Here is a 244,180-nt window from a genome sequence, read left to right as displayed (position 1 = left end):
AGCAACTTCATATTGTCTAATCCACGTAACGACTGATGAGACATTATGAGACTATCCAAGCGTTGTATGTAAGTTTTCTCTGTGCTCCCAACTTAAAACATTTACAGTATTAGCATTAATTGTCATTTTGCTTAAAGCAACACCAAAGAGTTTTGTTTACCTTAAAATAACGCTTCCAAAACAGTTTCAGTCGTTCATCCACTCTAAACAGGGTGAACAGCACTTTCACATTCGCTTTGCAGCCCTCTATCGGCCAAAACCGCACTAAAGAAGTTTCCAAACGTCGGGTAGTGGTCCTGTAGTCCGAGTGAATACTACAAAAACTTGCTTTACGGCAGACCTACAATCCAATCAGAGCCAGCTATGCCTCAGTATTTATGACAGTGGGTAATGGACAATTACGCTTCTAACCTGTAGGGGGAGCAAAGAGCCAAAACTCTTTGGTGTTGCTTTAAGTTATAGTGAACTACAAACAATCTTCTCACCACCAGCTACCGGATGCGCTGTGCCATGTTAGCAGCGGAAGTCGGTTGACAAAATGCGGAAGTGCGAAGAATTAAAAATGAGGTGAATAGAGGGTATGCACATGAAGTCACCATCTGCGAGCGGGACTGTGGTTATGCCCACTGAGTGGCAAAAGACAGAGTGGCAGCATTTGAGTACAGCGTTACATCGGCGAAAACGCGCCGAAGTGGGAAAAGCTGTTGTGCGATAGTGTGTACTAACAGATTAACAAGAATTCGGAGCTATTTACAGACTGCCAAAAAACACAGAAAGGAGAAGTAAATTGATCGTTCATGCCAACGTCCACAGACCACAGGTGGGTTGATAAGTTACTAGCGTCATCAAGCAGAGGTTTTTCTTTCTACTTAAAAGTATTTTTCAAGTATTCTATCCGTGTTTTTTCTTTGGAAAACATACATTCCAAAGCATATTATAGTAATTTTTACTCTATAACATTTCATAAATAATAATAATAATATGTTTTTGTTTTACATTTAATATTTATGTACATTAATGTACTTTTACTCAAGTAAAAGTACACGATTTAAATGTAATTAGGTATTAAATAAATTTTATTAAAGAATACACAGTATGATTCTATGCTTCAGAATGTAGTGAAGTAACATTTTTCCCAATACAAACACCCTAATAAAGCACAGATGCTTGAAAAATAACAAATGTAACTAAATATTGTCCACCTCTGCTATCAAGTCCAACTAAATTCTATTTAAACTGATAATAGTCTTTTTTTTTTTGTGCTTTATTTTGTATCAAAATAACAAAATAATTGTACAATCAAAACATCATGTAGCACTTAAACTGATAATAGTCTGTTTTACCCTCTGGGTATGCATTGACGTCACTTTTCCACGTGACCACGCCAGGGCTGCGTTCAGCCCATAGACAGTAAAAGAAATGGACACAGCGACCCCATTGGATTCAACGGAGACAAGTGAAGTCAATTAGAAGCACGCACTTCCTGGGTGTCGAGCGTACTGCGCAGACTCAAACTGAGCTCAATGACGTGGATGTCACGTGAGCAACCTGTCTGGCAATTGTAAGTCTTCTAATAGCCGTGCCACGGGAGATCTGAATCACCTACTGAATCTTGCAGAGACGGCGAGCGTGAACAGGAGCACATTTTGGTTAGTATTCTGATTAGTAATCTCCCTTGACTTTATGCCTTCACGTCCACCCGATTGCCTCATAGTCAGTAAAAGATTGCCTGTGAGCTGGATACAGAATCTATCCCAAGCAAAAGGGGATGTGCAAGCAGGCCAGGTTTTTTCATAGTGGACTGTGCTTTCATTGAAAATGTTGAAGGACTACCTGTTTGCCAGAGAAACCAGAAAGCAGTTACTGCAGTCTCAGACTGGATAAACACTATGATGACCTGATCATTCTACACTTAAAAATGAACTATTTGCACTTGTAAGTGTATAAAGTAAAATGTGTATGAAAGAAAAATATGCTTTGTGTAAATCAACTTAAACTAGTTTAGTTAAAACAGCTTAATTATAGCATCTTTCAATTCAACTCAAAATAAGTAGTACTGAAAACAAATCATGTTTAATCAACTACCTTAGTCTAGCTGAGTTAGAGCTAAGTGAATGATTTGTGTTGAGTTAACATTGCTGATCATTTCCGGTTCCAAACATGCTTTGCATTGGACTGGGTAATGCAAATAAATGTCTAAAGTGTTATTTTATCCATTTAAATCAGAATGCTTACTGGGAGACTGCTGACATTAGCTTAACTTGTGGCTTTTTCTACATTACCTTAAGACTGTTTTCATTAGCATAGTCCAATTACAATCTTAAAGATTACTTCACTTAAGTAATACTTATAAAACTATTCTATTGGGAAATACATTTGAATCCCCCCATGTACTCTATTCTAAACCATATAAAAAATGCCATGCTTGTTTCTTGATGTTTTCTTTATTTCTTGTTTGTAATTTATGTAAAGCTGTTTTATTACAATGAACAATTATGAAAAGCGCTAATAAATATGAATTGAATTAAAGAGACTTATTGACGTTCATTTATTTTATTGGTATTTTAAATAGTTTTGTTAGAAAGTTGTATTTTAAGAAGAACCAATCATGTGTTTAGCTTTGATGAGAATGCATTGCACTGATAATGTGATTGGCTTTTGATCCTTCATGACAACTCTGAGCATTGTTTTAAAAGTAAGATAAGAAATATATTTGTAGTTTGGGCTTTGTTATCGCCATCTCTGTTTGAACTATACATTTGCAGTAATTTTCTGTATCTACTAATGAATGTTTCAATATAAATGTTTCAACATGCCTTTACCTGTCCAGAGGATAAAGCATCTCTGCTCCATAAAAAAACAATTCACACTTAATGTGCCCTCCTGGCTTTAGACTTTAAGTAGTAAAAGAACAAGGTCAGAATCAGAGGAGTCGAGTCAGAAAATAAAATAAAATAATAATAATAATAATAGAGTACCGGCACCTCTTTTGGGCCACTTAAGGCATTGGGTGTACACATCCTTGCCTACTGCATGTGTCTGGCAACCCGAGATGGGTTAAGTTTAGACTGCAGTACCAAACACACAACTCTCCAGACCACGTTGACACTGACAGCAGCAAAAGCAACCCATGCACTTTCAACTAGTAAAACTCAAGGGTGTATGGGTAATGTAGTCTCTGCTCTCGGTGGGACGAAGCGTCCATTGTGAAGGGAGCTATGAAAAGCGGAAGCGCAGCCAAAGGATTAAATTAACACTTCTAATTTACACCGAATGTGCAAATGAGCGTTCCGGTATGCTAAAAGCACGTTCTGGGCACACAGAGAGGTGGTGGTACGCTCAAGAGCTATATTTGGAAGTGGCGGTACTGAGTACCGACGCGTACCGGCCCACTTAAAGCACTGTGTACACCGGAGGTCTCATTGCATGTCATTGTCACATAAATAGAAAGCAAAGCAATGTTTTCAAACGGTGGTCTGGGGACCCCCAAGGGGCCCAAAAAGGTTGCGAGGCATCCCCAGAAAAATTTCAGAGAAAGAAAAGACAAAGCAAAAATAGTTTGTCTCTCCTTTGTTGCTATATAAATACTTTTCAGAATTAATTTATGTGTTTGTATTTTAATAAAAATAACATAATCAATGTAAGGCAATAATCCAAAGGAATGGTTTCACGGCCAGGCTTAACCTACTCCCAGAAGAAAATGCATGTTTAAGCTGCCTTAATTTGAAAATGTACAACGAGTGCAGACAGTTAGCGGACGTGTGAGAATATTATACATGGGTTTAACTTCTTACACCCTGAAGCTATTTTGGGGATTTTCGCCTGGATTTGGCCTACCTATATTCAAAAGCTTCCCATACCCACATGAAGAGGTTTACATACAAAAGTTTGGTATCATTTTACAGGAAACCCTTTGAAATTACATAAAACACTGTTGAAAGTGGTAAACATGGTTGTATGTGATGTCAGGCCTCTAATAAACACAAAAATAAATAGGCGCTTTTTGATGTTTTTTTCTAAAGTTTTTATTTGAAAGTATATAACTCTGGCCCTGGGTATCTCAGCTCCCTGCAAATAGTTTTGTTTGATTCCAGTGATTGTCAGCTTACAGAGGAAAAAGGAATTTTTTCTCTATCCTAATCTATGCAAAAGTTATTTTACTCCAACTGAAGGGAGGAATAATACCCTTTTTGTATACAATTTCTGCCTAAAAACATTTGAAGTGCTCCCATAACCACATACAGTGGAATAAATGCAATTTCTTTATATCATTTTAAAGAAATCCCTTTGAAGTTACATAAAAAGCTGCTGTTTGTGACAAATATTGTTATTTATGTTGTTTTTCATATGATGAAACACAAAATTTTCTTTTTTATGTTGTAAACACTGTCTTTGATAGTGTATAACTCTGGTTCTGTGTGCTCTAGCAGACTGCAGACAGTTCTGGTTGTTACCAGCAGCAGACAGTAAACACCCAAAAAAAGAATGAACTCTTTATCATGTCGCATTCAAAAGATATTCTTATTTAACTGGAGGGTGTGAAAATACATTTTTCATATAAATATTAATTTTTTGTTTTGCACATATAATAAATAGCTAGGGATTAATTATGCACACAACCAAATAAAATGTTGTGAATGGACTCATTGTTTAGAGTAGGACCTAAAATAAAAGATGGTGTATCATTTGTGGCTATATGTGCTATCTGAGGCAGTTCACACTCAAGTTTCCCATATGTTTACAAAAGACCATTTTTTACCTTATTATTCATTTGATGATTGTTGGATATGTGTTGATAATAGATCAAAAATAACGCTGCAGCCTTATTCCTGAGAATCAGAGCTTTCATTTGATATAAGATTTGCCCATGTTTGTCATACTTGAAAAATATGAAATATGTGAATATTAAATCATATAATAAAATATCGGGGGGGTGATAGTGTAAATTAAGTGTAAATAACTTTCTTACAGTAAAAGATATGTCAAAGTGATGCATATCTGCAGAAAGTAGAGACTCTAAGCTTTCAAACAGTATCTCATATGTGTTACTGGGGTCCATGACGGAGCATTAAAGCTTAAAATAATCTTTTATATTAAGTCAAAATACGAAATTTTGGACCCGGGACAGGGTCCTCAGGGTTGAAGAGGTTAGTAATAAAAAGGTTAAACAAATTCCCTCCTTCGGGTAGGGTTGCGGTGCCGCGTTTGACCCTGAGATGATGGCCATGCTCTCGCAGGCGGCAGTGGCGGTCGGCTTGGAGGGACCAGCCGACCTCTCCATCGCGGGCCTGTAACCAGTCCTCCGTCTTCACAGAGTCACCTTACCGGGCCTGTGGGGAGGCGGCCTCTGTGGTGCTCGCTATGGCGTTGCTCCAAGTTCATCAGGCTAAGGCTCTGAGGGACCTGGACGAGGAGGGGCATGGCCAGGCTGCCTTCTCGGATCTCCATGCGGCCACTGGTGCCATTACACAGGCAGTCGGGCGTTGCAATGTCCACCTTGGTGTTCCAGGAATGCCATCTCTGGCTGTGCCTGGCAGACATGAGGGAGGTCAGCAAAATTAGATTCCTAAATGTTTCGATTTCCGAGGCCGGCCTGTTTGGCAAGATGGTTGAGGACTTCCAACAGTTCATGTAGCGTCGAAAGAAGCCTGCACCTGGTCTGTCGTATCAGCACCTCAGTCTGCCCCTTTACCAAGGGCACCCTGCCGCAGCCGCCTCCGTTCCTCCATCATGGATCTCTTCTTGGAAGAGATAAATATTTTTTGCACATTTTTTGCAAATCTGTTAACCTGATCAAAACTAACAAATGTTTACAAAAAAATCCTGGGGCCTCATTTATCAACAGTGCGTAGAAAATGTTCTATATTTGTACCTACGAATGAAATTTAGAATGTGTCTAAGTACAAAAAAATCGGGATTTATCAAACGTGCGCACCGGGTTCGTACGCACATCAGTAAGTAATCCTCGATGATAAATCCCACTTGTTCTTAAGCACCATGCTCGTGCACGTTCATGGCCATTTGCATTCCGAAACGCCTCCAATGAACCATATATGGTGACAACACCTCCCGTTATAAGTCACGTGGTTGTGCTTTTTCCCTCATCGCAATAATGACAAAGAGAGCGAAAAAGAGGAACTTTACAGACACAGAAATTGAGTTACTGGTGGATGAGGTTAAAAACACATCTGTTTGGTTCACTTAGTACGGGAGGAATGACTAACAAAAGAATACAAATCTGCATGGGAACATACCAGTGAGTTTAATTCCGTTGGGTATGAGAACACTTCTAGAAATAAAAAAGTGGTTTTGACATTAAATTATCAGCCAAAAAAAAAAAAAAAAACGCGTCACAGCACACCGACGTGAAATCTGTAGGAGGACAGACAATGACAGAACTTTCCTTGGACAGCCGCATAACCAGCATCATCGGCGCGATCTCTGAAAACGCGCTCCCGGCAGAATGGATGATTTGCCAAGTCTTCCAATAATGCAAGATAAGCCACTGTGTCAAGCATTTGACGGAGCTTTCTTATATAGGGTTAGACACTTTCATTAATTAACTTCAATACTGATTTGCAGTTACTTTATTAACAGTAATCATTTTTAACACATGGGGGTGGAGGATAATAAATAGACAAAGTGTTCTTTTAACGCTGGGGATGGACGATCCTGTGTAGTATCGCTATTATACCACTAGATGCTCTGCGTACGCATACTCCGAGGTGTGCGTATATTTACACACATTTCTACGTATAAGTACAATTCGATAAATTCCACACTTTGCGTAAAACTGTTCCTACGCACACTTTACGCACACTTCTGTTCGTACGCACGCTTGATAAATGAGGCCCCAGGATTTTAACTCTTTAATTTCCAGGTTCTGTCAGTGGTTTGGGGAAAAACACACAAAATGACTTATTTTCAATTTACACACACACACACACACACACACACACACACACACACACACACACACACACACACACACACACACACACACACACACACACACACACACACACAAATACGCTGTTATACTCCATATAACTCAGTGTACAAGCCAAAAAATAAAGATTTGTTGTTGCACAGGCCTACTAAAGTGTTAATGGTGCCACCTGGTGATCAACAGTAAAAATTACAAATTTGACATTTGGTAGTTTTGATCAAGACTGAGGTTGATTAACAGATTTATGCAAAAAATTGAAAAAAACATTAATCTCATATATTTTACAGCTCAATTTAATGGATATTTTCATCCTGAACGACACGAAAGGGTAGTAAATTTGCCCACGGTGTATTGTTGAGTTTTCACAAAATGTAAAAGCAATTTCCCAAAATATGTGTCAATATAAGATTTGTCACAAAAAGTCATTTGCTGGAACACAGAGAAAGTTTTGTCCAAATTAAGACTCAAAAAACCCAACAGTGGAAGAAATCATCCCCAACAATACAAAAGGGTTAAACTTTTTATTGATAGTGTGGACCCCCTGCGAATACGCCACGGACCATTAGGGGGCAGCGTAGCCCTGATCGATGTATGATTGTGAATGTAGTGAAAGTGAAAGTGAAAGGTGATTTGTTGAATTGGTGTGATAGTAGGGTAAGCAAGGACACATTTTCAGATTTACATAAAGAGTTGCATGTACAATATCTTACTGTTTTATTATGCAAGTTTTGTGACAACTGTAAGTCTTTTCTTCATTCTTCAGCCCAGACAGGAGATTTTGTGAAGGACTGAAAAGGTAAGTGGAGTGGAGAGTAAACAATGTTACCTACATTAACAAATGTTTTATTTAGTTAATACCTGCATTTATGTTTTATTTATGTTTTTACAGCACAATTTTATTAAGTCATCATTTACATGTTATTACGTGTGATTTCAACCCAAATAATAAGACTGAAAAGGTAAACTGATTTTGTTACTAAATGTGTTCAAGATAGGCCTACATAGAGATAAATCAGTTAATAATCATAAAGTCGATGTGTTTGTCTTTTTAAAGGAAAAACTATGGGAGCTACATGCAATAGTAAGTATTACTATACACAAGTTTGCATTTAGGTGGCGTAAATTACTTTCAGTTGCTTTTTTTAAAATACTTAGAATGTGGATAATAATTAACTGATAACATGAGCTTGAAAATAATCATGTGTGTACAGTGAACTGCCTGTTTCTCTCTTGCTTCACAGAGTGTTTGTGTTGCTGTAAAGACACAGCAAAGACAAGAGTAAAAGAAGGTCAGATTTTACTGAGTGTTAACATAAATATATTAATTGACTTAATTTTAAGTTATAAATACAAACGTTTACATAACATTAATTAAAACACCTGTACAAGCATGCACCTCATTTTTTTACAAATGTTCAATGATTTTTTTATACATTATAAATCATGATTGTGCAAGTTTAGTCAATGGTTAAGTGAGTCTTCTTTAAGTATTAAACCATGCCGGCTCCAGCCTGATAAAAAGAAGAATGCATGAGAAAAGCATGAGTAGAGCCATGGGTCAGCACGACCTGGTCATTCGATTTCTCAGAGGTGCACAAAGGCTAAATCCTTCACGCCCTCCCTGGGATCTGTCCTTGGTGCTGAAAGCACCCCTTTGAGCCTCTGTATACTGTGAGTATTAAATATCTCACAATGAAAACTCTAACACTCCTCGCATTGGCTTCTGTTAAGAGGATAGGGGACCTGCATTCATTTTTGGTCGACGATTTGTGCCTTCAGTTCAAGCCTGCTGCATCCAGCGTAACACTGAGACCTTGGCCTGGCTACGTGCCTAAAGTTCCCACACTTTCAGAGATCAGGTGGTGAACTTGCAAGCGCTGCCTTTGGAAGAAGCAGACCCAGCCATGGCTTTGTTATGTCCTGTACATGCACTACGTGTGTATATAGACAGAATGCAAAGCTTTAGGACCTCAGACCAGCTCTTTGTCTGTTACTGTGGTCAGCAGAAATGGAAAGCTGTCACCAAGCAGAGGATGTCCCATTGGATTGTGGATATTATAGCCCTTGCATACAAACAGCAAGACGTGCCTTGCCCATTTAATTGACGTGCTCACTCTACACGTAGTGTGGCATCATCTTGGGCATTTGTAGAGCTGCAAGCTGGGCGACACCCAATACCTTCACTAGATTCTATAGTGTTCGTATCAAGCCGGTTTCCTCTCGGGTTCTCTCTCTCTTTAGTGAGAACACCATAGGTCGGCTTGTATGTTGGCTTGCATCCTTTATTTTAGTGCTGCACATTTGCACCATTATGGAAGGTCATTAGTGCAAAAACGTCTCAAAACTGTTTTGTACTCCTGCACCGCCTAGATAATAATTTTGCAGGCACTTGAAGTGTCCAGCTTCAGTGGCGCTTTGGTAGGGATTCCCAATTCGTCGGTCACAACGTGAAAAGGAACATCTCGGTTACGTATGTAACCCTCATTCCCTGAAGGAAGGGAATGGAGACGTCAAGTCCCGTCGCAACAGTTTGCGGTTCCATTGCTGTTACCAGGCCGGGCACTATGCTCGGCTTTCTCAGCAAATAATATAACTGATTTGGTAAACGCACCTGCCTCTCGCTAAATACTTGTGCAGCAGGGCGGCACTGGCAGATGCAAATACCTGCATGCCAAGTTCATTGGCGTTTTGTTAGTTTCTCGAAATAGATTTGTCTCCGCGAAACAGTTCCCAATTCGTCGGTCATGACGTTGCATCTCCGTTCCCTTCCTTCAGGGAACGAGGGTTACATACGTAACCGAAACGTTTTCATTTTACATTCAAAGTTTGACAAGAAATCAAACAACTCAAAGAACTGCAGATCAAACTTTAAAATGTAAAAAACCTGACAGAAAAATCTAAATCTGTTCTTCTAGAAGAAGAATTACAAATTCAACTGCTGCAAAAAAACAAAGACATTGAAAACATACAGATTCAGCTAAAGGAGAAAAACACAGAGTTGGAGAATCTGAAGAAACTGATGAGCGAGAAAGAGATCACAGTCCAGAACACAGTCCAAGAGCTGGAAACCAGTAAACATCAACTGGAGACACTGACCGAACAGATGAGGAATAGAGGTAAGAAATTTCAAATGACAAAGTGAGAGAGGGTCTGGTTGATATTTATTTGTAGCTTATTATATATAAGTTAGAAATTTAGATTTCTGGAAAACACTTTTAAATATTGTGTCAACAACAGGAAGTAAAAAAACAGTAGCTGGGGTGTCAGTAAGTTACAGGTTTAAAAGAGAAATGTTGGTCTTTATTGCACAGTTATAGATTGACAAGAAATCAGACTAAAAGAATTGCAGATCAAACTTACAAATGAAAAAAAAAACTGACAGAAAAATCTAAATCTGTTTGTCTAGAAAAAGAATCACAAAATCAACTGCTGCTAAAAAACAAAGACATTGACAACATACAGAATCAGCTACAGGAGAAAAACACAGAGTTGGAGAATCTGAAGAAACTGATGACCGAAAAAGAGATCACAGCCCAGAACACAGTCCAAGAGCTGGAACATCAACTGGAGACACTGACCGAACAGATGAGGAATAGAGGTAAAAAAAAATAATGACAAAGTGAGAGAGGGTTTCGTTGACATTTTGTTTGTAGCTTATTACGTGTAGTTAGAAAATGAGATTTCTGGAAAACACTTATAAATATTGTGTCAACAACAGGAAGTGAAAACCAGTAGCTGGGGTGTTCAAAACAGCAAATTACTGGTTTAAATGTGAAATGTTGGTCTTTACTGCACAGTTATAGATTGACAAGAAATCAAACAACTAAAAGAACTACAGATCAAACTTACAAATGTAAAAAGACTGACAAAAAAATCTAATCTGTTCGTCTAGAAAAAGAATCACAAAATCAACTTCTGCTAAAAAACAAAGACATTGACAACATACAGAATCAGCTACAGGAGAAAAACACAGAGTTGGAGAATCTGAAGCAACTTATGAGAGAAAAAGAGATCACAGCCCAAGAGCTGGAAACCAGTAAACATCAACTGGAGACCCTGACCGTACAGATGAGGAATAGAGGTAAGAAATTTTAAAGAACAAAGGGAGAGAGGGTCTAGTTGACATTTATTTGTAGCTTAATACATGAAAGTTAAATATAGAGATTAGTGGAAAACACAGTCAAATATCAGTAACAGGAAACAAAAACCGGTAACGCTTTAGATTACAGCCCGGAAAGTAATACGTAAGTACAGCGAATTTACAGCATATGTTTCTGTAATTATAGTTTACTTATGAAGTACGTACGTGTAATTATAAGGGAACAATTTATAATATTTGGGGAATAAAGGGGTAACAACCAGGAAAAATACAAATAATATATGCAGTAAAGTACTGCGTAAGTACAGCGAATTTACAGCGTAAGTTTCTGTAATTATAGTATACTTATGAAGTACGTACGTGTAATTATAAGGGAACAATTTATAATATTTGGGGAACAAAGGGGTAACAACCAGGAAAAATACAAATAATATGTGTGGTAAGTATTTTAGATTACTAAACAAAACTTAAAATTCAGTTAATGTGTTTATGCAATTTATTAGTACAATACAATTTATTTAGAATTTTCAATAAAGGTTACTGACCTTAATAAAAGAAAAAGAGTACAGAAATGTATTGGGTCATCAAGCTAAATTAAAAATAGGCAAGGCAACTTTGGTGAAAAAAGCAAGCAAAACTAGAACTACACTCTTAGAACAAATGTGTTAAAAACAACACATTAGTGTTGATTCTGGGACGACAAACTAAATGCGTTGTCCCAAAATCAACCCATCTCTGTGTTATTATGGAAACAACACATTTTGTGTTACTTTTAACACAACTTGTGTTATATTTTAACACAAAATCAACACAAAATGATATATAATGTGTTAAAATTACACATAATGTGTTAAAAACTTAACACACAAAGATGTGTAAAAAATTAACATCATTTCTAAGAGTGTATTTTCTGTAGTTACTGTTTTGTGTTGTTACAATCTAAGTCAAAAAATTTTACCCCCTTGTTTCACGCAGTTACAGAGTAAGTACAGAATCTGCGGGCTGTAAATTAAAGTGGCACTTGTTACCCCCTTGTTTCACGTAGTTACAGAGTAAATACAACATCTGCGGGCTGTAAATTAAAGTGGCACTTGTTACCCCCTTGTTTCATGTAGTTAAAGAGTAAATACAACATCTGCGGGCTGTAAATTAAAGTGGGACTTGTTACCTCTTTGTTCCGAAAATATTATAAATTGTTCCCTTAAAATTACATGTATGTACTTTATAAGTACACTATAATTACAGAAATGTATGCTATAAATTCGCTGTACTTACGCAGTACTTTACTGCATATATTATTTGTATTTTTCCTGGTTGTTACCCCTTTATTCCCCAAATATTATAAATTGTTCCCTTATAATTACACGTACGTACTTCATAAGTAAACTATAATTACAGAAACATACGCTGTAAATTCGCTGTACTTACCCAGTACTTTCCGGGCTGTAATCTAAAGCGTTACCATGTTTTCTTGTAAATAATTAAGCATTTTTTTAATCAGACTCTTAATGGATTCTGCAACAAATCAGTATTTCTGAATGGTCTGAGTCCAGGATTAGGCGTTTTTTAATCGAAAGAATTTGATGAACATAGCCTAATACATACTGAGAATATTCGGTAAATATCATAATCTTTTGCATCTCTAATCCTCAATTACCGGTTTAAAAGACAAATGTTGGTCTTTATTTTACATTCAAAGTTTGACAAGAAATCAAACAACTAAAAGAATTGCAGATCAAACTTACAAAAAAAAAACTGACAGAAAATCTAAATCTGTTTGTCCAGAAATGGAATCACAAAATCAACTGTTGCAAAAAAACAAAGACATTGACAACATACAGAATCAGCTAAAGGAGAAAAACACAGAGATGGAGAATCTAAAGAAACTGATGAGTGAGAAAGAGATCACAGCCCAGAACACAGTCCAAGAGCTGGAACATCGACTGGAGACACTGACCGAACAGATGAGGAATAGAGGTAAGAAATTTAAATGACAACGTGAGAGAGGGTCTGGTTGATATTTTTTGTAGCTTATTACATGTAAGTTAGAAGTTTAGATTTCTGGAAAACACTTTTAAATATTGTGTCAACAACAGGAAGAAAAAAAACAGTAGCTGGGGTGTCAGTAAATTACAGGTTTAAAAGAGAAATGTTGGTCTTTATTGCATAGTTATAGATTGACAAGAAATCAGACTAAAAGAATTGCAGATCAAACTTACAAATGAAAAAAAAAACTGACAGAAAAATCTAAATCTGTTTGTCCAGAAATGGATTCACAAAATCAACTGCTGCTAAAAAACAAAGACATTGACAACATACAGAATCAGCTACAGGAGAAAAACACAGAGTTGGAGAATCTGAAGAAACTGATGAGAGAAAAAGAGATCACAGCCCAGAACACAGTCCAAGAGCTGGAACATCAACTGGAGACACTGACCGAACAGATGAGGAATAGAGGTAAAAAAAAATGAATGACAAAGTGAGAGAGGGTTTCGTTGACATTTTGTTTGTAGCTTATTACGTGTAAGTTAGAAAATGAGATTTCTGGAAAACACTTTTAAATATTGTGTCAACAACAGCAAGTGAAAACCAGTAGCTGGGGTGTTCAAAACAGTAAATGTCTGGTTTAAAAGTGAAATGTTGGTCTTTACTGCACAGTTATAGATAGACAAGAAATCACACAACTCAAAGAACTGCAGATCAAACTTACAAATGTAAAAAAAGGAGAGAAAAATCTAAATCTGTTCTTCTAGAAAAAGAATCACAAATTCAGCTGCTGCAAAAAAACAAAGACATTGACAACATAAAGAATCAGCTAAAGGAGAAAAACACAGAGATGGAGAATCTGAAGAAATTAATGAGTGAGAAAGAGATCACAGCCCAGAACACAGTCCAAGAGCTGGAACATCGACTGGAGACACTGACCGAACAGATGAGGAATAGAGGTAAGAAATTTCAAATGACAAAGTGAGAGAGAGTTTCATTGATATTTATTTGTAGCTTATTATATATAAGTTAGAAGTTTAGATTCCCGGAAAACACTTATAAATATTGTGTCAACAACTGGAAGTGAAACCCAGTAGTTGGGGTGTTCAGAACAGTAAATTACAGGTTTAAAGGAGAAATCTTGGTCTTTATTTTACATTCAAAGTTTGACAAGAAAAACTAATCAAAGAACTGCAGATCAAACTTTAAAATGTAAAAAACCTGACAGAAAAATCTAAATCTGTTCATCTATAGAAAAAGAATCACAAATTCAGCTGCTGCAAAAAAGCAAAGACAATGAAAACCTACAGAATCAGCTAAAGGAGAAAAACACGGAGTTGGAGAATTTGAAGAAACTGATGAGTGAGAATGAGATCACAGCCCAGAACACAGTCCAAGAGCTGGAACATCGACTGGTCGAACAGATGAGGAATATAGGTAAGAATAGAGGTTTGTTAAAAAAATTCCAGAGGCAAATAATTTATTAAACAGCTGTCCCTTGTGGTTAAATTGTGCTTGTTTAACGTGTATATCCATCTACAAAAAAGGATAATTGCTATGAGCAAGGCTTTTTGTTCAAAGCTTTAATTCACTATGATTAAATATACTAAATATACCAACAACATTGTGCAGCTGCATCAGAGCAGGCAGACAAACTTAGATCAGAGCGCTAACGTTAGCCAATAATATATCAGTTGACGCTATTATCACACCTTTAATATACACTTTCACAGTAATAACGAAGGCACTTTAAAAATGAACAATTTGAAAAATGCATTTACTGTGGGGAGATTCAGCAAATTAATTTACACACCTTCGTTTCAACTTCAGTCTCTCATTCGTTTATACTGGAGTGCGGAACTGCAGCGTTTAAAGCTAAATGCTGCCACCTAGCGTACTGGATGAATTTATTTTAAAAATCTGAAAAGATTTGGGGGGGTTGACAAAACATTCAGCTCCAGAAATTGAATGATCCTGGTTTCATAACATATCTGCAACGATTCGACTGTGATATTGGTAGTTGAATCATGCTTCTCCTATCAATTCATTGAATCTTTGACTATTCGGGGTCACCCCTAATACATGTACATTGACAATAGAAAGTGGCTTTTGAACTAAGCAAGAAGCTGTTGCAGTGTTTATTCATATTTATTACACGGCTCTCTGGAATGCTTGATTCTGATTGGTCAGTTGAGACATTTGCAGGTTCGTTCTTTTCAAATAATAACCGCTCCAAAGTAATAACGCAGCCGGTACTACTTTTACGATTAAAATCGCTCCGTGCCAATAAAGATTACTAGCTGTTTGGCGCCATCTTGTGACAAACACTGGACAACCATAATTTTAACATGTAGGAAAAAACAAAACATTTAAACAGTGGATAGAAGAACGAACAACGACAAGACACAGAGAGCTTACTGAGACTGAACTTGACAAAATAGAGCATGACAGCTACGAAGCCAACACACAAAAAAATACAGAATGGGCATTAAAACTTCTCAAAGACTGGCTAAAACAGAAAAAATGAAGACAGACAAGTATGAAGCAGAGGATCTTAATAAGGTATTACGACCATTTTATGCATCTGTGCAAAGTTTCTCGGAAGGTTAAAATTTTTAATTTAAAACAAATATGCCAATAAAATGTTTCAAATTCATATTCATGTCCAGTTTTTTTTCTTATGTGGCAAGTAGCCGTGTAATAAGCGGGATAATGTAGAGGCAGCCGGTAGTTATCGGGAAATAAGCCCCTTCAGTGTGATACAAGACCCTCCGCTTCGCGTCGGGTCCTGATCACACTGTCGGGGCTTATTTCCCGATAACTACCGGCTGCCTCTACATTATCCCTTACTTATATTACTTTATAAATATATTACATTACATACACAGCTTCAAAACATGGACCAACGTCTGCCAACCACTGCACGTCACTATAAGTTTGCGCCTACTATTTACTCCAATAACTACATGTCACGGTAGAGTGGTTCCTCCAACAAAATTAAATATAAATAAATCAAAGCACTGTAAAATATCAATGTTAGTTTAAGAAAACTGCTACAGTAGAAGTAGGCTAGTAAAGAATTAATATCTGACGAGTCTGATGGAGTCTGGGGTGGGCACTTGTGGTGGCCAATTACGCAGGATTTTGCCTCATTAGGTAAGGCAATGGCTATTTATTTTTTTTACAAAAAAGTATGTTCTGTGTTATTGAAAGTTACATATTAATACCACGTATTAACAGTTAGAACAGGCTGTTATTTCAAATTCAGTTGGAAAAGAAAACAAACAATTCAAAGAACTGTAAATCAAACTTACAAATGCTAAAGAAAACAACTAACAGAAAAATCTAAAACAATTAGATAAACAAAAGAGGACCAAAGACATTGAAGAGAAACAGCTAAAGGAGAAATATACAGAGTGGGAAATGGTGAGCAAGACAGAGATCCCAGTCCAGAACACAGTCCAAGAGCTGGAAACCAGTAAACATCAACTGGATACATTGATGAAGACCAAACAGATGAGAGATATAGGTAAGAAATGTTAAAGGACAAAGAAACTGTCTAGTTGACACATTATTTAAATATATATATATATATATATATATATATATATATATATATATATATATATATATATATATATATATATATATATACATAAAATAGTGGAAGTAATAACATCATCATTTGGGTACTGTATTTTTATTTATTTAATTCATTTAATTCATTTTCTAGGGGAAGTCAAACTGTACTCATTTTTGGCTGGAAAAACAAATAACTCTCACCAGAAATTTATTGACACTCTGAAAAAACAAATTCAGGATCTGAAGGAAGTTCCTGCCATGGATGAAAGAGACATTTTTATGGTTTTCTGTCCTATTGTTTCTCGAGCTGGAACTGATATTGAAGCAGCACTGAAAAGATTCACAGACTCTACAGGTTGTTTGATTATCAGCACATTATTTTCAATAGCATAATAGGTTCTAACTTTCTAACTTCTGATCTAGATGGTACATTCAAGGCATCCAGCAAAATTGTCTTTAATTTTTCTTTTTCTTTGAACAGCATCTAAGCTAAATGTTCTGGTGGTGCTACATCACACATTTGACCCAGAGAAAACTGTACCAGATAGCAGCAGATGTGTTAACAGAATGGATATACTGACAGTGGACTGTCTGTTCTATGAGGATACAGGATTACTGGAGTGTCAAAAGAATCAGGATGCTATCGACAAAGTTGTGAAAGGGGTAAGAGAGAAGGTAATTAACAAGCAGCATTATGGAAACTTACAATAAGCCAAGTTTCAACATACAGACCAAGGTTAAGCCCAGGCTCATTAATAAATAGTTATGCAGTGTGTGTTTTCCAACTAACCACTAATGTTCTACAAGTCGTGGCGGATTGTGTAGTGGGTAACGTTCCAAAATGTGGTGCTTTTTCACACTTTCGACGACCCGAGTTCGATTCCCGGCTCGTGGTCATTTGCCGATCCCATACCCCTCTCTACTCTCTGTACTTTCCTGTCCTCTCCTCATTCACTGTTAATAAAGGCAAAAGCAGGCAAAAAAACATGTTCTACAAAACAGATTTAATCACATGTGTACACAAAAATCGCTGGCAAGAGATGCTTTCCAACAGGTTTTATCATAGTTTTTGTCCAACTCCATTGACTTGTATTAGATGTGCTGTGTGAGGTACGTTTGGAAAAATAGGTCCACAAGTTTACAACGAATAGTAAAACACCTGTTGGAAAGCATCGTTTGCAGCGATTTTTGTGTGAGCATATCAGTGAACACCCCTGAGCACTCGGTGAGTTTCACGTCTTTGTAAACGAAAGTTTAATGAATTTTCGGAAGGATTGTTCCATTGCACCTATGCAACCATTGTAGAGGTGGGAGGTGATACAACAAACACCCGCAAACAGGGCTTTAAGTGTAAAATACCGAACTTGTCCTTTAAGCCATTAGTGTCCTCTAGCGGCAGTAGCTTATAAATACAACCTGTTGTTACATTTTAAGTTTTTTGCCTTATACATCAGATGAGACACATTCATTTTATGAATTTGTAAATGTAGAAAAGGTTTAATAAACATTTATGGTTTTGAAGATATTTTGGAGCATCTAACCCCACCCTCAACCTTACCCTAAACACAACCACTTCTCAATCATATAAAACACAATACGCAAGTAGTGCGATCAGTGCGGTTTTTGAATGGTCATGCATCATTTTCTCAGTTGCCGCTCAGACAGGAGAAATACAGATTTCAGTGTTGCACTTCCTTCTTTCAATGATGTAAAAATCATCATTTTGCATCATTGAAAGAAGGAAGTCCAATATCTTTGTTGAGGAAGTGAGACTACAAACACCCATTTCTCGGTCAAATAGGCACTAATTTTGTACTTACCTTAATTTTACCCTGATTGGACAATGGAAAACGGCAAATGATGTCAGCGCTTGTCCACTCAGAGCGCTCCTGCAAAAACGTGTGGCATGGGAGGCAACCAAAACATGGAGATTTTGGTTCGGATAAACAGCGCACATAATGCTCACTGCACACTGCCCATAAAAAAACATTCAAAAAAGGCGCCTGCAACTGCCATAAACGCGTTCTGTGTTATCCGTTCCTAATGCTGCTTAAACACCAAGCGCGAAGCATCACGTTTCTCATTTAACTTTGTGTAATGCTAATTTTTCGCTTCAAGTTGAATATTTTCAAATTGCGTGAAGATGCGTTTAAAGCGAATCGCAATTGCGCCGCCCAGCTTGTGTCATTTGTATCGCCCCGTGTAAGTTGGCATCTATTTGCATCTTTGCATTGACTTTGTTTGTAATCTACTCGCGCAAATTGTTGAATTCACGTTTGGTCTGTTCCCCCATAAAAAGCAAGGACAATATCAGTCAAAACCTGCTCTTAACCTACTTAACTTAAACATCCTTTACTTTAACAGATCAACAATGCATGGGGGAAAAAGGAGAAATTTGCTTCAAGGACCGGTAAGTGTTGTTGAAATGATTAAACAAAATACAATTATTAAGTACAGACATAAAAGACAGATTCGGTGTTATTTAGTGAGGTCTGCTGGTGAACACAGTCCAAGAGCTAAAAACCAGTAGACATCAACTGCTGAAAAAAATGAGAATGACAGAACAGATGAGAATGAGGATATAGGTAAGAAAATTTGAGGGACAAAAGGAGATATGATCTAGTTGACATTTATTTGTAGCTTGATGTAATAATACATGAAAATAATAAAAGGAGAATACTGGAAAACACTGTCAAAAAACAGAAAAACCAAACCATCAGCTGAGTTGTTCAATAATTACTAGTTTAAAAAACTAGAATCTGAAGAAACTGATGAGAGACAAAAAGAGACTACTGGAGAATACCGTCCAAGAGCTGGAAACCATTAAAAATCAACTGGAGACAATGAGGAATTTAGGTGAGAATTTTTAAAAGGACAAACAAGGAAGTGTTTTGTTGACACTCATTTATAGCTTAATGTAATGCATGAAAGTTGGAAAAAGAGATAACAATTACTGGTTTAAAAGAGAAATGTTTATTTTACATTCATAGTTTAACAAGGAACTTAAATTTATCAATTATGTATCATTTATAACTGGACACATAATTTATAAAAATACACACGTGAACATGGATAGCGGAAGTAACAAAACAGCCTCATTTGGGTAATTGAAGTCATCTTCACAGGTACAGTTTAACAAATCCAATTGAAATATAACAAAATATTTTTTATTTTTACTAATGAATAAACCAAATGCATGTTCATAATATTTGAACTTTGAATATGAAACAGGTTTTTCCTCACTGAATGTTTGCATTAAATAAGCTGATACAATATATCAAATACATTTTTGTGTCCATATATTTTATCACATATTTACATTAACCATTTACATTTAACATGGTCGTGCTATTTTTTATAAAAAAAATTCAAAGTACAAAAAATGAAGTTAATAATGTTAATCTTTTCTGGATGTTGTCTGCAAAAGATAATAAAACTCGCAGTGATCTTTCATTGGTTTAAATCAGTGTTAGCTCCATGGTCGGATGGGCCATCTGGCAAATCTGGCATGCCAGAGGGACCGGACAATTTTTTTATGTGGGCCTGTGAGATTTTAAAAAAATATAACCGATGCAGATACCACTGTTTTTCTTTAAAAAATAAATTTTGTTAGTACGTTTCAATTGTTCCCTTTTGTATGGACAAAATATTCATGATTTTTCGACAGTTTATCTAATAACAGTTTATCCAAAAACAGACCAGTGTTTCCTTCTCATGTTAGGAAGTCCATTGACACCATCATTTGTTCTCGATAATGATTTATAAAACCTAATGTGAGAGATCTTCACTCTCAGATCAGACAAAAAAACATAACAAAGAGTTGAAGCCTCAGGTTTAACCATGTTTTATGTTATGGTTGTTAAGATGTCATTGGCAGATAGTTAAAATGCATTATTTTATATTAAAATTGATTTCCTAAAAAGTAAGTAGCATTTATGTTGTGCCAATGTGCAGTCGTGTGTTGCAAGAAGGCTGTGGTGGGCCACTTTGGGTGAAAAAATCCAGGGCCACTTTTTGGCCCCAGTCCACCCCTGGTAGGCTCTGTGTGATAATTACTTATTTCAGTTACTACTACTTTCTTTTATTGATCCAACTTCTCATTCTCATTTAACAAGCACCGCAAGTCATGAACACACAGCAGTGGGCAGCTATCCCTTCAGCACCTGGGGAGCAATTAGGGTTAAGTGTGTCTTTCTAAAGGGCACAACAGTCACAACCTGCTGGTTGTGAGACTTAAACCGGCAGCTTTCGGGTTACAAGCCTGACTCTACGACTGCCCCTACCAGGGGCATCAGTTTGTGTTGAAAAGTGGTGGGGACAAAAAATCAGATGAAAAAACATTACAGCAGGACGGGAAAAATATTGAATAACGGCGCATCAAAAATGGGCATAGTGTAGGCCGGTCAACAACACAAAAATACTCAGCATAAAACCCTCAACAATGTCGACTGCACATGTAACAGTCCCTACAACACCAGCTCAAATGAACAGTGCCAAAGCACCATACTGTAGATAACAGCAGCACGTTTAGTCAATGATTACAATTAAATTCATTACATATGTAAAAGAAAACACACCATAAGCACACAATGCAACATATGTGACCTTGGACCACAAAAACGTCGTACACTGCAAAAATTATTTTCAAGAAAAAAATTTATTTGTATTTTTGCCTTGTTTTCAGTAAAAATTAAATTAAGATGCTTTTTCTTGATGAGCAAATTACCTAAGAAAATAAGTCAAGTTTTTAGACGAAAAATACCAAATTTAAGTGATTTTGTGCATAAAACAAGCAAAAAAATCTGCCAATGGGGTGAGAAAAAAAATCTTGAGAATTTTTCTTAAACACTAAATTCAAGAAAAATTCAAGAAAAAAATGCTTTCCCCATTGGCAGATTGTTTTGCTTGTTATGCACATCAAGAAAAAGCATCTTAATTTAAGAATTTTTTGATATTTTACTAAGAATTTTTTTCTTGAAAAACTGACTTTCTTACTTAGTATTTTTGTCTTGTTTTCAGTAGAAATATCTAAAAATTCTTCAATCTAGATAAAGAGACAAAAACTATACAATTTAAGTGAATTTGTGCTTAAAACAAGCAAAAATATCTGCCAATGGGGTGAGAAAATTTTGCTTAAATTAAGTGTTTAAGAAAAAAGAAATCTTATTTTTAGATTTTTTTCTCACCCCATTGGTAGATATTTTTGCTTGTTTTAAGCACAAATTCACTTAAATTGTATATTTTTTGTCTAAAAACTAGACTTATTTTCTTAGGTCATTTTGTTCATCAAGAAAAAGCATCTTGATTTAAGAATTTTTCGATATTTTTACTGAAAACGAGACAAATATACTAAGTAAGAAAGTCATTTTTGCAGTGTAAGTCGCACAGGTATTGTTTGATTTTTCAGAACATTTTAACCAAATGCTTTCAAAAAGTGGTGAGGACAAAATCAGCCATTTCAAAAAGTGGTGGGGACATGTCCCCAGCGTCCCCAGTGTAAATGACACCTATGGCCCCTACAATGGTTTAGTTGCGTTCAATGCTTAAGGGCGATTTATAGTCGTGCGTAGGTCCTACGGCGTAGCTACGGCGTAGGCTATCCGTAGCCTGTGCGTAGCTCTGCGTAGCCTGACGCGCACCTCACAAAATTTCTAACAGCGCGTCGGCTCTACGCGGACCGTAAGCGCTGTGATTGGTCCACCAGAACCCCTCCCGTCAGGTAAAAAAACTGCGTCATAGGTATTTCCGTTTGAGACGGTGAAAACAAACGTGAGCCAAGTTGAGGAGTGATTTCACTCAAACTGAAACATAAGTCGCTGTTTATTTACTTCCATCATTGCTGGTCTTCTCAAATTATACACAACAAGTTGCTATTTCTTCTTCGTTTGTGGGTTTACTTGCTTAGCTTCTTCTTCTGTGACGACTTCTGCTGTTACTGTGGTTACACGCGTGATTACTGCCAACCAGCGGTTTCACGTGTGTTTGCACGTCGACGCGGACGGCGACGCACAAGTATAAATGAAAACCGACGCGGAACCTACGCCGTCGCTGCTACGCCGTAGGACCTACGCACGACTATAAATCGCCCTTTAGTTTAACCTTGTCGGTGGTCGGATGTCTGACTTTGCCTAACCTTGTTCATGGACAGACTAACTTTGTCTGACTTGAATCACATTTAGCAGGTGGTATTATACCAAACACAGACAGTGGAGACTTACTGTTTCACAACATTCTTGTGACGTTATTTAAAACCTTGAGATGGAGATCATTTGAGACTTATATCAGCATTAAAAGACAATACAACACCGACTCAAGATTAAACAACATTAAGAAATGTAGTCCAGAATAACTAGATAGAATAAAAATTATTATAATATAAAAGAATAATACAAATAAGAATAAAAGTGTATGATAAAAGAAATGAAAGCTATTATTGAATCAATGAAATAATGTACTGTAATAGATGAAATTGAACATAAGTTTATGTTTCTACTAGATCCATCACTACAAGAAAAAGATTCACAGAAGAAAGAAAATGAGAAACGTCACCAAGAACCTAGCGTGGGATTAGAAATTAAGAGACAGAGAAAAAACACAGAACAGAGCAAAGATAAAAGTAAGCTAAAAATACCATCAGAGAAATCAATCAAACAACTGGAAAGCAGTAAATATCAAATTTTAAACATAACACAATGTATGAAAAATAAAAAACTCTATTTTCATAGGATCTTATTTTATTTATTTCATTCATTTTCCAGGAGTCAAACTATGCTCAGTTTTGGCTGGAAAAACAAATAACTCTCACAGGAGATTTATTGACACTCTGATAAAACAAATTAAGGATCTGAAGGAAACTCCACAAGTGGATGAGAGTGATATTGTTGTGGTTTTCTGTCCTATTGTTTCTCGAGCTGGAACTGATATTGAAGCAGCACTGAAAATATTCACAGACTCTACAGGTTGTTTTATTATCGAAACATTATTTTCAACATAACATAAAAGTTTCTAACTCTCCAAATACATCTAGGTGATATATTCATATGGCATCCAGGCAAATTTGTCTTAGATTTTTTTTGTTTCTTTGAACAGCATCTAAGCTGAAGGTTCTGGTTGTGCTGCATCACACATTTGACAAAGAGAAAACTGTACCAGACAGCAGCAGATGTGTTAAGAGGATGGATATACTGACAGTGGACTGTCTGTACTATGAGGACACAGGATTACTGTTGTGTCAGAAGAATCAGGATGCTATCGACAAAGTTGTGAAAGGGTTCACTAATTTGCATTAATCTTTGTATAGTTAGAACCCCAGTCATGTTTTTGAATGGTCGTGCATCATTTCCTCAGTTGCCGCCGAGACAGGAGAACGTCTCGGTTACGGATGTAACCCTCGTTCCCTGAAGGAGGGAACGGAGACGTCACGTCGTGACCGACGAATTGGGAACTCGCTTAGAGAGACCAATCTGCTTCGAATACTACTAAAACGCCAATGAACTTGGCATTGAGATATTTGCATAATACTGGCGCCGCCCCGCCAGGTGCGTATATAAGCAGCAGGTGCAAATAGGGAAATTAGCTTCTTATTCGCTGAGAAAGCCGGAAAGTGTGACCGGCCGTAACAGCAGGTGGCAGCACCTGTGGCGACGGGACGTGACGTCTCCGTTCCCTCCTTCAGGGAACGAGGGTTACATCCGTAACCGAGACGTTCCCTTTCAGTCGGTCACTACGACGTCACGTCGTGACCGACGAATTGGGAATCCCTATCAAAACGCCACTAGGGGCTGACCTCTTCCAGTGTCTGCGTAAAGCCCTCCGGTTCCACTTAAGGATAAGGAGAATTAGGTTTTAAGGCAGAAGGCCGGGCACTAGATGTTCCTTTAACCCCACAGAAGTGCCAGCGACTGGGAAGCGCCCTACCTGAGCGGGATAGGAACGCTGCGGAAGCCACCACCCGTCTTAAGGGTTAATGGTGGGCGAAAGTCAACCGTAGTTGAGGTAAAATGACAGCCGTGGCTGTGTAAGCAAAGCAGTGCTCTGCTAAGGGAAACGTGGGCTAGTAGGATTAACCCCACGGAAAAATACTCACAAAGGAACCCGGTGGGACACAATGTGGAGCCCGAGCCAACACGTAGGTTCGCGAGGATGCAGCTAGTGAAGGCTGACAGCCAATGCTCCGCAACAAAGGCTGCCAAGGCAGCGGAGGAAGAACAATTCAAACCATTACGCATTTTTGTTCTGAAGGCCTTCCATACTGACACAGTTATGAAGCATCAGATGGAGGCTGCAAGCCGACCTGTGAGACTGTTCTCCGTGCTCCCCCTGGTGAGGAAAGAACACGAGAGGATACAGGCTCAATACGAACACTGTAAAATCTAATGAACGTATTAGGTGTCGCCCAACCAGCAGCTCTACAGATGTCTGTTAGCGAGGAACCACGAGCTAAAGCCCAAGATGAGGCAACGCTCCGTGTGGAGTGCGCTCTCAAATTAAAGGGGCAAGGAATACCCTGAAGATTATAAGCCAGGGCGATAGTATCAACTATCCAATGAGACATCCTCTGCTTAGTGACAGCTTTCCCTTTCTGCTGGCCACCATAACAAACAAAGAGCTGGTCTGAGGTCCTGAGGCTTTGCGTGCTATCCACGTAGAGTCGCAGTGCGCGTACGGGGCACAACAAAGCCATGGTTGGGTCTGCGTCCTCCGGGGGCAGCGCTTGCAAGCTCACCACCTTATCTCTGAAAGGAGTGGTGGGAACTTTGGGCACGTAGCCTGGTCTGGGCCTCAATGTTACGCTTGAGGCAGCAGGACCAAACTGAAGGCACGAGTCGTCAACAGAGAATGCATGTAAATCCCCTACTCTCTTCACTGAGGCCAAAGCTAGCAGGGTCAGAGCTTTCATTGATAAAAGCTTCAGACTCGCAGACTGCAAAGGCTCGAACGGGGGGGCCTGAAGGGCTTTCAGCACCATGGACAGGTCCCAAGGAGGAATAGAAGGAGGGCGCGAGGGGTTTAGCCTGCGAGCGCCTCTTATAGTGTAATAACCAAATCATGCTGGCCAACTGATCTGCCGTTGATAAGTGAGTGAGTGACGAGCAGAAATAGCGGCGATATCAACTTTAATGGCGAAGGGACAGCCTACCATCTAACCTATGTTGAAGATATAAAGCACAATGTTAATGGGGCATTCTCTGGGGTCCTCGCATTGCAAAGAGCACCAGGTGACGAAAAAGGTTTCATTAAGCGCGTAAGCCCGTCTTGTGGACGGTGCTCGAACCGCGTCGATGGTGTTAGATACCGTTTGCGATAAATCACCTAAACCTTGCGCGCGCTCAACGACCATACATGGAGATCCCACGGGTCGGGGCGCGAGTGCCAATGTGCCCCTTCCTAAGAAAGAAAGTCCTTCCTCAGGGAAATCCGCCAGGGAGGGCTGTCGCGAGGAGCATTAACTATGAAAACCCAATTCCCAGTCGTCCAGTACGGACGATTAATAAAAGGCTCTCCTCGTCCTGCCTGACTTTGCACAGTGTCTGTGCGATTAAGCTCACTGGAAGGAATGCGTATTTGCGCATCCCCCGAGGCCAGCTGTGTGCCAACGCATCCACGCCGAGGCTGCCCTCGGTTAGTGAATAAAATAGGCGACAGTGGGTATCGTCCGGCGACGCAAACAGATCTATCTACGCACAACCGAACTTCTTCCAAATTAGCTGGACCGTCTGGAGGTGGAGTCGCCATTCGCCGGGGCGCGCAGCTCGAGAAGCGCGTCCGCTGCTGTATTGAGCGAGCCCGGAATGTGAATGGCACGAAGGGACCTCAGATGCTTCTGACTCCAAAGGAGGAGATGACGAGCGAGATGCGACAGGTGACGAGAGCGCAAAACCGCCTTAACGGTAAATAACGCAACAGTCGCAATGTTATTGGTGTCGGCTAATACATCCTTCCCTCGCATCTCCATAGCGGAGCGTACAAGTCCCAGATATACAGCGCACCGCTCGCGGCAGTTGGGGTGCTATGCACACCCCTGAGACTGCAAGCCCGTCATACGTGGCTGATCATCCCGTGCTGAGGGCATTGCAATATACAGAATGCCAGGAGACCCCTCAGGGGCATATCTTCTATCGGAAATGCCGGGTCTACCACGGGGAAAAATTTAAATGACACGCAGGTGCAATGTTTACACGGTGTATGCCGGTGCGCCACGCTCTCCTCAAGACTCGATCGTAAGCCAACGCTGAAGCGGTCTCATATGAAGCAGCTCGGGCGGTGTCACAGCCGCAGCATGCTGTCATATGTCCAGGAGCTTCTGAAATTGTTTCAGAGGGACCGCGTACTTCCCTCGAATTAAACCGAGGCAAGTCAGAACTGACTGGTTGCGCGCTCTTGTAAAACACGCCATTTAGTCGATCGAGTCTAGTTTCCATACTGAGAAAAAGGATCCTCTGCACGGGGCAAAGGACTCCTTCCCAGTCGACCTGAAGACATAAACGAGCGAGATGCCGAAGCATTAACTCTGTGTTCGCGCACGTCTGCCAAGAACGGGCTATTATAAGTCGACGTACATAAAAGCAGAATGCGAACAACCCTCTCTCTGATATTTTAAAGCCGTGACTAGCACATGGAGACACGGAGAGAGAGAGACAGCTCGAATGATGTACTTAGTATTAATATGCCCACCCCACGACGCAGAGCGAAAAAACGGTCTAAAGCGAGGGGAGATGGACACATAAAGTACACGTCTTACAGGTCTAAGGCTGCAAACGATCTGAATATTGAAATACGAGCCTCGGCGTTATCGTCCAAAAGAACCCCTTTGTAGAGCCGGTGCGTAAATCAAATCGATCGTAACCCGCCGCGTATTTTGGATACTATGAGATAAAGGCTGGAAAAACCCTATCATCATCATCATCTCGGTAGAGGGACCGGCTCGAACATCCTTCGCCAACAGGATATCGATCTTTGCACGCAGTACATGTGCATCGGACGCTTTCACTACAGTGAAACGAAAGCCCGAATTTTGGGTGTGCCGGATTCGTAACCGAGGCGGATTGTGCGTAAAACCCAACGAAACGGGCTGGGAACTGAAGCCAAGCACCCAGGCACCGTACGAGGAGAAATAACGACACTACCGAAGTACCCGCGGTGGGGCAGCGAAGCGAGACAGGTGGGACTGCCGGTGCGTCTGCTGTGACAGCATAAGCATCTACAGTATGTGTGTGTGACACTGACCTGAGCCCGCTGAGGGTGACGGTCGTCTGGTCTCCTCAGCGGAGAGCACAGACTCCGAGGAGGGTGCTGGTGGTCCCGTCTCCTCAGCGGAGAGCTGGAACTCCTCAGGACACCCGCTGGCGATAGAGGAGAGGGAGGAAGAGCACGTGAATGCCCGCTCACATCTCTCTCGATCCTCTGGAGACCTGGAGAAGGAATAGGAATGCACTCTTTTTGTGGTTTTGTGGGTGCCGGCTGAGAAGCCGGCGGAACAGAACAAAACGAAACCAAAGATTCTCCACCCGGCCCTCTACCGGTGGAGGGAGCGATGCCATCACCGTCTCCCGTAGAGTGATCCCATCCGAATCCAGGTCGCCCGTCTCAGGGCCGCTTCGATTTCCGTTTACCACGGGGAGCGGGTGGGGCGGGTGGGGCGGGCGGGGCGGGCTGCCGACGGCTGTTCCCCCTCCGTGGCCTGGAAGATGTTCTAGTGGGGGGGGTGGAGGCAGCCGCCGCAGGGCGCCCTCGGCGAGGAGCAGACGGGGCCGCCGGCGCTGGAGGGCGAGATGCAGGTCGCTTGCGCCGGGGCATGATCTGAGCGATCGCCTCCGTCTGCTTCTGGGCGGCGGAGAACTGCTGGGCAAAAGACTCCACCGACTCACCGAAGAGACCAGCCTGGGACACGGGAGCGTCTAAGAACTTGTTCTTCTCCGCATCCGACATGTCCGCCAGACATAGCCATAAGTGGCGTTCCTGGACCACCATCGTGGACATGGCACGACCAATCGCCTGCGCTGTCACCTTCGTAGCGCGAAGAGCCAGATCAGTGGCAGCCCGGAGCTCCGAAAGGACAGGCGAGTCGTGTCCTCCCTCGTGCAGATCCCTCAAGGCCTTCGCTTGATGAACCTGCAGCAACGCCATTGCGTGCAGGGCTGAAGCCGCCTCTCCACATGCCTGGTGGGCAGCGCCCGTTAAACCGGAGGACTGTCTGCAGGCACGAGAGGGGAGGGTTGGGCGGTCCTTCCAAGAGGGAGCGTGTGCCGGACACAGTTGCATCGCGACAGCACGCTCCACGGGAGGGATCCCCGTATAACCCTTAGCGGCTCCGCTGGTGAGGGAGGTGAGGGGGGAGGGCTGAAACGGCCGTAATCTCGTGGAAAACGGCGACTTCCAGGTTCTAGTCAGCTCCTCGTGCACCTCGGGGAAGAAAGGCACCGGTGGAGAGGGTTGTGAAACCCGGGCAGCTCCAAAGAACCAATCATCCAGGCGGGACGGTTCGGGCTGAGGGGGGGGAACCCACTCTAACCCTACGGTCTCCGCCGCTCGAGCGAGCACGGCCACCATCTCTGGATCGAACTCCGGCGTCCCAACCCGACCAGAGGGAGGAAGGGCGTCGGGGTCCACGTCAGGGGGAGGAGGCCCACCCTCGGATGCTGCGGCGTCGGTGGACCCGGAGGGCGGCACGATGGATTCTAGAGACATCGTAGAACACGACGCTGAAGTCTCCATCGGCACATCAACCGGCTGTGGATGAGGAGGCTGAGAGCCTGAGGACGAATCCCCCGCTCGGCTCAGCACAGTGATGCGCAGGTCGTCCTTTGAGAGCTTCACAGCCGCACCGTGGCGGCGTTCAGCACTCGCATGACGAGGGTTGCGCTTTTCCCGGAGGAAAGACAACCGTCTGCGCAAATCCACAAGGGACATGCTCTCGCAGTGAGAACACTTACCCCCAGCGAACGCTGCCTCTGCGTGCTCGATGCCCAAACACGAAAGACAACGCTCGTGACCGTCCTTCGGACCCATGTATTTGCCGCACCCAAGATCGCACGGACGAAAAGCCATCCTGAAAAGGACGCTGATGTCCGGATATACGAGAGAGTGGCTGCCTTTAACAAGGCACAAAGCTCTCTCGTATCACTCTTTTAGGGAAATTCACTCAGATGCTTAGTTGATGAGCGCACAGGGAAAGGCAACGCACACACTAAACTCAAAAACAACAAACAGATGTAGAGCCGTGGAATAAGCGAAGCGTCCGCTGTGGTACTGCTAGTACAACCAACTTCAGCAATCAGATCCCAACAGAGTAGAGTAGCTTCTCAGTAGCAGATACTGCAGGCTTTCGAAGCGAATAAAAGCTAATTTCCCTATTTGCACCTGCTGCTTATATACGCACCTGGCGGGGCGGCGCCAGTATTATGCAAATATCTCAATGCCAAGTTCATTGGCGTTTTAGTAGTATTCGAAGCAGATTGGTCTCTCTAAGCGAGTTCCCAATTCGTCGGTCAGGACGTGACGTCGTAGTGACCGACTGAAAGGGAAATACAAATTTCAGTGTTGCACTTCCTTCTTTCAATGATGTAAAAATCATCATTTTGCATCATTGAAAGCAGGAAGTCCAGTATCTTTGTTAAGGGGGTGAGACTACAAACACCCATTTTCTCGGTCAAATAGGCACCAAATTCAAATGGATGTTACATTTCGACTACAAATATGACGCACTTTCAATAAAGATTAATGTTTCTATGGGTGAAATGCTCCTTTAAGAGAGCAGGTAATTAACAAGCAGCATTATGGGAACTTACATGTTGCCAAGTTACAACATACAGACCAAATCCCAGGCTATAAATAGTTATGCAGAGTGTGTCTTCAAACATGTTACAGAAACAGAATCAAGCAACTTTTTTTTAGTGAATGGTTTGAAAAATTAGACAAACTAAATCAGTTACAGTGTGTTTAAAAAAAAAACATAAAACTGTAGTTGGCTTAATTGTTGTTGAATTGTATTGAGCACTGACAATGCATGTCTCAATAACAATTCTGTGTTTTGTATTGATTAGAGATCACACTGAGGGTGAATAAAGACCTGTAGCTCCACTCGCGATTTAATCTACTAAAAACTGTGATGGACACAGACAGTTGTATGGAAGTGAAAATTAAAATTATAAGATGACCTGCAGCAGCTTGTGACTCTCAATCCTATCTGCTTAGGAAATCTTCTGTTTGTAAATCAAAACAATGTACAATGCTGTATGATCTATAAATTGTCTTTTTTTCTTATTTTGAAATGAACTGAAATGTGTGTTTTTATACATTCTAAAAAAGCTAGGTTTTTTTTATTTTTATTGACAACCCAGCATTGGTTCAAATGGGGACGAACCCAACCCATTGGGTTGTATTTTAACCTATGCTGGGTTGCTTAAACCCATTGTTGGTTAAAATATAAACATTTTCTGGGTTAATTAATCTCAACAACTGGGTTCTTCCGGATTGTAAGAAATGCTGGGTTATTTTCAACCCTGCATTGGGTCACAAAGGGACAAACCCAACCCTTACTTTAATATGCAGGGTTGTTTCAACCCAAATGCTGCATCGTTGAAACCTACTGTTGGGTTGAATATAAAAAAAATCTTGGGTAATTTAAAGGTGACATAGAATGATTGAACGGGGTATTTATCCTTGTTCTGTGATGTGACATGTAGACAAATTTTTTTTGTTTGGGCCTGTAATGCCTTAAGCTTCCTAAAAACCTCTCTCGGATAGCTCTACTAGGGTGGGGGATTTTAAACAAGTGGTTTTGCACCTATTTGGCTCATCATCAAAATGCCTCATTACTGATTGGCGGACTTTGCTGCCACTCTAAAAATGTAGCCAATTATTTTAAAGTGGAGGGGCAGGGAGATGCCTGTGATGTCATAAGCATCAGTTTTCATATTGGGCCGTTTTCTGGCTGACATTTCTAAAAGAGGAATTTCTATGAGACCGAGATGTTTAGCATGTCTAGCAGTTTTTGTATGTTTGTAAATGCGGGTAGACTACCATTATTCAACAAAGACAAGGTAAAAATGGTTTTTCATTCTCTGTCCCCTTTAACCCAACTGCTGGGTTTGTCCTTTTGCTGGGTTTAAAAATAACCCAGCAACTAAACAATATCTTTTATTCCATTACAACACAATTTTTTTTCATTGCACACATTATATTCATTACCTATGTTAAGCATTAAAAGCATTTGTACCGTAGTTGAACATATAGTGAGTTCAAGTTCATAGATTTGCCTCTTAAAAAAGATAAATAAATAAAAATAATATTTTAGCCGTACTTATACTGTCATCACCTCATCTTTTCTGAATTATGAACTATATCACTGCACTTCATCTGATTTTGCCTGATAACTTCATAAATTGAAACATTGCTGATCATTACAAATAAATGCAATGTATATCTGCAAAATGTCTCCTGTTGCTTAAATAAACCATGACAAACTATTTGAATTAGTAATTGAAATTTTAGAAAAATTAAAATACAATGGATAGATTTAATTATGATGCAAAATAAGTTTATTTAACAGAAGCTTTGTCTGCAAGTAATACATGGGATTTACACCAGATGCGAGTTCAACGATTTGCGCAAGTAGATTACATACAAAGTCAATGCAAAGACGCGATCAGACGCGTCCTCGCGTGGGGCGATGCGAATGACGCGATATGGGCTGCGCGTTTGCCATGAAAACACGCGCTATTCAACTATATTCAAAATATTCAACTCGAGCGAAAAAATTCGCATGACACAAAGTTAAATCCCGCGAGTAATCTCGGTTTTTTTAACAGTGGGACTTTTAATTGAATTTACATTTGTTTCATGCATTTACCAGGTGACTACGAGGAAATCATTATACGTGTCATGTGTATTTGGGGTTGTATTTAAATATTTCATTAATACATTTTGATTTCAAATGAATTTAAAAAGCAAACAGGCTAGATTCTCTAGATTCTCTATTTTTAAACTATAAGGTATGAGATGCTGTGTTATGTGTGAATGTACTGTAGTGCCTGCCTGCAAACCTTTCACATGTTTATTCTGCTGCAAGTGAAAGTGAAAGTGTGACAGCAGGAAAAGCAAACACCGCTCGGCAAAGGTTATTATGAAAGGATTGCAAATAAATTTTCGTATCTTATTTTTCATAAGACATTTTTTGCCAGCTTCAAGTCATTCTTACATTCATTCATTCATTCATTCATTCTTTAGCTCAGACAGAAGACGTGGTGAAGGAGAAGAGAGGTAAGTGCAGTTAGCAACAAGCTAAAGCATTCATATACAAACATTTTGCTAAGAGTTTTTAACAGAATAGTGCTGGACATTAGTGTTTAATTTATATTTTATAGCACAAATGCATTCATTTATCATTCACACTTCATTTAATCAGTTTTATGGTGCTTTCAACAATGGCTTTCACAATGCACATCTTTAAAAATGTTGTAAAAACGTTTTCTCTCTTTTAAGGGAAAAGTAATGGCAGCTGCAGGCAGCAGTAAGTTTCAATAAAACATTTTTATCATTTGCTTTTGCTTGAGTCTGCGTTTGAGGAGAATTAATTTGTTTAAGTTATTGCTTAGAATTAAAAAAAAACATTCTGCTTCACAGATGAGTTTGAGCTCATTGTCCCAAAAACAGTTGAGAGTGTTGAGGTTCACCAGCTCAACCGAACTGTGCCAAAGCACCATACTGTAGAAAACAGCAGCACGTTAAGTCAATCATTACAATGAAATTTATTACATATGTAAAAGAAAACACACCCAGGGACGTGCACAGGGGGGTTGCTCAGGTTGCCCGGGCAACTGCCCATATGCTCTTCTCGACTCAAGTTGCCCTTCCGAGGTGGAAAAAAATAAATTGTACTTTTACTTCGTTTACACTATGCAGCTTTCCTTCGTTACTGTATTTTAATTAATTACAAAATTTGTATTTTATTTTTAAATTGCTATCTTGTGTTTCTGGCGCATTCGCGAATTAATGACTCGTTTGAGTCGATTCCTTACAAAGTGTTGAAAATAAATGAGTCTTTTGAGTCGATTCTTTACAAAGCGAATGGGCCAAACATTTTAAATTGGTTCGCGAATCAGTTTGAATGAATTGTTCAGATCGCTGCAAAAACGGATTCGTCCGAAGCTGTTTTACTCGTAACCTATGTAGAAACACGCAGAATATAACCAGTGTTGGGTGACGTGGAAATGAATTTACCAATCTTTTAACTAAAAGCAAAACTTCACACATGTACCCGCCATTACATACACGCGACCTGTTCGTTCATCGTCAGACACAGTTAAACGCGTGCAACCTCCAGAAGCATTAGCACAGATTGAAGAAAATCCATCGATGATTGACATCTGATTCGCTGTGTACCGTACTGTATGATGTAAGTGATTCTCACAAAACACACGTGACATGACAACGTAAGAAAACATGAGTTTTGTCTAAAATAATTTTTATGTAAGTGTAAACTGTCAATGTCCTCAGACCATCTTAGGAGATTTCTAACTTTATACATATGCTGTGACTGTTGTCACTGCTACATCAACATTGAGACTAGAGTTAATTTGTTAATTTGAAATGCTTGTCTATTCTGTGTTTGTATTCTTTTTTCTTTACTGTTTGTGTATGTTGCAGTTTTACACATACTGTAGAAGTTCCCTTCATAAGTATTCTTCTGTTTGTTGTGGAGTCAAGCAATGTCTAAACATTAAAAGATGAACATGAAACAAAAGTACAGAATCTGTCACATTATTTTTTTTTAATGGTCACTTAGCTGGTTCCTGATTGTTTACACATGAAAAGCATAAAATGTGTAGGATCAGTTTGATTCACTTATGTGCATTTGTGTACAACACACATAAGTCAGCATTTAATGCTGTTGTTCTTTGTTGTTAAAGCATGTATGTGTTGAAACATAAACAAAGGTTAATAAAATGTGACATTCTAAACTTCTGACATACTGATATTTATCTTACCAATTTCTGGTCTCCAAAGCAAACAGAAAAATCTTGTCTTTACAGTTCTGATACTTATGGAGGGCACTGTATTGTGTGTGTGTGTGTGTGTGTGTGTGTGTGTGTGTGTGTGTGTGTGTGTGTGTGTGTGTGTGTGTGTGTGTGTGTGTGTGTGTGTGTGTGTGTGTGTGTGTGTGTGTGTGTGTGTGTGTGTGTGTGTGTGTGTGTGTGTGTGTGTGTGTGTGTGTGTGTGTGTGTGTTTGCGCGTGTATATCTAGATTTATTTTTTCATTAGTAACTAGTAACTCGCTACTTGAGTATTATTTTCATTGCATACTTTTTACTTCTACTTGAGTACTTATTTATTTAGTTACTTGTACTTTTACTTGAGTAAAGTTTATGGCTACTCTTTCCACCTCTGTTAAAATCTTCATGAATCTAGGCTGAGTTTGCCACGTTTAAGCCTAAATAATCAGACAGATAGCAGCTAGCTATCATAGCTTGCAGACAAGCAGCCTAGGCTACAATTTTTTTGTAGGGATTAGGTAAACATGTTTGCTGATTTTAATAAAGACCCTGTTATTCTCAGTCCTTCATATAGGCCGTGAGTTAAAAAAAAATTAAGGGGGAGGGGGGGGTGCCCTTTATATAGGTCAGAGCAACTGCCCCTAAAAAAATCCTGTGCACGTCCCTGAACACACCATAAGCAGACAACGCAACATATGTGACCCTGGACCAAAAAAACACTACAGTCGTACACTGCAAAAAAATATTTTCAAGAAAAAACATTTCTTTGTATTTTTGTCTTGTTTTCAGTAAAAACATTTAAAAATTCTTAAATTAAGATGCTTTTTCTTGATGAGCAAAATGACGTAAGAAAAGAACTCTAGTTTTTAGCCAAAAACTATACAATTTAAGTGAATTTGTGCTTAAAACAATTTTTCTTAAACATTAAATTCAAGAAAAATTCAAGAAAAAATTGCTTACCCCATTGACAGATTTTTTTGCTTGTTTTATGCACAAAATCACTTACATTTTTTATTTTTGGTCTAAAAACTTGATTTTTGCTCATCAAGAAAAAGCATCTTAATTTAAGAATTTTTAGATATTTTTGCTGAAAACAAGACAAAAATACTAAGAATTTTCTTCTTGAAAATCTGACTTTCTTACTTAGTATTTTTGTCTTGATTTCATTAGAAATATCTAAAAATTCTTAAATCAAGATGTATTTTCTTGATGAGAAAAATGACGTAAGACAAGAAGTCTAGTTTTTAGACAAAAACTATACAATTTAAGTGAATTTGTGCTTAAAACAAGCAAAAATATCTGCCAATGGAGTGAGAACATTTTTGCTTAAATGAAGCATTTAAGAAAAAAGAAATTTTATTTTTAGATTTTTTTTCTCACCCCATTGGCAGATATTTTTGCTTGTCTTAATCACAAATTCACTTAAATTGTATATTTTTTGTCTAAAAACTAGACTTATTTTCTTAGGTCATTTTGCTCATCAAGAAAAAGCATCTTGATTTAAGAATGTTTTTATATTTCTACTGAAAACAAGACTCAAATACTAAGTAAGAAAGTCATTTTTGCAGTGTAAGTCGCACAGGTATTCAAAAAGTGCTGGGGACAAAATCAGCCATTTCAAAAAGTGGTGGGGACATGTCCCCAGCGTCCCCAGTGTAAATGACACCTATGTGTCACAGTACCTTGTCACCTGTCACCTGAAATCAGCGCTGTTGACATGGAGATCAGTTGGTTTAAGGAGACAGAGTGTGTGTGTGTATCTATAAGAAAAAGCAGGTAACAGAGGGGAGAAACTTTAAGGGCAGAGTAAATCAGTTTTCACATGAACTACTAGAGAGAGGAGATGTTTCCTTGTCATTGAGGGACTTCAGAGAGTCAGATGTTGGAGATTACCTGTGTCCGGTCATCAGTGGAAACGCAACAAAGGAGATGACAGTACAATTAAATAAAGGTCAGTTTTTATAATGCATTGTCAACAAACATATTTAATGTTTTAAAAAATTCAAATGGTATAGCTATCAACATATATACTGTAAAAAGTGAAAAGTTGGTTCAACTTAAAAAGTTACTTTAACCCTCAATTGGTCCTTTGGGTCTATATGACCCCAAACGACATTTCATTAGTTAACAAAAGTTATCTTCATCTGAAAGATCAATGTTGTGACTTTTCCTAAATAATCTATCTATACATACACACAAAAACTGGGCTTGATTCGGTGGTTCAATATGACCCCAAATGAAAATAAATGGGACAGGCAAAAAATTTTTTATATGTTCCATTTGTCCAAAAAAAAAAAATCAATAAATCCAGCATAAATCTGAACATTTTGACACAGAAATGAAGGCCTGGTACTTGTGCAACAATTCTGATGCAAAAAACACATGCTCACACAAACACACACAGGTATGACTGCCACAGAGAGCATTTGTAAAAAAAATTGGCAAATAAAATCAGTCACAACTGCAGAAAAAATATATAAAGGGGTGTGACCTAATGCACGCACATGTACACTTACTCACAAACACACATGCTTTCTCTTTCCCTTACACACACACACACACACACACACACACACACACACACACACACACACACACACACACACAAACACACTTACATTCAGTCAAATCTTTGTGGTATTTTGTAAAAACAGAAATTTCAAAATGCATCAAAAACTACAAAAAATTCTACTATTTAATGTTTATATAAACATAAATTCAAAAAATATATCACTAAAGTAGTAATTTGAGCAGTTGCCCGTATCCCGTAAAATAAATGGGTCTCTATTGGCCTCTGCTGGTCAAAATGATTTAATTCCTAAACTGTAATTCTTTTGTTTTTTTTTCCTAAACAACAGATGGCCGAATTCAACACATAACATCTAGATCAATATCTAAAAACAATTTAAATCAAATTTACATCATAATTTATGTGAATTTTTCATAAAAATGTAATATTTTTCAGGCAAGCTAATGGTGTAGTTGAGGAATTCAGTGATAAATGGGTACAAAAGTACTTCAAATCTCTCAAAAACCAGCTTTATTGTAGATGAGAAGTAAACAAAATATATATATATATATATATATATATATATATATATATATATATATATATATATATTATTTGTATTATTGAAAATGTATATATTTCTTACAATTATCCATTCAATTTTGCGGTCATATAGACCCCAAGGACCAATAGTGTAAACAGAAAATGAAGACCATTTGAGGGTTAATTGGTAACACTAAAAAACGTAAGTTGAAAAAACTTAAATTGTTTAGGTGTTACAAATTACAATAATTTTAAAAAATTGATCCAACTTTTCACTTTTTACGGTGTAAGTGAAAAATGTTACATAATATTAATTAAATGCACATGAGAGAAGATTGTTTTTTGAAAGTTTCACATGTATTTTTTTAAAGCTATTTTTTTTTAATAAATCATTAATAATGATTACCTTCTTCTTCTTAGCACACTTAGAAAACAAAAACAAAAAAATATTTATGTATAATTTACAAGCATGCCTATGTCCACGTACAGACATTGGAGGGAAAGCCTCCTCACACAAAATAGCTTTGTGCATATTAAATTGTTTGTGGGTTGTGATGGTAATATTTCCCTGTTTTACTTATTTCATGCTAATTAATTTTCCAGGGGGAGTCAAACTCTGCTCCATTTTGGCTGGAAAAACAAATAACTCTCACAGGAGATTTATTGATACTCTGATAAACCAGATCCATGAACGGAAGGAAGTTCCTACAGTGGATGAGAGTGATGTTGTTTTAGTTTTCTGTCCTATTGTCTCTCGAGCTGGAACTGATATTGAAGCAGCACTGAAAAGATTCACAGACTCTACAGGTTAGTTATTCATTATCATGTTGTTGTTTTTTAAGAAAACACAAAAATTATGAATTTTTAAAATATCTTTAATACATTTCTCCTTTTCTTTGAATAGCATCTAAGTTGAAAGTTCTAGTGGTGCTACATCACACATTTGACCCAGAGAAAACTGTACCAGACAGCAGTAGATGTGTTAACAGGACGGATATAATGACAGTGGACTGTCTGTTCTATGAGGATACAGGATTACTGGAATGTCAGAAAAATCATGATGCTATGGACAAAGTTGAGAAATGGTTAAGAGAGAAGGTGAGCTGTATTTATCACTAATAAATAATAAAAACTGCCCTGAAAAATACAGAAGTAGAAAAAAACATATCACTGACTACAAAAATTTAAGATCGTGTTATATTTTTCTCTTCAGGAAAGAATATGTCCAACTAAGAACCCAGTTAAATCTCAACCACAAAAAAGAAAAAGATCTACGGAGGTAAGTTATTCCAGTTTTTTATAAATTTGCACATTTTGCTTTTGTAGTGCAAACACCTATTACTGTTTTATTAAAAAATTATATGTAAATGATGTTTACCTTGTCTTTAATGTAACTACAGAATGAAAGTAAATCTGATGAAGTGGAATCTAAAAAGAGGAAAACAGATCAAGAGGCACAATTAAGAAACACAGGTCAGTCTTTTTATCAATAAGAGGGCTCACAAAATAACTGCTTTCTTAGTCACACATATTACTGTACATTGTGTACTGCTCTGGTTTATATTCATTGTTCAGAGCTGATCCATCATAAATACATCCATTTTCAAAACTAAGCTGTTTAATACTATTACCTTTCATAGTGGAGGTCAAAGTTTGCAGCATTTTGAGTGGAAAAACAAACGAGTCTCATGTGGGATTTTTCAACAATCTGAGTTCCCGCATGAAGCTGAAGGATGTTTCTACAGTGGATGAGAGTGATGTTGTTTTGGTTTTCTGTCCTATTGTCTCTCGTGCTGGAACTGATATTGAAGCAGCACTGAAGAGATTCACAGACTCTACAGGTGATTTATTTTATCACCATTCAAACACCATGCAAGACAGAAACAATTCATTAGTTATTTCTAAAGTAATCAGTGTAAAGATTATATATTTTAAGGCAAAACTTAAAACATATTTACCTTTATATTGATCTGTTTCCTTGAATAGCATCTAAGCGGAATGTTCTAGTGGTGCTACATCACACGTTTGACCCAGAGAAAACTGTACCAGACAGCAGCAGATGTGTTAACAGGACGGATATACTGACAGTGGACTGTCTGTTCTATGAGGATACAGGATTACTGGAGTGTCAGAAGAATCATGAAGCAGTGGATAAAGTTGTGAAAAGGTTAAATGAGCAGGTAATTACCAAGATGAACCACACATTATGAGAACTGCCTAAAATTATTTAAAAACATCAGGTCACTCTTTACATAGTAAGTTCACCTTGTATATTATGCACAGGGGAAGAGAGTAGGAGTTTTTCCATGTCAAAGTAGGTTTGAAAATTTACTTTTCTGTAGTTTAACTTATTGGTTAAGTAACCTTTATCTGCTTTAAATAATACAAAGATCCCTGTGTTTTCTCTGCAATTTCACATACTAGTCAGTAACACTGTCAATTTTTTGAAACAGACAAGTCATCTGGCAACAAATCATTGTTTTGGCCTTCACATTGGCCAAATTTTACACAGGTAAAAAGATATTACTACTAAATAGCCTACTAAAATTTACTACAATCTAAAAAACTGCTGGGTTCTGCTTTACTTGTTGGGTCGAAAAGGAACAATCCCAACTGCAACCCAAAAGGGCAAAAGTAACTTAGGTATTACTTTCCATGAAAAGTAACTAAGTAACTTAATATTGTAATGCATTACTTTTAAAAGTAACTTTCCCCCACACAAAATCATTGTTTTCTAATGTTCTCTTTTCAAACAAATGTCATAGCTTTACATAAGGAAGTGATGTAAGGAAAATTATTTCCTTATAAATACATTAGGCTTTAAGGAACAGTATGTAAGAAATGTATATCAATTAATCATAAAATGACCCTGATATGTCACTAGACATTAAGAAATCATTTTCATTTCAAATACTTATATCACTGACAACAGTGGTCCGGCCAGGATATTGTCATTTAAAAAGTGGAGTTGCAGCCCTCAACTGATGTTTATGTTGTCATTTTGTGTATTGGCCACCAGTTGGGTGATTGCAGTACCAGTTTTAGCCACAAGTTTTGTTATTTCAATACCAGTTTTGGCCACAATCCTACATACTGTTCCTTTAATTATATTGGCTATAAACTGGTATGGTCCACAACGGCGGATAAAATTCACTTACAGAAGATGTAAGCATTAAGAACGTACAATTTGGCACGTGTGCTAAAAATAAAATGTCATCCAACACTTAGCTTTTTCCTGTCCAATCAAATGCTCTCTAGACGCTGAAGGGTCCTGCCCACTTTATTGCACGGAAGCTCTGCCTGAAATCACAAGCGCCTCAAATTTGACACTTGTTAATATATTTATTAGTTCTTATGTAGGGAATGTCACATAATGTCGTGCATTATATGAGGATAAGAAACAGACAGTGTAAAGACAAATATGCTTTCCATTGGGATGAATGAAGTCTGATATCACGTGAGCCCCGCTATAACGCACACATATAGTAGGTGTTTCATTCAGAAAATGGAAGTGGGAGCAGACTGACAGTTGGAGAAGGCTAGGTTAACGAATGCTCGCGCCCAAGCCGTCTAGCTGATGTCAGAGAACGATCAGAGGACAGGGAAAATCATTAAAAGGATAAACTGTTTTTAATAAACGCTGCAATATTACATAAAAAATAGGAATGGTCAGTTTTGACTTTAAAGGCTAATTCACACTGATCTGACATACATAAATTACGAATGAATGACAACAGTTAAAAACATATGGTCTGGGAGGGAAGGGATGAGCAGCAGGATACCCATGACCGTAATGCATCAGTTGCAAGGAATGTATGGATCTTCTGCATGCTTCCATATGCTTTACTGAATAAAATTTAAAGGAAAAGAAATCAACAGTCTTTTGTTTGAAAATTCTGTCATTATTTACTTGCATTCATGTTGTTTAAAACCTATATGAGTTTCTTAATTCTGTTAAAACACAAAAGAAGATATTTTGATAAATGATTGAAAGCACAGAGTTGATGGTACTCACTGACTTCCATAGTATTTGTTTTTCCTAGAATGCAGGGGGTACCGTCAACTGTTTAGTTACCAACATTTATTAAAATATCTTCTTATGTATTCAACAGGTTTTTAACAGGAAACTCATACAGGTTTAAAACAACATGAGGGTGAATGATGACTTTTTAAATTTCTTTATAAATTATTTAAAATGTTTAATACAAATTTGTGTCTTTATAACAAATAAAAAATTAACCTCTGTAATTGCAGAGTAAACAAAACAAGTATTAAGTATCTCATTTATTCACCATGTAATTTTTCTCCACAGTGGATGAAAGCAGGATCTTTAAGTGATAGTAAGTTCAGTTCGGTTTAGTTACTGTTTTAAATATATGATTCATATGTAATGACACAATGTCAAAATAATAATTATTTGCTTTGTAGAGTGATTAATAAGGATGGTGGAGAAGAATAACACAGAGGATGAAAACGCATCTGTTGTTCTGCTCACTATTCAGAAAGATCCCTTGACTGACAGCCCTAACTGTACATCAACACTCTCTACAGCTGAGATTAACATTAGCTCACATACAGGTGCTGGTCATATAATCAGAATAATCATCATAAAGTTTATTTATTTCACTTATTCCATTTCAAAAGTGAAATTTGTATTTATTCATCACACAGACAGATATATTTCAAATATATAGCATGTAAAAAATTGCCACTTTGTTTTGGGTGTGTCCTTTAACATGCAAATGAGCTGATCTTAGCACTAAATGGCAGTGCTGTGGTTGGATAGTGCAGATTAAGGGGCGGTTTTAACCCCTTCTGACATCACCAGAGGACCAAAATTTCAATGAGCTATTTTTTCACATGCTTGTGGAGAATGGTTTATCAAAAGTTACTGGGTTGATCTTATTTACATTTTCTATTTTGATAAAAGCACTGGGGACCCAATTATAGCACTTAAACATGGAAGAAGTTAAATTTTCATCGTATATTTTACTTTAATAAAAAAAAATAAGACTTTAAATTATACTTAACTTTCTGATGTAAATTGTCTGTATCGAACACAGACAAATATATTAAAGTGACCAGCTTTTAAAATAAACGGCAGGGATATTTCGTTCAATGGTCAAAATATCATTGAAATCTTGTAATTATTCATGAAATAAAAAATAGGGACAAAACCTTTTTGAATGTGTTTATTTATTTTTATTTTTGTGGGTTTGTGGAGATTAGAACACCAGAAAACGTGACTATCCCGTTATAATATTATAATAATATAATATTAAAACATATATAATACTATCATACTTGTAAACATTTGTCTTTAAACTAACCAAAGCATAACTTATCATTACAGATCTGAATCTGTGTATTGTCTTGCTTACCTGAATTTTGTTAGCAGGTTTTGACAGTTTTGTGGTCCAAATTATGTTTATACTTAACATGTTAAGACACAAAAAAGCTGTCTTGAAAAAATATGTAGTGTGAAAAGTGTTGCAGAAATAAAAATTATGATTTAAAAAATGACTTCATGTGTTATTGGCATTACTAATTACTAACAAATGACCCTGATGACAAATAGTTTGATAATCTTACTGTATATCAACTTCATGTTAATTAAGTTAATTGTAGCTTTTAGTTTTCTACATTAAAATTGTACCTTATTCATCTATGACAGCAGCACTTAAATGAGGAAACAGGATTACTCAAGTCAAGTATTAGATTATCTGTAATGCAAAAGACAAAGTCTTGACATAAGCCGAAACATTTTAAAGTCTCATGTTGCTGCCTTCGAGATTCAATATAAGGCTTTACTAAAGATTATATTTATTATTTTAAATTATACTTAATTTGAATAACTGTGTGAGTGTTTTTGAATTAGTTTTTCCATTAACTGAGGATTATGAACCAACTTTTCTTGTGTTTAACTAATGTTCAGATCTATGATATAGAAATTCAACAGTCCAGACTGCATTATTTTATGTGTGTTTCTATCCTATACGCTAATAATGTAATGCTTTAGCACTGACCTGTATAAGAGAACCTCTTTCTTTCAATTAGAAAGGTGAGACCCAACCATAAACAAATCTCTATTAATCACTTATAGGGACGGTTTCCCGGACAGGGACTAGTCCTAGACTAAAATAAATGTAAGAGCTATTCAAACTGAAAACAACTTGCACTGACATATCTTTAAATACACCAGTGCCCTTTGTTTTGCCTCAAAATGCACACAAGTAATGTTTTTAGTAAGGCATGTTTGTTAAGCTAAGGCCTGGTTTAAACTAATCCCTGTCTGGGAAACCACCCCATAAAGATAAACATAATATGGGCAGTTTAACCACACCCGTGAATGCAAACACACAGTCACCAAAATCAAGACTCCACGGCACAGTGATATATACAACCTGTATTTATGAATTAGTGCAGATATCAGTTCATAAATGATTTAATGTCTCATTTCTATACAAGTCATCTGCTCATTCCACTCATTTCTTCATCATCATCATCATCATCAATCAAACCCAGTGCTTTGCTGAAGATTGAAACCCTTTTGATAAACATGCACAACTGTTGCATAGAAATCACCTCTATATTCTCTTTCATGCAACTTGATAAGTATTTTTCTTTAGTTTCATGTGTAAAACGACTGACTTTGGATAAAGGAGGGAAACCCACACGCCCCCTCCTTAATTTTAGGGCTTGTTTTTTTTTCATTCTTTCCAAAATTATAAAAACAAAAGACTTGCTGGTGAGGTCAAGCGGGCAGATGATGAACTAAAGAAATTTAGCAAAGCTAGCAAAAGTAAATTGCATCACAGACAAATATAGAGTTCAGATCGTATAGTAGTGACAATATCGGCCAAACGTTGCAGATAAAAAGAAGTTCAAAAAAAGTTATCTTGAGATGGTGCTTGCTGCTGCTGCTAAACTTGCTGTGCAACACTGAACTCATGTGGCGGCTTTTAGAAATGCATGACGTAGGAAAAAGCATCCAGTGTTTATTCCGATACTCCAGATTGGTTGTTTAGGTGAAATTGTGCTTTTTGCAGACAGACCCCAGACGAGGTCACTCTGAAAGAAATGATGGATAAACAGAAGCGTCCAAAAGCAAAATGAAGTCCAAGTATTTTTTTGGATATGCTTTGATGGTGGGAGGAGGGAGTTGGCTTGCCAGTTACTTCAGTGAAGATGAAACAGAGACAAACACAGCAACATTTCAGTAACAAACACATCACTTAATCACATTTATCAGAGGCAGATATACAGTACAAATTTAAATGGCTCTCAATAAATGTCTTCATTTATTATGCAGTGTATAATGTACATCTTTCAGTCCTGGGAAGATTTGACTCCATTACGACGGGTTTAAGCAACACTGGTAGCCAAACTGGGCCTGGACCTGGTACTCTAGGTGATGATGTGTTGTATCATGTGACCTCTTTAATTTCAGCATGCTCATTGTTGGGTGTAGCTCTTAACTATCACTCATCATTTTAGATGCTGGAAAACACATATCAGCTTATCTTTACATGCAGGTCAAAGTACTTCATGTTTTATTTAAGCTGATCAGAGGTCAGGTGTGTCTGTATGCAATACTTTCACAAGTGCTTAATCAGCACACACCGGTTTTAACTGCATAGCAGCCTACTTCATACTGAGTCTGTCTGACTGGGATTTCTCATTATGTATCTTGATTATTAGGGAATTCCTAATTTTTTGACATTTAATCAGTCTGTAAAGGAAAAGGATAGTCTTTAGTTCATAAGTCTCTTATGCATACGGCATCTCACAGTGGGGAAACCTTGGGAATTTGTTTGAAGGAATTTGCCTGATGTCACAGGTGGCATTGTAAGTGTGATTACTTATAATTGTACTTAAAGGGATAGTTTTTGTCATCATTTACTCACACTCATGTTGTCCTGTATGAATTTCTTTCTTCTCTTAAAGGCGGGGTGCATGATCTCTGAAAGCCATTTAAAATCACCTAAACAAACACGCCCCTACCCCAATAGAATCTGAACCTTCTTATGATAGACCCGCCCCACACATACTGTACGCAACCCTGGCAACTATGTTGGTTAGTAGACACACCCCTTACTGCTGATTGACTTCAAGTGTGTTTTGGTAGTTTGTCCCACTCCCTTTTCCAAAGTGTTTTTCAAAAATCATGCACCCCGCCTTTAAGATTTTTTTAACCACACAGTTGATGGTACCCAATGACTGCCACAGTAGACCCAAAGTCAACGTGTACCATCATTCATCAAAATGTCTTTTTTTGTGTTCAACAGAATAAAGAAACTCAAACAGGTTTAGAACAACATGAGGGTGAAACAACATTTCTGGATGAAATATCCCTTTCCACATTTTACATGATTTTACAACGTAGAGCAGTGGTTCCCAATCCTGGTCCTTGCGTACCCCCTCCCAGAAGGTTTTAGATGTTACCTTATTTCATCTCACTGATTCATCTCACCAGACTCCTTCCAGAATGGTTAAAGCCGCGGTCAGACAAGACTTCCTTCTTTTTGACTTCCTTTCATACGCAAGCGAATGCGTCAGAACGGAGACGCAAGCTTGTGCAACGATATTTCTCAGGACGTTGTGTAGCAAAGTACAAATCTGATGAACTTTGACTTGGGAATTCGTATCACGTGGAGCGTTGTGACCAGTACAAAACCGGCATGTCACTGCATGATCTTTCTAGGGGTATACGCGGTTCCGCCTCATTCGTGCGTCTAGAATGGCGCAAATTAAACGTTGCTGCAAAAAACGCGCGAGTTGAAAAATTTTACATTTCGGCAGAAAAACGCGCCACGTTATCCAATAAGGAGCTTGCTCTAGAAGTGACATGATTACAGGAAGCGAGCGGAGTTGCAGAAGCCCCTCCCATGATGTGAATTTCCGCGTGAATGTCTCGATGACTAGAATTTCACGCGCAGCTTTCTCACGCAAATGAAGCGAGTAAACTCAAAATGTTCAAGCGGCAAACTAGATGCGGTAGACGCAAATTTGACGCCTCAGACGTGGCTGGTGTGAACCCACAGTAACGACCTGATGAGTTGAATCAGGTGTTTTAAATGAGGCGACATCTGAGGCCCTGTCCCAAATGGCACACTCTGGACTTGTGGGCTTCCTTAGAGTCCACACTTTGATGACATCATGTAGTGCAGACCTTAGGGACCTTTGACGCAAGTCCACGAGGGCGCCCTGGAGTCGTATTTTCGGACAGACTCGAGCGTCACCCCGGAAATAGGAAGAGAAGTTTCCCATCACTGTGAACTCCTTCCATCCGTCGTCGGATTGCTCTTTCGCAAGGACTTCTGGGTTGGTAAAGTGCATGAAGCCTGCAGCATCAAGGGTGCAAAGGGGGCGCTGATGAGCACACTTCGGAGCGTAAAAATGACAGATGGCACACCCTACGGACTCGTAGACTAAGCGAACACACGCAATTTAAGGCAACAAGCTCGAAAGTCCACATGAGGTGCACCATTTGGGACAAGGCCTAAAACATTCTGGGAGGGCGTATGCAGGACCAGGATTGGGAAACACTGCCCTTGAGGATGATGCAGACAATTGATGTTGCATAGACAATGAGGCCAGTGAAGAGTCTGAACTTAGTGGTGGTAGTTACTGAAAAATTTGAGGAACTTTTTATGGTGAAAATAGCCAAAGAGAAAAAGCTTGACCTCAGCAAGGTGATTCATAACTTAAAACTTGAGCCACTGAACCGTCGGTACAATCTAGTGAAGAAAAAACATTAAAAAAACAGGACAAATTTGAGAGATATTTAACGGTTCCTGTTTATTCAGATTTTTCAGTTTGTAAGTTTAGGGGAAAATCATCGTCCTTGTTTTAGTAAATTCAACAGCAGTCAAGAGACGGTCTTAATATATAAATTAAACCCAATCACAGTCTCTGAGCATTTGAATGGAAATTTATTTTTACAAGGATCCTGATCTTTTGCCCTGGCCAAAAACAAACCGTAGTGGCAAGAGTCTCTGCGTTTCTCTCTGCGAGAGACTGCAAAACAGGCGACTTACACGACGCATGTTTACTGGCTTAATTCAGGAGCAATTTAAGGAGCAATTTAAACAACTAATTCTTTTTTAATATGTTACATTTTCGTATGTTGATAAAAATGATATTTTTACTGTAATTAGTTGTTGCAGCTCATAGAAGTAAAACTCGTTTACTAGTGTGTGTGTATATATACAAATATATATTTATATATATATATATATATATTTATATACAATCTTTTCGTTATAGCATGACAAAGTCACAGACACCCTATTTTTATGTGTACTAAACATTTTACAATCAAAGGATGATGTGAGGGGCAAAGATGATAAAAAGCAGCATTATTGTACACATACGGAGGGTGGCTGATCGTTCTTAGCTCCTCTTAGTTCAGGAAAGAATAGAGAGAACCTTGCACTTTAAATTTGTATAGCAATAACCTAATAAATACGATCCATGAGATTATACGTAATACATCTGAGCTCCTTTTGGACTGAGCTGTATGCACATTCACACAAACACGCACACACACACACACACATTGCCAGACAGTCATTACACATTAAATTCACGAATTGCAATTCCTCCCCTTTACCGAATCACGCAATGCAAAGTGTCTCGCATGATTTAAACCGTTATTACAGGAAGCGGGTGGAAGACGTGTACAGCCTCAGGTGAGAGAGAAAATGGCGTTCCATACCGAACACCTACCCATAATGCACTGAGTGAGTGTGTATGTCTGTGTGGGGGCGCGAACGGATGTCAAACAGGAGAATCACATCTACCACAGATTTCCCTCGAGTACTTTCTCTATCTTGCACAAGCTCGGAAGAGCAGAGCAGCTAAAACAAGCGGTATCAGTTACTACATACAGTATATTGCTTCAAGAAAACGCTTCTAAAATATCAAGGGCTATAGTCTTCCTCAATAATCTAAAGTGCCTTTTCTGTGAGATTCGAGCAGGGCGGCTGAACGGGCCCGTCTGATTGCTGGGATACTGTTTTTCATATACTTTCTCTTTAACTTATTGGCACGCACACAGACACGCATCGGAACAGACGTTTCAGGGGACACGATCAATGGCGTCCGTCCTGAAATCGGACTGTCGGGACAAACAGAGACACAGAGACAGAGCGACACGGGTCCTGTCTTCTCTCTGGAAAGATGGAAGGATGGATGAATAAATAAACGTGTGGAGAGATGAGTCATTTGCTTTTCCCAGAAGTGCTGGAACCCCTGGAGCCCCTTTCGCCCCTTTCCGCTCTCTCCCCTCGTTCTCTTCTCCCTCCTCGCTCTCCGCTTTCTTTCTCGGATGCGTCTCTCTTTTCTGAGCTTTTGTCCGATCCCTCTATTTTATCTGATCGGTCTGATCGTTCAGATTTCTCGGACCGCTCCGCCCCCTCCGATGGCTCCGCCCCTTCAGATCGCTCCTTACGCTCTGATTTGTCGGGGTCAGTGGAGGAGTTTGTGGCTTTTTCCCACTTGGCAATTTCTTCGATCTCTTTTAGGCTAGCATTGATACTGTTGACCCAACCCTTCAGATCCTCCTGAGAGACAGGGAAAACACACAGACACTTTTAATGTGGCTGTGACTGGTTTAGTTACTGGGCTTAAGACTGCTATACAATGAACTACCACATATTAATATCTGGCAGATGCTTTTATTCAAAGTGACTTCGGTACATGCATTCTCTGGGTATTAAATCCATGACAATGAAGTTGTTGGCATCATCCTCTAACAACTATGCTACAAGTGGTCTTGTTTAAAGGGACATTCCACTTTTTTTAAATATACTCATTTTTCAGCTCCCCTAGAGTTAAACATCAGATTTTTACCGTTTTGGAATCCATTCAGCTGATCTCTGGGTCTGGCGGTACCACTTTTAGCATAGCTTAGCATAATCCATTGAATCTAATTAGACCATTAGCATTGCGCTAAAAAATAACCAAAGAGTTTCAATATTTTTACTATTTAAAACTTGACTCTTCTGTAGTTACATCGTGTACTAAGACCGGCAGAAAATTAAAAGTTGCGATTTTCTAGGCAGATATGGCTAGGAACTACACTCTCATTCTGGCGTAATAATCAATGACTTTGCTGATGTAAAATGGCTGCTGTGCCTAGTGATATTACGCACTGCCGAAAATAGTCCCCTGCCATTGAAAGTTACTAAGAGGACTATTTTCGTCTGCTGCGTAATATCATTACACCTGCTGCAGCCGTGTTACAGCTGCAAAATCCTTGATTATTACGCCAGAATGATAATATAGTTCCTAGCCATATCTGCTTAGAAAACCGCAACTTTTAATTTTCTGCCGGTCCTAGTACACAATGTAACTACAGAAGAGTCAGAAGTTTTAAATAGGAAAAATATTGAAACTCTTTGGTTATTTTTAGCGATGCTAATGGTCTAATCAGATTCAATGGATTATGCTAAGCTATGCTAAAAGAGCTAGCGCCAGACCCAGAGATCGGCTGAATGGATTCCAAAACTGTAAAAATCAAATGTTTAACTCTAGGGGAGCTGGAAAATTAGTATATATATATATTTTTTTTAAAGTGTAATGTCCCTTTAATGCTTGATCATTTACCATGCAGAACATCGACCAAAGTGTATGTCAACACTTGGAGTACAATAGATTACATCTATTCGATTTTTATTTTGGGGGCATGTCTGACATACCTCATCCTTGGCCAGGAAGATGTATTCATCAGCAGTGGTCCTGAAAAAATCATAATCATATCAAGATAAAATGTGGTAAAAGCTATCCTTTTCCTAAGCTTTAAGATTCCAGTGAAATTTGTTTTGCGGTTTTGTGTGTCTTGACTATCCTTGAGGCCATCTATATGCTAGTTAATCAAATCCATTTTGGTAGATTACATTTTTTTATTCATTTTATTTACATTTTAGTTTAAATGCATACATCTGCGTATATGTGACCCTAGACCACAAAACCAGTCATAAGTCACACTGGGTATATTTGTTGAAAAGCCAAAAATACATCAAAATTATCAATATTTCTATTATGCCAAAAGTCATAAGTATATTACATAAAGATCATGTTCCATGAAGATATTTTGTAAATTTTCTATCGTAAATTCATCAAAACTTTACTTTGAGCGTGGATGCACCAAAATCGCGAATAAGAAACTCGCCTACAAACTTGCTACCCGCATTTTGGGGATTTCCCATTTAATTTTCGTTTTCATGTATTCCCATTCAATCCACAAGGTAATTACAGCAGTAAGCCAGTAGAGGGTGCTAAAGCAAACCTTTTCATTAGTAATATGTGTTGCTAAAGGACTTCATTTGGACTTTGAACTTTAAAGGCGATATTCTAAATATTTCGATTTTTATCACCCTCAGACTGCAGATTGCAAATCGTTGTATTTCGGCCAAATATTGGCCCACCACAACAAACCGTAAGCTTATTTATTTATTTTTATTTGTTTATTTTTATGATGTATACATGTGCAAAAGTCTTAGGCCACCTTAGATCTGTTGTTTTTGCAATGGTATAGTGATCATATATAATTATTTCTCAGTCCCTTTATAAGAATACAACTAGAAAGTACAGGAAATTTGTATGTAGTATTAAAACAATATAAAAGTATAAGCTGAAGTGTCAAGTATTTAAACACTCCTTCTACTAGAGCAACAGCAGGCAGCGGCAGGATCTCTTAAACCTAAATGAAATTAAATCCTAATTTCTTTGACGACTTCAAGACTTCAGTCTCCTCAAAAAAGCTCAAGATAACAAAGGTCAAGACGACATTTAGATCTGAAAATTTTGTTTTGATTTTAATTTTGTGTACATATTGTGTACAAAAGCTCAAGCCAACAAAGGTCAAGACGACGTTTTGATTTTAATTTTGTGTACATATTTCCTCTATTTTCTGTTTGTTTCTAAATAATGATGGACATTAAAACTTTACTAAAACAACAAAGCTGGTGGTTGTGGCCTAAGACTTTTGCACCGTACTGTAAATCTCAATGTCAAAAAAAATGACCCTTACGACTAGGTCAAGGGTCACATATTTTTGGAAAATAGACCACAGAAAATGACCACAACAAAATATGTTTCGCTAAAAAGATTTTTTGCCCAACCTAATGCTATCTCTAACAAACTAGCTAATAATAAAGCATCCTTATATAAAGTTCTTACCTCCAGATGTTTTAACACAAAATGTATCTAACTGATCTCATGTCTTAAACAAGATGTTTTGTGAAAATGCACCTGTCACAAAGATCATCCTGTTTAGTTATACCTGAGAATGAAGACATTCTTCTTCTTTTTGTATCCATTGGTAGTGTCAAAGGTGCAGATGGCCAGGTTGAGAAGTGGCTCGTCATTGTAGGGTGTGGTCTTGTGTCTTGCGTCCTTGTAGAAACCGATCTCTCCTTGTTTGAGCACGCAAAACAGGTTGACCCACGACTTGCTGTAAGAGGTGCAAAAAGGTTAGCCATAACTTAGTTATTTACATTCACATTAATATGCCAAGGAATAAGCATTGAGACAACTATCATCACAAAGCTATTGCAAAAAAATAGCTAGTAGGCATATAAGATGTACTGCACCTGTTAGGGCTCCTCTCTTTTCCCTCCTCTTCATGTTTCCTGTAAAGGAAACCTTCATGTTCGATGGTATGTGTAGGAGGTTGGGGTGTGGTTGGGACACTCTGGGCAGGAGCAGAACGCGACCTCCGTGGCTCCTCGGGCTCTTTTGGGCGAGGTCTCCGCCGTGGTTTGGGGCGATCACGCGCCCGGGGTCGATCGAAGCGGCTCACCGGTGCAGAAAGGCTGCTGGGGGGCCGGTATGGTTCTCCCCTTGCCTAAAATAAAAGAGATGTTTTGTCAATTCCTTTAGAAAATAATGTAAAAAGAAGAAAAATGTGTGTATGATAATGCTTTTAAAATAGAAGTCCAAGGGCAAATGGCATTTTGGAGGTATTAACAGCAAAAATGTAAAGCTTGTATTTTTGTTAAAGCACTTGCATAAATTATTCAGTGGGAAAATGTTTAATTTTATGTCAAGTCATCCATGAGTGGGATATTTTTACATGGATCAACTCTTGTTATGCGTTACAGAAATGTTTCATGTGGCTGAAGCTCTGTAAAAATGCTTAAGGATTTCATGCCCCTTTTTTGCCATGCAAAACTAAATGATTTCACTGGTTTTACATGGCCATGAGTTTAAAGTGTTGATTATAACGTCCACATGCAGTCTCATGAGTGTTACTTTTAGTTTATAGTGTTTGTGTTGACGGTACAGTGGACACAAGAAAACAGAAAGAGAAGGAAGAAAAATGGGATAAAGACATGAGATGGATTTTAATCTAAATCCCTGCAAGCACTTTTCTGTGTCGTGAGCACAAGCCATTGTGCCAAAATCTGCATAATTCAAGTAAAATACTGCATAAGTTCAGTCATACTGGACCAAGAAACTATAAAACAACAGGATGTAAGACTAAGACTATACATTTTAGTCAAACTATTGAGGATGACTCATGAAGTAGTTAATGAGATAACAGTTCTGCTCTCTCATCATTTTGCCCTCCAGCAAGACACAGAACCAAGATACTCCAGAGACACTCTACCTATAGTAAGTATGTTATAAATGCCTATATATAAAATTTACTATTCTACATAAAAATCATCCTAAAGACCATTCTGTGAAAATATAATCTTGATATCTTAATTATTGATGAGTAAGGTAATGTCAAAGATTGAAACCAGTAAGTGAAATCAAACTTTGATGCTCCTAATATTAGATAATTAAATTATAAGACTTTAGCCTGGATTTCAGTCACATAACTTTATTTAAGTATATATTTATATATAATGAATTAGGTAGGTGGTTTGTTCTCCACTTTGAAATAAAGCATCTGCCAAATGCATGAATGTAGATGTAAAGATGAATGTGATGAATGACGTGAAACAGAACTATGACAAAATCCGACACAAATACATGATACATACATTGCAAGCTTCTCTCTCTTGAACTTGTTCAACAATCTCAGCCATAGTGGAACGCTTCTCTCTAAAAAATATAAAAAAAAGATCAAAAGCCAGCTAAGTTAGCAATACAGACAAGCAAACACATATCTTACACATTCTTCTGTTATTCTTATAGTGAAGACTTTCACTAAATGAAAACATTTGGTATTTAAAGTCCCCCTGTGGTGAATTTTTTGTTGTTGTTGTTTATATGTCTACATGATGTATGTTATATGCAAGCCAAACTATGTGCAAATTCATCATTCAACACCATCGGTGAGTATTTTCTCCATAAAATTGGACTTTTCAGAAGACAGTCTTGAAATCGTTGTTTTGCCTCAGTTTCATATGTCACAAACATGTAACCAATCACATCAACAAAGCTGAACGAGTGGATCTGTAGTTTCAGTAATAGAAATTAGGTATGGATGCTGCATAGCCTCGGCGCTGAAACGCATACAGCACTCCTGCTTCAGCTCTACTTCTGTGACGTGCAGTGTTACCATCGGCGCCAAAAAAAAATCTGCTACAAGCGCACAGTTTACATATGCATTGTGAAACTGGACTTGGCAGTTTTGTGTCTGAAACTGCAGAATGTAGCATCTATTTAGAAATATATCTATGGTGCAAGGTGTGCAAAAGAGTGGAGATGAAGACTAATTTGTATATTTATATCTATGGTCCAAGCTGTGTGGCTGAGTAGATTTGGGGACTTATTTGCATATTTATAGATCCGCATATAGTACTAAATGAGGCAAGGGTGTAGAGTTCCATTCAGGCTGTTTTAAAGCATGAAGAATTACTGTGAGTTTTAAGTTAATTAATGAGTACATTTTTAATCTCATTATCATATGGTTGGAAATTGTGCCGCTTTTCTATTGCATAGTACCCCGTGGTTTAGTTCGGGTCAGCTTACCTCCCATTGGCTTGGTTAGCTTTTCCATTGAGTTAAGAAACACTTCGGAGTGGAAGGGATTATAGGCGTGTGGTTATATTTGCGCTGCCTACTGCTGTGACATCATACATGTGAGAGCGTTTGTTGGAATGCTATACATCCCCATACATTCATTTATTTCTCAGTCCGCCACAAACTTAAATTTGACCACCACAAATAAATGTTTTCTATATCGCGTTTATCACTACCTCTGTCTCACATGACAATTTCTGTACAAACACCCGTGGCGTCAGTCGATGCACTCTCCGCTTAGCCTCAATTAAGTTGCATTTAAGCATATATGTGGACGTGCGCATCGCGAATGTGCCGCCATAAACTGCAAGTCTTAAAAAAAAACTGGTATGGTGTTCCTGATTCTCATCCTGTGGATGTTTTTCATTGCTAAAATGGAGTTTGGGAATTTACAGCAAAGCACAGATGATAACAGGTTTACTCAAGCTAGCACAAAGGTAAAGCTAATTGTTTACATTATAGCAATGATGCAGGTAGTGACGAGTCTCTTTGACCAATCAGTGATCTACATTGTTTTTACATCACGTTTTGGTATCAGCTCAGCTTGCTTGGAACCCCAACCGAGGTGTGGAACTAAAAAAAGTATTGGGTACGTACTGCACCCAGTGGAAAAGCCCCCAAAAGTAAGCTTACCCGACCCAAACCGTGGCGTACTAGGCAAATGGAAAAGCGCCATTAGTTTCCAGAGGTGGACGGCCTTGTTAAAAACCCAGACATACATTTCTGTAAAGCTGCTTCCAAAGTAAAACTTGACTCACGCGGATAGTCTCTTGTCCGATGGCTCTTTCCCTGATTCTGCATCGCTGGAGTCAGGTTTCTGCACTCTCTGTTTTCCGCTTCCCTCCTGCTCGCTGGACGACTGTCTCTCCATTCTCCTCCGGTATCGCTCCTGTCTAACGATGAGCGGGAGTTCGTTGAGTCGCGCTTGAATCTCCTGCTCACTGGAGGTCTGACGGCCAAGACGGTACTCTCTCTCCCGCCTCAGGTGATCCATCTGCGGGTCAGACCGACTGCCACGAGGGTCCCTCTGTAAACGGCTGTGGATCATCTCCAGGGAGGGATCCAGGCCCATAGGGGGAGATGGCACATTTGCGTTCCCAGAGGCAAGCTGAGCTCTGTGCACCTCCAGTAAAGGTGGAACGGCTTTGTGAATGTGGTTGATTTTGGGCTGAAGGCAGTCAGCTTTCAGATGCTGCCAAGCGTATCCCATTTTATGTTCCATTGACCCCACAGCACCTAAATGGTTCAGGCTGTGGTAGCCGGAGCTGTCCTCTCCTAAAGCACCCTGTTGGTTTAATCCAGTGTAGCTTGAGCTGTTCACCCCCAAGACACCAACTTGCTGGTTTAATCCTGGATAACTGGAATTATCCAACCCTGAAACACCCTGTTGTTTAAGCCCAAGGTAAGAAAAACCCTCACCTACGACCCCTGACGGTTGGTTTAGCCCGTGATAGGAGGAGCCATTCATGACGGGTGAGTAGGGGTTCGAGGAGGATCCGAGCCGCTGGGTGAGTGCGTGTGCCATTGTGTGTTCTGCGGAGTGTGTGAGGTCCTGCCCGAGCTTGGACTCCAGATACGATTCCTGAAGAGGGTTACGGAAGAGAGAGGAGGAGGAAGAAGAGGAAGAGGAGCTGGGCACAAGACAAGAGAGAGGAAACATCTGTCTGCTGAGGAGAGAAGAGGTGGCAGGCTTGTTTTGTTCCTCCTTTAACTTCTCTGCCTGAAGTTAGAAAAGAGACATACGACAAAATAAGAAAAAGAAGCATTTATTTCTTCGTTTATCTTTATTATTTGTCGAACATTTTGTTTTTCAACGACCTGTCGCAATGAGCTGAAATGGTCCTTCCATGTTGCCGCGGCCTTGCGAAAGGCTTCATGTCTGCGAATCAGCTCCTCTACCTCGTCAGTCCCGCCCCCTGCCTCTCGACTCACTGAAGTGATTGGCTCCTTCAGTGTGAGCCAGGACTGATCCACAAATCCCATCTGTGTAGACTGCAGCCTCTGCTGGGCTGGAGGGCACAAAAACGTTTAATCAAATTTAGGGCCGGGACTTTAACGCGTTAATTAAGATTAATTAATTACACAAAAAATAACGCGTTAAACATTTTAACGCATTTTAATCGCACTTATTAACGGAGTCATTCGTAAATGCTGCAGACCCTGTTTTAGTTCGAGAACTCCGGAGTTGTGCTGCAGTTTAAATAAAAGTAGACGGAACCTAAACGAACAGCTGATTTTAACGGGACAACGCATCAGTTTCAAAGTAAAAATTATTTATTCTGGTAAATGGAGGTTTGCAACGGAGGTTTTGCCCAATAAACATCTACCAACAAACTACAGATTATTTTAACATGTATCCTAATGTCTGTTATATGTTAATGTTTGAGTATTGCTGGGTTTAAATATTGTTGTAATGTTGTTTTGTTTCAATTTAATTAGCTTATTGCGAGTTTAATTTAAGTTTTGTTTGCTACTTTAAAATGAATTTCGTTTCAAATAATTTGTCTACTAATTATAAACAATGTTTTGTTGTTAGGTTTTGTGAATATAAATTAAAAAGAACATTAAAAGCAACACCGTGCATCTCATTGATGCATATGCTACCGAATGCCAAAACATGCAATGAGTAGCCTATATCACTTAAAAATCAGCTTGGCAGTCCCCAGAAATTACATTTACACGCGCATTTAGAGCATATAGCAGCACGTTTGATTTGCGGTGTGCTTAAGACTTTCAAAAATCAACTTCATATTAATTTTAATAGGCTACTTTGACGGAGGACACGCACAGAGAATAGCGACGGCAGGTAAAGGAAAAAAGTTAAATGGTGTTTTTCTGACGAATAGAGTCAGTTTGTAAGAACATTTTTAAATGGACTATAAGATCATCAATATGAACTCTGAACAATGAACTATTATAAACATAACAGCAAGAAAACCTGAAGAGGATCTTGCAACATTAAAGAAACAAGCATTTATGTAGGCTAAAGCTATATATCACCTCTTATTTTTTAATTTTGTTAAGTTTCAATGGTAAGACTAAAAGCGCGTAGCCTACATTACGCAGCGCTTTTCACATCTGAATCCCACTTAAGAAAACTATAAACGATGTGCAACTTAAAAATGTGCATAATATATTTTTTATATTTTAATTTTAATATAGGCTATATAGTATATTATGTTTTGTTGTTTTTATACGTGAGGTGGGGGATCCGCGCAAATAGGTACCGGAACACAGACAGTCAAAACAACACATTAGTGTTGATTCTGGGACAACAAACTGCGTCATCCTGGAATCCACCCATCTCTGTGTTATTATTGAAACAACACATTTTGTGTTACTTTTAACACAACATGTTTTATACTTGAACACAAAATCAACACAAAATGACACATAATGTCTTAAAATTACACATAATGTGTTAAAAGCTTACCGCACAATGATGTGTATAAAATTAACACATCATTTCTAAGAGTGTATACTAAAAATCCATGTAAAAAAATTACTTCTTAATGTTCTCAGGTCAAATATTTATATGTGATTAAAATGCGATTAATTTAGATTAATTAATTACAAAGCCTCTAATTAATTAGATTAATTTTTTTAATCGAGTCCCGGCCCTAATCAAATTATAAAATCATAATGTAAACCTCAATGATTTATTTAACTAGTTTAATCACTAAATTTTTCCATTTAACCATGTGTCACCACCAAAATGTGGTGACACATGTAGGACATTAGGCATTCAAAATGGATATACTAGGAACAAAATCAAAATGTGTTTTGTAACACATTTGTGGTTTCACCGAGAAATATTTGTAAAACAAATATTGCAAATTAGGAACGAAACTGCTATGAATCTTGTTTGATGTTTATAAAATAAAATTTAAAAACGATTTTGCATTTTTGAGAATAGACACAGGATTAAACAAAACATCACGAAACTCAAATGTATTGGTATTTTATTACACCCCTAGTAAATGCTGTAGTATACTTTAATGATAAAAAACACATTAGTATCCACACATTTTACTACAGTTTGGTAAATTCTAAAGTATACTAAAATATTTTTCATGTGAGTAACACGCAAGTCTGAGAAAGAAATCATAATGGTAGACTGGCAACTGTAACATGACAGCAATGTTTTGATCACAGACCCTGCTGAAGCTTTTCCCAGTGCTGTTCCCATCGCTCATTCAGCTCTTTCTGCTTTGCCATCACATACTCCAACTTCTCCTTTACCTGAATAAGTTGGAAAGGACATTGGAGTCTTTTATACATGAAGCGATCTTTAGCTGGGCCATATTACTAAAAAAAAACTCTTAATACTTTTCAGCTTTGTTACTATAATCAATAAATGTTGCATTAATATGTTTGCACTGAAATTGCTTACATTGGTGATTTTATCAGGCATTTCAACTAAATAGTCACAAAATTGATAGCAAAAATTTAATGCAAGAAGTAAAATGGAGTTAAAAATAAATAAATTTCCACAATAGAACATTAAAACAATTCACAGTCATGTGGAAAAATTATTTAAAATCACCATGATTGCGCTGCATCTGAAACCTCCAACTACCATACTATATAGTAGGTAAATGCACTTGGTGAGGTGAGTAGTATGTCCAAATTCATAGTATTTGAAAAACAGTAGGTAAAAAGGTCATCCGGATGACCTACACTTTCGGCAAGATCGCAAAGTGTGCATTCGATGGACACTTTACTATCCCTTGAGCCCCCGGGAGAGGAGTTTTCGAATTAAGAAGAAGCAGAGACGTTGTTTTATTCAGAAATGCCCGAAAGCGGTAATGTGGGTAATTTAAATGCATAAATTAAACAGCTGTCCCTTGTGTTAAAATTGTTTAATAACTTCTTGTTATGATGACGTATGTCACATGATGTATTAACATGGCGGATGTAGTATGTCCGAATTCATTCAAATTATCCTTTTTGATACTATTTAAAGTACCTACTGTTTTAACGGTCGGTGAGTAGGTACGACTGTCACAGTATGTGACTTTGGATGCAGCGTTGATGTACTGAAAAGTTAAAATAAAACTTTACATTTAAACTCTGAAAAAGCTCAAATTATATGGGTCAGTGACAAAAACGGTTTAGCTAAATTCTAAAATCTTTTTTAAAAAACTTGTTTTAAAGGAATGCATTAGGTTTATTTCAATGCACATAGTGTATTTATGTTAATTTTATAAAAAAAAATGTATGAAAGACTGAATGGACCTAAAAATGTCAAATGGTGTAACCACCAACTGCGCCAAAGAATGAGAAATATTAAATATTTTATACACCTTTATGGCATGTTAGGGTAATCATAAAAAAACATTATAAAATATAATTTTATTATCTATTTCTAAATGTACATTTACTGCGTTTTTGTAAAATTTGTCCTGACATATGCTGAAAACAGCCTTGTTTCTGAATAATCTTTGACAAATAAGATAAAAATGTATGTAAAAAAATCATATTACACTAAACTAGATGATTATATTTTATTCCACATTTTTTATGAATATATAAAACTTACACCAATTGACACAGACCAGTTACACTACATTGACATTTTTGCAATTATCCCCCAAATATTCTTTCAAAATTAAATAAAAACAAAAATTTTAGACATGGTCCTCAAAAAAGAGAATGTATGCAAATAATCTGCAAATTTATTTTGACATTTTTACCCTGTTACATTTAATTGAACCCTACAGACAAAAAAAATGTACGTCACGTCATTGACACACACACATTTAAACGTTGAAACATCAAAAACGCTGAAAAGTTTCAAATGAACTAAACCTAACACCCACAGTGTGACAAAAAATTAAAACTACATTCAAACTATAATGGTAGTTTGAGTGTTTACGTACCTCTTCAGCTGCAGGGTTGCGTGCCGCGAGCAGCATCTTTCCCATCTCCACGCAATGCACAAAGTTCTTGCTCTTGTTATCCATCTTGGTTTTCAGACTCTGATGCTGCGCCATCATCCCCTCCAGCACAGAGATGTCCCTGACAGCCATGCAGCGGCCCACCCAACACCACAACCCACACCCAGATAGTACAAACCACAGACACACGTGCATCCATTAACCTCATGCACACCTGATTCTTGTTAAAAATCTATTTGTAGATTCTGAGTGATTGTTCTATAATTTATCAGGTACCTTGCACTGTCAGACGATCCGATCTGTCCCATGATTCCATCCATCCACATGCTTAGCTCCCGCACTACGGCGAAGAACTGGATCTTATCGGTAACAGTGGTAACCTGCACACGATTGCCCTCGCAAGCGACGAGGAGCTCTTTCCAGGCCAGCATCACTTCCTGTTCACGGCTCAGAATGGCATCGGCTTTCTCCCCCGCGTAAATAGCTCGCAGCTGAGCTGCATTTTCTTGCAGCTGCCGCACCTGGAGGCGGCATAGGTCAAATGATTATTTACATTACATTCACATTTATGCATTTGGCAGACACTTCTATCCAGAGCGACTTACAAGTGTAGTCAATCTTAAACTTAAAACTCTTCAGCTACAGTACATGTTCAACCCCGTGTTAAAGCTGTAACACCATTATGAGTGTTGTTATGCTTATGGGATGAAATGGGAACCACCCCTTGCTGGGTTAGTAGGATGAACCAGACTGAACATTTATCATGGCTAATGCACCTGGTCAGAACAGGTGAGGTGTGTGTGCGCGCGCTTGTACAGTATGAGTGTTACCTGGGACACCAGGAGCTGCAGGGAGTGCTCAAAGGAGTGCAAGAATCTCTGTAGTGTGCCAGGGTTGGCTGAGCTCACTTGACAGGACCTCACCTCTGGCAGCTGTCTCATCTTACCCTCTATTTGGACCAAAACCTACAAAACACGGAAACATGCAAATGTGCAAATACTGAGTACCTAAAATTAAAAAAGCATGGAAAAAGTGGGACTGTGTTTGTTTAAAGCAGTTTATTATTTGAAAAGCTGCATTGTAAGTCAGAATGTTTTGATGTTTAGTTTTTGTAGCCAAATAATTAAATTAATCTTAAAACGCTGACATGTTTTGCAACTCAAACTCCAATGCAGCTGCACACGTTTTAAGCTCAGAGTATAGTTAGTTTTTTATGTGTACACAAACGTAAGCCCACTGTCAAAAGCACTGCAAAGTATAGTTTATTTAACTCATACTTGTACACAGACGTTCGACACATGCGCATTGTGACGAAATGCAATGCATCTCCTGGGCTACATACTACATTCTCCTGTATACGCATGCACGATGTGTACAATGTAAGAAGGGTTCCAAAAATACGGTGTTGTGCGTACAGTACGCGCACACTGTTCTGATGAAGAAAATTGCACTCGTAACCTCGTGTATGCATAAAAAGTACTTTTTAGAGGACATTTAGAGGTGCAAGTCAGGGAAAACACTTTCCACCTGTTTCTTGACGTAAATGTGTGCGCCGCCATCTTTGAGCTTTCCGGTTTATGACTTCCGGTGAGCCACTAAAGCTAATGGTAGTCTGTCTCTGCGCTTTTATATTTGCGCACTGAAGACCCGTCACCTCCGATCAACAACACTAAATGATTGAATATATCTTCATATATCAAGCCGCTTCTTAATTTCATCCTCACACTGGTTGAACACATGGCAGGTGTAGTAAATATTAACTGTTTAAATCATGTTTTCTACCGGCTGGCTATTGAAATGGAAGTCTTGTACCGGGAAGGCAATACGTCACATCACTTACTTCCGCGTTCGAGAAACAGGTGGATAAAGACTGAATATAACTGCACACATAAAAGCTGATATTTTTCAATGTTTTGGCAATAACCCTTGCTTAAATGTTTCCTATTTCCAGTGAAATTAAACGATGGTCCTGCTTGGTCGGTTTTTTGGTTGTTGTTCACATACCTCTTGACAGTCAGTGAAAAACTTATGCAGCTGGTAGGAAGCAGCTAGCATCTGTGCTCTGGTCTCCATGAGCTCAAGAAGATCCGCCCAGGACTCGTTCAGTCCATCCTTCCACTCAGCAATGGTGGCAGCGTCAGAATGACTGCAGTCAATCATCTCATTCACCATCTTGTTGACCGAATCCATCTGTTTCTGGCCTACTGAACGTGTATCAGAAGCGAACCGAGTAAAACTCCCCTGTAGAGCCTGAAAGCACCAAAGAGCAGAAATGACTTTTACAGAATGCAGAGGCAACATACACTTAACTAACTAACATGAAATGGCATTCGCAACCAAGTTTACTTCCGTAATGTGACGCATTTCCTAGTGAATACATATTGCAGTGAAAATTTGGTTGTTATTTCTTATTATTATTGCAATAATCTTTATTACATTAATGTTAAAGGGATAGTTCAGCCAAAATTGAAAATTACCCCATGGTTTACTCACTCTCAAGCCATCCTCGTGTATATGATTATCTTTTTAACACAATCAGAGTTATATTGGAAAATGTCCTTGTTGTTATTATGGTGTAATAATGGTAGTTACTAGTGTTAATAGAATGAAGTAGCCTTTAAGGAATAGTCCATTTTCTTAAAAGAAAAATCCAGATAATTTACTCACCACCATGTCATCCAAAATGTTGTTGTCTTTCTTTGTTCAGTCGAGATAAAATTATGTTTTTTGAGGAAAACATACAGTATTTTTCTCATTTTAATGGGCTTTAATAGACACCAACAATTAATACTTAACTCAACACTTAACAGTTTTTTTCAACGGAGTTTCAAAGGACTATAAACAATCCCAAACGAGGCATAAGGGTCTTATCTAGCAAAACGATTGTCATTTTTGACAATAAAAATAACAAATATACACTTTTAAAGCACAACTTCTTGTCTAGACCCGGTCCTGAAAGCGTCAGCGTGACCTCACGCAATACGTCATGACGTCAAGAGGTCACAGAGGGCAAACGCGAAACTCCACCCCAGTGTTTACAAGTGTGTTGAAAGAGGACCGTTCCGACGTTGTTGTATGTGGAATGATACTAATTAATGTCTTTGTGTCAGTTTATTGTTTAAAATGGTCCGCAAATGTGCGTTTTATATATGTAACACGTGACCTCCCTACGTCACTACGCATTTACGTGAGGTCGCGCTGGACCAGATCTAGACGAGAAATTGTGGTTTAAAAGTGTATATTTGTTATTTTTATTGTCAAAAATGACAATAGTTTTGCTAGATAAGACCCTTATGCCTCGTTTGGGATCGTTTATAGTCCTTTAAAACTCCGTTGAAAAAAACTGTTAAGTGTTGAGTTAAGTATTAATTGTTGGTGTCTATTAACTCTTTCACCGCCATTGATGAGATATCTCGTCAATTAAGAGAAAACGCTTCCCCGCCAATGACTAGATTTTCCATCTTTCCGCAATACCGCTATTATCCACCTTCCGCAACTTTTTAAACCCGGAAGTATTGTCCTATGGCAAGCGGCTGCATGTCCGTGTCTGTTTTAAAGATCGCTCTGAATGGGATCTCTACGAAAAGTCCGTCACAAAAGTTGAATTATCTCTGCTTTTTGCTCAAAATGTGGTGTTTTTGCAGAAACCTACCCATATTCAAAAGCTGATTACAAAAGAACCACTGAAGGTAGGATTCTTTCATTTGGTATATTGTATGTTCATATATTTAAAGAAGAAAATTTTCTGGAAGGCATTAAACTTTGGTGAAAATCATGAAAAACGGTGGCGCTGGCTGGCAACTTTTTTTAAAAAACGCTGGTGGTGAAAGAGTTAAAGTCCTGAGAAAAATCCTGCAATGTTTTCCTCAAAAAACATAATTTCTTCTCGACTGAACAAAGAAAGACATCAACATTTTGGATGACATGGTGGCGAGTAAATTATCTGGATTTTTCTTTTAAGAAAATGGACTATTCCTTTAAATGTGATTGGCCACGCCTACGCCTGGCCATACCACGTTATACATGGAACAGAAAAATCTTTTACAGTTGACATTTATAAACCTTCATACAGTCCAGTCCTGCTTCCATCCAAAGATTATTCAAATAAACATTTCCTTCAAATCTTGACAGTGTCTGTGTGTTTGTGTATGCGTGTGTTCGTCATTGTTTGCATGTGATACCGTAACATGCTCGAGGTTCTCTCCAAGCTCAGTGGAGCTTGCTATAGCCTCTCTCTCAGTGATCCACTTCTCCAGCGCCTCCACCTCTCGCTTCAGCTGATACAGCCAATACTGCTGCTCCAGCTTTGTCTTCCTCTGTTCAACCAGGTCTTTTAGAGACACGTAGAGCCGGTCTATATGAGCCTGCTGTTTGGTGATCTGCTCACTGAGAGGAACAAAGAGAAACTATTTTGTAAGAGGGTGGACTGCATTCATAGCAGATGGATAAAGGATAATTTATAACATAATTTATAACATACCCCCCACCACTACAAATAGTGCACTGTTTAAAGGCACAGGGAGCCATTTTGTACACAGCCGTAGAAACCAAGTGACCAAGAAAATGGCATAAATGATTTAGACAACAATGATGTTGTCTATGACTACACATTTATGTCTTATGTGTACTTACCTGTCGGGATGTCCCAATTCAAGCATACGGCGGCACTGCTGGGACAGTGAGCCCACGGTGTCTGCATAATTCTCAACTGTCTGCTCTAAAGCCAACTGCTCCTTCAGTAGTCGGAGAGTACTCGCCTCATCCTACAGACAAAGGGGAGATGGAGAAAAAAATATTAACACATTGAGTAAATTATCTTAACATTCCTTAATAATGATGTATACAAAACTTTATTTGTTATATCAATGCTCCTGAAAGATTAAATTGTAAGTCCAGTACATACATTTCCATTTTCTTCATTGAGGACCTGAAGTTTCTGCCCACTGAGCCAAGACTCCGCCTTTGCTGCCTGCGTATAATACCGTTGGGCGTGGCTTACGGCATCCAGCATCACCGTGCGACGTTCCATCTCTACCTGAAGCACCTCCCACAGCTGCCTCATATGCATTGCCCCATCCCGCACAAGTTCCACCTCTGGCGTTCGCAGGGCAGCAACAGCCTCCGCCCTATCCAGCACTTCTATAATCCTTCCTCTCCGCGCCTGAATTTCCATCTGCACAGCCTGCGTATCCAATACACACAGGTGAGGTGTCAATAGTACATCCAGTCTGGCCAATCAATATGAATCACAGAATCAGAAGCCAATCAAAAAGAGTACACCGAAATGTCAATTAAGATGAAAGGAATTAAAAGTATAGTCTGTGATTTGGAAAATGCTAACTTTAGCCTGATAGCATTGAAGGCATACGATCCCAGTCCCCCTGCAAATCCAAAGTTATGCCTCCTCCAAAACAAATAAACACACAGCGGACTAAAAATAAGATGAAGAAGAGAAGGAACGTTTTTTATTTGCCTGCTATTCTCGCTCTGTCTGCACACAGCGTACATGAACGAGCAGATGATGTCTGTGGGAACAGGCTGCACAGTGGTATGCAAACACACGCTTACATTTAGAACACTTAACATAGTTATTTCTATCAGGATATGAGAAGACTTTTAATCCACACAACAAAACAGTTTTTGTAGAGAATCACCTGTTACACCTTTAATAATAAATTAATAGTCCTAATAATAAATTCACAACATATTCAATTCAACAGATTTGAATTAAGTGAGATTGACTGACAGACTTCAAGGGGTATTTATGTCATATTTGGCTGTTGGTCTAAATAACAGGATGGAAATAAATCTCTTCACAGACACTCATCTCCTCTGGTCTCATCTCATGACTTTTATAGCCTCACAGTAAAGAAATTAAACATCCTCTTGGATCATTACATGAGGTCAGTTACATCAGATCAAGATTCTCTCGAGGTCTGGCTACTACCAGATGATGACCTCATGGCACGTGTGTCTCAGAATTAATCACCATCCTGGAAAACCATCACTTTCCCGGCACGGCTAAGTGCCATTCAAAGTGTTTTGTTGTACACACCACTGACTTCAAAACCCCCCACCATTCACTTCTCTAGTATTAGTATTTTTATTAGGGCTGTCAATTGATAACATTTTTTGTAGAATGCATGACATGATATCCCAAATAAACCACATATGTAAATCTTAAATTGCTCAAATGCTATGGAAAATACTTTACAGCAGAATTTATGGGACAGGAGGCATGATTATGTTTTTAATATATTTCTTTTGTAATTAAGAGAATTTTCCAAACACCATCGGTACGGTTCTAAGAAAGTGATTCCCACCTCATGGCTTTTTATTAACTGTTGAACGCTCTGCAGATTGACGCCATATTCTGTAGATGAGGCCAAATGCAACCGCTCCTGAATCCATACCTATGGATGACAAAAATCAAGAAGGTACAGATAAAGTAAAGACAGAATCTAGATTTCTTGGGTGGCTGATAATGTGTTCGATGAGGTGTTCTAGATCTCAGATATTTAGATTTTTGCGTGAACATTCTCTTTCACCCGAAAATGAAAATTCTGTCATCGTTTACTCACACTCAACTAAATTTCTTTGTTCTGCTTAACACAAAATTTGTGTAACCAAACCATTTATGAGCACCAATAACTAATGTATTTTTTCCTACTATGGAAGTCAATGGTGCTTCTGTTTCCTGCTTCATAACAAATATCTTCCTTTGTGTGCAAAAGAACAAATAAATGTATACAGGTTTTAAGCGACATGAGGGTAAATAAAATTAAAAAAGATTTTTATATTTTTTTGGGTGAACTATCCCTTTAACAATGAAATGTTGGTGCACACTTTGTCCCGTGCTACAGACATGAACTGAAGTATGAAAAATAGTAATAGTTCGGGATGCACTAACACGAAATTTCTGTGCCGGTACTGATATTCAATTATAAGCGTGTCACAATTTCGAGTTTAAATCAAAATCGATCGAAATTAAGTCACAACCTCGAACTTTGAATTAAAAAATGGAATCATCTATGCTGTCACGCCCCCATGTCACATCCGGTCGGCTTGCCAAGTAGGAAAAAACATGTGTTGAGTGCTGCGAGTCAACCTCCTCTAACTTAGCTAGCTACAGCCAGTCAAAAGATAGCATGGCAGATACAGGAGACACCACGCAAGCTGCTCTTTACATGGGAAACAAAAAACGACACAGCAGAAAGGCGTCTGTGCCAAGGTCGTTTCTCTGAACTGAGATCTGTTTAAGTTTCACAAAAACTGATTTCAGTTGCTTAAGAGTTATGAAAACTGCATTTAAACATGACTTATTGGGGTATAGTCTCTGTCTGACGGTAATAAAAGCGTGTTTTTAAGGTACAAAGAACTGACAGGAATGTTCAACTGACAGGAAGTTTTCTTTTATAAGGTATGTGCATGCACCATATTTTTCCACTGGCAGCACGACTAACATTGCAGGACATTTCAAGGTCAGATATTATATTTCATAAAAGTCTAGTCTAAAAATGGCATAGCAACCTGTTCTTTCAAAAAAAAGAAGGAACATTTTGAGAATGAATGGAACCTTGACCTTAGAATCGAAAATGTAATCGAATCGAGGATTTGGAGAATCATGACACCCCTATTCAATTAAAATGACATCTACCGGTACAAATAGATACTGATAGTTTTGCTTTTTATATTGTCTCGTGAAATCCTAGAAGTGCAGAGAGTACAACCTGTAATTCTGTCATCATTGTTACTCAATTAAAATAATCACACAGCATGACTTCTAAGGCGTTTCTCCGCCATTTTTGATTGCTAAGACATAATCTGCCCTGATCATCTCCTATCTTTAATCAAGTTGCCAATGTTGGATGTTGGAAAATATGGTTTTATCAGCCTATAAAAATGGTTTTATAGGCTGATATATCAGTGCATCCTTAGTAATAGGCCTTTTTGCTATAGTGTGCAACTAAATGGAAAAGAAAAGAAAGACACTCACAATCTCATCTTCCAGGTCCTGGGTGACTTGGTGCATTTCTTTTGAAGCAAGAAGGATCCGCCTTCTTTCCTTCAAAGGCTCAATGAGACGCACAATTCGTGTCTCCGCTACGCCTCCTGGCATGTCCTCCTCCGGTCTTTGCAGATCAGCTCCGCCCCTAACTTCACCCACACCATGATAAAGTTGCATCTGGGCTTCCATCGACTGAGAAATTACAGAGAGACAGAGATTACAAGTTTTCAGTGTGCATTACTGATCAAGACTTTATGGATGTCGTTGGTCGAAAAAACACTCACTTGAATCCTCTGCAGTTGTTGGCTAAATGTTGGGCGGGGCTGTAGGAGGGTGGGTTGAGTGGTGTGGGCGGAGCTTAGAGTGGGTGGCTGTTCCTGTATGATGGTGAGTTGCTGGTCCAGGTCACTGAGGCTGTTGGCAGGCAGGTCGCCAGTACGGTGATTTTGGGTTTCAAAGAGCTGCCGGGCCTTGACTTTAGTGGTGTTCTCCAGGTGAGACCAGCACTCTCTGATTTCCTTTAACTTTATCTCCACAACTGATCGTAACTCGGGCTGTTCCTGAATCAGCTCCTCGCCCTCCTACATACACACACATATAAGGGTGAAAATTAGACTTATGAGGTGTCATGAAACATTTTGATAAAAAAGTAAATGCAAAGTAAGAGTATCAAAAAAAGACGCATACAGTTACAAATCTCTTCACGTACTATTTTGCACATGATTTCAAATGACATCATACAAACCAAGTTTGTAGTTTTTTCCACATTTAAGGGGAAAATTTTCATTACCGCAACGTGTCCATGACTGGATATGGGTTCTTTGACATGGAAATATTTATAATTAAAAAATCAAAAGCTTCAGTGCATGTTATACTATAAACATTTACAGTAAAGAAACATGTGGTATTTGGTGATTATTGGGACATGTAGAGACAATGATAAGGAATATAAATGTGTCAAAGACCAATTTTCTCATCCTCTGCAACAATTTTCAATAATTGTTTAAGTCCTCAAGGAACTAACATTTAAAAAAAAAAAATTTGTTGGAAGGGACATAATTGACTGTGACACTCAAGATGGCTATCAGGTAAGCAGTTCTTATTTTTTCTCTCCTGATAAAAGTTGAAATTTTGTTTGTCATAGTACCTAGACAACTTTTTAGTTCTCATTACCAAAACATGAGTTTGTAAATGCATATATTTAATGTAATATCATGTTGCGTTAATGATAATTTTTGATAATGATAATCTAAAATTTTTTTATAATTATATAGAAAATATTTTTTTAAATCCTCTAAAAATAAATGTTATAGTAAGTTCAGACCTTTCGTGAGAATCACCCATAAACATTTGGGATTTTATTTAATTTCTTTTCCAACCTGAACATTCCTTACAGAATCCCTAATACATATTTATATTTATATTTTCATTAATATGGGAATTATGCAATTCTCTTCATGGGGGGAATTTCCTACTTTAAGGGGCAGTTTCCCAGATAGGGCTTAAGTCTAGTCCTAGACTAACTTAAATGTTAGTGTTGTCTTTATAGAAAACAGCTTGCTCTGACCTATCCTAAAATATATCAGTGCGAGTGTTGTGTATCAAAATTCACACCAATAGTGTTTGTTTACAAATTATGCTTTAAAAAAAGACTTCAATATCCTAATTTAACTAAGGCCTAGTCTTGGCTTAAGCTAATCCCTATCCGGGAAACCACCCTTGATGTCTACAATGTAAGCAAATCCTAAATCACACGGGACACACACACACATACAAATGTAACATAACCCCCTGAATGTCTTACAGCTCTGACCCTTATCCCTTAACACTGTATGCTTTCATCGTTTGCGTGTAAGATGGAGAGAGATCAAAGTAAAGAGAGTATCCATCTCTTCAGAGCCATGGCTGAAGTCCAGTCTCCTAAAATAGGGCGCAAACACTCTCTCTCTTTATCTCTCTCTCTCTCTCTGCAGGGAAGAATGAACCTTTACACACTGATGCAGACATTAAAATAAACACACTTGTCTGTATCTCCTTTTAAACAATCTACATCCCTCTTTCCACCACAAAACTGTGAGCCGGTGAACGTGTACACGTGTGCATGTCCATATGTGTGCGCGTTTGTGTTTCATAATGCAGTGCAGCATTTCTCCTTTTGGCACAAGTCGCCTGCTCCCCCCTGTACTGCAGAGAGAGAAAGATTGTGTGTGTGTGTGTAAGACAGAGAAAGCGAAAGATAACACAAAGAAAGAAACAAAGAGAGACAGAGGGAAAGAAGCTAGCATGGGAGATGTAAAAAAAAAATTGGAAGAAACCGAAAGGTGGATTTAAAACATATATAGATGCAAACAGATAGACAGGAACTATTACTGTGTTTCATCATGTGTTCCTGTAATCGGTATGTTTGTAGACCTAGATGGCAAGGTCAGCTCTGAGGACACCACTGTGTCCTCTGATTGGTCCAGGCATCTGTCTGTCATTGAGGATGCTGAGCTGAGTGAGTCTGGAAGTGGGGGAGGGGGCGGGGCTTTACACGTTTTAAAAGGACGAAAAGGTCTCCAATCACAGTGGGACCGATATCATTGCTTCTGCCGTTTATCAGGTTACAGCTTCATTAACTCACATTTCCGCGGATACGCACGTGTTTGTGTGTCATGATATAATTGCTTTCAAGTCACTTATGGCTACAGAAATCATATTCTGGCAGCCATCTTAATTCAGCAAAAAATATCTTTCGACCTTCTAGGAATTACAAAATAAGAGCTAGGTGGATCTAAACATTTCAACATATTTTTTTCATCAAGGAAACATCTTATTAGTGTCTAAAGGACACTCTAAGAAAGGATGTGTTCATTTTTTACACATTTTTTGTGTTATGCTACACATTATGTGTCATTTGAATACATAATGTGTCGTTTTGTGTTGATTTTTGTGTTAAAATAAATAAAGTGTGCTAAAAATAACACAAAATGTGTTGTTCCAAAAATAACACAAAGATGTCTGTTTCTTTCTTAGAATGTGTAAAAACAAAAAATGTACACACCCCTAGATCTCAAAATAATTATGTTGTCACCTTATGCCCTGTTCACATTACAAGCGACATGCAGCAACAAAGCGACACAATCCCAGACATTTTGACTCTTTCCCCAGTCATCCAGCGCCAGCATTTTTATTTATGATTTTCACAGAATGTTCATCTTTAAATATATAAACATACAATATATCAAATTAAATAACAGACATTCTTGCTTTAAAAAAAGAAAGAAAAAACATTTCATCCTATCCTAATTTGTTCTCCTTTTATTACCTCTCAAATATGGGTACGTTTTTTCAAAAATTCAAATAATAATTGCATTTTTATTAGAGATCAAATTCAGAACGATGATCAGAATTCAGAACACAGAGTTTTTACTGTTTTTGGATCAGTGGATGCTTTAGTGCAGAGGGAAGCCAATGTCGGTCCTGGAGTGCCGATGTCCTGCAGATTTTAAAACCTCGCCTACCTGTAGTTTTCAGGTGACTCTTTAGACCTTGATTAGTTAGTGTGCTTGATTAGAGCTGGAGCTAAACTCTGCAGGACATAGGCACTCCAGAATCAAGGTTGCCTACCCCTGCTTTAGTGTTTTATATGTTGAATAAGAGCACCACCTAGTGGATAATAGCGGAAATATGGATTGCCATTAAAATTCGTAATTTTCTTTAAATTGAAAAGATAACTTGAAGCGACAATGGTTTGAAAATAGGAAAAAGCAGTTAAGTAACCAATCGGTGACAACGCCACAAAAATTAGCAAAATATTCTGTGACTATACGACGGAACTTTGTGAGATCATGTTACATTGTATGGAATTAATGATCAAGGGTGGTATGTAAACTTTTAGTTTTTGTACTAAGTGTAATATTGCAACATACACACTACATCTTTATACAGTTGTCACTTCTACTCCAGATGCTTAATATATTTTTCTACATCCAGTGTGTTTGTAAAAGACATTTAAAACTGAATTGCATAAAATCCACACGCACTCTTAAAACGGATGTGTTAAAAACAACACATTAGTGTTGATTCTGGGACAACACACTAAATGCGTTTAACACAACATGTGTTGTATCTTTACACAAAGTCAACACAAAATGACACATAATGTGTTAGAATTACACATAATGTGTTAAAAGCTTATCACACAAAGATGTGTAAATCCTTTCTAATAGTGCAGTACTGCATGTACAAAACCAACAAACTACTTGTCAATGGAATAAAAGTGCATCAAAGATGTGTGTGTCTCTCTCTCTTTCTTAAAGTGCCGTGCAAGCAAATAAAAGGGCAAGACATGCATGTCTTCTTGACATATGTCAGCTCTTACCAGCATTATAGAGAGTGCAGTGTTTAAAAGCATCAGCTCTAAAAACACATAAACATGCAAGAAGTCACGTTTGTCGTACACAGTAACTTGAAAGTGCCAGACAAATGTGAACTTTGGCTAAAATCTTAAGTGTTGAATGTTGTTAAAATGCAAGATATATTATTAAATATATGCAGTATATTATATATAAGCTTATACTTCTACTTTTATGCCTGTAATTTATGTTATAAATATTAACTGCATGTCTGATTAAATATCTTTATTCTACCAAATAATGTTTTAAAGTGGGTTGAAATTTTTTAACTAAAAAAGAATGGATCATAATCATTTATAATCATGTACTTCGGCAACGATTTGGAATAAAAACATAACTATTTCATCACAAAAGCTGAGACTTTCCTACAGTTGCATAATTTTTTTTTTAATATTATATTTTATTATTTTATAAATACATTTTATAAATATTATATTTCTCTGGGTTAACATCACTCAATATTATGGAGCAGGTCACAAAAACATCTTCTGTAACTTAAATTAATGTGATCAAAAGTGCTGTAAATCGTAAAAGAAGCAAATGATGGCGTTCATGCATTTCTGGTTTTCAGCCTTGAGACCATACCATAGCTATATATTATTATGAACTGTAAATAAGTGCAATTTTATAAGTAACTTCTGTATTACAAAGTGTGTACAAAAACTGATGAACAATTTAGTGGGTTCACTTCCACATTTTGTTGTGACCGGTATTGCCATACCAGATAGATTTATATAACTTTATTTTAGTTGAACACAAACAAATTACTTTAATATTAAAATGGCTTCTTGTTATATTGGGTTCTTGCATTTCTTGACAAAACACGCAAACAGTAACAACTATTTTCGACACACATAACATCCAGTGAGATTTAGAGTTATCAATGTGTTGCCATATTTCTGATGTTGATACAAACTATCAATTTCTAAATAAGGCTAGAAAAGGCATCATGACATATTTAAAGGTGCAATGTAGGACTTTTAGAAGGATCTCTTGATTGAAATGCAATATAATGTACAGTATAACTTAGAATGAGCCGTTTTTATCATGGAAGTCGCCGCCATGTTTCCACAGTAGCCCTAAACCAGGGGTGTCCAATCCTGCTCCTGGAGGGCCAGTATTTCCTCCAACCTTAATCAAACACACCTGATCCAGCTAATCAAGTGCTTATTAGGTATGTTGAGGGAAGTTTCAGCTAAACTCTGCAGGACACCGACCCTACAGGATCGAGTTTGGACACCGCTGCCCTAAACAGACAAACTGTCCTACAGTGCGTGTTTCGTTCATACATCATCTCAGATGACAACTTGTTTGTCCTGTGGAGGGTACCGTAGCATCACTATGTGTTTGAAATTAAGGTGTGAGCTGTGGACTGGTTTGCTGGTTGCAATTTGCATTCTCACTGCTAGCTACTGAAAGGAGCTGCTCTGTGAAACAGCCAATTAGAGCAGAGCTCAACATTATTATTCATTACCCTTTCGAATAAGGTAATATTAGACCATTTCATTCTAAAATCAAATCTTACGGTTGTAATGGAGATGTAAAACCATCTCTGGATCATTTTTGCAGTTAAAAAAAGCCACATACCTTCTATGTATATATCAAAGAACCATTCAATTAAAATTATTTTAATGCACTCTTTGGATGATGGATGGATGTGCTTTTTGGAGCTTCGCCAAATTGAGCCCCATACAAGAAGAAAACAAAAAAATATTTTTTTTTAGTTTGTGTTCAACTGAATAAAGGAAGTCAAATCTGGAATTGCATAAGAGTACATTTTTAAGGAGATTTTCATGTGTGTGTGAACCAGTGGCGGCTCGTGACTGCTCTTCCGAGGATGCGCTAATTCAAACTAAGTGTTCGGAGTGTCACGTGTGTGGTTCCCTTTTCCAAAATATGTGTCCTGCGTGTGGAGACATCCTGTGTGCATCACGTGTTTTGTCAAAATAAGTGCCTGCTGCAGACACGTCAAAACCGTTTATGATAAAAGACACGCTCACGCTCAAAATTTTGATGTCTTTCTTTGTTCAGTTGAGAAGAAATTATGTTTTTTGAGGAAAACATTGCAGGATTTTTCTCATTTTAATGGACTTTAATAGATCCCAACATTTAATACTTAACTCAACACTTAACAGTTTTTTCAACGGAGGCCAAACGAGGCATAAGGGTCTTATCTAGCGAAACGATTGTCATTTTTGACAAGAAAAATAAAAAATATGCTCTTTTAAACCACAACTTTTCATCCAAATCCGGTCGTGATGCGTCAGTGTCACCCCATGCAATATGTCATGACGTCAAGAGGTCTCAGAGGACTAACGCGAAACTCTGCCCCAGTGTTTACAATTGTGTTGAAAGAGGACCGTTCCTACGTTGTTGTATGTCAACTGATACTAATTAATGTCTTTGTGTCAGTTTATTGTTTAAAATGGTCCGCAAATGTGCGTTTTATATATGTAGCACGTGACCTCCCTACGTCACTACGCATTTACGTGAGGTCATGCTGGACCGGACCTAGATGAAAAGTTGTGGTTTAAAAGTGTATATTTGTTATTTTTATTGTCAAAAATGACAATCGTTTTGCTAGATAAGAACCTTATGCCTCGTTTGGGATCGTTTATAGTCCTTTGAAACTCCGTTGAAAAAAAACTGTTAAGTGTTTAGTTAAGTATTAAATGCTGGGCTCTATTAAAGTCCATTAAAATGAGAAAAATCCTGCAATGTTTTCCTCAAAAAACATAATTTCTTCTCGACTGAACAAAGAAAGACATCATCATTTTGGATGACATGGTGGTGAGTAAATTATCTGGATTTTTCTTTTAAGAAAATGGAATATTCCTTTAACATTCAACTCTGATTACGCATGAGATTATCCGAGTATCTGGCAAACGCGAGCGTCTCTTTTCAAGTTCAAGTTCGAGGCAGCAGGCACTTATTTTGGCATGACACGTGATGCACACACAATCTCTCAAAGTGCAGAACACATATTTTGAAATGACGAACCACACACATGACAAGCTACATACATGTTGTGACGAACTTCGCATCGTGCGCTTCAAAAAAAGAAGTCACCAGCCGTCACTGGTGTGAACTATTACTTTAGGATAAAATGCCACAATTCAAAACGACCTGCAAAACTGTAAAATAGATGCAGATGTTAGACTTCTGTCACAGAATCTGTGAATCTGAAACAAAATCCTGAAGATTTGAGAGAGAAAAGGAAGCAGGTTCCAGATTGTGCAGAAAGCAGAATTAAGATCTCTTTAAACCAAACTGAAACTATCGTCTGGCAATTCAAAGTCACACATGCAATGCACACATGTATTTAACTTCGAATTTACTTGCTTATACAGATAACAAATGTCTAGGCAGCACCACAGTATATTCTACATAAGGCCAACATACGTTTTACAGTGCACCTGCTGGTGAGTCTGAAGCCTACAGTGAGTAACTCGCTGCAGCATCCAAAGAATAAAGAGCTACATTTCACACATCAGATTGGTGTGCATGTTTGATATGGTCCACTGACATTGCTTATAGCATTGAAAATGCATTGTGGTAGAAACCAAGGTTCACAAAAGGCCTGGAGATACTGTACATGACAGTCACACACACATACCATACAGCAGTAAAGTGCACCGATTCTCAATGGCATTTACAAATTTTATTTGCATCACGTCACTTTATTAACTGCAAATATTATGTCGTACTATAGCCCTTTTCGGATTGTAATTGTTTTTCGTGGGTATTTTCATCATTTACAGGGGATAGTCAGTGATTTTATTGCTGTTTGAATCCAGAATGTCTGCTTTTCTCCGACCACCCACATAAAAATTCCCGGCCGAATTACCTACAGTTTTATAACTGAAATGATGAGAAGTATGGGCATAATCTTTTATCACTCTTCTACAGCCTGATGTAAATGAAGAGAAAAAAAAATCACAAAAAAGGTTTACATTTTTAAATTATTTCTATTATCAGTAGCATCAAATGGTAAATAAAATTTTTAAATGTATTCAGTTACAGTAGGCTATTTCGTATACATATTATCAAGTATCCAGGTCATGTGAATGATCATGTATTTAGCCATACATGCAGCACATTTCCATGTGTTATAAACTGTTATAAGACATCCAGCGCACATTTATCTTCATCCAAATGCATGACTTTAACTTGGAGAAGGCATGCAAATATATTTTTACAGACATCCTCATGAGAAACAATGACCGTCTAAATAGGGCTCATGACATCATTCCTCAACACATCTTTGTCCCATAAATTACAAATAACTTTTACATGAAGAAAGATCCTATGAAAAGATTTTTAAGATTATAACTAGGGGTGTAAAAAAAGCTACATGCGAGTATTGTGATTAATTGTTTCAATTTTTTTTGTACTTTTTTAAAATAAAAATCGATTCATGGCAGTTGTTTCATTTGAGTTTACATCCCCGACCACTAGATAGCATTTTTATTATCTCTGAACTAGGGATGCTTAACGATTAATCGCGATTAATCGTTAGCAGAATAAAAGTTTTTGTTTACATCATATATGTGTGTGAACTGTGTATAATAACTTTGTATAAATAAATGTAGACACATGCATATATATGTTTTAGAAATGTTTACATGTGTATATACATTTGTATATTTATGTATAATTTATATTATATATAAATATAAATACTTAATATATACATTTTTTTTCTTAAAATTATACATGAATGTGTTCATATTTATATATATACATATTTATTATACACAGTTTACACACATATGTGATGTAAACAAAAACTTTTATTCTGCTAACGATTAATCGTGATTAATTGTTTAGCATCCCTACTCTGAACTTAAACAGGAAGAACTTATAGGGGCATGACACAAATATTTTTGCTAAAGTTTGCATATGGTGGTGTTTTCTCATTGACCGCTTTTCTATTATATTCCTAAAATAAGAAATATCCCAGTATACCGCTTTGGCCATCCCCTGTATCATGATACATATCATATCACGAGATTCAGCCCTAAATATAACCCAGACAGATTACTGCCTCAAAACTTTAATAATTCCAAGAGCACCTCTAGGCAAGCGTTGACACACAAATATAAGAAAATAAACAAGTCTGACATTTAACATCAGCTAAAATACAGATTATCTTAATTGTTACCCTTCGAAAATTACAGTTAGCCCAAAGGCTGCCAAGTCTTAGCATTTTAAATGGTTTATTCATTGGTGACCTGTAAATACACTCACACGGCCATTGTTGTACCACACGAAAGGAAACATGAGAAGAAACAGCAGACCCACAATATCTAATAAACCATTCAGAGTACTGGAATTCAAACACGCTGAATGAATACAACGCACGTACACAGACCGAATTATCACAATTCAACAATGACAAAGCTTCAGTTATTATACAACAAATGATCAGCGCAGCAGAATGTATCTGAAACGTCACTGCAACCGAGCAGGATTGTTAAGCACATACTTTATTCGACCAGGACAGAAGCCTTTGTGGCACGATTTTTTACATCGTCTGGCCATCACAACCACAGACATCAGCACGTAACCAGACTAAACCAAACACACATTCGACCTGATCAACACTATTTCATACTAGAATCTCTATCCATAGCGTTTTAATCTCATGAATACTGCACATATGTACAGAAATACATACATGCATGTACACCACAGTAATTCATACGTGTGTGCAATGTGAAACATATAGCATATATCATTCATGCGATTTTACACCCATTGCCGGCGTATAAGGAAAATGATGGCGGTATCTGTGCAGTCACGCAGCAACACATAATGCATCATGTCACATGGCTCCTTGTCATCTCATGTGCTACACCAGCAGAAACCCGCTGAATAGCTATTACACCATCGGCAGTATTTACATGCTAATCATATTAATGTCACACAAGATTCTGTATGATCTCAGACACTTTGCAGTGCCATTCGAAACCCAGCCATCATACAATACATCAGGTGTACCAGAACGTCCTGTGGTGTCTCAGGCCACAATAAGCAGTTTATCAGGACAGCATGTGCTGAATCAAAGCAGGTCACCCAAGATCAAATATTGTATTGCAAGGCATCAAAATGGACCAGAATCCAACCAAGTTTGTGATTTAACACATCACAATATAAAGAAATAAGATGTGAATATGCAGGTAGATGTGAGCACGGGGTTTCAAATCAAATCAGTCGATCTTCTACATCATTTTTCAAAGACCTCTTACATACATTAATATTAGTATTACTAAAGTTCTTTCCACGCTTTATTAACATTACTAGGTGATTTTAACCCTCATATTGAATCAGAAAACCATTACCGATTCATAATCTGTCCCAAACCCTTCCTCCATCATGTCTGTAACTATATATATCTATAACCACTCTCAAACATCTCAACCTGTCAAATCTGTCCTTAACCAATGCTGAATCGGTTCTTGATCATCCACAACTTGTCCTCAACCAATCCTGAATCCACCTTCATTTCATATTCAAAAATTCCCAAATTGCTAAATCTACCCATCCAAAACCATAGTTGAATCCGTCTTTCAATCTATATCTCAACCGATAGTGAATTTGTCATTAATCCATCCCCAGCCAATCCTGAATCAATATCTCCCTTTAAAGAATCTTTTCCTTTCATCCTAACATGCTTGTTTCTTTTCACCCACAATCCCTCATGGCTCTGTATTCTTTTCACACTTCCCAGACTAAGTAAGATCCATGAACTCCATTTGCCTTTAGTAACCAAGTTAATGCCAGGAAATATAAGCATTATACTCTTTATTTTACATGGTGCATACATTTTTGGTCATATGTAAAAAATGATCCATTATGTCTACTCATAGTGTTACCTGAAAAGCAGCATTTGTATCGCACACCTACATTTAAATTTTTCCCCATTTCACCTCTTCTTCCCATTCTCCCCTTATTTGATTTCAGCTCGTGTGACTCACCTGTTCGATCTTGGCGAGCCATTCTTTGTTGCGGGCGAGTTCGGCCATGAAGGCCTGGTGCTTCATCCATTTCCTGTGCAGCTTCTGAGCTTCATCTCGAGCTCCATCGCGAGCTGTCAGCATCCTATTGGCCTCTGAGAGCTCTGCTCAGCTACACCGCACACACACATGCACAGAGCAATGAGCAGACAGCAACGACACTGACACACACAGTCACTATCTTTCATCAGCCATTATATACACACACACATGCACAAAAAGCAAGAAAAATCAGGATTAGGCACTTCCAATCCAATCACTGCTGCATCCTCAATACAACACTGCAACGGCACAAAAACCTATCCACCTCCATCTAAATATATTCACACACACCCCAAAAAACCTCCTGAGCAAAGGAGAGAGCAGCACCTCAGCAGAATGTGCAGCAGCAGTGGGGTCTGGAGCTCAGGGGCGGGGGTTCCGCTGGGTCCTCATGTCCTCCAGGTTAGCGTGCAGGCCCCTGCAGTTCTGCTGCAGTATCCGTGCGTCAGTCCAGCGCTCCGAACAAACAACCGGCACACGCACGCACAGGCGAACACCGATGCGTTCCGTCTCCTAGGCAAACCTTCTCAACCTCGATGATTTCAGCTGTTTCCCGTAAAAAATATCATCAGCATTATAATCCCACAAGAAAGCAGAGAAAAAACAAAATCGCCTGTGTGTCCGGGTGTCAGCTCCGGTTTCAGCGATGCGAGTCGCTGCACGGTCCTGCTGTCGACCTGGATGGATAAGGGGTTCGAGGGATATGTGGGAGGAGTCTTTGAGGATGTGCGTGTATGCTGGGGGGGGGGGGCGTGGGGGGGAGATTTAGACACCTAAAGACACAAGTTTCCCTCTTTGAATGAGCTCACACACTCACAAACATCTGGGCTGCGGACAATCTGACGGCTGCGGTGTTAGCAAACGGACACGCATGTGCTTTTGTGTGCAAATTCTCATGTGCTCTAGTGTGATTGCAGTGCAGCATGCTGCAGTCTCTCTCTCTCTCTCTATCAGTGCAGAGTGGAGAAAAACGCCTCAATCCTATCAACAGACTTTACTGCAGTGCCTTAGAGTGAGGGAGGGCGAGAGAGAGAAAGAGAGAGAGGCAAAGAGAAAGAGGTAAAATAAAGGAGGGGGTGGAAGATGAACATGAAGGGGGTGGAAGAGAGAAAAAGAGACAGACAGAGAGAGAGAGAACAAGGTAGAAATAGAGTGCCACCGTTCCAGCACAGGATGGTACATAGGTGGAAAAGACAGAGCCGAAATTCAAAAAGAGTAAAAGCAGGTGAAATACACTTCATTAATGGCAAAACAAAGGAGAAAGAGAGGTGAAAGAAGATGAAGTGGGCGACATTTTTCAGTGTCACAAGGGACATTTAGCTGCACCGTGGGGGCGAGTGTGTGTGTGTGTTGGTGGACAGTAAGAATAGGACAACAGATTGGTTTAGAAAACAACCACAGGGATGCTAAGGCACTGGAGGTCATAGCCTCAGCAGTAGTGTTGGGCAGATGCCACACAGAAAAGAGGGCACAGAGTTTGTGTGTGTGCGCATGTGCATGTATGCATGTAAGGGCACAGCATTGGAAAGAAAAATGAGTGTAAGTTACATTTGGGCAACGAGCGAGGGAGGCAGACGGCTGCACTGGACCGAAGACGTGGGGCATGTAATTACAAAGGTCAAAAGGGAAACACAATGGTTCAATGAGGGATATCTTGATTGTGTGTGTATACGGCAGCTGTCATGATTTGCAAACAGCTGAGTGAGAAAATAGGAAAAGACACATGCTGCCTGAGTACATCTTCCTCCAGTTTAAAGGGATAGTTCAACCAAAAATTCTCTCATCATTTACAAATCTGTATACATTTCTTTGTCCTGATGAACACAAAGGAAGATATTCTGAGGAATGTTTTAATCCAAACTGATTATGAGTCCCATTGACTTACTTAAGAATTACTATGGATTGGAAGTGAACGGGGCTCATAAACGGCTTGGTTACAAACATTCCTCAATTTTTTTTCTTTTGTGTATTGTAGAAATTAGTATTGTAGTTTTCAAATATGGGATTAGTTATCACAAAGGCGCTCTCTGTTTATTTTCCGAACAGAATTCCATCACACTGCCTATAAAGTCTGTCCAAATGCGTTTCCTGGAGCTGCCTTTATGCCACTGAAGTCAGCTGCCTTAAGGGCGCACTCACATAAAGTTAAACTTTACTTAAAGGAATAGTCTACCCTTTTGCCATATTAAACTATGTTATCACCTCAACCTAGATGAATTAATACATACATATCTTTTTTCAATGCGTGCACTGTACAGCGTGTTGTGAATGTGTTAGCATTTAGCCTAGCCCAGTGTTTCCCATATATTCATTTATCTGTGGCGGGCCGCCACAGAATCAACACTGGCCGCCACAAATAGATTTTTCATGATTCCCATTTACATTTTAATTTTACTATTTAAAACGGCTTAATTCATTTCAGCGAGCGCTCAGCGCGCCTCCATCCTCCCTCTCTCGTTGTGTGCAGCGCAACAGCGCGCGCCCCCGGCCTCCTCCCCTCTCTTTGCTGAGCCTGCACGCCTCTCTCACATAACAGTGAAAAGTATTTAACTCCGTGTTCCTCCGTGTACTTTCTCTTTTTCGCGTAAATGTCAACAGTCACGGATGTTACTGACAGAGAAGACGGTGGCTGATTAAGTTCATCATGAGAGTGACTTAACAAAAGGTTAGCACAAGCTGTGTCCCAATTCAGGGGCTGCGACCTTCTAAGGACGTATTTTAAGACCGATTGCGTCACAGCAGCGCGACTTCAGGCTGGTAAGGCCGTCCCAATTCGAAGGATGCTTAGAATGAAGCCTCAAAATGCGTCCTCATTTCTCCGCGCTGTTAAGGATAGAACGAATGGATCCTTAACAGCCGAGGATATCCCAAGATTCATTGCGCCCCTACAACGGCGGCTGGATATTCTAAAATAAACAATTAAAACCTTCATTAAATAAAAGTGTGTATTTATCAAAAAAAAGTTGGTCACTGTTTTAGTATTACAAGTTATGTTTTGTGTTAATATTATTATTTTTATGATGCATATATTTCTAAGGTTGATTAATTTAATTTAATATACTGTTGAATAGTTTAATCTACATCAACGTGTCACATTTTCTAAACTAAATTAATATTTTTCTGATTTCATATTTATTTTAAAGAGTAACTAAACCCTAAACCAACTTTTTTTAGTTAATGATCTGTAAGAATGATGCTTTATTAGTGCTGTTCATTGATTTTAGTAAGTTTTTTGACATTTGGATATATAGTGTTTCAATACTACAATATATGGTGTAAAAACGTCTGAGTGCTGCCCTCTTCAGGTTGAACGGTGGCTACTGCAGTTGAATTTTCCTATTGGATGTTGGGTCCAAGAAATAACTCGTGACGTAAGCAGGTTCAAGCTCACCCCGCCCTTGTTACGATCTCACCACACACTAATGCTGCGTTCCAGGCAACCCGTAACTCACGAGTTCAAAACCACGCCTCACGACTCTGAACTGGGAGTACATCGATCTAGTACGAGTTCACGGGTGGGAAGTCACGGGTTTGACTGCCGTTCCAGTGCACTTTCACCGGTAGAAGGTTGTAAAAACACGAGTTACGGGCTGCCTGGAACGCATAAGGTCGTGAGTCGTGGTTTTGAAGTCGTAACTCACGGGTTTAAAAACCTGCCTGGAACGCACCATTAGTTCGTCCCCTCTATCTCCGTTGGGATCTGCCCACTTTTCTTGCATTTTTCAAATATTGCAGTGGGTGGAGTCAGGCTCTGAACAGGGGTTTAGTTACTCTTTAATAAGTCAGAAACGTTTCCGCTATGTCCTGCTGACAGGCGCCTCAGGTGATGCCAATTATGGGTCGTCCGAAGGTTAGACCGTCTCATTTCAGTTCTCTTCGCGAACTTTTGAGGCTGCCACCTTGAAAGACCGAGTGCTCATATTTAAGGTCGCATGCTTAGAAGGTCGCAGCCCCTGAATTGGGACACAGCTACAGTGTTTCCCACAATTACCCGTTCTGATGTGAGTCTGTGTCCGAGCTCTCTCCCTACGCGGCATGCCCATGCACGTGTTCTTTAGTAACAGCAACTGTGTATTCTCTCATATTTCTATTTTCATATTCATATTTTGCGCTATACAATAAAATACCACTCGTATTTCTAATAAAAAAGCGCCCATAACACAACAACACTGATGAGAAGAGCAACACCAGTACAGCCTCAATGTAAACGTATGATGATTTTTTTCAGATAAGGTCGCGTTTTTAGCAGCAGTTTAAGAAAGAGCTGATTGGATTAAACAAAGAGTTACTGAGTCGTTGGTCGTTACTGGGTCCTGTTTAGTCACTATTTTATTGACAACAGAACAGAAACTATGTTAAAATAGCATCTTAGGTTGTTTTCACATATGTTGGTGCGCACCGTGGTGCGGCCTCGGAGCGCACCAAAATACATTGTATAATTTTTCAGTTAGTGCGGTCCCTGTTCACATATATATATTTTTTACTTTACTCGAAATGCCGCACCGTACACCATGTGACAACGGTCAGCGCTGTCATTGGTCTCTGACAGCTCTTACCGTCTCATGACCACCCCCACGTTTCCACGACAACCAGCTTGACAGGGAGAGCGCAGCTATCAAGATGTGGAGATAAACATTCATTAGAGCGGTCTCGGAGCGGCTGTTTAGTGCGCACCCGATTGCGGCTGTTGTGTTCACACTGACCCAAACGCACCGTACTCGGAGCGACACGTCATTTGGGCCGACCTAAACAGTGTATATGTGAAAACACCCTTAGTTGTGTTAAAATGCAATATAATGTGACGGATCAAAGAGTAAAACACGACGCAATGACGTCACATATATGCCAATCAGCGTGTGACGTCATCGCCGCCACAGTATCTCAAATCCTGTGGGAAACACTGTAGCCCCATTCATTCCTACCAAACATGGAAGCCACTAAACACTTCCGTGTTTTCCCTATTTAAAGACTGTTACATGAGGAGTTATACCAGTAAGTATGGTGCCACAAAATAAAACTTTTTTTGGTACCATAGGAATGAATGGGGCTAGACTAAATGCTAACACATTCGCAACACGCTGTACAGTGCATGCATTGAAAAAAGATAGGTATGTATTAATTCGTCTAGGTTGAGGTAATAACAGAGTTTAATATGGGAAAAGGGTAGACTATTCCTTTAACTTTCTTGCGTCGCTGGACACGCCCATATGGTCGCCAACAGACACTTTCACTCGTGTCGCCAAAAGTCGCCAGGCTTCCACTGAAATAAATGAGATTTCGTCGCTCTGCTACTGCTGGTGGTCTGGATGAGGTTTGAGGCTTTAGATTTTGGACGCACCCCACCAAGGCTATCCACTATCATAAGACCCTCCCCCTTAAAAAATAACCAATAGCGTTTGGTTAAAGCAGCAGTTGGCAGAATGATTATTTCTTCTAATTTTGTGAATGCTTTGGAGCACAGTGTTTTTAGATCCTTATGACTCAAATATTCATAATTAAGACAAAAAACTTCAATTCATGGGGACTTTAAGTCTAAAGAAATTAACGGGGAATGACCCAGCACAAACTTTTATAAAGCAATGTTTCCATTCTGTTCTGATGTTTTCTGCTTTCAATTCAATAGATGAGCATACACAGTTCTTATGACAACCCCAAGTAAACTTCTAAAATAAAACAGTAGCAATTAAGGCATAAATAAGGTAACTAGCAAAAAAAAAAAACTAATATTTACCTTTGGTTTGGATGCCAACAAGAATGTATTCATAGAGCAGGGGTCTCCAACGTGGTCCCCACGGGCACCAGGTTGCCCGCACAGAGTCTGTGAGGTGGCCGCCAAAGCACATTCTATTAATAGTCTCAATTGTAATATATATTTGTTACATATTTTTATATTAGCTTGGCTTGATTTACATATGTTAACATTTTAAACAATACTAAAACATATCAACAAGTAAAATAAAATAAAATCAACAAGTGACACAAAAAAGTTTTGAGTAGACTGTATCAAACAGTAGCCCTCCGGCTTGTTTTATCCATTGTGGTAACCCTTGCCCACAAAAAAGGTTGGAGATTACTGCTGTAAAGGATTCTCCAGTTTGGCGCCCTAATCAGCTAAGCTAATTAGCTAATCATCCATTTTATAACACAAACACTAAAATATATCGAGAATATGGTATTATGAATGTCATGTCAAAATGAATTTAAAAATATGTGACCCTGCCTGTGAAAACCCAGAAATTTTTAGTTACTGTTTTCTTTTCTACATAAAATTCTCCTAAAAAATATAAAGAACATTATCACTTTGTGAAAGTATAACCCTGGCATCTTTGATATTGTAAGACCACATCAAAGATCATGAATCATAGAATCAGTGACTAAAAATTATGAGACTTTAGACTAGATTTTGGGTCTCATATATGAAAAAATGCAAACGATAAAATCTGCAATTGCGATCGCTATTGTCACACTTTAGTTGAGTTGTCACACTTGCTAAAATGAATGAATGTTTAATTTTGTCCATTTTTGTACACACACATAGTATCACATACCTTAAAATATATGGCGTAGAAAAAGGAATTGTCCAGGAAACAAAAGATACAGCTGACCTTTTGACACCATACGGGTTAGGTTGTCCCTGACGTCTGTCCCACACACTGTTAGCTGAACGTTTATTGGCCGCAATTGATAGTTTGGCTTTTACTGACAATAAAACAAATAGAAATCATAAAGTTATTACAAATTTACATACCAAATCACTTCCATCAAACAAGTTTTACAACAAGCTATTACCATGTAAATAAGCAATGCTCATCCTAACTCCAAATAATAAGAACCACGAACAAAACATCAATGCACACTCTCAACCCTGTTTCTGTTTTAAAATATGCTAAAAAAAAAAAAAACCGTCCTAACTAATGTGATTTTTTTTTTTCAAAATAAACTTTAGCTTATACGAGAGCGTATACTGGGACCCTCTTTAAACATATGCATTAAAAAATCGTTTTGATTAATAATATCGAGATAAACTGAAGTAAATTTGTTAAAAAAATAGAGTGTAAAATAAAATGTTTGCTATTATCATAAATCTTCAGGATGTCTTCTGCTTTTCGACCGCTAGGTGGCAGCATCACGTAACGGTAACAGCGCGGCGCGTGACCCGGTAATAATGCAGTGAGTGACGTCGGTTCTTCCTCTTTGCTCCTGCGCCGCGAGGGCAACCATGGTACGTAGGATTGTTCCCGTGGAGTTTCTATTAAAATCTGTTTTAATCCTTAATTTCTAAACATCTTAGACACCAACAAACTGTAACATTAAACTCTATATTCCTTTGAGACTTTAATAAATGTTAAATTGGACAGTTTGTTGAAAGATTTATACGATTTTCTCATCTATTAGCTGACGACCCAATTCCTAATGTAGATCTTGCCGTTTAGCCACATATGACTAAGATGTGACAATGTTAACAAAATGGCACATTTACTGTGTTTTATATGCTTTGACGTATTAATCGTGGTTGCAATTATTTTTATATCTTTATAATTTACACAGAAACTGCAATCTAGTTAGCGCAATGGCTAGTCCTGTTAGCTTATATCTAGCGGTTGAGTCTGTTTACAACGTGCGTTTATCTGCAGGTGAACGTACCGAAGACCCGCAGGACTTACTGCAAAAAATGCAAGAAGCACCAGCCACATAAAGTGACCCAGTACAAGAAGGGCAAGGATTCTTTGTACGCCCAGGGTAAGTCCTGAGATCTGTCTGAAGTTAACCAGCAGTACAGACTTTAAGTTACTGACGAATTGACAATTTATTTGTGCGTTATTACAGGTAAGAGGCGTTACGACAGAAAGCAGAGCGGTTATGGAGGACAGACAAAGCCTATTTTCCGAAAGAAGGTAAATGAAGCTAATAATACACGAGCGTCTGTATGTTTGGTGTAAACGTGCCTGAAAATGTATCCGTAAGTGGTGCATTTAAAGTTTTTATATGTGATTTAAGTTATAGTTTGTGGGCCTTGACATGTTTACTTAATTTCCAGTTGGTCATATATTTGATACTACAGTGCATTCATTCCTGTAGCTCAATTGATACTGCATTGAGTTAGCAGTACAAAGATAATGGGTTTCATCCCTGTGATTTCACACATGGTGATAAATGTGACCCTGTTTGTGAAAACCAGGCTAAAGTCTCAAAATCATATTCTGAGATTAGGAGCATCAAAGTTTGATTTGAATATTTAACATGACCTTACTCAGTCAATATTTATAATGTCACGGTTATATTTTCACAGAATTTTGTTTAGGATGATTTTATGTAAAAAAAAATCGTTTTTAAATCTAAATGGCACTAGCTGTGTTTTCACAGGCAGTGTCACAAATGTATATCTTGAATGCATTAAGGAAACCATCTGCCAGATCCAAAAATGTAACTAGGCAGAGTGAACCTAATACTGGTGTGTAATACACAGGGTTCCCACATGTCATGAAATTTCTGGAATATCATGGAAATTAAAAAGTCTGTTCCAGTTTTAAGTGTTAGGTTTTTTGTCAAAGTCATAGAATTTCAGGGATATCCAGTTGTCGCTTTAAATTTATTATTTAAGTGTCCATTTATCAAATGTAATCCACTTTGTCAAATTGGGGTGTAAGGAATGCCGGTTCCAGGGCTTCACTAGATTTCAAGTGAGACTATAATCTAAACAGCTGTTAATTGGCTTTTTTTACACCTTTCAAGCATTTTAGCTAAATTTTATAAACTCGTGTACACTACATCATCCAGACTCATGGCATCACAGACATAGGTCATGGAAATTAAGCCTTTTAGTCAACGTCATGGAATTTGACGTTTTGCTTAAAACAACCTACATGTATAGGAATGTGGCATTTTCAGTGTTGTTTCCCCAAAATTGTTTTTACATGCACATTAGTTTGGACTTGACTGTGTGTACAGAACACATCTTAAATGTTTACAATATTACAATGCATAATTTATTCATTTCTTTGCAGGCTAAAACCACAAAGAAGATTGTGCTGAGGCTGGAATGTGTTGAGCCCAACTGCCGCTCAAAGAGGATGTTGGCCATCAAAAGATGCAAACATTTTGAGCTGGGCGGAGACAAAAAGAGAAAGGTGAGAACAACACACATTGTCTGGCCAGACTTCACTTCTTTGAATTTACTGGTTGATAATAACAGTTATGATCTAAGTTATGTTATAAAACATATGAAAGCTATCAGAGTATCTTCTGATAATCTACAGAGATCTTTTCTGATATATAAATGCACAGATACATTTGACTCTGCAGGTATACAATGAAAGTAAAAGGCAGATTCTGGCAGTACTGCTAAGAAATCTGATTTAATTGTTGTAGATGTTTGGTTTGTCCCAGCATTAAATCATTTATATGGCTGGAAGTTGCTGTCTGTAAGGGTAGTCTCTTAAAAATATAAACAGTTGTCTTATAATGACAAGGAAGAGAGAAAGATATCTGTGATTCTGAATTTTTTAGCTTAGGTGAAAAGCTTAGGAGGAATCTGTTTTTAGGCCTTTTATCTATGTGATATTTATATCTTCTGTATTTGTCTGAATGGGTTGGCTTTAAGGTACAGGCCCTCTTGTTAGATGTTAACCATGGTGTGTGCGATTCATTTTAAGTGGTACAGAGAGTTGAACCTGGACAGAGCTGTTAGAGTTTTAATGGCAGGACTTTTTTTAACCCGTCTCTTTCTCCATTCTTTTACAGGGCCAGGTCATCCAGTTTTGAGCTGGGCCAAATGCTTCTTTTGTGGTTTACCATCACTGTCAATAAAAGCTGTATACAGTTATGTTGTCTGTCTTTTTATTGTGCATCATTATTAAAACAGCTTTACAGTAAGTCGTGCACATTCTCTTATCCTAAGGTTTTCTGTAACTGCAAATTTCTTGTCTTATTTGACTGTTATGAATCAAGTATCCCTGTTGTGGAAAATGACAAAACCGAAAGAGACAATATTCCATTTGTTGATAAAAAATTGAGGAATAACCCGCAGTTGATGTACAACATTATGAAGTCCTTAAAAGTTTAAAGCAATAGAATAGGAATTAAGAGCTTAAAAGAGCCAGACGATTCACTAGACTAACTTGTTTCAGCCTGAATAGATTTTTAGTAGGCTTCATTTGTGAATTTAACTTTTTTTTAAATGTATCCCTGGCTTTGTCACTTCTCATTTAAATTTAAAGCTGTGACTCATATGAAAATAGCTGCTATGTTAACCATGCAGCTACAGGGTTGACTTTTTTTTACTCATGGTACATAAAAATAAAAAGTAAAAATGGGACAGTTTCCCAGACAGGGTTTAGTTTGGACTAGTGCTAGGTCTAAGTTATATTAGGACATTTAAGTAATTCTTACGAACATGCCTTACAGAAAACATTACTGGTGTGTATCTTGAGACAAATCAGTCAGTAAAATTTTTTACATAGGGCCAGCTTATATATTAATTTTAGTCAGGGATAAGGATAAGCCCTGTCTGAGTAATCGCCCCAATATATTGAACATCCTTACTAAAAATCTGCCAAAATAAACCAAATTATTTTATTATAGACCGCCTACCATGTGCAAACGGTGAAGCTCTGTCAAATTCAGCAAATACACTAAGGGGTGGTTTCTCATACTACTATGGATTTTTTTTTAACTTCCTTAATGTAAAAACACCTTGTCATAAATCAGTGATGTTATTTTTTCTCTAGATGCATACCAGTATTGTTTTTTGTAAGGTAAAATGACTTAAAGGGGACATCATATGAAAATCTGACGACTTCCAAGTTTAAATGCTAATTGGGTCCCTAGTGCTTCTATCAGCCTAGAAAATGTGAAAAAGATCAACCCAGTAACTTAGTTTTGGGAAACCATTCTCTGCAAGCATGTGATTAAATAGATCATTGAAATTTGGCTCCCCGTGATGTCAGAATGGGATAATACTGCCCCTTAATCGGCACCATCTAACCACAGCACTGCCATTTAGTGCAGCGATCAGCTCATTTGCATTTAAAAGGACACACCTACAAAGTGGCAATTTTAACATGTTATAATAAATTATCTATATGATATTTTGATATTTTAAAACTTCACATACGTAATCTGGGGACACCAAAGATTTATTTGACATTTTTAAAAAGTTTTGTGAAATGTCCCCTTTAAATGTCCTAATATAACTAAGGCCTAGTCCTAGATTAATCTAAACCCGCTCATGGAAACCACCACTAAAGGTTTATTTTGATCGTTGTATAAATGTGGTTTTGAACACATGCGTATATGCTCTCATGCATAGAGAGTGTGTCACTTTTTCTTAGACCAGTTTGATTTATTCCTACACATGGGGAGGTCAACTAATCTCATCCACATACTTTAGGCCAGGGGTAGGCAACGTCTGTCCTGGAGATTTCTGGTGACTCTTTAGACTTTGATTAGTTGTTCACATGTGTTTGATTAGCACCTGGAGCTAAACTCTGCAGGACTTTGGCACTCCAGGACAGTTGTTGCCTACGCCTGCTGTAATCTCACAAAATGGGATCCTGGGAAGGGAAAAGTTTGGGGTTCACACAATCTTAGGGTCGCAGGTTAGCATGAATGTCCTCGTGTCTAAGAACTTTGTATGTGAGCCAGTAGAAGACATTAAAAACAAGGAAGCTAAGAGGAAATACAGCTCGTGAGATAGTGTCGATCCGTTTAGCCCGTTCCACAAAACGGCGGCGGATATCGAACAGCACGTGGCCAGGCGGTAGTCCTGCAAACAAGGCAGCGGCCTCAGAGAGAGGCCCGTCCCCAGAAAGAGAGCTGTCAATCCCGTATCCCATAAAGTACAAGTCCTGACTATGCAAAGCTAACTGCTCTTCCTAAAAATAAAAGGAAATGACAATATATTAAAAATGGTAGCACATCACGAGAATGAGCATTTTATTATTGGTTAGGGGCAGAAGTGTATACATAGTAGAATTTCACTAAACTTCAAAATCACTAGGTGTAATAAACTAATATGTGTAAATATAACACTATATATATATATACGTTTAATATTTTCTTTTAGGCTATATTATACACGATATATCATAAAACACATGATTAATTAATGTTGACAATCATAATTGTAATATGGGCAGTTTCCTGGACAGGGTTTCGGTCTAGTCCCGAACTAAAATGAATGTTTCAGCTGTCTTAACTGAAATAAATCAGTGCCATTGTTTTGTCTCAAGATGCACACCGATATGTTTTGTTTAAGGTATGTTTTTGAAAACTAAAGCCAATCTTGGCTTAATCTAAACCCTGTCAGGGAAACCGCCCCATAGTGTATAAACTAATCTTTGAGTTGTAAATTATATAGTGCATACTTTATAGTACATCATTTGGGACACAACTACACATTAGTATACACTTAATGTGGTTGCATACCCGTGCACAGGCGCTGCAGTGGCGTTGTGCAGTTTTGCACGGTGTGCTCCCTGAAACATTGTTGCTTTTGTTTTTCATCTCTGCTCCTGCAGCTTGACAACAGGCCTAAACGCAACACAAAAGGTGTTTAAAAATGGATGAATTATTTATTCAAAATGATAAAATATTCCCTCTCTGTGCATTGTTCAACAGACTGACTGCTGTGAAATCATGCACACTAACAGGGTCATTATGTACCTTTAAAAATCTCAAATGGGAATGCCAATTTTTACAGTAATATCTCATTTGATAAGACATAAGTCTGCAATTCTGCACATCAGTACACACACACACACGTAAGCTTTGGTAAAAAAAAAATGCTTTTTTCACATTGTTTACAGGTCATGGCTTTGGGTGAGTTATTGCACATACGATTCAAAAATCTACTGCACAGAGCTGTATATGACCAAACAGCCCATGTGTAGCAGAGTGTGAACATTATGCACGTATGTGTGTATTTAATATGTACATTTTGAGCCTGCGTGCACTAGTTTTTATGCATGTTTGCATGCCTAACAGCAACGTGAGGAGGCACAGTGCCACCAACTCATCCACTGAGTCTCTCTCTCACACACACGCTGCCCTCCTTCACAAACACAGCCTGCCCTGCAGGGCGATGGAGGGAAGATGAAGGAGGAATAGAAGAAGACAAGATGGTGTAATATTTATTCTGTCTGTTCTTTATGGCAGTGCACTGCTCTGCTGTGCTATTTTATGCCACGATGTTCTTGCAAATAAACTAAAGAGATGAACAATGGAGAAAAGGAAATGGCTGTATAGACTGATACTCCCAAGAGATGTCTGAGAATAAGCTTATAAGTTATTATAATTATACGTTTTTAATTATAAGTTATATTATTTTCGACTTGATATTACAGCTGAATGAACACACGGACACAGGGAATCTCCATTATCACCCAAACGTAGGGACTCATTTTAATGTGTGCATGTGTGTGTGACAGAGGAAAACTCCTGACTGGCACTTACAGCTCTGCAGCGCTGCTCCTCCCGCAATTTTCTCCTGAGTCTGAAAAATTCTTTGTGTTGTCGAGAGACAAAGTTGACAGCCGCGTACTCCAGCAAAGCAGCAAAGACGAACAGCAGGCACACTGCCATCCAGATGTCAATGGCCTTTACGTAGGACACCTGTACACACACAGGGTCAGCAATACAATCAATACAATAAAGTATACGTATCATAAACATGATAAAACTTAATAGCTAATTTATGAATCATAGACTTCCAGAGATATAATTGCTGTTTGTGTGAACAAATGGACAAATCAGTCAATTCCTGATGTATGAATGGTTTTTCTGGATGACTTAGGTTATCACTCGTACCTTAGGTAGTGATGCTCTGGATCCAGAGCTCTGTGTTGTCATGGTAAGAACTGTAGTAATGCCCAGCCCAACACGGGCCGGAGCAGCATCCATGTTGATCCAGAAAGAGATCCACGACAGGATGACTGTTAATAGGCTGGGGATGTACATCTGGATAAGGTAATAACCCATCTGCCTCTCCAGATGAAACTTTACCTCTATGCAGGTGAATTTACCTGGATGGAACATAATCATGGTGTGCAGCAAAAGTAAATACAGCACATATCAGTAGTGGTACTTACACAATCAGAAAAAAATGGTCCCTAGCTGTAATTGGGGTGGTACCCTTTTAAAATACCCCGCTTGACCTAAAGAGTTCATATTAGTACCTCAGAGGTACATATTGGTACCAAATGTATACATATCTGTACCTAAATGGTACGTATTAGGACCTTTTTAAAGGGTACTGTCCCAGTGACAGCTTAAGCAGCTTATTTGTTTGTGCTAAGGACATGAATGATACAACAAATCAGGACGAAAAGAGATGTGTTATTATTTTAAAGGCCTTCAGATATTATACTGTTTTTCTTTTTTTTGGTGAATAATAAAACTAAAAAGACAAAACGAACCAACAGACATATGCTGAATGAGATACCTAAGCCATAGAAATATCATTGAAACTTGGGGACGGGTCTGAAGCTGACAACCACTTGAAAAACCTATAGGCTTATGAAATATTTAAGTTCTTTTTCTAAAGGCAGGGTACCGGTATTGTAGTGTTTTGTACAGTATCCCAGGTCTTTCTCCTCCTTTAGCACAAACTGAGGCAGGGCAAGATCTTCAGCCACTTGCACCGGGCCGTCATCCAACCACTGAAATATCAGATCATTCATAGTGTAGCCAACTGAACAAAAAGAAAGAGAGTGAGTCATGGGTATATAAAAAAGAAATATAAAGGAAAAGTAAAAAATGTGAATTGTAGAGAATGTCTTACAGCTCTCTAACTGCATAGTGCAGGTCTGTATGTCCATTGGGAAATTTTTCAGATTCATAGGACATGAAAGAATCAGAGTAAGCCTAAAGAAATATAAAAGAGAGAGTATTGTGCCGAGATGCATAAAGCAGTGGTTCGCAGGTTATTTTTGCCTTATAAAGAGCTCGTATATTACTGCTGTTTTAAAAGCTATGTGCATATTGAAAACACAATCTCACAGCAATTCATATTTATTTTATGAAGCGGCTTAATTGAAGAATTATTTTTATATTTTTGTACAATCTGCATTCGCTTCAGTGAAACTGAGTTTAAGGGTACACTGTAAAAAAAATTGTTGGAACAACTTCATTTAAAGTTGCCTTAAAATGTTAAATTAATTCAATGAAACAATATTAGTTCATTCAAGTTGCATTAACTCAAAATTAAGGCAACTAGGTAACTTACTTTTTGAAGTTAAACTAACTTTTTTACAGTGAAGGGTTATTATTGCTTTTCGAATAATTCAACACTTTTGTATAATTTACACTGTACGAATTAGCTGAAGAAACCGAAAGAAAAAAATAATGAAATTAAGTTGTCACTTCAATCTATTAATAGCTTTTATGTTTTCAAGTCATATCCTCTTTTTTGTGCTCCTCGTTGCAAATAACTACCTAAAGGATTAAATATTAGCATAGGTGTCATTTACACTGGGGATGCTGGGGACATGTCCCCACCACTTTTGAAATGGCTGATTTGTCCCCACCACTTTTTGAAAGCATTTGGTTAAAATGTTCTGAAAAATCAAACAATACCTGTGCGACTTACACTGCAAAAATGACTTTCTTACTTACTATTTTTGTCTTGTTTTCAGTAATATTATATAAAAATTCTTAAATCAAGATGCTTTTTCTTGATGAAAATAAATCTAGTTTTTAGACAAGTGAATTTTTGATTAAAACAAGCAAAAATATCTGCCAATTGGCTAAGAAAATCTAAAAAGAAGATTTCTTTTTCTTAAATACTTAATTTAAGCAAAAATTTCTCAGCCCATTGGCAGAAATTCTTAATATTTTTGTCTTGTTTTCATTAAAAATATCAAAAAATTCTTAAATTAAGATGCTTTTTCTTGATGAGCAAAAATATAGTTTTAAGACCAAAAATACCAAATTTAAGTGATTTTGTGCCTAAAACAAGCAAAAAATCTGCCATTGGGGTAAGCATTTTTTTCTTGAAATTTTCTTTAAGAATTTTTTTTAACATACCCCATTGGCAGATTTTTTTGCCTGTTTTAGGCACAAAATCACTTAGATTTGGTATTTTTGGTCTAAAAACCAGACTTATTTTCTTAGGTAATTTTGCTCATCAAGAAAAAGCATCTTAATTTAAGAATTTTTAGAGATTTTTACTGAAAACTAGACAAAAATACTAAGATTTTTTTTTTTTGAAAATCATTTTTTGTAGTGTACGACTGGTTTTGTGGTCCAGGGTCACTGTTGCATTGTGTGCTTATAGTGTGTTTTCTTTTACATATGTAATGAATTTCATTAAAATCACTGACTTAACATGCTGCTGTTTACAGTATGGTGCTTTGGCACTGTTCGGTTGAGCTGGTGTTGCAGGGACTGTTACATGTGCAGTCGTTGTTGAGGGTTTTATGCTGAGTATTTTTGTGTTGTTGACCAGCCTATGCCCATCTTTGATGCTCCATTATTCAATATTTTTCCGGTCCTGCTGTAATGTTTTTTCATCTGATCTTTTGTCCCCACCACTTTTCAACACAAACTGACACCCCTGAATATTAGCCTTTCGAAGTTGAGTATTATGGCTTTGGGTCCCATCTGGATTGTTTAAAAGCATACTGTAGGTGATGCACAAGTGCAAATATAACAGATATCATATTGGGTGAAAATGGCTTTAGGTCCCCTTAGGACTGCATTGCATGTAGGTGGAAGATGGAGAAGAAGAAGAAGAGAGAGAGAGTAATATGAATGTAAAGGCAAAAGCTTACAGTTACAGAAGATGTGTTACCAGTTCTTGTCGTCTATTTATAGTGAGAGAGGAAACATACTGAGCAATACTAACAGATGTTTACTGACCCATTTGAGAGGGACCAGTTTAAGTAACCTAAACCTTTTCATTTAAGCCTCTCATAAGCAGTTGGATCCTATGGCTCTGCACTAAGCTCTCACAATTCCAATCTCACAATTCCATCTTTCCTATAAGAGTTTGGGATTATTTCAGAAACCTCTGGAGGGCGGTATAGTGCACCTGATGCTGTAAAGCACATTTCCATTCTGAAAAATCCTCAGCAGTTTGTTGTCCGTGGTGACCTCGTGAAAGTTGGCGCCTTTCTCATTGGCAAAGAACAGATCTGGCTTCCAGATGGAGTCCAGCATTGATGGGTCTAGATCCAGAGAATCATCTGGATATTCTTTATATGCCAGCCGTGGGTCGTTCCACTGCTGCCGTAGAAAAACATTCAGCCGGTAGTCCTGAAAAATTCAGATTTAAATCATGAGATGACTTTTATGAAGTCGAATACATCAGTGAGAATTAATTATTGAGTGTGGGAATGAAAGTGAAAAGGTTTGTGTTAAATTAATTATTTAAGGTATTATTCTCATATGTTTGGATTTGGATGCATCCTTTTGTTTCATTTTTATACAGTGTTTTCTACAATATCACTAAATGTAAACAAATAAAATCTAAAGATTACACATTGATTAATTGGTCAATGACAAAACAAGCTTCAAAAAACATATTTAAAATATATATTTTTAAATAGATTTGATGCATATCAATAATGTGTTTGGAGAGTTGTATTAATTAAACAATATTTTCAACAACAGCACATTTTCACACATTTATTAAATGGCATTATGAATGCCGTTTTGTTTATTTGTTTTGCTGGCTACTAGGACAATTGTGGTACAAAAACTATAATCACAATATAAAAAATCATCACCAGAGCCTGTGTAAAACTCATAGTAGATAACAAATAATACAATTATTTTTTTTTAGAATAAAAAATGTTACAGTTTTTAATTTGACCTTCTGGCCTTCCTACAAAAACATCCAAAATTGTACAGCTGTGTTCTAGTCTAGTGATCATATTTAATTAATTTCAAAACACATCAGTAGTTCTATAAGACCAAGATTATAAGCAATTTTAAGACGAATTTCAGATTGACAGGTTCCTAAATCATTAAGTTCTCTTCTTTGACATTGTAATCAAACATATTTCCTATGAGCATATTTTTAATAATGACAAATATCCGCCTGTCATTCAAAGCAAGGCTTAAGAAAATAAGTTTGATGGCTGCTCTGTTGCCTCTGTGTTATATTAATGGACATTAATCTAATATATACTGACAAGTGCTACAATGGGGTGTGTATGTTTGTGGGTGTGTATGTTTGTGTGTGTGTGTGTGTGTGTGTGTGTGTGTGTGTGTGTGTGTGTGTGTGTGTGTGTGTGTGTGTGTGTGTGTGTGTGTGTGTGTGTGTGTGTGTGTGTGTGTGTGTGTGCGTGTGTGCGTGTGTGCGTGTGTGTGTGCGTGTGTGTGTGTGTGTGCGTGTGTGCGTGTACCATGGTGGTCTCTGTGACAGAGCCGAAGCTGTTGATGAATATGTTGCAGGTGACATTAACAGGAGGTCCTGAAAATAGATAAAGCTTTTAAGAAAACAAACTATATTTTCTCTATCTCAAACACACACACACACACACGCCGCATGCCCCTGTGACACAGACAAAAACATCAAAATCAAAAAGCTAATGTATAAAATCTCGTATATAGTTATAATCACAAAATGGAAAAAAACCTGAAAACCTCACAAGTAAGTTGACAAATTTCACATAATAAATTCGAAAAATGTATTTTGCAATTAACTCTTTCCCAGCCATTGACGAGATATCTCTTCAATTAAGAGAAAACGCTTCCCCGCCAATGACGAGATTTTCCGTCTTTCCGCAATACCGCTATTATCCACCAGGTGGCGCCCTTCCGCAACTTTTTAAAACCGGAAGTATTGCCCTATGGCAAGCTGCTGCATGTCCGTGTCTGTTTTAAAGATCGCTCTGAATGGGATCTCTATGAAAAGTCCGTCACAAATATGGAATTAGTTTTGCTTTTTGCTCAAAATATGGTGTTTTTGCAAAATCCTACCCATATTCAAAAGCTGATTGCAAAAGAACCACTAAAGGTAGGATGAAACGGTTTTTTTTGTTTGAAAGCAGAGGGTCTGTTCTTTCATTTGGTATATTGTATGTTTATTTATTTAAAGAAGAACATTTTCTGGAAGGCATTAAACTTTGGTGAAAATCATGAAAAACGCTGGCGCTGGCTGGCAACATTTTTTAAAAACGCTGGCGGTGAAAGAGTTAAAATGAACTGCTTTATTCGCATTGACAGACTTGTATATGTTGATTTATTTTTGATATGTTTAATTAGCACTCAGTTGCCGTGAAATGTCTGCGGTAAATATTTAATGGCAATGTTTTATTTATTGACAAAACATCCATAACATTAGTGATATTTATAGCTGATCAGAGGAGACGCTCCCTTGCGCGCCCTGACAGCCACATGTCTGATGTAGAACACACATGAAATATACAAGAGCTCTGAGACACCCACAGATAGAGAGAGAGAGAGAGCACTGGAGATATGAGAGAGAGAAAGAAAGAAAGAAAGAAAGAAAGACGGATTTAGGTCTTTGGGTTAACATATTCGGCCAGAGAGCAAGGCACATTTCATGGCCTTGATGCCAATGGAGGAAATGTCCATCAAAGATTTTCACAAAGGCTGTTGTGACACATTTTACAGAGCGAAATCTACCGTGAGCTGACAGCCGTATCCTGCACGTTTCTGAATTCATCCCCATCACCATCCAAGGTTGGGAATCTGTGCTATGTTCGGTCTGTTTCTGTTCAGCATGCCTGTCCTTTCCTCTTGTTGAATGTTGACTCTGTCTAAAGGTGGGTATGTTAAAAAATAGACTGGAGAACCCATGGGGTGGGGTTCATATAGTTTAATGAGCTCTTATGTTGCTCTGTGTTTCTATCTACAGCACTTTTTCCTCTTTTATCACATGTGAAGCTCAGAACGTAAATATACTTTCTGCTGAGGACATCCTAATTTCACACATTTGTCTAAAAGATTAAGCTGCACTAGCGGTTTTTGCTTCTGTTCTGTGTGGCATTATATGGCTTTTCAAAATCACCGAAATATAATTGAATAGAAAGAAAGTGAAGTGAGAGAACAATGAAAAATAACACTGAGAGACTCTGAGTCAGCGGTTAAAATCCTTTCTGACTGACTTCCAGAAGTCCCTAGGCAGTGAGATTTATTACATATATAGATAAAAGGTCCCATTCTCCAGTACCAATAACCTCTCTGAAAGAACACAAGGGCCCTTGTTTGTTTGTATATCTTCATACTGAAATACAATAATAATGGAGGGAGGTCTCTGAGTACCAAACAGAATCTATCACTGTACAAAAATGTCTGCCTTAAATAGTAACTTGACATGATTTGCAAAACGTAAAAAATTAAAGGGGCCATGGCATGAAATCTGACCTTTTCCATGTTTAAGTGCTATGATTGGGTTCCCAGTGCTTTAATCAATCTAGAAAATGTGAAAAAGATCCACCCAGTAACTTAGTTTTGGTAGGTTGTTGAATTTTGGCTCTCCTTATGATGTCATAAGGAGCTCTTATTATAATAATACCACCCCTTAATCTGCACTATCCAATCACAGCACTGCCATTTGGTGCAGAGAGACAGAGAGAGAGAAAAAAATATTCACAGCACAATTGAGTTTCAATTGCAACAAACCAGCATCATTGTGATCATTGTTTGCACTTTACTCATTTGCATTTTAAAGGACACACCCAAAACGGCACATTTTTGCACACACCTATAAAGTGGCAATTTTAACATGCTATAATAAATTATTTATATGGTATTTTGAGCTAAAACTTCACATATGTACTCTGGGGATACCAAACATTTATTTGACCTCTTAAAAAAGTCTTGTGACATGGCCCCTTTAAAGGATTGAAAGCTAATAGTCTACTTCACCAACATACACTGATAATGTTTCACAATTATAAACAGATTACTGGACTACTATTAAATCACCAACTCTCATTTGACACTTTCCGAAAAAATTGTCCAAAGCTGTCACTAGTAGCAGTACCCTTTAAAAAGGACAAAATATATAGAATTTATTACCAATATGTGCTTTTAAGGTACCAATATGTACCTTTGATGCACTAATGGCATAAGGGGTCTAGCTTATCAATGGCTTAAAAGTTATCTTAATAATAGGCAGCAGTTTGTTCAAATTAATGGTCTAAGATTGGAGTTAAAAGAGATAATATGTGGAGTTCCACAAGGGTCCGTTTTAGGCCCATTACTTTTTATTTTGTTTATTAATGACCTCTGTGAAGTGTCTAAGGTAGTACAGATTTTGATGTTTGCCGATGATACCAACATTTTTTGTTCTGGAAATAATCTGTTCTGTATTTTGGAATCAAAAGAAGATGGCCACAGAAGGCAATATCATTTTAAAATTATTTTCACACGTACCGCACAAAAGCAGAGGTGTATGTCCATTTATGGAGTTAAATTGTGGAATACCTTGGACTATGAACTGAAATGCTGCAAAAGTGTTTGTAAATTTAAGAACTTGCATAAGATAAATATACTGGAAGGTTATAAAAAAATTATGACTAATACCCTTAAGACGATGATAATTAAAAGTAAAGATAGATGGTATTGATAATTTTTGGTGGTTGTGGTAAGGAGTTGGGTTGACTCATTTATGTAGTAGTTGTTTGTTTGTTTTTTTGTTTATATATATATATATATATATATATATATATATATATATATATATATTTTTTTATGCGCATACATAAGTGACAGGTATTATAAGATTTATTTTCTTTCTTTGGTTCATGTATGTTATGAATGAATGAGATTAAATAAATAAATAAAAACGAATATGTACTTTTTGGTTCCGAGTGTACAGTACCTCTAATGTACTGATATGCACTTTTTGGTAAGGGCATATTAGTGAATAAAAAAAAATATTTTCAAAGTAAAATGCGTTAAAGCAGTTTGAAATAGATTGCATACCTTTAAAGTTAGGCCTGATCCGAGCATCATATCCTGATGTTTTTCCCATAAGTTTATCTAGGAAATCAGATGGAGACATGGGCTTTACCCGGCTGCTGGGAGATTTTAGCTCTTTACTGAACACACACCTGAAAGAGACAGAAAATGATTTCACTCAACAAATTCCCCTGTCATATTACAGATTTCATTTGAAATACAGAACTTGTAAACTGCATCTGTTTAGCATTTTTCTCATTTGTGACCCTGTCAAATCCAGGCTAAAGTCTTATAATCTAATATGAGATGAGCAGCAACAAAGTTTGAGTTCACTTAGTGATTTCACTTTCATTTCAATCTTTGGATCGGCCTTACTCAGTCAGCATTAAATATATCAAGGCTAACGTTCTTTCCTTTTATGCAGGAAGATTATAAAACAGTAAAACACAAAAAAGTTACTTTAGCTGGCTTTTCACAGACAGGGTCACATTTTATACTTTCTGTTCCATTGTTTTATATTTATAGTTCTTAATAAGTTTAGGAGAAATTAGTTTATGTTGTAACAATCCATTAACAGTTTTTCATGGCACTCTAGTGACAAGCTTAAGCTGTGCTTCTGTGCTTGAGCTCCACCCTAATGGATTGTTATTTAACTGAATTATATGAACCAACTAACCTGTCAAATACTTTAATCAATAAGTTATTGAAATGCTCACTTAAAATGGGTGGCATACATTCCCCAAAAGTTTCAATTTATTTATGCTATTCCAGCATCTGTGGCTATGCACTCTAAAAAATAGTGCTAAAAGTGATTCATAAGGGAGCCACTTAAGTGTTATATAGCAACTATGTAGGTCATGTTGTGCTATAGTACTGCTATTGCACCACTTATGATTATATATAGAAGGTTTCATTGAACACATGCACGTGGTCGCGGTTATGCGTTTGGACGGATCTTAACTTCCGGTTTCTATTTGTTTAAGTGCACCTATTTCATTGCTAAAAATAAAACGTTCATTTTTATAGCTCCAGATATACTGCTTTCGTCAAACACATTGATTTTGTACAAAACGTATTGATCTGAAAAGCGGTGTGTCCCTGATTGGCCCGCTAATCTGTACGTTGTGATTGATTGGCCTGAATACCTTTGGCGTCGGCCGGAAATGTGACGATCCTTACCATGTTTGAAAGATTCGCTCACAATGCAATGCTGACAGGAGTTAGTCAATTTTCTTAATTCATATGTAACACGTGACCTCTCTACGTTGCTATGCATTTACGTGAGGTCGCGCTGGCGCATCACAGGACCGGACCTAGACGAGAAGCTGTGGTTTAAAAGGTCATTTTTTTTTCTTGTAAAAAATGACAATCGTTTTGCTAGATAAGACCCTTATGTCTCGTTTGGAATCGTTTAGAGTCCTTTTAAACTGCGTTGAAAAAAACTGTTAAGTGTTGAGTTAAGTGTTGGGCTCTATTAAAGTCCATTAAAATGAGAAAAATCCTGTAATGTTTTCCTCAAAAAACATAATTTCTTCTCGAATGAACAAAGAAAGACATCAACTAAGGATGACATGGTGGTGAGTATATTATCTGGATTTTTTTTAAGAAAATGGACTAATCCTTTAACTTACAGTCCAAGCGGGAGGAATTATAATAATGTCGGTCTTGTCTACATCACCAATCCCAGGAAGTAAACTGTTGCCTACAATCCGTGTGTTTGTTGTAGTCCAAGAAAAGAGATTTACATTGGAAATGATAACTCACGCCATCGTTTACTTTGAGATTTGTACCTTTTGCATATCATTAACATGGAAATGTTAAATCATGAATCGGACCATTGTTGCTCTTTAATAGCTAGTGGCTAAACTGAACTTTGGAACAAATACCTTGTTGAAAATAACAAATGTTTTGGTTTCCTAAAGACGAGGGGAGATGCGATCATGGACCACCGCTATGTAAAGGGAGGTTTGGCCACCAATCTAGTTAAGATTGCATACAAATAGTACACATTTTACACAGTAACATTAGCTCAGTGTAGTTTTTGAAACGCTTTAGCTATTTTTATTTTCCTTGTTATCAGAAATAAATTCCTCTCAAAGGACTTTATGTTATTGATTCTTTGTGGAAGTTTACCGGAAGTTAAGTTTGTTTCACGAAAGCATTTGTTTATGTTGTTATTGCTGAAACTGTTTATAGGTGCTATAATAGCCCTTAGAGTGTTTCCCCTATATATGATTACAAGCCAGTGAGTCACTTTTAGTGCTATTAGCACCATTTTTTTTAAAGAAGTGTATTCACGGCAAGAACCTGTTAACCTATACACAAGATGATCTATAGATGGTTTCATTGGAAGCACTCACATTGCTGTACTTCCGAGCCTGGCCCAAATTTAACTTCTTGTCTGGTTTTGTTTATTTGTCTGGCTAGTGGCTAAATTCTCCTCAGGAACAGAAATAGACGAGAGGAGATGGTGAGTATCACCGTTGTGCTTTTTGGAAGCCAGACACAAATTTAAGGATCTGTAGTAAACATTGTATAAAACTTTATTCAACATTACCTCAGTGTAATGGTTCATACACTTCAGCTATGATTTAACCTAAGGGAATTTACTGGTTATTTATTTTGCTTGTAATGTACTCTAGAGCAACTCTGTTGTTATTGATTCTATGTGGAGGTCTACCGGAAATTAAGTTTGGGCCACAAAAGCCTTGTCGTTGCTCTTGCAACCATCTATACACAGGCGGGGGAAAAGAAAGGACAATTTGACATTTTAACCTAACATGCACATCTTTGGGCGGTAACCTGAGTTCCCAGAGTAAACCTACGCTTATACAGAAAAAAAACACAGAAAGACCTCCCATCCCACCCGAGTTTTGAACCAGGGACCACCTTGTAGCCAACATGCAAACCACTGAGCCACTGTCCACACACTCTTCCTCTTAATATTTCATTAAGTGAGAGATAAGTAAAAGTCTAAGCAGGAAAAACAACAGCTCTCTCTTTCTTTCTACTTCTCTTTCTCTCTCTCTGACGTCGTAACCCCCACACTTTAAATCTCCTTCCATATTTAGAGAAATTTTCTGGTCCAGTTCTTCTTCAATTTTCCTGTCTGTTCGTGAGCAGAACTGTGTCAAATTCAATTTGTGAAAGTATGAACTCGCTTTCACACAACAAATAGGGAATCAAAATGAGACACACAATAAATTCATCCTCAGGTGAATCTCAGAAGCCCTTTATTCTCATTCTAGAATATTGACTTGTTCCAGAGAGTGCAATAATAATGAAATCTCATTATGTGAATTTCAACTTGAATAAATCTGTACTTTTAGTGACCATAAAAAATGACTTCAGATTGAGCTGTCTCTACGTCTCAACCTCATACTATACTTTCGAGAGCCAGATACAAAATGCTAACAAACATAAACATAAGGATGCTCCCCCGTATTAAATAAACCCATCACCCATAAAGGCTGGCTGACCAAGCATACACAAACACATACAAGTAATTTAAACATTGCAGCAAGCAGAGGGCATTACAGCAAATGTACACACCAGTAACAAACAAACACTTGCATTTTTCTATATATTATGACCTATAAATCCTGTTTTTAATTAAAGCAATAAGGAATAAAGTCACACCTGTGAAAAACTCACCTGATGACCCCTTCAAACACCCACCAAACCAATAAAAGCTCCAACAGGACCCTCCACAACAGAGAAAACATCCTTTCGGTCCTCAGCTCCCTTATTTTCTCCTCTGGTGTCCTGTGGCAACGCTCAATAAGCAGATGATGTGCTTTGGAGGGGCAGGATGCCCATTCCGATGCTGTCTGATCTCTCCTCCACTACCATCTGACTGAGCACCGCATCCCCAGACGGGTACACTCAGAGATGTGAGCGTAAAGGGTCTTTCTGCTCATTCTTTCTCTCTCACTGGCCCCACGCAAGCCTGAGGTGCTGTTATACAGTAGGATGGAAAGAAGGCAACAGGGCGTAAGATGTGTTTAAATACTTATATCAGAATAAACAACTGTGACACGACTCTACCTGAGGGGCTCCAGATTGACATCGCAGGATGCACTGCAACACAAGGGAAATATCTATCCATCTTTTCTTAAAGCTGCTTGTGATCTGCATTCTTGAGTACATTTAAATTGATGCATTTAGCAGATGCCTTTATCCAAAGTGACATACATTTATATACAGTTGATTAGTATCAGTGTTTCATGAAAATCAACCCCTTGACCTTTATATTGAAATGCACTACAAATTAGGAACATTTAAGATACTTGATATACTCTCTGAATAAAAGGTACATGAAGATATAAAGGTGGTCACTAAAAGTACACTTTTGTATAAGGTATAAAAGGTACATTGTGGTACCTCTAAGGTATACACTGGTACCTTAGAGGCAGGGCCGGCTTAACATTTTGATAAAAAATACAAAGTAAGAGTATCACAATAAGAAGCATACAGTTACAAACATCTCTTCATGTATTATTTATGCACATGATTTCAAATGGCATCATACAAACTAATTTTGTTGTTTTTTCCACATTTAAGGGGAAATTTTTCAATAATTACTGCAATGTGTCCATGACTGGATTTGGGTTCTTTGACATGGAAATATTTAAAATTAAAAAATCTAAAAAATGAAAAGCTTCAGTGCATCTTATACTATAAACATTTACAGTAAAGAAACATGTGGTATTTGGTGATCATTGGGAAATGTAGACAATAATAAGGAATATAAATGTGTCCAAGACCAATTTTCTCATCCTCCGCAACAATTTTCAATCATTGTTTAAGCCCTCAAGGAACTAAATTTAAAAATTAAAAAAAATATATGTTAGAAGGGACATAATTGACTGTGACACTCAAAATGGCTACCAGGTAAGCAGTTCAAACATGAGTTTGTAAATGCATATATTTTATGTAATATCATGTTGCGGTAATGATCATTTTTGATAATGATAATCTAAAAAAATGTATAATTCTATAGGAAATTTTTTAATTCTCTAAAAATAATGGTTATAGTAAGTTCAGACCTTAATCTTATATGTGCAAGGGCTTTTAAATTTTTTTTGATGCTGAACACCTTCTAAGTATGGGCTTTGTGGGAATCACCCATTAGGACCTTTTAAAACTTTTGTACCATTTTTCTGAGAGTGTAGTATATTTATGAAAATGTATATAGCACTGGCTTTATTAAGGTTAAAATATGTGAAAACCCAGCAAAAGCCATTTATTGTCTTTTTTTTTTGCTTTCTACATAAAATCTTTTAAATGTTTAACAATAACATTTTAATAATATTAATAATACTGATTATTATAATTAATAAGGTAATGTCAAAGATCACATGCAGGTTCACAAATATGTAAACAGTGGTGTCCAAAAATCTCATACCACTTATAAAAATGCCTTAAATGTACCACTTTTTTGTAGGTAAATACATATTAATTGCAACTTATATTAGCTTAACATTTTAGTTTAAACACATTTTATAGATACATCTAAAGAATACAGAAATACAGTTATTTTATCCCTTTCAACTTTATTTGTTTACGATGGCAGTGGACACTAATACAATTTTAGAGTTAGCCAAAAAAGCTTTTTTCATCTGAAGACCTCTTGACAGAATGTTTAAAAGTCACCCTAAAAAACTTAATTATATTAATACACGCAAAATCAGCACAGCAATCATACAAAACTATAATAATGAGGAATTTTAAGATAAAAGAGCAAATTGTAAAAAAGAACAAAAAATCTGAGAAATCTAAATAATAAATAAGAACCTTCTTTTTTTTAACTGGTGAGTAGTAAGTTAGTTCACCCAAAAAATAAACTTTTGTTATCATTTACTCACTATCATGTCATTCTAAACCTGTATGAGTTTCTTTGTTCTGTTGAACACAAAAGATTTTTGGTAAGTGGTGGTAACACAGTTCACGGTTCCCCATTAGCTTCCATATAGGAGAAATAAATAAGATAGAAGTCAATGGGTACCACACTGAAAAAATGAACTTAATTTGTTTAAGGTAAGTGGTTGCAATCAATTTATTTATGCTACATTTAAGCAAAAGTTTTTTTTGTAAATGTAGCTTATTGATTGCGACCACTTACCTTAAAAATTGAGTAAATTGTATGATTCTTTTTTTGTTCAGTGCATTAACTGTGTGCTTACCATTTATCAAAATATCTTCTTTTGTGTTCAAGAGAATAAAGAAACTCACACAGGTTTAGAACAACATAAGGGTGAGTAAATGATGACAAAAGTTGTATTTTTGGGTGAACGCTTCCTTTAAGATGAAACTTAAGAGATGCATATATCCAATTTGCATATCTCATTTCTTCAGTGTGGTCTTAGACCTTTGGACTTCCACTCTAGAATAAGAGTCAATTTTAAATTATCAGCGTTTCTGTTTTTTAACCATTTATCATCGGTTTTGCAGTTTATTTAAATACTCCTGACATAATGTGAAATTTTAAGTAGAAAAATTACATTTAGCCTACATAAGACTACTCATGCAGCTTTTTAGGAATATAGCATTTTTACAGTGTACTTGCAAATTAGATAATTATACTACTTTTAAGTGATAAAAGCTTTACATTAAAAAACATGAGTTGATAACTTGCGTTGCTTGACATCTTTTTTAGCTTGCTGGAAACTAAGGGGCGACCCCGATTTACTTGCAAGATTTGATGTTTAAACGTTACAAATTACACGATAATCTGAACTGATATGATCTTGGAAAGGGTGTCCTCAGATGTGCAGGAAAACATTGCTTTCCTTATAATTACAAATGAACCCTGTGGGGTGGTTTTCCAGACAGGGATTAGCTTAAGCCAGGACTAGACCTTAGTTTAATTAGAAAATATAACTAGTTATAACTAGTGATAGACCGATATATCGGTCAGATGATATATCGGGCCGGTTTTTGCGAGTTTTAGGTGTATCGGCATCAGACGATACGTGGCTGCTGTGTTCGCCGATAGTTTTTTTCCGGCATTATTTACAGACAGAGTGCTGGAAGCTGCAAGCGATTGCAAGTCATGTGACAAAAACAACCAACATTTCCATGACAACATCGAAAGCTCGGCCTAACAGCTGATCATAGCTGGACAAAGTGGGTTTTTATTTCTCATCTCTATATGTATTTGTAGTAGTAAAGTGCTAGAAATCAATATCATTTTCTGATAGTTTCTCATCGTTGTGGAGAGTGCAGTTCATGGTTCCACCCTCATCTGTTTTTATTATTTGTTAAATATAGTTTTTTTTAAGTTCAATAATGTTACTTTTTAAAATTGAGACTTGTAACATTTGGCATCATCGTGTCATTTTAATAGGCATGGGCCGATTACCGGTTTCAAGGTATACCGAGGTTTAAAACAGTCAAGGTTTCAAAACCACTAAAATGTTCTGTGATACCGTCTCCAAGGTATGAGCTGTGTTTATACAAAATTCATTAAATCATGAAGTCATGTGATTGATTTGATGTTTACATTTAATATATATTACGAAAATATTATATATGTTTTGAAAGCATATTATAATTTAAAGGCTTTATTGTACCTGGCATTTGAAAATAACACATTTTAGTGTTGCAATGGCAATACCGCAACACCGTGAAACCGTGGTATTTTTGCTAAAGGTTATCATACCGCCAGAATCTTATACCGGCCCATGCCTACATTTTAATGATGTCAATTGAGTGAGCAAAAGCAGTATCGGCTCCAAATATCAGCTCAAGAAAATCGACAGCCTGTATCGGTCATCGGCTAAGGCTGATGAAACAAAAATCGGCATCGGCACAAAAAAAAAAACAATATCGGTCGATCGCTAGTTATAACAAACATGCCTTACTAAAAACATTACTGTGTCAATTTTAAGGCAAAACAAAGGGCACTGACGCATTTTAAGATATGTCAGTGCAAGTTGTTTTCAGTTTGGACAGCTCTTACATTTATTATTTATTTTAGTCTAGGAATTTATTTTAGTCTATAGGTTTATGCCTATATATACACGTTTGTGTGTGTGTGTTATATAACACAAAAGCCATAAAATATGAAAGAATCAGAGAAATAATGAGATGAGCAGTGAGGAATTTACTGAAACAAAAAAATCGTAGAAAGAAACAGAGCTCTGTGTGTCTATGTTGAGTCAGAGCAGATAACTAGGCCAATGGTAATTTTCATGTATCTTCACTCCACAGTAAACCAAACTAAAAAGCACAAGACCCAGATTCTCTGTGAAATCACACACACTCGGCCGTCATGTTGTGTTTAAACAGAGACATGACCTCGGGATGATGTAGACCTCATGCCTAAAACCCATAAAGAAATCTACTGTAGAGCACCATTCACTCACACATCACTGGTTTCTTGGCTCACATTATTAATCTACGTTAACAACTTAATAAATAAATCTAAAAGACCACACAGACATATTTCAGCACATTTATTCAGGCAGTCTCAAGTGAGAATAGGAGATCCCTGAGGGATGGGTCACTAACATCAACCCTATTCATTATGCTTTTAGGGAAGATTACAGTCCTGAGGATATTTATTATACCAGAAACAAAAACTGCTCATATTTTTGGAGCCCAAAACTGAATGAATCTACAGACGCCAGTCATTGTGATCTATCGAAATACATCAACATTACAAATTACCCTGGAAAAATAAGCAAAAAGTGATGAAAGGGCTAGCCTTGCTTTAAAATCTGATCCACGCACACATTTTGCTCTTGTGACGAGTGGTCAAGTTGTATTATGTACATGGTGAAAAACTTCAAGAAGAGCAAAAATGTGCAAAGACGTCACGGTGAGTAAGTTTCTATGACTCTGACCTGTGAATCAGAGCGCCGGTGCGTAAGGAAATAGGTCGCGTCTGTCATGACGAAAGATGTTTGCTGGCAGTCACAGGTGTAATGAGTCTTAACATATTGAGATGCCTTTTTACATATGTCAAAGCCTCAGGGTTACATCCACATCGGGCAAATAAGGAGGAGGAATATTCTGGAAATTTCCTCTGACAATCCTAGGTACGGTGGACATCGAAATCAAGCTAACTCTAGCTTTTTTGAATGGTTAAAAGGGTTGAAAATCAAATTCAGACATGGTTAAAATAAATCTTAATTTATGCTTTTCAATCTGAACCAGCTGCTTTGATCTTGCAGATAGCATAAAATACTACGTTACCAGCTGTCAGACAAATTTGTCAATAGTTTTATTTGTTTGTAACTTATTTATTAACTATTTTGAAAGTTGATCTCACAATCTGATTTTAAAGCTTATCTGACAGGCTGCACTCAGGAATTGAGATTTACTGACCACAACAACAAACATACAGAACGCAAACTTTAAATACAAAGAGTGTAGATTTTGTTCAGTAGAAGAAAGTCGATACAAATTTAATCAATCCACGAGCACAATGAAACCACAGCACCACCTTGCGGCTTGGAAGCTGCACTGTTTGTCACAGTCTCAGAGTTCAAGGCCATTATAGCCGCTGACAGGCCGGTGTTAAGCCTGCGTTTGTTTGTTCTCGATTTGTGTGCACGTGTCTTTTAACAAGTTCACTCCACATAGATGTAAGCCGAGTTCCCTTGACAGAGTGAACAGAGAAAATAAGAGAAACTGAGACGGCTCAGTCTTCATGGATGTTGAAAAGCTTGGCCACCTCATTCAGATCTGCATGCTCTTCTCCATCTTTGATTATCTACACAAACAGGAAATAAAGACAAATCAATACATCTGCACTTATTCATGTGGTAGATTAATTACTTAAAGGGATAAACTTGTATAAATTATTCTGTTCTGCTGAACACCAAGGAATATATTTTGAACTGATCATGGGCACCATTCACTTCCATAGTATCATTTTTACCCACTATGGAAGTCAGTAGTGTCCCAGATCTGCATTCTTCAAAATATTTTACATGTACAGGTTTGGAACAACTTTAGGGTGAGTAAATGATAACAGGATTTCCATTTTTCCAGGTGCAATGATGCTAAACATTTTTCCATCTCACCTTCCTTGCGATGGGCATTCTGTTGAAGACATTCCACAGGACGACACCAACCACCACTTTGTCCCTCAGGTAGAAAATCACCCCTTTTCCATAATCTTCTTTCTGCTGGTTAGGAGGGGCAGGAGCTCCGGCTTTCACTGTTGATGCGACTTCCTCAGTCTCGCTCTCTGAGCGGATTCCAGTACCTGTGACAATGGAGGTAAAAATAACATGAACTTCATTGATTTGCACTGACATACATAAATGTTGTATTTTTGAATAGAGGTTGACCGACAAGTTTTTTTTTCTGGCTGATATTTAGAAATCGGGGCAGCAGTTGGCCGATTTATGATGCAGATTTTCTTGGCCAATTCTTTTGTACATAATGATCAATTTTATTTTGATGGTCTATTTTTATTGTCTTTTTTTCATTTATACTGTTAGAGGGTTCCCACACCTTGGTTAACTTCAAATTCAAGGACCTTTCAAGGACTTTCCAGGTGCAATACCCTCAAATTCAAGGACTAAATGTGGGGACACTTTTCAAGAGAGAGCAAGGTTAAATTGTGCTACCTTTTAAGATACATTGTTACAGTTCCCTTTGGAGGGAACTCGTGCTGCGTCACTGCGGTGACACTTTGGGGATGCCTCCATGGGTAAGTGCGTCTAAATGTTTATATCAAATTCAACCAATGGTGTGGCTTAACGACAAAGACAGGGTGAAGCGCGAGCCATGAAGTATATCGCTATCTAAAATATTGCCAAAGACGGTGTTACAGGAATCATGGCAAGGGAGACGTAGCGTCTCGTTCCCTTCTCAGGGAACAACAGTTATATACATAACCCGAAACGTTTTCATGTGTCAAACACAACTATGCAAAAAAGCATTTTGGTATGAAACAACATTCGCATACAGAAGATATAAGCATTTAAAGCGAACAGTTTAGCAAGTGCTCTTAAAACGTTTCGAATTTTTATGATATTATCCTACACTACACAGGTGGGCAACTGTAACGCTTAGTTGCCTACAGACGTGCCTTTTAAAATATGCCAAAAATCGTCCAAGTTATGGGCCGACCGATCCATCAGTTGACCTCCATTCTGGATCAGATTTTGCAAGTAGTAAATTTATTGATGCTACACATGAAGTGGTAAATAGTGGTAATGATATACATGCTAGCAAATGTTTGTGTTTGAGTACCTGATTGTTCTGTGGCAGCTTTTGGTGTGTCCTTGGCTGTGGCTTTAGCAAACACTCCTACGGTTGGCAGACTGCTGTCCACTATACCGATGGCTTCATACCCCACATCTGGCCCCAAATCACTCCTGTAGTCAAGGACATATATTGTGAGTGTTGAATTATGGACAAAAGTTGAAAGCACAGCAATATTATAAACACAAAAAGACATCAGAGAGCATTTACATGTAAATGTCAAGTCTATTGGTTGATTAGAAAATTTGCTTCTCTGCTCAATTTACTTACTTTACAGTCAGTAATGTGTGTCAATGTGTTAAAGCTATAAAAGCGTGTGCATGCATGCATACCAGAACATGGACTGATGCCAGTATGGTTTGTTGGCTCCTGTCATGTTCTCTCCAGCCAATCGGCCACTGACCACAGCATGATCATGATGCTCCACACGCCGTCGGCCCAATTTGATGTCATAGAAACAAGCAGCATCTCCCGCCTAGAATGCACACGTGCTTCAATTACAATTAGAGTTTCATAACAAGAACCAATACTGTAATACTGAAGCCCATGTTAGTGTTTATAAGATAAACTCTACACCTACCACCCAGATATTGGAGCGGGCCTGGAGCTCAGCATTCACCCGGTACCCTCCGAAATCCGAGTCCACCTCCAGACCGGCTGATTTGGCGAGCTCCACGCTGGGCTCCAAACCAACTGCCGCCACAATGTGGTCTGTCTTCACCTAAAGGGACAATATGCATTTGAGTTGATAACATTAACCACCATTGATTCCAAGCTAATGTGACCATAATGCAATAGATTGATACTCACATGTCGTCCATCCTTCAGTTTAATATCAAGTTTGCCATCTTTGTAGGTCACATTTTTCACCACCGCTTCTGTCATTACATTCACTCCCTCTATGAAAGGTAGAAGGGTTAGCAGTGCTAAACTTTAAAACATTAAACGGTTCAAACTGGTTTCCTATACGTTCTGGCATTGGTCGGAGACAATGTTTCAATGTCAGGGCGATAAAACAAACAGAGCAATGTTTCAATGCCAGGCCGATAAACAAACAGAGCATTGTTTCAATAGCACCACAGTGCCTGCATTTACACTTTTAAGGAAAATCAATGTACAGTTGGTTTTATTATAGCTGTCTTTTCATATTTAATCTAAGATGAAAGACTTTTAACTCTAATAAAAAGGTTCATCCTCTCACCTCTTCTGACTTTCTCTGTGGTCCAGTTACTCAAGTATTCCGGAAGAACTTTTCCCATGTTCCCCTTCTCTGGATACATCTGAATCACCTCTAAACCAATATCAGTGGCTACACAAAGATACAACAAAATGCAATTATATGTACAGTATTTGTTACATCAACCCATTATAAAAAAATACAATTATTTATATATAAAAAAATTTTGGACTCACATCTGCGACCGATGGCACATGCCAGCTCGCTCCCCAGAAATCCTCCACCAATGATTGTAATGGATTTCACCTCTCGGGAGATCTTCTCTAGAGATCTAAAATCTTCAATCTTCCAAAAAAAGCATATGACTGTTCAACTTTGGAACATACAGAGATATGTACAGTGTAATATAAAACAACTCAAAACAGTAAAATACATAAACCCCATAGAAATTTACATAATGAGTTTTCAATGTCTTTTTACACTAAAAGTGGAATGCCCCCAATTCACACGGCAGGATAATTAGGCCGATTTTAGCCCCGATTCACCCCTTCCGACAATCTTAAGGATGCTCCGATAATCGTAAAATAAACTGATCAGATATTCTTGCCGTGTGTGGTGTGTTTAGACTGCTCTCGTCTACTCGGAAGCACCTCGGGACCGCTCCGATCTCAAATCGGGGATATCCAACATGTTGGATTTTTTTTGGCCTGATTTCTTCTCGTGTGTGGTGTCTCCCGGGGACAAACGAGCATGCAGCCTGTGGACTGTGACGTGTAGCCAATCAGAAAGCGAGGTGACGAGGAAGCGAGGATGTACCGGTGTCATGTAAACAAAATCACGGGTCACAACAACTCACCTCCATTTCATGATGTAGCAAGTATAGTCCATGCTCGTGTTGTCTTGTCTTCACTTCTTTGACCATCGCCTTTTCTTTTGAGAACGTTTTTTGTCGGTTAAAAACAAACTGCAAACTATCGCCACTGCATCCTCTTCGTCCGCCATGATTGTTTACTCTGAAATCACGTCTGATCTCGAGAGATTTTGCGAGATTTCCCGTCTGACCTGGGACTGCTCGGGAGTCAAATCGGTTCGTGTGTGATGTGTTGATTTTGCCATGTGGTGGCGCACCACTACCTGTACGACCAAAACTGTTAGACCCGCGATGTTTTATCGCCGTGTGTGGGGTCTCTCAGGGTTGGAAAATCGGCCGACGATTTTAAATTCGTACCGTCTGAACCAGCCTTAAAGGTCGTTCTCTATCCTCACACACTGCGAGGTCATTTTTAATGAAAAGAGATAATGTGTGCTGCTGATCTGAGGTTGTATGTATTAAAGGTACAAGAGCTTATCTATGGTTTTAACTCGCATTGTAGTATCTATAAAAACAGCCTCTGAAAACTAATAAAACTCAGTTTATTTTGAGGCCTTGTGTTGCCAACATACTTTCCTAAAGAGGGTTGTCCTCTTCTTCACCTCCTCTCCTGCCCTTTCAACCACTTGCAGGTTTCTAGGCACCCCACCTAAGACAGACACACAGTTTGATTATTTTATTTGGTATGACCAATACTTATTAAAACAACACAACATCCAAATATCCACAATACTAAAGCTACAATACAAATAATGCAAATAGTGCCCACCCTATAAATAATTAGGCTATGGATAGAGGTGACATCATCTTCTCCAAACATGCAGACTGCAGATACATCAATGAGTGTGTACCAACGTGTGTTTATGTGTGCTTTACCTGTGGCAATGAGGCACTTATCATAAGAAATCTCAGCACCATCACTTAGTTTGACTTTATTTTCCCTGACGTCCATGTGAACCACCTACACCACGGACACAAACGCACAATTAGAGTTATGATCAGAATGACTCATCCATATAGTTTTGCATTAGTGCAAAAAACACTTCCTACTCTTTACTGTGCTCAGCAATTTCTTATTCATTCATTGGAAAATTTTATCCGGGCATCCAGATTAGTAATACTGCCGGAATCAATGCAGAGGCGAGACTTATGTGTGTGGACAAGAGTGGAGTAGAGTAGTGGCAATGTAATTGTGAGACTATTTTAGCAAAGAAGCTATATCTTACTAGCTGAAGGAGAACATTGTGTATAAACTAAAAATGGCAAAAAATGTCTGTGAACAGGACTGGTTAGTGGTTAGCTCGGCGTTAGTGACAGCAGTGGCTTTTCACCCGTCACTCAAGTGGCCACACCCTTAATTATGCTTAATATAATTTAAACAGATGAGTTACAAAAAATGTACCCCCCTCACAGTTGTCACACTGACCAAAAACACTTTTTGTACCAGGCTGTAAACACACTTTTCTGCAGTAAAGTTGGACATTTTAATATGGGGGTCTATGAGGATTTACTCCCTTTTAGAGCCAGCCAATGAATTGCAATTTAAGTCATTTCCTGTTGGGTTCACGATAGAGATCGGAAGGTTGCAAATATAAGAACAGAATACAGAGTGAATTCTGAACACTTTTTCCACAAACTTTTTGGGCAACTGTGCGTGCAGGAGTTTCTCACCTTACGACCAGTGAGAACAGCCACACCCCCATTCTCCACCTTAGCAAGATCTATGGGATCGACGTAGAATGTGGGAGGCTGGAAGTAGATACTATAAAATACAAAAGTAAATAATAACAATTACTGCATGTGGTCTCATCAAATTTTCTATGGATTGCAGACCCTAATGAAGTAGAAACTATGACATCAGATGCAGGTGGGTACACACAGACCTCCTCTCTTTGCCGTTCCACTGTTTGAAGTGCAGCGTTTCTGTGACTTTGGGGTCATCGGAGAACCACAGTTCTTTAGAGAGAGGGGGTCTCATGTAGGGCAGGTCAGATTCTTCAGTAATGATCAACACCTGTATGTGTACCAAGCACAAAACTTAAAAACTTCTCAAACCTTGAAATTGATATTTTTCTTATAGTAATATCAGCTTTATATCAGCTTTGATAAAAATATCTTCATATCTATCATATATGGACTTAGCATTGTAAACTTTAGAAGTGTGTTGATACATAAATAAGAACTAAAATAGGCAAAAATAATGATTCTGCCTATTGCTATGCTCAACATCACGGTGTGACTCACCCTGGCACCAGGGTCACGTGCCCGAATGGATCTAGCTGCAGCGAATGAAGCCGTGCCTCCACCTATCAGCAGATAGGAGGCGTGTTCAGGGACATCTGGATGAGCAGCGGTGGGTTCAAGGGGCACAGCAGCAGAAGCGGGTTCAGGAGTCGCAGCTGGTTTAATAAACAGCAATTTAGTATACAAATAAACAAGCTTTTCTACATTACATTACATTACACAACACATTATCATATTAGCGTAGAAGTGCCCTCAGGAACACAGCTAGATGAGGGGAGAAATTAGCATTTTAGTAAACATTTTACCTCAGGTTATATGAAAATTAGGCAGCAATCTGGTTTTAAGTGTGTGACCTCATACCATTAGCGTTATTCATTAGTGTTACAACAGTCACACTTGACCAAAACAACTTTCAAAGAATGAAATGACTGTGGGAAAGCAGATAAGGCCTTCAACGAAGTGTGTAGACAATGATGTTTCGAAAGACAAGTAAAAATTATCTTAAAAAAAAAAACAAGGGAAAGTTTTCAAAATTCAAAAATATAATCTAGAAAATAACATATAAAAAACAGTGTAGTAATGGAAAGTTTGAAATAGGTGCCCATTCATGTGAATTATCACTATCCTTATCGCATTGTGTTTAAATAGCTCCCATCCAGTTAAAACTGGACTCTTACCACTCTCGGAAACGGGTGTTATCTCTGGGACATGTTCAGCGATGGTTACAGATGTGGGCTCTGCTTGGTAATCCCAATGTAAGAGGAGAACAAAGATGTTAACCTCAATTTTGAAATAATACAAAAAACGGTCCTCTTTACAAAATCCTGGATTTCCATGCAGATGTTTCAATCTTACCACTCTCAACTAAAGGAGCTATGGGTTCTTCACTCTTTATCACTTCTGGAGCTTCAGATACGGCTTGTTCCACGGCAGGTTCTGGCACTGTCTCAGTAACGGGTACGGTTATGGAGGACTCCACAATGGGTTCTGTTACAATAGGTTCTTCCGCAGGAGCGGGTTCTTCGGGTTCCACGGCGGACGCTTCGGCAATGGGGTCTGATTTCACAGAAGGGGCAAAATAAAAACGTTTGACAGAGCATCAAAACAATCTTCCACTCTATATCCTTTTGCGTTTGATTACACTGACTCTCTAGATGCTTCAAGCTTCCAGATTTGCTGGTGATAATGAAAAGAAACGATGACAATTGAAGAAGCTTGAAGAATAATGGGTTATACAAGTGGGTCATTTGGATGAATGAAATCTTCCAGGACCATGGTTAAATTTGTAGGGTTTGAAAAGAAAAAACACAAAGAGGATAACGGCAACGGGTGGATGTAAAAACATCAAGTGAAGGTAAATGTGTCAAAACTCTTGCATTTTCTGGGTTCAGGTTCTTCAGGGACAAGATCAGACTCTGCTTCATGTTACAATAACGCACATCAAACCTTCTTGAAGTGTCTGCACATCATATTCTCTGCTTAAGATGTTCTGTGATCATCTCTCAGACTTATTTCCTTTATATTCAACTTTTTCACCAAAACTCTTGCTAGTGCTGATGGTCCTGTATTTATCGATTCTGCAGTAAGGTCCATGTTGGTTGCCATCAAAAAGTCCAACTGAGAAACATTTAGCAGCAAACCGCTTTTCTCCAGCAGCTTCATTGTGTAAGCAGGGTACAGGTGGATTGTCTCACTGTTTAAAAATCTATATTTTATTTAAAGTGACAAAGACAAAGTAAGACAGTGACTACAAATCAACCGTCTTAAAAACATCTTATAGTTAGTGAGACGAATGGTTAAAGAAAAGAGAAAATCCCATCGGTGTTAGGTCGTTGGCAAAGACGATGTGTGACAGAAAGACAACAGACTCAAACACATGAGGCGTGACAAGGCAAGAACTTAGGAGAACATCCCCTAAATCCAACCATTAGTGAGCCCAATTGAAGAAAGAATACATAAAAAAACTTTACATCTGTACCAAATTATTTTCTTGAAACTTGAGAAAAGGTATTAGTGATAAAAACAATGAATTTCTCTTCAGTTGGTTGGGTGAGGAATGTCAATAGAGTTACACACGACAAACCACACAAACACAAATTAACACACACTTGACATGGAGGAAACCATTTTCCACGTAAAGGACAAGTTTGTAAAATGTTAGCTCTAACAGTTTCTGGCAGGTGCCTTCCACAAAAGCTATTTGGAAAGTGCATAACATGTAGTATTGTTAATAGAGTTTAAAGGTGCCAAAGAATGCATTGATAAAATATGTTAAAAAAATCTGATATTTACATAGAATGTATGTGACTTTATAAAGTGCGAAAATGATTCAAAGACATGTCTATTTACAAACCTAGGTTTTTTTCTCTTGAAAGAAATGGGCTGTTATTACCTTATTTAGAAGGGTCATGAATAATAATGTTGAGCCCTGCTCTGATTGGCTGTTTCACAGCAAGGCTCATGTCAGTAGCTCACATTTAGTAAACAGACCTTATGTGTGTTGTTTTTTTTGCTTGTTATATAAATAAACTACGTTTAAAGTACTTTGTTGTTTTTATTCTTAGCGGAGTTTTCCGGAAGTTACGCGTTGACCATGAAAGCCACTTGTTTATGTTGTTACCGCTGAAACTGTCTATACGCTAGCATATAGTACTAAATAGCATATAGCGCTAACTCAGCAGTCACAACTTTTTTAGCACTGTAACAACTTTATAAATAATTGAATGGGGCATACATCACGACTGTAACGTCACAATCGGTGTTCTATTGAGATTGGCCTGATTGACCTGTCTTTTGCATGCACAAGGTTTACATAAGGAGGAAATAATTGTGTTTGAGGCTCACAATATGTCATTACCATGTACAGAACTCTTAATATTCATCTTTGCCTAGGTAAATACAGTTTTACATTCTGTGGCACCTTTAAAAAAGGAGTAATACAGTAACATGCAGTGTCCTAATCTTCATGCAAGCTTAAATCTGAGATAAACAATGATGCACATGGTAGTGATGCCAAAAGACAAGATATTACAGGAGACAAAACAGTCTAAACCGCCTGCGTTGTACTGAGAAAATAAAGTTATGAACAAAAAGAATGTTAATAATTAATAGCACATTTCAAGTCAACCTTTGCTGTTTATCCGGCATGACCATAATAGCATTTATATAATAAATTAATCTAAAAACTAAAAAAAAATCTCTAATCTTGTTTATAATATTACATTACCTGAAACTACAAAATGCTTTACATCAAATGTATTCAGGATTAACTAAATTATGGCAAGTAAATACAAAATTTAAGGTACCGGACTACAAGCAAGAGTTGACTTTGGCTTGAACTTAATAAGTCTGGTATGAATACATTTGTGAATACATTTCTAATTTATCATGGGATTGTAAAAGCAGAATTTAATATACTCTTCTAAGGTTTTACTGAGAGACAGAAAGTTCATAACACGTATTAACAACTCAAACAGTGAGTGCAGTTACTTGTATTTATATCAATACAATATAACAAATATCCCAGTTTACATCTATATTAAATAATAACAAGGAGAAGCAACTAAAAAGAATAAGAATATCACATATATTCACAAGCCATATTGTTGTAAATCTGACCCAAAGCTCTACATAACATGTTACATAAGTCATTATTTGGAGTAGGTAGAGTTAAAGATTTTCCAGGATGCATCCTACAGGGACTTTTACTGCATGAACAGAACATTCTGTGCGTGTAAATGCACTCACCAAGCATGCCAACCAACCCGCATTTGCCTTTGTGCATCCCATTAATTTAGGCAAATTAAGACCACAGAGCACAAGCACATGACACCTCAGGAAATATTCAGCTTAGTTAAAAAAGGGATTTCTCAGAATGTTGAAGTGAGACATTTTACACATAACTGGCATATGTATTCTAAGCCTTTTTAATAAATCAGCCAATGAGCAGGTAGTGGAAGTGCTCTGTGTTCAAGATGCACAACACATGCATGTTATAAACGCATACAAACAGAATGATGCGGTTAAAATAATAACTTACCTTCTTTTGGTTTTCCCACAACTACAGCTGAAAAACAAATGACAACATAGCAGTGACTTAACTCATATGCTGCTTCTAATTACACATACATACAGTACACTGCATATAGCAGTAGGATTAAACCGAAAAGTTTATATTACAGTTTAATTAATTGTTTTTGGCTATATGCAAGAGACACACACAAAGATATTTATTAAGTTAACTAAAGCACAATTCAATAATTGCTAAATAAATGACTTTCAAGGGTTGGGGAATGTATTTGTTGGTCACAAGTCCAACATGTGTGACTAATGTGATCACTTACCCGCAGCCTTAGCTGCCTCTAGCCCTTGTTTTGTTCTGGCAATTTGCATCATTCGCTCATTATACCTTTCCTTGTCTCTCGAGACAGTGCGGTAGGTCTTCAAACACAAAAACAAAGAAATAATACGGACTTGAAATTCTGCAACTCTAGGAATCATCTGATAAACTTTTGGATGAGCAATGCTGCAATGATGCTAGTTTAATTCAAGAAACTGTGTGGGAAAGCATAAATTCAATCAATTCTCCAAAACTGAAGCTGATCATAAGGGCTACTCACATAAACACCTGCTCCCAGAAATGTTGCTCCAACCAGAACAAAATAAAGGGTGTTCTCTCCGCCCCCTCCTGTGGCCCCCGATGACATCTGGGCCTTCTGAATGATCTCCAGTCTTCTCCCATGTCTCAGAACTGAGATGTCAATCATTAAAACGGGTTATTTCAAAGTAATACATTTGTAATACAACTTTAAAGATGTCTTTTTTTAAGTTCACTCAGTTAAAAATGATGCTAGTTCTTAAATAAGGCGAATCTATCCAATTTCTTCAAGACCCGAACCTACAAAGAAAATGTTTACACCTGCAGGTCATGTCTTACTATTTCCATAGCCACGTGTTTTACTGAATGTGTCTATTACAAACCATATTTTGGGACAGTTTTACAAAGTATTTTAACTTTTTTTCTTATCTGCAGACGTGTACTGGACATTGTGGCCGTTCAACACCATACCAAGTCAGACCTTGGCCTAAATCTTATTAACTTACGACCCTTCATGTACTGGTCCTGAAAAAATACTGTAGCACACTTAAGTATTTATTACTATATTAAGTTTTAGTTAATTTTAGTATATTAACTACTACACATTGCTAATGTATACTATAGTATTATGTAGTATTAACTAATACACTGCAATAAATACTGTAGTGTAACGTTACCTCAATATTTACTATGGTAGGGTTAAAAAAACAATATAGTATTTGGAATGTAAGGTTTACTGTAGCAAATTGTTACAGTTTAAATATCTACGTAGTTCAAAAACGTGGTTACATATCTACGTCATGAAATAACTTGAACGATGGGCATTAACCCAATCGTGAATCAAAAAAGTTTTTATTAAAATAGTGCCATTGATTTAAGCAATCTAGCATTTGGACAGCACCTCTTAGCACGCATCAAACTGGACCGTTATCATACACAAACATGGTCATCAGTGTCTGTAATGGAGCAAATGTTAACGCATTTTTGACAGACTGAAGTGAACAGACAGCGTCAAGTTCACAGGTGAGCCGTAGAGCCGCCGACTTTGCCGCTATTTCCAACTTGCCTGATTTCCTTGTATTTTGCAGACACAACGTGGAGGAGGCCCGGGCCAGCGGAGCCAGTTTATTCCACACTGTCTTGCACTTAAACATCGCTGTGTTCCGCGATAACGACAGCTTCTGAAAGTTTACCGCCACGCTCACCGTACTGCACTCACACAAGGCCGGAGACCTTCTCAGGTCATTCAGCTCCTGCTAGCGATTCCGGTCTCAGCTGACGGACCGCCCTCTTCTCGCACTGATTGGCTGAGGCACTAACCGATTATTCTTTGATTGGTTAGTGTATCTGCCTGTTACAATAGATCGCTTCAGTCAGCGATGATTGGCTATTTGTAAGGTTCGTTTTAAAGACGCCACAGGTCGTGTGACAAGATACCGCCCATTTATGTTATGCTGTACGATAGAAGATTTTTTTTTCTTTTCTTTGGCATGCAACGGAAAATAATTTAAACAGAGAAAATGTTGAATTATATGTTTTATCTTTTTTTCTCTTTTTTTAAGTAATCATTCATTCATTTCTAGGTGTGGCCTAGTTTTTCCAATACAATTTTGGTTTGTTCATAGGTTGTATCTGACACATGTCATTTACTGTACTAAAAGAGGAGGGGCGGTGATTTTTTCAGGGGGACTTTCCTTCGAGGAAAACAAACTTATGTGCGGAAGAGCGCAAAACAGTACAGTACACAGACCTTTGACTCTGTGGATACCAGCCAGACGGGATAGGTTACTTTCGTTTTCTGTCATGCGAATATTCTGCAAAACACGGTCGAAATATGACATCAAACCTTCAGATCAATCCCAATTATAGCCAGCTGGACGAAACAACTTCAGAAAACAAACATGCACGAGGACAGTTATTCTTTTTGGTTCTGACTTTATTATTAGGCACGGAGACGATTATCACGGCTTTTCTGCTTTACAACTTTTCGGAGGATATTCAGAAAGTGAGTGAAATATGTTGACTATAGTGTCTTCAAACAAAGAAAATATTACAAATATTTAACTATTATGTTATTTTGTCTTTAAAAGACAGATCAAGCAGGTAGAGATGGAGGATATCCACTGCACTGTCTCTCCACAGATCTTACCCAACAGACAGATCAAGTGGGAATCGCAAGTTGTGACTTGTTTAACGAAGAGCTGAAGCGAAGTTCACAGCAGGTATTAAAAAAAAATGGCCTTAATAACCTGATAACATTTTTTAACATCAGAAGTGCATAATTTTTAAAGTAAAAATCTGTAAACATTTGTACAGAGGTTGTTGTTGGACATACAGAATTCACTGCTGGAGACTTTAGGAGGTAACTATATTTAATGCTTTTTCTTAAATGCACTACAATCCCTGCTAAAACAATGCTTTTTTAAATGGTTTCCATTAAAATATAACTAAACGATCACCCATTTACAATTCAAATAAACACTTGTCCCTTACGAAAATTAACCTATATAAAAAAATTGTTAACCTATATAAAACAATGGTTTTACTGCAGTTCCGATGGTTTAAAACTGTAAAAATAAAAGAAAAAAGGTTTAAACATTGTGGTAACTATTTTATGGAACCATGATTTTTAACTGTACACTGTAAAAAGTAAACGTTATATTAAAAAAGCTTACATTTTTAGGTGTTGCCAATTTTATTTTTACCAATTGTAATTTTTTAAATATTCACCTTAAATTTTTCACTTAAAGTGAGAAATGTAAAGTTGAAAATAAAAGTAGATCCAGCTTTCACTTTTTACTGTATAGCAAAACCATCGTTAATTTTATTAAGAGTTTTCATTAAAACTAAATACAGTTTCCAACCATATAAATTAGAATTTATGCGAAAAAATAGCTGCCTTAAAATTATATCAAATTGGCTTTAAAGTCATTTCAAACTTGCGGTTTTGACTACATTTTCACGTATCAAATTAAGCAATTTTAACTTGTTTTTAAAAGTTATAGCAACTAATAATATAATCGAAATTTTAATTACTTGCACGACCAATTTAACTAAACCCAAATACAAATTTAAGGCAGCTATAAAAAATGGATGTTTATTGAAGTGATCGTATTTTTTCTTCTTAAGAACACAACATCACTGATGTTTTCAAACCAGCCGTGCACGTGGGAGCAAAACAAGAACTTAACCAGTTCCAGGGGCTGCAAAATGGTAAAACCTTAAGACAATGTGGGTTGTATTAAATCTATTATTAATATATATATAAAGGCTATTGATCACAAAATTTCGCTTTGTCAGATGATTCTGCAGACGGAGTTCCTGCACTGCATCGTATTCAGTGGGATAATAACATGAGCGGTCACATCAGTCAGGAGGGCTTAATGGGCCTCAGCCCTGACGGAGAGATTGTGGTACCACAAGACGGAATTTATTTTGTTTTCTCCCAGGTTCATTTCGAAATACAGACAGGACAAGGTCTGTACTTTACGAGGTACTTGTACAAGAGGACAGCGTCATATCCAAGGCGAGTAATGCTCGCAAAAGCAGTGGTCAGTCCGTGCTCAGGCGGCAGCTCCGGTGTACAGCTTTATTCCAGTCACCAGGGAGCGCTGTTCCGCTTAGAAAAAGGCGACAGGCTTTCCCTGTATGTGCAGAACATAAGCGCTGTGCGCTTTCCTCAGGAGGCCACTTATTTTGGTGCATTCATGATTAACTGACATTGCTTTTGCTTTTTATACATGTTTGACAGGTATACGTGAAATTAATATTAAAGTTGCAGTGTTATACACATTAAAACTATATAAAGCTTTCAAGACGTTTATATTTGCACTTTTATTGCAAGTTCATACATCATGGATGTTCTCAGTGATTTATTCATGTGCCTTTAGAGTACACACAGAAACAGATCCTGACCTCATATGAGATATCCTTGCAATTCTGTAGCTTATTGTTTGATTCTCACACAATTCTAAAAAAAGTTTGGATCTGCTAAAACTCGTCCGATAAAAATGTCCAAACTTAATATTCAAAAATAATATTTTTTAAGACCCAATGCATGTTTTCATATTAATTGAGCAGCTGAATCAGTTGTGTGACTTAGTAGTATTGCAACATGCAACTATTGTTCTAAATGTTCTTTTATGTTGCATTACATTAACAATGTCTTTTTGCGGACTGTATTTGCGACTCCTGTGCATTATTTCTGCTTTTTGTACCATTTGTGGTGCATTTTCCATAAACTGTTCTTTGTAATGGCTCTCATGCACGAAATAAATAAAAATCCTAAACTGTTTGAAAATGTATCCAAGAATACTGTCAGCAACACTGGACTGTATGTTACGTGTAGTAATGAATTTATTTCAAGTTGTTGTCTAGAAGGAAGGCGTTATTTAGAGGACAAGACAAAATCTAATGTCTACAATAGAAAATAATACAGCTGGGTAAAAAAAAAAAGGAACATAAAAACGAAACAGTTGGGGCTATACAATTCTGAGGGTTCACCTTGGGCCCGTTTCCCTGCACAAATAATAATTTTCTTGAATGCTTTTGAGTAATAATTGGTCTACAAGGAATCGCTGCAAAGGTCTTTCACACCAAAACCAGGCTCGGTTAATATCTGGACAGAGCCCATGAGGCTCTTGGGAGTGAGAGAAATTTTAGCAGGTAACTTAAAACTATTTCATTATACGTTTAAAATCTTAGCTTTCACAAATCCAATTGGTGAAACGCACACACAGGCTCTACAAAAAACACTAAAATGTTTACAGTATGTAAAAAAAAAAAAAAAAACAAAGACTTTTGGGTGATCGTCTCAGAATCGGCGGCGTTTGTTGGCTCCAAAGTCGACAGGGGGTCCGGGACGAGGGAAGGGAAGAGGCAAATCTGGACTTCCGGCAGATCCCTGCTAAAAGAGAAATAAGCTTACACCGTGTATTTTCTGCATGCTGTATTGAATTTTGTGTTTGCAGTGATATGTACCTCATTGGAAGTCATATTGGTAGATCCTGCAGCTGTGGGATTCCCACTCATCTGGTTCCTGTTCATGCCCATTCCCTGACCTTTCCCGCAAGAAAAAAAGCAGTGCAATTCTTTAGGCCCTTGCTGTGACACTTTTTGAAGTGATTTTAAATAACTCTCTTAAAGGCGGGGTGCACGATTTTTAAGAAACGCTTTGGAAAAGGGAGTGTGGCAGAGTACCAAAACACACTTAAAGCCAATCAGCAGTAAGGGGCGTGTCTACTAATCGACATTGTTGCCTGGGTTGCGAATGTGTGTGGCGGGTCTATCAAAAAGGTCCAGATTCTATTGGGGTAGGGGTGTGTTTGTTTAGGGGATTTCAAATGTCAACATTGGCTTTCAGAGATCATGCACCCCGCCTTTAACTTCAAAAGTTCAGTGTGTCTGCATTGTTTAATTAATCAGATGTGTATAGGCTGTCTAAAATTCGTTCTCACCTCCCATATGCATCCTCATATCTGGATCTCTCTGAAACAGCAATGTACAAGTGTCATTTATGCAGCAAATATCATTTTAAACAGAGTAGCAGATTGTATATGTCATGATTGTGAATGTTTGAACTCACTTTCTCTGGAAAGTTGCCCCCCTGCCCCTGCTGCCTCCTCATCAGGTCCTCGGCATGGGCGCGGAGGTCCTCTTCTCTCCTCCGGCGCTCCTCCTCTTGACGCAGCTCCATCTGCTTCCTTTTCTGCACCTCCTGGTTGTGAGCTTCCTCCATCCTCCTCAACTCCTCCTGTCTGCGCAGGAGATCTGAAACAGGAAGAGACAATCTTGGTTTTAAGTTTTTTAGTTGGTATGTCACCCTTATTTGATGCACTGTTGTTGACTTATGTATTGCGTGAATACCCAGGACTGATGCTGAGAACAACTGATGTATAAAAAAAAAAACTCAGTAAACAAAGTTTGAAAAAGTATACTCTGTTGCACGTAGCATAGTAGGTTTGACGTATGTAAAATACTTATGTCAATTTGAACCATAATGTTTTATGACAATGTAGCAAGACATGCAAGTTTATATAGGCAACTTTTGCTATAAAGCTCGCTCACCTTGTCTCATCAGCATGACTTGATGCTCGTGTCGCGCTGCCTCCATTTCAGTCTCGAGTTTCTCTTGAGCCTCTTTGATGTTTCGCTCCACCTGTTCGTACTGTTGCTTCTCCATCTCCATAAGGGCCTTCCAGCGCATTGCATACTCGTATTCGAACGAGCCAGGCTGGGCAAACCGCGGTGGCTGCTCACGTTCTCTGTAAAAAGATACAAGTTAAAAATGAGATTTTCTATTGACAGCATAGTATCACTTGCATATCAAACATAAATGAGAATATAAAGACAAACGCACTTGTGGTACAGGGCATTTTTGCTAATAAGCCTTTCAGGAAGACCCTCATCTTCATCCACCTGATCCATCGGCTCAACCATAATAGGCCGGGGGAATCTGAACAAAGAGAGCAAAGTCAGACGCTCAACATCTATGAACATTAACCATAGTCTGTGTATCAGACAAGCAGACTCACGTGGTGAGGAGATAAGCGCCATCTGTGCAGCGATCCAGAGCTTTCCTCGCAGACGGTTTGTTGGCAAACTCCACAATGCCTTTCCCAGATGGCCTGCCGCGGTCATCTACGATGACGATTGCTCGTTCGATGGGGCCGAACATAGCAAAAGCCTCCTCCAGGAGCTCATTGGACACAAACTGCGGCAGGTTCTTGACCGAAAGAGCAGCACCATGTGTGGCGAAACGCACACGGATCTGTCGACCACGGAAAGGGGTGTCGTCCAGTTCTGCTTTTGCGATGTCAGCGAGCGTCTTTGTTTCCTAATAAAGAGGGTTAGTCAAAAACGTCCACATTGAGGTAATATTTTCAACAGGTTGCATTAGTCTTTTCTTTTTGGTGAACTTATAAACTTTTTTAATTTTAAAAGAAAAATGCAACCATATGATCTTTAATTGCAGTTCTAAAATGTAAAGAGGGTCTCGGATTAAAAATAAAAGTCAAACCAGGTACTCAAGTCAAACTGGACACCAACATGAAGTCTGATCTCTGGTCAAACTCACCAGTCTGATGAAGCCAAAGCCTCGTTCCTTGTTGATGAAGATCTCTGATGCTTTGCCATATTTGGAGAAAAGCTTCTCCACATCATCCTCCGTGGTTCCTGCAGGTAGGTTTCCCACAAACAACCTGCTCCTCTGCGTGTAGGTCTTCTCTCCAGGCTTCTTGAAGTTCTGCAGGTTTATAGTAACAGCAGCACCTGCAAAAAAACAGCTTTAGGGGCAGATCACACCAAACACAGTTATGGCAGTTGCAGGCACCTTTTTTGAGTGATCTTATATGGGCAGTAAGCATTATGAGCACTAAACGCCTTGTGTTTTTTTCCCATTGTCCAATCCAATGAGGGAAGAGGCGGGCCTTCCGTTGTGGTGACGGAAGTTTACAGTTGTTTGGAACAACCGGACTGCACTAGGGGTGATCCCGAATAGCCGTAGATTCGATGCATCGATAGGAGAAGCCTGATTCGACTACCAATCTCACAGTCGAATCGTCGCAGATGTGTTATGAAATGAGCATCATTCAATTTTGGCCATATATGGGTGCACACATTATCTGATTTCACATATAACAGCCTTCTCCAGATATAATAATACACAGCAGGGCTATTCAATCAGTTTGTCATGGGGGCCAGTTCATGAAAAGCATCTCAAATGAGGGGCCGGAGATATATCAGTGATGATGACTACATTTTCCCACATTTACACAGTAAATAAACAGTGTTTTATGCAGGAAATACATCAAATAAAGTTAAAATAGCCACAGAGTCCGTTCTCCTTAACTCACCACTGTCAGTCATCGTGTCTTGAGAAACAGATGCACGTGCATGAACTCGTAACTGTAGGGCCCATTGTCTAACTAACTAAATTTATTTTAGAGATGTCTTTTTTACAGACTACATAAAGGGCCGGATCAAATTACCTATGAAAATACGTCGCCATGCGTAAAATGCGTCGACGCTTCGCTGTTTCTGCTCCTGGCAGTGTTATCCATACATTGATTTGTTTGTGTGCGCCACAAAATCAACAATGGCCGCAACATTTAACGTTACATTTTTTATTTTCATTTAAAACGGCTTCATTTATTGTTGTGCGCGCTCGGTGGTGCCTCTCTTGTGCACGCGCGCTCTCTCTCTTTCTCTGCGTGAAGCCCCTAGACAGCGCCTCTACATGACACTGAATGAAAGAATTAAAAGTTGATGTTACTGGCGTAACATGTTGATGTTACTGGCAGAGAAGACGACTGATTCGAGTTTATCATGAAAGATTAGCAGTGTTTTCCCACACAAACAGGTTATGTGCTTGTGTGCGAGCTCTCTCTCCTATGCCCGCGCATGCCTTCTGTAGTAACTCTGTGTAATGGCAATTGTTTAATTTGCGCCGAATTGTGAGTTGTCATGCCACCGGGTTGAAGGTTGCTGCTGCCAGCACTTATTCAGCCCCACTCGCGTAATTTGCCGGCTTTAAAAATGTTAGCGCAGAACGCACGGGTTGCTTTTCAAAGCGCTCGCCTGTGAACACGAGTTTAGATTCAGATGCGTCTGTATTTGAGGGCGTTTGCCGCGCGTCTAGATGCGCGACCTGATACGAACGGCCACTTAAATGAAAATGAGACAAATAATGAATGATCTATGAATAGTTATATTATTTATCGTCTTTTGATAACAAAAACTTATTTGATGCAAAACTCATCAGTTTATTTAAAACGTTTCATATGAATATAATGTTTTCTTAAGTAAAACAAGTCCATTCAATATTTGTTCTTTTATGACACAAGGTATTTGGCAATGTACATGATCCAAGTACTAAAAATTAAGATAAGGATTTTTAATTTTTCCTCCTGTTCCTCTGCATACTTGATAAATCTTGCTTGTGTATTGTATATCAGGAGTTTCTAAACTTTTTCAACGCAACAGGTAATCTCAAGACCCACCATTTTTTAAAAATAGAAATATAGGGGAAAACACAAACACATTTGTTCCCTTTTAGTAGCTTTTGAATATGTTTAATTGAATAATATAAAAATACCTTATCTTAGGGCTGCAAGATTAGAGCAAAAATCATAATTGTTTACTGTATTTGCATTGATATGGAAATTATCTATTTAAAAAATACAATGAATTGCAAGGATGCAGAAAACAGTTCACTATTGCACACTTATGTATAGGCTACTGAGGATTTAACTGTATTCTTTTAATATAGTCAGTCATGAACTAAAGTGGGCCGGTCTAAGTCATGAAACTCCAGGGCTAAAAATGAGTCCCACTCCGGCCCTGGGTGGTTTCCATTAGCTTAAGCCAGGACTAGACCTTAGTTTAATTAGGAAATATAACTAGTTTAAACAAACATGCCTTACTAAAAACATTACTTGTGTGCATTTTGAGGCCAAACTAAGGGCACTGATGTATTTTAAGATATGTCAGTGCAAGATGTTTTCAGTTTGGACAGCTCTTATATTTATTTTAGTCTAGGACTAGTCTAATCCCTGTCCGGGAAACTGTCCCCCATATATATCTGACAACAGAACAGATAATGTGTGAAAATAGCATTCAGTTGTGTTAAAATACAATAAAACAAACAATAACTGTCAGATCAGACAGAGAGTAGAAAACAGATTATCCAACAGATTAAATAGCTAATCAAAAAAAGAACACTGTATTAATAATAAAAAATAGTCGTTAGACTAGTCGACTAATCGGAAAAATAATCGCTAGATTAGTCGACAGAAGAAATAGTCGTTAGTTGCAGCTCTACTGTACATTTTGGATTGCTTTCCTTTGTATCGATGTTGCGCTATTGCGTGCTGGCCATGCTTGCGCATGCAATTTAGCTGAACGGGCTAGGTGCTCTGAGTCTCATATTTAGGAGTTCATCAAACTAAACAGACCCCTCGAAAAACATCCATTTTTTAAATACGTTTTTAAAATGTATTTAAAACAGGTTATCTTCAAAAGTTAAACTACAAAACAGGCAAGCTGTTTCTTTAAATTTCGGCGATCAAACGGAAAATATCTGCACCGAACCTATATTTATGCCTGACACGACTGTCTTTCTTGAGATTTAATATTATGGTCGGTGTTCCCTTTCAAATGATAGCAAAGAGATTCCTGAAATAAATAATATAAGAATCATCTTTCTGTATTTTAAGTGAATACAGAGATGATCAAAGTCAAAGCAAGCAAGCAAGCAGGTATTTCTGTGCTAAATACTAACGCGTAGTGTCTATAAAATCATTAATTTCAGTGTTTTTCTTGTTATAAATTAATGTTTAATGAATCGTATAAAAAGCTTAGTTTTTATCATTTACAGTAACAATCACAAATTATGTGTCATTTCTCATTTGTCGTTTTTTTTGGTCATGACTGCTTTGACGCGCTAAATCTCCAAATTAAATAAAATCACTATGGAAAGATTGGACAATTCTGATTAGAATATGTAAATCCTTAGTCGAGGACACCCCTAGACTGCACTCATTCATCCTTTCCTGCATGTTTGTGCACCTCTCACCCTCGATCAAGGTTAGAGCAAGCATTCTCATATTTGCTAATATGACGGTTAACAGCAAAAGAGCGCTCACACTTTAATATTTGATTGATAGGACAGCTGCCCTATTGGTTGCCTAGCAATATAAAAAGCCACGGCGCACTGCTCTTTTTTAAATTGACCAAAAAAAGGCAGTGCCTTGCGTTTCCAAGCGTTTAAAATGCATTTGTTGTGATTGGCCCCTTAGTCGATAGGATCATTTTGGGCTGCTCTGGTTAACATGGGGTAAATGCACCTCACTCTATAATTTAGTTGATTGAAAGGTAACCATCATAATAATACATTCGAACACATGCGTCCAACTGCAACACCACTACTGCTGATTCCACCAAGCACCAATCTGATATCTGGATCTGACACCAAATTTGATACTTTGCATTATTCATGGCTTTTAGTGTTAAGATTGGAAAAGGGTAAAAAAACACCATAAAACCACTTCAATCAGTGCTATATTTCATATTTAATGGTCATATAATAGTTGTGTGCCGAGCAGAATAAACTTTAAATCCCTTTGCAGTCATTCTATATAATTCAAAAAAAATTCCAGATTGACTTAACATTGCATGCAGTGGACAATGTTGCTGTTATTATGTGCATCTATACAAAATCAAATTTCTGGCCATTGGGGAAACTCTGTCTGGATGAAACACGTCACACATACATAGTAATTGGAATTTAAAAGACTAACAAGAAAAAAACAGCTGGATGCACAACTACACCCAACGTTTATGAACCTGAGTGCTGATGTTGCTTACTTGAGCTGCTTGGATCTCCAGCATCAGTATGCTGTCCATTGCTATCGGTTCCTGACGGCTTCCTCTGTTGTTCCTGCTGGGGGTTGGGCTGTTGTCGAGGACCGTGGTTCTGATCTGAACGAGCTCCTCTGTTTTCCTGCATCTAAAAAAGAATAAGGTTGACAAAAACGCTTGTAAACGAGAAAACCTTCCAAGTTAAAAGCATAAACCTTATTATTTTGTCTGATTTAAAGAGGACTCGCGGAGGTTCGTGTTAATGGGTACCGATATCGATGCCTTAGCCGGGCGAACACACTCTCAACAGAGCAAACAACACAGCCTGATATCTAAATTATATACGATAACATGTTTAATCAGAATTTAAAGCACACATCGTATGCAGTAAATATGAACAAATACTGACATCCAATTACCTTAAGAAAAGCGTTAAATCCGATCCAAAAACACGCGCAGCGTCGACCACAAAGAGGAGAGAGGCGGAACGCCGTACACAGCAACCTGCTGCCTGTGCTGACCTCTCATTGGTCAGCGGTCCCTTTTCCGGCGTGAGCATTGCCGTTTGTTATTGGTCTATTTTGCGTCAATTAAATGACACATTCAAACTGCAAGCGTTTGATTGGTTGAAATCGTTTTTACGAAATTTGCTGAGATTTTATTGGTCGTTGGAGATAGGAAGTGACGTGCAAGAACGAGCGAGCGGCGTGGATTGAAAGTTAATGGCGCCGATCAGCGTTGAACCAAGAAAGCGCAGTTTACAAATTCACCATTGCTCAATAAAATCATATTTTGTATGCATAGAAAGAAAATAACTTACACAATACATAAAAATAATTACAGAAACACATTAAGCAAAATGTTTATTTTATTTACACAGTAAAATTGTCACAAAAATGCACCCAAGTAATCACACACGTCACATTTTTTCAAAAGCATGCACACCGTTGCAACAACAAAGTGTTTCCAGATCTGTTTCTGCTTTGGATCCACATTTTTTATCGTTTTTCCACTTACTTCAAGAGCTTATAAAAAACACAACAGTCATATTCTCCCAGCTATGGAATATAAGAAGTCCCTAATTCTCAAATTCTTCAAAAATAGATTCGTCAGTTCATTTCCATATAGGTTACTGCATTCAAATAACCCTTTCTGGTTTGTAGAGTGCTGATGCTATTTGGGTTTCACTCTCTTTGCTCCTTCTTTGTAGTCCTCTAGGGTGAGTCTGTAGCCCCAATGTTGCAAAGTCTGTCTGACAACTGGAGAAACGCCGAAGTTATCGTATGCACAACCAGAACGAACCACTTTTGTGATGAGGTTATTTCGCCAACGACCTTTGACTCCTGTACATTTGGCCCACCGACCGATCTGACGTTGATCATCCTCTGTTCGCCGGCCTTGGTAAAATCTGCTGGAAAGAGAGAGCACATTACCATGCACTATTTGGTTAGTCACATTTTTATGTGTTAAAGCCTAATTTTGAATAATTGAAGTTGAGTTTGAGTTGAAGAATTTGAAGAAGGCTTGCCTGCAGTACCACTGAAACCATCCGTATGGGTCCTGGGGCAAAATCCACCCACTGCTTTCCCACATCTCTAGACTGCCTCCACATTTAACCTTATAGGTGTTTACATTTTCCCTGTATGTTGATGACGCCACCTGAAATGTTGAAACGCATTAATGAAATGCACAATTACATAGACTGCCCATGGCTTGTCCATAACGGTCTTTAAAATATAAAAATGATACATAATAGCCATATTTACAAATAGTTGTGCTTTTTCATAGGTCTTATAAAACAGTCCTAAAACAGACTTTTTTGTCCTTAATTCAATGTCTTCACTCAGCGCATAAAGGACAGCCAGGGTAAAAACATTTTGACCAAAAGTACAAAACAATGAAAAGTATTTCAAGAAAAGAGAAAGGAAAAACAGTCTGTTCAAAGCTTAATGTGTTGTTTCTGGAAATTGTGAATGGTGTATTATTTGCTACACTTTGGCATTGTAGTTATTATCAACTCTTTCATTTATTTTTTTGAAAGTGCAAGCAAGGTCTTACGGCTAAATCATATTTAATGGTTTTTCCTATTTTATGCATGAGAGTCACTTATCACATGCTCTTACTTTACTTTAAAATATTGAAGAAAAAAAAAACACAAACAAGAGTAGGACAAAGGACTAAATAAATTAGTCCAATTCAATTATTTACTAGAATTATTGAAAAAAAGAAAATGATATTAATTGAGGTTTATCTGTGTGATTTTACAATTCAGTGGTAATGACTAATACCTGTGTAGAGATGTTAAGTCCTTCCAGCCAGTCTTTTGGAAGCTCTTGCCAAACATCTTTATAGTGTTGCTCTGTAAAAAAAATAACTTTTTTATTGTGAATGTTTAAAAAACAAAAAAAAAACAAATAACATACATTTTGAGGATTTGTACATGTCAAGATTTCAACAGGATATACATGAAGATCAGAGATGCCAAGTCTGCTTTGAATATGCAACTTTGGGCTTTTTGAACATTTGACTTTGAAAAAAAATCATGGATTGCGGGTTATGGGGCTTATTTTAAAAATATATGGTTGCTTAATAGGTAAATCTGACATATTTCACTTGTAAAGACTTGTAAATTTTTGTGACCCACAGAAGAAAGTGTCATACATGTTTTAAATGACATAAGGGTGAATAAATCATGACATATTTGGGTGAACCATCCCTTTAACTTGCACGCCTCAAGATTGAGTCAAACGAACTTAAGTAATGTTAGTATTTATCACAAAACACTATAGTGCCTGTTGATGATGAATAAGTTCACAGCATAAACACACATACTTGTGATACTGGAGTAGATTGGCCTGAAATAGGTGCCCCCAAAACTGCCTGCCTGTAAAACCTCTTTGGGAGTCATGTTAGGTGTGAACGCAGGTTGGTCTGCAAAAACAGTAAAAAAAAAAAAAAGGTATACAGTTTAGCTGCAAGTTTGTAAACCAATACATGACAAAACAATAACGAAACAAAGCACACAAGTATTGGCTTTGCCTTCAAACACAAGTTGTCCTTTCTCATTTCTCTCAACTTCAGATGTGTTAATGCCTCCATCGGAGAGTTTTGTCTTCTTATCCTCAGACCGGTCTGTTGAGTGGGCAGATTTATGTTTGCCTTTGCCAGAGTGCTTCTCTTTAGCTTTAGTAGTGTCAACTTTACCACCATAACCTGAAGAATAGGAGGGAAATACATTATAAAAACGGATAGATAGATAGATAGAAAGACAGGCAGGCAGACATACAGACAGACAGATGGTTGCACCTCTCTTGTAATTGTCGTGTTTTTCTTCTGTTTTCTTTCGCTTTCTGGTAGGCGCTGTCGAATCCGCACTTTTCCTTTTCATTGTGTTTCTTTTCTCCTTGTCTTGCATACTTGTATAATTTTAAACAGCTTTAAGGACAACTGATTAGAAAATGCACGAGGATGTAATAAACACTTCTTGACACTAACGATACAGCCGATTTCGCGGTTTCATAACAGAGAGTATTGCGCATGCGTAGCCTGTGGCCGGTTGCATAAAACTTTAAGACTAGTCTTAAAAGTTAGTCGTGAATTTTTTTCTTCAAGACTGATCATAATTGTTTTAAGTATGTTACATAGAAAGGTAGATTGGTCTAATTTAAATCCAAATAATAAGATCGATAAGACGCATGTTTATTCAACCGGCCACTGGGTCCTGTAGCAGTTTTAAGACCACCCCTCTGCAATGAAATACAGTACCACTTAAAACTATGTGTTTAATAATAACTGGTTAATAATATGGCCATAGCATGTTATTCATTCTTTATTTTACCTGATAATGAGCGTATTTATAATGAAAAAACATTTAAAACTGTGAGTCATTAGTACTTTGTTGGAATAATGAATTGGTTCTTTTTTTTCATTCATCCAATAGATGGCGCTGTCACCAGGATCAGACATAATGTCTATGCTTATATCTGCCATCATGAAACTGCATAGTAAACTGTATTTTAATTTTAGTTTAAATTTTTAGTGTATTGTATATATTATTACTTAAGAAATTACTACACTTTTTATATATTATTCTGTAGTAATTAAGTATATTAATTTGATAAACTTTTAAATACTTTCATATACTTTATTATTTAGACCTACTGGTTCAAAAACACTATGGGGCGATTTCCCGGACAGGGAACTAAAATAAATGTAAGAGCTGTAAAAACTGAAAACTTTGCACTGACATATCTTAAAATACTTTGCTTTAACCTCCTAAGACCCAAGCTTTGATTTGTGGAAGAACCAATAAATATAATAACCAAATATTTTTCTTTAAACCTGAAGCAGTGTAATTGTCAGTGTTTGTGTGCAACAGGTTCCTGTTACACAGAATTAAGTATAATGGTGCAAACACCAAAAAAATGTGATGTCGACGTATGTGCACATCCAGGTCTTAGGAGGTTATAATGCACACAGGTAATGTTTTTAGTAAAGCATGTTTGTTAAAAGTAGTTATATTTCCTAATTAAACAAACCAGTGGCTTAAGCTAATCCCCTCTGTGAAACCACCCCATTTTCAAGGATTTTACTACAGTTGACCATAGTAGTCTATAATTTGTGTGGGTAAAATCAGCAGTGAACTATACATGAGAATTGTGTGGCTGATTATTTTAGGTACAGATTGTTTTCTATTTTAGATGTCCCAGTTACCCTATGGTAGATGCCAATGTATCTATTTGTGACCTGACCTTCTAGATGGATTTAACTTAGCTCTTTTAATAATTCTGTTTCATTTTGTACTACAAATATTTCTGAAATGTCAGATTCAGGACTTTAGGTATATGGCAATTAAATTACCAATCTGATATTAAGTGTTATTTATTGCCAAATTACATATCAATCAAAGTAAAGAACAAGAGGCAAACATACATACTTACTGACATACATAAGCTAACAAAAATGATATCACACATGGCAACAATTTAATATAAAGCAGCTCGTACATGATAGTTCATGAATCATTATTTGAGAGGTTGACACGTTTTTTTTGTTACAAAGGTCTTTATTGCAGAATTAAAGTCCTAAATTCATAATTCTCCTCAAATAAATCTTTTTAAAGGGTTGTGATGCCATAGCAGAAGAAGCATTCTTGCTTCTCCAAAGAACCTTAAGTGGTATTTCTTTCTTGCCTCTTTATAGTCTCTCTAAAACCTTTAATCACTAACCTTTTATACAACAAGTTACTGTGGATCTTGAAGGTTCATCCTAGAAAAATGCAGTCCGACAAAGACCATTTTTGGAGCATTTACTTTTAAGATTGTAAATGCTTTCCATGAATTACCATGGTTACTTAAAAAAATAATATAACCCCAGATTTTATCCACCCCACTCTAAAAAATTAAAAGAAGCAAAATTTTTGGCTGTTTCCTGAAGAATCTTTAATAATGGAAAAACCTTTCTGTTTCACATAAGGTTCTTATGATAAAGTAAATAAAGGTCCTTTTTAGACTATAAAAGGTTAAGAAAGAAATTGTTTAATCAGTCTAAATGGTTCTTCGGGAAAGTGAAATGGCACTGTCTGTATATACCTTTTATGGCACCTTTATTTTTAAGACCGCAAACACCATGCAGGTAGATAAGCTCAACCAAATATAACTTTTACTTTAGGTAAAAGAACAGCTGTCATAAACCCTCTTAAACTGTCGTAACTGTTTGCAAAGGTGGTCTAAATTGAACGCACAACTCTTTACAATGATCACAGCGTGGGCTGGCTGAAGCTCGAGGCGCTGGACTGAACAGCTGACAGTGTGCTGGAGAAAAAAGCGGTAAGGATGTCGGAACCGATGCGACGCAGCCGGCCGATAATGCCGGTGCCGTGATTTGCGTGAATCACTGAGATCCTAGGTGACAACTGTGCGATGCAGAAATCAGGAGAAGCGCATCCACATTTCATTTGGATTTAATTGGAGCTGCTGGAAAACAGATGTGCAAAGAAAAATACATTTTATAAACTTAGCTTTGGAAATGCATACTGAAATACCGGCTGTGAACTTTGCTTGTTTCCCCGAAGAGACGATCAAAGGTGAAACTTACAGCGCTCCATAAGAATGGCTATGATGACGGCGAACCTGAGCTGTATGGAGAGTTCATCCAGAAGTAACCAGTGCCTCGCCACCAGCAGCGCGTCTCCCGGGGTCATAGCTACCCTCGCTGGCGTTCTGATCTTTACCACCGTGGCTGATATCATTGGAAATCTGTTGGTCATCCTGTCCGTGTATAGAAACAAGAAACTGAGGAATGCAGGTGTGTACACAAACTGTAATGTTAGACAAATAATTCGTCAGATATCAGCTGTTTAATTTTAAGACAATTACATGATTTAGAAGGTAACGAGTACGTACTTAAAGCAGGAATCTTTTAGGAAGCTCTTTGTTTGGTAGTATGGTTCCATATGGAACTTTTAACTTCCACAACCTTTGGTCCACAGAACATTTATTATATATATTCATTTATTATGTGTCATTTTAACACATTATGTGTCATTTTGTGGTAAAATAACACAATAAGTACCACAAAATGTATTGTTCCAATAATAACACAGAGATGTCTGTGAATTAGTGTGTTATCTCAAAACTAACAATGGTTGTGTTGTTTTTAACACATTCGTGTAGTGGAAAAATTTTTTTACAGACTAAGGGTGAGAAAAAAAGGAAAGGTTCAGTTTTGGAGACCCAAAGGGGGTTCTTTCATGGCATCGCTGTTATGGACCCTCCCTTCTTAGCAATTTCATTTTTGAGTGTATGTCAGTGGCTGTTGTCCGTTTGAAATGGTTTACTCTTTTAAGATTTGATAATAGTTCATTTAGAGGGAGTGGATTGGTCATAATATGCAAAATACTTATTATTTGTAATTTATGCATTTAGCAAAGGCTTTTAACTGAACCTACAGTATACATTACATCCCATGTTTGTATGTTATTGTTTGCGTATTCCCTGGGATTTAAACCAATGGCCTTGCCACTTCTAAGACCATGTTCTATACAGGCTAACATACAGATATCAAACTATATGAAAACATTGGTAACATGCTATTTGCAGTGTTCCTATTTTAGTGCGCTGATGTCCAGAATTACATAACAGAGACACCAGCAAAACATGGCTGTGCTGTTTTAATTGTTGAAACAAGATGGGTTAAAAGATCTTTTACATTTTTTTTGTTTTATAGATGGGATAAGAAAGCTAAGGTGTAAAGAGTGCATATATCCTTTCTTAAAACAAGGTCATACTTCAAATAGCTTTATTTCATTCTTTTCTCTTTCTTTCTTTCCTTCTTTCTTTCTTTAACTTTTCTGTTCTGTTCTGTTAATGACTATGACCTGAGCAGGGCAGGAGTTGACACTTCCATACTGATGATCCATTCCATAAGAACAGAAATGTTTCAACATTGCTCAGAGAGATATTTCATAACATACAACACACACAGAAATAGCCACTGCACAGATAGTCGTTGAATCCATCTAAATGACCTGGTTTTGGATGCATCATTAAAGCCGTTATCTGGGAGGAGTCTAGGTTGGGATGCTAGATTCAGATGAACAATGTATCAGGAATGTCAAATGTGATGGAATGTAAAGATGATAATTAGAATTCCGTGCATGAAATCCAAAATGCTATAAACGAGAGAGGCACGCAATGTACAATTTTTGTGCTTGCTTTTTTCTATATATGGGCTTTTAATGCCTTTAAGGACAGTACAAGCAGAGAGAGACAGGAAACCAAAGAGACCAATTTAATGAGATCAGGACATAACAGATTCTATGCATTATGTGTATCAACGCTGCCCACTGTGCCACAACGCAAACGTAATTTGTGCGCTTGTTGATAGGAGATGTGTTACAGTGTGCAGTTATTTTATAACTTATGTGTTTTATGTGCAAATACAGTTAATAAAACAGTGAGTTATGGTACTCTAATACCTTGTATAAAGAGGTAACTAAAATGCAAAAACAATCATTTCTGCTGGGTTGCTTTTAAGCCAATGCATGAGTAAATATTGGACAGAACACAGGTTGGGTTAATAAATAAACCTATGCTTGGTTGTTTCAGTGCAATGCTGGGTTGTTTTAACTCATTAACAACAACCCAGCATATGTTTATTTATAACCCAACATTTGTTCTGTCCAATATTTACGCAGAATTGGGTTAAAAATAACCCAGCGGAATTTAGAGTGTTGTACGTCTGCAATGATTCATATAATAAAACATTGTTAACAATATTTACATACGGAAACATTTTCATCTATTTTAAAGCATGATGCTTAAAAAGCCTTGTTAAACAATTTGGGTTATTTAGACAGATATCTTTTGCAGTGCAAACTGGTTTCCTCACATTCTTGCAAATTACTTTTTAAGTAATAAAAAATATCACTCTTTATAACTGAAGGAAAAAGTCAAGCATGCATAGATTGTCAAGGACTTGTTACACAAAATAGCAAAAATGTGATGTTAAATATAGAAGCGTTCATGATGAATTCTAGATAAAGGTGTGCCATTTATTATCATAACCCTGGTAGTTCGAATGGCATATGCCAACTTGTATGTCGTGATGACCGCCACTGAGTAGCTAATAAAAAATGTGAGCAAACTATATAAGCACTGTAAATAAAACACTGTATCAATGTATAGTTAAATATACATTTTAGACTATACTATAGTTTAGGGTAAGGACAGTCTGGGTTTGAGTGTTAACAGTCTAATTGGTTGGGTTTATGGAAAATGTTCTTGTCTCTGATCCATCTAATGAAAGCTTGGATAACCCTCTCCAGGTCTTGAAAGACCGAAATGGCTTCAATCTCGAAATAATCATTAACTGATAAAAACTGTTCTTGTACTGATTTGCTTCATTAAGCAAAGTTCAGAATCCAGACTAAAACCAAGATTCCTGACCTGGGAGGAAATTGAAGAAAAATGTGTACCAAGCTCATTTAAAAGATGAGTTCTCAACTTAGGAAGGCCGAAGGCAATTATTTCAGTTTTATTCTCATTAAAGCGAAGAAAACTACTAGGCATCCATATTCTCAAGGCAGCCCAACAAAGGTTCAATGTTATAACCGGCTTTCAGTGGTATGTATAGCTGGGTATCATCAGCATTTACAGTAAGTGAGATGAAACATTATGTTTCCTAATAATATCCCCCATAGTTTGCATACATAAATTAAAAAAGAAGTGGCCCTAAAAAGGATCCCTGCGGCACTCCACAGGTAAATGGAGCAACAGATGAAGAGAAAGAAGAGACTTATCTCTAAGATAAGAATTGAACCATTGCAAAGCAGTTCCCCGATACCAAAAAAATGCTCTAAACGTCAAAGAAGAGTATTATGAATGAAGGAGGCTGTAAGAACTATATTTTTACCTTTATCAACTGCAAGTAAAATGTAATGGAGCACATTAATCAAAGCATACTCGCTACTATGATGGGCAGAGAAACCTAATTGGAGGGGTTCTGGGAGCTTCCTTGTATTCAGATAAGGAATTGGTTGAGAGTATACAACTTTTTCTAGAAGTTTAGATATGCCTTAAGCATCAGCGCCCAAGCTGCTTTAACATCTGAACCTGTCCAAATTTTCTCTCTAGAAATTTCTATGAAAAATTGATATATGACCTTTAATTTTACATTTTGCTGAAGGGGGAATGGCCTCAGTCATTATTGTTTCAGTAGCAGTTCCACTAGTAGACTGCAGCTCATGCATTACACCAAACCTAAAATAACAGCAGTGTTGCATTGGCACATGCTTAGCACAGCCGACGGGCAAATGGCTTTCACAGGAAAGACAGTAAACGACATAGACAATGGGGAAAATATGGAAAAGTTGTGCACTCTTGAAATTTGAAATCTGTTTACTTCTATGCTTTGTTTATTACTTTTATATATACAGGCAGTAGTGAGATCAATATAAATTCTATAATCTTGATTATAGCATTCATATAACTTTATATATATATACTGAGATGGAATATTAATACTTAACATCTATGAAGTAATTGATAGTTTCTAGCTTGAGCTGTGTCCTCAGGCACAACTGCTATGCTGCACAGTCATACTCTTTCTGAATAAGTCTGTCCATCATGTTCAACACCAAGTAAAGTCTAACATTTACACATATAAGGTAATTTGCATATTACCGTAAAAACATGTTGTTTACCTTGAGTGGGTTTTTTCTTCAGTTGGCAGGTTGGTTGGCGGTGTTTTGGCTGTCATACAGAAATAAGTCAGTATTAAGTACATATTAAAATGAAGGTTAAAATTCTCTTGGATTATCATGCATATGCATGCATAACACATTAAAGTAGAAAATATAGTTAGTTACATGAATATTCAAGCCCGAAATATCTTTCCTACCAATGCTGGTGGAAACGACTTTGTCTTTCTCTTTTACAGCAATGTTAAATTTAATTATTTTTGTCTTTTCACTCTTTCACTCCTGTGTGCATGGTTAAATACCTTTTTCTAAATGATGTAGAGATCTACATAATTACAAAAATGTCTTTAACCATGCACACAGAGATTCATTTCATTAGACTTGCTGTACACTTGTAGTCAAATGAGAAATACAGACTTATACAGTGCTTTAGTGTTAGCCAAAAAATAAGGTAAGTTAATGAAGCCATAAATTAAAGGCAATAAAGCTGATGTGTAATCTATTTTGGGGTTCATGATGTGCAAAAAGACTTCACTGCATACATTTTTGAAGCCCAAGCCTGTTCAGGAATTTAGAAAAGGTTGACATCTCCAACCTCATCTACGCTCGCTATTGTTTACAACAACATGCAGTTTGAGAATGAATTACAATATTTTTGACAAGACGCTTCCCTCATGTGGATTCAATCACCTGTTTGTTTCTTCTGTGTTTCTCCCCTGTGTCTTTTTTCGGGTTTTTAGAGTAAACATTGCCGAATCCCCTGAGAGCTGTTGGTATTTTAGCTCAGCTTTGTGATGAATGTTGTAAAATCATCTCCCTGCCTACTGTTAGGTGACATAAAATCATAAAATCCCAAGCTAAAAAAAAAACGTGACAGGCTTATAGTTTGGGCGCATATTTAACTTTATTCAAAGTTGAGGTTTCATCATGGTAAGAAGGACAATATACTTACGTTACATGAAGTTTATTAAATTGGCTTGCATGATTTTTGGTTAGAGAGCTTCAGAAAATGTCATGTCATTTCAGGGAAAATAGTTAGTAGCCTTATTTTTCTGTGGTTTAATTCTTACACAGTAAATATGATAAAGGAATGCATTTTTTTTATAAAATACCATTAAACCCACAACCCAAATTGAGAACCACTGATTTTTAGATCATATATGCCACATTTTCAGGCAGAAATCCAAAACAACTGCAGAGTTGTGTTTGTCCATATTTAACGTTTTAAATTAATTTATACATTCTGTGTAAATGTGCTTTTTAGAAAGCTGTACAGGATAATCATGTGAATTAATAGGGATCCTCAGGCAGTCCTTCCTCAGGGACCGTCCTCATCTGAACCACAGACAAAATAAATCCTGTCTCTCTCTCTCTCTTTCTCAATCTCTCTGTCTCCAGAGAGGAAACATAGGACACACATGATAGATGAATCCCCTGTGAAGTGCCTGTCATTATTTCATTGGACTTATCTCCCTACCTTGACAATGAATGAATCACAAGAAACTGTGGGTCTGTGTTCAAGCTGGAGGAAAGTGATAAAAAAAGAGGTCTGATACTGCACCTTATCTCTCATAAAGTGTGGCATGTTGCATTAAATGTTGACTTGCAGCTCCCTATGAGTTTTTGATGGTAAGCTGTTGTGGGTCACATGACTGTGATCTGTATACGAAACAAAAGTATACCATCTGCAAAAATAGGAAATGAAATAAGTGCATCTGACATATTTTCTGTAAATTAGCATTTTTTATCAATAGATTCTGCCAACAAACCGGTATTTCTGATTGCCTGGATTAAACAGATTTGAAGAAAATGTATTTGATGAACGTATATGTGCCTAAAGCATTCGGTTAATATTATTATCTCATTTTTGACAGAGGTGGCATTTAGTGGCTTTGCATCTGAGCTCCTCATTTCTAAAGAAAATCCTAAATTACAGGACATGTTATATATTTCATCATTATAGCTCCACATAATGAAGATATGTTTGGTTAGAAATGCTTGAAAATATACTTCAGAAATATTACAGAAATTACATCTTTGTCTGGCGCCAACACAACTGACAGCATTTGAATGGGTAAAGGTCATTTTAAATGTGAATGCAGATGACAGTGACGTGTGGTCCTCTAAGCACTGTAACTAGATAGGATTTATTGGCAAATGACGGTTTTGCTTTGTTCACCTTGAGCTTAGTATGAAGAAAAAAATGAGTTGCTACTGCTTCTCAGCAATGATTTAAGCATTCAGCAGATGCCTTTATCCAAAGCGAATTACAATGTACAATGAAGCGATTCAATCTAAGGTGGCAAGAACAAGTGTAGATACAAAGATTCAAGGGTTTAGAGAAAAATAAAGAAGTGATGGAAGTCGTTTAGTAGAAAAGTCACACAGTTGAGATTCGATAAATGATTTTAAATTTGTTTTCCCACAAATAACTCTATGGTACATATAATGCATTAACACAGATAAGGCAGTCCTTTTTTTAAGCCAGCGTGTCATGCTTCGGGGTTATTGGACTGATGGCAGGGGATGGTGAACCTCTCAAACCACACATCCTGTTAACTGTGGCAAGCTGTGACAGACTTTTGGCAAACACTTGTCACAATGTCACGATAGATTTGAAAGAAATGTTTACGTAATCCTTTACAAAGGCAAGGGTGACAGGACGATGTAAGAGCAATTTGGGCTCGTTCAGGATGTAAGACATTGTGTATGTGTGTCTGTGCCCAGCAGTGAAACAAGCAGTGTGGTTAACAAAAATGATCCAGTTGCATCTGGCGTCTCCTTCGGTCAAAAGAGTTTTGAAAAGAGCTGTTTGTTGTAAACGTAAATGACTATGAAAATCATTCTTCAAACTCAACCAGAAAGAGATCATATGATAAGCAGAATGTGGTTCTGAAACACGTATGCCTACTATTTATGACCTTCACATATGTGGATCAACTGGGAACAGATCAGTGGAATACAGAATGATGGGGCGCAAAACAAGCTTTTTTGTTTGACTGGTGATCAAAGTTGTCTTTTTCGGCGTCCAATTGGTTTCTTTTGATATTTCTGTGGTCTATTCTGAACTGATAATATATGAGTATACCTGGATCAATACACTCTATAAATGCTAGGTTATTTTTAACCCAACATTGCGTCAAAAAATTATGGAAACAACCCACTGGGTTGTAATTTTATGCTGGGTTGTTTTAAAGGGGACTTGTTTCATGTTTAAGTGCTATAATTGGGTCCCCAGTGCCTCTGTCAACCTAGAAAATGTGAAAAAGATCAACCAAGTAACTAAGTTTTGGTAAACCATTCTCTGCAAGCATGTGAAAAAATAGGTCATTCAAATTTGGCTCCCCTTGTGATGTCAGAAGGGGATAATACGGCCCCTGCACTATCCAACCACGACACTGCCATTTAGTACAGAGATCAGCTCATTTGCCTTTTAAAGGACACACCCAAAGCGGCACATTTTTGCTCACACCTACAAAGTGGCAATTTTAACATGTTAGAATAAATTATATATGGTATTTTGAGCTAAAACTTCACATACATACCCTGGGGAAACGAAAGATTTATTTAACATTGTACTTATTACATTGTCTTGTAAAATGTCCCCTTTAGCCCATGTTTGGGTCAAATATAAAAATTGTATGGGTTAATAAATGGTTGGGTTCATTCCTGTTAAAAAATAACCCTAATATTTTTTAATGTGGCACAAATTCATACTATTTCAAACTGATCAGGTATCTGTCAGATTGAGTTTATTGGTAAAGATAAATTGGGATTGGTTTATCCCCGTAAAGTGACCAGCTGATATAAGGCGTATACAAAAAAGTCAGTCTGCTATAACTTGAAAGTCTCTTCAAATCTGGTTATTTCATCACGAATGCAACCTCCAGAGAGTTAAAATACAAATTTAATTTTCCTGGCACATAATCGTCTCAGCTCCTTTGGTGCAAGACGGAGACGGTAAGCTTTGATTGTGATGGAAGGGAACAACCAATGAGAGTTTGTGAAAAAACAAGTGTGACCTGATCATTGTTGCAGAGCGCCAAAGAATAATTGAAAATTCTGAAATGAGTCAATGGGTGCTTGTAAATGGGATTATGGGGCAGCTCAATCAAAAACACATTTTAGTGCAGACACAATTGGGCCATTTTTAGAGAAGATGAAAGTTTATGACCATCCTGAAGGTTTTTGAGACGGGCTAAATTACTAAGCTCTTAAAGGGATAGTTCACCCAAAAATGAAAACTCTTTCATTATTTACTCACTCTCATGTGGTTGAAAACCTGTATAAATTTCTTTGTTCTGTTGAACACAAATTAAAGGAAGATATTTTGAGAAATGTTTGTAACCAAACCGATCAGGCCCATTGAGCTCCATAGTAGGAATAAAGAATGTGAAGTTAATGGAGCTTCTGATACAATATTTATATATATATACATATACATATACAATATTTATCAGTATGTGCGTTACTTGAGTTCAAATACATGATCTTTTGTGCTGCTAACATCACAATGCTCTACAACTGAGCTATACAGGATCACACTCCTGTATACTCATTGTCCCTTATATGACAACAGGCAAATGCACACTGTCCCAATAGTACACAGCAGTACTTGTGGTCCCCTAAAGGGGTGTTTACATTGACAGCAATTCGCAGCGACAAAGCGACCAGAAGATTTAAGGTAACATGAACAACAGATACCGTTGGCAATGCAACAACGTTGAGCAGAGTTCAGTTATGCAAACGAACGTTGACACAATGCAGCATTGTTTACCAATGAGAGGGCAAAAAAATGAAGCTCATGTCATCCTACTCATGGTGGAGGGAAATAAGAATGTATAGTAACTAAAAGTGGTGTCATTTGTTGGTTTGAGTGTTTCTTAAATGCACAATATGTCAGATTTTTGGCTTTAAAATATATTTTTAAAAAATCTCTATCACTTCATGCTGTGACTGTTCTCCACAACAAAACATTTATGCTCCTTGTTGATAACTGCACATCTGATAAATTTATTTTTGCTTTTTAAGTTACATATTGTGATAAAAGATAACAGACTTTGTTATGATGAGATTATCTCCATCTTTAACCAGAAGCCCTGTCTCAGACTAATACAGTAGTTCAGATATTTTCTTAATGCTTATGGTGTCGTAGTTGTTTGTATTATTTACAGTTTATAGTCAGCAATATTTTACTTCAGTCGACTATAAATTTATGTGGGGCAGACTCTGTGTCATATTATAGGCAGTATAACTAACCTATGAATGATTAACTGCTAGTGGAATATATTTTATATTTAAATGCCTGAACAGATGCAGAACACTATGGCATGCAGAGGTCTAGTGTCCTTTGCGTAATTCAGCCTGAGGGTGGCGCTCTAATGTTGATTGATAGATTTGTTTATTATCCTTTCGATTGTATAAAATAGCCACTGCCCCACCTGTCCAATAGACGAACCGCAGCTGGTATTTATAAGTTGTTTTATCATTTTCCTTTTGAAATGTGGTGTTGCGCAGCATCAAGGTAACTTGCAGTACAATTTATATGAAAGGTTTGCTGGAGTCATATTAATATCTCACTGAGATGAAGTCCTTGTCAAAAGATCAATTGCGATTAATTGCATACAAAATAAAAGTTTTTTTGCATAATTTATGTGTGTGCACTGTGTGAAATTATTTTATATACATAAATACACACACATTAATGTTTGTATTTAAGAAACATTTACATGTGTGTAAATACGCACCGATTGCCAACAAAACACAGACATTTGATGCAGTTTTACTTACTGCCTGCAGCTCATGAGCTTGGGACCGCACCAATTTAACAAAATTCAGTGTTAAACAAACACAACTCTGTTTCTACCATAGATAAACAAACTACATCCATTGTTCCCATAATTAAGACATTCTTCTTTAACAAAGCATTCACATAAAATGTCCAGTGAATGAGCTTATCCCGCTATAGTTAGTTTGTCCAGAACAAAGCATTCAGATAACTCATCTGGGTAATATACTTATGCCGCAATAGTTAGCCTGTCTGGAACTGAGCTGATGTAAACCACAATACTGTTTGACACTTGCATTACATGTGAATGGCCCCTAAACTAATAGGATTCTGTTTCTCCCTCCCTGTCTCGTCCTCGACCCAGAGGACAATGATCTACTGACGTCCTTCAACGTGATGCCCAGCCGATGCCTTACCAACGACCACCGGCGGAACCAGTTTAATCCGCTAATTCCGCTTACCCGTTCACATACCCCAATAGTATTTATATATATAAATATATATGTATCTCTCTCAGGGGTTTTTCTCCTCTTAGGAGTTTTCCCCCTGGAGTAGCCAGGAGGGTTTTTCTCCTAGGGTTTTTTTTTCATCCCATGGAGTCCACCACCATTGGCTTAACTTAATAATTTACTGTATACGTTAAATTATTACTACACTCGCTTTTTTATGCTTTTCCTACATCTATTAATGTAAAGCTGCTTTGAAACAATTAACAATTGTGAAAAGCGCTGTATAAATAAAATTGAATTGAATAATGCTGGGTTCTTTGGGAAGCTGAACAAGCTTAAATTTCTCTCACAAACAACAGCACACTTCTTTGGTGACGTGTGCGTGTGCTATCCCGGTTATAGAGGTGATGGCGCAGTAGATAAGACTGGTTTGAATCCACTGTGACACACCATTGTGTCCCTGAGCAAGACACTTAACCCCTAGTTGCTCCAGAGGCGTGCGACCTCTGACATATATAGCAATTGTAAGTCGCTTTGGATAAAAGCGTCAGCTAAATGAAAAAATAAATATATGTGCCCATATAAGGACTTCCACTGCACTTCCTGCATTAAGTAAAATTAGGCAAGATTGTTAGGTATGAATCATTCATGTTTGAATAAAACTTTCCAAAACTTGTACCAACCCTGGTGAAGTCCATTTAGCACAGAAATACTGCTTTTTTGACATTTTGCCTATGTTTAGCAGGAATCCAACTATTAAAAAGTGTTTAATTAATCATATCAATGTTTTTCTTTCATTCCCCCACTCTCTCTTTCTCTGGCATAGGTAATCTCTTTGTGGTAAGCCTTTCTGTTGCTGACCTGGTGGTGGCGCTGTACCCCTATCCCCTAGCTCTGGTAGCTATCTTCCATAATGGCTGGACAATGGGCTCCTTGCACTGTCAGTTGAGTGGGTTTGTCATGGGACTGAGCGTGATCGGTTCAGTCTTCAACATCACGGCTATCGCCATCAACCGTTATTGCTACATATGTCACAGCCTTCGCTACGACCGCCTCTATTCGCGCCGAAACACCTGTCTGTACCTGTTTCTCACCTGGATGTTCACGGCTCTGGCCACGATTCCTAACTTTCTCGTGGGCTCCCTGAGTTACGACCCACGTGTCTTCTCATGCACCTTCACCCAGACGGCAAGTTCCTACTACACCATTTGCGTGGTGCTGATACATTTTCTCGTTCCACTGGGTGTGGTTTCTTTTTGCTACCTGCGCATATGGACACTGGTGCTCAGGGTCAAAGGTCGTGTCCGGCCCCATCCGAGGGTTAGAGCGCCTGACCTGAGGAATTTCTTGACGATGTTTGTGGTATTCGTGCTGTTTGCCGTGTGCTGGGCCCCTCTGAACTTTATTGGGCTTGCTGTGGCGGTTAACCCTACGAAGGTGGTGCCAAATATCCCGGAGTGGCTGTTTGTTATGAGCTACTTCATGGCGTACTTCAACAGCTGTCTGAATGCCGTGGTCTACGGCTTGCTCAACCAGAATTTCAGGCAAGAGTACAAACTGATTCTTCGTGCTCTCTGTACCCCAAGAGCGCTGTTCAGTGAAAGTTCCAGATGCAACACAGAGGCCATAAAGAGTAAACAGTCACCAGCAGCAACCAATAACAATGTGAAGGAAGTGAATCTGGGTAAGGGTGGAGTGACACAGACTCTGTTCTAGTGGTAGATCGCTGAGATTAAAGCCACAAGTGAAGCACCACAATATTACCTCTTCTGGTCTTTTTGGGGTCTCTTAACAAGGCCAAGTGTGTAAAATGAACACTTCATGAAACAGCTTTTTGAGTGTTTCAATGGCCTTGAGCTGGCAAACAGACTATTCAGACTAGTATTAAAGGTTGTGGAGAATATGCACATGAATATAGAGATTGCCTGATACCATAGCAACCAAAACTGAAAAAGTAATTTTTTCAATGCTGTGTCTTTTGTAAATTCTTTCTATATTATTTTTTTGTATATCTGGTAATGTATCTCTAAGTAAAGAGCAGGAATGAACTTATCACTGATAAAGAAAAACATGATTGATGCTCTTTGGAGTCAATTAAAATTACAGCACATAATGTGATATGTCTACTGAGAGCAGGCACGTGCACACATAGACATCAAAGGGGGCTTGAGCACCTGCCCTTTTTATTCCTGGAGAGAAAGTGCCCTTTTTTTCTGGGGTGCTTTAAAAAAAAAAAAAAGATCTTTATTCATATAACAACTGATGTCTGTCTGTTTCTTGTGTTTTTTACTTGTTGCTTATTTTAATTTAACATGAATTCATTCAGGAATAATTTAAATGAGATTTAAACTCTTATATAGAAAAATAGCGCTATTTGTGGCACACAAACGGTTAACAGATGAGTCCCGCCTCCAAAATTCACATCGCTAATATGATTGGCTTTACATTTCCTTAGTCCCGCCTCTCTAACTTACTGCGCTTTATGATTGGTTTGTCTACACTCGTGCTGCATCATTCGCGCTTCAAGCGCCAAAGCTCAGCCTGAACGAGAGGCGATCATGTGCATGATTATGCAGGCAGCTACCGGTAAGTGTGTGAGGAAGAAAGCATTCTTATATTAACAGTTTTATGCACAAAATATGGGACACGTTGTTACACATAACGATTCAGGGACATTGTTTTCCATGGCAATCCCATATTAACCTGAAGAGTTGCAAACTTGTAACAGTGTAGTGTATGTAGTTTAAACAGACTGCTCATAAAATAATAAAGCACAAACAATAAAATAATTGCTAACTGCAGTAGTAAGCTTTTTTGTTTGCGTTTTTTGTAATGGCTGTTAAATAAGTATAATGTGTTATACTGGAGTGCTGGAGTAGATTGGGAAGAAATCTGATGGTTCAGTATTTTACTTGCCCAGTCTGAATTTTCACTGACATCACAAAAAAGTAAAATATAAAATATAAATAAAATAGGCCTAATCTATATTTGTTGTTTCTGACATGTGTAACCCTAATAAATATGAAACCTAGATTAAAGGTGCCATAGGATGTGTTGTTATAATATGTTAAATTGTTCTTTGACAATTACATAGAAGGTATGTTGCTTTATTAAGTGCAAAAATTACCCAGAAACGTGTTTACATGTCTATTTACAACCCTAGAATTTGTCATTTGAATGAAATGGTCTATTTTTGCCCTATTTGAAAGGGTCGTAAATAATAATGTTGAGCTCTGCTCTGAGGCTCATGCCAGAAGCTCACATTAGTAAACAGACCTTATATTTTGAGCCCTTATCAGACAAAAATACATTTTGAGTAACAACTAACAACTAATCAGCTAAACGCTAGCATATGATATAGCATTTATTGGCATGTAGCACTAACTCAGCAGTCACAACTTTGTTTTTAGCATTTTAACAAATTTGTAATTAATTTGTAATTTAATGATTTCAAAACATGCACATTGTGTAATGGCTTCCTTTGCTGCTCTATAAACCTAGACTACTAAGGAGACCATGGTGTCTGTGTGAACTGATTATTTTGTAGACATCTTTTGAAAATTAAACAATTGTGTGAGTTTGAGGAAGATAAAATTAATTAACGTTTTTAATATTTAAAAAAAAAAAAGGAAGTCAGAATTGCGTTAATATATATACTTTTGTTTAAAAAAAAGAAAAAAATATACATAATTATGAGAAGTGCCCTTTATTTCACTTGAGCCCCTGCCCCTCAAAATGTCTGTGCACGTCCCTGACTGAGAGAGTTATGTTTTGATACATGTAACGTCCACATTCTTTGTGAGTTTACAATCTGAGTGATCTGCATGCAATGATGCTCAAAAAGTAAACTAAATCTTTGTCCTTCTTTAGTCATGTCATTCTTATATGCCTGTATTTGAGATCTTGCTTCACAAAAACACAAACAGATTTTTCTCTGTATCTCAACAACCTACTTTTTCTCCACCTGTTTACTTACCAGCACTGTATGCACAAACACAGCACACTTTCTCTTTCTCATGTCTGTATGTCCTCCTGCTTTCAGATTTATCACTTGACACTTAAAGGGCAGCTGGTGATGATCTGAGGGTTTTAAATGTAAAGTATAAAAACCAAAGACATGAAATATATGTGAATAATGAAATAATTTTTACAGCGTTCCCACACCTTAGTTAACTTCAAATTCAATGACCTTTCAAGGACTTTCCAGGTCCAAAACCCTCAAATTCAATGACTAAATGGGGTTACATTGTGTTACCTTTTAAGATACATTGTTACAGTTCCCTTTCGAGGGAACTCGCGCTGCGTCACTGCGGTGACACTTTGGGAATGCTTCCAAGTGTATCTGAATGTGTATATCAAATTCAACCAATGGTGAGCCTTAACGACAAAGATAGGGTGACGCGGGAGCCAGAAAGTATATCGCTATCTATAATATGGCCAAAGACGGCGTTACAGGGACACAGGAAGTATGGCAAGGGAGACGCAGCGCCTCGTTCCCTTCTCAGGGAAAAACAGTTACATACGTAACCCGAGAGGTTTTCATGTCTGAAACACAACTATGCAAAAAAGCATTTTGGTATGAATCAACATTCATACAGAAGATATGAGCATTTAAAGCGAACAGTTTAGCACGTGTGCTTAAAAAGTCTAGAATTTTTATGATATTATCCTACACTACACAGGGAATAATGTTGATTTTTTCCAGAAAACTTTTTGCATAAAATAGATTCAAGCACTTTGAATGACCTGTATCTATGTATGTATATTTCAAAAACTTTCAACCAGATTTAAACTTTCAAGGATTTCAAGGACCCATGGGAACCCTGTTATTAACCAAATGATTTATATGATAGAACACAACACAAGCAATTATTTAATAGCATCAAGAGGTTAATATAATTAATACAAACTTTTCATCAATATAATTGTTGTTCCCAAAAATAAATATTTATTATTAATTTAATAATACATTTTGGATACATTTTAATTTTAATCGTAGTCTTCTATCACATCTAGTGCATGACGGGAAAAGCTTTTATTTTATTTTTTTTAAAACAAACCTGCTTCAGACTTTAGTAAATGTAAGGCGAGAAATTGAATGGTGGGTTAGTATTTAAAAAAAGGTTTTAACATTTCTGTCGTTAGGACAGCTTTTGCTGTTTATGGGAGAACAGTTTTTCTGAGGGAGAAGCAGCTCCAGAGCAGCTAATTGAATTACTTAAATGTTTTAATGAAATTTGCTAAGTTAATTTGATTTTCAGAAGAAGGGTCTGTGCCAGAACATCAACAGCATCCATCGGTGTTGCTATCACAAAAACTAAGTTTTAACAGCATTACCTGACATGAGTAACATCGCAGTGTTGAGAATTAGACGGTGTGGCGGCGCCCCCTAGCGGACTCATAGATGTGAGGAATTGCGTCTATCACAATCATGTGACTAAGACCCGGAAGCGCAAATAATTCAAGATGTCGCATCGAAGAATTACGTACGGATGATTTTTCGTTCTCTCTCTCGTCTATAAATAAAAATCAACATGCAAAATTACGAAAAGAAACCTGTGGGCTCAATGGACGGAACTGCTCCTGATTTTAGAGGGTAAGTGAATTTATATGATGTATACAGTTTAGACTGCACGTGACACCCTATCAAAAATCAGCCTAACCAAGGACACAAAACTATCATGACATAAATAAATACATAAACAAATTAAAAAATATATACATCGTCTGCTTATGAAATATTTCTTTACTACATATCCATAACGGGTCTGCTCTTGTGAGTGAGTGAATCTATATGAATGAATTGGATTTCCCAAGTATGATCAACAGTCAAAGATATAAATTACCGCTGCTCTGTCGTAGACAAAAGATTGTTGATTACGTTTGTTTATCACGTACAATTCCTGAAAACACATTAGGCACCATCACCACAGAAATTATAATAGATTTCATTCTTGTAATGGAAACTGTATTGGCTTTAATGGAACCTATCTTTTGTGTCTCTCTACTGGTAATATGTTGGGTTCTTGCAAAGAGGAACCAAAAGAACATGGTTATGGTTCATAATGGCATTTGTTAATGGAAACCATTAGAGTTTGTATTGTTTCTACAGCTAAGTGATTAATTTGTCTTTCTCTGTCTCTCTTCCCTTCTTCTCCAGGAATGATGGCTCACTCGTATCTGTTCTAAAGACACTGCTGTTTTTCACTATTTTGATGATAACTCTACCCATCGGACTGTATTTTGCATCAAAGTCTTTTCTATTTGAAGGTATATGCTACCACCAACTGATCAACCAAAGACTAAATCACTCAATACAATTAGACACATATTACTATGTAGTGTAATGTAATGTCATTTGTTTTATTAACTCATAACTTTTCTTCTTAACAGGCTTTCTGGGTTACTCCAACAATGACAGCTATTTCTATGCCGCCATTGTTGCTGTTCTTGCAGTACACGTGGTTCTGGCACTCTTTGTTTACGTCGCGTGGAATGAGGGATCCCGCCAATGGAGAGAAGGAAAGCAGGATTAAACTAGAAGGAACAAGCAGAGAGACCCATTCACCTACATATACATATCACAATATAATTGAGTAACAGCATATTTGTGTATATGTGTGTGTACTTTTTACCTAAATGTCTCAGCCGGTCCGAGAGTAGATGCCAGATTGCCTCTTTATCCCATGAAATAGTTGAGGTCACTTTCGGCCATGGAGGAGGTTGTATGAAAAGGTGTTCAAGAAGATATTTTGTGTTTTTGTGCATGGTTGATACAGGACAGCGGAGCTTAAACAAACCTATTGTCTTATGGTTGTTCATTGTTACTGCTGTGTCTTTAGCTGCCCATATGTAGACTCCCTAATGAATACAAATGTAAAATTAAAATTGATTGTTTAGTGATATTACACAATTATGAGCTGCAATGTCTTCACAGCTACCCAAAAACCTTAGACATCAAAGAACTGAAATGAAAATGTCTAGCTTCCTGTAGGATTTCAATGTCTCCCCTTTAAAGTCATAATGTGGTTATAATAAGTAGAACGTTGGTTAAAATCAGTGTGTGTAAAGTTCATAAGTCTGATCATTTCATGTTTTTTTTATTTATCCATTTAATTAGTACAATTCTTAAAGCCCAAAAAGTAATATAATTTTCTGATTTATTAATATTGTTTAAAATAACATGTGTTGAGTTATTTTGCCTGTGATTATCGATCAATGTAGACAATAAATTAATGCTCTATATCTTCCAAACAATTTGTTCTTTTGTTTTTTACACACACACACACACACACACGCAAACATACATACACATGTTTATATCTTACTAATTTACATTTCACATGTATACATTTAGCAGACACTTTTTAAACACAAATCTTACTTTCTAATTACAAATGCAATAATTTATACTATATTTAATATTAAATACTATATTTGAAGTACGTACTAAATGTATTGCATATCAAATGCTGTCGAGAGTAATGTATTCTAACTTTATGTGAGACTGGTTTGGTCAACAATAAACAGGATGCTGCCAGAAAAAACAACACAATATTATATTAGACAGTAAGTAACAGTAATTACATAATTTTTTTCAATCATTTTAGATAACATTTTGGAAGACCTCCGAGTTGATTTGGTGAATGGTCTGACCAAAGCTGTCATTAAGGATTTGGTGGATGATCTTCGTAAAGAGAAAGTATTAAACAAAAACGAGACTGTCTGAAGTAATATTGCAAAAGATCAAAACCCGATCTAATCAAGCTCGTGACCTGATTGACAGCGTGAAAGTGAAGGGAAAGCGAGTGAAATAATAGTTTTCCAATTGGAAAAACGCGACAAAACTCTTTACGACAAATTGAAACTTGTCTGCCTTTTACAAGCTCTGAAGAGGGAAGAAGCGCCCTCTAGTGGACAACATGTGACGCCAAGTCAGAACTATATAATTTATAAACATCATTAACAAATGGCAGCAATTATGTTTGAATTAAATTGTTTTGTTATAAAAACAACTATATTTTAAAGAACTATTCTTTTTTTCAAGATTTTATATTTCATGTAAATTTGAGAGATACATTTTTCATAATAATAACAATAATATGCAGACAAATTTAAAGGGTAAAATGGTGGAGTGGATTATTTATTATTGCCATTTTTTTCAGGTGAACAAAAATCTTCTAATGAAGCGGAACAAGCTACTGCCAAACATTATAATGTTACAACTTTTAATTCTTAAACATCTACTACAAACATTCAAATAATAAACATTTAAGAGCTTACAATTTGAATGACATCTGCTCTTCTGTTCTAGAAGGATAAATACAAAATGGAAAGTAATCCACGTGGACTTTGTGTAATAATTAATAATGAGAACTTCAAAAACCCCGAAAAGTATCCTGCGGGATCCACAGTAAATAATATTAGAAAGGAAACTATAATAATTTTAGAGTTTCAGTGTTTGTTTACATAAACAGTTGTGTTCAAAACAATAGCAGTGTAATAATAAAAGTCAAAAAGCCCTAAAACAATTATAGAATTTATTTATAAATCTATATATATATATAAGTCTTGTTTTTTTAAAGGAAGCAAAGAAAAATTATAATATCTGTAAAAAAAATAACAGTGTCAACATTTTTCTCTTTAAAAACGTATAAACTTAAGACATTTTCCTTAAGATTTAACTTTACTTAAAACTATTACATTTAACATTAACATATTTATTGCATTACCCTTGTTGTTAATAACGGCTGTGCATCTGTGTTGCATCAAGTCGACTTCTGGCACCTACACTGTAAAAAATACTTTGCTGCCTTAAACATTTTTTGTTGAATCAACTTGTATTTACAAGTAATTTCAACTAACTATTATTTATCTTGAGTTGAGATGATTTTTTATAACTACAGGTGAGTTGTTATAACGTATAAAATTAAGTTGACTTTTCTCAACTATATTTTATAAGTTGTGACAACTCATCTCTGTTGACATAACTTGTAATCATCATGTCTTGAATCATTTGCTTCCCTTTTTTCTTAATAAAGAACAAAAAGAAGCAATTTTTTTAAGTAAACTTCACACTTTTATTATTTTAATCACACCGCTTTTAATGAATTAGTCAATTACTCAGAACAAGTGTGGATATCATTATTAATGGGTCTATTGTTTTTCCATTACACTATACATCTGTAAGTAAATAATTAAACAATGCAGAATTATTACTACTACTAATAAGGTTTATCAGGTTACTGATGTTGTAGCCTACTGCTATTTTATTTTTTGAACACTCTCATTTTCAGAGTTCCTGAGGTTAGACACATGATTTATCTTATATTCAGGTAGCAGTTTTGGTATGATATGGTTCTATGCAAAGAGTTTTGTGGTGTGATCTATACATTTTTTTTATTATTCAATAAAAGCAAATAGAAAATAAATTACCATTACCAAGAAAAATTACCATTGCAGGGTCGGTCTACTTAGAAGAATGATACCTCCAGCTGTTACCTTCATTTAAGAAGTCATGAAGAACTGCTTTGCATGATGTCTTTTTATTTACACTCATGTTTAAGACAATGATAAAACCAATAGAAATACTGGCTTGAGATCCGTCTCGAGTTTAATCACACAAATTATCATTTTCTTGATCATTTGTAAAATCTATTATTTTAAAACACATTTTACAAATATAAAATATTGGTAATATTGGACAAACACCACTGGGTAAAAAAATCACCCAAATGGTTGTTATAAAGAGTGTATAAATTTGTTTCCATTTTTTGTTTTTTATTGTGATTTTAAATTTCTTTTATTTTTACTGTTATGTTTATGTACCTTTTTCTCTCTTTAATTTTTCTTCTCTTTGAAATGATTTATTTCTACGTAAAACATTTTTTATTACCTGTATGAAATATGCTAGGTATATAAATAAACTTGCATTGCCTTGCTCTATCTCTTCCAGTGGTGACAAAAATAAACAGTCAGTTAAATACAAATATAAAATACATGAAATATTAAATGTATTAAGCCTACTCTCTAAAACAGGGGTGTCAAACTCAAGGCCCGCGGGCCAAATCCGGCCCGCCCCCTCATTTCATCTGGCCCGCCAGAGCTTACAAATTATGTTAATTATGTGGCCCGCGTGAGTTTACAGATTATTTTATTGTTATTATAAGTTTTATTTTTGCAGGTTATTTCATACATTGATTTTTTTAACAGCCACCAAAACTAATTTTTGTCCCGCCAAAGTCTTTTTGTAATGTAATTATAGTGATAATGTTGATGATTGCATGAGAGAGAACGAGCAATGCTCCGCACGCGCACACTGCTAGAGTGGCCGTGTCTTAATGCGAAGGCTGCAGCGTCCGGAGGTCGCATTTCCAAGCTGCATACGTCACCAAGACTGTCTTGTTTCAATATATTAACAATTATAAAGTTAAATATTATTCTTTGTTTATAGTAAATAGTTGTAATATGCGTATGACTTGTGAAGTAATGGTCAGTTAACTTAAATAAACCAGGCTTGATGACGCTGCATATGCGACCTCCGCAGGCTGCAGCCTTTGAATTTAGAAGCAGACAGTATCTGTTCGTTCTTTCTCTCCCTCTCGCGCACGCTCACGCGGATCCAGCGAGAAAATGTTTTCCGTCTCGTTTACAGAAATGTTTCGCGATGTCCAGCTGGGATTAGTTTACAACGCGTCTATTCCCGCTAAACACGCAAACTAATGACTCATCTGAACCGATAACTTTTAATAAACGATTGAAACTACTGATCTGTAGCCTAACGTACAACACTGAACTCATGAGACGTCAGTCAATCAGACAAAGCCAGGTAAAAAAAATCACAGCTTTTTTGCAAAGAGGGCAAGAAATGAAAAGCAAGAGTATATGTGTCTAATAAATGCATATTGTGGTGGAGATTGTAAAACAGATTAGTATCTTAAAATGCCTCTCATTTTCTGACCTGCACAATGCAGGATAACATAACATTTTGAGTGTACTCACATACAACATGTATTTTTGTAACCACAAATATTTTTAAAATAATCTGTAGAATAGTTGTACTCTATACACTTTGTCATTATTTGCCTGGGCTTCTACTTTCAAAGCTAGGTATTAATTGAGTTATTAACAAAACCAATAGTAAGCAAATGCAGAGAAAATTATGCAATGTACAGTAATAAAAGAGTTGATACATTCATACAGTCGTTCAAATACAACCGGCCCTTTCAGAGCAACCGTAATGCTGATGTGGCCCGGGATGAAATTGAGTTTGACACCCCTGCTCTAAAAAATGCTTGGTTATTTTAAACCCAGCTTTGGGGCAAAAAGGGAGAAGCCCAGCAGTTGGGTTACATGGGTAACCCAGAAAAATGTTTATGTTCAGTGGGTCAAAACAAACATTTTGGGTTGAAACAACCCAGCATAGGTCGCATAATAACCCAACGGGCTAGGTCCATCCCTTGGCAACTCTGGGTTGAAAATAACCCAGCGTTTTTTAGAGTGTACTGTCAATTTTTGACATTAGAGAATGACATCAGTAGCCTGGGTGCCAGCCGATCTTAGCCCCGCCCACAACATTTTGAGAAACGGGAAGATCAAATTCTGACTAGAATTGAGTATGACAACGTCAGGCTATGACATCAGTGTACTCCAGAGCCCATTCAGATCATGAATAGAGATTCTCACACAAATTGCTAACTCAATGCAAGCCACTGAAATGATAAATGAAGCAATTTTAGATAGATGGCATATTTCAGTATAAACTGTATTGCATAAACAAAAAAGGCTTGAATGATGTCAATCTTACAATTAAAATAGCAACATGTGTCAAGTTGCAATCCACTCCACAAGCTTTATTTTTTTAAAGTGTTTAAGACATAAAATTGTAAAATTGGCATTTGGATAGATTCTTGTGGTGTTGTCATATCAGTACAGCATGTAATAAATGATACGAAGGAACGATAGCTTTAATAGAGCTGCTAAATGAGACTGAGCCAGAAAACAAGAGACTATGAAACACAGAATGAGCTAAATGTTGGGTAGACAACAAACCAGAGAAATATCCATTCGGAAATATTGAGAGCATGTCTAGGTAAAAGAGCAATAATGGAAACCCATCCACCAAGGCCAGCCACATTCCCCCCATTCCACCTTCTTTCCTCACACTGAAAACCAGCACTTCATGGCCTTTATAACATCCTGAACCCTATCTTATCTGGATTATCTGTACCAGCATTGGGTCAAAAAGGGACGATCCCAACCGTTGGGTTCGTTGGGTTAAATTAAACGCAGAAAATGTTTATTTTGACCCCCAAAAAAACAACCCAGCATAGGTTAAACTACAAGCCAAGGGGCTGGGCCCGCAGTTGTATGAATTTATTGCAAGAAGATTTGAAGCTTAAGGGCAAATGGTTTCTGCATCGTATTAAGAGATTATTTTGTCAAACCCCTCTATGTGTTAAGATAGTTTTTGTACTGCTAAAACTTTAAACAATACATCTCTAATGAAAGTGACGTAATGGCCAATGTATGGTGACCATACTTAGAAAGTGACTTCTGCATTTAACCCAGTGAGTAAACACACACACACACACACACACACACACACACACACACGCACACACACAGCAATTGGAGAAAGATGCTATGCCTAAGGGCACCACAGTCGCCCATATGCTTTTGTCATAATGAAACCTGAGGTTTTTTGTCAAACAGGAAAGCTGTTACAAAGCATTTTCTCGGTTGTAAGGTTGTGAGTCAAAGGGTCATGAAAAGTGTTGTGGTTTTGCATGTTGGTTTGAATCTCACTGTGCCCTTGAGTAGCACACTTAATCCCAGGTTTTCTCTAGGGAGATTGTCTCTTATAAGCTTAAGTGGAAAAAAACTATTTCAAAATAGAGAGAATCCTTTAAAAAAATGTTATGCAAAAAAAGATCACACAAAAGTGAGAAAGACTGTTGAAACATTGTGTGAATACAAAACAGAGATCTTACTGAGGATACAGCAGCTCTTGCTCCACAGCAGGGAGGCTATTACACATAAATAGGACATGGATGGCTGTTATCCAACTGTTTCTTAGACATAGTAGTCCTGACCTGAAATCAGCACATGATAGAACCACTACCAGTCTCTATATTACTGTTTCACCCATAGTTTTCACCGCACCGGCACCACCCACTCAAACACTTAGGGATGACGTAAATTTCATACATTTGTGCGTCATGATTACAATTTTTAATCCGTCTGTGCAGGTTTATCTATGAGCATGCACATCTGCTCAAGTTTATGGGTGGGTATGTGTTTAAATCTTTCCCTATTATTCTCTGTGAGTCAGCCCGTTGTGTAAACACACATGCAGGTGAGAGGGTGCTTAATCCTCCCTATTTCGTGTGTGTACATTCAAAGTTAATGTAGCCCTCTAAAATCAAACAATGTGTGACCTCATCAAGAGGTCTTGACCAGTACTACAGATTTAATGAACGTACACAAAAATGCAACCGCCAGTCTCAAGTCTTTGAAATATAGCTTTTAGGTCCAACTAATTTAAAGTTTACCACGTTTACCTCATGCATATGGAATCATACTTAATTTAATCGGCCAATGCATTTTTGGTGGATTGAACGATTTAAATAGTTGCATTTTATACATAAGTCGCTTCTTAAAAATTAAGATTAAGATGTACAGGATGGCTGAGCTCGGTCAGTTTTTTGGTTCACAGACCAGAGGACGGAAGAGCAAGGAAGCATCAAGTCTTGAGAAGCACCCATAGTAAGCTATATTTAACGTGTACTGTCCCTTGCTTACTTCATGTGGGTTGATGTCTGATGCAGACATGTATAAAAAAAGAGCACTTTTTTTAAAAATAGGCTCATTTTCCAGCTCCCATAGAGTTAAACATTTGATTTTTACAGTTTTGAAATCTATTCAGCTGATCTCCGGGTCTTGGTGTACCACTTTTAGCATAGCTTAGCATAATCCATTGAATCTGATTAGACCATTAGCATTGCGCTAAAGAATAACCAAACAGTTTTGATAGTTTTCCTATTTAAAACTTCTGTAGTTACATCGTTTACTAAGGCTGAAGGAAAATTAAAAGTTGCGATTTTCTAGGCTGGTATGGCTAGGAACTATACTCTTATTCCGGCATAACAATCAAGGACTTTGCTGCCGTAACATGGCTGAAGGAGGCGCAATGATATTACGCAGTGCCTGAAAGTAGTCCCCTTGGTAACTTTCAATAGCAAGGGACAATTTTCAAGATTTTCCCTTTAAAAGTAGTGGATAAACAGAATTTCAATTCCTGGCTACAGATCAGTTTGGTACACCGCTGCATCAGCATAAGAGCATTACACAGTGGATGGGTTTCATTTGACATTATATTATAATTAGGTTATATTATTGAATTACAAAACCCAGTGCTCAGATTAAGGGTTGTGTTCACTTTAAAGGGAAAAAACACTGGCAAAGATGTGAGTGTTTTGGATAGAAAGTGATCCAGACAGTGTCAAATATTTTTGGTGAAAGTATAAGTCCCGTCTTAACCCACTGAACCAGAATCCCCTAAGTTGCCATGGACACAGCTTGGGCTCACATCCTGTATTTTGATTGTGCAGTTGTAACTAAGGGTGATTCACCCACTAGCGACCATTGCCATGGAGACTGGGTTCTCACATTATCTTGGAATTTTTCTGAGCAGTCACTTCAAGTTCAGTCTGGGAGACAGAAAATGACAGAGATGGGGAAAAAAGAAAATTCCTATAACCTAACCCGCCGAAGCGAATTTAAGACATGTTTATCTAATTCGTCTGTGTGTGTGTGTGTGTGCAGCAGAACCATCTATGCTTAGCATTCATCAGTGACTCCATTTTATAATGTACACCTATTGTATTGCATTACTTCTGTTGCTTCTATACAATGTCATGCAATGATGCATTTATTTGGCTGCAGCGCCATGGCAGAGTATGGATCACCAGTGTGGTTTATCCCTTTGGTTTACAGCTGACTGTCCTTCACCAGTACGCGTTTATTGACCAAGCACCGTGGAGTGAACCGTCGGCAGATGGCAATCACTAGTGACCTACATACAGACCACAGCAGCACGAGCCAATTAACACACCGCCCTCCTGTCGATGTGCCCGCAGTCGGACATCATACTTATAAGAAAATCGTTTCACTTTTAAGAATTAGCTTAAGTTTGCGTACATTACCACACAAGCAATACATGTAAATAAACTTTCCGTGTTAGTGTATTATTACAAAGAAAGTAGCCAGTGACATACTTTTAGGTGAGTAAAATTTGCATATTGTAAATTGCACACCGTGCAATATATATTTTTTTAAATACTGCATGAAACATGAACGTGAAAAACATGTATATCTCAAATAGGAATTGATAAAATAACAGTGTCAAAGAGGCCAGAACAGTGTGCGGTGCGTAAATCTAGCTGGGTGTTACGTACCTATGACGCTAATTTTCAGTTCATTTAGCAAAAGTAATTCACAGCCACGAACTTTTATGAAACAATTGTGCTTACATAACCAACAAAACTCCCACGTAATTTGGGAGCGTGCAACTTCTGTTGTGTATTAATTCATCGTTCACCCTAATGAAATGTTTCAGTAAGATAGGCGTCCTGTTTTTGTAAACCACGCGCCCCTTTATCACCACGTGAAGAACCGGGCTTCATGAGACGCGACGTCCTTAATTCTCCGCCGATGACATTCTCTGGCAGCTTGTCAAACCGTTTGAGAACAGAGCGAAGTGAGACCGGGCGAGCACGCGCGGCGAGTGTGCGTGCGGGCCCCCCGCCCCTCCGCCTACTGTGGCGAATCCATGCTCGCTCCGCACCGTGCGGCCACGCCCCTTCGCTCCTTTTAAGGTGTGACGACGGCGGATGACGTTAAGAGTGAGGTGTGTGCGTTGGAAAATGAACATCAGTGAATGAAAAAAAGCGCTTTGGAAGTCACTCATTGCCCGCAGAAACGGTGCCGGTTATGTAACTCGATTTCGTGTGTAAAGCACGGGGGGAAAGCCGACGGTGTGCTTCGTTGCTGAAGATTCTTAACAACTTTTCTATTGAAGTCGGGTTTTCACGTCGGTCTCGGGTTAGGTGAGTACAACAGTTTGTTTCTTGGTTAGTTTGTGAAATAAGGGCACACAAGAAGTGTGTCACTGTGTTAAAGGCGCCCGGTGCTGCTGCCCGTTTACATGAAAGAGAAACCGGCAAGATGGTATGGATAGTTTGAGCCGTCAATTAAAGTTGCAGCATTTGGGACTTTTAATAGTTCATGTCACTTCAGTAAAACGAGTTAATCTGATTTTTATGGTAAGAAGTTAGTTATGTTGTTCACACTGTGATGATGTAACGATGATGTTTGGAGTCTTAACCGATAAAGACAGTTTGGTAAGCCTGTACTTTGTTCTGTACTTTGCAAATGATGCTGTCTGGTAAGCATGAGACATATGGTGGGGCAGGTTGTGCAGTGCGTGAGTTTACGCATACTCATTCATTGGCCGAGTTTGACGTCTGTGATTATTTACACTGGAGGTCTAATTCTTTGTTTTTTAAATTTTCTATTTATTTATTTAAACCATAACCACCACAGATAATGCTCTGATTGAACAAAGTCGACACCTTAATTGAAAATTCAACGTAATAACCCACTGAAATAAACTCGCTTAAAAGATTGCTAGTTATGTAACGCATGACTTGAGAATTATGAGCCGGTGGGAGTGACGTCATGCCCTAAATTTCAGATGTGTCCACGAGCTCTAGTCGTCGCTCTGTTACTCGTTCAGATTTTCCATATTTGCTTATCTGATCATATTTTACGTGTCACAGTCTGCGTCTTATTTATATGGACATTTTGTTTGGAGTAATCTTTTAATGCTTGCAAATAGGCGTAGTTATTATCAATCAGTGGTCTAGAATATAAGTGACTTGCTGAATTGTGTAATGAAGACTTCATTGTAGAGGTATTCTGCGAGGATTATATTTACACCGATCAGCCTCTCCGTGACGCGCGTGAGCTACATATGTCTGCGCGTGGCGGAGCACGAGCACAAGGCTGGTATGAGCGCGCAATCTGAAGTGCTTAGGTTTTACGCCTGAGCATCTGGCAGCTCACAATTTCTAAACTTTTCTTATTTTTACATCTATTGAATGAATACAAATTGCAATACATCGCTTAAAAATATAAAGATGAACTTTAAATGGATAGTTCACCCCAAAATGAAAACTCTATCATTTACTCACTCTCATGTTGTAAACCTACCTGTTTAAATTTCTTTGTTCTGATGAACATGAAGGAGGATAGTTTAAGGAATGTTTCCAACCAAACCGGAAAAATAATACTATGGAAGTGAATGAATGGGGCTCACGAACAGGATGTGTTTATGTCATTGCAAAGCTTTCAAAAAAGTTTTATAACATATAAATATATATATGTCCTCATAGCAGAAAAACATGAAATAGAAGTCCCAAAACCTACAATTTTACATGCTTGTGCTCACTTAAAAGAGATGAATATGTTAAATTATGGACAAATATATTGTAAATTTTCTATGACGCTTGTTAAATAAGAACATTAGAAGAACTGAACTTGCTGAAGACTGGTGATGACTGGATCAATAGTTGTGAGCAATTGGACTGTCACATGCATTCAATAAGACATTGATCTTTCAAAACTTTGCTTTTTAAAAACAAACTTCAGAAAGTTTTTACTTTTATATCTTGTTATTAGCTGATCCTGTGGTTTTAAGTTGCTAATTTGCTCATTAATGCCAATATTCCTTACCCAATGAGCTAAAGCAGGTGTGTTTTAGATCAATGGTTCTCAAACGGGGGGCCGCGAGATGGTGCCAGGGGGGCCCCAGTTTTATGTCATTTTATAAAATACATTAATTTATCATGAATTCTGTGTAATTAAACCTAAAAAAAATAAGGCTACTAACCAACAGCACTACTTTGTATAATTTAATATGTTTTGTTTAATTCAAATAATAAGTTTTAGAGCACATTTGTCATACATTTTCTTTGGGGGGCCGCAAAGGACGACACCGTACACAAGGAGGGCCGCACACTGAAAAAGTTTGAGAACCACTGTTTTAGATGACTAAAGGCATTCGTCTATGCTTCCTTATCTCTTGCACTAGCTTTCTCTTTCTCACTGTCTCTTTTGCTATCTATTAATATGGTCAACTTTTGCTCTCTTTCATGTCCGCTGTGTTATGATTTGAATACAGGCATACTCTGTGTGGGCAGCTTACTTGCCTTGTTTTGATCAAAATGTTAAATGATTCTGAACGAAGATTCTCATTAGTAGAAAACCCACACACAATGACTCACAGACAAAAAAAGCGGAAACCTGGTTGGGTGGGGGCTGGGACAGTCAGGTACATCCCCCTGGGTGTGAGTATGTGTGTTAGGTAACAGATGACACAGTGGCCACTGCTGGGCCGTTACAGAGCGTTCGCACTGGAAACTGGGTTACTAGGGCACGGCCTGCAAGCTTCGCCCTAGCACGCAGGCAGGCATGTCATCGTGACTCGCCAGGCATAAATGGCAGTGAGCCATTGCTCTGCTTGCGTAGGCAAAAGAGAAGCAATGGCCCTTTAAATGTTCTCCGAGTAAATGTTCATTCGTGAGCATTCAGTAGGCTACACATCTACCGCAATGAGCATAAAGCTGAGTAGAATGATGGTGGATAAAAATTAAAGAGAATGAGCTAAAAAAGACAATCAATCACTTTCACTTTCAGTCATTTGTAAGACAAGGGTTTTATCTGATAATGTTGGTCGGACAAATTGTTAATTGTCAGTTATTGATTGACTTGTTGTTCCTTTTTTAACATCTGTATGTACAGGCATTGACTTCTAACTAGTAGATTTGGAAGTTGTATGAACCCAATGAATCAATAAAAACAGACCTGTTTCCTGAACTCATGCCCATGTTGAGATAGGCCAGCTGGTTGAAAAACTCACAGATGTCTGTACTGGGATAAATTTCAGCTTAGGGTTGTGAAATATAGTTTGATGGCAGTACTGTTCTTTTAAGGCTTTTTTTCATTTTATTTAAAGAATTTTATTGCTATGTACTGAAGCGTATTGCTCGTGTGACGTAAATGTGACCACAACACAACACTGCTATTAACTGCACATTTTGTTATGCCTAAATGTATTACTTTGTTGCATACTGGCATATTTAACTTTTTTATTTGTTATCATTTTTTCCAATACAAATAATTGTCCCATTATCATTATCGGTGTTTATTAAATGCTTTGTCTGTCAAATCAGCCAGCAAATCAGTTTTTTCATGGTTCATTTAGGGTTAGACTTGAGGTTTCTTTATTATAAGTAGATGGTTAATGGTATCTGCTCTCCTTCTGAGAAGATTCCTAACACACTTGTCATCCACACAGAATTTAATTTCAACAGCACTTTTATTTTAAAGCAAATTTGTATAAAAGCAATATGTTTAGGGTTAGGGTTAAACTGCGTCTCCCTTGCCATACTTCCTGCGTCCCTGTAACGCTGTCTTTGGCAATATTTCAGATAGCGATATACTTCCTGGCACCCGTGTCACCCTGTCTTTGTCGTTAAGGCTCACCATTGGTTGAATTTGATATACACATTTAGACACACTTGGAAGCATTCCCAAAGTGTCACCGCAGTGACGCAACGCGAGTTCCCTTGAAAGGGAACTGTAACAATGTATCTTAAAAGGTAACACGTCACAATGTAACCTTGCTCTCACTTGAAATGTGTCCCCACATTTAGTCCTTGAATTTGAGGGTATTTGACCTGGAAAGTCCTTGAAAGGTCCTTGAATTTGAAGTTAACTAAAACCTGGTCGCTTTGGCTAAAAGTGTCTGCCAAACACAATAATGTCACATTTTACTCCCTGCTGGGAGTACAAAATGTATAGTTTAATTTTACTGTGATTTCCCTTTCATTTTGATCAACAACTCACTCAAGAAAGCTCCTCTCCTGGATGTCGTCTTCTTATATTCATGTCTTTGGAAGATCAATTTTTGCTAATGTCCTATGTGATTGATTGATTGATTTTGTTGGTTTGTAAATGCATACAAATCTGAATCTTTTTTTCTAAAATATAGGATGCACATAGACAGAAACCTCTGGATAGATGTTTTCATAACAACTTGCATTTCATTATGTTGTCTCTGTTTCATGGCTTACTTACCAGATTTAAAAAAATATTGTTTTAAACTTACTTCAGTGGTTTAGGATGTTATATTATCAAACACACATTTTATACTTTGGCTTTGTTTTGCTTTGAGATCAGCTTGTTTATTGGCATAATAAACGAGACATAAAAGTTAAAAGCTGTGCCTCAAACTACTTTGAAAATTCTGCTACACAGCAACGTTCAGTAATGATCATACATTTCTTTGATGATGTGAAAGCTTGTGAATGATCATGCCTTCAGCTGCAGGGTTAAAGAGTCAGACTGTTACTGCTGTGCTCATTAGTTACATTATGTTTGTGTGTTTGACCCAAATTTGGCCATATAATTTCCGCCACCAATGTTAAAGGAATAATTCTATAGTTCTCATGATGATAAGAGATATAAGACACACAAGAACCAATGGGATTCAGCGTTTACGTCGTGGCACCTTTTTTAAACTTACAGAGATGATTTGTATCTGATCAACAATTCATTGATCACCAAATAATCTCAAAATATTAAGAACTTTTTCTCACAAACATATTGTTTTGCCTTTAGGAAAAGTGATTTTATCTGTTGATACCGATTAAAGGCACATCTACCGTTTAAACATAAGCTTTTAAATACACAAATGTACTGAAGATAAAATTACAGTACATCTCCGATAGTAAAATCTAGTGAGAATGGGTTAGTTTAAAAATACATTTGTGTATTGAGTGTGGGTATATTATTTTGAAGCTCTCCCAGCATCTGCGTCACAGCGAAAATGGGGTTATTTGAACTGCTCATTGAAAAGGCATTGCGATTATCATGTGAGTGTTACATCCAGCAAATGAATAAAGCCATGAGTATGTGCTGGAGAACTCTCTGGAAAGATATTGAAGGTTTAATGGACTCATGGGCCATTGGTAAAAGTCAGAGGGCTTTTCACTCATCTAAGTCTCTGAACAAACTGTATAGGCCAGAGCACAGAAGCAGAACAGAATGTGATATCTGCAGAAATCAAAGTTTGTGCTAATTTGTGAAGTGAAACTAAAGCTGTTGATCTGACTCAGAACATGAGACCCAGAATTTGTTCTTATTTAATCACATTTGCTGCTCACCAAGCTGTTGGAAAACAAACTGTGGGAATTCATTGGGGAGACTGTGATTTGTGTGCTTCGACTGCTATGTAACCGTAGGTCTGCAATAAATCCTAAAGCATAAATCTGTCGGTTATGCTGTTATAAGAGTCAAATAATTTGGATAATGTCTAACCATCTAGACTCACCATATAAGCATCTTCACAAATGTGACCCTGCACCACAAAACCAGTCGTAAGTCGCATAAGTATATTTGTAGAAAAAGACAAAAATACATCGGATGGGTCAAAATGATACATTTTTCTTTTATGCCAAAAATCATTAGTATATAATGTATATGTACATTTTCTACCATGAATATATAAAAACGTAATTTTTGTGACGTTTTCTCAATATTTAGATTTTTTCACTCTCCGATTCTGGATTTTTTAAATCGTTTTAAATCTCGGCCGAATATTGTCCTGTCCTTACAAACCATACATCAATGAAAAGTAAGGATGCACCGTTAGGATTTTTTGGGCCGATACAGATTTAAACAGACAACTTCTGGCCGATACCGATATTAAACACTTGTATACAATACTATACAGTTGGTCTATTAGCTACTTTATTTCTGCATCAAATTATTTTTACTGAACATGGATTGGATCTGATTAACATTCAACTGACCAACATAATAAGAGAGGCACAAATTAAGCTAAAACAAATATAATAAGACAGCATGACAACCTTCCAAGGTGGTTTTTGATATTCAGCATTTATTTTATTAACAACATAAACTAATTTTTTACATATAATGGATTTCTTTATGCAGTTAAGTAATAAACAATCGGCATCGGCCTTTCTCGTGCTATTGCCGATATGCCGATGGTTTCAAATTCATCAAAAATCGGCCGATTAATATCGGCGGCCGATACATCGGTGCATCACTAATGGAAAGCTTTTTTATTTACCTTTTGGATGATGTATAAATCTCAATTTCAAAGAAATTACCCTTACGATTTTGTGGTTCAGGGTCACAAATGTCCATATTCTGTTCCACTTACCCTTTAATTAAAATGTATTTTTTTCTCTCATGTTATTCCAAACTCATATGACAGTGATCTGGAGATCATAAATGAGGATTTTAGGCATAATATTAATCATTTGGCCATTTATATGGCAATTTTGCACATTTGGTGTGTGAAGATGTCCGATTTGATGTTAATGACTCCAAACAGCATTGCTCAAAGAGAATTAAGAACTCTACAGGATGGCAAGATATTCAGTCTTGCTCTAAACCTGCTATAAAGCTATCATATGCCATCTCCAGATGTCTCCAAGTCAAATGAACTATTTATGCCTCTGTTTCTTTATAATGTATTCTGCTAAATGTCCGCCACATGTAGGAACTATTTTTGTAACCCTAACCTGCCACTTGCTAAATTCAAATTTAATCAAATCCTTTTAAAGCCCAACCATACATCAAAATTGAAATCCAAGTCAGACTTCAGAGCTCTATCTCGAGATGGGAAGTTTCCACTTGTGCCATTGTAGATGGTTCTTGGACAGATAAGTCTCTCCGAGAGGAGATTTAATGGCCGTAGAAGGTCTCGCGGGGCAGAAGCAGCTGTACTGTTGCCTCATGATTACGTTAAGGGAGTGGAAGTATGCTGCACATGACTGCAGAGAGAATGTCTGGTATTTGTGTCGCTCTCTGTAACCTTCTAATGGTGTCATATGCAATGTTCAGTGTACAATTATATAATCGGTCACGCAGACGTCATTCTCTACTCAAATACTTTCTCTCTCTGTCTCTGCCTTTCTTTCTTTTTTCTACTTATGATCCATCCGGCTTGCCCTCCCTCAACTGTCTTTTTGCTTTTAATAGTTTTCCCTGTATGGGTGAATGCTCTTTTCCTTTTGTTCTTCTGACTTACAAATGCATATGTGGATTTGCTTGGGATGTTTGTCCAAAAGATGCATTTAATAAACTTTGTCATATGATAAATTAGCGGACTGATGATGTGTAATGCAGAGTAGAAAGAGAAACAGATCTATCAGCTGATATTGAATGTTGTACCTAATCACAGCTAAGTACTTATTATAATACATTAAAAACATATGTTCAGTGTGTACACTATTAAAAATGGTGGTTATACATTAATAGGGATACATTTATATACATTTGCATTTAGCAGACGCTTTTAGATACTTACAGAAGTTAGGAAAACAGCTAAATGAAAGCATGACACATTAAGTGCTGTACAAAGTCTATTTCAGCTTACAATGCCTTAGAAGATTAGGTTAGTTTTACAAAGAAAAGTTTAGTTAAAGGGATAATTCACCCAAAATTGAAAATTCTGTCATCATTTACTCATTCTCATGTTGTTACAAACTTGTGTAAATTTTATTGTTCTGATGAACACAAAGGAAGATATTTTGAGAAATGTTTGTAACCAAACCGTTCGGGGAACCCATTTACTTCCATAGTATTCTTTTTACTATGGAAGTGAATGGGGTCCACAAAGGGTTTGGTTACAAATATTTCTTCCTTTGTGTTTATAAGAACAAAAAAATTATACAGGTTTGTAACAACATGAGGGTGAGTAAATGATGACAGAATTTTCAATTTTGGGTGAACTATTCCTTTAATGGTTCCTAAACAAACCATTTCTTTCTAACCTTATAAAGATCCCTTTTTTCCATTACTGAGAAGAAACCTTTGTGCAACTTTATAGAACCACAGCCTGACAAAGATCCTCTTAGGAACCTTTATTTTTGTATAAATGTATGTGATTATAACCCAAATGTGTATGTGCATAAATGAAAGAAATGAGTTTTTTAGGATAAGACATTAATCCATTCTGTTCAGGCCTGCGTTAGGTCTTTATTTATCCAGTTTTCTAGGTTAGTTCTATTTTTAACTCTGCTTAGAACATCAGAGTCTGTTCAGGTTAAAACTATTCCTGTCCAGGCCAGGCTTAATTCCATTACAGTTCATTTGTTTTGTGGGGTGGTGGTGCTGTAGTGGTTGAAAGTTTAAGCAATTTTGCATGTTCAGTTCATGAGTTGCCTTCTGCAAATGGTGTCTAATCATCACGGTGTACGTAAGCAGCATACTAAAGCAAAACCACAGACTTTTTCAGATTATCAGATTTTTTAAGTGGTCAGTGACATGCTGCACTCTCTGAAAAATGTCTGAAATGACTGTAATCCTCCATGACATTTTGCCACTTTTAAGCATAATGTTTTCTTACATTTCTCATATATGTACATCAGTCAAAAAGGCTTTATTTAAAAAGCTTTTAACAACAACCATGCCATGAGCACACACTCTTAGAATTAAAGGTACAAAAGTTGTCACTGGGGCAGTACAAAAAGTACACTTTTGTACCTAAAAGGTGCATATTGGTCCCTCCAGAGGTACACATTAGGGCCTTTCGCACTGCGGGAACCTTTTCATAGTATTTGTGGGACTACCTGCTTTTTAGCGTGTTCGAACCTAAATACTGGTACCTTAAAAAGACATTCCACTTATTTTGAAAATATGCTCATTTTCTAGCTCCCCTAGAGTTAAACATTTGATTACTGTTTTGAAATCTATTCAGCTGATCTCTGGGTCTAGCGCTAGCACTTTTAGCATAGCTTAGCACAATCCATTGAATCTGATTAGACCATTAGCATATCGCTAAAAAATAACCAAAGAGTTTCGATTTTTTTCCTATTTAATACTTTACTCTTCCGTAGTTACATCGTGTACTAAGACCTACGGCTGCAGCCATGTTACAGCAGCTTTAGTTAAAGGTACATATCAGTACCAAAATGGTACATATTAGGACCTTGTTAAAAGGTACCGTCCCATTGACAACTTTTGTAACTTTAATTCTGAGAGTGTATGCTCATGGCTTGGTTGTTTTAATAGCTTTAAAATAAAGCCGTTTTGAAAGAATGAAAAAAATATTTTGCTTGAAAGTGGCAAAATGTCACGCAGGATAACAACCCACACCTATGAAAACAGAACACTCCTTAAATAAAAAATGTGCCTGTTGTGCCATAGAAAAGGGAGTCTGGAACACATCCTTAGGTGTTGCTGGAGAACCCTGGGAGAACATTGGTTTTGTTGGCGTTTACAGTTAAAGCCCCTGCACCTTTTGTCTCAAAATGTAATGTGCCCTTTTTCAGTAATAGTTAATAATAATTATTATTATTATTAATATACTTATTATAATAAATAACTATGTGTATATATGCAATAGTAATACAAAAAAATTATATAATTTTTTTTGGCGGAAGCATTAGCATAGGTGGAGCGGTAGGTTTTCTTTGCAGCAGTACGCAGCAGTCGGCGTGAAAATACATTTATCCTACATGCTGCAACTGTAAAGATTATGGCAGCATGCAAGTTATATTTCAGAGGCTTTCTCAGAATGTCTTTCAATTTGTTTTTATTTAAGGCCAATCTACATCCTCGTGTTATTAGTTTGGAGAAATTCATCTAGTGAAATGAAATCTAAGACAATGTCCAACTCTAAATTGTAAGGGATTTGTATCTTTGATTTGGTAATGCTTTACATGAAGGTTTGAAATTAATATTAACTAATAAATTAAGTGCAGTTCATTATTAGGTTTGTGTTAACATGTTGTTAACCTCTGTCAGCGCCAATAGCCCTGTGGTTTGTGCGCCGACATAAAGCGTCAGTGCGCTCGCGGCGACCCAAAGTTCGATTCCCGTCTCTGTGGTCCTTTGCCGGTCCTGCTCCCCTATCTCCACCCAACACTTTCCTGTCAACTCTCTACTACCACACTATCCAAAATAAAGGCATAAAAGCCATAAATATATATAAAACATTTTCAACGATCATGGGCAGGAAAAGATCTTCATAGAACTTTTGAAGTGTTTCATGCATCCTACTCCTTTGCCAAAAGCAATGTGCAGGAAACACTATAAGGGCGTAAAAGACTATGGGATTGAGTCTGTTTTTTACTCTCTTTCTCAACTTCTTACAATATATGCAACATTAACGTTAATATGGGTAGGTTTTTAAAAAAATACAAAATTTAGAGCAAAAAGCTGAGATAATTGCATTTTTGTAACAGACTTTTGTAGAGATCAGATTCAGAGTGATGATCAAAACATACACTCCGTTTGTACTGTTGAGTGAATGCTTCAGTGTTTCATAAATTGTGTAAGAGCACCACCTAGTGGATAATAGCATAAATATGGATTGCCGTATTGGCAGGGAAGCGTTTCTCTTAATTGAGGAGATAAATCGTCAATGGCGGGAAGGCGTTAAATACAGGTGATTTTTTTTATAAATAATTCCATTTAAAATCTGTAAAAAAAATACATTTGATTGTTATTTGATGTAATCATTTTTTTTACCTTTTTAGTCCGCCCCTGCCCCTGTGCACGTCACAGTTCAGATCATTGTTTTGGTTTCAGAAATATCAAAGCAGGTGGTCATGTTAGAGCTGACTGTCCCCTGGGAAGATCAGATTGAGAAGGAAACAGACAAATATTCTAAGCTGGTGCTTGGATGTCGTCAGCAGGGGTGAAGTACCCAATGTGGGCCACTTGAAGTAGGCTGCATAGGATTTGTAGCAAGGTCTATTCTCTATTATGCTTCAAAGGAGCGCTGGAGAAAAGCCATCCTATCCACCACATAGGCTGCTGAAAAGATGGTCCAGCATGTTACATTCAAAACATTATTGAAATGTCTGGATTTCCCATTTGTTGATCGGAAGCTACACCAAGCCCACCCAGACAATGCATCGAAAGGCAGGCGAGAAGAAAATGTTTGTTCAGTGCACCTTTACTTCAGGCTAAATGTGCTCCAGTCAGCCATATAAACAGCTCTGTGTGACATTGGCTTGTAAGTGAGCGTGGCACAAAAGAAACCATTACTCAAACAGCACCATTTGGAGCACAGTTGAAGTTTGCCAAAAAACATAGTAGTGACCCAGTTGCGATGTGGGAAAAGATTTCGTGGTTAGATGAGAGACAACATATTTCAAAGGATCTATCACTACTCATCATCTTACGAAATGCCATTTCTACAGTGACTGATTGTGGTAGCTGGTAAACTGGGCATATTTGATCAAATGGAAATATTACCAAAATACACTTAAATACCTGAAATTTAATATCATGTTGTGTAACGTTAATAATTAATTTATGAGTGTTTTTTAAAGTTTTACCCAACAATGATTTGTAATTCAGTGATATGGCTGAGAAAGGGTCAAGTTGCAAGTAATTGTAAAAAATAAGATTATTAAAGGGGACAGGGAATGAAAAACCATTTTTACCTTGTCTTTGTTGAATAATGGTAGTCTACCAGCATTCACAAACATACAAAAAGTGCTAAACATGCTAAACATCTCAGTCTCATAGAAATTCCTCTTTTAGAAATGTCATCCAGAAACGGCCCAATCTGAAAAACTGATGCTTATGACATCACAGGCATCTAACTGCCCCTCCACTTTAAAATAATTGGCTACATTTTTGAGTGGCAGCAAAGTCAGCCAATCAGTAATGAGATTGCAAGTTAAGCCAGTAGGGGGAGCCAAATAGGTGCAAAACCACTTGTTTAAAATCCCCCACCCTAAAAGAGCTATCTGAGAGAGGTTTTTAGGAAACTTCCAAGGGATTACAGACCCAAACAAAAACTTTTTTGTCTACATGTCACATTACAGAACAAGGATAAATACCCCGTTCAATCATTCTATGTCACGTTTAAGAAAATTTTAAATGCTTGTGCAATATGTGTTTTCATGTTTGTTTGTGTGTCTTGGGAGACCAGTGTGAAATAGGGTTGTCACGGTTCTCCAAATCCTCGATTCGATTACATTTTCGATTCTAAGGCCACGGTTGGATTCTTGATTGTTTAACTTTTTTTTGTGAAAGCATGCACAAAAAAATGCTATGCCATTTTTAGACTATACTTTTATGAAATATAATATTTGACCTTGAACCCGGAGATGCCCTGCCATGTTAGTTGTGCTGCCAGTGGAAAAATATGGTACACGCACATACCTGATAAAACGAAACTTCCTGTCAGCTGAACATCTGTCAGTACTTGCAGATTAAAAACACGCTTTTATTACTGTCAGACGAGATTGTGAGACTATACCCCAATAAGTCATGTTTAAATGCTGTTTTCATGACTCTTAAGCAACTGAAATAAGTTATCGTGAAACTTAAACAGATCTCAGTTCAGAGAAACGACCGTTCCTTTCACAGATGCCGTTCTGCTGTGCATGGTCTATTCTGATTGAGTTCAGGTAAAGGTGGGAGGTGCTTGCTGTTTTTTTGTTTCCCATGTAAAGAGCAGCTCGCGCGGTGTCCCCTGCATCTGCCATGCTATCTTTTGACTGGCTGTAGCTAGCTAAGTTAGAGGAGGTTAACTCACAGCACTCAACACATGTTTTTTTCCTGCTTGGCAAGCTGACCGGACGTGACATGGAGGTGTGGTAGGATAGACGATTCCATATTTTTAATTCGAAATCGTGACACCCTTAGTGTGAAAGATACCTTTTTCTGAGTGTTTGTGTTGGGACTGGGTGTGGAGGCAGCAATGCATTGTGGGATATAGATGACAGTATGCTCTCCCAATCAATTTGCTAACATTTGTTAACATAATCGAGGAGAGCAGAAAACCAATTTTCAGAAAAGTTTAATTTTAAAAGATAATGTTTTAGAGTTTGGTTCCAAAATGTGATAAATGCCTTTTTTTTTTAAATCAGTATTGTATCTGGTCAGTATTAAAAAGTAAATTCTTAATTTTACCCAAAATCCAATATCCGCCATGTTATTCTGTCATCCTTTCTCCCTTTTTTCCCAAAACGCGATAAACGCCATGCAGTTCTTCTCTGCAGAATGCAATAAATCTGCATAACAAATCACAGTGCACCAGCATTGTAAACAGAAATGGTGGCGCATTGAATACACATGAAATACTAGTTTTCCTCATCTACTTTGTACTTCAAGATCAACAAACAAACAAAAAGAAACATTACTGATCAAACTGATCATCAGATTGTCTAAGTCTATTCTTTTTAAATTAGCATTACATCTTCATCCGCGCATGTCAACAGCTGTCTCAGGTTTCTGTATTTGAAGTTGATACCTAACAGGGCTCCAGACTGCCACCAAATGGTGGCATTTTGCCACCAAAATTTAAAGAGTGCCCCACTGAATTTTACATCAGGTCACACTTGTGCGACTGGTAAATTTGACCTTTTTTTGTGATGTGACACCGAATTTGAAACAGCACATTGTACTTTCTGCATCAAGAAAGTTATTAGTTATTCAGTGGAAATTAGTAGAAATGTGAATATTTGTTTAGCTTGTTGATTTATGGGGTGTGCCCCTAAATTTGGTTGCGCCCCTAAAATTTTCAGTTGGGGGCCACTGTGCTCCTAGTAAAAAACGAAACATGATTGAGAATTCCTAGAAAAAACAAAAGACATCTCTGAGCAATACAGTTTTTCTCTGGGATTGATAATGTATAAATACAGGTTCTTTGTTACAGTCAGGCGAACTTAACCAGCGGCCCTTGGTGTGTACGCGTGTCAACGTAAAGAATTTGTAATTTGGTTCTAGTTGCAGTTTACAGTCTTTGTGTCGATCACTCAATCCCTCTTTATGTGTTTTGTGAGACTGCAAAGATTGTTTGAGTGCTTAATATTAATGAAATCTAATGAAAGTTTGGGATAAAGAAGTGAATTATTCATACTATGTTAGGGCTGCTGCTGCTTACAGAAGAGATTGATGGTTTTTTTATAGACTAATGAAAGGAGACCACAAACAGTCATTACACTAAAAACATCACAGTGTTAGCCAAAGGGTTCTTTAAATACAAAACCATGTTTGATAAATCAGTGCAGCCTATTTCATATCAATTATTAAGAAGGTCTAGTAGGTTATTAAATGGCTGGTTAGAAAGAGCAGTCTTGAAAAAGTGACTTGGATGCATGACTGGGGTTAAACAGGTTGAAATAGATCTTTTTTTGTTGTTGTTTTGACTGTCACTGCACCACAACATTTTTTGTCCTCACTGACACCCAAACCTACCCGAATCCACCAAACACACACCTTCACGCCAAACACGCCCACATTCACATAACTCCACCCACATGTTTACAATAAGCCACATTAAAATGCACTAAAGTAGTTGAAGTATGAAAACAATGCAGTAAGATCTAGAAAGTAGACTTAACAACAGCATACAATCTCTTCACATACACACTCTCTCTCACTCTCTCTCTCTCTCTCTCTCTCTCTCTCTCTCTCTCTCTCTCTCTCTCTCTCTCTCTCTCTCTCTCTCTCTCTCTCTCTCTCTCTCTCTCTCTCTCTCTCTCTATGATGGTGCCAGTATAATTAAGTGATCACTGTTCTGTTTGATAAAAAGTAGTTCACTGGTAAATTAAAAACAGGCCATTTTAATTATAGTCTCTCTTTCCTTAATTAGTTTGTGTTTTTCCCTCTAACTATGTATAATAGATCCTCTCGCTTACTTTAGCCCGATCTTTCTCCATCTGTCTTTATTCTCTTATAAAGAGGCGAGAAGCACAACAACCTTTCAATAACTATTCTGGAAAAGAAATTCTGAACAGAATCTTTTACTTGATGATTAGCTTTTCATTAAGCTGGGTCAGACTGCATTAAGATAATTACAGTTGTAAAAGAACAATGTGGGTTTACCGTGCAGCTGAGGACACGCATGTACGGATAATTACAACACAGATCAACACTCAACAAGCAAAAATGGCTTGGGCCGGTAACATAGAGCGAGAGAGAGGACAGAGAGGACACAATTATCTCGGCTGAAAGAGTAAGATGACCTCCTGTGAAATGATTGTACAGTTTAGAGGTATATTTCTGTCTGTAGGCATTAAACAGCTCTCCTGTCCTAACTAAAAACTGCTGCCGTACTCCTGGTGACCTACATAATCTTGTTTTGGACTCTAAAAGAGATGTAGAAAGGTTAAAGTATTAATTCACCCAAAAATTCAGTTACATTCCAGTCATATGACTTCTATTTTTCTATAGAATGACAGTTCACTGTGATAAACTCTAAAAAACACCCTAAACAGATAGCCCAAATGACGTGTCCCCTTTATTCTTTTAATGGTGTCGCTATTAATTTCCGTTATATGGCAAAAGTTTCATTCACGGTCAGAACAAATTGTAAAAGAAAATGGTCTCAACTCAAGCATTCAATGGGGAGGTCACCTTTAAAAAAGTCCTAATATGTACAATTTACGTAGGTACTTACATGTATATATTTGGTACCAATCGGTACCAATATGTACTTGTGAGGTACTAATATTACCTCTTTAGCAAAGGGTACTGCCCAAGGGGCAACCTTCAGATCTCTATGGTGAAGCCAACACAGAAGTGCCTTAAACTGCAATTCATCGACTGGCCGCTAGAGGCTGGCTAGTCAATCCCTAGACCCCCCATGTTAAAATGTACGGAAGAGGATTAGGGCCACTGGTGAAAAAAATATTTGAATTCTGACTTAAATCTCAGAATTCTGACTTTAATCTCAGAATTCTTAGATTAAAGTCAGAATTCTGAATTCTGAGAATAAAGTCAGAATTCAAATATTTTTTTCACCAGTGGCCCTAATCCTCTTCCGTAAAAATGCCCAACTTTACCCCAGAAATAAATATGTTTACAGCGTGGTACATTTTTTTTTTTGTCCAAATAGCTAATTTAGCCCTTTTTGACAACTGTGAGGGGGGTGAATTTTTTTGTAACTCATCTGTTTAAATTATATTAACTCTTAAAGATCTGCATAAATTAAGGTGACAAAAAATGCATTGAAATAATATGTTACATTGTTTTTTGATATCTACACAGTAAAACTCCCAGTGTTAAATTAACACTGCTGGGAGCATATATGGTCCCACTCTACAGAGTGTTAAATTTACACTGAATCAGTGTTAAAGTTAATGAGATAATGAAGTGATGATTAAGACATTAATGGTGAACACCTGCTGGTCATTTCTTGTCAAATCAACTTAATTTTAGAATTTTTCCTGTCTCTAAGTTTTTATTTTATTTTTCTGGAGAAAGTAATACTAAAATAATGAAAAAGGTCAAAATATTAAATGCAATAGATATATAAAAACTGCAGTGTGTATATATGAGTCTATCTTACAGAGTTTTAAAAAGTTACACTGAAGCAGAGTAAAAAGCTGCAATCTTTAACTTTTGCCTCTCTATCATCATCTCTGTTTGAAACCCAAACTTACAACTTTGTTGTAGAGCTATTTTGTAGACGATGATAAGTTTAACTTCTAAACAACTGTTGTCAGAAAAAATAAAAGTGCTCAACTATTCCAGCATCCACACATGTGATTTAGTTGACAAATCTTCTTTCTGATACGATGTAATCACAAGTCAAATGGATATTTATCACAAAAATTATCACAATAAATCTCCAGTTTGTGTTTTAGATTCATTTGAAGTCACCATTATTGTGATTAGTGTTTCCTTTAGTTAGGTGTTTGTCCCTTGACCTTCACTAAACTAACTCTCCAATATTAGCAATTGCAACAGTGTTTCAATAAAAGCACTTGTTTGTTGCTTGTTGTAGAAAAAATCTTATCAACCCACCTAAAATTGCTTGTTTTAAAAAATATTAATATATGATATGATATGAAAAAGGTAAAGAAAAAAGCATAAAAAATGTTTCTCTATGCAAATGACACAGTTTTGGATAAGGGTGCTTTGATTCTATTGGTTTTTTTTTTTTTTTTTTTTTTTTTTTAGAGAGACTTCATGACTTCGGATACAAATCTCAACAATGGTGACAGTAAATGGTAAGAAAGTTGCACAACTGTGTCATGTTGCAATGCATGATGGGAGTTATGAAAGAGTTTTCTACAATCCTGGTACCCAGCATGCATTGCGGCATGAAGCTTTGTTGTTGATTGTCACCATGGTTGAGTTTTATAGGGTGATTGTTGATGTCATGAAGCTTTGTTGTTGATTGTCACCATGATTGTGTTTTATAGGGTGATTGTTGATGTCTCAGGGTTTCCGACTGAACCCACAGATTAGATTTGTGTAAAAAAATTAACTTTTAAGGGTATGGATTTACAGCATAGGAACATCACAGGTTTGACTGAACATAAAAATATGTAACTTACATTTAGTGTTTTTTTTAGTTTGAGATCAGTGAATCACAATATTTAACAACTACTGTAGCACACAAACAGTTTATAACTTCATCTGTGTCACCTCCATCTGCTCCAACAGATGTGTTTTATAAACACAATGAACAAAAGAAGGCCAACTCTAATATTCAAGACTCAAGTGCCCAACTAATGGAAACACTAATCGGGACAATGGTGACTCACTTTATTAACCAGAAATACAGCTGTTGTATAGAGATTAAACTTATCATCCATGTAACTCTACAAGCAAGTTGTAACTTTAAGTTTCAAACAGAGATGATGATAGAGAGGCAAAAGTTAAAGATGGCAGCTTTTTACTCTGCTTCAGTGTAACTTTTTAAAACTCTGTAAGATAGAATCATATATACACACAGCAGTTTTTATATATCTATTGAATTTAATATGTTGACCTTTTTCATTATTTTAGTATTACTTTCTCCAGAAAAAGAAAATAAAAACTTAGAGACAGGAACAATTCTAAAATTAAGTTGATTTGACATGAAATGACCAGCAGGTGTTCACCATTAATGTCTTAATCATCACTTCATTACCTCATTAACTTTAACACTGATTCAGTGTAAATTTAACACCCTGTAGAGTGGGACCATATATGCTCCCAGCAGTGTTAATTTAACACTGGGAGTTTTACTGTGTATAAATAAGGTATTTTTAAGTGAAAAAAATATCCAGAGACAGTTTTACATTCCATTTACGCGCTCTGGCTGTTTCCCAACAAGGGTCATGTCACTATGTCACCAACAGGACTTAATTGCAAAATGTATACATGACTGGAGCTAACCTCTCTACTCTTGTTTACATGCAGTTCTTTTATTATTATTATTCACAAACAGTCAAATACTGAGCACAAATTATGACTTTACATATATTGTCCACTGTTTTAAACATTCGCGTAAATAGGTCGTCATACAATCTATGCCATCTAGTTTTGGTAGTTAACAATAGCTAAGGTTAACTTTACTACAGACACATATTGCGTTCAATCTCGAAAACACTGTAAATTATCGTTAATGTTCTTTGCTCACTAAGCAAATTTAAATTTATCACAAAATCAACAGTAATAAAGTCACTTCTTACAGTTGGTGGTAGGGGTTGTAATGGCCATATTGCCCCCCTTTTTTAGTATCAAACGCTGAGATATTCATATTGTCACAGGTTTGAAAAACTGTCCGCCATAAAATGGCCAGAGTAAAGTAATAACTTTAGATTTAATTGCTCCGTATTTGGTTGTGCCTGGAACATAACATTAATATCCATGTTCTGCCATTTTCATCCTTGCTTGTTTCTTCTCAATTCCTGCAAAACTTCAGATGATTCTGCTGTGTACGTCCAGCTGGCTTGAACATGGGTGGTAGAAATGTTGGGGGCATACATCCCAACCGTTACTTCACAGTCGGTATTATGTTGAGATCTGCCTGTTTTCAGTGGACTTTTGAATGCACAAGTTTTACATAAGAATGATAAAACATCACTGTTTATGCTCAAGATATGTCATTACCATATACAGAGCTCTAATAATTCAGCTATGACGAGGTAAATACAGTTTTACATTCTTGGTCACTACCATCGAACTAGGCGGGCGTGGTTTCAGCAACCAGGCTCCACCCATGTCCTGCCTCTTTAGCCATTTTTGGTTATCCACGAGTGATGCACGGCCAAGATGATGACGGCAGGCGACAGCAACTATTGGCTTCAAAAATGCTCTTTTACACACATCACGGACACTACGTCCATATTTTTGGTACTGCCCCAGTTAGGGCTAGGGACTAGTGATGGGTGGGTCGGTGTTTTTTTACCCGCTTTTATGAGCCTTTATTTCAGACTTGTGTGGCTTGAAAACAGCCATTAGATTACATCGCCCTGTAAACTGGCAACAACGTATGCTTATGAACTATAGAAACCAGCATGGTTATATTAATAACAAGATAGGATAATGATAAACATTTGCAACATTTACAAAGCAGCATTTGTATTCATCTGTATAGACCTATAAATACCTTTACAAATAGTTTAGCAGCTTGATCTTTTTCTTTTTAATGATGTAGATTCCCGACCTTAATTTCTCCTGCACTTCTTCCATCTTTTTTGGAAGCGTCTTTCTTTTTTTTTTGTGGCTGGCAACAGGAACTGCTTGGTGCTTTCGTGATGTGAGGTCAAAGGTTTAGGGACGTCACGCAAGAACCTAAATTAATAAAATGTGAAAGTATATATTCCCAAATATTTATGTTATAATACATTTTCTATATGGTATTTTGAGCTAAAACTTCACATGTGTACTCTGGGGACACCAAAGATTTATTTTTCATCTTAAAAAAGTCTTGTGACAAGGCCCCTTTAAAGAGTTTGTTTACCCAAAATTAAAGAGAAAAATATTTGAAATGTATTTGAAAGAATCTCATTTGTGTTACCAAACAATTGCCAAATGTGAAATAATAAATTCCAGATTATAGATAAACAAAAACAAGACACACATGTTAATAATAATAATAATAGACAAAAATCTTAGAGCTACTGTTGACAAGTGGGCTCGTACCTGTTTGACAGTAGTTTGGTAACATTCTTATTATAGCCTATTGCTGCCAACACAGATTACACATGGATGAGTATTGTTTGGTATTTAATTTCTTTACTTGAAATGATATGTAGGTAAAGCATGAATTATGTTTAGTTAAAAATCAAATCAATTAAATCTTGAATAATTTCAAACAGCTAAATGACTGGGAGTGAAATCTGTAAATTAATCTATATAAGGTTTTGTATTAGGCATTTCAGGCATATCTGAATGCATAACTAAGCATGCTAAATATAAACCATTAAAAAGCTTTCAACAACAGAGACTGTAACAGAAACTGATGCAGCAGAGATAGTGAATAATGTCAGCATTTTACATGCTTCTGTATGTAAACGTGGGGCTGTTTACAATAAGATGGGTGGCATCAGGAAGCAGGGGTTTCTGTGTGGTTATAAATTAACTGCTGAAGTGAATCAGACTGAAGTATGCGCCGTGCATGACGTGTAAACTAACCACAAAAAAGCAACAATATTTGTAATGGATATATTCATGAACTTCTTGATAAGAAACACTGTTAGTGAGAAACACTGCTGTCAATGCATAACAAGACAATTGCATGCATGTTTCTGTGTGAGATGTATAAAGAAGTAAATGTAGCATAATTGTAAAGGTATTAATGTGTTTATTTGTTTTGTGAGAGTTCATGTGGGTTTGGTATGATCTCAAAGGATTGTGTTTTCGGGACAGAGGCCATTTTTCTGGTTTAAGGGGAGTGGCCCTAAACAAGGAGCATCCAATGACTGGCTTGTGAATTCCTCTTGAACAAATCACTTGACCTTTTACAGGTTTGCGACAAATATGTGTATGCTGTACACACACACACTTTACACATGTTTTTGATTCTGATGAGGAACTTGGTATTAGTATATTTCTGCAAGTAGTTTGAAAATTAAAATAAACTGGACTGTTGACATAAATTATTATTGTGGTGTTTCACTAACAATCTCTGAAACTCTGCTTTTCTTCATCTCAGTTCCTCCTCGCTTGTGCTGTTGTTCCACTGACCCATATTCCTTGTGTAGTTCTTTAAAGCTACAGAGCCTCCAAACCAAAGTAGCACAGACATCATATACCCAGTGCCGAGGCAAAGCATTAAAAGAAAGAAAGAAAATTATGGTTTTAGGGATCGTCTTTATTGGTTAAGCTTTATTTATACCATGACACATTTTTTAAGCTTCTTTTGCATGAATATCATGACAACTAAGGCCATTAAAGTGTTAGGTATAATGCAAGCAATTAAATCTATTTGGTGAGTGCAGACATTGTGTTGGTAAGGTCACACAGGTGATGTGCTTCAGAGCTCTTCTTCTGGCCAGCAGCCATGTTGGATGGAGGATCTGACGGAGGATTTGCCATGGCAACCTCCTGAATCCTGAAATGGCACACATTATTTCTGCTTTAGCTGTTTTAATGCATATATGTCCTTGGCAGTTTTAATGTTTTTTAAAAAGGAAATTATTGGTACAAATCAAATCTGTATTGCTTGCTTTGCCAAGTGGTTTAGTTTGTTTTCAAAGACCTTCTTTAACACACAAAACTCACAAAAACAACGTTATGGAAATGTATCAAAGCAATTCAAGACGTGTTTGATATTCAGCATCGCTCATTCTAATGAACACACAACTGTTTGTGTAAATAGCATTGGCTTGACCGTGACTTTCTGATTTTTTTCATCAAATGGTGATTTCATCCTTACCTGGATTTACTGCATTAGGGAAATGTGAAGACGTTTGCCTCTGAGATAGAAGGGGTACAAGGGTACAGCAGGCTTTCGTACATGCTTTATACTAGTAGCCTGATGATCTGTTACATGCAAATTCATGTTATATTTCACACTGTCCTAATCCCCTCCAGCTATCACTATAATGGCCTTTCATGAATAGTCATACTCGACTGCTTTGCATTGTATCTTTCATGTCAGCATTATTTGCAACATTTACATTATGTTTACATATCTATATATCTACTGTTTTGAGCTGCAGCATTAAATTTAAATTTACAATTATAATCTGCTTACTTTGAGCTAGTCATCTGCATTGTTGGACACTTGATAGACTTTGATCCTATTGTATGAAATCAAGAAGAGGGCTTTTGCAAACTTGTGCTTGTACATAAAGTAGGGTAGACCAGTGTTTCCCCTAATTCAGGGGCTGGAGATCCACTAGGAGCCTTCAAGATTACTTTAAATTATTTCAAATAAAACAAAACGGGCATTAAAATACGCTAAACCCTCAACCTTTTTATAACAAATATGCATCCTTACAGTATGCCAAGCTTTAGAATATTGTATTGGTTAGAAATTAGTCCACGAAATCGTGCTTTACATATTGTTACTTGTGGGCAATGGGGGCTAAAGTAAAAAAAAGCTTGACATCCACTGTTATAGTTACAATAGGCTATAGTTTGTCGACTTTCAGGACGGTAAAACAAGACTGTGTTAAAAAAAAACAACTATGAGTCACCGCTGCATGTTTACACAAGGGCTGCAAGACTTTTGAAAATGTGTCAAAATTTTATGTTTTTATGTCCGTGGTTGTCTATCTTTACTCCGCCGTGTATGTTCTGTGTGTGTGTATGTGTGTGGCTGCGGGCGGTTAGTGATGTCGTTGGTTCAGTATTGAGCTCCCGTCTGACCTACTTTCCTACTTCGCATCAGCTCGCGCCGCTGTTTACAGGCGAAGGATGTGGACCCGGTAACGAGCAAAAAGCACAGACCCGCACTGAAACACCGAGCCGTGCATCGCTTACGGTGGGACTCATTAGTTTTATGCGTGTTTCACGCGTGTTTGCCTTGCATCCGACTTTAAAGCGGCTTTCTCGTGGGTTGTTTATGGTAAAGACGAGATCAGCTTCCCATGAGGCGCGGGCAGAATGTCCACAGATAGCCGAAGTGAAGTGGGACCTGCGGTCTTACGTGCACGGTAAGATTTTCCCTGAATTGCACTTTTGCTATTCAAAAGGAGTTCAAAACGTTTAAATGCATTTAAAGCTCGTCTGTTTGCTTCCACTGTGACACACTTAAGTCACGTTGAGTGAAAATCAAACTCACGGTGTCATGATTAATAAGATATTAATGTGTGAGGGTCGCGCGGAAGCTGCACGCGGGAATCGTTTGATATTTCCTCACCTTCATCGTTTTAGCCCAGGCGTTATGGACTGCGCGCGCACGAGCAAAATCCATCAGTGCACATTACAAATCGTATGAAACTGAATTAAAACTTTATATTTTTCCGGACTGTGCTGTTTCATAGTTTGACTGTCTTGGTTTAGGACGCATCTACAATTTTTGTACGCGCTTAAAATGGGTCACTATACAGTCCTCTGAAACCAGTATTTCCAGACAGCATGATAAACCTGTCAGTTTGGACAATGCATAAAGTTTTGACCCCGATTCTTTATGGAGTGTTTCCATGCTTTGTAACTTGAAATATGATTTAAATTTATTTCCACTCAGACTTCTGTATGCCTTAAATCACGGGTTTTCAAACAAAGCCATTTGGCTGTTTCAGTGAATAACACAAAACACATTTTGGTACAGTTTATCACCAGCAATGGCAATGGCTTTGATATGTGTTACCATAAGTTAATTTGACATTGCAGTCAAGATTATATTTTATTCATAGAAAGACAAGGGAAATAACTCCAAAAGAGAATAATTGCCTTCCCTATTTTTTCATTTAAAAATGTTTAGTGGGTGTTGATAGATTATACCCAGCAGTGGAAATAGCAGAGGTGACCCTAATTTTGGATATAGATTACATTTTTTAAACCACAGATGCAGAAAATAAAACTTTATTTGCATTGTTACATGAATGAAAGATGGAAATCATAATTTTTTAACTTGACGTTTACTCCCTGTACTTATTCACCCAGAGTCTCTCCATTTCTACTCCTGATTATATGTAAGTCCTGGAAGGAGAGTTTTGGCAACCCCTTGCTTTAAAGGGGTCATGATATTAGGAATCAATTTTGCCCTGATCTATTGGCATTTAACAGGTCTTGATATCAATAATGTATCCTGAGAAGCATTTATGTAATCGTTCTTTAAAAAAAAAAAACGAATGAAAAGTGGCTGGATTAGTGACGTACGTATAGATATATTCATTTTCATATGACCGAAATGCAGGTCTGCAGTCTCCCTCTTCTCTGCCCCAGAGAAAGACATATCACATCATTGTTACTTTGTTACTTACTTATTCATTTAGCTGATGCTTTTATCCAAAGCGACTTACAATTGCTATATATGTCATAGGTCGCACACCTCTGGAGCAACTAGGGGTTAAGTGTCTTGCTCAGGGACAGAATGGTGTGTCACAGTGGATTCGTACCCGGGTCTCTCAAAACAAAGGCATGTGTCTTATCCACTGCACCATCACCACCCCAATGGTTTCGTTGGCTCTGCCAACTGGCGTTCAGTGAGCAATTTAAAGGGATTTGAAGTAGTTGTTTACAATCCTGATAAGATTGTAACAACAGTTCCCTATCCGATCATTTTTTTTCCTTGTTCTAAAAAATAATCCGTAAACACAGCGTCGTCTCAAGAAATATCTGCGCACACACGAAACCACTGAAACTGACTGAAAGCGGTGTAGTATATATGCCAGACCAGTATGGGGCGCTGTAATTCTGCCACAGATATACACTTTACACGGAGAAGAAGACTTTGGGCATGCGCATAACCTTGCGCGCTGTATACGAACCAAGAAGAAGTGGTGATGGCGAACGCAACAACTTCAAGAGCAAGAGCGGAGTCTTTCTCCTGGTTGTCTTCCGCGGTGGATCTAAGAGCATGTGGCGTATGGTGTTGTCCATTATCGCTTGTTGCTCACCACAATTGCATAGAAGCAATAGATTTTGCTGTAATAAAGCTAGTAGGCTTAGTAGCTTTTGTAGCACAAACACAATCATGTAGTCCGCCATTATTGTTGTTGCTGTTACGTTTGACGCTGCCGACATGTGATGACGTTTTCGCTTCACAAAATATACGGATTGGCTGTACACACGAAACCGCAATGGTGTCGATTTCAGATTTATCCACTTTAGGACCCGGATCCGTGTCGACGAAACGCCAATACGATAAAAAAATTATACGTATACAGTGATACGCGTCTCCGTGTGGACAGCCCCTAAGATTGCGATATCAGACAATTATCGTGCTGTTGCACGCTGTGGAAAACGAGCATCTTTGCAGGGCTTTTGAAGGATCCCGATGTCAAAGAGAAATTGATAGTTTATTTTTTTAGCTGTTGTAAGGTCATAGGCTCTGACCTATGTGCCTACTGACTAAACAAGAATCCAGCAAACTGTAAGTAATGTATTTCATTTAAATACTAAGCCAGGCCGAACACTCTTAAAGGGGACAAATTACAATTAGAGAGTGAAAACCAGGATGGACTAAGGACATAAATTACTTGTATGTAAAAAAAACACTCAAGTAATATTATACATAACATCAGAAAACATAATAAATAATAAAAAGAAACATGTCATGGCCCTTTTAAATGACACACTCCTTTCTGTGTCCTTGGATTCATGCTGTTATTTGGGCTGAAAGTGCCTGTTTGGGTTTTGTTCTTTGTGGTTCAGGAAATTATTTTTACTTGAAGACAGGTGCATAAGCCAAATCTTGTAATATTGCATAACGGGGTTGTTGTATGTGATGAAAAAGACTAGTGTGGAAAAATATGTATGTATATATGTATTATATTGTATCTGTCTGTCATATCTTTGCAATATGTGGAGCCTGTGGTTGTGTTTGTGACTTGGGTAATGATTATTGTTAGAAGGCTAAATTTGTGTGCTTGTGTGAGTCAGTGTGTATATGTATAGTTATGTGAGTGTGTATCTTGTCTTAAGTGTGTGTGTGCCGTTTTGGGGCCCCTGGTTAAGGGTGTGTTCTGTAAGTTGTGCCCCTGCTTAGGCCTCATTGTCAATATTGTAAATAGTGCAACTTGTGAGAATGATGCAATAATTTCATCACCTCTCTCACACAGGAATTGCGCTGTTTACCCATGAAAATCACTAATTGTCGTTGTCTCTGTAGTTACCTGGCTGTCCGGTTAGGAGTGTATTATTACTAATTAGAGTTTGAACAGGCACTACTGCCATGTCTGTGTTAAGCACATATTGCCCAGAGAGACAAATTAAATTGTGTTTCTTAGAAGTAGGCCAGGATGCCCCGTTGGTCCTTAATGAATCACTGTCATTTTATCATTGCAGAACGTATAACAAATTACTCTGGCAGATGCAACAACATTGTGGCAAAAACACTGTCTGTCTTCCAGTAGATGTGTGTGACGTGTGTTGATAAATGAGTGAGGTACACTTAAACAATTCACCTGGCTGATGAAAGCCACAATCATGTGCAGAGTCAACACCATACGGATTCTGCGCATCAACACTTATGAATCAAGTCTTAATAAGCAGCTTTTTGCAAAAAGCCACAGTGTTGTTGTATCTGTCTGGCATGAGTCATTTTTAAGCCATGTTATGCATTCTCCAATAATAAAATGACAGTGATTTCTTAGAATTTTAACCATTTTTGACTAGTGAGCGAGGAAACATATGTACCTCATTTGATAGAGAATTGAGTTAGCAACGCAAAGGTCATGGGTTTGATTCCCACATTCTAAGAAAGGATGTGATAATTGTTTTGTGTTATCCTATTTAAAATATTATTAGGGATCGACCGATATGGATTTTTCAGTGCCGATGCCGATACTGATTTTTGTTTCTTCAGCCTTAGCCGGTGACCGATACAGGCTGCTGATTTTCTTGAGCCGATATTTGGAGCCGATACTGCTTTTGCTCACTTAATTTACATCATAAAAATGACACAATGATGATGCCAAATGTTACAAGTCTCAATTTAAAAAAGTAACATTTATAGAACTTAAAAAAAAACTAAATTTAACAAATAGTAAAAACAGATGAGGGTGCTATGGAACCATCTTTTGATGTTGTCATGGAAAGGTTGGTTCTTTTTAGTCACATGACCTTCCATCGCTTGTGGCTTTCAGCACTCTGTCTGTAAATAATGCCGGGGAAAAAATCAGCGAACACGGCAGCCACATATCGGCCGATGCCGATACACATAAAACTTGCAAATATCGTCTATCACTAAATATTATATGTTATTTTAACACATTATGTGTCATTTTGTGTTGGTTTTGTGTTCAAATAATAATGCTGGGCAAAGATTAATCGCGATTATTTGCATACAAAATAAAAGTGATTTTTAGCATAATATACAAGTGTGTGCTGTGTGTAATTATTATATATATATAAATACACACACATTCATGTATGTATTTAAGAAACATTTACACGTCTATATATATTTATTTATATTGTTATATATTCTATATTGTAAATAAATGTAAAAAAATTATATATAAATACAAAATTTGTGTGTGAATATGTTTAAATATACATAATAATTACACATAGCACACACACATATATTATGTAAAATTAACTTTTTTATTTTGTATGCGATTAATCGTGATTAATCTTTGCCCAGCACTAAAATAAAAATAACAAAATTGGAACAAAATGTTTTCCAATAATAACAAGTGTCTAGTTAGGGACAACACATTAAATATGTTGTCCTTAATTAGACACAAAATGTGTTTTAACACAACCATTTTATGAGTTCAGGGAGGGAACACCCATGCTTATATTTAAAAAAAAATATGTTTTACATCCTTTCTGAAAAAAACCCCATCACCTTTTCTCACTAGTCTCTCTGCATCAACCCAGCACTTTGAACTCTGAAGTACTGAAATCATTTGGATATTGCAAACCATTGCTGCGTTTTGCTGAATTTTGCAGATTTCGGTATTTTGCAGTATTGTCTTAACAGGAGTGAGGCAAAGTTGTGGTCATAAAAATAATTGCATACAAATTTTGATTTATGGCTTAATGAATGAGATACACAGGAATTTGTTCTGCTTTTGTTTCAAATCTTTGGACTTATTTGTGCATTAATACCCCTGTTACACTGCGAGTGTTTTCCTGTCATTGCTGTAACATTCCCCAGTGATTCCTGTCCTTCCGGAATGCTCCTGGGGCCTCTCTGAACTACACCCCCCCCAACCACCACCACCCAGTGTGACCCTTGACCTTGTTTTTGAACCCAATGACTATTTACTTGCACTTCCATGTCCTCATTGCTCATGTTTATTTATTATGATCATGTTCAGGTGTTTGTGTACATATGCATTAGTTTGTTGGTGTGTATGTGTGTGAGAATAACAAAGAAGTGGCAGAAAATTTGTTGTGTTTTTTTTTTGGACGAATACAATAAGTGTTTCTGTAGCTCAACTGGTTGATCATGGGTTAGATCATCAGGGAAGACAATACTGATATAAAAGCAATGTATAATGCAAGACAAGTAATTTTGAATGAAAGCGTCTTGCAAATGCATACATTTTAACACTGACATATTTAAATTCCTTAAACTAACTTCTGTTATATGTGGTTAATTAATTTCATAAGCTTTGCTTAATAAACACACAAAACATTTGTCCATGTGCTTATGTGCTTTTACAGACATAAGGTTAAGTAGAAGTGCACCTTATGTGTGTTTGCTAAAAAATGTGTGTGTCTCAAGAGTTAAGAAGTGATCATGAACTTGAACTTTGATTAGGAATGTGTGTGTGTGTGTGTGTGTTGGGGGTGGTGTGTGCGTTTGTGTCAGTCAATGCAGTAAACATGTTTCCTACAAGCTCAATGCGCATTTTGCAAGGTGTGGCAAAAGGTGGGTTCTGTTTGGCCAGTCCGGTAATTACTAACATGCAAACACTTTGCTAACCTGGTTAATCTAAATAAGGACATACCACAGACTAATTATTTAAATGCATTTGTACTGATTATTATAATTAATATAAACTAAACAAAATTCTTTACAATATAAAAAATAGTTATATTTATTAATAGTTTATTACAAAGGGAATTGTGTCACCTTCCCTGCATACCCAGAGTCAAACAGATCCACACATACATTCGAGTGTCTATTCAGTACATCCAAAACCAAACTGAGTCTAATTGAGTCTGATATTCGGCTTGGTCCTGTTTGAAGTGATAATTAAAATTGTTCAGAAAAGGAAAAGTAAGAAAGGCAGAGGTACATATGTGCTTGTGTTGAAGTGTTTGAGTAAGGAGGGGTGGCCTGTTGACAAGTTAGATTTTTCTGTTGCTGAAAGACAAAAGTGAGATTTTCAGGTCTTTCTGTATAAAGGAGAGAGAGATTTTCTCCCAATTCTGAGTGGTTCCCTTTATGTGGTTCCCTCATTCTCTTCTCTCATCCATAAAAATGTCATAAACAATTTACAAATGTCTTAAATGGTTTACAGTGTTGTTTGCGGAGCAGATGAAAGGAAAGTAACATGTCCATATTGAGCAGTGGTTTGTTAATCCTGCAGTAAATCTCAGTTTGGCAAACTTAAAAACTATGTATATTATAGTGACTGAACAACATCTGTGTGTTGTCATATGATGTAAATGTGTGAAACTAGTGTTGTATTTTTAGTTTTCATTACTTATTCTAAAGTCGCATGTAGCCTGAATAATTAATAATTAGTACTGTTAAATTAAAGTTTATATTTTCTTTAATTATTAGCAGTTTGCTGTGTTTAATAGAAAACTTTATATTGACTTGAAATAGCCTTTACTGTGTTTATTACAAAAAGAGGGTGCTGTATCTTAATAGCAAAATGATGTGAGTTTGTTGTTTATTATTATAAAAGAGTTTGTCGTGTTAAGGTTTAGTAGCTTAAAAATATATATTTTTTAATTTGATGGCCTAAGCCGTGGAGAAAGTAAGACCAGCCAAAGACAGCAATTGCTGGGTCAGGGAATAAGTCGCAGAAATATGCCGGAAATTTTCAATCCAGAACTCAGAGCTTTGGACACGACCAAAAGAGATGTCCCAAAGAACCCACTGTAGCTTCACATTTGTTAGGTTTTGCTGTGTTGTAAAGTCTGCATTACTATAAGGAGAGAGATTGCTGGGTTTATTATTAACAGAGATTCTGTTCATTACTAACAAAGTTTGTTTTGTTTATTATTAGTGAAAGTTTTGCTTTTTATTAATGGGGGTTGGTGTGTTTATTATTAGCAGAGACTTTGCTGTGTTTATTATTTGCAGAAGTTTTGCTGTGCTTTTTTAACAGAGAGTTTGCAGTGTTTATTAACAGAGATGCTGTGTTTATTATTAGCAGAGACATTGCTTAGGTTTTTAGCAGAGAGTTTGCTGTGTTTATAAACAGAGAGATTGCTGTGTTTATTATTAGCAGAGACTTTGCTGTGTTAATTATTTGCAGAAGTTTTGCTGTGTTTATTAACAGAGATGATGTGTTTATTATTAGCAGAGACTTTGCTGTGTTTATTATTTGCAGAAGTTTTGCTGTGTTTATTAACAGAGATGGTGTGTTTATTATTAGCAGAGACTTTTCTGTGTTTTTTAACAGAGAGTTTGCTGTGTTTATCAACAGAGAGTTTGCTGTGTTTATCAACAGAGAGTTTGCTGTGTTTATCAACAGAGAGTTTGCTGTGTTTATCAACAGAGAGTTTGCTGTGTTTATCAACAGAGAGTTTGCTGTGTTTATTAACAGAGATGGTGTGTTTATTATTAGCAGAGACTTTGCTGTGTTTTTAACAGAGAGTTTGCTGTGTTTATCAACAGAGAGTTTGCTGTGTTTATCAACAGAGAGTTTGCTTTGTTTATTGTCAACGAAGGTTTAGCAGTTTTTATGATATTTTGTTGTGTTTGTATTAGAAGAGATTGTATTAGAAGAGATTTTTTATAATTAGGGGAAGTTGGTGTGTTAGTAGAGTTTAAAAATGTGTTTATTAAGATAGTTTGCTGTCTGTCATCAGTGAAAAGCTTGATGGCTATGATTATTAACAAGTAAAGCATTTGCTGTATTTATTGGCAGTGGCTGTGGATATCAGTGGAAAGCTGCTATTCTCATCTACATTTTGCTGTTTTATTAGTTAGCAGAAGGTTTGCTGTATTCATTATCAGTAGAGCATTTGTTGTCATGCACTCTCTTCATCTTCATTATCTTTCATCATATCCATTTCAGTCTTTAGGGGGAATGAAAGATGAATCTGTAGTGCAAAGTCTGTTTATCTGCGTCTTTGTGCAAGTCAGTGGTTTTCAAACTGGGGAGCGTGAGATGGTGCCAGGCAGGGGGGCCCCAGTTTTATGTCATTTTTAAAAAATACATGAATCCGTCATTAATTCTGTGCAATTAAACATTAGTAAAATAAGGCTACTAACCAACAGCACTACATTGCGTAATTTAACTTGTTTTGTTTAATTCAAATTCTAAGTTTGAGATTTGTTTATGTCATTCTTTATGGGGATGACCCAACACAAGGGTGGGTCCAGGACGAAAAGCTTTAAAACCACTGGTGTAAGTGTGTTTGTGAAAGTTGGTGTACTGTGCATGTATTTATAATAATTGTTCTAAAGCTGAATTATACTTCCATCCTGTCATAATAAATCTTACATGTCACTTTTGCTTGTCTGGTCACCATTAGTTTTGCCTATTCATAATGAACTAATGTATGTTAAAGTGTTAAAAAAGCAAGAGTAATATGTTGTTTCTTGGCGATAGTCTCTTGTTTCTCAAATGGCTGTTACTATCAAATTTGCATGCATTTCTAAAGACTGATCTGTAAGCAAGCCTCAGGCACACTCCTATTGGTAACAGGGTTAATATCGGCTGAATTGGACTTAGAAATGCTTTAACTTGATCCTGAATTAGAAGATTCTCACCTTTGTTTATGGCTGATCCCATAGTTTTATGGTTGCATTTCTGAAAAGTATTTGAAACACAAGAGCTAAAAAATACAAAAAGTGTGTTTATATATAGGTCACTCATTCTTACACACTTTTCAAGTCAAGAAGTTTTAAAATGATGTCCACAAACCACAGTGGATGGTTTGTGCAAAAATGTTTTGCAACATAGAAAAAAACTACTTTATTATTGTTCTTGTTTAGTTTTGCATAGACATTTTTGCAGTAGGGAAATGTTCTTAACTCTCAGATTGGTAAATGCATTTCTCTGTATTCTGTATTTGAGTGCAGTTAGTATAACTTGAAGCCATGCAGCCATGTGCACCTGCAATTTGTGGATCTCACTACAAATTGTGTGGTCTGCATTTAATATTTCTACATTGAAAATTTTCAGACTAATGTTTTAAACAGTTTCAAAACTTCAGCTCTAATCTGACATCCAGCAAGAAACCAAAAGAAGGTGTCAGGAGCTTTCCACCCTCTGATTGCTGATTACTGGAAAACCGGCAAGTCTTTTTGGAATTGCAGTGTGGAATAAATGCCTTCATTTATTACAGACAGAAATACTATATCAAAGGAGACGCATACAGTTAGACATTAGTAATAACCCAAGCATGTATGTGTGATAGAAACAGGCAGAGTGAACTAAGGGCGCACTCACACTATCCAAACCAAACCGCGCTCGGGCGCGTTTGACCCCCAAAGCCTGGTTTGATTGACTAGTGTGATCGCTCTGATCCGTGCCCGGGCGCGGATTGATTAATCGCGCCGCGGCCGGGTTGCAGAGGTGGGCCGGAGCGCGGTTCACTTGGGCTCAGGCGCGGAAGGCTGTGGTGTGAGCGCATTCGCGCCTGAGCGCGATTCAAAAGGTGAAGACGTCAGTTGCGCGACCACTCACCTTCATCTGCCTCCGTAAAAACCTTTTGATGCGCGCAGCGGGGTTACGTGAATGTCCGAGCTGCACACGTGACAGATCAACTAAGCAATATGATGACATGTGAGAGGGCTGTCTGTAATCGCGCACCGAACGACTCCGAATAAAAAACACAGACTTATCATTACGGTGGGTTCCAGTGTTAAGAGAGCGCTTTACTTCCTGCTTTTATCAAAACAATCGCATCTTAATGACGAAAGCGCGCCCGGACTCGGATCGATAAGAAGTACAGTGTGAGTGCGTGCACCTGGGGGAGTAGGGAGGGGTGGCAATCGCGCCCAGGCATGGTTTGGTTTGGTTGGGATAATGTGAGTGCGCCCTAAGTGTGCCAGAGAAAATGTGATGCTGCAGTGACCTCACCACCATTAACTACTAACATTACAACAATGTTCGATTGACGTATGAAGTATTAGGAGGCAAAAAAACACAATGGTTGCCAAGCCTTTAATTGGCAAGAATCGCATAACAAAACAAAAAAATATACTAAAAACATTAAGAGCCCTATTTTAACGATCTGAAACGCAAGTGCGAAGCGCAACGCGCAAGTGAGTTTGTGGGCGGATCTTGGGCGCTGTTGCTATTTTCCCGGCGTGAGAAATAACTCTTGCGCCGGGCGCAAATCAATAAGAGGTTGGTCTGAAGTAGGTTCATTATTCATAGGTGTGGTTTGGGCGTAACGTCAAATAAACCAATCAGAACGCTATCCAACATTCCCTTTAAACGCAAGGGCGCAAGTTCCATGGCGGGTTGCTATTATTATGACGGATTTACCAGGCGTACGCCAGGAGCGGTTCACAGCCGAGGAGACCGACGTTCTTGTAAGAGCAGTCAAAGACAGAGAAGTTATTTTGTATGGGGATAGGAGAAACCTGCCCAAATCAGCGTAGGTTAAACAGGCGTTAGAGGAAATAGCCACAGTCTCATCAGCTGGCATATCGTTGCGCCAAGCGCTACAATGATGTCAGGAGACGGGGGAATCCCAAGCTTGTCAGCATAAATCGGGCACGCCGTGTAACAGGAGGTGGATCTGCCTCATGCTGGTTGGTTGTGTAACTTAATTGCGTCATTAGAAACGTTATTGTTCAGTTAAATTTAGGTCAAGGTCAAGGTCAAGGTATTCTTTATTATCCCCGAGGGGCAATTTTTTATGCAGCCAGCAGATAGAGTAAAAAACAATACATAGACATAACAAACACCATAAAAACACACCAAACAATAATAGTAAGTCAATCATACGTTCAAGTAGAAGTGTTTAAAAAACTGATCACAACAGGTATAAAAGAGCTCTTGTATCTATTTGTCTTACATCTCTTGGGCACAAATATTTATTCGGTCTTTTCACTTATGTATTTGTATTAAGTTTTGGTTGCAGAACATTTGGTGCATTTCTTAATTCCTTGACTTTCCATGCAGACTTGCTTCTGAATGATATGCCAGAATAACAGTATTACATTTTACGTTTTTGCATAATAGTTTGATAGGCATGAAAAATGTTTAACAAAGTTGGCAAGATAAGGTATACCATAACTGGCGTGATTTGCACTCTCACTGTATGTTCCTCGCCCATCTCTGCAACCAGGCCAGGGTGCGGTTAACCAAACTGCGCCCAGGCATGGTACAGCGCGATTACTGTACATTAGTCAGGCGAACCAGGGTTTGGGGGTTTGGATAGTGTGGTTTGGATAAGATAAATAAATAAATCCCTGACTCAAACAGACCGCTTTGATGTGTCTCAATTATATTGGTAGGCATCATGAATCAGCTGACCATTATCTGACTACAATCTTATTGATGTGGCTATAACTAATGTTATCTTTGATGTATGGTTTTCAATAATGAGGGCATATCAAGCAACCTGTCCACGTCACCATCTGCCTACTTTACTTTGTACCAAGTAAAGATAAATTTTCACCAAAATAATGTAGTTTGAAATTTTTAAAGGTTAGTGGCCCAGTGACGATTTTCTGACAGTGTACTGGTTTGCATTGACAGCTAAATGTTAAAATTAGTAATAAATTTAACCTATTACAATTGCTGTTTTGTTTAAAAGGAATGTAAGGTATTCCTTTCTGCTGCTACAGTACTCATGCACACACTCTCTTTCTCTCTCACTCCCTCCCTAACTGATTCTCACTCTCCCACTTTTTTCTTTTTCTTTCTGTTGTGTTGGATTATAAAGAGGTTGGTGTAAAGGATGTTTCTAGGTCACGGCACTCCTTGTTGATGCACCGTTTCCTAAGGGTTGTACCAGTGCTGCATTATAGTTTAAGCCTGGGTGTCATCACAATACTTCCAGCATGCTTTTTATTTGCTTCATCATCAGGTGTTACATGAAACGTTAGACAAAAATGGCAAATGTGAGGGAGCAACACATATCTGACCGCTTCCACTGCAATCCAAAGCGGATTGATTTGTATAGGGCGGATGATTTTTATAATTAGACTGCTTTGATACACCCAAAATTTGGCTACGTGACTGGTTATCAGCATGAGATGACTGCCGGTTATTGAGTGATCCATCACCATCAATACAATTCTTTGTGAAGGTTATTGTAAAGGGGTGAAAGAACGCTGGGCACCTATTCGTCAAACGGCCCTCTTTATCAAATGTATAGGCTGATATCATGGTCAGTATGAGTTAGGTGTAGGTGATAGGTATAGAGCACACAGCCATTTAAAATCTATGTTGAAGTTTGTGAGGCTGGAGTATCTAGAGAGAGAGAAAAGAATATCTAGATATTCTAATATTGGTGGTTATGTTTCCCATTTTGTTGCTTTATCAACTGTGTTGTATTACTGTATTTATTTTGCAAACACGGTTTCATTTAACTCTAATAACGATATAAACCATTACATAGAGTGCCGCAGGGATGACATGCATTTTTGTAGGCTAACCCGGAAGTTAGCGGGATACTGATTCCCTCGCAAAAAAGGCAAATCATTTTTACCATGGACTTTTGGATTATGGCAAAAAATAATCTCTGTGAATTTTATGACACACATATGAACACAACTTTTATGAATCTGAAGTCAGAACTTTGCTTTTTATATTTGTAGGAAACGCATTTACACTTGAAATTTCATACAATTTGCATTCATCTGTGAAGATAAACTTGTTGGAACTTCACATATTTCCTAATGTTTTTATCCAAGTATTTACAGCTGAATATTTTTTGTATGTGCAATTTCTGGGAATTAAACATACACTGTAAAAAATGTTATCAAATCATCATATGATTTTCTGTTACTTAAACTTAACTAATTAACTTAAAGGGGACACATCATGAAAATATGACTTTAAATGCTATAATTGGGTCCCCAGTGCTTTTATCAACCTAGAAATTGTGAAAAAGAACAACACAGTTACTTAGTTTTGGTAAACCATTCTCTGCAAGCATTTGAAAAATAGGTCATTGAAATTTGGCTCCCCTGGTGATGTCAGAAGGGGATAATACCCAAACAAAGCACTCCCATTTAGTGCAGAGATCAGCTTATTTTCATTTACAACCGCAAATCAGAAAAAGTTGGGACACTGTAGAAATTGTGAGTAAAAAAAGGAATGGAATAATTTACAAATCTCATAAACTTATAATTTATTCACAGCTTACACATCTGGAAAGGATAACATATCAAATGTTAAAAGTGAGACATTTTAAAAGTCATTTCAAATATTGGCTCATTTTGGATTTCATGAGAGCTACACATTTCAAAAAAGTTGGCACAGGTTGCAATAAGAGGCCAGAAAATTTAAATGTACATATAAGGAACAGCTTAAGGACTTATTTGCAAGTTATTAGGTTAATTGGCAACATGATTGGTTATAAAAAAGCCTGTCAGAGTGGCAGTGTCTCTCAGAAGTCAAGATGGGCAGAGAATCACCAATTCCCCAAATGCTGCAGCGAAAAAAAGTTTCTAAAAAAAAATTGCGAAAGAGTTTGAAGTTATCATCATCTACAGTGCATAATATCATCCAAAGATTAAGAGTATCTGGAACAATCTCTGTGCGTAAGGAAAAACCATACTGGATGCCCCGTGATCTTCAGGCCCTTAGACGTCACTGCATCACATACAGGAATGCTACTGTAATGGAAATCACAACATGGGCTCAGGAATACTTCCAGAAAACATTGTCGGTGAACACAATACACCGTTGCCAGCTAAAACTCTATAGGTCAAAAAAGAAGGCATATCTAAACATGATCCAGAAGCGCATGCGTTTTCCTTGGGCCAAGGCACATTTAAAATGGACTGTGGCAAAGTGGAAAACTGTTCTGTGGTCAGACTAATCAAAATTTGAAGTTTTTTGGAAAACTGGGGCGCCATTTTATTCGGACTAAAGAGGACAAGGACAACCCAAGTTGTTATTAGCGCTCAGTTCAGAAGCCTGCAACTCTGACGGTACACATCTGGAAAGACAACATCAATTGTGAAAGGTTTATCCAACGTATTCTCCCATTCAGATGTCGTCTCTTTCAGGGAAGACCTTGCATTTTCCAACATACTGCATCAATTACAACATCATGGCTGTGTAGAAGAAGGATCCTGGTACTGAAATGGCCAGCCTGCAGTCCAGATATTTTACCCATAGAAACATTTGCCGCATCATGAAGAGGAAAATGCGACAAAGAAGACCTAAGACTAGCAACTAAGCCTGTATTAGAAAAAAAAATTCCAATTCCTAAACATTGGTCCTCCTCCAGCTGTTCCTTATGTACATTTATTACACGGCTCTCTGGAATGCTTGATTCTGATTGGTCAGTTGAGACATTTGCAGGTTCGTTCTTTTCAAATAATAACCGCTCCAAAATAATAACGCATAGCCGGACTACTTGCACGAGTAAAATTTTTTTATTTCCCAATAACTACCGGCTGCCTCTACATTATCCCTTACTTAACTTCTCCGGCCTCTTATTGCTACCTGTCCCAACTTTTTTGGAATGTGTAGCTCTCATAAAATCCAAAATGAGCCAATATTTGGCAAGACATTTCAAAATGTCTCACTTTCAACATTTGATTTGTTATCTATATTCTATTGTGAATAAAATATGAAGTTTAATGAGATTTGTAAATTATTCCATTCCTTTTTTACTCACAATTTCTACAGTGTCCCAACTTTTTCTAATTTGGGGTTGTAAAAAGACACCAAAAACGGCAGATTTTTGCTCACACCTACAAAGTGCAATTTTAACATGCTTTAATAAATTATCTGTGGGGTATTTTGAGTTAAAACTTCACATACACACTCCGGGGATATCAAAGACTTATTTTACATCTTAAAAAAATATCATAATATGACCCCTTTAACAAAAGGATGTAACTGTGTTGCTAAAACAACTTTTATTTTCTTTTACAGGTTCCACATTTTCTAAAGCTGACCTTATGGAGACAGAAAGGAGTTTTAAAAGCATACGCTAGTGAATTTCAACCAGAGGCCAAAATCAACAATATCTTGATGATAAGCTAGTTTTTGACATTTAAGTACTGGCCAGCCGTAAGGACACAAAGCGGCAAGCGTCAGCTGCCAGTCATCAGTAGAAGGACACCCAAGATTTGTGATTAGCGGCTAACCGCTTGCATTAGGTGGTTAGCGTGTGGAGTCTATTAGAATTTCTATGGGTGTTTCGACGGTAGACAACACGAATGGGACACACCAACTTTCACAGACATCCTGAATGGGAGAAGGAGTGAGCATGGACAGCCTTTCGGAGTTTGGGAGCCTTTGTCCGTCCTCACGGAGGGAATGGGAGTGAGTCTACACTTATATGTACACTTACAATACAGTAGATTAGCATGCCAGAAAATAAAACTTTATTGACTGACCCACACATGTCAGGATGCAGGATGTTATTTTAGCTAAGGAAGCAAATCGGGATTAGAATAGTTCCATAAGTACAATAAAAGTAATCCTTATGTCATATGGCACTGTTGCAAGTTTAATGAACACCTGTCAGGAATTAAAATGTATGAAAAATATTTGTGATTTATATTAAAGAATAGTTTACATTGACGTGAGGGTGATGTTTCATTTTAATGTGATTTCTAACCTATTCAGCAAGAGACTGTATTGATGCCTGCACGTATGAATTTTAAAGAAAACATTTTCCTCTGGTTTTAGCACAAGCAGTTGTGTGGATGATTTAATGGATGAAGATGAGAAGGACAGAGCAAAGAGGTACTGTCCTGTGTGTGCGCTCTACTCATAATGTCGTGAGATATTAGTAAGCTGCCACAGAAGACTGTAAACTTGTGAACTTCAATTATGTGCAGGGACTATCAGGAAATCACACCTACCACATCATCTTGTCACACTTTTACTCGATACAAAAGCCCTCCTCATGATAGACTGTCTAAAACTGACATTGAGTAGAAAAGAGACTGAAGAAAATAGCAGGTAATGAAAGGGGTTGATGGATTTTACCTCTCAGCATTAAAGGGAACATACAAATAATACTTTTCCTGTTTTTATGTGGCAGGGAAATACAAAAATCTAGAAATGAGTAGCTCAAATGCAAAAGCCTCTAAATGCCAAAATTGCTTAAAATAATGATATTAACCGAATGTTATCCAGATCAGGTCATTCATAAATACTGCTTTATTGACAGGAAGTCTGATAAAAAAATGCTTATTTACAAGATGCATTCAAAGGGTTTTGCATTTTGTGTTTCAAATGTAAGAGTTTGCATGATATGTCCTGCATAAAGTAACGGTTAACTCTACGGATGTTTTTATAATGCAAGTACTTTCTTTGTTACTTGACCTTAATGCTCTATAGTCATCTAAAGCCCTTGTGAGGAATGAATGACGCACACTTTGATGTGTAGGTGTATTTTCAGGGTCACTATGCCAGTGAAAGTAGGCCATTGAAAAGTGTTTTATTCCATTTTTATATAATTGTGTAGTCAGCATGTGTGCATCGGTTTGTCATGCTTACATGTCATCCTCTTCTGTATCTTACATGCAGATAATTACAAGCACTCTTATCTGTCATAAACAGTTCAAGTATCATCTCTCTCTGTGTTTCTCTGCAGGGCATCCCGTAATAAATCAGAGAAGAAGAGGCGAGACCAGTTCAATGTTCTTATTAAAGAGCTGTGTACTATGCTGCAGGGTCAGGGTCACCCCCGTAAGATGGACAAATCCACCATCCTACAGAGGACCATTGACTTCTTGCAGAAACAGAAAGGTCAGAGAAATTGTCAAGGTGTTTCAAATGCTATTGGTTGGAAATTATTCTGGTACAAAATAAATCTCTGGATGCTGTCTGTTACTATAGATAAAATATTATTTGATGGAAATTATCGTCTTTTTCATTGTTATCTAGAATTTATTACTTTGGTCTTCCCAAGTTTTACGTCCAGTCATAGGTTTTAGTCCTATAATTATAATAGTATTTATGTTGTTTGATTTGTAAGTACTGAATTAAACCAAAGCCTTTTTAAGTAGAAGACAAGGTCTAAAAATACCTTTCTTGTTACTGTTTCTTGGCAGGATTTTCTTACTCATCTTTAATTGAATGATGCTGAAAGTCTGCGAACAAGTCAAGCTTTTATTTCCCACACAAAATGATAAAAATCCCCCAAGTGTTTGTAGCTTTCCAACAATGAAATGAGAATGGCTGCGGTTGCTGCTGTTGGCAGATCAGTTATAGGAAAAGTAATTCACCTTGTATGTCTTTGATTTGAATCGCTCACCTCACATAAGTGAGGGCCAGATTATAATATGATGATATCATGTCAATTTAAACCATTGTGTAGCTGTAACTAGTCAACCGGTGCAATACAGAGATGTCTTATTTGTTCCGCGCAGCCAGTCGCAAATGGCAATTGAAACTAAGTTTTTATTTTGGACCTTGGTTAAAGGAAAAAAACACAGTTTTTCAATATTTTACTATGTTCTTACCTCAACTTAGACAAATTTATTCATACCTATCTTTTTTCAATGCATGCACTTTTAATCTTTGTACAGCGCCTCGTAAATGTGTTAGAACTTAGCCTAGCCCCATTCATTCCTATGGCTCCAAACGGATGAATTTAGAAGCCACCAAACACTTCTATGATTTCCTTATTTAAAAACTGTTACATGAGTAGTTACACGAATAAGTTTGGTGGCATAAAATAAAACTTTTGTTTGGATCCTAAGGAATGAATGGGGTTAGGCTAAATGCCAACACATTAAAGAAGCGTTGTACAAAGATTAAAAATGCACGCATTGAAAAAAGATAGATATGTATTAAATCATCTAAGTTGAGGTAAAAACATAGTAAAATAAGGAAATATAGTTTTTACTGTATCTCTTAAGCACCAATTTGGATTCGAAGAGCAAACAGCTTTTAAGCACGTCACCATCTCAACACCTTTGTATGCCAGGAGTCGTTCTGTTACAGGCCCAGATCCTTTTCCTGTCTGAATCCAGGGCACAGCTGTCAGGCTGTCTGCCGAATGTTTAATGGCAACACATTTTGCTGCTTTGACAAGTTGCCATGTCCAACTTCCCCCATAATGCCCTGCTGCTTGATTTCCATTTTTTCCGTTTTACACATTTCATCCAAACCTATGAATCAATTTTCCAGAATTCCACAGTTGTGATTTTTGTTCTCACAGCATTCCCAAAAGTTTTCCCTGCTTTGATGTTTCCCAGAGATCACAGCCCAAACCGAATCCTGTGAGGTCCGGCAGGACTGGAAGCCCTCTTTCCTGAGCAATGAGGAATTCACCCAGTTAATGCTGGAGGTAAAGGAGTCATGTAACCTTCATACTGTAGCTACTTCAACCACGTTTCGTGTTTTCCTAATCCTGTGGGAATACTCTTCCCCATAAGCTGTAGTTAAAGGGATAGTTCAACCAAAAATGAAAATGCTGTCATTATTTACTCCCCCTTATGTTGTTCTAAACCTGTGTGAGTTTCTTTATTTTGTTGAACACAAAAGAAGATATTTTTTTGATTATAGATTAGAGATGGGCATGATTAATCGACGATCGATAATTGATCGTTAAGAATTTAGTCGATGACTTTAATTTGTTATTGATTAATCGAATACTTTTTTTTATCTAATGCAGGTTGCGTTGCCTAGCGTAGCGTGTGTCTTGAAGCAATTAAATGAATTTCACTGTGTGGCAGCAATTCAACATTTTACCACCAGGGTGCAATATTTGACACCATACTCCGTTATCTGTGACCTTCTGTTTTGATTTAAAAAAAATAATAATGAAGAGGTCATGATTTTTTGGAACAAATGAAGTCTCTGTTTAAGAATGCGGCTCGCAGCTGCAGGTTCCGCTGCTTTAGAGCACCGCATATTCAAGAGCATATATGTTCCATTTGTCTAACTAAATGTAGTTTAACTGTTTGCCACAAGTTGATCTTGTAATAAAGGTCTCATGGAGGAAAACGCGCTGTATTTTTGTATTCAACATTTTTGAATTATAAAAGTTAAATAATTATTTTTATGATAAAAATATTAATGATTAATCGATAGTCGATCGTTAATTCTCCCGACGATCGAATGCCCATCCCTATTATAGATGGTAAGCACACAGTTGACGGCATAGATATGTATAAAGGATAGATGGCTTACGGCGGAGTCTCTAACGGCATCACCTGGCGGCCATCTTACCTCAGACAGCTCACTCACTCGTAGCATTGAGTTTAATGGTGCAGGTACTTTTAAATGACCATAACTTGCTCAATTATCTACCGGTTTTCAAAAGGTTTGCTTTTTTACAAACGTTATTAACGTGGCTATAATTCTGGATGCTTTAACATGTTTCATGATTTTTTTATTTATTTTTAGTAAAAGTATGTAGGTACATTTTTGAAGTTTATAACAAAACCAAACTGTTTGAAAATCGGTAAAAAATTAAGCAAGTTATGGTCATTTAAAAGTACCTGCATCATTAAAACGCAATGCTACGAGTGAGCGAGCGCCCTGTGGTAAGATGGCCGCCAAAATGCGGACGTTCCACTCAATTGGCCAGCAGCGAGGGTGAGACATCTAGCCTTTATACATATCTATGGTTGTCGGTACCCAGTGACTTTCATAGTATTTGTTTTTCTTGCTATGGAAGTAAATGGGTTCTGTAAACTTCCATCATTTATCAAAATATCTTCTTTTGTTTACAGGTTAACTTGTACAGGTTTAAAACAACATGAGGGTTAGTACATGATGACAGAGTTTTCATTTTTGGGTGAACTATACCTCTAAGTACTGGGCTGTCAACACGTCATGTATTTTACTAAGGTTTAAGAAGCCTCACAGCATTGCTTCAGGCTAAAATGTGTAAGAAAAGGGAAACACATTACAGATAAAGGAAACTTGTACTAGTCAGTGTGAGCTTGACACTGTACCTTGCTTAGAACTGAGTTTATCTACAGTTTTACACACACACACACACACACACACACACACGCACACACACACACACACACACACACACACACACACACACACACACACACACACACACACACACATTACATTACTTGCTGTGAATACAAATGTCTGTCAGCAAATCCTTTGATTCTATTCTTTAAATTTGCTCTCAGTTATAGTTCAGTGAAAATAAAAGCCAAAGCTGTCAAACATCAATCATTGGCGGCATGTGAAAATGCATTAAAACCAAGTTTCAATATGCAGTCAGTGAAGAACACTTTCAGGGTTTTCACAAGATTTCAGGGAATAGTCAATTAAATTTTAGCGTTTTCATCACTCAAACTAATGGAATGAAAAAATATGCATGAGTTTAAAAACACATGAAAAATTTATGACATGATTTTAATTTCAAATGAATTATTTCGTTAATATACCAAGAAGAACTGTCACAGTGAAGTGTAACTTTTCTGCTAAATCCTAAAATCTTTTTTTGTTTTGGTAATGGCAGGCATTGGATGGCTTCCTGATAGCTCTTACTACAGATGGGAACATCATATATGTGTCTGACAGCGTCTCCTCTCTCATTGGCCATCTGCCGGTAAGCGTGTATGTGGGGGATTCAACAACTGATTGCATTAATTTTTTTTTTTTCAATTCAATTTTATTTATATAGCGCTTTTCACAAAAGTCAATTGTTTCAAAGCAGCTTTACATAAATAGAAGCAGTGAAAAGCACAGAAAAACGACAGATAGCACAACAAAATATCTAGTCAAAATTAAATTGACTAGATATTTTTTTCTATATAAACATGAATTCAGTACTTCTGTAAATGCTGCATTTTAATGCCTACCATGCTGGAAAAACCAGCATACCAGCAAGACCAGCATAAGTTGTGTCTTGGTGCTGGTATGCTGGTGACCACCAGCATCAAACCAGCATAATTCCCATGCTGGTTTAATGCTGGTTTTTCAGCAGGGTAATTGGCCAAACTCATGTTGTTAGTAATGCAGTTGTCATGCTTTTCTAAACTTGGATAAGGCGGCCCACACAGAGCAGATTTTGTGTAGGCTGTGGCAACAGTCCTTAGGAATCGCTTAATACTTTTTACACTTTAAATTAGAACTTTAATTGCTGTTTTTTATAGTATCTTAAAATCATGAAATGTCAAGTGCTTTGTCTCATGGTGATCTTCTGAAAAATATGAAGTGGATGGTCATTGCCAGTTACGTGGCTTCAATTATTACAAAAAATGAAATGTAATTTTATTAGGCTGAAACAACATATCTTTTCTTTTAGTGCAAATGCAGTAAGATATATCCATATGTTTTAGATTTACATTGGAAATGTACCGTCTTATTTATTGTGTTGCATCACTGTCTTACCATCATGACCTTTGACCTTATTAAACCTAGTAGAGCAAAGACGAGGGCTTAGCAGATCTATGTTGATGAACAGGACAGACAGATTTCATGAACCGCTTAAGGTCATTTAAAGTTAAGAGATGATGCTTGGATGGAGCAGCATTAATGGAACATTTTAGATATGTTGCACGTAAATGCTCGGCATTGTGAGAAATTTTGCACTGTGCATTGCTGATGGAGGAGACCAGGGATTGATGTTACCATGGATACTATTATGTTTCAGTCAGATATGGTGGACCAGAACATTTTGAACTTTCTGCCGGAGCGAGAGCACGGTGAGGTGTATAAACTTCTGTCATCACACATGCTTCTGACGGAGCCTACCGCTGTCGACCTTATCAACAGCAGTGAGTGTACATGCACACAGATATATCAATTTAAAATGTCATACCAAGTCATTTTTGGGGGAAATTTACTTAAAACATAGCAGATTTAAGTGCAAACAAAGACTCCAGTCATTTCAGATGACCTCTATAATAATGACACAGTAGATTCTCTTTGATTGGCTGTCTGTAATATGCTGCGAGTCAATGCTCTCTAATTGGCTAGCTGCATTGTGCTCTATGATTAGACTCTGAAGGCTAAGTATAGAGTCTCATGGTGTGCAGTGTACAGATTATCCGTTACAACACTCTGATAATCCCAAACATAGCTCTTACCCTGACCCCAATCCCTGAGACAGAGAGAGACTGGTAGAAATAAACTGAATAAGAGAGACAGAGAAATAATAGATCAGACGATCGACTGGTCACACTCAGTTCAGTATACACACACACACACACACACACACACACACACGCACTGCTCGTGGTCTGTCAGGTCATTGTACTCTATTTTAGGCTAATCTTTAAAGCCACACTGGGGCCACAGCCATAACAGAACATTAAAATCAATCTTGCATGTGTGTATGTATCTTCTTGACAAACTGTATTGCTCTGTTTCAATAGCTGCTAACAATCTCTGCTTTCTTTCCCCACCTATGCTTCTCTCTTTCTTTCTCTTTAATCACCACCTTCTAGATGAGACGCACATCGAGTTCTGCTGCCATTTAGCGAGAGGGAACGTCGACCCAAAAGAACCGCCCACTTATGAATATGTCAAATTCGTTGGAGATTTTAAGTTTCATAACAATGGTGAGTTTCTTACATCAGCCTGTGCCACTCGCTGCACCAACTGAGACACTATTAATGATTGTATTTTTGAATGTGAAAGCAAAACGGGTCGCATTATTTTGCCTGAATGGATTACAAATACTGATTAGTGGTCGACTGAGATGTTTTTTTATGACTGATACTGATATTAAGAAAGCAGATTGGACATTTGTTATGCATAATATTTATAAATATACCCTTTTAAACTACTTTTTTAAAACAAATTTACAAGACATTATTAATGTGGATCTGACACATTGCAGGGCTCGAAACTGCGACCATTTTAGTCGCATATGCTCCTGAAATTTAATTGGCGAGACCTCAAAATATATTTGGGAGCGTTTGTGCGAATGCCAATGATTGTTGTGGTGCAACCTGTTTTAATTTCTTTATGAAACGTTACTGTGAATAGCGACAAACAACTTTACACGGATAACTTAGTTTTGTGCTCTTTTTAGCATCTAAGGACACGAATACATGAAGTTCATATTCAAAGATGCTGTCAGATATACGCAGATTTTTGTTTAATTGAGAAATGTGATTGTCAAATACACACTGACAACCCATCAAAATAAAAGTCAGTTAAAGTTGACAGAAATGTATTACTATTGTTAAATAAAATCTACTTTTAAAATAATACAAATAATGATTTTCAAATATTTTTATTACTTAAGTAATAATCACAGTCAAAAGATTTGTACTTTTTATTTTTAAATGTAAAAAAGTGTGTTAAGTAATATAAATGGTATTTATAAGGCTCCATGAATCTACAAGTTTTAAGCATATTTTAAGCATAAAAATGGGCCAAGCACAAGTCAAGTGTGTGGTAAATATTTTAAGTTTGATTCAAACTTTTAAACTTCAGGATGAAGTTGTGGTGCTCATATAATTTTCAAAGTATGTATCTAAATTTTTTGCTTGTGCTCCTAACTTTTAAATTTGGGAGCGCCAGTGCAACCTACTAAAAAAGTTAATTTTGAGGCCCTGCATTATCTCGCTTATTACGCCTATTTACCTCATAAGTAAAGTAAGTAACATTTAAATACTGATTTAAATATTTGTATTTTTCAAAATAAAAGTCAGTTATATGTAATAAAGTTGACAGAAATATATTACTGTTGTAAACTACTTTTAAAATAATACAAATAATGATTTCAAATATTTTTATTTCTTTAGTAATATAATCACAAGTCGAAAGATTTGTACTTTTTATTTTTAAATTTAAAAAAGTTTTGTTATGCAGCATAAAAAAATTGTATTTTATTTGATTATTTGAAAAAAGATAAATTATTACATGTTATAAATTCATTTTATTAAACATGATGTTTGATAAGGGAAATGTAATTAATCACTTAAGAAAATGAAAAGTGAAAATACAGAATCCAGAAAAAATAAAACCAGAAAAAATGGGATTTGTGAAAATAAAAAACTGAATTAAAAAAACATAATTTAAAATAATATTAAATGGTATTTATAGGGCGACATGAATCTACACATTTTAAGCATATTTTAAACGAAACATGGGCCAAGCACAAGTCAAGTGTGTGGTAAATATTTTAGGATCAAGTTTGATTCAAACTTTTTAACTTCAGGATGATGAAGTTGTGGTGCTCATTTAATTTTCAATGTATGTTCCAAAATTTTTTGCTGGTGCTCCTAACCTTTAAATTTGGGAGCGCCAGTGCAACACTCTAAAAAATGGCTGGGTTATTTTTGACCCATAATGGGTAAATATTGGACAGAACACGTGCTGGGTTAAAAATTGACCCAATGCAATACCGTGTGTTATTAGTTTTGAGAGCGGAAAGCATTCCAACGACACATTAAAACCAAACATTATGATTATTGATGCAAATGTTACCTGATTTGACTGGAGGCTGTGTCTTTGTGCTGCAGTGCCTCTGTCTTCATGTAACGGCTATGAGCTGGCGTTTCCACGCACACTGCAGTCCTCACTTGAGGAACAGATCTGTCTCGTAGCCACGGTGAGACTCGTGACCCCCCAATTCTTAAAGGTAAGAGATGACCTTCTCCCATATTCATACAAATGCACAAAATCAATATAGCACATAAAGTGCTTGTATTCACCATTATCTGAAAGAAAGGACATACTTATTGTGTGTGTGTGTGTGTGTGTGTTAAAGGATCTGTGTAACGTGGAGGACGTATGTGATGAATTCACCTCAAGACACAGCCTGGAATGGAAATTTCTCTTCTTAGATCACAGGTGGGTCCAATGCTACTATGACTTCATTCATGCAAGCGCCTCTTCTCTTGTTCTCCATGGGCACTTCATTTAGATTTGTGATTCTTCCTGTTGATGTCATTCGTTTGATTCATTCATCAGTTGCTGACCCATTTACATTTGTTAATTCAGACTTTCCACCGTCTCATAGCCAGCTGCGGGGGCAGAGATGTTGTCGGACCTGTGTGAGTCAGTTCTCACATACATATTTAATGTGGTCTATTTTTTCGGCTGTGTCCATTCATAAATACACGGGTAAAGATTATCTACTTAGAATGCATTTGTGACCACTCGAGAGTTACATAACTGCATGCGTGTTAGGAACTGGATGTCCTGTTCCCTACAGATCTAAAATTGGACATTCAGTCTTATAAAACTTTTTTAGGTGAAGGACGTCATTTCTGACCCGCTAATGTCAACAATTGGAACTGCAAAAATAATGGTTTTCAATGTTACGCTCCCTCCTGTCAAGACGATTTACATCATTGTCATTTTTTGTAATTTGCATAATGAGATGGAAAAGGGGTAAAATATTTAACATTGTTGTGGAAACCACAAGCTCAGTCTTGACTGCATTTAGTCTCATACATACATATTGTATGGGTGTCTCTCCTTGGTCTCAGACTAAGAGGACTATGGATTTTATGTCATTTAAGACCGGCCAAAAACGTATCCTCTTTTGCACCAATGAAAACAAGTCCAAAAGAATCCATAGCAGAACTGTTGTGCATCTTCGGGCAACACCCAACACAAGACGTTGTATTTCAGTGTATTATTTTATTATGATTTTATAATGTATGGTTATGTGGATCATTTTAGATGATTTTGAGTAGTCTGGTCTTGGTTTTGACTCCTTTGTAGGGTTCCCATGGGTCCTTGAAATCCTTGAAAGTTTGTGAATCTTGGGGAAAAAATTAAACTAAGGCCCTGGGAAGTTTTTGAAAATATACATACATAGATACAGGTCATTGAAAGTGCTTGAATCTATTGTATCCAAGATGTTTTCTGAAAAAAAAAATCGATATTATTCCCTGTGTAGTGTAGGATAAAATTCTAGACTTTTTAAGCACACATGCTAAACTGTTCGCTTTAAATGCTTATATCTTCTGTATACAAATGTTAATTCATACCAAAATGCTTTTTTTGCATAGTTGTGTTTGACAAATGAAACATCTCGGGTTACGTATGTAACTGTTGTTCCATTAGAAGGGAACGAGACGCTGCGTCTCCCTTGCCATACTTCCTGCGTCCCTGTAATGCCGTCTTTGGCAATATTTCAGATAGCGATATACTTCCTGGCTCCCGCGTCACCCTGCCTTTGTCGTGAAGCCTCATCATTGGTTGAATTTGATATACACGTTCAGACACACTTACCCTTGGAGGCGTCCCCAAAGTGTCACCGCAGTGACGCAGCGCGAGTTCCCTCGAAAGGGAAATGTAACAATGTATCTATTCAAGGTAACGCAATGTCCCTTGCTCTCACTTGAAATGTGTCCCCAGATTTAGTCCTTGAATTTGAGGGTATTTGACCTGGAAAGTCCTTGAAAGGTCCTTGAATTTGAAGATAACTAAGGTGTGGGAACCCTGCCTTTGGGCCTGATATCGTCTCGGTCACAATCTTTCAAAGTTTTGATCTTTTGTCTCGACACACTCTGGTCTTGGTTTAGGTGGTCTTGAATGCAACACTAGTATCAAAACATCAAAGCATTGTTAACTCGCATGAGATGCTGACATATCAATAAGATGTTATTTTATAACCCCAACTTGCCACCTGGGAGGAGACACTTGCACTGTCAAAATAAACTAATCATGTCTTCCTATGAATAGCGCTACAGTGGCATCTTTAATAGGAATATTTAGTTTTTATGTGATGCTGCATCCACACTGCTTGAATCTCTGGTTGCTATGGCGATCGGTGTCTTATGAGGGCATGGTCATCCTGAGCATCATTTTAGTTCCTTCGGTCACATGACTAAACAAGAGGTTCATGATGGAAGTTCATTAGGATTTAATGCACTTTCACATGAATTTAAGGAAAAGCTCCAAGCCTAAAAATGACAGATGTGTTTGCCGTTATAATGAGATTTCAGACAGTATGCACTGAACGTGTGTGTGTGTTTGTGTCTGCAGGGCCTCTCCTATTATTGGCTACCTGCCGTTTGAGGTTTTGGGGACATCGGGTTACGATTACTACCATGTGGATGACCTGGAGCTCATTGCTCAGTGTCATAAACAATGTAAGTTCTATGTCTCTCGCTCACTTTTTCTTTCTTTCTCTCTTTTCAAACTAGGTCAGTCTTGAAACAGTGTTGTTTGTGTGAATCAGGAGGTGAAAAAAACCCTGTTAGAAAGTCTCGGATGTTTTCCGCTCACTTTGCGTCTGTGTGTATGTATTGCAGTGATGCAGTGTGGGAAGGGAAAATCGTGTTACTATCGGTTCCTGACTAAAGGGCAGCAGTGGATCTGGCTACAGACACACTATTACATCACATACCACCAGTGGAACTCCAAACCAGAGTTTATCGTCTGTACACACAGCGTGGTCAGGTAAAACCACACACAAAGTACATATGGAAAGTATGTATGTACCACCCAATACAAATTGGCATGTAAACACACATTCATTCATAGGTGTATAAATGGATACTGTTTCGAAAACTCTCACATATAGAGACATTCGGTGCTTCTCATCTTACATTTTCTTTAAAAGTTATAAATATGTATTTAAAGGTTTCAAAGCTTTTGCATATTTGTTTAAAAATAAAAAGTGTAAAATCCAAATGGTTAAAATGCAATAAATGGTTTAACAAATTGAAGCAGTTTAGCACATGGGTCTTTAACAGGGGGCGCTTGGGGGTCCATAGTGGTGTTAAATGGGGTCCTCCAAACATTGGAAAAATTAAGTTAGGCATAAAAAACGCATTACAAAGCTAATACTAAAAATAAAACTTGATTAAATGAAGGTCCCCCACTAAAACCTATTCAGTAAATTTAAAATGTTATGTAGGATGTTAACAACGTGACTGTGTTTACCTAAATGTATTGTTTTTTTATATATTTTTAATGTAAACCTTCATAAAAAGTATGATAATCCAGTCTTAATTGATCATCACTTCTCCTCTCTATCCATTAATGGGTTCTTGGCCTTAAAAGTTTGAATATCTCTAGTTTTTTGTCCTATTTGTCCACCTAGTGGTTAGTTTGAGTTATTACAGATCCCAAATTTTGGCTTTAAAGGGATAGTTCACCCAAAAATGAAAATTCTGTCTTCATTTATCCACCCTTATGTTGCTTTAAACCTGATGAGTTTCTTTCATCTGTTGGACACAAAAGAAGATATTTTGGTAAATGATGGCAAGCACAGAGTTGATGGTACCCATTGAGGTCTATAGTACTAGGATAAATAAATACTATGGAAGTCAATGGATACCATCAACTTGTGTGATTACCATCATTTATCAAAATATCTACTTTTGTGTTCAACAAAATAAAGAAACTCATACAGGTTTAAAACAACATGAGGGTGGGTAAACAGAATTTTCATCTTTAGGTGAACTATACCTTTAACTTGAGGTTAAACATTTACTAACACATGTTAGTGGCTTTTAAAAAAAAATTTAATTATAAAAAATGTAATAAATTCTTCTGTCTTTCAAATGGCTTTCCATTTTGGCTAATGTCACAAACCAATCTTTTTTTATTAACTTCTCTCCTCCATCCATTTCTGGCATGTAACACCCACTTTGTGATCCGATCATTTCCAGATGGATAAAATCCAGGTTTCGCCCCACATTTTTTCTGGTCAAATATCCTGTTTTACTCAGAAATGTGGTACATAACTGAAGTGAAAACAGATGCAAGAGCATCTGGTGTCTTTTCATGGTAGATGAACAAAAATGCTAATTTGTACCACCTCTCTTTTATCTTTCTGTACAGTTATGCTGAAGTGCGAGCAGAGAGAAGGAGAGAGTTTGGATTGGAGGAAAGCTCAGCTGACGTGGCCACATCCTCAGTCAAGGTGCTACACTTTCCAGCAGATACACACACATGCATGTTTACTTACTTGCCTCATTCAATAGCAAGGGTTTTCAAACATTTATTTCAGCCGAACCGCCTTGGCCTAAATTATTTACTTGAGGTATCCTTTTTAAGTTCCTAATTCAAGAGATTTTAAGTAAAGATTACAGTCATTTAATAGCACATTTGCATGTTTAATTTCAGAAATTTTTTTAAAGTTTTCATCAGTAGTATTTTACATAGTTATTGTTAAAGTGTTATTGGACATTCATCTTGTAATTATTTTAATTGGTACATACAATATATCTTTCCATTGTGCATATGTTATCAGTTTTCTGATATATTGTAGTGTCGTGCAGATTAAATAAATAAAATATATATATTTGTTAGTAAGTGTTTTATTTAGATTTTTATTTTTACAATTATTATATAAAAATACATTTTATGATTTAATTGTTATTAAAGGTGCCAAAGAATGCATTGAAATAATATGTTAAATTGTTCTATGATTTTACATAGAAGGTATGTAACTTTATTAAGTGCAAAAATTATCAAAAAAATTATAATAATAATTTTATAATGTCCATTTACAACCCTAGGATTTATCCTTTGAATTAAATTATCTATTTTTGCCCTGTTTAAAAGGGTCATAAATAACAATGTTGAGGTTCTGCTCTGATTGGCTCTGTTCTGTGGCTCATGCCAATAGCTCACATTAGTAAACATGTTGGGGCGTACATCTCGACTGTAACGTCCCAGTCGATGTTATGTTGAGATTGGCCTGTTTTCCATCAGTCTTTTGCATGCACAAGGTTAACATAGAGGCTCATGATATGTCATTACCATGTACAGAACTCTTATTATTCATCTATGCCAAGTAAATACAGTTTTTTATTCTATGGCACCTTTAATAATTTTTCATCAACTAACAAATTCCTATGCAAAACCACCGGGGGACCTCCTTTTGGGAATCCCTGATGTGTAGTATTGGGACTTAGTATGCAAACTTGCTACTAAACGTTACTTATGCAAGCTTAGACTGCCATAGATATATTTTACAGCAGATATAACAGATGTGTGTGTGTTTGTAGGGGCAGGAGGTGTTTTTGGACATGTGTCCTCCCTTAGATGCTCCACGGGACAGAATCAGCAGCACTCGGTCAGTATCGTCGCAAAGCTCTAGAAAATCATCACACACAGCGCTGTCTGACACAGCTTGTGAGTACACACTCCTCTACCAGCTTTTTTTTTACCATACACATACATAAGGTAATGTGAATGAAATCCTGTTTGTGTTTAGCGAACTCATCGGTGAGGTACACCGAGGCGTGCACGTCGTCGCAGCAATCTGCTTCCATCGGTCCTGAGAAGAGTTCAAGCAGAATGTCCCATAGTGGATCTAAGGTACAAACTCACACCCACAAATTCTTGGATATCTTCATTTATATGGCCAGTGAGAAAATGCGTTTGCATGGACCTGAAACCTTCCTCTGTTTGTGTGTTGTAGACCCAGATTCAGAGGCAGATCTCCTCTGTGGCTACCTCTCTCTCTCCCTCCTGCAGTCAACATTCCACCATGGTTAGTCTTGCCCCCCCTCACTCCATTTTCCTTGTTTCTAAGTAAAGCTTCAGTTTAGCGTTGGTTGTAATCGTAGAATAGAATTGCGTGGGTGTTGGCTCTGTGTATAGTGGGGTGTGTGAGTGTCCTCCAATTTCTGTGTCTGTTTGTGTGGGTTGCAGACACAAGCTGTGTACGGATTCCAGCAGCCTCAGTTAGGCGTAATGCATCAACTAAAGGAACAGCTGGAAGAGAGGACCCGAATCCTACAGGCTGACATCAAAACACAGCAACAAGAGCTGCACGACATTAAAGAGAAACTGCAGCTGGCTAACTTACAGGTACACATGCAATTATAATCATGCATTATTAGCTATTAGGCCTGGGAGGATAAATCGTGCGATTTGACTTACTATGCTTCTCAATGAATTATGGTGAAATCCCGCTACATCCAAATGCCAGAGGGTGCTCTCGTTACAAACATTTCTTAAAATATCTTCCCTCATGTTCATCAGAACAAAGAAATTTATACACGTTTATAACAACATGAGAATGAGAAAATGATGACAGAATTTTCATCTTTGGGTGATCCATCCTTTAATGCCGATGACAAGCAGGCACATACTGTATGGGTGTACCCAAACTCTTGACCGTATGTAACGTACATTCTAGCAGTGAAGTATACAGTACTTCCCCAATAGAGATTATTAAAGGGGACAGAGAATGAAAAACCATTTTTACCTTGTCTTTGTTGAATAATGGTAGTCTACCCGCATTCACAAACATACAAAAAGTGCTATAGATGCTAAACATCTCAGTCTCATAGAAATTCCTATTTTAGAAATGTCAGCCAGAAAACGGCCCAATCTGAAAAACTGATGCTTATGACATCACAGGCATCTAACTGCCCCTCCACTTTAAAATAATTGGCTACATTTTTTGAGTCAGAACAAAGTCAGCCAATCAGTAATGAGATTGCAAGTTAAGCCAGTAGGGGGAGCCAAATAGGTGCAAAACCACTTGTTTAAAATCCCCCACCCTAATAGAGCTATCTGAGAGAGGTTTTTAGGAAACTTCTAAGGCATTACAGACCCAAACAAAAAATTTTTTGTCTACATGTCACATCACAGAACAAGGATAAATACTCCGTTCAATCGTTCTATGTCACCTTTAATTGTACCGACCTAATTTATTAACTAATCAAGAGTCACAGGCTGGTTCTGAACAGTGTGTTTGGATCCGTGTGACTGCAGATGTTACTTCAGCAACCGACACAGGGAGAATTTGACGGTTCTGGTCCACAGCAGCAGGGTCCAGGCAGGCCGAGCCAGCACGGCACCAACCCCAAACCTCAACACTGTGTTTCACATACATCTCACACACTGCTCAGAGAACAGCCCAGTAGCTCATCTGCTCAGGTACAATTGCACACATATACAGTATACTAACTAAGAGACTCGCATGCCTGTGCACACAATAACGCGTTCTGTTTTGTATTTAGGGGCAGCCAAGACTATTGCAGAGTGGACACATGCAGACTGTCAGTGTTCCAATGCAGACCCACACCAGCCTGACCACGCCATTCTATAGTAATCCAATGATGTTCTCTCCCAACCACGGACACAGAACGCAACAGGACACACATTGCCAAAGACACACACAGACTGAGTACAGCCAGGATGGACAGTTACGGTAACAAAATAGCATGTATTAAAACACTAACAGGGCAGCACAGTGGCTCAAAAGGTCCCAGATTTAGGCCCCGGCTAGGTTAGGTGGCCTTTCTGTGTGGAGTTTGCATGTGTAAGCGTGGGTTTACTCCCACTGGCAAAAAAAAATGCAAGTTGGGTGAATAGGAGATACCAAATTGCTTTTTAATGGGTTACAGATTATAAAAAGTATACAGAGATGCTTGGCTTACAGAATGACGAATGCAGGGAAATTGACAGACTGATATCTAAATCAACTGAAAACCCAGCTCTTTGATTGGCTGATTGTAATAGGGGGTGTTCTCTGATTGGTAGGATGCTGCTAAACCAGCCGATGCAGACGCTTGTAACAGACAGCAGTGGAGGAGCTCAGTTTTCCCAATGCAGTTCAACTATTCAACAAACCAAGTGAGTGTGTGCTGCTTGGTGTGTTAGCAAGAGCCCTCATGACTTTAAAGGGACACTCCACTTCTTTTGAAATTATGCTCAGTTTCCAGCTCCCCTAGAGTTAAACATTTGATTTTTACCGTTTTGGAATCCATTCAGCTGATTTCCGAGTCTGGCGCTACCACTTTTAGCATAGCTTAGCATATTCAATTGAACCAAAGAGTTTCGATATTTTTCCTATTAAAAACTTAACTCTTCCGTAGTTACATCGTGTACTAAGACTGACGGAAAATTAAAATGTATGATTTTCTAGGCAGATATGGCTAGGAACTATACTTTCATTCTGGCGTAATAATCAAGAACTTTGCTGCTGTAACATGGCTGCAGGCTGCGCAATGATATTACGCAGCACCTGAAAATAGTCCCCTGCTATTGAAAGATACTAAGGATATTTTTCAGCTGCTGCGTGTCCTGCAGCCATGTTACGGCTGCCAAGTCTTTGATTATTACGCCAGAATGAGAGTATAGTCCTAGCCATATCTGCCTAGAAAATCGCAAGTTTTAATTTTCAGTTGGTCTTAGTACACGATGTAACTACAGAAGAGTCAAGTTTTAAATAGGAAAAATATCGAAACTCTTTGGTTATTTTTGAGCACGATGCTAATGGTCTAATCAGATTCAATGGATTATGCTAAGCTATGCTAAAAGTGGTAGCGCCAGACTCGGAGATCGGCTGAATGGATTCCAAAACGGTAAGAAGCAAATGTTTAACTCTAGGGGAGCTGGAAAATGAGCATATTTTCAAATATCATTTTAAAATCTAAATTGATGAATTGTCAATTGGTGTGTGTTTGTATATTATAGATATTCTCTGGACCAGCAGATGGTGGCTCCATCCTTACCTGTGCAACAGGTGAACTGTAACGCTGTGCTTGTCCCCTCCCCTGTCTTTACTTCACCAATCATGATCCCCCATAATAGTTTCATGGCCCACCAGGCTACGCCCGCCTACACGCCTCACCCGTCGGCCACTCCGCAAAGCTTATCGCTACAGCAGCCTCAGCAGTTCTTTCAGGTACATGACATGAGTCTTGTTTTGTCAGATGAACTACGAATGATTCAGAGCCAAGTCTCAAAAACTTTCTCATTCATTTACTGAATTATACAGAATTATTGTGGTAACCAAATATTTGTATCTCTCTCAAAGATGCAGCCTCAGGGTCTGATTCACAGTGCTCCCACTCAGGCCTTATTTCATACCCCGAACGTTCCACAGCAAAGCACTGTGGGATACATACAGCCACAGCAGCAACAACAACAGCAGCAGCACCATCACACCCAGTCCGGCAACCTGTCGGACTACAGAAACATGCTCCCGCGGTAGCCCCACTCCCAGGGAGAAGCCAAGAGGTTGCAGAGAAAGCACACTGAGCAGGTAGCTCTGTGGCGTGGGTGAAAGGTATGATGGGAAGGGACTCTCTCGGCTCAGGGGAAGGCTCCCTCCAGAGCCAAATCGAGAATGCCAAAGTCCCCATGATGGTGCCCCAAGGCTCCGCCCTGCCCAGATCGCATGCAAAGGATGCTGGGATGCGTAGGAGGTGCCCACAGGGCTATGACCCATCTGTTATTCATGGAGGCGGGGGGTCGAGCAGATGCTCGGATTGGATGCTGCTGATGATTTTGGAGAGTGGATGATACTAAAACTTGAGCTGCAGTTGAATTCGTTTCTATGGAGATGTTTGGGGGACTCTAATGTTACAGCTTGTTTGTGTGATCTGGACTTTCAACACAAACAAAATCAACCAATCAAGAAATGCCTTCACAGTTTTGCATGCATTTGATGCAGAGTCCAGTGACAGATCAGCTGCAAGTAATTTTGCAATCAACTGCATACAAAAAAATGATTAAACCCAAATAAGAGAACAAATCACGGTCCTGAACTGCATCACGCATGGCTTATCTGCACAAATCTCACGCTACAATTATTTCTTATCTGAGTTTCAGGTCTACGTGGTTGTATAAGAGAAGAGGAGGTAGGCAATGTTCAGCAAAGACCCAAATATAGTCTAATAATAACAGAAAGCCATTGGGCCACCTGTTACCATGTGCAGAAGAGGCTCAAGCCCCTCCTGTACTTTTGCACTATGCCCAGATAGACATAGTGTTAGCATTAACTATAGAAACTTGAATCACGTTGTATATTTCAAATATTTATAAACAAAGTTTTCCTAACTATGTTGACTTCCCTGATGGATATGTTCTCCTTTGCTTGTTTGAGATCAATGTATCAAATACACATTTGGGACCCAAATGCAAACTAAAACTGCATTGATATTATGTCACTATCATGCAGCAAAGTATGTGTGCCGATAATTATTCTTTCTCAATTTTCAATTTCTCAATATGTGGAAATCACAGTATTATACAGAGGAAAACCTTTGTGTGCTTTAAGGCAGATGTGACTTGTGTCACAAAAATTAAAGACAATCATAATGTGATTAAATATTAGCAAAAACATGCACTTATTGGGCCTTATTCATAACACACAGCAAGGACATCCTGCTTTTGTTGTATGAATTAGACCTGTTGTCTCCATTTTACTTTAGTTTTTTGTATTCTGTTTTATTAATCACAAGTTAATGTTGACAGTGAAAGTGTCACGCAACCAACAAACATTTTACCCCCTTAAAATTTTTTTATTTCAGTGTTGTTCACTCACAGACACCCTCTGCAAATGGAAAAAACGGGTGACAATCTAACAAAATCACAAAATTAATTTTGCTGTCCTCTTACCTACCACATCTTGCACATTTAAAGACTGGTGCTGATTATTATTGTTATTTTTTTTTAAACTAAGAAAAATCAGTTGAAGGTCTAACATCAAGGTTATTGAAAGCGTACAATATGTGCCCTTCTGAATGCTGTGCAATGAAATTCTGAAAACAAGAATGTTTGTCATTTATACTTGTCAGAGATATTTTTGGTTTTAGTCAGATTCTTTTCTGTTATTACCAAGAGACACTTTATAGTAGTAAAAACTGAAGTGCTGTTAAATGAAAACGGAAAATATTTTTGTATGATGCCTAACATTCCTTCAGTTATTTATAACAAATTTTGAAGGTCCCAGGCCCTCTCAGGTGCAACATTAGAAATGATAATAAAATATAAATTATTTACTTAAATATATATTTGAAGTTAGCGAACATCCTTCTCCCAAGCACCTGAATTTATTTTTTTTCAGATCAGATTACATCCGAAGGAAGCACTCCATAAAATATACATTTTTAACAACAGATTTCACAGAATTCTTTCCTAGAATATTCCCATCAATATCACAATAAACCTTTTTTAACATTCTTGTGGAGAGTCTGAATTACAGTCAGATCATTACTGTAAATTTTTGGTTAGCTTGCTGGAAAATCCTGCTTTTTGTGCTTTCAATCCTTGATGATCATAACCCAGACTAAGCAGGTAGATCATCCTAACTTACTATTTATATTTCCAGCAGGGTAGACTTGAAAATGCTCATTTAAAATGGGAAGGACAAAGAAATGCCAAGGCTAAATTCAATCCGATGTATTTGGTCATGTGCCAGCAATTTTATAGAAACATCTGTGTTCGTCCTACCATGAACAAAACCAGCTGCTTCCTTCTTAGTTTAACGGCCATTTGTGGTATTTTTACACACAAAAATTGCCAGCCAGACTCAAACATGTAGTCTCGAATGTTGCTTGAGTTAAAGCATTGATTGTTTTTGCAGACGTTCATGTGTTTGCTGTGTTGTTTGCACATGTGGATGTTTTTGTCTTTGTGTCTGTATTGACTGGGCTGCTGTGAGCAGTGAAGGAAAACTGTACTGACCCTCTTCTTTATCGTCCTGTGAAAGTATACTCTGGTTTTGGAGACTGCACTTTATTCTTTTATTCTATACTTCTTTTCTGTCTAGAGTTCTGTTTTTCTGTCTAGCCTAAATTTCTCCCCAAAGTGTCTGTTGTTGCGAGGAGGCTTAGGCCTAATGGGTCTGTGTGTTGTGAGTCTATGTATTATGTGTGTCATCTAAACACGTGACATTGATGCATTTATGTTCCAACAGATGACACAAAGAGTCATAAAATGACACCTGGTACAACTGCAGTAAACACATGAAACATGTTGTAATACTGTATATGACATGTGTTTAGGAAAATATAGATGTTTATTTTATAAGATGTCAAATAGATTGAAATACATTTATATATAGTGTATGATTTGAAAGTTAAAAACAGAGATATTTTGTAACAGAGTAATTTTTTGAAGTGTCTTATTTGGTTCGTCAGTTCAGCGAGTTGGTGTTGCGCTGTTGATGTATGGCTTGTTTTCCCCTTTATTTCTTCTGTGTACATAAACCATCACAAAGAGCTTTAACATGTTGTTAATATTGTTTTAAACGAAAATAAAAAAGTTTACATTCTGAACGAAGTTGGATTTTGTTATAGTAAGACAAGACTGAATTATTTTAAGCAACCTTAAAAAATAAAGCGATAATCCTGCATTGTTGTGATTTTACAGGGGTGTTCTTAGGGCTTTAATAAAATAGAAACAATAACAACGAATTATTGGTAAAAAAAAAAAAAGCTTACTTAGGCGGTATTACTCTGCTATTGTCTGTCATTGCTATTTCTAATCAATTATTAAATTTTTGTTGCAGTGAAATCTTTCCAGGTCTATCGAATAATCATTTTGTAAAAGAAGTAAACCTATGCGTCATGCCTAACAACGTCCCTTAGCTGTTCTAAATTCACTATAAACCATAGCTTTAGGGGGCTTTGCTTCAACTAACAAGCAGTCATTATTATGCAGTCAGGTGTGCATTTGTTATTTTACAACGACTTTGAAAGCAACTAATCCGATTAGAATTATGACATTGATGTATTATAACAGTTTTCCCCCCAAAAAATTATTGCAAGACAAAAGAAATACGAATACAAAATAGCACTGCATTGACATACAATGAAATAAAGAAAAAAAATCATTATTTAAGTATAATATCATCATAAGCCTTAATAAACTTATTATTATTATGATCAATGTGTTTAATAGATTTATAAAGAAGCAAAATTTCTGCAACGAAGACCTAAGTAACGTATTGAGAAATCTTGATTTATTTATCAAATACATTTTTTATATGATTCATATTTTTAATATGATTTACAATGCAAAACAATGTATTAGAACTGTAAGCATAAATCATTTTTAATTCAGTCCTCCGTGCCTTTAGGTGGCGCTGCGGCGTTGTACAGTGTTATGTTTGTGTCCTGTTTGGGAAGAAGAAACACGAACTAGACGCGCGCTTGGTTTTTGTTTACATTTCGCGAGCTTCTGACTGACTTTAATAACAATAAGTGAAAATATTTTCGTCCTGTTAGCTATAAAACATTCCTGACCGCGTAAATGTGTAGTAGGAATAAGAGTGCGTATATGCAAGATAAGTTTGTACAATGCGTGAATTAGCCTGCTAGTCACGTCAGTCTCACGTTAAAAGAAAGCTATGCATATTCAGTGAATATTTGAGACTTCTCCGGATCAGATTATGTTGAGTTAATACGTGTTTCAAACTGGATGTCTGTTCCCTGTGATGGCAGGTTCATCAGATGACAGCGAGTGCGGATCTGCTCTGCACGCGGCTCTGGAGCAGCTGCGGTCCGCATACCCTCTTTCTCTATCCCTAACCAGCCCGCTATGCGTGGCCGTTATCGCCGTCGAACGCTACCTGAGTCTACATCCCACATCTGACAGCTACAGCTACGACCTGACAGTCACGGATGGCCGGTGGCGAGTCAAGTGTCACCTAGCGGAGAGTCTGACGCGGTGGGTACGGAAGGGCGCACTGCGCTGTGGTGTCGAGGTTCAGCTGTCTCAGCTGTCAGTTGTCCACGATGAGAAGAGAATAAGTCACAGTTACCTGAGGATAGACGGCATCCACAGCATCACTGAGAAACCTGAGATGCTTGCGGGTATTAAAGACGTGGAGATGATCCCGCAGTGGTGTCGGGATGATGTAATGCGAACTAATGGACCTCTGCAGCTGGGTAGAAAACATTATTTATCCTTGTGGATAAACGATGATCCTCACGGGAATGTGTGGATTCCAAACAGCCCGCCACCACACGTGGTAATAGATGGTATGGAAAAGAGGGCGTGACGTAAACCGCTTTATTTTCAGTAAATGATGACACTTATTTCCAGGGATAGATGAGAGACTCTTTATCCCTGGAAATAGTTGGATTTCAATCATTGGTTTTATTTTAATCTTTGATCTAATCTTTTGTCAATATTAAATATATCAAGGTTTTATTTATGTTCTTTACATTATGTAGGAGGTAATTTAGTAAAAAACAGGTTTTCACAGCTAAGGTTGTTTTTCTCCTTTTTATCAGTGTCTAAAATCACTTTGCTTGCCGATCTGGAAGCAATATTTCACAGCACCAAACGGCCTCTCCCACTGCTTGTTCGAATTTTGCACAGATCCAGAATCCGGTATTATGGAAAACCAGGACAAAATATTGACTTCCCATTTCAGGTGAGCTGAGGTCAGTGATGATGAATACACTTTGGGTCTACAGTCTTGTATTTCTATATCCATATATCATTTGTTTTTTCCATTTGCGTTTCAGGTGTATTATGAGGTGGCAGATCAGAGCGGCATTATGTCAATGGTGTTATGGAACGATCTTTGTCCTGAATGGTTCCATCGACTAACGGTCGGCTCGGTTCTGTACCTGCAGCAGTTTTCTTTAAAGCCCAGTTATCAGAAACGCTCGAGGCCACAGATCAACACCCTGTCTCTCATGGCGTTTCGCTCGATTGGTACAGACTGGAGTTAGAACTGTTTTCTTTATACAGAGAAATATTAAGCCATATTAAGGTAATTTCAGCTTTGTGTGATTGTCTCATATAGAGATTTCCTTGAATCCCCGGAATACTGGAACTGTATTGACTGTGATTCCACCGAAATGTGTTCAGCCTCAGTGGGATCTCCCTGATGTCCCATACAACTTTACCACAAGGTAATGTACATTCACTCACCAGTCACCCACCCACAAGTTCATTTTGTGAATTGACTGAGTTTATTTCAGTGAATCAGTTTACCAATGATTCATTCTGCTTTCATCTGTGCTCAGGTCAGAGGTTGAAGCGAACAATAACCATGCCTGTGACATCATTGGTCTGGTAACATATGTCGGACGGGTTGAGCGGATCAGGAGCAAGGAAAAGTCTGGTATTGACTGCATACTGTATATGTGTGTTAGTTTTTAAGCTGATTTCTATTACAGATTTGCGCAAAACTAAATTTCTAAATGTTGACAAAAAACTATTGCGAAATGATGGCGTTTCCATTAACTGATGATATGCGACTGAAAAGTTTTTCCTTTCGCAATAAGTCATTCCATTCGTCACGTCAACTGATGTTGGTAAATTAACTAATATCACATGCAACGCACTAGGCATTATTTTTAACCAAAGGAGCATAGGAGTATTATCCAAACATTATACTTAAAAGCGGCAATGTATAGGTGTTTCTTGGAAGTAATAGTACATTATTTTGAATCAAAAGACATGTAGGAGTGTTAACCAAACATTATTGGGAAGAAAGCCTCTTATACTTGGGAGCAGACTCCTATTGAGGTGTTTCTGGTAGGTTTTAGTACATACCACGTCATCTTTAAATAATAATTATCTGACTTGCTTACATCAGGTGACCTGAAAATGCGTTTCCATTACAGTTTTGTGAAATCGAATTACCTAAAAACCAACATAGCTTAAAAATCTTTAAAAATTGCGATTATAGATGGTTTCAGCAGTAACAACATAAACAAGCGGCTTTCGTAGAACACATGTTAACTTCCCCTAAACTCCGCTAAGAATAAATAACCACAAAGTCCTTTTAAAGTAGTTTATTTATATAACAAGCAAAATAAGCAACACGCAGATAACCTAGAAAACCAAAACATTTGTTAGTTTCAATGAGGTATTTGTTCAAGAGTTCAGTTTAGCAACTAGTCAGACCATTAAACAAACTTGTGCGAAATTTACGTGTTTCCATTGGCCGTATTTTAAATGCGCAATGTCAATTTGCACAATTTGAAGGGTAATGGATGCGCAGCTGGTGTATTTATAACTGTTTTTGTGATTGGAAACTCTAATGTCTGTGTTAGGACCTGAGAAGTTCTGGGCGTATCGCTGGGTACATGCAGTGGATGGGACATCTGACTCTCCCTTTATCCTGGAGATCTTTTCCTCATCCCAGCCAGAGATCTTCAACAATATCTGCCCAAGTAAAACATGGTCTAAATGTAGCAATTCCTGATCTCATTCTGTCTTATTCACACTGTTTGTATTTATGTCATGTCCTTATTTCTGTTTTTCTCTTTAGTGACGTATCTGGTGTGCACCCAGATGAGGGTGTGTCGGGAGGCGGGCCGTTTTGTCTATCTGACCAGTAGCACAGAAACTCAGCTTTTCATTACAGGTGAATTCCAATCAAACCATGTACAGTCCAAAGACAAACATCACACATCAGATCAGAAACAATCTGCTGTGTGTTCGTGTATGTATATGTGCTTTAACTACATTATGGGAATGAAAATGTCCTCACAATGCAGAAACCTATATTTGATAAATGGAAACTCATTTGTTTCTGCAGCTGAATATTTTAGAAACTGTTTTCATTAAAAATGCCAAAAGTGTCTGTAAAGGAGTCTAAAAATCTTACATACTAGGTCCAGACTACAGTAGATAGCCTTGAGACTAAGATTGAGGGACTGAATTGGGGGATAGATGCTGCCATTGGCTCAGTATAGAAAAGAATACAGTAGAGGTTAATAAAAAGTCCTCCGCAGCATGAAAGATATACTGCTAGCATGTTTGTGTGCACATTTACAGGATGTCACAAAAAGCAGCCATATGTCAATGAGCCAAAGGTAAAAGCTTTCATCCAGTGGACGAAGACACTTAAAGACAGCGTCATGCTGCAGAAGACTGCCATCGGAGGATATTACAGCTACCCTCCTGCCCCACCCACCTTTACACCAACCACCAATAACAACACAGCCAGTAAGATCTGCCCTCTCTGCCAGTCTGTGAAAACCCAGCTTAAGTCATTTTTTGTGATTTACTGTTTCTACGTAAAACCATCCTAAATAATGTAAGGAACATTCTGTTAAAGGGGACATATCATGAACATTTTTAAGTGCTATATTTGGGTCCCCAGTGCTTCTTTTAACCTAGAAAATGTGAAAAAGATAAACTCAGTAACTTAGTTTTGGTAAATCATTCTCTGTAAGCATGTGAAAAAATAGGTCATTGAAATTTGGCTCCCCTGTGATGTCAGAAGGGAATAATAATACCGCCCCTTAACTCTTTCCCCGTCATTGACGAGATATCTCGTCAATCAAGAGAAAAAGCTTCCCCGCCAATGACGAGTTTTTCAGTCTTTCCGCAATACCGCTATTATCCACTAGGCCCTTCCGCAACATTTTAAACCTGGAAGTATTGCCCTATGGCAAGCTGCTGCATGTCCGTGTCTGTTTTAAAGATCGCTCTGAATGGGATCTCTATGAAAAGTCCGTCACAAAAATGGAATTATCTCTGCTTTTTGCTCAAAATTTGGTGTTTTTGCAGAAACCTACCCATATTCAAAAGCTGATTTCAAAAGAACCACTGAAGGTAGGATGAAACTGTTTTTTTTTGTTTGAAAGCAGAGGGTCTGTACTTTCATTTGGTATATTTTATGTTTATATATTTGAAGAAGAACATTTTCTGAAAGACATTAAACTTTTGTGAAAATCATGAAAAATGCTGGCGCTGGCTGGTAACTTTTTTTAAACACGCTGGCGGTGAAAGAGTTAATCTGCACTATCCAACCACTGCACTGCCATTTAGTTCAGATCAGCTTATTTGCATTTAAAAGGACACACCCAAACACATTTTTGGTCACACCTACAAAGTGGCAATTTTAACATGTTATAATAAATTATCTATATGCTATCTTGAGCTAAAACTTTACATACATACGCAGGGACAGCAAAGATTGATTTGACATCTTGAAAAGCCTTGTGAAATGTCCCCTTTAAAATATGACCTTGATATCTTTAATATTGACTGATTAAGGTCATGTCAAAGATTGAAATCAGTGACTGAAATCAAACTTTGATGCTCCTTATCTCATAAATTAGATTATGAGACTTTAGCCTGGATTTCACAGACAGGGTCACATGTATTGTTACTGAGATAAATGTACTAAGTTATCAGTAATTAGAGTTTTGATATGCACTGTGAATGACTCCAGAGAGTTTTTTGGAAAAATCTCCTGTTAATTTGTTATACAACTTCACACTTTTTTTTTTAAACTAACATTTTACAAATGTTTCTGACGGGTCTTATAGATGAGACTTCAATTACAGCAGTCGCTGAACTGAAAGGGGAGCTAGAGGGAATGCAGTATAGGGAGCACAAGAGACTCGCCATACAGGGCTATGTGGCTGCTGTGCAGTACCACATCTGGCCACCAGAGGATCAACAGCCTGAAGTCAGCAACGCTGTACAAAGTCACCAACAGGTCTGTAATGCCAAATCTGAATCAATACGCATATATACATATGTATATATGGGATTTATGTTTATATAATTATCTTCAAATGGTTGTATAAACCTGATATGCATGCATACACTGCCAGTCACATTTTAAACATATTTATATTCATACACTGTACATAGTGTCTTCACAAGGCTTCACACACTCACATATACATTTTATGCACACACTGGCACATCTGTTATTTAGTAATTTAGTACTGTGTACCTTTGTGGATTGTGTTTTTATTTTTCATATGTTTTGGGCTGCTAGAGGTTTTACAGTAGGCATGGGCCGATTACCGGTTTCAAGGTATACCGAGGTTTAAAACAGTCAAGGTTTCAAAACCACTAAAATGTTCTGTGATACCGTCTCCAAGGTATGAGCTGTGTTTATACAAAATTCATTAAATCATGAAGTCATGTGATTGATTTGATGTTTACATTTAATATATATTACGAAAATATTATATATGTTTTGAAAGCATATTATAATTTAAAGGCTTTATTGTACCTGGCATTTGAAAATAACACATTTTAGTGTTGCAATGGCAATACCGCAACACCATGAAACCGTGGTATTTTTGCTAAAGGTTGTCATACCGCCAGAATCTTATATCGGCCCATGCCTATTTTACAGAGTAAGAATTTTTATTGTAATGTAGTGCAACAGAGTGTTTCCTGTACATATGACACTACTTTTGAATCTTGAAAGTAACTGCAGCAGTCAAGATGAACCGGGATTTGAAAACTTGGTTGCTTTTCTTGCCTTAGAGAAATCTAAATGTTGCAAACATAGACTGTAAAAAAAGATGGGCGACACCTGTTCGCTCTCTTCCATTGGTGAAAAGTGAAGACGCCAGTGTCCCGATACGGCGCTGACATCTTGGATCTTGAGTCTGCGCAGTAGCGATTTTGGGACCAGTTCTGCGCAGTAGTGAGCAGGAAGTAAAGCCGCGAAATCAAGGCCCTCGCTCTAGCAGAAATGCGCATATCACAGCTGTCAATCAACTAACTAAAAACAAACTTATTGTAAAAACAAACACTTGAATTTACATCAGTGTGATAAAAACTACAGTAAATGACAGAAACCAGCTTCAGAAAAAAGATAATTGAAGTGTAATTAAATTGTTTAGTTGGTCTCAAGGCCCATTGAATAACACAGGGGAGGCGGGGTTTATGACCTATACTAGGACCAGTCACTGTGGGGCGATCGAGACGTTTTGGCTTCACTTTTCAGGGCTTGTGCAGCACGCTTGGTTGCAACAGACAGCATGAAAATGTATAATTTGATGTTTTTACAGCAAGGTGTCGGTAAAGTGTTACGGCATCACACTCCAAGGAAAGAAAGGTCTGTGAGGGAACTGGAATCAACCTCCTCTGATTCCGACACTACAGTTCCACCCAAACGCAAGAGAGTTCAGACAAGGTTAGGCTTCCTCTAGAGCAGGGATGGGCAACTTCGGTCTTGGAGGGCCGGTGTCCTGTAGAGTTTACCTCCAACTTGCTTCGGCACACCCTCCTAAAAAAGTTTCTAGTATGTCTAGTAAGACCTTAATTGGCTGCTTCAGGGTGTTTAATTATGGTTGGAGCTAAACTCTGCAGGACACGGGCCCTCAGGACCAAAGTTGCCCATTCCTGATCTAGAGAAACTAAAGTTTTTTTTAAATCAATTATGTTGTTTTATGTTTACCCTGGTTTGTTTTGTATGCAGTGGTGGCCGGTGACTTCTCCTCTGAGGGGCACAAATGTCAAAATATGTGTTCGGTGCATCATGTGAACCTATGTGCATCATGTTTAAGGTTTATGTTAACTCTTTCCGCACAATTGACAAGTTAACTCGTCAATTAAGAGAAAACGCTTCCCTGCCAATGATGAGTTTTTCCAGCAATCCATATGTTCTGCTATTATCCACCAAGTGGCGCTCTTTCCCAACTTATAAAACCTGGAAGTGTCCCCTTAGGGCAAACAGTTCAAACTCCGTGCAGGACTTGATAATCGCTCTGAATCTGATCTCTATCAAGATTCACAAAAAGTCCTTCACAAAAGCGCAATTATCTCAAAATTTTGTGTTTTTGAAGAAACCTACCCATATTTAAGAGGTGATAAAAAGAGAACAAATGAAGATAGGATGAAACTTTTTTGTTTGAAAGCAAAGGGGTCTGTTCTTTCATATGATATATTGTATGTTTATATATTTAAAGAAGAACATTTTCTTAAAGGCATTAAACTTTTGTGAAAATCATAAAAAAAATTTTAGCGCTTGCTGGCAACTTTTTTTTTAAACACTAGCGGAGAAGTGTTAAAGAGAAGCTAACGTTCACAAAATACTTGCAAGACACTTACTTAAAGGAGCATTTCACCCGTAGAAACATTAATCTTTATTGAAAGTGTGTCATATTTGTAGTCGAAATTTAGAATTTGGTGCCTATTTGACCGAGAAAAGGGGTGTTTGTAGTCTCACACCCTCAACAAAGATATTGGACTTCCTTCTTTCAATGATGCAAAATGATGATTTTTACATCATTGAAAGAAGGAAGTGCAACACTGAAATTTGTATTTCTCCTGTCTCGGCGGCAACTGAGGAAATGATGCATGACCATTCAAAAACATGACTGGGGTTCTAACTATACAAAGCTTGATGCAAATGGGTGAAGTGTTCCTTTAAACACTAAACTCTGATTACACATAAGCGAATATCTGGCAAACGTGAGCATCTCTTTTATCATAAACCCATTTGAAGCGTGTGCAGCAGGCACGTATTTTGACATGACGTGCCGAACGCACATTTTGATGAGCCAGATACATTATGTGCTACATACATGTTTTGATCTGCTTTGCATTGTGCGCCCTCGAAAAAGAAGTCACCGGCTGCCACTGTTGGTATGGTTTTTTTTATTTTAAACATTATTTTAGTTTAAAACTTATATGGGTGATTATATAAGTGCATATAAGTATAAATATTTTTAAATATTAAAATCATTTGGTACTTATTTTCATAGTTTAAGATTTTACAGGCCATGCCAATATATTTTTTGTAAAAAGTGTGTTTTTGACCAACCTGACATAATCCATACATTATCACCCATAAACTAATGAGTCGATAACATAAAAATGTATATTCTCGTGTTTTAAAGTATTGCTTTATTTACTTTGTAGTTGCATAACATGTTTTTTATTTTATTATTCAGAGTCATCTCATATCACCCAATCATTTGTCCTTTGTCCTATTTGTTTAGAGCATTCCAGCGTCAGTATTTCACTAGATCCAAAGTACATTCAAAGTCTGACAGGTAAAAACTTTGTACTGAAAGAGGTGTCAGTTTCTAAACCATGTTTGCATTCACACATCCACATTGCAGTTCCAGTATAAACCAGCCTGTTGAAATTTAAAGGATCTGAGTAATTGCATGGTTATTTGATTGACATTCATTGTACTTTGTAGCCATTGCACACATGTAGTTATCTACCTAATTGGTCACTTAGGCCGGTGGACTTTACCTCTAATGACGATGAGGAAGAAGAGCAAAGTGATAAAGGGGAGTTGGAGGAAGAGGAGTCTGACAGTGAATATGTCAGCCAGTCATCTGTATCAGGTGATGCAACTCTCAAATCACACCAGTGCCACCTTTAATATGTTGCTAACATTTCATGTTATGTTTGTTTAATATTGTTATTTTACAATATTAAGAGGACGATCAGAGGTTGACCTGCCCTCCAGACACAGAAGCAGCAGCAAGCCACCCCGCTGCTGCATTGTGGGAAAGCGGCATGTGGGCATTAGTGAAACAGGAAGTGACGGATCACATTCCTTGTGGCAAATTGGATCAAGAAAGCCTAACTGAAAAATTTCACTTTGATGACCGAGAGATTCTGCATCATTACTTGAACCTGAGTCCAGCCAAATGGACCCCAGATATCATCTCACAGACACATACCCATACACCTGTGGCCTGCACCGGCTACTTCACACTCACAATACTGGGTAAGAACAACACTTGAGAGGCATGGAAGTCGCGAGTGTACTCGAGCACGTATCATGTGTATCGTATTTATACGATATTATTAGTTATAATACACAGTATGCTTAGTGTGTACTTTAAAAACATTTTAATGCATCATAAGCATCACCTCTTTTCTTCCCCCAGGACTGAATCAAAAGGCTGCAGTAGATATTCAGTTTTTGCCTGTCGTTTCCCCTGATGACCCCCAAGCTGCTGGAGTTCAGCATAGTCAACATGACAACTCTCTGCTGTCCTGCTTGACAAAGGGACACCTGTGTGTTCAGCCAGATGGTACCTGTCCTGCTCCAGGTGTGTGTATGTTCTCCTATGCTAGCCTATAATCTATACCATTACCCATATTTCTACTAAATAACCTGCCTGCCTGTCTATCTGCAGGGTCATTGATGAATTCAGCCCCTCAGCTGGAGTCGGAGCGAGTGGTGTGTATTGTTGATCTATGTCTGCTTGGAGAGGGCAGGGTAGAAATGATCTGCTCTAAATTGTACAGCACAGCAGACATCCATCAGGCCGACAGCGCTTAGAGACGCCACGTGTCACAAAAATCATGTAAAAAATATGTACGTAGAAATGCTGGTCAGTGATGATGCTAATCTCAGTTTAGGGCTGAGAAAGTGATTTTATGTTTTGAATAGGCTAAAAGTTTACTTTTGTTAAATTAGTATACATTTAGTTTTTATTTAATTTGTGAAAACTTTATTTAAAGAATTAAAGTTTACTCGAAAACATTGTGTAGAACCCTTTATTATCATTTGGCGTTGCATAAAGCAGCTGTGTAGGCCATAAAGACATGAATAGACTACAACAACTGAAATATTTAAATAATTTAACAAATTCACTGTTCGCAGTTGGTGCAATGTGAAATACTGCAACCTGAAATGCATCCAAACTGCTGGATAGTTCAAGCACATTTGAGAACCACGAGCCCCGTGTCTGACCTTTTAGGACTAAAGATGCGCAGTATGAACTCAATTGATACCTTAAAAATATAAATACGCAGCCTGAATAAAGCTTTGTACGGAGCCCCTAAGGGGACATGGAGCAAATATTAAATAAAGTTTAGTTTCACGTAGAAATTCAAATTCTCCACATGAAGGTTTTGCGTGAGCACATGAAACTAAACTTTAGATTTATTTTACTCCAATGTCACCTTAGGGGCTCGGTAGCTTTGTATAGATACAGCTTGACACATTTACTTCTAACGGCAGTAAAATGTACTTCAGACAATACACATGTATACTTAATGTTTGTGTTCGTACAAAAATATTTGTGTTTGTTGTGGTCCAGTTTTCATTGCAATTTTTTTCACAGTAAAAAATCAGTACCAGTGTTGTTACAGTAGGAAAAAGGTCAGAATAGGAACCACAACTTTAAATGAACCCTGGGAACTACCATCTTTCTGGTTCAAGAGGTGACTTTACACGAATCTGGCTCTTTATGTGTCAGGTAAGAGTGAGACATTAAAGACTGCAACAAATCACCTGCTTTTATCCCTGGATTATTGATAAAACATGAATATCTTAATCACATATCTGTCAAACAGTGCTTAAATCATTGCACATTAAAACAGATAGCAACAGACTCCAGGACAGATCAGCTCCGAAATCGGCAGATCCCTCCAGAGTCTATTGCTATCTGGGTCTTTATCTGTGCTGCAGTTAAGTGCTTTATATCATTCAGCTCCGTGTGCTGTACAAGTCTGCGTCCTCTGGATTAGACTGGCCGTGGTCGAGTAGAGCAGGGTCAGGAACAAACCGTGACTTCGCTAGAAAAAAAGAAAAGTAGCATAAACACAAAGTACCTATGCTGCCTTCATGTTGGATTAATATAAATATAAACTTGCATAATTTCTTTCTGCAAACTCATTTCCTTACCTGCGGTTGGCTCAACAATGGCTTCTTGTACAGGAGATTCAGATAAGGGAGGAATTTCGACTATGGGAGAAGGAAGTGTGGTCTCCAGAACAGGGGGTGGGACTTCTTCAGTGGTCGTTTGGTTAGCAGGGGATGGGGCATCAGAAACGGGCTCTTCCGTAAGAAGTTTAATTTCTTCTGTGGGTGGAGAGGAGGTCGTGGCTGGAACATCTAAGGGAGTGAGATAAGCATCCGGGATCATTTGTGTGGAAGATGTTGGTTCAGGAGCAGAGTCTACAGGTATTGTCTCTGGGGCCGTTTCAACAGTAGAAGGTGGTTCAACATCCGGCACAGCTACCGGAGAAGCAGCAGCTGGGACAGCTTCTGATAATGATATTACTTCTTCAGCTGGAACCAGTTTAGACTCCGGTGTATTTGATACTGGATCTGGGATTTTTACAGGGGCAGCAGACTGTAAATAAATGAAAAATAAATGTTACAAAATTAGATATTTTAAAGTGACATTCAACCGTTGCTTATACTTCTAATGCCTGGTGTGATGAGAATGATGCAAATTGGGCGGCGCAATTCCCGCATGACACAAAGTAAAATCCCACAAGTAATCTTGAGCGAGGAACGCGATGCTTTGCAATTGGTGTGTACACAGCATAAGGCGAATAACGCATGTTTTTGCAGCAATCAGGATGCCCGATTCGTGTCATTTGCATTGCCCTGTGCGAGTTCGCATTTATTCGCGTCTTTGCATTAACATTGTATGTAATCTACTCACGCAAATCGTTGAATTCGCGTTTGGTGTGTACGCCCCATAATGCTACATACACACCAAACGAGAAGCATTGCATTCTTCGCTCTAGATTACCCTAGATTTAACTTCGCGTTGAAAGGGACATACACACCAAACGCGAATTCTATGATTTGCGCAAGTAGATTACATACAAAGTCAATGCAAAGACGTGAATAGATGCCTGGTGTGATGAGAATTATGCAAATTGGGCGGCGCAATTCCCACATGACACGAAGTAACCTCCCACAAGTAATCTAGAGCGAGGAATGCGATGCTTTGCGTTTGGTGTGTACGCAGCATAAGGCGAATAACGCATGTTTTTGAAGCAATTAGGCTGCCCGATTCGTGTCATTTGCATTGCCCTGTGCGAGTTCGCATTTATTCGCGTCTTTGCATTAACATTGTATGTAATCTACTCACGCAAATCGTTGAATTCGCGTTTGGTGTGTACACCCGATAATGCTACGTACACACCAAAAGCGAAGCATCGCGTTCCTCACTCTAGATTACTCATGGAAAGTAATCTACTTGCGCAAATCGTTAAATTCACGTTTTGTGCGTGTGTACGCACCATAATACAACAAGAGTATGATTTCATGAGTCTTACAGGTGTATGCACCAAACGTGAGTTCAACGATTTGCGTGAGTAGATTACATAATAAATTAATGCAATGACGCAAATTGAACAGCGCGATTGATGCGAAAAACCACGCTATTCGCATCAACCAACACACCAAACGCAAAGCATAGCATTCCTAACTCTAGATTACTTGCGGGATTCATAACCCTCTTGTCATGCACATTTTTAGCTTGAGTTGAATATTTTCGACTTGTGTGAAGACACGTTTGAGACGAATAGCGTGGGTTTTTTTTACAGCATTCGCATTTACTTTGTATTTAATCTACTTGCGCAAATAGTTGAATTCACGCTAGGTGTGTATGTCCCATTAAACATAAAAAATGTCAAAATGTCTTTAATGAGCTTTAATCCGCAAATATAGGTGGATTACCTCCATGTTACCAGCAGGCATTGCACCCTCTGCCTTTGGTTTAGATTGAAACAGTGAGGCAACATATGAACTGACATTATACACCTTTTTACCAGTGATCTGTAAAGAGAAAAAAAGTGATGTTACAATTTTCCTGAGGTTTATATAAAGGCCTTAAAAATTGTGTGTGAATGCAAGAACCTTCAGGACTCCAACAGTCTGTGTGGGGTAACACACTGCAGTACCGACAGTAGCAAGACCAAGAGGTACAACAATCTTCTTTAAACGAGAACCTGAAAGACAGCATCCAATAAATTATATACCGCATTAACTCAAATCCATTTAAAATTCCATTATTTTTCGAGGGCCAGAGGGTGCAGTCTTTAAGATCTTCATCTTACCCTTGCGTGCCAAAATTAGCCCGCCCAATCCAGACACAGTTATGACACCCACTCTCGGGAGAAAGCCAGGTGGTGGATCTCGAAGGAAGTGATACGTGTCTAAAACCAGAGAAGCTTGGGGGTTAAAGGTCACATTTACAGTGATTTTCTTCCTATTTCTTTCTCACACTTCAGACTCACCTTCCCCTGCCTGGTAAGTGGATGTGATTCCAACCTTGACAGAAGTGAAGCCATTCTGTAAATAACAGATAATTAACTTCTTCACTATAAAACTGTGACAGAAATGAGTATATATCAGCATATGTATCAAACCTGAATTCCTCTGACATACGGCTGCAGTCCCACCCTTACAGCCTCCAGACCAGACTGGACCAGACCAGACTGCTCCTCTACAAACTGTACACCAGAATGATCTGGAGAGTAGATAGACAACTAGAGCAAGAGAAAGGTATATCAGACACAACTTTTTGTCACATTGAACATGTTGAGTGAAGCATGTTGCATTGTGGGAAACTAGTAAATTATAACTTGTAAAAAAATAAGTAAATAATTCATCTTTCATTTATAATGCATTCTGGAAAACCCTGCAGTACACTACAAACAGTACACATAGTATACAAAGTAATAGTATTATGGAAGTACATACCTCTTTCAGAGAGATTAAATTGGTTGGTTTCTCACTCATCGAATAAATTCGAAAGGAGCCCAAACCCACAACAGCAGCAGGAAGCGCTGCATACTTCAAAATCTGAGGATCAAACACATCCAATCATTAACACACAACAGTTTGACTTCAGTTCCTTACAAAAATACATTGATGCTGGTGAGAGAGAACACAGTAGGCAAGAATCACATATCCTTAATGCATAATCCGACTTAGGTCTCAAAATGTATGGTAAAAGTGATGGTGTAAAATTTTGAGAACGTATACATAGTTTTGGACTGCTGAGAGTGTCTTAAGTTGTTTTTGAACACTTTTTTTTTTACCTCCAGCTCCTTCATCTTCCCATAAACACATTAGCTGTGTTCTTTTAGGGGTAGACAAAGACACTTTAGTTCATGTAACATAATTATTCCAATTCAACCCAATCAGTGTATGTGCAGTGTTGTACATGCTTAGGTAATAGTAAAACACAAATACAGACTGTTGTCTATCTATGGGTCTCTTGAGTGACATACATTTGGGCTGATAGAGATTAACTGTGTCCCAAGCCACTGTGTGCTGTATACTTACATACAGGGCTCATTTGGTGAGCCAAATACTGTCTAGAGAACATGTAAGTATGTAAAATAAAACAGTCTATGTGTGTGTGTGTGTGTGTGTGCGCGCGCGCGCGCGCGTGTGAAAGAGAAATAACATGCGTGTTAGTGTGAGTTTAAGTATCAGCACGTCCCCCGATCTAGTTTTTCAAACATCGCGCTTATGTTCTGACTATCAACGGTAACATTTAAAATTATATCTTCACAAGATCACTAAAAGGTGGATATGTTATGCATAATGCACATGAATAACTCTGCATAAAGTAACTCACCTTGGCCGCCATGGCAGTCCCGCCCCCTCCAAGCTCGCTACGGAAAGCAGGAGGAGTCAAAAATCCGTCAGAACGCGTGAGGAAAGACAACAGTATCATACAACATAGCTATCATATCGTGAATGTCTTCTGTTTTATTTATTTATTTTGTTCTCAAATTATTGGAGTTTCTGTCTTTAATGCCTCTTTTTCTGTAATGATGGTTATATGATATGTTATATAAAGCTTTGAAAAAAAATCCTATGGTCGTTGGTTTCTCAATCGGAAGGTTGCAGCCTCCGGAGGTCGCATTTGCAGGCTGCATAGGTATTAAAGGAGACATTTCACAATAAATTTTTAAGATGTCAAATAAATCTTTGGTGTCCACAGAGTAGGTATGTGAAGTTCTAGCTCAAAAGAACATATAGATAATTTATTATAGCATGTTAAAATTTACACTTTGTTTTGGGTGTGTCCTATCAAATGCAAATGAGGTAATCTGTGCTATATGGCAGTGCTGTGGTTGGATACTGCAGATTAAGGGGCGGTATATTCTCTTCTGACATCACAAGGGTAGCCAAATTTCAATTAACATTTTTTTTACATCCTTGCAGAGAATGGTACCTCCAGAGCAATACGAAAGCACGTTTGAAGCAAACACTAATTTCTCATTTAAAAATATTTTTAGGATGGTTTTTTTTCAGTATGACAAAATAAACGTAATAATTATTATTAGCATATTTTGCATATTAACATTTATACAAGACTTATGTATAAATGTTTGACCTGAATATTAATGTAATTCAAGAACCCTTATAAAAATTCTATTTTATTAAATAACATACATATATTTATTAAATAACATTAAAAAGTTTAAGATTATTTGCTTGGAATATTTTCTCTCAAATGATTTGCAATGGGCAAAATTCCCTTGTTATTCTTCTACTATACCACTTTTAAAATACGTTAAATGGATAAGTAATTTGAGACACACCTCTTAATTATTGAATTCAGGTGTGTTAACCAAACTCCTGGTGTATAAATGTAAGCACCTAGACTGCATTCTGCATTTAGCAACGTTCCAAAAAGCTGTAATAGCATATTTGATCATGCATTTCTTTGTTTGGCAGTTTTATGGGTGAGTCTGGGTTTAACAGTTACCAGAAAGACATTACCTGCCTGACTGCATTGTGCCAACTGCAAAGTTTGATAAAAAAGGGGATAAAGACATTTTTTTTAGGGTTAAGCTACAGTTCCCATTACTTCCATTGATGGGAAATTGTAATGCTTCTTCAGCCTACCAAGAATTCAAACAATGCTATGCTGCATCTTTGTGAGAACTATTCTTTTATATTGTATGACTGTACGCCAGTGCACAAAGTTCATAAAGACAAACCTGGATGAGTTTGATGTGGAAGAATTTAATTGCACAGAAAAGCCCCCTCACCTCAACCTCATGTTCCCATCGAACATCTTTGGCATAGACGCCGGAGACTGTGATCCAGGCCTTCTTGCCCAACATCAGTGCATAACCTCACAAATGCTTGATAAATGCATGATAAAATTATCACAGAGCACTGCAAAATCAAAGGTAGGGCCAACTTCACATGAACGTCTATGTATTTTAGAACGCAGTGTCACTGAAGTTGATGTAATGGACAGGTGTCCCAATACATTCGTCCATTAATGTTTTTACAGTTATATATTACTTGTTTTGTTTTATTAATGTAAGCATTAGTGTAAAGTTCAACTTGTGCATAATGCATTAAAACAATTATACAAATAATTTAACACGCCACATTGAAAAAGTTTAATGTAATTTAAAGTGCAACTTATAGATTTTTTCCAATAAATTATATTATCTCAGTTTAATTTAGTTTGTATGATAATAGGAACACCATCAATTACTACTGGTTTAAAAATAATATTAGTATATAACCCAGTCTATGAAAACCAAGCCAGTCATATTTTTGTGATTTAATGTTTTTTACATAAAAACCTTGATATATTTAATATTGAGTAAGGTCATGTCAAAGACTGAAATCAAAGTTTGATGCTCCAAATCTCAAAATTAGATTATTATTAACCTGGATTTTTACAGACTGGATAACATAATTCTCTTTAAAGGAGACATATCATGAAAATCTGACTTTTTCCATGTTTAATTGCTATAATTGGGTCCCCAGTGCTTCTATCAACCTAGAAAATGTGTAAAAGATCAACCCAGGAACGTAGTTTTGGTAAACCAGTCTCTGTAAGCATGTGTAAAAATAAGATCATTGAAATTTGGCTCCCCTTGTGCTGTCAGAAGAGGATAATACTGCCCCTTAATCTGCACTATCCAACCACTGCATTGCCTTTTAGAGCAGAAATGAGCTCATTTAAAAGGACACATACAAAACAACACATTTTTGCTCAAAGCTACAAAGTAAACATGCTATAATAAATTATCTATATGATATTTTTAGCTAAAACTTCACATATATACTTTGGAGACACCAATTTATTTTACATCTTAAAAAAGTCTTGTGAAATGTCCCCTTGAATAGACAGTATGT

The 244,180-nt window shown here is 37.6% G+C and overlaps 15 protein-coding genes and 1 long non-coding RNA gene across 31 annotated transcripts; 10 read left to right on the top strand and 6 right to left on the bottom strand.

Moving 5' to 3' along the window:
- Positions 1-8,005: 8,005 nt before the first annotated feature.
- Positions 8,006-43,178, top strand: LOC135732497 (uncharacterized). 5 transcript variants are annotated; one of them, XM_073814701.1, is made up of 14 exons: positions 8,006-8,030; positions 8,191-8,238; positions 9,865-10,065; positions 10,356-10,547; positions 10,842-11,030; positions 12,834-13,025; positions 13,314-13,505; positions 13,802-13,993; positions 39,302-39,502; positions 39,648-39,841; positions 39,945-39,975; positions 40,115-40,173; positions 41,974-42,001; positions 42,090-43,178. In XM_073814701.1, exons 1-14 carry the CDS (start codon positions 8,012-8,014, stop codon positions 42,092-42,094), a joined length of 1,743 nt encoding a protein of 580 aa, XP_073670802.1. In that variant the 5' UTR covers positions 8,006-8,011; the 3' UTR covers positions 42,095-43,178. The 5 variants fall into 5 exon arrangements, with proteins under 5 accessions (XP_073670802.1, XP_073670806.1, XP_073670805.1 ...); XM_073814705.1 differs by lacking the exon at positions 13,802-13,993; XM_073814704.1 differs by lacking the exons at positions 39,945-39,975; positions 40,115-40,173 and adding an exon at positions 41,774-41,815.
- Positions 16,314-23,905, top strand: LOC141282207 (uncharacterized). Its single transcript, XM_073814785.1, has 7 exons — positions 16,314-16,563; positions 16,768-16,971; positions 17,098-17,291; positions 18,981-19,026; positions 23,113-23,232; positions 23,375-23,575; positions 23,706-23,905. The coding sequence occupies exons 1-7, from the start codon at positions 16,458-16,460 to the stop codon at positions 23,903-23,905; spliced, it is 1,071 nt and encodes a 356-aa protein (XP_073670886.1). The 5' UTR covers positions 16,314-16,457.
- On the top strand, positions 32,686-34,956 carry LOC141282191 (uncharacterized). Its single transcript, XR_012336713.1, has 4 exons — positions 32,686-32,733; positions 32,844-32,876; positions 33,099-33,126; positions 33,240-34,956. It is a non-coding gene; the product is annotated as an uncharacterized lncRNA (long non-coding RNA).
- An 877-nt stretch (positions 43,179-44,055) lies between the features above and the next one.
- sptbn4a (spectrin, beta, non-erythrocytic 4a) lies at positions 44,056-80,927 on the bottom strand. 6 transcript variants are annotated; one of them, XM_065250572.2, is made up of 20 exons: positions 80,305-80,927; positions 79,933-80,152; positions 68,840-69,136; positions 68,544-68,747; positions 66,871-66,960; positions 65,451-65,729; positions 65,180-65,310; positions 64,729-64,933; positions 62,552-62,797; positions 61,378-61,512; positions 60,824-61,068; positions 60,530-60,668; positions 58,805-58,889; positions 56,466-56,656; positions 55,406-56,367; positions 53,663-53,723; positions 52,262-52,515; positions 51,952-52,122; positions 50,366-50,405; positions 44,056-49,228 (listed from the first exon to the last, which is right to left on the bottom strand). In XM_065250572.2, exons 2-20 carry the CDS (start codon positions 80,053-80,055, stop codon positions 48,887-48,889), a joined length of 4,200 nt encoding a protein of 1,399 aa, XP_065106644.2. In that variant the 5' UTR covers positions 80,056-80,152; positions 80,305-80,927; the 3' UTR covers positions 44,056-48,886. The 6 variants fall into 6 exon arrangements, with proteins under 6 accessions (XP_065106644.2, XP_065106645.2, XP_065106643.2 ...); XM_065250573.2 differs by having other exon boundaries at positions 79,933-80,083; XM_065250571.2 differs by having other exon boundaries at positions 80,341-80,927.
- A 6,219-nt stretch (positions 80,928-87,146) lies between these two features.
- On the top strand, positions 87,147-89,836 carry rpl36a (ribosomal protein L36A). The gene is made up of 5 exons (XM_065250569.2): positions 87,147-87,235; positions 87,648-87,753; positions 87,841-87,908; positions 89,019-89,141; positions 89,755-89,836. Exons 1-5 carry the CDS (start codon positions 87,233-87,235, stop codon positions 89,773-89,775), a joined length of 321 nt encoding a protein of 106 aa, XP_065106641.1. The 5' UTR covers positions 87,147-87,232; the 3' UTR covers positions 89,776-89,836.
- Positions 89,837-90,482: 646 nt separating this feature from the next.
- glra4b (glycine receptor, alpha 4b) lies at positions 90,483-106,037 on the bottom strand. Of its 2 annotated transcripts, XM_065250568.2 has the most exons (10): positions 105,544-106,037; positions 101,914-102,041; positions 98,361-98,428; positions 97,043-97,266; positions 94,793-94,875; positions 94,565-94,702; positions 93,820-94,034; positions 93,466-93,624; positions 92,440-92,544; positions 90,483-91,886 (listed from the first exon to the last, which is right to left on the bottom strand). In XM_065250568.2, exons 1-10 carry the CDS (start codon positions 105,612-105,614, stop codon positions 91,599-91,601), a joined length of 1,479 nt encoding a protein of 492 aa, XP_065106640.2. In that variant the 5' UTR covers positions 105,615-106,037; the 3' UTR covers positions 90,483-91,598. The 2 variants fall into 2 exon arrangements, with proteins under 2 accessions (XP_065106640.2, XP_073670950.1); XM_073814849.1 differs by having other exon boundaries at positions 94,565-94,875.
- Positions 106,038-110,333: 4,296 nt separating this feature from the next.
- aifm1 (apoptosis inducing factor mitochondrion associated 1) lies at positions 110,334-123,291 on the bottom strand. 3 transcript variants are annotated; one of them, XM_065250560.2, is made up of 19 exons: positions 123,071-123,291; positions 122,027-122,157; positions 121,751-121,847; positions 121,447-121,473; positions 118,263-118,463; positions 118,085-118,147; positions 117,408-117,562; positions 117,047-117,177; positions 116,835-116,925; positions 116,040-116,124; positions 115,736-115,812; positions 114,529-114,637; positions 114,317-114,424; positions 113,926-114,014; positions 113,696-113,836; positions 113,448-113,590; positions 113,104-113,228; positions 111,924-112,108; positions 110,334-111,610 (listed from the first exon to the last, which is right to left on the bottom strand). In XM_065250560.2, the coding sequence occupies exons 1-19, from the start codon at positions 123,156-123,158 to the stop codon at positions 111,539-111,541; spliced, it is 2,118 nt and encodes a 705-aa protein (XP_065106632.2). In that variant the 5' UTR covers positions 123,159-123,291; the 3' UTR covers positions 110,334-111,538. The 3 variants fall into 3 exon arrangements, with proteins under 3 accessions (XP_065106632.2, XP_065106633.2, XP_065106634.2); XM_065250561.2 differs by having other exon boundaries at positions 118,085-118,144; XM_065250562.2 differs by lacking the exons at positions 118,085-118,147; positions 118,263-118,463 and having other exon boundaries at positions 123,071-123,290.
- Positions 123,292-123,508: 217 nt separating this feature from the next.
- On the top strand, positions 123,509-126,188 carry tnfsf10l4 (tumor necrosis factor (ligand) superfamily, member 10 like 4). Its single transcript, XM_065250567.2, has 5 exons — positions 123,509-124,009; positions 124,095-124,226; positions 124,321-124,366; positions 125,134-125,217; positions 125,305-126,188. Exons 1-5 carry the CDS (start codon positions 123,839-123,841, stop codon positions 125,721-125,723), a joined length of 852 nt encoding a protein of 283 aa, XP_065106639.2. The 5' UTR covers positions 123,509-123,838; the 3' UTR covers positions 125,724-126,188.
- A 154-nt stretch (positions 126,189-126,342) lies between these two features.
- Positions 126,343-133,894, bottom strand: nono (non-POU domain containing, octamer-binding). Of its 2 annotated transcripts, none has more exons than XM_065250565.2 (10): positions 133,782-133,894; positions 133,369-133,510; positions 129,080-129,273; positions 128,538-128,839; positions 128,363-128,458; positions 128,071-128,267; positions 127,589-127,773; positions 127,461-127,491; positions 126,985-127,064; positions 126,343-126,910 (listed from the first exon to the last, which is right to left on the bottom strand). In XM_065250565.2, the coding sequence occupies exons 2-10, from the start codon at positions 133,508-133,510 to the stop codon at positions 126,818-126,820; spliced, it is 1,320 nt and encodes a 439-aa protein (XP_065106637.1). In that variant the 5' UTR covers positions 133,782-133,894; the 3' UTR covers positions 126,343-126,817. The 2 variants fall into 2 exon arrangements, with proteins under 2 accessions (XP_065106637.1, XP_065106638.1); XM_065250566.2 differs by having other exon boundaries at positions 126,343-126,907.
- A 318-nt stretch (positions 133,895-134,212) lies between these two features.
- LOC135732489 (uncharacterized) lies at positions 134,213-136,890 on the bottom strand. Its single transcript, XM_065250559.2, has 6 exons — positions 136,669-136,890; positions 136,402-136,575; positions 136,195-136,293; positions 135,651-135,721; positions 134,891-135,021; positions 134,213-134,770 (listed from the first exon to the last, which is right to left on the bottom strand). Exons 1-6 carry the CDS (start codon positions 136,775-136,777, stop codon positions 134,536-134,538), a joined length of 819 nt encoding a protein of 272 aa, XP_065106631.2. The 5' UTR covers positions 136,778-136,890; the 3' UTR covers positions 134,213-134,535.
- Positions 136,891-139,472: 2,582 nt separating this feature from the next.
- mtnr1c (melatonin receptor 1C) lies at positions 139,473-152,774 on the top strand. Its single transcript, XM_065250023.2, has 2 exons — positions 139,473-139,668; positions 150,627-152,774. Exons 1-2 carry the CDS (start codon positions 139,473-139,475, stop codon positions 151,514-151,516), a joined length of 1,086 nt encoding a protein of 361 aa, XP_065106095.2. The 3' UTR covers positions 151,517-152,774.
- A 2,458-nt stretch (positions 152,775-155,232) lies between these two features.
- On the top strand, positions 155,233-157,055 carry vma21 (vacuolar ATPase assembly factor VMA21). The gene is made up of 3 exons (XM_065250558.2): positions 155,233-155,396; positions 155,961-156,070; positions 156,194-157,055. The coding sequence occupies exons 1-3, from the start codon at positions 155,335-155,337 to the stop codon at positions 156,334-156,336; spliced, it is 315 nt and encodes a 104-aa protein (XP_065106630.1). The 5' UTR covers positions 155,233-155,334; the 3' UTR covers positions 156,337-157,055.
- Positions 157,056-157,406: 351 nt separating this feature from the next.
- casp22 (caspase 22, apoptosis-related cysteine peptidase) lies at positions 157,407-176,607 on the top strand (the record flags this gene model as incomplete). The annotated part of the gene is given in 5 exon segments (XM_073814806.1): positions 157,407-157,526; positions 157,528-157,600; positions 157,603-157,724; positions 158,115-158,213; positions 176,443-176,607. Coding segments are annotated over 5 exon segments (579 nt in total), but the record flags the coding sequence as incomplete, so codon positions are not given.
- On the top strand, positions 165,727-225,884 carry npas2 (neuronal PAS domain protein 2). 2 transcript variants are annotated; one of them, XM_065250555.2, is made up of 22 exons: positions 165,727-165,909; positions 203,926-204,318; positions 204,688-204,744; positions 205,601-205,755; positions 207,210-207,301; positions 209,450-209,539; positions 210,587-210,710; positions 211,383-211,496; positions 213,411-213,529; positions 213,659-213,741; positions 215,890-215,996; positions 216,159-216,306; positions 217,696-217,777; positions 218,868-218,994; positions 219,077-219,180; positions 219,284-219,355; positions 219,517-219,675; positions 220,588-220,752; positions 220,836-221,026; positions 221,359-221,451; positions 222,295-222,505; positions 222,638-225,884. In XM_065250555.2, exons 2-22 carry the CDS (start codon positions 204,245-204,247, stop codon positions 222,812-222,814), a joined length of 2,544 nt encoding a protein of 847 aa, XP_065106627.2. In that variant the 5' UTR covers positions 165,727-165,909; positions 203,926-204,244; the 3' UTR covers positions 222,815-225,884. The 2 variants fall into 2 exon arrangements, with proteins under 2 accessions (XP_065106627.2, XP_073670800.1); XM_073814699.1 differs by lacking the exon at positions 165,727-165,909 and adding an exon at positions 188,467-188,751.
- An 832-nt stretch (positions 225,885-226,716) lies between these two features.
- On the top strand, positions 226,717-236,724 carry radx (RPA1 related single stranded DNA binding protein). Of its 2 annotated transcripts, XM_065250549.2 has the most exons (15): positions 226,718-227,591; positions 227,847-227,989; positions 228,084-228,276; positions 228,368-228,476; positions 228,591-228,688; positions 229,626-229,745; positions 229,844-229,939; positions 230,353-230,523; positions 231,855-232,027; positions 233,346-233,470; positions 235,281-235,334; positions 235,528-235,637; positions 235,733-236,026; positions 236,190-236,354; positions 236,442-236,724. In XM_065250549.2, exons 1-15 carry the CDS (start codon positions 227,045-227,047, stop codon positions 236,585-236,587), a joined length of 2,544 nt encoding a protein of 847 aa, XP_065106621.2. In that variant the 5' UTR covers positions 226,718-227,044; the 3' UTR covers positions 236,588-236,724. The 2 variants fall into 2 exon arrangements, with proteins under 2 accessions (XP_065106623.2, XP_065106621.2); XM_065250551.2 differs by lacking the exon at positions 235,281-235,334 and having other exon boundaries at positions 226,717-227,591.
- A 65-nt stretch (positions 236,725-236,789) lies between these two features.
- apool (apolipoprotein O-like) lies at positions 236,790-241,769 on the bottom strand. The gene is made up of 9 exons (XM_065250552.2): positions 241,644-241,769; positions 240,758-240,859; positions 240,424-240,543; positions 240,292-240,346; positions 240,112-240,210; positions 239,912-240,003; positions 239,732-239,830; positions 237,938-238,388; positions 236,790-237,828 (listed from the first exon to the last, which is right to left on the bottom strand). Exons 1-9 carry the CDS (start codon positions 241,740-241,742, stop codon positions 237,740-237,742), a joined length of 1,206 nt encoding a protein of 401 aa, XP_065106624.2. The 5' UTR covers positions 241,743-241,769; the 3' UTR covers positions 236,790-237,739.
- Positions 241,770-244,180: the final 2,411 nt, after the last annotated feature.

Source organism: Paramisgurnus dabryanus, chromosome 5, assembly GCF_030506205.2.
Source record: "Paramisgurnus dabryanus chromosome 5, PD_genome_1.1, whole genome shotgun sequence".
Lineage (NCBI taxonomy): Eukaryota > Metazoa > Chordata > Actinopteri > Cypriniformes > Cobitidae > Paramisgurnus > Paramisgurnus dabryanus.
Note: the sequence above shows the minus strand (reverse complement) of the source record. Positions and strands in the feature narration are given on the sequence as shown.

Bases quoted from the DNA above. Each gene is read 5' to 3' on its own strand.
- aifm1 (XM_065250560.2), bottom strand. From the start codon at position 123,158: ATGTTTAAGTGCAAGACAGTGTGGAATAAACTGGCTCCGCTGGCCCGG. The intron at 121,848-122,026 runs GTGAGTAGCCCT...TTGTGTTTGAAG, and splicing joins TTCTGGGAGCAGGTGTTTAT to ACCTACCGCACTGTCTCGAG. The intron at 121,474-121,750 runs GTAAGTGATCAC...TTTGTTTTTCAG, and splicing joins AGAGGCAGCTAAGGCTGCGG to CTGTAGTTGTGGGAAAACCA.
- radx (XM_065250549.2), top strand. From the start codon at position 227,045: ATGGCAGGTTCATCAGATGACAGCGAGTGCGGATCTGCTCTGCACGCG. The intron at 233,471-235,280 runs GTTAGGCTTCCT...CTATTTGTTTAG, and splicing joins CGCAAGAGAGTTCAGACAAG to AGCATTCCAGCGTCAGTATT. The intron at 235,638-235,732 runs GTGATGCAACTC...TACAATATTAAG, and splicing joins CAGCCAGTCATCTGTATCAG to AGGACGATCAGAGGTTGACC.
- glra4b (XM_073814849.1), bottom strand. From the start codon at position 105,614: ATGTTTTCTCTGTTGTGGAGGGTCCTGTTGGAGCTTTTATTGGTTTGG. The intron at 92,545-93,465 runs GTAAGTGCCAGT...TGTTGCGTTTAG, and splicing joins AGGAGCAGCGCTGCAGAGCT to GCCTGTTGTCAAGCTGCAGG. The intron at 91,887-92,439 runs GTATGCAACCAC...TTTTATTTTTAG, and splicing joins ACTGCAGCGCCTGTGCACGG to GAAGAGCAGTTAGCTTTGCA.
- LOC135732489 (XM_065250559.2), bottom strand. From the start codon at position 136,777: ATGCAAGACAAGGAGAAAAGAAACACAATGAAAAGGAAAAGTGCGGAT. The intron at 136,294-136,401 runs GCAAAGCCAATA...CTGTTTTTGCAG, and splicing joins AGGACAACTTGTGTTTGAAG to ACCAACCTGCGTTCACACCT. The intron at 135,722-136,194 runs GTATGTGTGTTT...TTTTTTTTACAG, and splicing joins AATCTACTCCAGTATCACAA to AGCAACACTATAAAGATGTT.
- rpl36a (XM_065250569.2), top strand. The intron at 87,754-87,840 runs GTAAGTCCTGAG...GCGTTATTACAG, and splicing joins GGATTCTTTGTACGCCCAGG to GTAAGAGGCGTTACGACAGA. The intron at 87,909-89,018 runs GTAAATGAAGCT...ATTTCTTTGCAG, and splicing joins AGCCTATTTTCCGAAAGAAG to GCTAAAACCACAAAGAAGAT.
- vma21 (XM_065250558.2), top strand. From the start codon at position 155,335: ATGCAAAATTACGAAAAGAAACCTGTGGGCTCAATGGACGGAACTGCT. The intron at 155,397-155,960 runs GTAAGTGAATTT...CTTCTTCTCCAG, and splicing joins ACTGCTCCTGATTTTAGAGG to GAATGATGGCTCACTCGTAT. The intron at 156,071-156,193 runs GTATATGCTACC...TCTTCTTAACAG, and splicing joins AAAGTCTTTTCTATTTGAAG to GCTTTCTGGGTTACTCCAAC.
- npas2 (XM_065250555.2), top strand. From the start codon at position 204,245: ATGGGAGAAGGAGTGAGCATGGACAGCCTTTCGGAGTTTGGGAGCCTT. The intron at 213,742-215,889 runs GTGGGTCCAATG...TTGTGTCTGCAG, and splicing joins TTTCTCTTCTTAGATCACAG to GGCCTCTCCTATTATTGGCT. The intron at 219,181-219,283 runs GTACAAACTCAC...TGTGTGTTGTAG, and splicing joins TGTCCCATAGTGGATCTAAG to ACCCAGATTCAGAGGCAGAT.
- tnfsf10l4 (XM_065250567.2), top strand. From the start codon at position 123,839: ATGACATCAAACCTTCAGATCAATCCCAATTATAGCCAGCTGGACGAA. The intron at 124,227-124,320 runs GTATTAAAAAAA...ACATTTGTACAG, and splicing joins TGAAGCGAAGTTCACAGCAG to AGGTTGTTGTTGGACATACA. The intron at 124,367-125,133 runs GTAACTATATTT...TTTCTTCTTAAG, and splicing joins ACTGCTGGAGACTTTAGGAG to AACACAACATCACTGATGTT.
- LOC135732497 (XM_073814701.1), top strand. The intron at 11,031-12,833 runs GTAAGAAATTTT...CTGTTTGTCCAG, and splicing joins CGTACAGATGAGGAATAGAG to AAATGGAATCACAAAATCAA. The intron at 13,026-13,313 runs GTAAGAAATTTA...CTGTTTGTCCAG, and splicing joins CGAACAGATGAGGAATAGAG to AAATGGATTCACAAAATCAA.
- LOC141282207 (XM_073814785.1), top strand. From the start codon at position 16,458: ATGGTGAGCAAGACAGAGATCCCAGTCCAGAACACAGTCCAAGAGCTG. The intron at 16,564-16,767 runs GTAAGAAATGTT...TTCATTTTCTAG, and splicing joins CAAACAGATGAGAGATATAG to GGGAAGTCAAACTGTACTCA. The intron at 19,027-23,112 runs GTAAGTGTTGTT...TGTTTCTACTAG, and splicing joins GAAATTTGCTTCAAGGACCG to ATCCATCACTACAAGAAAAA.
- sptbn4a (XM_065250572.2), bottom strand. From the start codon at position 80,055: ATGCTGACAGCTCGCGATGGAGCTCGAGATGAAGCTCAGAAGCTGCAC. The intron at 68,748-68,839 runs GTGAGTGTTTTT...GTAATTTCTCAG, and splicing joins AACAACTGCAGAGGATTCAA to TCGATGGAAGCCCAGATGCA. The intron at 52,123-52,261 runs GTGCAGTACATC...CACCTCTTACAG, and splicing joins AAAGAGAGGAGCCCTAACAG to CAAGTCGTGGGTCAACCTGT.
- nono (XM_065250565.2), bottom strand. From the start codon at position 133,510: ATGCAGGAAAACAGAGGAGCTCGTTCAGATCAGAACCACGGTCCTCGA. The intron at 127,774-128,070 runs GTGAGCGAGCTT...TTCCTGTTTCAG, and splicing joins AGTCATGCTGATGAGACAAG to ATCTCCTGCGCAGACAGGAG. The intron at 127,065-127,460 runs GTGAGAACGAAT...CTTGCGGGAAAG, and splicing joins TATGAGGATGCATATGGGAG to GTCAGGGAATGGGCATGAAC.
- mtnr1c (XM_065250023.2), top strand. From the start codon at position 139,473: ATGGCTATGATGACGGCGAACCTGAGCTGTATGGAGAGTTCATCCAGA. The intron at 139,669-150,626 runs GTGTGTACACAA...TCTCTGGCATAG, and splicing joins CAAGAAACTGAGGAATGCAG to GTAATCTCTTTGTGGTAAGC.
- apool (XM_065250552.2), bottom strand. From the start codon at position 241,742: ATGATACTGTTGTCTTTCCTCACGCGTTCTGACGGATTTTTGACTCCT. The intron at 240,347-240,423 runs GTTTGATACATA...TGTTATTTACAG, and splicing joins CGTATGTCAGAGGAATTCAG to AATGGCTTCACTTCTGTCAA. The intron at 238,389-239,731 runs GTAATCCACCTA...ATTTATTTACAG, and splicing joins TGCCTGCTGGTAACATGGAG to TCTGCTGCCCCTGTAAAAAT.